The sequence below is a fragment of the Colletotrichum chrysophilum genome, assembly GCF_026319265.1.
Source record: "Colletotrichum chrysophilum strain AFK26 chromosome Unknown scaffold_62, whole genome shotgun sequence".
Classification (NCBI taxonomy): Eukaryota; Fungi; Ascomycota; class Sordariomycetes; order Glomerellales; family Glomerellaceae; genus Colletotrichum; species Colletotrichum chrysophilum.
Genome location: NW_026517349.1, coordinates 1 through 267,336, shown reverse-complemented (window position 1 = coordinate 267,336; position 267,336 = coordinate 1). Strand labels below are relative to the sequence as shown.

The following is a 267,336-nucleotide window of genomic DNA, read 5'->3' as shown; positions in this document are numbered from 1 at the left end:
AAAAAGTCGGTGTGTTCTCGCTGGAATCCGACATCGGAATATTCGGAGATATAGGTGTTATATGCATACTTTGGATATGCAATCCTTGTGCCTGACATATCCATATTCGGATAGCCTTATCTGACAAGAACCATACCGAGTCCGAGTGACGTGGGTCCGGCTTCCACTACCTTAAGTCCGCTCGCTGACAACCCGGAAGATGCACGGACTGGCGTGCGGGCGAATTAATGGGGCATCACGGCATATCCCATCCCCTCCTCGTGAATCGCGTACCTACCACATCCCAAGATCCGTATTGACGTAGCAATTCCGCCGAGCTCATGCCCGGTCAACTACCGATGAGTGCGGGAAGGAGAATGAAGAATTCTTGCGATAATTAATACAGTAGTACATGCATGTGGGATGCACACGACACCACGAGCAAGGGTCGAGCAACAAACAATGCCAAGTGGTGATATCACCTTACTACGAACGACATCGTAGGCTTGCTGTGACTTTTATGACTTAATTATGTGGCATATCTCACAATTCTGATTATTCTTGACTAAGTCTCCCAGTTCTCCAGATAAGACAAATGTATTTGAAGAGTCCGTGTCGAAGTGACTGATAACCCAAAGCAATAAGACATGGACCCTTTAGCGACCCTTTAGCGGACCTTGAAAAATCCAGTCCAGAGACCGGAGGAGGCGAAGACACCCTTGGGGTCCACTGCCTTCGAGATCTCCATCAAACGGTCCCGGTTGTTCTGCCCATATCCGCCAAAAACATCTTGACCCTTGTTGGCGTAGTTGATGTAAATGAAGGGGTGGAACGCGTCGAGCTTCTCTGCCGCCGCCCGGAAGTCGGTGATAAAGGTCTCCGCAAGCATGCTTGCTGCATTGTCCAATGTTCTGTCGGTCCAGCTCAGAGCAAAAAGGTTGACTGGACGTCTATGGTTAGACACCGTTGATTGCGCAGACGCTTGCTTGAGAACAATGGTAGAAGGTGAGGGAGAGTGGTATTGACGTACTTATGAGATGTCCCGAGACATCTTCCAGACCGAGAGCGTTGCCGCCTCTAGCCTTTGAGTTCCTCATCATCGCCGCAGGGATAGAGTACGTGATGAGCTGGGGGTTGAGGCTGGTTAAGTTTCTGGTCTCGGTGAGGTTCTTCATGATAGCAAGGCCTTGCTGGCTCAACTCCAAAGACGGGTAGTGGGTCAAAGAGGTGAAGAGGTTCCTAGGCAGGTCAGTTAAACTCGACCGAAGAACATAACCTAATGAATGAAGTACCTTGTAACTCCCAGCTGGCCGACAGCGCTGGTGCTGCTCGCCAGGGTGTTGATGCCCCCCGTGAGGTTGCCCACGGCCGGGATGCTGTTGAGGGCGTCGAATACGGGGGGATTCATGACGGGCTCTGCATATCGCTGCGTGGTCGATACAGTCCAGCCGTTCTGGGGGGAGAAAGTGTAGCGGTATTCAAGTCCGACATTGGTATCTTGCTCGTCTTCAACCGTGAAGATCTTTTCGACCTCCTCCAACAGCGGGACGATCTGGCTTTCGGGAAAGGTGCGCGCTCCAGTGTACACGGGATCCTGCTCGTAGACGTCGACAATGAACGATGTGACGATGCCGAAATTGTTGCCTCCACCTCGCAGCGCGAAGTACAACTCGGGGTGGGAGCTTTCTGACACCTTTACCACGCTAGCGTTGGCCAGCACAACCTGTCGAGGTGATAAGTAGGGAAACGGTTTTAAGACGCAACAAAACCAACATACCTCGTACTCCAACACGTGATCCAAAGCCCATCCGTACTTCGCCGAAAGGGCCGACGTACCGCCGCCCAGGGTGAAGCCGCCCGCACCGACCTGGCCGACTCGTCCACCGACATTGGTCAGGCCGTACGGGTCAAGAGCAGCGTATATCTGCCGGGTGACAGACCCACCGCCGATGCTTGCTGTCTTCCTGTCGTCTGATACAGTGATGGTGCTCATCAAGTCGAGATCGATGGTGACTCCAGCCGTCGAGACCGAGTCGTCGGGGTTCCGGGAATGGCCACCACACTTCACCGCAAACTTGCACCAGCTGTCCACGAGTACCTTGAGAATCTTAGAGACCTCGTCGGTTGAAGTGGGCTGGACGCGGCAGACGTAAGCCGTCTCGAGCTGCTTCTGATCCCAAATGGTGAAGTTGCTGTCGGAGGCCTCGTAGTGAAGTCTGCCGGGGAAGCCGGCGGCCAAGACGTCACACTATATGACCGTCAGATGCAAACAATCACTTCATCTGGCTAGGAGGGGCCTACCGCCTGTTGACAATTCGGGCCATTGTTCACAGCAGAGACATCACGCGCCACTGATGGGGACGCAGCGCACGCCTGAGACAGAATGAGGCCGCAGACCGAGGCGATCTTCCAATTGCTAATCATGGCGTTCATCTTGAAAGTTGGTGATTAGTGAAATAACGGACGGTAAGTGAGTGTGGTGGTTGAGAAGAGTAGGACGGCAAGTTGGTCATGAAGCCATCGGTCCTTTTATAAGCGATTTAGATTTGTAGTCCTTCACGCAACTTCACTCTATGCCAATCACAACGAATAACTTTCATGTTGGCGCCTTGTCATGGCGTAATTGTGATAGTTGGGGGAAGGCGAGAAACGAACGTGTGCTAGAATCAGATACCCGCGGATGATTAGGTTGGACGAGAGACCCCGGGGGCCAAGTAAACTAACTGCCGTGCCCCCACCTGACGGCGTCGTCTACCAAGGACCTCTTTACTAATACACCTCAGCAAAACATACCTGCCACTTCGTGCTGGAACCACCCATTTTCATGGGGCTTACGTAGCAAGTCGTTAAAACCGAAAGTCCGGGTCAGCAACCTTCCGCTTACGGTGTAGAGGATATCCACGTATATGGGTCTACTTAGCCAATGAACCTTGCGGATAGTGGGCAGTGCCATTGATGATTGATCTCTGGACCGTCGTTAGAGAAGACGTAGAGACACCCGTCCAATCATGGCAAGATCTTAGGCAAGATCATCTGTTGAATTATTCGGTATCTTGAAAGGGTAGTGTATTCGTAAATGGGGGGGATGGTTCAGTTAATTTTACTGAGTTGGATTCCTGATAATAGAAACGTCAACGTGCTGTTTCAAAGCCTCGGTTTTCCTTCTTCACCTTCCTCTTTTCCCTGAACTTTTCTTTCCGTTCACCAAACACAGCATCCATTCATTTGTTCAGTCATTCTTTGTACAGAGTCAACGTGTTACTATGAAACACCTACTCTCATCAGTCGCTGTGGCACTCGCTTCCACCTCCTTTGTCGCTCCTCAACCCATTTGCGGTAACTGGACAGTTGGCCAAGCAGTGAAGACAACCAGCGGTCGTGTCTTTGGTCATGCTGCTTCCAATGCCGATCAAGTCTCGGCGTATTTGGGTATTCCATACGCCGTCCCTCCAATAGGAGCCTTGCGTTTCCAGCCTCCCATCGCCTACAACGGCTCGCTGGCCATCAACGGCTCTGACTTTGTTAGTTGACTGTTCGGACAAAGCCGTCCTGCATTTCCCGCTGCACCTCAAGAACAGCACACCACATATCTTTCACCCGTTATTGCTGTTTGGTGGGGAGCGGAGTAGTTGCTAATCCGTCGTGCAATCTCTCTTAGGGCCCAGCGTGTATGCAACCTACACCTACCGAATTTCCCCAGAGCGAGGACTGTCTATCCATCAATGTCTGGACCAAGCCCCAAACCGGAGAACGTAAGAAGGCTGTTCTCGTCTGGGTCCATGGAGGTGCCTATACTTACGGTAATCGAAACCAATGAGGACGACCGGCGTTGATTAAGACTGACGGTGGCGCCGTAGGCGGTGCGCGTCAACCAATGTACGACGGACAGTTTATCACCGACACGTAAGATGTTGTGTTGATGTCAATCAAGTAAGGGAGGAAATCACTTGCATACCTCGAGACATAGTAGCACCTAACGCTTTCTCTTCAGCTACCGTCTCGGCATCTTTGGTTTCCCCGGTGACCCAGCTTCTGCTCCGAATCTGGGACTGCTGGACATGAGGATTGCTATGGAGTGGGTTCGCAATAACGCCGAAGCGTTCGGCGGCGACACCAGCCGCATCACCATCTTTGGCCAGTCTGCTGGCTCCGGAATGGCCGACTTCTACTCCTTCGCCTACGCCTCAGACCCCATCGCTAGCGGCTTCATCCTGCAGAGCGCGACTGTCGTCGGCTTCCCGGCCCTGCTCGCAGACACCCTGTCCCCCAGGTGGTACCGTATTGCTGATTCTGTCGGCTGCCCTAGCAGTAACAGTAGCATCGCCGCTGCCGCCGTCACCGACTGCATGAGGAACCGCACCGCTGCGCAGATCTTCGCAGGCTTCTCTACCGCTGAGACTGGCATCGGCTCGACTCCCGCCTTCGGCCCTGGTGTGGATAACGAGCTCGTGTTCGAAGACTACTCCAACCGCAGTTCTGCTGACGCCGCCTACCTAATTGGTAATAACGAGAATGAGGCCGGCGCTTTCAAGAGCCTCCAGCCTAATAGGACCGAGATTTACTGGGCCGATTTCAACTTCAGATTCTATACTTGCGCCGACAACATCAGACTTGCCCAGACCGTCTCGGCCGGTCTCCCTTCATGGAGGTACCGTTACTTTGGTGACTTCCCCAATCTGGTTCTCTCGACCAACCCGCCCAGTGGAGCGTATCATGGTGCCGAGGTATGTATCCCCTCTCCCTTTCCACACACACATACACATACACGCACGCATGTCTACACACTTCGGTTCATCGAGGCTCACTCTTTCTCTTTCTTTCTCGAGTTGCAACCTCTCTTCGGAACGCTGCCTCAGGACCCCCCTAGTACAATCGTGGAGTTGGAGACGGCTGAATTCCTTCGCGGCGCCTGGACTACCTTTGCAAAGAACACCACCTCTGGCCTGCTCAGCTACTCGGGCGGGTGGCCGTTGTACAACCCCAGCGAGGACACCATGGCACGCATTGCATTCAATAACCAGACTGGCACCAACCTGGGCCAGGGTGACGCTTACAACGACCGTTGCGCGTCTCTGCCCGCCACCGCTCCGTCTTAGATATGCAAGTCCGAAGATGCCATGTGCGCAATAAGGTCCGAACAAAGGTGGTAGGGTTGTTTTGCCTCGGACGAGGTTGAAGCATTATAACATGCATGGGAGGAGAGCCTACTCTTCTAGTAACAAACATTGAATACACAAGTCCCGAACTTTGGCGTTGGATCACTGCTCGATAATGACTCGGACAGAAAAGACATTTGAGGAAGTGGCCGAGATTGACGTCACTTTCAGAAGTGAGGGTTGAGTTCGTAGCAGCTACGTACAACCACCGACCTACGAATCCTTCACGAAAACGTCAAAGAAAATGACCTCCCACTTCCAACCCTTCTGCCGAACCAACATGTTCCACTCCCCAAGCAAATCGTGCAAACAGTGAATGTTTGCCTTCAAATAATGTCCCTGGTCCTTCTTGCGCAGCCACGCAGGCGAATCAGCGTACGCGCGCGTATACAGCATAGTAATCCACATCACATCCTTACCACACATCCCAAACTCCTCGCCCTTGGGGCCGAGCAGCTCAAGCACGCGCTCAAAGAAGGCGTTCCAGTCATAATCGACCTCGACGGCCTTGGCCTTAATCATCTGTGTCTCGTCAGCAACATCGGTCTTGCCCACGGCGGCGGTCACCTTCTTGATGCGCGGGGGCACGTTGTGGCGCAGCTCGTCGACGGCGTACATGAGCACGTCGACGAGCTTGAAGCAGACGTCGTCGAAGGGCTGGAGGAGGTCGTAGTACTCCTCCCACGGCAGGTCGAGCTTGAAGCGGGAGGGTTTGAGGAACTCGAGGGCGGCGCGGTGCGGGTAGGGGATGAGCTGGTCGATGGGGTCGAAGCGCAGGCCGGGGATGCGGAGGTAGGATTGCGGGGTGAATTCGTAGATGAACTCGGCGGAGGTTTGGGATTTGGGGCTGGGGGTGGGATCCATGATGTCTGTCTGTGGTGCTTGTTTGAATTGGGTACTGGTTTGATTGGTTCTGAAGTCTGAGGTAGTGGATGGTTGACTTTTGTAGGCATGATGAACCACCCAAGAGCAGCACTACGGACAAATCCATCGATATCAGCGATACAGAACTGTTCTCGATACCTTTTGCTTTGTACAACAGTCAAAGAACACGGGTCCCAGAACAAATACAATCATTTGTTATGGATCCAAATAGGGCCTTTGTGCTGAAATTCAGTTCGAGGTCAAATGCAACCAGAGAGGCATACCCAGTACTGAAAGCACCCACTCGCCGACAAAGACTAGTACCGTTGGCTCAGTTCGAATGGGACTCATGGATAACAGCATGTGACAACTGTGAAATGATGAAGATGATGCTCGGCGCGGTCGACATGGGCGTCGCGACGAGCCGCAACCACACGTGGCGGTGATCTCTGACGCGATAGGTCGCCTGGTGGGCCAAGGACTCGGTCCCACGACCACGATATCAACGACATGCGATCGGCATACTCATAAAGAGACGATATCCCTTAGTTTTGGAAGAGAAATGCTGACCATATTTTTCATCGGCTGTGAAAGCACCTGCTGGGTGGGCCATGAAACTCCATCGACACTCTTTGTCATCACCATTGGAAATTTGCACATCAAAACCACTCGCACTGCAACAAAATCGTCCCAGTCACACAACACTTGGCAACTTGACGTCGGCTCCCGAGTAATACCAAGATCGCACCAAGGACAATCATCATATTCAGGGTCCCTGCATCCAGTCGTCTATTGAGACGGGAGTACAGCCAGACACTCGTGTAACCAAGCACATCCGTGGTCTCAAGTGCAACAACCAGACAAAAGCCTAGCGAGCATGCGATTAACAAAAAGGAGTACAAATCCCCCCCAGGAAAACAGTCCGACTGTCCCATTCACAAGACTTCTCCTTTTCTCACATGTAGCTTGCTCACGACTGCACCGACCGCAGGACCTGCGCGACGACAACGGCTCGGCCTTTGCCCACGACAGCTGCAACGACCCTTTGCCCACGACAGCTGCAACGACTTCCCCAAGCATCTTTCAGAATACCAGTCCGTCGTCGTCATCGTCAGCTCCCCGCCCGCGAACTTCCAACGCACCAGACGCCCAAACCTCGACTGTCGTGACCCCGAGTCATCGGAACCGGGCAAAATCGGCCCCCGAACCTTTCTCTCCATTCCCCGAAAGCGAAAGACCCCACGGACACGGGCCACGGATATCTCGGCCAGACAAACCATACTGCCTGGGCGAAATAAATACCCCGAGATCTGCGCCCGGAGGGATAGGGCACCCAATAGCATTTATATCGAATGCCTCTTTGGGCGGGACGCTTGAATGTAGAAAGGTCGAATCACGCGTGTATCCGAGACCTCCGTTGATGACTGGGCCCACTGAATACGAAAGGACCGCCGCAGAAGCCGGGCGGACAGGCGCGCATATAAGCAACCAGGCTCCCCCGATGGATTGTTCAGGAATGTTTGGTAAGATGTGTTGTGTCTCTTTTCTATCGACCAATATTCTCATTATAACGGGCTAATACAAAATGTACCCTGATGATGGCCTATCGAAAAAATAAAAGCCGAGGCCGATCGATAGTCATTTCCCAACGCCTTTACAATGCTATGAATAATAAAGTAAGGATTCTTTCTTCCGCATCTCTCATACAGCATTCTTTCTTTCCGGCCGACGATTACCGCACGGCAATGTTCTTCATGCGACCGGTCGTGGGAACGGGCTTCTCGAGCCTCAAGGCCCACAGAAGCATGTCCTCGGCAGGGAGGAACACCAACAAAGCACGATTGCAGAGGTATGCCATCAGCGCGCAGAAGGTTGCAACTACGGCGTCCATGAGGTAGTGGTTGGCCGTGCCGACGATGGTCAACAGAATCCAGCTGGGGTACCAGATGCCGAAGGCGAACATGGCCCAGCTCTTCCAGCGCGCGCGGTTCTCCTGGATCTCTCTGACCTCTACGTCGTCGATATCCAGAGACTTGTCCAGGTCGTCCTTGAGAAGGTAGTTGCGCAGGCGACCGAAGAGGAGGCTAAGAATCGCAGAATCGGCGACGAAAACGCATCCGATGGCAAAGGCATATCCGAAGTGCATACTCGGCATCGCGGCCAGCTTGTTTACGAACTTTCCACTCATCCACACACTCTCGGCGTTCTCCATGTTGACGGTGTCGACAAAGCCGTACTCGGAAGGCATCAGGCGCGGGGGCGCGCACGGGTAAAAGATGAAGATGATGAAGGCACACATGTTCAGCAGAGTCATGGTACGACGGACGGTGCAGAAGCGGGCATGGGTAGGCGCCATGGCAAAGTAGTATCCGATGAAGCCAACGGTGCCAGGGATATGGATCATCGAGTAGCCACGGTTGAGAATCGTCAGCCAGATGCCGCGGAAATCACCAGCCTGTGCGCCCTCCAAGAACCAGTGAGACACGCGCCACTCCAACCAACGTTCCGGACCGGTCCTGGTACCCTCGCCGAAGAACTTGGCCTCAGACTCGAGCAGAAACAGGCCGTGGCCTTGAGCAACCTCCCAGAGAGACTTTCTGCCGCCGTAGTAGCTCTGAGCAAGGCTGCCGGTCATTCGGTAGAAAAAGAAGGAGATGGCCCAGTAGAACATTTCGATGAGGAAGGGGAACTTTTGCAGGATGCGCGAGTGGACGTATTTCGCGAAACGGCTCGAGTTAGGGGTCTTGACGCGAATGCATCCAAAGATTGTGCGGAACTTTGGCGGGTGAGGATCGGTTCGAATGGGGCTGCCGAGCGAGTCGTAGTCGTCGGACATTCTGGGAGATTCGGCTCCCTCGAAGAGAGGCTCGTAGCTGGCACCATTGCGGCGGAGGATGGAGAAGTTCTTGCGGCGAGTGAACCACAAAGCGGTAAGCATGATTGAAACAATCAGCTAGTGCTGGTGTTAGCAACTTGATTTCGTTCTCGTGTCTCGCCCACGAGGAAGTGGGAATGGCTTCAACTTCTTACAATTGGTTCTACCCAATCCGGTGTCCTCCATGTGTGTACCGCCTTCCAGCCGCCCTCGGGCGTGCCGTAGGGCAGCTTGCCGTTCGGAAGCTTGCCGTCGGACATGATGTTGGGGTGATCGGGGTCGCACTGTCGAGTGTCGGATGAAGTGCACAGTATCTCCTATCTCAAGACGGAGCCCTTTTTCCCTTCGAGTCGGATCACTGACACTCCTTTTCTCTACTTGGATTTCGTAAAGTCGAGGATATCGGTGTCGAGTTCGTCGAACAGCAGCAGACGTATTGACTGGGGTTGCTGTCGTGGGTGTCTCGCAGCCGCAGATTTTTGCCGGGTCGTCGTAAGCGTGTATTCCCAAAACGCCTCCCAAATGTCTGTGCCTTATCGCAGCAAAGTCGGTTGGAACCAGCGAAGGACAAACAAGACCCAGCAGCCGAGTGTTCGTCGAAAGAGCGATATCGAGGACAGCAGACAGCGTCACACGGTCATCAACGCAAGAAGAACTGCGACGACGAAGAGGTAGGAAAGGGGGGGGGGGGGGAGAAAGGGATCAGAGTGAATGAAGGCCGACAACAACAGATTGAAGCGGTAGCGGAAGGGAAGCGGCAGGCTCTACATACGGCCCTTGGGATGGGGAAGTGGGATCCGCCGTTCATTTTAACGGATGGGCCGTTTTGGCAGTCTCAAAGGGCGCCTCGACCAATTGGCAAGGCCTGGTCGGTCTGGCTGCGCGCTCCTGCGTGGGAAAAGGGTCGGTCAGTCGCAAGAAAGGCAGACTCAGTGGGAAAAAAGGTGGGAACACGCGGCATCTGGGCGCGATGCCAAGACTTGACGGGTTTCTTCTCTTTTGCGCTGCATCCCTGCCGGCCACCGAGATTCGATCCAAAAGGGCAACAAGTCATGTCGCTCCTTTCCTGGTTTTACCTCTGGGCATTGGGCAAGCGCACCTCCTTCACTTGGGGTAAGGTCACAGTAGCTGTAAGGTGGGGGGGTCTGGGCACCCGTCCATTCACTCCTTAAGGTACGGATACCTTCCATTACAGAGTACAACTGCTGCAACTCACTGTGCCCGCTGCCCACAGGGCCAGCACTCACGCAGTGCTCTGACAGCACCGCACCAGCATCTGCCTCCTTATTCCGGCGGTAATAATTGCTGGCTGCACCTTCCACACAGGCTTGGAAAGGAAACTCTTTTTCCTGCCAAGCCAAAAGCGCAGGTGCAGGAGGGTGGATAGACAGGTACGTATCTTTCTAACCGGTTGAAAGTGGGGGCGATAGCCGCTTTTAGGAAGCAGCACTGTGAAGAAGGATGTCACTCGCCTGTGCGAACTAAGCAGCATGGTCCACGTTCCTCCCCAATGCGCTGCATCTCGTCGTGAGTCGTGACGGTGGAAGGTGCAAGGAAGGAAGCCAACACAGCAGAACCCTCTTTGCTCTTTTCCGTCTCTGTTGACAATGTAGGAAGGTACGCATTCCAGTGCGCCTGCCCGTGTTAGACTGCTCATCAACCAGGCTATGGAAGGCAAGAAGTACCAGTCGTCTAAATAGCAATCATGGCGTAGAGGGCGTTCCTGCCTTCATCAGTCGCAGACTCACAGTTACTATCGAGGAAGGTAAGGTACTTGTTCTTGCCATTTGCGCCTTCCTTCCATCTCAGACCCCAGAGCGACACGCGGCTTCCTCGCACTTGCAATGAACCAGACTGTTTTAGCTCCTTCCCGTCCCTGCGCCAGGCGCATCTCACCTCGCTCAGCCATTTGACTCTGACGACTCTTTCTCCTTCTCTTTCTCTGTCCTTCCCGTTTTGCCGACAAACGTGTCCCGTCGCCTTACCTTACACGATGGAGGAATGCCAACTCTACTCTAACTCCGACCTTTATTTCTATTCTTGATATTTTTATCACGGCCTCTGTCGTTTCGGAGCCAGGCCCTCCCGGCCTCGAAAGCTACTCGGCCAGACCCCGACCAACACCTCGCCCCCAATCACCGTCCAGGACGACACCTCGCCGTCCAACTTGCTTGCCGTACCCAGCGTCAAGCTTCTGCAATGCCTCGCCATCATATGCCGTGAGCTTAGGTACATGCTTGTTGCTTCCGGGGAAGATGCGCCTCCCCCTCCTCTTTCCGCCAACCACCACCACCACCACCGCCTCCTCCCGCCATCCATACGAAGTACCTACGGGCATCTCGCATCTCGCTTTTGCCCCAGAATTCCCTACTGAAGGCTCCCGTCATCCTCGCCCCCAAATCGACCCTAACACACTAAAGCCAGCCTATCCAACCTTGTTGGCCGCCACCGACGCTACCAAACTCTCTTCGCAGACTACGGTTCTCCAGATGACTTTCAATCACCCAAAATATCACGACAACAGAGGCATCCTCAACATGTTGATGATATCACTCTGCATTGCCAGTCTGCCCATCTAATCTAAACGCCCTGCTCGAAAAACCGATGCCTCATTTGGCTCCGGTGCACGCTAAGAAGCGGTGCCGCCGTCGGCCATGCCCGCCATGCAACACCTCGCCAACTCGCCGAAGAAACCTCAATCCCGGCGGTGGATCCTCTCGCTCTCTAGCCGCTTGGCTATCCCGAAATTCAATGCCAATGCTGCCCGGTCCTGCCCTGGCGACCGCTTGCAAATTTCCAGCGACGATATTCCGCTCGCCTTATTTCCGCTACTCTGTTTCAACAATCCGCCCGGAGAGCCGCCCAAGCCCAAGTCGGAGTACGGAAAGTTACTAGCCTGGAGCCTCATCCCACTACGAATATGTACGGTTTATCAGATCAGATTCGAGCTTTATTGACTCGACTCCGCTGCGTCTGACGGGTGTGGTGGACCAGGCTTCCGCCAAGACGAGGAGCTGCTCCTGCGTATGCTAAGCCCACTCATGTCGAACATGTCTCCCTGCGAACTGCGACCATCTTCACCACAACCTGAAATGCTACTGGCGACCACTATTGTCGAAGATCGGCATTGTCAACTGACATCCACAAGTTGTGGTGGTTGGAGGCACAGACGCAAGCTAAGCTGTTCACGACCACCAGGTCTCGTCCCGCACAGCGTCCAACGCATTCGAACTGGTGGTCATGCCCGGCAAGCAACCAATGGCTGTCGGACATCTTGGCGGTTGCGAGTTGTCGGGCCAAACGACCTACGACTCAAGCTGGCGACGCGCTGCAAAACGGCGCCCTAGAAGTCCGGCGCTGCGCTTCTGCAGGAGGCGTAAACTAGTTGAGCGATCAAGTCTACAGCTACTGAGAGCAATCCGCTTGCAATACAAAGTGCGCTCTCAAATGGCCAAACAGCTTCTTCCATCGACAAACCGAGCAGTCAGCCAGTCATGAGTCTCTCAATCCGAGAATGAATGGGGCGCTGATTAACAGCACGCGACCTCTCTCTCTCGTTCCCCTGAATCGGCACCAGCCACACGAGGTCACTTGCTTTTAGGGGCTTAACGCTGCCCTCCAAACTCCAGGTCATCCACACCCATTTCCGCACCTACCGGGATGTCGGTGCTTGCCCATCTCCGTTTCCCTCCCCTCTCCAACGGTGGAGGAGACGTGCCTTGTGCGAATCTCACTGCTGGAACTGGACCCACGCTGAGCAGAGGGTGACAGGCCGCCCGCCGCTAGACAGCCTTTCTGACGACAGCAGCTATTGTTTCTGGCCGGCATCCAGCCGTCTTGGCGTTGCAGAATGTCGGCTCTCGGGCACATTCGCAAATGTTGAAACCTCGATGCGATGTCCGGCCAGTATCTGCTGCTCTGATCTTTTTCATTTGCGCTACATTTCTCAATACGAAGTAAGCATAAACAAGCCTTTTCATGTAAGGGGGGGAAAAAGGGTCTATGGATCAATATCCCGGCTTTCGCAGGTCAAGCTTCCCGTCAATCTCACAACTCCGAATGAGATGTCAGCAGCACCCACACGGCACACGCCAGGCCACTGGCCAGTGTGCCAGTAGCCGACCCCACGGCTGGGCGACAAATACGCAGTACGCGGGAACTGATGGCGATACGCACCTGTCAAATTTCTCAAGGAATCCCTTGGACAAGTACCTATAAGGCATGTACAATACAAATACTGCGTACTGGACCCCGGTGTGATGCAACCCGCGCATCTGGCTGGCTGTTTCCTGCGAAATCGAGTGCCGATTGTGGATAGCAAAAGCTTGACGCGTACAACCTGCAAATGGAGACACGCAATTTCTGCTCATCCCCCACACTGCTGGCTCCTCGCTTGACTCGCCGTCTTGGCTTGCGGTCGTCAAGTCTGAACTCTGGGGAACTGCACCACTTCGTAGATGTGAACAATGAACTGATCCCTCCCGCTGCTTTCGTTTACAGTGTCGTCGCAGCTTACCGCCAGCCAAATATGCAAACCGTCTGCCTTGATTGTGGCTGGAAATCCAGCATGAGCCTCTGGTTGAGCCGCGGATGAGCTCAGACGTCATCCACAGCGCCCAGATGGGGCTCGGGGCGTCTCGCCGACACGTGCAACTCAACTCAATTGCACAGCAATTCATCAGTCCCGTGCCACGTTCTCGAGCTGATCCAAGTTCCATTGTCTTGGGATGTCGGTAGCGAATCAGTTCCTCTTGCTGAAGAAAATCGCATCTCGGCTACCGAAGTACGGGAATCTTGACAGCCCTCAACCAAGATGCGGTCCATTCAAGGTTGTCGTCCCATCATCCCATCATTGGGCAGTCTCGCCAGAAGCTAAAGCCTCTTGCTCGACAGGAGAGACGTTTGGGACGAGCTGGGCACGTTTCACGGCCATCATGCTGTTCAACTCAAGTCTGCAGTCCACGACACGATTCTGTCCGGCTTCCTGCATCTCGTGATCCAGGCGGCGGCTGCAAAGGGTGTCCTGGCATGTCCCTCCTGCATCGAAGGGAATTCCATGCAACTTCAGAGCCTACGTCATTGACAACTACCGCCATCCCCTGGCTCGCAATCGTCGCCGTTGGTGTCGAAAGTTTTGGGTTGCCCTGCTACACGACCCTGTTGCAGACAGCAAAGGGACTCCGGCTCATGCTTGACGGGCTCACCCCGGCCGCGTGTCCCCTCATCGGGAGAATGAGTTCTGCCGCCAGTGGCTGCCAAGCCACGGGGCGGAGCAACTGAATTGGCTTTTTGCGACAAGCCGCTGTTCCGCGGGGACCGCCTGCCGCGTAAGTCTTCTGCGAACTAACGGCAATGTGTGCCGTGATCGCGGCCGACTCGAGGTGGGTCCCGTCTTCCGAGAGTTTGCGCCGGCTAACGGCAAGCACGGGAGCTACCCAGGCGCTGGTAATTTCACCAACGCCTCACCAGGCGACTTGTTTCAAGACGGGAAACACTCGAGAGACGGGGCTTCCTTGAGGACGTGGCTCAGGACACGGCAGCTCAGAAATAGTTTTCACGGAGTTTGCCGCCATAGCAGAGAGGCCGTTGTGAACCATGAACGACATCACTGACAATATCCATGCGAAGCCGACCTGCTCCCAACCATAACTTTGCCTCAAAATTAATATAGCGAACTGGGCTTTATTCTGAGTGTAACATCTAATGTGGCTTCAAACACATTCCCATATACCGACACTGTCTATCGACTCTGTGATTACCAAAACCAATCTCACCATGTGAGTCTTACTGGGTTCTACGAGGGCTGGCATCTAGTCGCCTACAACATTTGCAAATGTTCTCAACATCAATTCCATTCTCGACGATCTCACTGCAATCGACTCGCTTGCATGCCTAAGCCAACTCATTCTGCACCACGACGTAAAGCTCAAGAACCAGGAAGTGAAACCAGACAAATTCGACATGCTTCTAGGCGACTTGTCACCAAAGTACTTTGAAAGAACTCGTATTTCATTCATCGTAGCTAGCGGTATTTACCTCAACACAACTTGCCGAGTAAAGAAGCCTAGTCGCGCCGAAGCGATGTGACTCAAATTCTGTCAACGCCTTTCGCCCTAGATCAGGGGTTGCTGACATTAGGCACGTAAGCTTATCGTCGATTCGCTGCAGGATATTAGATTTTAGAACAATACCAAAATTACCCGCGCCAGGGACGCGGTAAGATTTGGCCTCACCACCGCCCCTTGAACACGAACCAAAAGTTCTGGATTCGGCCAAGCTGGGTGGCATTGAGCGGCACAGCAACACGAGAAAAGTTCGCCTTTGTCGCGACATCTTGGCTTGAAAAGGGGGCCAAGGGCCGGACAGGTTTTGTTTTGATGGATAAGTTTCTTCATCGCACAGTCACTTGCTATCGTCACTCGTTTGAAATAAACATTCGCTATGCCGCAGTTTAGCGTCGTCATCTTGCTGGGCCTTGTAGGCGGCAGTCTTGTCGCCGCAACGCCTTTTGACCAGGAGAAGCAGAACCGCGACGCGGAATGCGATGTTCGTCACCCCTCCTCCCGCATGAGAGCCCATTCTTGGATCGGGAACTAACGACCATTTATTTGTAGAACGGATGCTTCTTTGGAAGTTTCCCCGGCGGCTCCTGCACCAACGACGCGGCGTGCATGTGCACCCAGCAGAAATACCGTGAGAGGTACTTTTGCTGTATGGCTGAGAAGTGCGATGCTTCGGTCCTGCCCGGTGAGCTTCAGCTTTGGCTTTCTTCATGTTCCGATATACTGACCCGGTTTAGACTCGATCCAGCGCCAGACCTCGGAGTGCGAGGCCCGGAATATGCCATTCACTTTCGACACTGAGGCGGTTTGCGGGATCAAGTTGAGCATGGAGGTCTCGCCGTATCCCACGCAGACGGTGACGGTTACTGCCACTGTTGAAAGTTCTGAGACCGTGGCGACGGGGACGGGAGCGGTGACGACGGGAATCGCGACAGAGGCGACGACTGGAACTGCGACGGGGACTCGGACGAAGGGTACGTCTTCGGTTGTGACTACGGGAAGTGTGAGCAGTACCTCGACGGCCGACTCTGCTGCTGGGAGGGATGCGCCGCGAGGGAAGATTGTGGTGGGTGCTGCTGTTGTAGGAGTTGCCCTTGGGACGTTTTTGTGGTAGCTGTTTTGTTCGGAGCTTCTTTGTCTTCTTCACTAGCAAAGCGAGCCACCCATATCGTAATACCTCATGATCTATTTCTATGAGTTCTTATAGAAAGTGTTTTCCAAACTTTTGGGCTTGTGCCAAGGATCGCTGCCATGACGGTATGCTAGAAATTTCTAACGTTGTAAGTTCTTCGCATGCGGTTTTGATCTTGGCCTTCTCACGTATCCCGGTGGGTTACCTGCCGTGGCATGCTTCGTGTTCGTCGTGGCACGCGGCGCATCTCCCCGACGTTGTTATATCGTTTTTCAAAGGGGAGTCTCGGGTCGCATGTTCTTACGTAAAGTAGTTATACATTCTCTTTGCCTTACACTGGGTTCCTTTCAGACTGTATGCGTTGCAATTGAAACACTGCCTCAAACGACACTGTCTGGATGAGTCTCTCGTAAATCAATTTGTTAGCCTCTTTGCCCTTAAGGCCTCCACGACCACTAATGATGCAGTCTTTTTGCTGGTTGGACGGTCAGCGGCCTAGATACTTGATTTGTGCTGTAGGAATGACGGCTTTGTTGTCCTGGCGATGTATGTTTATTGAGCGGGTTATAAAGCATTGCGCTAGCAATCTGTAGGTCGGGGTCTGCACTGCAGCGTCGTTGCCGATGTGGTCTTCTCAGTCGTTAGCAAACTTGCAGAGGACTTTGATGCACTTCGTCATAGCTGTCTTGATACGTAGGTCGCGGCTGTTGAATTAATTGGCAGATACCGCCTTGGTTTTGCGGACGTGCTTGTTGCTGCTTTGTTGGATGGCGCGGTCTACGTGCGTCTTGATTCTACGGAGGACTGTCACTCTCATGTTGGCAATAGTGATGGGGTCTCACGTCTGGCAGGTTGAGGGAGTGACTGTTTGCAGTGTTGATCGACTTGACTGCTGTCTCAACGCAACTGTTGAGTTGAGTAGCGTGCTCTTGATGACGCATTAGCTATAGTTGCTCCTGGTGGACGGCACAGCATTGTACCTTACTTTCCGCGACTAAACCTGCAGGTGGTCTCTATCAGCAGGAAGCAGAACAAACGTCTAATATAACGGTTGGGGCTTATAGGCTGGGCAACTCTGCGCAGTACGCAGTAGCATAGAGCGAGATTTTCAATAAGTAGTTAATAATCAACTGATCGACAGTCTTGTTCCGCAGAAAGCACTTTATTTTACTTTATGGTGAGAACCTTATTTTCTCCGTCTCTTAAATTAGTAATGTCGCACGATCCGAAGCAATCAACCACAGCCTTCACCCTTTGCTTAACGTATTTTCTGTATAAAAGGTGACAGTGTCGCGCCGTCCATCACTTGCCGCTCGTTGAATGCAACAGAGACCCGCGCCACCTGTCAGTCTAATCTTTCTGAACTCTCCCCAACAGTCTCACTCCCCCCCATCAGAACACAATGAAATTCGTCACTCTGATACTCGTCCTGTCCCCCTTGTCAGTATTGGGACAGTACTGCAAGCCCCCACCCTCTAATTGTGAGGCATGGGATGTGAGTAAAAGTCATCCGCGTAACCGCGATGTTATCTGACGTGTTGCAAGTGTGCATCCTCTCGCAGCTGTTTCTACGATGACGGCAGGGCCAAGTGCCCCGGAACTCGACTTGCTTGTTGCAAAGCTACAACTGAAGACCCAGGGGCTGGTGGATATTGTTACTAAGACAGGGCATCTTGCAGGGACTGCAACTTGCATTTGGCTGAACGAAAATAACACCGCAAGATTTCACGCCCGCTGAAGATGTTTTCATTTGTGTGAGAATGACGGTTGACATTTGGGCGTCGAGCGTTTGTGACAGGACATTTGCATTGATTGATGTCAAAAATGTTGACAGATTATTGCTGCTAGCCGCCGGAGCCATCTATAGCTTTACAATGAATCAATGCTTACAAATCTGTGCCACAGACACAGCGCTGAGCGAATCTTGAAACTTAGAAAGCTTCAACTCCAATGACTTCCTCTGAGCCTTCTAATATCAGACCTGCGCTTTTGTTGTCTTCTGTGAGGGTTTCAGGTCCCGTGAGTGGTCCAATGGGTAGATTTGGTGCTCATAGGCAACAAAACGTAGCACAAAGGTCAAGAAAGGAGGGATGCGCGGCTGCGCAGCGCTTCGCTACTAGAAAAGGGGCTCGTCATGACTCGTGGTAGCCTCGATACAACCCCGGCACGAGGTCCCGTGAGATGTCCGGCCCCCAACGCCCGGCAAGGCCGGAGATCTCAATCGGGCCCTAGCCCGTGACAGAATCTGAGTCTTGTATAGATGGACACATACGCGCAAGTGCAGATGGTGGCGGGGCTGTCATGAGAGAAAATGATGGACTATTCACACCTACGGCTGCAGCGTACTGTCTTGCTTCCGAAGCCCACAGTGTCCTCGCGAATTTTGTGGCAACCCCAAGGCTGCCTCCTTTTCTCTAAATCCGGTGGAGTCTTACTCATGCCGTCCCATGAGAGATTGCAATTCAAAATACGGAGCAATTTTAGCGTCATAATTTGTCTTTCTGATGTCATTCCCATCTTTCTTATGGGTGGCCGCAATTTTCGCTTTCAGTAAGATCTCTTCATAACTCAGAGAGGTGTTCCAATCGAGAAGGTCTCGCAGGCCGAATGGGACATGGCGGAGATGGGACGCTGGCGAATAGGCGATGTCCTAGACGAAATCATGATGGCTATCGCTCTTCTCATTCAAGACATTCGAATCCGATATGATACCGTGGTTGAATAACCAGGTATGGCCAAATTTCCTCACTGTTGCGAAAGTCCTTGGAACATGATCAATCATTGACTCTTGAGTAGTCGCCTTGAGAGTAGCGTGCAGTGTAAAGATGCAGTGGAGGTGAAAAGTGTCTTCATTTAGGGTCTATGCCAGGCTCCAGAAGCATGGGTGAGGAGGTTGGGTGTTGCTCTGCATGATAAGACGCGAGACGAAAGCGTTGCCCGTCAGCCATAGTGATACTAAACGCTTGCTTCACCAAACAGGCCGATTTGAATCCCCAGTCTTTCTGCTCACCAATATAGAAGCTCTAATTCCCAATCCAAGGTGGGCACAATCCTCTGCATGCAGACGCGTAAACTTGGATGCTCTGCGGCGCCGACGCTTGTCTTTTCACGGGCTTTGGGACATAGTCCGGCATCACGGCCGCGGTGAACGGAAGTGCGCCGCGCTGCACGGTGAGGGTTGAGGTGACGAGCAAGGTGGTTGGAAGTGTTGCCACTTCGGTTGCAGTCCTTGGTCACAGAATCATTTTCAGTCAAGTTCTTCAGAGCTTGGACATGCTGGTGGGAGAGGTTTACGCGGGTTCGAAGACGGTGACTACCAAGTAGCTGGAGCAGTCGGCCGTTCCACTCTAACATTGGGCAAACGCGGCAATCGCTGTCCTTTATCAACTCTGGTTTCGTCCTTGGATCGATGTATTAAAAGGCTGCGTAAGGATAACTCACCTCTGAGACTGTTGTCGTGAGTGCTTTGGGCATAGCGCTTTGGACAGCGGACAGGCCGCAGAGGGATTATGGATATGAAGGTAGCGAGGATATAGAATCTCATATTGATACAATTTCGTACGTATTGCATCTACATGACGGTTCAAAGTGAAAATATCAATGTTTTATTGATTTCTGGTGTTTATAGCTCGTACTTGGTATGTTAAAGCAGAGACTATAAGCATACTGGCAACCGTTTTTAGAGACCAGAGCTTCTTGTTATTGGTTGTCTCCGAGCAATCATGCCCGATGAAGGGGGTTTTGAGACAAGTCTCTTCTGGTAAACATATAACTATTCCAAAACCTTCTCAGACCTGCTTTGGCGTTTAGGGGTAGCAAGGGCACCCTCAAATAAGCGACATCACGAAATATCAGGCAACCTTGAGAGCTGACAACCTGCCTGGCACACCACCCTCAGAACAATGAGTCACCACACCGAAGATTCATACACCTCTCCCATCCCATCATTGTCAACAATCAACGAGACAATCATCTCTCGTGCTGTAGTGGTAACATGCGTGCTTGTCGCGCACGCGCCCCTGGTTCGATTCCGGGCGGGAGAGGTATCATTTTTGCTGCTTTTTAGAAGCTCAGCATGACTGGAGGAGAATGCCGACTCCTAATTGCCGCTGATACTTGACACATATGGGCAACTATAAGAACCTGAAGCCGCGTCAAACGTTGCAGTTGAATTTCTGATAGCTTAGCAGTGAGCCCCTATTATCGATCTGCGCTGTCTTAATAATTTCTTTCCACTATCACTATTATACTGAGCGCCCCTTATTGTTAGTTTAAACGTTTCTGCTGCTAATACTGTCTGTCGCCTTTCGCTTTGTCTTCGTGACCGCGTAGTCATCCTCGTAGTCTTTATGAATGAATTTACATTAGTCTCGTTTTCCAATATGGGCAAAATCAAAAGGCTGCATTCATTATCAATACTATCTTACAGAGTTTCCAACTAGTTCGCTTTCCACGTGTTGGTCACCTTGTGAGATCCATACCTTGTTGAGCCCTAAGAGACGGTCTTGCGTAATCAAAAGAATGTTCTGTGAACCTTGATGTACGATTTTGATCTTTAAAAGGGTGCAGATTCTAGACCTTTTTTCTTTTCTTTTTTTTTTCCCTTGCGGCATCCATATTTTTGACGCTTCGAAACTTAAGCTGTCGGCCTCCTCTACTTATTTTACATGCACAAATCCATTAGAAGGGAAGAAAGATCCAGCTCCAATTTCATTACAACACACTGCACCTTTTCTCCTACTTTCGATACAATTCACAAGACCTCTCCGGGAACGTCTTCTCCCACTTTCAAATCACCACCAGGTCGATCCGAACACCCAAAAACCTGGTGCTCCACGGTATGGACGCAGTCAAGATTATCACCATGCGTGGTCCGGCGCTCGCAGACCTTCCCAACGAGCTTCTGCACATTACCTCTTCCTTCCTGGCTCCAAAAGATCATCTCAATTGGATGTTGGCTTCGCATCGATTTAACTCGGTCCTTGGTGACCGCCTCGTAGCCAACGCCGTTGCACGAGGGGATAGTGTTGCCTTTGGCTGGGCCTGCGAAACCGGACGTCTCGACATCATGAGAAGGTGCATGGATCTTGGAATGAAGCCCAGTCTGCGTGCGTATACGAGTGAGCGAGCGTGTAAAAGTCAGCGAGATCCAGACCACGGAATCTACTATAGTAGGAGGAGATCGCGACATCAGCGAAAACACCTTCCTATAATTGGACTGAGCATGCTTTCTGGCCAGCTCGACGCCGTACGATTGCTGATTTCAAGAGGAGCCACGCTTGACGACTTGCCTTCTTGGCCCTGTCACTACCTCCCCCCTTGCCCCTTGCCAGGCTCGGCTCGAAACCCATTGTACTATGCGCGTCATGTAACAATGTTGCGTTTTGTGTTGGAGGACGAGGCTCGTCGACATGCAATCTTCGATAATGCGGACAACAAAGTCCATGGTCGCGACTTTTTGAAAGTATTGCTGTACGAGGAAGCAGCCGACGACACCATCATCTTCGCCGTCGAGAATTGCCTTCATCATGAAGATCGATGCCTTCCTAGGGCTGTATGCGACGCTGCTGGACGAGGTCGACTGAGTCTCATCGAGAAGCTTTTCAAAGCGGTACCTTCACTGACAAGGCACGACCGCCCACTGGAATACATATACGCAGCTTTGCAAAGGGATCCCACATCATCTTGGTCATGTAGCATCCAGCGTATGCTGGAAGAGTTAAACTCGGCTGCGTCGATCTTACCACTGAAAGGTAATAATGCTATTGATTACGGCGACCTTTTAGATGATCTTTTAGAAGATGTATGGGGCGATGATGGAGTGAGTGCGTACAATCTCGAATGGCTTCTGAACAACGGTCTGGTGAGATCTATTGAAGAGCGCTTGGCTCTCCATGAAAGCTTCACGTACGAAAGATTCATTTATGGTAGTGAGTCCGTGCAGCATCAGAAGATGACCGTCCTTCTCCGCTTCGATCGCTCCCTTGCTCTTCATATCCCGTTCGGAGACGCAAACTACCCGCACAGCATCGCCTATCCTGATTTTCTTGAGCTCCTTGAAAGCCAGCTGATAGATGGAAATTCGGCACTGCGTATAACCTTGAATCTTGGGAAGCTTCTCAGTCAGATTCTCACGAAAGGCACGTGGGAAGGGACTTTACACCGCACGGCCAGGATCATGGAGACATTGGTGGCACTTGGCGCCTCAGAGCAACCTTATGAGAATCTTATGGGGTGCCATGTCATGGTATTCGTGTGCATGATCAAATTAGACCCTAATGAGGGCGGATGCCTCACCCTACCAGACAGTACAGTACACGACATGTCTGGCGACGAAGAAATAACGACATATAGCCAGTACCTCGCTCAAAGACGGGACAGCATTCTGAGAATGGCTCAGGCACTGGCGAAAACGGACATGGATAGTGTGTTCCGTCACTACTATAACAGCAGATCGGCGGAATACATCAAGTCTAGTTGGGTTTACAACGAACTCCCAGAATTACAAGCAGCTGTCCAGAAACACGAAGCCTTGAAAAGAAAACAAGAGTCAGATAGTTACGCAAAGGCCATGTGGCCCAGTGCTTGGCGGGCTTGAAATTGATTGCGTCGGTGTCGGTGTAGATGCCGTCTTCAATGGCGACGATAAGATTGGGTTGCATCCTGACGTTAGCGAGGGACGCATTGGTTGAGACAACCATTACGTCGTGGCTGAAATTGTCAATAGGAGCGGTGACACAGGGTAAAGGCTCACAGAGCGCAGCTCCAGTTAGAGGTTAAAAGATGAATTAATGATATCTGCCCCTTCCTAGCGATGTGTGAACTGTTCCGCTGGTCTACATACATATTCACCTGTCATCTGGCTTCATGGTTTCTCATACACTCTTACATTTATTCTTGTTCGACACGCCTACCGGTGGACGCCCTCTGCCCTTAGCAACAGAGACGCACCGGCGTAAAATAGTAAACTTACACACACACACACACACACACACGACCATGAAGACGATAAGGAGGAGGAGGAGGAGGAGGATGACGGTAACGCAGGGCAAGTTGCATACCCACAGGAAAAGTAATTGCTCTAGCGCAAGAAAATAGATTATCTCTTTGTGAAGGCTTACTCACGTACTCCTATATATAAACTGGATTCATTGCTAACCACGTCGTTTCCCTCATAGCGTTTCAGTCAGTTGCGACTCTCTCATACCGAAATCGCCCCTTCGACTACGTCCGTTGCTCAACCATTCTTCGAAAGCACATGATGATCAACAGTCCAATCACGAAAATCATCAACCAAAATCGGTAAAGATCCAATGTTCCAATACATTGACAACTATGGACCTTACACGGTACAACAACATGGCATCAAAAAACACTATGCCCTCCCACGATCAAGTCAAAATCGCCTCCATCAAATCGTGACACGTCACTCGATTAAAATACACCTTCGGATGGTTTAATTTCAACAACAGCCCCGACCGCTCCCTCAAGAATTTGAGTTCCAATGATGAGAAACAGAAGCGGCAGCGCCAGAATCCCACCTTTTGCACCATCCTCCTAGTACAATCCAACCGTAAAAAGCGCCCCCGCCCCTAGATTTCAGACCGTCTCCAACTCAGTATTAGGCCAGATGTGCCGAAGTTGCCTCGGCTTTCCTTGTTGCCTTTGATGGGCTATCATTTAGGTGAAAAGGTGCTTGTTTCTTTCTCTTTAGAAGTAGAATTGTTGTTGAGGTTGACCCGGCGGTGGTTGGGCTACAAAGTCAAAGTTCATGGTGTCGACGCCTGAGTTCCAAGGGTCGGGTGATTCTGCCTCAGCTGTCAGCTCACGAAAACGTCGTCGAGGATAAAGGAGGGATGACATACCCCACCAAATCGATTCGTACAAGTCCATCGGCGACATGTACGTCGATGGGTCCATATTGGGAAGGCCCTCCATTACGGGAGGATAAGTCATGCTACTAAGCCGGTTAGCAATAATCTTACTGCGACAAAAAGGGGCAACATACTTGGGGTTGTACTCCGCCATGGTAGTGCCATTCTGCATCTCCGCCATGGCCAGCGCGGCGTCTTGGTGGGGATCCATGCCGAAAGCCTTGTTGACACCGCCGTTCCCATTTCCGTTGGCCCCCATCGGGCCCATCAGCATCGGCGGTAGCGGCGTCCTGGCTCCGCTCCCCGTCCCGCTCGAGTCCGAGTCCTTCTTCTGCGACGTGCCCATGATTGTGCCGTGCTCGTAGATGTTCCGCAGCGCAGTCAGGGCCCTCCACAACGGGCCAGACAGCTCAATGTCCTTGTCCGTCTTAGGGATGTGCTCCGCCGGTGAGGTGGCCTCCTTCGCGGCCGTCGCAGACAGCGCCGCGATGAGGTCGCCCTGCAACTGTCGCACCTCGGGGCTGTTCTTGGTCTCGCCGAGGATGCCGAGGAGGAGCGCCGACGAGAGGCCGTGGTAGGTGAAGGCCCAGCTGCGGGTGGGGATGACGGAGAGCTGGTGCATGGCGAGGAACATGCGCACCGTCTCGGCGAGGTTATGTTGGCACTTGTCGGACAGGTGGCGCTTCTGCTCGGACGTGAGCTTGGTGCAGTCCCTCCGCAACGCTGGTCTGCAGCAGACGGAGATGACGAAGGAGGTATGCAGGCGGACGGCGTAGTGCTGCAGGCGGTCGATGGCCGTCTTGCACTGCTCCTTGATGCGGATGTTCGGGGCGACCATGTTGCGGAGGTTCTCGACGGCTTCGCAGTTTTCAACCATTTGCTCGTAGGATACGGCGGTGGCGACGTCAGGGTTCAGGCGTCGAGAGATGATCTCGCAGAGGTGGTACATCGTATCGAGGTATCCGTATTCGCCGGCCATCGTATGTTGGACCGTCGGGATAGGGCAGCAGGGGATGTTTGTCATTGGCGGGCGGTCAAAGGACAATGATGTGAGGGTATCGTGCCATACGCATGTCCACCACAGCTTGCGGCGAATCATCTCCTTCGACTGTCCATCATTACGAGCGCTATCTCTTCCATCCGAGGGATTTGGCCGGTGAAGACCAAGGGATTGTGCAAGACGACATGTCAGACCCAGCAAAGCCCACGACGCCTCTGCCTTCATGTCATTGAGCAGAACAAAACTGGTTAGTAGCAGAGCTTGAATGGAGTCGAATGTGGGTCTATGAAATTTTGGGTCGTGTCAGTGGAGGGCCCTATCTTTCCGACGGGGGCTGATCAGCCGAGAGTGTGACTAACCGTAGCAGGAAATTCCCTAGCCTCAGGAAGTGGAACGAAATTTGTATGTATTTTTGCGAGTCTCGTGTGCGGATGTGATAAGGGGAGTCGTGGTACTGCGAACCCACGGCGAGGAGCGCAAAGAGTATGGCCAGCCATGATGCCGATACCGGCTTGGGCGTTCTCGTTGCGTTGCTCGCGTTGCGCGCCCTGTCTTCGAGGTAGACCATGAGCTTGGACTCGAGGTCGTCAATGTCGACAACGAAGCCCCAAAACTGTTGTGGTGTTTCCTTGTATGTGCGGAATAACCTGTGAAACGTCAGCATGCGTCCCCGATCAAAGAATTTCATGCATACTTCATCACCTCTCGATCCGATGGCAGCTCGGCCGAGATCTCTCGCGTTAGGCTGTCGAGGTGTTTTGAAGACATGAGCGGGAAGGGCGCCGACGTGTCGAGGCCCAGGATGGATCTCATGTCCTGACGGATGTCGACGCCCTCCTGCAGCTCGTTGGCGGCCGACTGCTCTCGCAGGAGAGACGGGATGCTGTTCTGGCCAAGGTAGCGCGTGACGGCCTCGGGGGCTTCGGTCTCGTCCACGCTTGCCGCGACTGCTCCGCCCGCACGGGGCGCTGGATTAGTATACGAACCGCTGCCCAAGAAGGAGAACGACGGCGCAGGTCCCAAGCCACCAGGGTTTAATGCAGACGGTGCTGAGGCTGAGGCTGAGGCAGAGGACTTACCAATGGCCGTACGAGGCCAGGTCGCGGCTCCGGCCTCCACCTTGGCTGGAGGAGCGCCGGCGGCGACGTCGGCAGCGGAGCCCTCGGGCGAGTGAGGCCTTTTGCGATTGTTGGCTACGGTGGTAGTGGTGTTTCCGCCCGCGTTGCTGCCCGTCTCGGTGGTGACGGAGGCAGCGGGTTTGGTTCCGTGAGAGGCGGTACGGTTAGGTTTGTAGGAGCACAGTTGTGGATGCTCGCGCTTGACGCAGTTCTCGCATGGTTGCTTGTTGTCGCATTTCACCTTGCGCTGGCGGCAAGGCCAACATGCTGTGCCTGTGATGGGGTCAGTGTCTGATCTATGAGGGCTGCGATGAATGTGAAGTGAGTGGGTATGAGTAATTGTGAAGCACGGGATGAGCGGCAGCGAGTAACGAAGTCACTCATGATGGTTCTCACTCACCATAGCGGACCTTGCGATGAGAGTGGATGATACGGTTGGCCTCCTCGGGGGTCAGGTCGTCAATGGAGACCTGGTCCGGGGTCGTGTTCGACTCAGGCATGATGAAGTCTGTAAGTCGGGCGAACTTGCATCAGATCCGGGGATCGCGGGTCTCGGGATTTGGACTGGCAGCGGCGGCGAAGACGGACGGACGGACGGCGACGGTGTTGTAGAAGTGACAGTGGCACCCGGTAGTGGCAATCGCTCATCAATCAGATTGGGACCAGGGCCCGCGAGGCTGCAGGCTGCTCGAAAGGTGGAACCCCCTTCCCGTCCACAGCTTCACGGGTTCGGGGGGTGGTGGCAGGCGGGTTGCCAATGAGACGGACGGGGGGCGCGACTGGCTGGGTTGCTCGCGAGGACCGGGCGGTGGTGGGTTTTACGGGGTCTGGATGCGGACGAGGTTCGGCGCTGGCGGCGTGGTCTGGTGGTTGTTCGGGATCCCGATATGACCGGTTGGTCGCGGTCGGGCTTTGAGTAACGACGCGGCGGAGGGTTAAAGCTCTGGTGTGGTGAAGGCCGTTGTGAGGAGTGAGACTCTGGTTATGCGGAAGCTTGTTGCGGCCCCCTCAGCGGCGCATGCGGCTCCTTTCGAGAGGGGGTACGGATAACTGGACCACGGCCACGGGTAAGGTTGGTGGTTGGCTGTGCTGTTGGTTGGAGCTGCGAATGCCGAATGTCCGAGGGGATGGCGAAGTCGACAGCCAGATGGCGAGGAGGCGCTGCAGAGGCAAAACGACCAAGAATTGAAGAGATTTAGAGGAGGAAGAAGAGGCTGGAGGCTTCGGGCCAGGCGCCGGCTATGGTAATGGAGCAATGGTGGAATGAAGGAGAGACGAGACCTGAGGATTGAAGACGCAGGTTAGGTAAGGAAGGCAAGGAAGGAGTTGGAGACATGGGAGATGCGGGGGCGTTCGGTCTCATCTATTCGTACTTTTGGGTGTGTGGCTTGTTCGCTGCTGCCAATTGTTCTTCGGCAGCCCGGGACCCTTGATTTTTCTTTTCTTTTCCTGTCCATGAGCAGACAGAAAACCACTCCAAGGGCCTTACTCATCAAGACTTCTGGGCACCGACTGGCCAGTCATCCTGCCAGTCCAAACACAACAGAAGCGTGGCAAAGATCACTAAAAGACCAGAGCGGCCTCGGATCACCGCGCTGGCACCAAATCAGGCAAGGTCAGCCTGGACCCGCAGCTGTTACCCCACTTTTGACCGATGTTGGGTGGGCTTCCAGACTGTTTTTTTCTCCCTGCCCGTCTCTGTTTTCTGTCCAATTGTCTCTGCCACCCTCGGTGTGGCTTGCTTACGTACACACAAGCGACAGACTCTGATTGGACTCGACAGGAAGCACTGACCAGCTCTTACGGGCAAGTGGCGTCAGAGTGGGGCCGGCAACACCTTCACATCCACTGACATGAGCCACGTCTCAGCCCAGCGCGCCCATCACCACGGCCGGTGGGATCTCGGTCTCCCGGTGTGAGCTAAGGTAAGCACTTTCCTGGTGGGCCAGTTGGTTCTCGGAATGCCTCGTCAAAATGTCTCAATTCAGCTTTCCTCCAGCTCCAGCTGAGCATTCGGCCGAGACCGACAAAAAAAACGCAGAAAATAGAGGACCATTTCGATAAAGGAGTCATCAACGTCATCTCATCGTGTGCAGGAAACAAATCTTTTGGAAATGCGGAATTGGGCCGAACTGTGGCCCTGTTGCGTCATGTTGCTCGAGTCAGTCGCATTGCATCCCTGATCTTAGTCTCCTTACCCGTCCCGATGTAATAAGATAGATCAATGATTGCCGACAGCGATCGCGAAACATTTTTCTTATCATACTGCCTTGAAAGCACGGATAAACGAATTTGCGACCTCTCGGTCCAGAGGAAACACGTCCAGACAACCGAGGATAACATCTCGTACGATATAGGCGACGACAGAGCCTGGCGCAGCGGTGAAGACTAAGAATTCTTGATTAATACTACTAACTAGAGCGCCGTGCTATACAACCAGGCGCATTGCTGTATTATCTAAAGCGACGCACTCAGGGGCAGGTCTCTCGACGAGCTGCCCACCCACACCTTCTTCGGGTACTGGCTGATGACCCAGTTCTGGCTGGCAACGTCCCAGTTGCTCAGGTCGCGTCTTGTAATCTCGGCTGAAAACGTGGCCGATGCGCCGGGGGCAAGGGGGATGCGCTCAAAACCGCGCAGCACCTTGACCGGGTCGTCAGGGCCGCCAAGCGACACGTACAGCTGAGCAACCTCGTCACCGGCAATGTCGCCCTTGTTGGTCACGGTCGCAGTGACAGTGTAGAGGATATCCCACAACTGCGGGTTACCACCGGGGCTGCCCGAGGCAGGGTGCTTGGCCTGCGGGTTGCTGTCCAGGGCGTTGGGCGGCAGGAACTCCTCCGCCGTCTTGCCAAAGTGAGGGTCCTGAGAGGCCTCTTGGGCGTTTGACACGTTCAGCCACGGGTAGATGAACTTGTAGATGTAGCGAGCCTGGTCCTTGGGGAAGACATAGTCGTTCAGGTCGGTGCTGTGGTTACCAAAAGTAGGCGCAGCCGCCGTCTCACCAGTCGTAGGCCTGTACTCTCCCGCATCCTTCTTGGCCACAGCCAGGTTGGAAAATTCGAACTTGGTGTAAGACAAACCGAAGCCGAACGGGTAGATTGGCGCAGAGTTGCTAGAGTTCCCATAAGTTCCATTGCTGCCAGAAGTAGCCCGGTCGAAAAAGCGGTAGTCGATAAAGACGCCCTCGGTGAAATCATCCTGAGGAGCTCCCTCGCCGTTGTTGGGCTTGTACAGCACGTCGGCGCCGTAGCTCTCGCGGGTCGCGCCCCAGGTGAAGGGAGACTTGCCGGCGGGGTTGACATCGCCGTAAAGGACGTCCGTGATCGAGTTGCCAGATTCCTGTCCAGGAAGTCCAGCCCAGAGAATGGCAGTAATGTTGGGGTTCTCATACCAGTCGGTGACGAGGACGGGACCACTGGAGTGGATGACAACAATGGTGTTGTTGTTGATGGACGAGACGTTCTTGATGAGCTCGTCGCCAGAGTTCCACAGGGTCAGGTTCTGGCGATCACCCTCGTTGCCGCCAACGTTGATGTAGCCCTCGCCAGAGTTGGCGTTGACAAAGACGATGGCAGTGGCGCCGGGTTGAGTGATCAGGGCAGTGGTGGCAGCGGTTTCGTAGTTGCTGAGAATGCTCTCGTAGCGGGTACCGTCATCGAGAGCGCGCCTCTGCAGGGCCTGGTCCGGAGTAATGAGGTACGGGTAGTTGGAACTGCCAGATCCCCAGGAGGCACCGAGGGTACCGTCGTTGCATCCGCGATCGCTGCAGCCGTTGGGACCCTTGGGGTTCGGGCCGGCGTCCTCTCCAATGACAGCCAAGAACTTGGGCTTCTTCAAGGGCAGAGATCCAGAATTCTTGAGCAACACCGTGGCCTTGGCGCCGATCTCACGAATCAAGTTGGCGTGCTCCTTGCCCTTGCGTACGTCAATGTGCTGGTTGATTGTCTGAACGTTCTCCTTGGCGTAGTACTGCAGGGGACCGACAGTATCGAGGGTCCAGGAGGAGAAGTTGATGTCGGGCACCTCATCGACCCTCATGCCAACCTTGAAGAAGGCGGCCATGATGCGGAGAGCCATGTCGTCGAGACGGTACTCGGGGACGGTACCGTTGAGTACGGCGATGGTCAGGTTGGTTCCCCAGAAGGTTTGGCCGGTGTTGAAGAGGGTGTCGCCGGGCATGCTCATGTCCAAACCAGCAACCGCCGTAGCGGCACCAGCATGTTGCGCTATACAAAAGTCAGCAATTTTGCTTCACGACATTACCCCAGGAGGTTCCAAAATACCTTGCCAATCCGACATGATGAATCCAGAAAAGCCCAACTCTCCCTTGAGAAGACCGTTGAGAAGCTTGGAGTTCTGGCAGCCGTAGGAGTTGTTGACCTGGTTGTAAGAGCACATGATGGAACCAACACCAGCGCGGATGGCATCGGCGAAGGGCCACATGTAAAGCTCATGCATGGTCTTGTCGTCAATGTTGGAAGAAAGCGACTCGGTGATGTTGTATCCGTAGCCAATAGCCTCGGGGGCCTGTCTGAAGTGTTCTTGCTCGTTGCCGACGAAATGCTTGGCGCAGGCGATGGCACCGGCATCCTGAATTCCCTTGACACTCTCGGCCATGAAGACACCAGTCAAGTACGGGTCGACGGAGAAACCTTCCCAGTTACGGCCTCCTGTAGGGGCGCGGCCAATGGGTCCAGCGACGGGGGCGAGAACAACATCGACACCCTTTGCTCTCTGTTCGGCACCAATGGCCTCGGCTCTGCGGTAGACGAGGCTTCGGTCCCAGGTGGCGGCGACGGTTTGGCCAGAGGGGAAGACGGAGTTGTAGTCGCTGAAGCGGATGCCGACAGGGCCGTCCTGCATGCAAAGGCCGCGAAGGCCGAGTCGAGGTACTGAGCCAACGTTTCCGACGCACAGGTCTCCTTGCCATCTGTTCCCGTGTAAGTCGGGTGCTTTGTACGAGGTGACGAGCAACTTACCCAACTCCCGTCGTCAAGTTGACCTTCTCGAGAAGGGTCAATTGGGAGACGAAGTCCTTGGCTTTGGCGTAGGCATCAGCCCAGCCATCAGCGTTGGGGTCCGACCATGGTGAAGGATAGACGGGCGGCGAGTATGCGAGATCGCGCTTGTTCCATTGTGTTAGATCGAGTCCAGACAACGCAAGAAGATAGTGAAGAAACATCTTGCCATAAACACACAAGAAGCAGTTTTAACAATGGGGATGAACGCAATACAAGACAGAATGCAAGAGGCGGACGCAGGGCAACTCTAAATCAAGCAATGGGAGAACCGCAACACCAGCTGGTTGGACACACCGCAGACGAAGCTGGCCAGCCAAGGTCTTGGGTGAAGAAGCAGAATAGACATTGTCATTGCGCAATGGTTTCCCAAATCACAGAGGAATGGAACATCCAGCTTTCACGCGGCAGCAACTTACCTTGTGCAACTTTCCTTCAGGTGCCACGGCAGCAGCAACGAGGTCAGCTGCCGCCAACACGGCAACAGCCAAAGTTTGTGTTCTCATCGTGGTTTCCAGCAGCTGTCGGTTGCCGCTTCAGCTGAAGAACGTCTGCTACCTTGTGGAAGGGTCGACTCGAGCTGTAGGTCGGTCGTGGGAAGGGAGCAGGGTGCCTTGACCAGAAAATTGGATGAGTGCGAGAGCGCGCGGGTGCGGCTACTTTAATGTTGGTTGACAGCAAGCTGGGATTCGCGTCCGGGGTAGCTGCGGATGAAAGTTCGCTGCCAGTCTTGTCCCTATCCAGCAAGCACAACGTGGTGAGGGTAGCTTGGCTAGGGTCGGTCAGGATCTGGGTTGGCAAGCTCTGTTGATCTGGGCCCTGTCTGATGATGCAACAAGGTTTCCTTGTTCAGTCAACATGGATGGGGACCAATTCTGTGGGCTGTGAATGTGGAGGTGGACGGCATATGCAGTAGAGTAGCACGTTGGACGGATGCTACCCCACTGCCTTGCAGGTTGGGAGACTGGTTCTGGGGCCAAAAGTATCCCACCGCTTCCGGGGAGGACAATGACAGCGCGGTGGTAGACCGACTCGCGGATGTCGTCGGTCTTGGAAGCGGTGTCGATGTAAGTGAGGGGCGAGCTGCGGGGGAGCAGCCAGATGGACTGGCAACGGGTCAGATGAGTTGGAGATGGAGGGCCATCTGCAAGCTAGACTGGATCAATTGCGGTTGAAGCTGTTCTCTGGTGAGGATAGTGAGAGCTTGGAGCAAAGACAAAAAGCCCAAGTCCGGGGTAGAGGCCGTCCCGAGAATAAGGAGAGGCGAAGCGTGACAGGGCAGCCAGGCCAGCAGGCTGCGAGGTACATGGACGTGTAGCATGTCATGACGAAAAAAGGGCCGATCAGTCAAAAGTGCGATGACGGGCAGGGAGAGCCTAAGATGTATGTGGTGTAGTTGGACGGGCCCAGAGCTGGGGCGGTCGAGAGATCAACCATTGGGCCAATGTCTCTCCTCTTGGTCAGTATCCGTGCAGAGCTGCGGCTGCTGCTGGACGTGGTGGCCGTTGGAACCAGTGCTTTTGGCCTTGGTGTGTGTGTGTGGGTGATGATGAGGCGACGACGGGCTGGGCGGCAGGCAGGCAAGCTGGTCATGTTGGTGGTCGATGGAAAGAGAAGGGACGGACGCCCACGGGGAAGTACCCTCTCCTCCCCACGGCGCCTTCCCTCCCCCTAGATGCCGGACACAGGAACGCCAAATCGGAACCGGTGGGGAAGTGGGGCCACCAAGCAAGAAACACCAGAAGAAATGACGGGGAAATTGGCACTTTGGGCAAGAGCCCAGCAGTAGCACTCGCGCACTTGGATGGACCTAACTTCCGGTCGCGATTACCGAGGGGCAACATGGCTATACGCGGAGAATTCGGTGTGGCTGCATGTATCTCGGCAGTACCGTCATCCCTGGCACGCTTCTATCGACAGTGGCGTTGCGCCGTCCCGCCGTTGGCTCCGAGAGGCGCCTGTCTTGTTAGTGCTCTTGTTCTCTCTGCTTCTCTTCTGCCCAGTGTTTATTCGTACCGCACTCAAGCACCACTTCATCGCCTGCAGCAGCGTTACATCCGTCGTTAACCCGGAGAACCATCGACTGACCTTAGGGCCAATTCTTGTTGATAGATCGCATCCTCAAGGTTCTTTTCCCACTGCAAACAAGAAACCGAGCAGACATCACGCCCGGCACTGCCAGTGTCGACATTCCGACCGTCTGCAGATCGGAATAAAACGCCTTCGCCCCTCCCCACCGCCGTCGGCACTTGTTCCGCTTGGCAAAAACTCTTCTTCGTATCCAGCCCCTCGAAATGTTTTGTAAACATTTTGGTTTTCGTATATGAATAATGCAACCCTCCGCCGGGATGTGTCATGTCCGCCAAAGACGCCATAAACCCTCATATAAACTCAAAAGGCCCCCGTCCCTGAATTTTATACTATGCGAGCATTCATCGAGTCAACCTTTTAATATCCGTCTCATCTTACCGGCGGCACCCAACTCATGCTTAACTCTCCTTTTTCCTTCCATCTCAACTCTTGCTTCGACTGACACAAACCTTGCTGCATCTGTCTGAATAATGGCTGCAGCTTTTCTTCTTCTCCCAGCCAGAGATCACGAGACGGTCGAAAGACGCTAACTCTTACATGACGCCATGCCGACTCCATCGCCAGCACATCTCCCCCGCCTGCGCCTCTTGGCCGCACCTTTCGCGCAACCACTTTCTTTCCTTCTCCATCGTCTCTTCTCCTCTCCCCCATCTCCCCCGCATTTCTACCCTGGTCCCTCCCAACAGACCCCTGTCTTACCCCTCATCTCCCTCCCCCGGCCTCCTCTCCATGCTCCATCGTCAAAAAATTGGCCCATCGTCCACAAGAGCTCCGGGCAACCCACATTCGCACTTTCGCTCGCCCATTCGCGAATCACGCCCGTTGCCAAGGAGCGGGACCCCCGAGTCTTTCGGCCCGTTTACTAATTGTTGGAGTAGCTTCATCGTCGAGAGGGGGAGCCCGAAGACGAGAATGGGGCACAGCCGTGAGGAGCAACTCGCGTCGCGTAGTGTCGCTGCAAAATCTGGTTGGTTTGATGCAATGCTTGCGGTAGGCAGAGCGCAGAACAGGTAACGTTCCAATTGATGTCTTGAGTGCCCTCTCTGTTCCGTCCCAAGACGGACGGCAACCGAAAACAAGGTTGGTTCAATTTGTCTCACCAGCGCCCAAACCCGTCACCAATCAGGCCAAGACGTGCGTGGCTGGGTTCGGTGAGAAATAAGCCGCAGGAAAAGAAGCTCAGTAGACTACCTTGGCTAGAGAGACTACCTTTTCTGTGATCTCATACTCTGCCCAACTGTCGTTGTTGTCGCTGTCGTCCTGATTGCCTCCATCGTTATTCCTCCTACGATGGTCCTTGATCGAAAGATTATTTTCAGGTTTCACAAGTTCACAGGCAATTCGGCCGCGCAGACGCAGAAGATTAGGCAGTCTCGCAGGAAAGGAAGCTTAGTAGTCTAAGCTGGAGTATCTCTGGTTCATCCGCACTATACCAGATCATTAAAGCTGTATTGCGCCTTCAACTAGCATGAATCTGCTACGACGAGGTCCATTTCCCCGCCTGAAGCTACGAACGCCACATGCGCAACCGTTGCCCAACGCCAATTTGCTAGACGCCAACCTTCGTAATGCTCCACGACTCAAAGAAACGGCCCGAAGAGGTTCCTATCCGTCTCCATAGCCCGGCCCGGCTTTCCGATGGCATGTCCAAAGATCCTATGGACCCTTAGTAAATGCCAGGCAAGATTCTCCACCTGACAATCTTCTTGTACTTCTTCCAGTCCTCGCCGTACTTGCGCGCGCACTTCTCGTCGTCGCGGCGGTCCCGGTGAATCAGGAGAATCGCAAAATACAGGATGTAAAAGTACGTGAAAGGGATTCCCCATCCTCGCGCCGCACCCTGGGTGACCTCGCGACCATCGGCCATCTTGAACGCCCCCTCGACACCAGACTGCACGAAGCCGCTGCCAGCCGAGACGATCGTGTATCCTGCCATACCGGTGGGCAAGCCGTAAGGCCACGCCTGCAGCCAGTCGCCGAGATAGTTGATGTGGCGGGCAACACCCCACCAGCCGGTAATAAGGAGGCGAGTGCCTGCCTTGGTCTCGATGTACTTGAGATGGGAAACGCTCGGGTCATCTGGGTTGTTGCGGAATGCGTTCTTCTGGCTGTTGGAGGCGCGGAAGATGAAAAAGGCGACACCGATAATGCTTGCGATTCCGGCCATACCGAGCGGGCTGACCGAAACGGGATATGCAGCGAGGTACTTGGCTTGAAGGGAGTACATGAACGGGAGCCATGCGACGTCGCCGAATGAAAGCATGAAGCCGAAGCCATCAGTAATGATGTCGATCGTGGTCAAAATCGCGGGTTCGTTGTACCAGCAGTCGATGACATAGACGGTCTGGACAGCGGAAACAAAGATGATGCTGTTTGAGACGAAACCATAGGTGCGGTACTGCTTGGCCATCCAGGCGAAGTTGATCAGGGACCAGCCGAGCAGGCCAGGTCGGACCTCCATGAACTCCTTGATATCGATCTCTCCGATGATGGGGATCGTGACGCGAGGGTTGAGTTCTCGCCCGATGAACCAGTCGTAAATCAGGTTGCCAGAATGTCCACCCTCGGCCAGCTCGCGGCTCTCGACGTTGCCAGGCTTGACGCTGAAGCTTCGGACGTAGACGAATGTAGCGGCAGCGAATGCGACCAGCATGTTGGCAGTAACGACCTGGATGTAGTTCTCCGTGATGAAGGTCCAAACAGGGAACTCGGCGCCCTGAGCGATGGTGCCAGCGGCGCAAAGAGTCAAGATGAACATTCCAGAGGAAAAGGCTGCGTTTGTCAGTCACACGAGCAGTAGGGGAATAGGTCGGGCTGCGTACAGTTGAAGCGGTACTTGAGCTTGCCGCCCGAGGCAAGCTGGACACCCTCGACCTCAGTGCCAGGCAGGAAGCGGTAGAGGAGCGCATTGAAGAAGTAGTATCCCAGAACGGCGGCGTTGACCTTGTTGTCTCCAAGACCCCAGATTCCTTCAGCGGGCCATCCGACCTCGCGCTTCAGCTGGGAAAGAGTCAAGTTCTTCGGGTCGAGCAGGGAGGGCGCGGGGCAGCCGGAGACATCGTTGCAAGCGAAAGCAAAGACGTAGACGAGAACGGGAAGGATGATGGAGATGCCAAAGGTTCCAATACTATGAATAAAGTCAGTGGACGGAATGGGATTAAGGTTGCTTGAGATAACTCACGGTCCACCAAAATGATAGCCATGCGCCTGCGGCGGCGGCGGCGGCTGCTTTACCGCGACTTGCGTTTCCTTGGCCATGTTGCGCGGTGCTGTTGATGCTAGGAGGAAGTCGCGTTGCGTTACTGTGGGGTGGAAAGAGCTATACACAGCTGCAGCGTGCTGTTATTTGTAGTGTTTGCACCCGCGCGGCAGGAATACGAAGACGAGCCGATAGCAAAAATATCAGCTCCAAGATCCACGACGATGTGGAGGCTGTGAATACAATCGCGAGGTGTTCTGCGCCGGAGCTATGGGATTCCGAGTGACCTCATGGGCGGAGGAGGTTCGATGACGCTAATACTGCGATCCGAGCTTTGCTTGATTGGATCCCGCGCGCGTGTTGGTTGAAACGGTGGAAGGTGCCCACGGAGGAATGGTTCCACCGAGAGCACGGCCACGGGAAGACATGCAAGAGCATCGGACGGTATGAATTCTGGAAGCCCGGTTGAGATGGAATAAGAGAATTTAAGATTCAAAGCTCTCAGAGTCTGTGTATGCATGAAGAATAAGATATGTTAATGTGATTCGGCAATGGCTCGCAGGATGAGGTCCAGATCTTCCCGTCTTACAGCAGATACGCGATGGAATGGTACGTACCGCTGCTCTTCGAAAGCAGAATCGGACATCGGCGTTTGCCAAGTGCCCTTTCCTGAAGGTGCAGCACTGCTTATGAAAGCAATGGGATGAGTCCTTAGGTAATCTCCCCAGATTGAGTACATAGGACCTGCATGACACGTGACCCTGTCCATACTGGTCGCGGAAAGAGTGTCCCGCAGGGCAGGCTGCAGGCAGCCATTGGAAGCTGTCGGGTCCCTTAGGGAAGCCTGTACGGTGGCCCCCGTGGGATCTGAATGCAGCCTGGTGCAGAGGGGCGGACGCTGCAAGGAGCGCCCATCCACCAATCAATGCACCCCCTCCCGTCACTCCCGTCCCCCGTCGGCATCTCCCTGTGAAAGGCTGACGAATGACCAAGTGGCTTCCCACTTGCCCAGCGTCCAAATCCTCCAAACTGTCCTCCAAAGTGCCTCTCGACCGCATTTACGTCTTTGTCCATCACCGTCGCACAGCACTGCAGCATCATTCGCTTCATTTCCACTTCTCCAGAGATTTGCAGCATCCGCAATTGATGTCATAGGCCCCGAGCCGACCCACGCTTCTCCGCGCTCCGAAGCGCTTACTCCCGCAAACACGATCATTCCAGTCGCGCTCCCTGGCCTGGACCCCTTTCATCGATATTAGAACGACTCAAAACCATCCATTTTGATGCATTCCTCCAACTTCCTGCTGCTCCTCGCAGCAGCCGCGACCGCGAGCGCCGCCGACACTTCGACCTCGAGCACATCCAGCAGCGTCCCGGCATGCACGGCAGCGTCCAAGAGCGGGACCGGCGGGCCGTTCTACGACCTGCGTCCAGACATCGCCGTCAAGGTTGAGGAGGGCAAATCATCCAAGGGTGCTGTCACGACCGACTACCATGCTAGGGGCTGGGACTATGGCAAGAACTTCACCCTCAATATTTGCGCTCCCGTCATCGACCCTGTCGAAGACGTAGTGGGGTTGGGCAAGGGCGAGTCCAAGAACGTCAGCGCGTACTACACATACAAGACCGAAACTTTCTCCATAGGGTTCGTTGCCTCTGCTCTCTCATGATCAACTCTGTTCAAACTAACAAATGCGCGACGTAGTCAATCCAACATGGACATACAAACCCGCGGGCGCATTCTGGTCCTCCAATACAAGAACGGCTCTCCCTGCGGCGAGAGCAAGTCCAAGCGAGCAACGGCCCATGACGGCGCTTCCTACAACAGATACACCGACGACGAGGACAGAACCCTCATCGCACCGTCTGCAGTCGGCAAGAAGAAGGCCTCGGCTGAAAAGGACGATACGCCAACCCGCCGCAAGTCGGCAACCATCTCCTTCCACTGCGACACGGAACAGATTGGTGGAGCAGCCCACATTTCCTTCGTCGGCTCAGATCCCGACGACTGCGCCTACTTCTTCGAGGCCCGTTCCCAGCACGCTTGTGCCAGAGCCGAACCCCACCAGCCTGGCAGCGTCGGACCCGGCAGTGTCTTCGCCATCATCTTTGTGATCGCCGTGCTTGTATACTTTGGTGGTGGTGTGTTCTACCAGCGTACTGTCGCTCATGCCCGGGGCTGGCGGCAACTGCCCAACTACAGCCTCTGGGCCGGCATCTGGGGGTTTGTCAGTGTACGTAGACCTTCGCGCTACTAGTGGTTGAGGGGAACTAACACCATAAACAGGACATGTTTGTCATCGCGACCTCTTCATGTGCTCAACTTCTGCCAGGAAGGCGTGGCTACCGTCATCTGTCCGGATCTCCCAGCAGAGGACGTAACCGCGAGGACGAGAACCGTCTGATAGACCAGCTGGACGAGGAGTGGGACGACTAGGTTCGTGCGAGTGTGTAAAGGCATCAGCGCCTCATCTTTCCTTTTCTATCACTGCGTATTCGAATTCTATCAGGGGACGAACGTGAGTCGCAGGCAACCACCCTAGATACCCCGTGCGAAAACAAAATGCATAGACGATTTATGGCTTTCGAGTTGCGTTCAGACGGTGAAACTTATAATCACTTTTTTGGATGTGAACCGAGCTTCTAATGCTATAGCCCGGCCCGAAGCCGCTCAGCAAAGTCCTTGACTGTGGTTACGATATCCGCATCTTGGGCCAGCCCGAGTTGAAGCGCCTTCGAAACGTCAAACAGGGCCGGCCAACTCCCCACGATACCCTCGATTTGCGGGTTTCGCTCCTCTGTCACCCTCGCCCGAGCCTCCATTCCCCCGACACCCTCCAATGCGTTCAAAATATCCGCCACTGTCACGGTGATACCCGGCAGATTGACCACCCTCGACAGCCCAAAGTTCTCCTTCGGGATGTCCTTCACAGCGACCAGGTTCGCAACAACCGTCCTCGGCGAGCACACCCACATGGCCAGCTCCGGGCCCACGGGCAGAATGTTATCCTCCCCCTTGAGCGACTCCCTCACGATGCCCGACGCAAACGACGACGCGGCGGCGCTGGGCGCTCCGGGTCGGACGATGATGGTGGGCAGCCTGACGATTCTGCCGTCTAGGAGCCCACGGCGGGAATAGTCCCCGACCAAGGTCTCGATGATGAGCTTCTCGGCACCGTACGAGGACTGCGGCGTGGGGCACGTCGTCTCGGTGACGACCTGGCCCCCAACTGGACCGTACACGGCGAGCGAACTGGGGAACACCACGACAGTCCCGCGATGAGGCGAGGTCGGCTGACGGAGGGCGTCGAGGATGTACCGGTGGCTGTCCAGGTTCACGCGCAGCCCGAGGTCGAGGTCCGCCTCTGCGCCGCCGGACATGATGCCATGGAGGAGGTAGATTGCGTTGAAGCGCGAGTGGTGCGTAAGGAGCGCGGCGACGGCATCGGGGGATGTGAGGTCTGTCTGGAGGGCCGTAATGCGTGACGCGCCGTCTGGGACGATGGATTGCGGAGGGATGGACGGGGTTACTACGTCGGTGATTGTGAGGTGGATTGTGGGGGAGGAGAGGAGGAGGGCCGTTGTGAGTTCCTGGCCGATGAACCCGGCGGCTCCCGTTATGAGGATGTGGTTTGCTTCTGAGTTCATCATTTTGTGGTGCTGTTGATGAGGTTGGAGTGAGTTGAGTTGAGATTGAATGAGTGGTGATGATGTAGGTGAAGGTGAGGGTCAGAGGGTATGACGTAGGTGTTACATGAGATGGTCGCCCGCATCAAAGGAATTCAGACATGAACAGAAAGCTATGAGGACAACTTTATGAAGCTCCAAGTTTACATTTCACGATAATACCTCGATTACAATGTGCATTATTCCGACATGAATGACGGCCCTCAAGTCCGAATATCGGCTTTCTCTCCGATGTGGCTTTCATCTGTGGCTCTCTGCGGCGCAGGAGTTCGTCATCACGTCACAGAGCTTCGGGCGATGTCGACCGAGCAAAAAGACGCTAGGGGGAGCCAAATCGCTCCCCCGAAAGGATCCATAACGTCGTCTGGGGAAAGTTCTTAGCTCGACAGGATGGCCTCTCGGGTAGAAGACCGTCTACCCCGCGGTGCCGTGTGACCCACGTCGGGATGGGGACAAGATCCACCTCGAGCAGACCTCAAGCAGCGGTCCGGGGACTTTCGGTGTCGGTGCGGACTTTCAAGGAGCATGGCTCGATCTGTTCTGCTCAAAGCGCGCTGTCTCGGTTACAGGCATGACGAGGGAGGGGCGGTATTTGCAGTTGTCTTACGACTTGACCGTGAGTCCCACGCTCCCGTTCGCTATTCAATGCAACGAGCACGAGGCCGATGAGCTGGTTAAGGGGCAACAACCATGTGAAGGAGACATGGGCATTATGTGGGAATGGCGAAAGATAGCGACAGAGAAGGCGGCAGGCTGCTGGAAGCATGGCATGATGTGACGGTTTCTATCACTCAAAGAGCGTCGTCGCATTAGAAGGTTCATGGACCATGGACCCCTGACTACTGAACTAAACTACACACGAGTGGCAGTATCTTGTGCCCGAGTACCTGGGCGCCTCTCAGAAAACTCGTGGAACTCTGCCTCCGGCCCAATACCATTCTTGGCGTCTACGTCGAGATCTCCCAGGCGATTCGTGGCAAGATCGTCGCCAAACAGCTCCGCAATCTCCTCCAGCGACTTTCCGGACTGGCTCCTAGTGTTAGCGAGGTATGGTTATTTGGGTAAGGCCTAGGGTCACATACCGTCTCAGGGAGACAGAAGAAGTAAAAGACGGCCGCGGCGAGATTAGTTGCGATGAAGAGTGAGTAGTACCTAGAAACCGTGTTAGTAAGGTATGAAGCGAGGCGCATATCAGAAGGCCTGGCTGACCTCCAGCTGACAGACGCAATGGCAAGAGGCGTAATCTGCGAAAGCACGATAGCGGTGACGGACTTCGTCGCGACCGCAAAGGCGAGACCCTTAGTACGAAGGAAGAAGGGGAATAGCTCCGAAGGCACGACCCAGATCATGGCATTGAAGAAGATTGCGTAGCACATGGAGTAGACGAAGATTGCCGCGATGGCCGCTCTCGCTCCGGCAGCGTTGTCGTTGTCCTTGTTGCCATACACCGCACTCAAAGCCATGCAGAGAGCAATCATGGCGCTCAGTACGAGAGAGCCGCTCCAGAGGGTGCGCGTTCGTGGCCAGCGGTCTGCCACCACTGCGAGGTAGATGACCTGGCCTATGATGCCCATCATACCATACGCGCCGCTGATGAGCAAAGCCGTTCGACCTGTAAATCCAACGGTCGCGTAGAAGATGTTCTGGAAGTTTTGAATGACGGAGGAACCACTGAGCTGGCCCATGGTGACGATGAAGGCGGCCGTGAGAGTGCGACGGACGTACTGGCGCGAGAACATTTGCTTGATGGCCGTGGCCCAGTTCATGTTACCCTGCTGCCTCTCCATCAATATCTGCTCCCTGATCTGGATGAGCTCTCGTCCGACCAGGTCGTCGTTATCCGTCGCCCCGTGCAGATTGGCCAGAACCGCCTTGGCTTCTTCGTATCGGTCCTTGAGAATCAGCCAACGGGGCGAGAAGGGAACGAAGAACACCATGACGGAGAGTACAAGAGGGATGGGGAGCTGCATCGCCAATGGGATCCGCCACTGTCCATCTCCGGAGGCAAAAGCCCCAGCAAACCCGACCCAGTTAGCGATTCCGAAACCAATGGCAATCATCATTCCCTGTAGTCCGACGAGAAACCCACGACGGGCAGGCGGTGCGACTTCGGCAAGGTAGATGGGAACAACGGAGAGAAGCTCGCCGCATCCAATGCCTGCTATCAGACGTCCAGCAATCATCATTCCAACCTCCATGGCAGCGCATTGGAGAACGGACCCAATGATGGTCAGGATCGATGCAATAAGAATCGTGTACTTTCGGCTGAATCTGTCGGCGAGATATCCGGTCGTCATGCCGCCGATGGCCTGGCCTGCGTTGTAGACGGAAACGATTGCACCTGTGTACGCTGTGTTGACCATAGAAGGCCCGTACATCTTGAGCTTGAAACTGTCATGGCCGAAAGTTGTGGCAATAATTCCTGGATAGAGTTAGCCAGTTTTTTTCTGATAGACTTGGACGGTTGTCTACCAGAATCGAAGCCGTAGATGAAGCCGCCCTGCGCAGCGACAAGCGCTATGGCGACGATGAGGAAGCTCATGCTGATCAAGATATCTAGTGTGGAGTAGAAGGACGTCTGGGGAAGAATGGTTCCATCATGCAAGTGGAAAATCTGGGGTTTTGCTTATCTGCTTTTGTGTGTTTTTGCCTCCCTTGTACCTCGTAGATGATTCGGTGCAAAGGTAACCCGACGGCCTCGGTACTATGTGAGCAACAACCCAAGAGTCTGGGACCAGCATCGGCAGCCCACGCAAGGATCGTCTCATTGTTGTAAGGTAGTACCGAGATCGCGAGGGAGGTGAGCCTTAGCTCCTGCGGGGATGCGGAGACTCCGCCAGTGAATCGTGCTTGCTCGGGTTATTCCCGTCAGCCAATCCTTTGCATCACGGTATCAAGCCGCATGTCGTGCTTGGCAGATGCGGAGAGATGCCCGGTGATCTTCGTATGCCGATGCCGGTATCCCTCGACTCCAAGAACTAATATCTCGCACCTAGACTCCCCGATTCGGACTCCTTTGCACCGGCGGAGTAAGTATCTTAGCACAGGTGAAGACCCTTTAGGCTGAGAATATTTCATGTACTAGTTTCCTGAGAAACATGAACCCATGGACAGCAAGCCAACATTGAAGATACGTCCGAACCATGTCTTGTCCCACCATCACCAAGCCGGTGTTTGAACACCACCACAGCGGCCTTGGTGTAGAGTATTCCAGACCCAGAATCTCCTGGCAATTCGAAACAACAAAAACCACGGTCGCAGCTTGGACCCAAACCGCCTATGAGCTTGAGGTCACTTTCACTCCAAATGGCGAGCCCCAAATCTTCCGTGAAACCAGCGACCAATCCGTCTTGGTGCCTTGGCCAGCTCGAGATTTGGCTTCGCGAGACTCCGCCATAGTTCGAGTTCGTGTATACGGAAAGAGTCTCAGCGACGACGCATACAAGGCCGAAGAGCCAAGTCCATGGTCAGAGCCGGCCACTGTCGAAGCCGCTCTTCTGAAAGGAGAAGACTTCCGAGCCAGCTTCATCACGTCCTCCGAGCAGATCGGTCCCCATGGACCGCTACGGCCTATTCGATTCCGCAAGGAATTCACCATCCCTGATAACATCAATCTCGACAACTCTTCAGCAAGACTCTACATCACTTCTCTTGGCGTCTTTGAAGCCACCATCAACGGAAAGCCAGTTACAGATGAGTGCATGGCTCCTGGTTGGACCAGCTACCGACACCGGCTCGTCTACCGCATCCTTGACGTGAAGAACCTTCTACTTCCTGGCAAGAAGAACACAATATGCGTCGAGGTAGCCGAGGGCTGGTATGCTGGACGCCTTGGGTTCAAGGGCGGTATTCGCTTCCGCTATGGTGACGTGATTGGCCTGTTTGCGCAGCTTGAGGTCAGGTCCCTGTCAGCTGAGCCGTGGGCACTCTTGTCGGACGACACCTGGTCTTCTCTCCCCAGCGCGATTACGAACAGTGAGATATACGACGGCGAAACATACGATCTGAACGAAGAGAAGCAGGGATGGAACCTGACAGATGCAGACTGGTCCAAGGCACTTGGGACAAAGGCCCTCCCATGGCCACAGACGAAGCTGGTTGCCCCTGACGCGCCGCCTGTTCGTGTGATCGAGACCAAGCCCTGCGTCAAAGTGTTCCAAAGCAAGAGCGGCAAGACGATCCTAGACTTCGGGCAGAACCTCGTCGGAAAGCTCCTCGTCAAGTCCCTGCAACTAGAAAAAGGGGCAAAGGTTACGTTCCGGCATGCCGAAGTCATAGAGAACGATAAGCTTGGTACTAGGCCTCTCAGGGACGCCAAGGCCCTCGACACTATCATCGGTTCGGGGCAGGACCTTCGAGACTGGACGCCCAAGTTCACGTTCCATGGCTTCCGCTTCGTTCAAGTTGATGGATGGCCGGGTGGCGCCCCATCAACCGAGGACATCAGTGCACTTGTCATGCATACGGACATGAAGCGGCGAGGGTTCTTCGAGTGTTCCAATGAATCTGTCAATCAACTTCATAACAACGTCGTCTGGTCTATGCGAGGAAACTTCCTCTCTATTCCGACCGATTGCCCACAGAGAGACGAGCGGCTTGGCTGGACTGGCGACTTACAGGTGTTTTGCCCAACGGCTACGTTCTTGTACGATACCTTGGGTATCCTCGGTAACTGGCTCCAGGATGTCGCGGCGGAGCAGCTTGAAGAAGGAAAAGGGGGCATCCCGCCGTTGGTAGTGCCGCTTGCCATCAGCCCTAATTGGCCTCACATCGCACAAGCTGTATGGGACGACGTGACCGTTCTCGCTCCAGATGCCCTCTACAAATACAGCTCCGACAAGGGTTTACTAGAGCGACAATTTGCCAGCATGCAAGCCTGGTTAGATCAAGGGGTCGACCGCGCCTCAGACGGCCTTTGGAACCCTGACAAGTGGCAGCTTGCAGATTGGCTGGATCCAACCGCCCCCCCCGACGATCCAGGCAACGGACGAACAGATAGCATTCTTGTGGCTAATACGTACCTTGTCCACACGACCTTGGTCTTTTCTCGACTTTGCGCTGAGCTAGGCAAAGCTGACCTGGCTGCAAAGTATGCAAGTGATGGCGAACGGTTGAAGGGCCTCTTCCAGCGGCGTTACATCACCCCGGAAGGAAACCTGATGTCGAGCTCTCAGACCGGTCTTGCGCTTGCATTCCAATTCGGTCTGTATCCGAACGATGCCTTTCAACGTCAGACGGCCGCAAAAGCTTTGGAAAAGCTGGTTCGCACGGCAAGGTTTCACATCAGCACTGGATTCGCTGGTACACCAGTCATCTCACATGCGCTCACCACGATCGGTCGACCTCAGCTTGCGTACCGCATGCTTCTTGAGACAACGTGCCCTAGCTGGATGTACCCCGTCGTCACGATGGGTGCGACGACTATTTGGGAGCGCTGGGACAGCATGTTGCCAGATGGCCGCATCAATCCTGGCCAGATGACCAGCTTCAATCATTACGCCCTCGGCGCGGTGGCGGACTGGCTTCACGGAACTGTGGGTGGAATATCGCCCCTTGAGCCAGGGTGGAAGGTCATCCGCGTGCGTCCCGTCCCTGGAGGCAACCTCACAAGCGCAAAGGCCTCATTTGACGGGCCCTACGGAAGAGTGGCTTGTGAGTGGAAGCTCGAGGGCGGCAATTTCAAGATGGAGTTGAGCGTACCGCCAAATTGTTCTGCAGTGGTGACGTTGCCATCGGGGTTGCGTGAGGGATTTGACGAGGATGGGGAACCTACGCTGAAGGTTTCTTCTGGCGTTCATGAGTTTGAATGTGCTTTCGAAGCTGGAGAGTGGCCGCCGAAACCGTTTGTGGCAGCAAACCAGCCCATGCCCCCGGACACGATCGCGGGTTAGATAAGTAGACGCATCTTTCTTGTCACTTGCGATCGTGCATGCGCATTAACTTGGGTATTATTGGGTTGAAGTTGATATGATAAGTCTAAACGACAGGTGGTATAGTTAAATCTCACAACCTCCCTTTCTATCGGGAATCTGGTGGTATCATAGACTGAACTGAAACTCATCATGCCTTATGCTCGAATCGAGGCGACAACCGAACCTTCATGTAGCCTTCGTGCCCTTTCTTGGGATACGTGTCCAGGTATCTGTAACCAGTCGTCATGTCAAGCTTTTGGTCCCAAAGAGAGACATTAAAGTTGTATAGAATGCAAGCGATCGTCTTCCGCAATACCCTTTGAGCAATGCTAGGAATAGTAAATTAGCGCTGTGCGTCGGCGGCTTCCTGGTCCAGATCGCTACTTACTGCTGACCCAAGCAAGTTCGGGTTCCGGTCCCAAATGTTACAGCACGACTCCTCGCCTCTTTTGTATCCTCGTCAATTCCTAGCCACCTTTGAGGATCAAAAGTGTTTGGCTCGAGGTAAAGTTCTGGGTCATGTTCGAGGAGCCTCAAGGTGAAGCTCATGCTTGTCTACATCATGTCAGTAGGATACTTGCTAGCAAACAAATGATTCGGACTTACCATTGGAGGGATAATGGAGTCCTGATATGTCACCGGTGATTGACTCTGTCGTGGCTGTCGATGCCATCCCGGAGAGCTTAAGCGAGTTGACTCCTTACACACCGCATCCTGTGCAAGTGTCAGTCTCCAGCCATACTTAACAGACAGCACATATGCTTACCAGATACCTCAACTGCAGCACCCTCGGGTCTCGCCAGATTCTGTGGCCATACAAGCCAAGATCAAGTGTGTCGAGCTCATTCCTCAGTTTCTTGATACAATCCGGGTTTTGTACCAGGTGATGCAGTAGGAACGTGAGGTTACTGAGAAGCGACTCGTTTCCGATGAAGATAGCCTGCGATGACTCATGGATGGCGAGAGTCTCGCTGCCAATTTCGTTGAACATGCGAGCTAGAATGCCCTCGTAGCTATTCTCATCGTCCCATGACTTCACGATAGGTTTAACGTGATTGCTGACGAGCTGAGAGTGTGTCAGCACATGTGTTTCACATGTCCAGGAGAGTAACTAACAGTATCAAGCCAACCCAGTGGTGAGTAGGATCGAAGGATAGGAAGATGGTCGAAGATGAACTTAACGGGAGGCATGCATCTCAAGACGGTGGCGAGGTCAATCGCGCTGAACGCTCGAGTCTTGTTGTGTACGGCTTCTAGGTCGAAGATCCTCAGAAACCCATAGTCCTCTTCGACGAGATATGACACCATAACGTCGTTGGTGAAAGCCCAAAAGTAGTGCGTCAAGTTGACGGCGTCTTCGGTCCCGGCAACATCGTTGAGACGTTTGTAGAAAGACTCAAGATGGCTGTCTAGAGTTGGTGTGAACTGTGCCAGCGTCTTCCCTGAGAATATAGGTCGCACTGCTGATGCTCTTTGAATGTGTTTCGTCGGACTCGCCAAGCCTCCGAGGAGTTTATTGAGAAGTCCGTAGTAGTTGTCGCATTTCAGGAGTTCTGGACGCTTGTGATACTCCAGACAGAACTGGTGGTCAGTGAAGTGCAGCTCGTTTGGGCCGATTCTGACCACTGGGCCTAAGATGTACATCAGAAGTGGTTATAGAAGTTTGGGAGGCGTGCAACCATACCGTACTTACCGTGCAGCGACTCAAGGTTCTCGAGCCAGTCGTCCCTGATCAGAACGTGGTATGCCTCGTAAAGCTTGGTGATTCCAGCAAGCCTGGGCCCAGGGAATTTGGACAAGGGGCATAAGAGAGCTCGGTGGGTGTACTTTGCGACGACGTAGAAAGCGAGCAGGTACAAGATTATAGATATGATATCAAGGCCCCGAGGACTGAGAAGGGTGAAGAACCAAGCCATCAGGAACGGAACTTGCGAATCTCTCTGCGCTCTCGCAATGGCCTCCAGAATCTTTGTGTCACCCAAATGCAGAAGCCCTGGCTTATAGTCAGTTTAATGGCCGAAGGTACGTCAAGATTTGGAAAGGGTACTTTTGTAGCTGTTCAGCGGCGCGGCCGCAACGGGCCGGGGCTCGTTTATCTTGAAGGCAGATGAATATCGATGGCGGCCGCTTATCGTATGGGCCATTTTCCCGTTTGTCAATCGAGCATTCACGTACGTCTTACTGGCATGTAAATGGTCGTCCCTGAGTTGCTGGTGAAGGATTGAGGTGCATGCATTCGGAGCTTCCACCTTCTTCGGGGTACGCCCACATGTTGGCATGTCGGCTAGTATTCCCTCCAGAACTTTAGCTTGCATCACGAATTCGACAGTTTCGTACTCACTATACTTGAATAGGGCAGTATGAGGCTCGACGAGCGGGTCGGCTGAAATGTGCTTAAGCGGCGCGGTTGTGAAGGCAAACATCGTTCGACCACATGTTCGAAGATTGGTTCAGCAGCAAGGCAGACGCAGGACATTTCAGATGATAGGATCGGTTGGTAGGACTGGGGGCTCACATAGCCCATGACAGCCTAATCATTGCGTATGGTGGTATAACAGGGTCAAGTCAGTGCCTGGCTGTTCGCGAAGGATTTTGGGCTTGTTCTTGACTTGTTTGGAATAGTTGTCGTTAAGAGGGATAGGAAACTTTCCAGACAGACCAGCGGTTCCAATAATTCTTAATGTCCGCCAAGACCTTTGGAACATAGAATCATGCGATGAACTAGGGCCAGCCAGAGGAGGCTGCTGTTTCGATCTGTCGGTTTCCCTGACGATAGACTGCGATCACCGATTTACGTTCACACGTCATTTCAGACACCCATCGCTTGGTTTTTACTTTGGGAGACACAACTTATCTTAGATCTGTTTGTTATCGACGGACGACCCCGCGGGACAACGGCACAGCGGCTGAAAGTAAAATGCGGGATGAAGGCTTTTACAGAAACCCGAGTGAGGGGATTTGGGGAAGTGATAGACTTTGAAGTCTGTTTCAAGCTTTTGACTTCGGAGCTTTTTGGTGGGTTGTCAGGAGATTGAGCGAATAGTCTTGTTTCATTGAGCAGGTTCGAACCTTAGTTCTGTCCCCAGTAAGCTGCCGTTCAAACTTCGCGTGGTGACCCAGGGATGCCCTACCAACAACTGCCGGTATAAGCGCTTTTAATGCCACGACTCACGAATGGATCAAGACGACCGCCGTCAGAAGGGCCCAATCACCACCGGACGCGCTTGGCAGTTCGATGGGGTGACCTTGTCCCTCGAGATTGATAATGATGACTGGAGTACCGAAAGTTCAGGTCCATTCTCATCTAGGCCATCGTGGAGTCCTAGTCGGTTTGACAAGTCAGGGTTGCTGGCCGAGGCAGAAATCTGCCCATGCCAACTGACTGTCTAGACGGCACGTGTCGTAAATGGACATGAATGTGTCTAGGTAAGCTCGCGGTTCGCCTTGTCGAAAGCAACGACTTCATGTGGTAAAGTTATGTATGCTCGCATCGTGAGTCTAGCTAAAGACTCCATTCGGTCCTATCCACCCGCATTCCAGATTTGTGCCTGACAGCTAGCTACATCGCTTACGACACGCCACCATCCATGGACGTTCATGCCGATCATTCCAACCTAGCCGCCGTGCTCTCCCTTGGTGATTTCATTTTAAGCTCAGCTCAGGCAGGGGACAGCCTTGCTATGGCGTTGTCCCGTGACCATAGCTCGTCTGCGCTCTCAATTGAGAGCTAGAAACATCAGTTCTAGCAGCGGCAGTTCGGGAACAAGTCGAGCCCGCCAACCGAGAAACGGCCATCCCCCGCTTACACCGGGCTCAAGCCTGTAAACAATTATCGTAAGGAGCGAAAACAGCGCCAATCCAAATGACCAAATGTCGGAAGAAGTAAGGCGCAAGACTTAATATCTGGCGGATTATTAGATCCCCCCAATCTTTCCAGATACAGACTCACATCAGTATGTCCAGCGCACACGGCAATTATCAGTTTATTTTCCGTTATGTTAGACAAGGCCCGTATGAAGTTGATTGCCGGATTCCAAGTCCACTGACCTCTGTGATGTAGACCTGCTAGACAATCAGTAAAACATGATATTCCCGTCTTAGGAAGTTTTTTTGACCGGAGATGTCCGAACGGTTGGCCAGTATTTCTGAACTTTCCCGCACTTTAGCAGCAGTCTTGAGCCTTTGAGGATGTGGCAGGGCAAGTGGCCTCCATCAGCTGTCCAAGCCAGGGGGCTGGCTTTGGATTTGCAACAAAGTAGGCTCTTCTCGCATTGTATCATTTCGCTTCCGCGTGGTGAGCCCGTTTCCAAAGGAATCGCCTCATGTTGACTCAAGAACCTCCACGAGACCGTCGCAAATGCTACCCGGTGTTCTCGTAAGCATAACTCGCAGACGAGCTGGCTCTCGGAAATATTCTGCACGAGCCTAGCGTCTCTCTGAAGCTGTTGAACGTTTCAAGATCGTCAGGAACAACTTTACAGTACAAGGTTAGGCGGCATTCACAAAGAGGGGCGTTCCCTGACGGGGATAAGTGGACTCGGCACAGACGATAACATTGCGCCCCGAGATCCTCGGAAAACAAGTGCTGTTGTTTGTAGTTAGTGCACCTGTTCTCTCTGCGAAGTATTTGATTCCGGGTACGGCACTAGTTGCTGAAATCTAGCTCGACTTCGGGCGTTGGAACATGTCCTTTTACAGTCCTGACGCTTCGTAAAATAAATCATCACAAGCACCGCAGTAACATTCAAATCGCCGGGTTAAGTACATAAAAGACAGACACGCGACTAGGGTCGGTTCTGTTTTAGTACCAAACAATGAATCAACCCAGCTTTTGGCTTCAGTGGCGAAGTAAGCTACGTTCGGCTGAGAACAGCCAGTACATCTGGACTCTCAAAGATGGAAGATAGTGCCTGACTTCCTTGGGACAGGGCGCCGCCGTTTCTATTTCTAGGATCAAGCTCGCTTGCTTTTGCAAATTTCCTAGAGTTTAGCTTGCTTGGGGTTCGATCGAACGAAACAAAAAGAAACATTCGCACCACGTTAACCTCTTAGCTAGGCTTGCGTTACCCCACAGACCGAGTGCCTCAGGGGCAAGACGCTGTGGCTATCGAGGATCTGGAGTTGGCCAGGCACCGAAAAAGCACGCATTCCTTGGAACTTGATCATTGATTCTGTACTTGTAAACAGCAAAGCCCCAAAGATTTACTGAGCTCGGCCTTAGTGCCTCGGGTATGCATGACCCGTAAAGCCTCACTACCCCTTGATGCTCCTATGTCCTTCATACTCTGTCGAGGACATTGAGTCCACAGAAGCACCAACAATGACCTGTCGATCTAGTTCTGCAGATTTCGTCGTCCAGGATTGGCGCCGGCGTTCTAGGAGCCCTGGAAAGAGTGCTGGCGACAAATGAAACAAAAAGGGGCTGCTGGGCCTTGCGCGGCATATCACGGATCCGGCCGTACTCGGTTCTAGACTTCTACTTCACCTACGGATCGTTTCGGTAACCAAATCATCTGACTACAGCCAAGTCCTCATGCAAATGTTCATATATATGGAATTGCTAAAAGTTTTCGTATGCCTTATGCAGGTCGCTGGTCACACTTTCTTCATTATGAGGTACCTTGATGTTCACCAGTGATGGTTTGTCTCTAGTACCGAAAGAGGCCCACTGATGTAAACTTCGTTCATGTTTCGTAGGGTCATGCGCAGGGACTCGTAGTTCTGGTTCTTCGCCATAGACGCAAATGAAGGTCAGATGAAACTACAGAGAGAGTCTGTCATGAATCTTTTGCGATCCTGCACGAAAGCCTTCGTGATCCTCTCAGACAAAGAAGCTGTTGGAGTGATGCATTGAAGGCAGGAATGATGCCACTGAAGGTGCGTGCCAGTCGACAAAGCGTTACAGACAGCCGGCACGCTTGCTAAAGACTTTGTGCGATAACTGCCGTCTAGGTTGGGACGATATTCATGGGCACTACTTTTCGACAGATGGGCCTGATAGGAGATATCGTTACAGTAAAAGAGGGCCTTCGCTCTGTTGGATTTGTCCTCAGGCTTCCACCAGAATGTAGTTATCTAAATTTGACGCGGCTGCTTGCCAGGCACAACAGGAACCCAAACAACAAATCGCCCACAGTTTCTCGTCGACATAGTAAGACTTAGTTCAGTTAGTCATCGAAAATTGATTTTGAGATAAGGGTACGAGAAGCAAGAGGTCGATCATCGATTTTACCGGCTCCTCTGCGTGGTTTGTAAGACTATAGGCCTGCGACCCAGCAGTAGTCTCTGGCAAAGATGCTGTCGGGGAGTGCGAGATCATGTCAGTCTTGAATGTCAATGAAATCTTAGACACATACAACGATTTGGTCACATTGCAAATATCTTGCTAGCTTTATTGACCCTGATTTCTTGTAATAATTACGATCGTGATAGTCTGTCCTAGTGTATGACTCCGATATTCCATAGCTTAGTGGTTGTCACGTTGCGTAGTGCGCTATGCAGGTCAAGACACTGGCTTAGGATGGTGACACTCGGGGCCCCCGTAACCCGTTCCGTGTTTCCACTATTTTGGCAGTGCTTGTGCCCAACCTCTTCGGCCCTTTGCCACTGATGAAGATTCAACAGGATCCAGGTTAAACCTATTTCTAAGCTACCGCAAAAATGGAGTTGACATGCAGTGACGGGTCAAGACGCGGCATCATGGTTGTCAATCTAGGCTTCGACTGCATGTTGGTCAAGAGTGGAAATTCCCCGTAGCCCCTTGGCGCACCAGTCCTTCGGTCCCTCGAAAGACACCGTCAGGTTATTAGTGGAATCCAGACCGCTATTAAGGAATGGGAGGACGGGTCTCACGGCACTTGAAATACCCGATTCGGACATCCTCCGGCTGGAATCTTGACAGACCCCGATGGTAAGACTCCACTCTGCGCAACCGAGGGCCGGCCATGTGGCCCCGAAAAGCTTTGGTTTTGGGGGTTTCTTTTTTTTTTTTTTTTTTTTTTTTTTTTACCTAGTCTTTTAGTGTTCTAGAAAGAGATTTTTTTTTTTTACTAATAAGCTTTGAAGTGTTAATAGATATACTACTATTTAGCTTTATCTCTTAAAGTTATAAATAACTTTAAAAGTAAGGATTAGTATAGCTATAAAACTAGCTAAACTAGTAGGGATTCTAATACTATATTAGCCCCTCTATAATAATATCTTTATCAATCTCTTCTAAAATAGCTTAAGTTAACTTTACTAACGTTTATAATATAGAGATAGTTATAGTTAGCTATCTATATAATCCTAATTTCTAATAATATCCTTACTTCTATATATATTTTATTAAGAAAGATTTTAGTTTTAAGAGAATAAATAAGTTAATTTTAATAAATAGTAAAATAAACTATTATTAAAAAGTTTGGCTTAGCTTATTAAGCTATATATAGCTTTTAAGAAGTCTAATAATAAACTAGTTATATATTATTTATATATAGTAAGCTTTTAAAGCTATATTAATAGTACTTTATATTAAACTTTAGATATTATATTAATAGAGATACTAATAATATTAATATAGTAGATAGCTTTATTAGCTAAGATATAGTAGTGTTAAACGTAAGAGGACTTATAGTAGTATAGCTATAAGTACCCTATTAATTAGTCTCAAAAAGTTTCTTTTTTGAACTACGCAGCTTATGTAACGCAGTTACCTGGGGCCGAGGCCCGCAGGCAGTGGCCCCGAAAAGCCTTGTCGGCAGAACTGACCGACTCAATCCGTCCAAATGGCGGCCCCCTTAATGAACATCAGATGGAGCTAGGATTGAATCGGTAACTTATTGTGTAAAATATGGGGAGATGCTACGGTCGTATGGGTTGGTGGACGGCATAACCTGGCATAATGTCTGTCCTCTCATTGGTGGATGGGGGAATTTCTCTCCGTCAGGGGTCAGCTTGACTTCAACTCCATCAACTTCCTCCACGAACAAAAGCAACTCTCGTGTTCGCCTGCGATATTGATGTTGCCTTGCAATGGCAGGCGAACATTTCCAAATTCACGATGGAAGTGCCTCACTAGTAGCGAGTGAGGAAGGCCCCCTCATGTTGGGCCAACATAAAATACCTATGATTTCCGTTTGATTCTGGGAAAGGCGTTCTTGTAACTCAGCGCAACTCGATAATAGCCCAACTGTCTCTATCACTACTCCAAATATGATCTCTGGAATTTTCAAGTCGGCTCTGGCCGCCGCCATGATCGGCACGTCGGTTGCTGTCGACACCTGGGGCGGCTCCGTGTCCCTGGGCCCGACCACCTCGACCATCATCAAAGCCGTGACAACCATCATCCCCGGCGACGCTCCTCCCACGCAAAATGGAGCTCTCGCCCTGTGGCCCGGCATGTCTAACGGCACCGGCGACCTGGTCCAAACAACCCTCGAGTCCTGGCCCGACAACTCCTGGTGCGGCGCCAAGAAGGGCCAGTGGTGCGTCCGCGCCTCGCTCTTCGGCTCCTTCGGCCAGCTCAGCGGCGACGCGAGTGCCGTCTCAGGTAACCAGAAGGTCAAGATTCTCTACGAGCTGCTCTCGGACAATAACACTTGGCGCCAAACCGTCACCGATGCCGACACGGGCGCGAAGCTTAGCTCGTACGAGTACAAGTCTGGTCCCTTCATGAGGGGCTATGGCACCGGCACCGAGTGCAACGCCAACTGCAGCCCGACCGTCGCCAAGCAGCAGTACATCAACACGGAAATCACCCTGGCCGGAGCCGACCCCAACTTCGGCAAGACCATCGCCACTGCGCAGAAGGCTACGTACACTGGCCTGGCTAGCAGCCAAGGAGGCAAGGTCTGGACCATCAAGGAGATCAATGTCCCGGCAATGGTCTAGAGCAAATTATCCATTGCTTGAGATGAGCAGGTGGCAAAGAATTTGAAGATGGCACGAGGAGGGGGGTCCGATTCACTGTAAATATTTGGATAAACATCCCCAAACACGCACATAAGGACGTTGCCATGGAGGATGTGGCTAGTACAAACAACAATATTTGCTCTTCAAATTTTCTCTCTACTCCCCGTTGCCTCTTCCGAGACCCGGGCCGAATTTCGCCCCAGCCATCTGATCAAGATGGCAAAAAGGACACATGGAATGGTCAAGTCTTCTTTTCTTGATGTAACGAGCCCATCTAGATGTTGAGCAAGATTTGATGATCTAGCTCCCTCCCGGACACGGAACTGTGTTTGCGGCTCAAACTGATTACCAAACAGACCGAGGCCCCGTGTTGTGGGAATAGGGGGTCGGTGGTTCGGGCATGGAACTACCGGAGGCCAGTCCCGAAATGAATAATGGAAATTTTGGAAAACGCCACTCGATGATATCTGACAAGGCCAATACCACAGATCTGGAGAAAACTCATCGGATTGAGACGTGAACCCAGGGAAATTTAGCAGTCTGGTACTGCTCAAGCCACCTTATTCATAATACATGGTCTATGGCGATCATATAAGCATGCATGAGTATTATGAGCTGAAGAAATGCAATATCTCGGGTGCTGTTATTAATCTATTCAATAGTTGAATAGGGATTCTAAGGATGCCGGAGTTATCAGATCACAGTTTTCCTGAGTAGTAAGCGCAAACTCCCATCCACCATGAGTCATTATGGACTAGGCCGATGAATCCCGCTATCATCATCAGATACCGTCAACGCCTAGACCTGCCCTGCCGTATTGCAATGTTTGGCCCTCAAGCGCAGTCTGCTATTGCTCCGCCCAACTCCTTCTTGCCCCCTCCATCTCCCCTGGTCCCGGGGAACCAGGCTAATGCAACCGGCGCGGCTCATCGGACGCAAGCCGTTCTGCATTCGCACAGACTCCCCACCGAACCGTCCCCCTCAAGCCGGCCGTCTCTCGCCCCAGCGGGTTTGGGGAGCTTCATATCATTTCTCTACTTCTTCACTTGGTTGATCCAATCTCGATACGGATCTCAGGTATATCGTCGGGAAAGCCACACGAGGATCGATGGTTGAATCCACAGCTCCAGCTCCATTCTCCCTGCGAATAACACGGGATATGGCGGCTGCCGTCGTAAACATGGGCCCATTGCCCACTCCTCCCCAAGCCAGAGGAGGCCCAGATCCCTGGATCCCTGGCGACCCTGCAAACTGCCGCGGTCACTTATCTGAAGGTCATACCTCTAAAATATGTGACATGTCAAGCCTGCCTGGGCACATCTGACAGCGCTCCCTCCTGCCCATGCACGTGGTCTCAATGGGGAGAGGCATCAAGTAGTCTGACCTCCAAGTGTCAGAATTAGGAAAGCGCTCTTGCAGGTTGTGATCCAAATGTGCATTAGAATCGAACGTGAAAGAGCAGATCATCTGCCCGAACGTTGTATTTCGCAAGCCAGGGGCATGGTGTTGACACCACACCATCACAAACAAGTTTGACTGCAGACCTCACATCTGCTGCCGTCATTCTTGCTTTTTCGTTTTTTTGCGCAGCCATTTTTGGGAGGGGATGCTTTCTTTTTCGTGACTGACACCGGCTTGACAGGATTGGTTGGTGCGGGACGTTCCATGTCCAACTGCAGACGGGCTGCGGTACAGCTGGCCGTGCATGACATTTCTGCAAGTTCATCAGCATCAACTGCAGCAAAAAGTGATAGGTGAACCGGTGAGTGCGAGCAGTTCGTGACGGCGTCGCACTGAGGTATGGGGTCATTCATGGTCATGAATCTTTCGGTTTCCCCTCCACGGAATTGACGAAATCCAGCTCGGATACATCTTCGTGTGCGGCGAAAGATGCGAATGAAGATACGTCTCTGTCTCGATTGACCAGCCTCGTGTCTACGTCGTCAAATTTCGAACTCCAGAATGAATCCGACTGATCGCATCGGCTCCCGATTCCAAAATCAAATCAGCAAACCAGGAAATGAAGTCTTTCTCGATTCTGTCGACTGCACCATCGGCAGCGGCATCGGCATCACCATCCCCTCAGCAGAAAAGAGAAGTGACAGATACCGCAAATCCACTCCAGCCCGCAAGCGGATCGATTTCGCACTCCTCTTATCCACACCTAGCACATGGTGGGTGATTTTGGTCTGTCCTGGTGTGCGCGGCGGCAGCAGCAGCAGCAGCAGAGTTGTGAGCCCTTCTCATCCCCACACATCATGCAGCCTCCCTCCAGCCAACCCACGTCCAGCCCACGCCCAGTGCTGGTCCCACTCCAATTGGAGATCCTGCCGCAGCCATCGGCGTCCCATATTGCCGGTATGCACTCGATTGAATGTGGAAGAGCAAGAGTCCTCAGCCCTGTTCGTGACGGCGGCGGGGAAGGCGACCCTAGCAAGCCGAAGGGTATGTTGTTGGAAAAAGGACCATGACAGAATTTCTTCTGCCGTTGTCTCGAGACAACAGCAGTCAACGATTTTCTCAACACCATCAGTGCTTTGGAACAAGATCTTGGAGATCAGGACGCCCGATGAACGGTTCATACTGACGTGGCAGTGAAGCACTCCGCCTGCCCGCTGCCATCGCCCATAATCTGAGCATCGATCTAGATCTGGGTATGCACGATTACCCAGGCTTTCGAACTGAACGGTTCAATAGTTGGAGCCTATGCAACACGAGATATGTACCCACTAGCCCGTCGGGGCGAATCAAAATGACCATGCCCATCGCAGCGCTGCATAACCACGTTGGCGTCACTGGCGATGTCCGAGAGGGCACGAGAGAGCAAACTGCAAACACCCGGACTTTCTCAGAGCGTGCGCATCCCACAGCGATGGGTCCTTGCCTGCGGTTCATCCGCATGGGTGTGCTGCGGGTAATTGGATGCCGTCAGAACCTGCATGCACTCAGAAGAGCGGGTTAGTAAATCCATCATTGGTTCGTCACCGACCGCCGAAGGGTTCGGTGGTCGTATTCAAGTCCTACGCCGAGCTTGACGGGAAGACGATCACCGCTAGGGAAAGGTCTCCGTCGAGGCATTGACGTCTAGTCTGCCGCCACTGTCAACGCCTGGGCCATCATAAGGTTGAACCAGGGCTCTCATCAAGTCCTCCCCGTATCGACGGGATGTAGGCCACTCGATCCAGCAGCTGGCGCGGGACAGATGGTCCAGAGTCCCGGGAGGAAGAAAGACCCCTGCCGCCAGCCCACTGTCAATCCGACCCAAAGGAACACTGCATCATACGCGCAGACGGCTGCAGTTCAAACACCCAACATCCGACTTCTGGCCAATGGGAAATCCCCCGTCCCCAGAAGACAGTAAACGGTTTCTCGCGACCCTTGCTCTGCCATCGCCAGCGGGACAGGCGAGCCTCCAGCAGCAATCCCGGCTGGGACGATCCCTCTCCCAGCCCGTGTCGACTGCCGCACTCATCCGGCCAGACTATCCCCAGCCTGGGAAACCCTCGGCGGACCCCCCAATGGCAGGATGATGTGCGATCTAGCCTCAGTCGTGTATCCAAGATCCCGCTCCCGGCCTTGATCGCAGACGCGGGTCATACCCTTGCCCTACACAAGCGCCCTCCACCACCATCAGCAGGACCAGGAGGCTCAAAATGTGAGTTTCGACAAAAGACAACCGGAAAGCGAACTCGTCCCAAAACTGATATCGCCACGGAGGCCCACGAAAGCCGCCGGATCGTAGCCGCGTGGGCTACGCAGACCTTTCTCAAAAGGTCAACATTTGCATATATTGGTGCGGAGATGCGTGGGATTGGGTAGGGGGAAGGGGAAGGGGGCAAGATCAGAAGCTGGGAGGTAGTTTCATCCTCCCGCGATACCTTAATTGAACTCCTTTCTGCTCACGGGAAGAGGGGCGGCTTGGCCTCGGGTCCGTAGTTGAAAAGCCTTCAATTCCCGCCAGGCCCGTCATGTCTTGGTCGAGTAACCGTCGATCTGATTTTGTTTCCTCAGCGTCATCATATCAATAACCCCTCGTCATTGTTAGGAAATATTCTGGTCTTCGTGACTTTTAATGTTTATTGTCTCGTATTCGTCCATCTCTTGAGTCTGCCCTCTCCTGAGATCAAACATCTCCTGGACTTGCTCTCTCCCTGAAGCATTCTTCCAGAGCTCGAGCCCTTTTCTGAGTCTTCACCAAGGAAGCAAATTATTTCCAGCCCATTTGCTATCCGTCCCAGCCACAGACCAACAGACTGAAGAACCGGTTCGCCTTGCCACCCGTCCGCTGGTATCCGTGGATCATCTCATACCGCCATTCCATCGCTGGGAAGAACACCACCAGTCTTGCAGCCAGTGGAACGGCCATCGGGAGCCCACGCCTCATCTTGCAGACTTCTCCATTGACCGCCGAAACCTCCCCCACATCTTCCCTTTCTTCAACGCACCGCCGGACGACGACATCGCGCGTACGAGTTGAGACAGCGCAGAACACCGGTAGAACATCGCGGAAGAAGCGGTGAAGACTGCGCAGCCATCTTTCCATCTTGTCGGTTCCGAGGCGTCGCTTTCTTTCTCGTCGAGGATGTTTATGAGCGCTCCTCCCCGGTTGGGCTTTCATGGCTCGGACTACTTTGCCTTCGAGCAGAGCATGACAGCCAGAGCCCAACAGCGCTTCAACCAGCGACGCATGAGAAAACTGATTGCACGTCACGGCAAGCATCCTTTCGGCGCTCACAGAACACCACACCACGTAGGCATCATGTCCAACGAAGACTGGCCTCTGGACACCATGCCAGACGGTATCCAAGACAGTTTCGAGGTGCGTTCGCTCATTTCCTCCAGCCTTCTGTTCCCTTCAATCAAACCATCTGAGATGTGATCAAGGCCTCCTTGCTGACCTAACACTCGGCCTCAGGCTCAACAGCTCCGGAACAGATACCTCGCTGGCACCGCGGGCAGCCCGTATTCCGATCCTGATGCTTTCATGCTCTTTCAGAGGATGCAACAGTTTGATGCCCCTTTCAGCAACAAGCGACCAGTCATGGATCACAATCAGTCATGGCAGCCCGAGGGCATGCCGTACGCGAACGACATGCAGTCCATGTTTGCGCCGATGCAGTTCCAGTTTGGTGTTTCGTCCGTCGATGATATCTCCATGTCAGCCTCTGGTGGTTTGAGTCAAAACATGCCCATCTCCTCTCCTGTCTTCTCAGCATCCGAGTCGGGCGCCAGCTTTGGCAGCTTCTCCTCCACCGGTGCACCCAACCTCCTTGACTCCGGTTCCTTCAGCTCAACAGACGGCTCGGCCATCATCAACAGCCCTCCCCAGCAGTTCGATTACGTCAACTCTCCCTTCACGTCGTCGTCTATGATGGCTGAAGATCTCTCCAGCATCAAGGCAGCCCCTCCTTCACCTCAACCCTTCTCTGAGCCAACGCCGATTCACTTCTTCCAGGCACCTCCCGAGCAGATTGCAGAGCCTGGGCGGTGCCACATGGACGATTGTCACGCCGTGGGAGTCTCTGCTGCCGGGAGTCATAGCATGATCCTGAAGTCTGAACCACATGCTCGCATACTGCCTTCGAAGCCTCGCAAGGAGCTTCCCGAGAAGCCACGTTCTCGCCGCGCCAGCTCTCCAGCCCGCAAGTCGGTCCCATCAGCTCCCAAGGTAGAGCTTAGGCCGAAGCAATCGAAGCCCTGCCCGGTGCCATTCTCTTTCGCAGAATCCGTGGAACGCTCCGCCAAGGACAAGTATCTTCTCAAGGCCAAGGCAGAGGGACTGACATACCGCGAGATTCGCGTCAAGGGCAACTTCAGCGAGGCGGAGTCAACCCTCCGTGGCCGTTATCGCACCCTTACCAAGAGCAAGGAGGAGAGAGTTCGAAAGCCCGAGTGGACTAGTCATGATGTAAGTGCCACCGTTCGCGATATGAAAGGATTGTCTAACCCTTGATTTGCAGATCCATCTCCTCAAAAGGGCTGTGCGCAAGTTCTCCAAGGGTAACGATCCAGCTTCAACCAAGATTCCATGGAAGCAGGTGGCCGAGTACATTTACTCGCATGATGGATCGTACCTGTTCGGCAACGCCACTTGCCGCAAGAAGTGGGATGAACTCGCCATGTGCTCTGCAGGAAGACGCATCGGCGGAAGTGGAACCATGTAGTGCCGCTCGGGACGGCGCGATGGGGCCCCGATGAGTGTGCTTGATGAGATTGGGTTCCGGGGTGAATATTGGAATGGTTTGCAGCATTGCAAATTCGACATGTGAGCTGTCGTTCATGGTGGAGTACTAGCTGGATTTTCATGTTTGTGTTCTTTAGTTAGAAACCTGCCGCTAGGCAAAAATGTTTGTTTGTTGTTGCATGTATCTTGGGCTGACTGCATGATAAGGACTCGTCCAGATTTCCAGCAATCACAGCTTCTTACTGTGTCCAGAATTCTTTGGGATGCCGATCTTGGCCAGAATATCGACCAGTTGATTGCTGTCGCTGTTGGCTTTGAGAGCACTCCATTCGGCTTCACTCTTGACCAGAGCAGTTCCTGCCAATACAGTGCCGTTGAGGCTGAGTTTGCCGACGGACCTGCCATTTTCCTCGATGGTGTGGCCCTCGGCCAATCGCGGCATGACCACCAAAGAGTTGCTTGTCATTGCAAGGTTGTAGCTGATCCGAGCTTCCCCGTTGCCTGAGTCGTCTAATTTTCCGACATGAGCCTCGACTGCTTCAACAGCTGACCGGAACAGCGACACGTAGACAGCATGGAGCTCATTAGGAGCCATGTCCCCATGGATTTTCTCGCCGAATGTCGTGAATGGGACGCCCATGAGCTGCGGTTGAACCAGCTGCTTCGCCAAGACATCCCACCTGGAGCCCTCTGGCAAACCATCCTTCATTCGAGCGACAGGAAGTAGCTGAATATGTCTATGTGGCTGGCTTGCGCCCGAGTGCTGCCCACTGTTGAAAAATGCGTACAACTCGTTGTCTCCATGCTGGTGGTATGCTTCGATGCAAGCGTAGGTCGCTGCCAAGTCGCTCGGCTCCAGCAGGTGAGTCTGCAGTTTGTAATCCTTCGTTGCGAGGATAAAGTGTTCTGGTACAATGGCGAACTTGTTCAGAACGAGATTGTGTCCCGAAGAGGGGATATCGGCGATGAACAGCGGACCGTTCTGGGGGTTCTCGAAGGGATCGAATGGTTTGCGTGGTTGGTCGGTTTGGGACTTCGGAGCGGTTGGCTTATTTGCCAGTGCTGGAGAAAAACGAAGCTGGAACTGCATGTAGGTGTCAGGGGCAGCTCGCGACAAGGTGACAGCCGTCTGGGACAAACTTACAGGGATCGAGTTTGCAGTCAGGACGGCGACTTGCGTCGCGTAATAGTTAAGGTCGCCATTGGCACGAGCTTTGTTGAAAGCAGTTTTGACAAGCTCGGGTAGATTTGCCGGGGCTTTGATGGGTGCCATTGTGATGGCAGAGAAAAGCGCAATGGCAATGGATGTCGCTGGAGGTCGCGAGCTGTGATGGAAACCAGAAGGATGAGGTTACTTCGTGTTGGGACAGGACGACACTGACGGGACGCGCCGGGGCGGGAGCTACGGTCAATGCCCCACCTTCCCCTCCTACACCGACACCTTGACCGATATTGACCGACACACCGAGCCGTCCATGCCTGCCCGAGTAGTACAGGCCGCCATCGACACATAAGACAAGCAAGTGACAAGGAAGTCAAATGAGCCTGCATGTTCTCTCAGCATCGCCGAGGTTCTACTGCGATGTGTCCTCCAGTTCTGTTATAGGTGAGCCTCGGTGCCTTGGCGTCCGGCTTTCTTATTGGCCGGTCGGTGCTCGCAGCTGGCCGACTGTCCGATGATTAGCCACCCGACTTGTCACTGCCCCACTGTCAACAGCCACACAGCCAGGCCCAGAAGGTGCGCTCGTCAGGTACGTGCCCTCCTCCGATCAGCAACGTCATACTTCTGGTGTTGCTGAATTCTCGCGCCAAATCCTGGCCTCTTCATTCCTCCACCTTAAGAGCCACCACTCCCGCCAAACAGCTCTCAAACCCGCTATTCTGCCCTTAATGCTGTAGCTGATCTTCTAGACGTCAAAAGAGTCAACATGGAAACACCACCCACTGCGAACCTGCGGAGCAAAACCCGACGCGCCCTGGACGAACTCAACGGAGCAACCACGATGGCGCCCGAGCAACCGACCAAGACGAAGCGAAATAACCCCTTCCTGCCCACACCCCTCGAGACCCTCGTCGTCGCCGCTTTTCCCGTCATCCTGTTCTTCGGGACTCTCTTCTCGCTGCTCTCCCCCGACGTCCGGTCCTCGCAGTACGACCATGCCTCCCAAGCCCACGTCCAAGACACCGCACCTTCCTACTTCGCGCGAAAGTCGAACCTCTTCAACGTCCTCTTCGTAAAGAGAGGCTGGTTCTGGATCACCGCTGCCTTCTTCGCCTTCATCTTCACCCACCCCGCGACCGTCCACTCGACCCGTCGGATACAGGCCACCCTCCGCTGGGTGCTCATCACAACCTGGTGGTTCTTCGTGACGCAATGGTTTTTCGGGCCTGCCATCATTGACCGAGGGTTCCGGTGGACTGGAGGAAAGTGTGAGATTATTGAGGAAAAGGTCGAGCTCGGCGAGGGAGATGCTAAGGAGGTCTTCACGGCTGTGGCGTGCAAGGCTGCTGGTGGAAAGTGGCGCGGTGGACACGATATTAGTGGACACGTATTTCTGCTGGTCCTCGGCTGCGGCTTTCTGCTTTCCGAGGTCGGCTGGGTTGTTCTCCGATGGAAGGGCGCAAGGCGAGAGGAGCGCAGCGTCGTTATGACGGATGGCGCGACAAAGACAGCCACCGTCGAGGCTCAGGGTCTGCAGGGAGAGCCCGTTCCTGGTGATGCTCTCGGGCTCGGGGGCAAGTTCGCCGTTGGCGTGATTGGTCTCAGCTCTTGGATGTTGCTTATGACTGCCATCTACTTCCACACCTGGTTTGAAAAGGTATGTTTCCACTTTGACTTTGTTGGCCTCCTCAACTCACTGACATGTCATAGGTTACTGGCCTTGCAACCGCCCTTTCGGCTCTGTATGGCGTCTACATCCTTCCTCGTTTTGTTCCTGCGATACGCCAGGTCGTTGGCTTGCCCGGAATCTGATACCCGCTGCATGGTTGGATCAAGTAATAGATACTCAATAATATAAACAATACCCCTTTCATCCATACTCACGTTCAGTTTGTCCCGTGAAGTCGCTCTCCCGGGTCATCCGGCCGGGCCGCGCCATTTAAACATTTTGTTGGCGACCGTTGTTTCGTAGAAGGGCTGGCTGTTTCTGCTTTTCTAGATCTGTGACTATGAAGGCGCGGGGAATCGGGATGTGATGTGCCGTCCTGGCCATCCCTGTCAACGGCCGTCCGGTTCATCCAAAGTGTAGCAAACTAGAGAGGATGCAAAAATGACAAATCCAATGTAATGTCGGGATGGCTTGAAGTCGCGACTTTAGATGCCAAGGCAGTCACACGCATTCAGATGCACAAGGGGCTCACCTGGATGGTAGCGGAGACCATACTCGGAGCCGAATGTGTCTACACAAGCAACGTCACACCATGCGCTTCAAAGATATGATCAAAAACAATTGATTCGTTTGTGGTATCAATGCCCCTTGGGCAGAAACAAGAAGTGTATCTCAACCGACCCTGTGTTTTCTAAAAATCCTCAAACTCCCAAAACCCTGATGCAAGTATGCCGCCTGGCCCAATAATCCACACAAAAAAGGGGGGGTTAGCTATCAACCGCTAGGGCCGAGTGCTAGATGAAGTGAAAGTCGTAAGCCATATCGGACCTCTTTCCGGCAGGGCACGTCTCCTCAGGCTCGATCGCATTGCGAGTATCCATGCGGAACCCACGCTTCGTCTTGAGGTCGTCCCATGCGGTGGTCTCATCGCTCGCCTAGAGCGGGGCCTGGAAGAGGGCGACGGTGGCGCAGAAGTTGTTGCGGTTGTCGCTGTCGAGGGCGGCGCCCTTGCCGTTGACGGTGACCATGTTGACCGAGGCCTTGGTGCTGAGGCCGAAGAACTTGACGTCGCTGTTCTCGAGCGAGACCATGTGGTCCTGGCAGTTGTTCTGGCCGACGCAGACCTGGTCGTAGTTGTTGAAGAAGCTGTACAGGCCGGCGCCGTAGATGAGGATGTCCTTGGAGTTGATGGCGCGGACGCCCCAGGTGCGCGCGCACTTGTCGCTCTGGCCGGTGCAGAAGGTCTCGAAATTGGGGTCGAGGATGGCGTTGTTGACGGTGAAGGGCGTCTTGGCGTCGGGGTTGCCCTGCATGTACGCCGTCTCGGTTTGGATGTGCGCCATGTACACGTTGGAGGCGTTGTTGAACTGGTAGTTGTACAGGACGGAGTGCTCGGAGGCGGTTCCCCAGAACCAGGTTCCCTTGGTGGACTCGGTGAGGACGCCGCGGCCGTTGTAGATGTCGATCTGCTGCCCCTTGTTGGCGAGGTCGAGCTCGTGGTCGGCAACCCACCACCAGACGTTCTCAAAGTAGCCGGAGGACTCGGCGGTGATGTGGGTGAGCATGTAGGCGCCGATGCACTCGGGGTTGGCGGCGTGGGTGACGTTGGGGTTCTTGGCGCACTTGTCGGACTGGAGCTGGGTGCCCTGGCTGCCGCCGATGCGGAAGTGGACGTCCCAGAGACCGGCGGCACCAGGGCTGGAGCCGGCGATGTTGTACTCCATGAGGATGGCACCGGCCTGGGGACCCTGCGTCTGGACGATGATGTCGCTCATCTCAAAGGTGCCAACGTCGCCGGGCTTTCCGACTCTGAGCATGACCTTGGGGTTGGCCTGGTCCTTGAACGCCTCGCCGTTGGCCATCAGAAGAGGCCAGACCTCGCCGGTGATCTTGATGTCCTTGGGCACCTCGATGGTGTTGGAGATGATGTAGGCACCGTGGTCAAAGTAGACAATGTCGTTGGGGCCGGCCTTGTTGAACAGAGCCTGGATGGCAGCCGTGTCGTCGGTCTTGCCGTCTCCCTTGCAGCCGTTGGCCTTGGCGCTGAGGAACTGGCTGACGGCGGCAGTCTCGTACTGGGGCTTGCTGCGGGTGACAACCTTGCCGTTGGAGCCGAGGAGAACGGCAGGCTTGGTGATGGCGTCCTGAGCGCTCTGGACAGCCTTGCCGTTGCCGGTGGCACCGGTGTAGGTGCGGCCCTGGATGAAGGAGGCGATCTTCTGGTTGCCGGCGAGGACGTTAGCCTTGGTGTCGACGATCTGGACAGCGGCAGGGACGTTGGTGGTCATGTCGACGTTGTCGAGAATCAAGCTGCCGTTGGTGGAGGTGGAGGCAGGGTTGTAGGCAGTCAGAACACCGACGGGGGTGTTGCTGATGACACTGTCGAGGAGGAGAACGGAGCCAACAGTCTGTGCAGAGGCACCGCCGTTGGACATGTCAACACCAACGCCGCAGTTGTTGATGGTGAGGTCCTGGAGGGTCCAGAGCCAGTTCCAGTTCATGTAGACGGCCGTCTTGCAGTTGTTGAAGGTCAGAGCGCGGGTGGTGAACTGCTGAGAACCAACAAACATGCCGTACTTGCCGCCGTTGAAGGTCAAGTTGGTCATGAAGCCACCGGAGCCGTTGTCGATGAAGATACCCTGCTGGACGTTGCTGTCTCCGCCGTCGGTGCGCATGTTGAAGACGATGTTCTGCAGAGAAGTAGCCTGAGCAACCTGCCAGTGGATACCTGCGCCAGAGGTGACGGGCATGGCAGTGAGGTCGACGTTGAAGTTCTTGACGAGCTTCCAGAAGTTGTTCTATGGCATTATGTTAGCTCATACGCAGAAGTCTTCTGCTTATGCTTGACATACCTGGTTAGTGTGCTGGTTGTTGCCCTGGTCGTCGTACGGGTTGGCGTCAATAACAGCCATACCAGTGAAGCTGGCAGCGGCCTTGATGGTGGGAAGGTTGGTGGCATCTCCAACCATGTGGGTGTAGTACTTCATGGCGATCGGCTTGCTGACGACGTAGGTGCCAGCAGGGAAGTAGACCAAGGCGGGAGTGGTAGTCGAGGAGTCGCATCCGAAACCGCAACGGTTGCCCTGCTTCAGTCAGAAAACCTTTCACGAGTAGAGCTCGATTAGACATCACATACCTCGTCCATGGCGGCCTGGATGGCGACGGTGTCGTCGGTAGCGCCATCACCCTTCGCGCCATAGTCCTTTACATTACGAAAGATCTTGTAGTTGGGATCGCCAAAGGCAGAGACACCGCTTCTCTCGATCGAGGCGACCCAGTACCCCTCAGCGGCAGCAACGGGCGAGTTAGAAGCCTGGGAAGCGGCGACGGGGTCGGGCGTGGGAGCCGCGAGGGCGTCGAGGGAGAAGAGGCGCAAGGCCAGAAGGGTGGTCGTGAGAACTGTTGAGAGGCCCATCATGATGTAGAACCAGCTGATCGACGATGTCCTCTTGATTTTGGTTGATTGGAAAGAAGGCGAAGACTGCGCGTTGGGTTTATCGTGGTTAGCTTCTCAGGTCTCCAGAGCAAGTGGTGGTGGTGGTGAATGTTGGTGTTTGCAAGCAGAACGAAAGCGCAGCTTCCAGAAGTGTGATGAAAACTCGAGACTTCGAGAGATCCACCAGAGGAAGGAGGAAAAGGTATCTGTTTTCTTTTTTTTTGCTTCTGTTGCTTTGTGGGCGTGGTTGTTGTTGAATAGGGCGAGAAGCTGGTTACCCTCGACGACTCGCTCCATGATCAACAAACCTCCATCCACCTTAAGTATTTCGAGCAAGTGAGTGACAGTGACTAACTGCCAGTCAACCATCACCGGCCCGCTCCACGAACAGCCCAGCTGTCAGTGACTGAAAGGCTGCTGCGCGTCACAAGCCTGGATCATGTTCCATTGTCCCGTCGAGACTAAACAACCAGGGTGGTTGTCTAAGCCGACCTCTTTGAGCTGGACCTCGTCGCAGACCCGACTCAGATGACAAGTCGTACGTCACGGTACTGGTGTCTGAAGAATACCCCATTCCACCAGAAGGAACATGAAGAGCCGAGACAATAGGCCGGCGGAGAGAGGGTGGGAAGGAAAAGAATCAAATTCAAGCCACGAGACCCGGGGGGCCAAGACGGCGCACACAGCAACTACTCACCAGGAGTTTGAGAGTGACGACAGCGGATGACGGCCGATCAAGGCTCCGGTTGTATTGGTGCTAAAGAATGACTGGATCGAATCCCCTCTGAGGATTTCGATAAACAGAAAGAACGAAACGAAAGAACGTCGATGGAGGACGAGGAGGGTGTGCGGTTCGAGACACGGGAGAAAGGGACGGGGGAGGGAGTAACCACGAGCCAGGAAGAGGTTGACGGCGACTATCACCGTCTTATATCGACCTACCCTTTGGGCAGCCCCCTGCCTCGCCATGCGGTTTATCGCCATGGTGGCGGCACTGGGCACTCTGCAACTGTCGGACCTCTCTCCAGTTTGAGGCGAGCAGGGCCCCGGATCCCGGTTCGCAACCTTAGGTACAGCCGTTATTGTTCTCGACGACTGGATCTCGGCGGCCCTTCTTTTGCGCAAACCCTACCCTGTGAGAGGGGGGATGTACAGTAAGGTGTCCAGGAGCTTGAAGGGGTGAGCGAGTGGGATGGGAGGGAATATTGGACGTCCGTGGCCCGCCCGAGCTCTCTCGACCAAACCTAGCTAACCTTACAGCGGTAGCTTTTCTTTACTAACACGCCCCGCGTTGCGTTGCGTGAATGAGTGTGTGTGCTGCTGTCCAGCCGACTTGCCGCGATGGATAGGCAATCCCGGGGCCAAGAGGATAAAAAATGCGATGAAACAAGGATCCGGAGAGGGGCGCTATTGGATGGGAGGGGATATAGCTTCAAACAGAGCTAAGCAAGGCCCGCGATTGGAGGGGGGGGAGGAGGGTGTGATGGACAGACGTTGCTTTGCTGTGCTGCGCTTCTGCTGTGGTGCGGTGTGCTGGTTGGCAAGTGGAAGGACGGGAGACCGAACAGACAGAGACACAGACAGGGTGACAGTGACAGTGGAAAGAGAGAGAGAGAGAGAGAGAGAAAGAGTGGAAGCAAGCAAGCAAGCACACGCAAGTAGTTCGGACGAAAGCGGCGACGATGAAGGGGGGAGGCCCTGTCTGCTGGTCAGGGGTCAGTCAATGCGATGCGACAGCCGCCCCTAGTGCGGACGGCGTTGGTTCGCTACCCAAGGCTGGCTGTTTTCCCACGCCCCCTGCTTCTGGAAAATTACCCACTGGTGGTGGTGTTCTGGTGGTGAGAGGTTGATTAGATTGATGAGAAGGGACCGTGGCACACGCGGGCGGTGTTGTATTCGTCGAAGTATCTGTAAACGCCCAAGGTTTGGTTTACCCAAGGGAACGGCCGGCCGACAGTCATGATGATCCCTGCAGCAGCTCCGTTTCCCGCATAATGATCTGCCTTGAGATCTGTCGTCCTTGGCTCTGATGATTGATGTTCCCTGAGCAAAAGGAGAAAAAAAAAGTCAACCTGGACCGTCCTGGTAGGCCTTTCGCGGAGGATCAGCCCGCCCGTCCCCTTTCCCCTCCAGAGTCGACAACTCATCCATGAGCTTTGCTGTGGCTGGCACCTGGAACTGAGCACAGGAGTCTTGCGTACTCAGTCCGAGTCGGGCAGGTCTTGCAACGATCAAGGGAACATGGAGGAAGCAGGGGAACACACAGCGCAAAGCAGAGCAAATCAAGGCAAACAGTCAAGAGACAAAACTTCAATGGACGAGGGCCTTGGCCTTGTTGCTTCTGCGGTCTGTAGGGTTTGTTCTCTTGTTTCGTGCACAACGGGGTATACAGAGGCAAAGAAGAGGGTAAAGAAGCATGTAATGCAATTGTTCTCCCTTTTTTTCTCGCCTCTGCGCCGTTGCGTCGCCCCCTTGTCTTGTGCGTCTCCCCACAGCCGCCCCTCCACGGATGAGCAGCGGCAGGGATTCTTTTTCCATCATTCTCTGCCTGCCAACTGGGGGCATCCAGGATCGGGCATAGCGCCGTTTCAAGCTTGTCTGTCCATCCACCAGCAGCTGGCCAGCAGAGAGACCACTGGACTGGACTGGACTGACTGGTTGGTGAGTGGTGACTGGGCAGAGTTGAAAGTACCTTTGGCGACGGCTGGCCTGGCGTCACAGAGCTGGGCGCGTTGCGAGCCGATCCCGCAGCGGCACTCGTCGTGAGGATGCGATGGTTGGATGGGATGCGTTCCCGAGGGAGATGGAGGCGCTTGCGAGTCTTCCCCGTTGTGTCCCTTAAATGTCGCTCTTGAAGCCGCTTGCGTGGCCGGTCAGGTTCTCTACTGGCTACCGGACAAGCAAGGTTGTTTTTTGGCTTTCGGGATTGTGCAACCTAGAATCAACTGGGAACAATCCTCATTCTGGAAATCGATTCTCGAGGCGCCGTTCTTTGACAACGAGAATAATTCATCGCGGCTGGGCTTGAGCGGACGGCCGTACGACCAGACCTGTCAACCGAAGCCACATCACGCATGGAGCAGCATGGGCATCGTCCATGACCTGTTGACAGTTGACAGACAAATACATTGGATACATGACATCTGTATGTAAGCTTGGGCTACCATCGGGCCCCCCTTCCAAGCGACTCAACCTTCCACCCTGATGATTGATGATGCGCACTGCAACCTCCGCCATGGGCTCGTGATGGCCGGCCACCAAGTCACCCGCGCAGCGTTTTCTCCGGCACATCATCCTGGGTCGCTCAATGAACCAGACAGAATATTGAGGCTACTGCAATACAACCCCCTTCGCCCCAAACCTCGGTCGGCCCTTCTCCAGAGCCAAGCGCTGTCACATGGTGTTGAAGCAGCAAGACAGCCTTCCAAATTTCCAGATTGCTTTGGGCAGAGCCATTCAGAAAAAGCAACTGCTCCGGCATCACGTTGAGAGCGTCAGGGGTGTTGAGAGCGTCCCTGTGGAGAAAGAGTCGGCTGTCGAATCGAAAGATCCAGCCCCCATCCGCGCGCCTTAGGGATAAAATGTTGATCGATTTATTGATTGTCGCTGTCAAGGTCCACGGCTCTTCGGACGGGATATTCCCCCTCAATCAACCACACGCGATGGGTCCGCCTCCGACAACCCCGGGATCCATCTGACGATGTCATTCGGTTGCGCTGCCCCTTGCAGAAGAGTCATGTCCGCTGTCAACCACCGGGGCAGGCCCGGGAGAACGTGCATGTACATTGGTGCAACCATAACTTACTGTACCTATGTATGCGAGTTCGAAGACGAGGCCATCGACGACGGACGGGCACCGCTGGCTGACTGACATCAGCTGCTCCTGCAGAAGGCTAAAGCTGAGCAGAGGCCTGCTGGTCTGAGTGAGGCCTGCGTCCTACATGAATGACAGCGCCCCTTTCCAGGTTGAAACCCTGAAACTTTGACAGCGCATGCATCCTTCCTTCGTTCGCGGCATCCATCTGTACGGCAGACAGACATGTTGCTTGGCAGGGCCTTGGGCTTCATGCTGTAAGATCTAAAGATGACTAACTGTACACTTCACTACACCAAGACCAAAGTAAATGCATGCAGATTCAGTTCCCTCTCATTACACTTTGCAGAGACACATCGCACAACAGAAGTCGACGCCGTCCCAAACAAACACAGCTTCACAACGTCCCGTCTTCGCCCTGCAGCCGTTTCGAAACGTCCCGTCCTCAGATTGAATTATATCTAACTGATCTCATCCCTGCTTCACCTCGTCGCCCATCGCCAAACGGCCTTCTACTGGACTGTTCCATGAAAAAGTACCGTCCCCCACAGTTGCTGAGTCGAGATACCTACGACTCGGTTGTCCGTTCTTTTCTTCTCTTTCCCCCCCTTTCCGCCACCCGGCAATCCGCCCCCGCGCACTCTATCTGTGCATCAATGATCCTATTCCTAGAGACAACCAGGCCAGCCAAGCTGCTTACGCCCAGCTTTTGCGATCACACTTCCTCCTCTTGGGGGGAGGTAATAACGACTATTTCCTCGTCCGCGCGCACACCCCCCTATTAGACTCTTAGCTGCATGTCACTAAGGCAAAAGCCCTGGGGCAGCCACCATGTGCCGCCGCCGCCGTCTAGCCGCCAAACCATCCCGGTCACCATTTTTATTCTGACGGAGATTAACGTTCATGCGCGAAGCCAAAAGAACGACCATTTTGGCCCAAGGAAACGCGCTCCACGACCTGGAATCGGCTCTCGCCACGGAGAATAGGGAATTGCCTCCATGGAAGAGCCCAGGTTGCCGATCTGCATACCTGCCTCTTTCAGGCTTCTTTCCTTCTTTCTGCGTACTCGTTCAGAGCCTGCCTGCGTTCGTTTTCGCCAGAGTCAGGTGCGCAACCGCCCCGTTCCCTGTCCACATGGCCCTGGACGACCTTGAGCTCGTGGTGCGGCGATCCTTGTGTGTGCATAGCGTGTGGATGGTGGCTAGCAGGCGCAAAGAAGATCGTGGAGTCGTGAGACCTGGGGAAGCCATCCTGTCCTCATTCTACGGATACCTTACACTCCCATACCCAGTGCCACTGCTGCATGTCTCGCTCCAGACCAGTCCTCGTGGCATCCTATGTGTGCCCTTCCCGCCTTCTCCTCAATTTTACCTCGCAGATCGTCTGCAACGGTGCGAGCAGTAGCGCAGATCATCTCCATGGGACAATTAAAGAGAATTCCCACCAACCCTGATGGCACTACTACATACTCCGACAAAGTTCCTCTTGAGGGTCCCCCCGAACTCGAGCCGAACCTGTTCGCTGGGTGCGGTTCGTGACAGCGGGCCCAGCCCAGCAGCTCAGGGGTTGTATCTTATTTTTGAGGCTGTGCGGGGAGGACGACAGGAAAGGAAGGTCGCTTCTGTGATACCTTCATCTGGTGTAGTATTGGGGTCGTTCAGCTTGGCATCTCTTCGGAGGGCAGTGTCCGGGTTGAAATCGCCCCAGACAATCTATGTACAATCCAGATGAAACTGGAGCTGAGCTGTTCAGCTTCCACGTGCTTGGTTCATGGTCTTGGTGATGGTGGGTTTTGTGGAGGAAGAATGACTCGGGAACTGAGGCATGCTCAGCTGGCCCCATCTTGTGAATTCCTTTCTCGATGTTGGACAAAATTTCTTGGTTCCTGAAATTCTCACCTTGATTAGAAGTAAGGGAGCGGTCCTAAAGATAGGTCTAAGATCTCAACATTTGATTGTGTTCACGATGGGGAAGGAAGGTCGGACGAACGGTGGATCGGGACCTTGCAGGCCATGACGATAGAGAACACTGTCTGTGGCAAGTCTTACGAGCCAAGTTCCGGACGGTTCTAAAGATCTTCGGCATGATCATCGAATCGTTGCGCTAAGCAAGTTGTGTCAGGTTGGTCGAGCTGATCGTGACTTGGATCGCGGGTTTCCCGGTCCTCGGACACCGACCTGGCATGGGACAATCGAACAGATTTCGCGAATAGGCACGATTAGATCAGTAGGCATGCCTTTCCCATGCCGTCACGACTACCTTTCCTCCAGTATCTGCCCCTCTCGATGATATCTTGTTTGCCCTCGTTTTCGCCCTTGCTTCTATCTCTCTGGTTCATTTCATGCTATTCTTTCTCGTTGGTTCGCAGAGCCGTACGATAATCCTCAATCCACATGATACATCTAAGATATTACCACGTTGACATAAACAGCATGGACTTCATATAGATGCTATTCTAATTATGGATTTCTACGGACTTTTGCAAAGGTTTCCCGGGTTGCTTTCCGTTTGCGAGCAACAACAGCGCGGAATGCACACTGCCACCAGCATCCATTCTGAGAAACGCTTGAAGTTGAAGTTGAGATGAGTCTTGTGTCGAAGCTCCAGAAGCAGGTGGCATCTGTCGACCAAGTATCCGACTCACCATGGGACGCATCCAACTCGGACGACGAGATCGGCAGAGCATTATCAGACCGTGGCTTGGCGGAGAGAACATTCAGCTAGATGTACTTGACGAACTGCACGCCCACATGGCGAATATGCCCGCTTCAAAGATTCTCTCAGATGAGATCACCCTGTAAACGAAATCACTGACGATGCTTCGATAGAGCAAGCTGCGACAGCTCTCAAGCGGTATGGAAACATCTGCAACCTGCATCCTGGCGTCAAGATCGGAAGCTACCTTGCTTGTCCAGACGTCCGGCCGAAGAACAGAAAACGAAACCATATTCCGTCCCTTCGCCTCATCGTCGGCCCGGTGTTGCGCATCGCGACAGCTCAGACGACGGGACCAGTCTCCCTCGGCACCGAGTCCGCGACGAGAGAAACTCCAAACAACATTGACTCTCTTCCGCACCCTCGTGGACGCGTATGCGAGATACGCAGCGCGGTCCGGATGCAAGATGGCATGAACGAACCAGTGTCGCAAGACGAACAACACCAAAGCCAATCTCACAAGTCCAACACCCTCAAGAGAAGCCAGTCTGCAACATGCACTTTCCAAAGCCGCATCCCAATCCCCTCCCCCATCCCAAAGTCCGGTTTCCACATCCTCGCACCTCCCCCGTCAACCTATACCCCCGCCCTCCACAAACCGCCATCCGAGAAGGCCAGCAAAGAACATCAAACGTGCTCAAATTGGTCCCCGGGAAAAAAGACACATCCCCAGCAGTTCGTAAAACCTGCCAAAACCTACCCAGACCCTATGGATCTTGCCTTGCGCCGGTCGTCGTCTCTCCCCACACGCACAGACTCGCTCGTTCGTTTGACTGGCACACGATCGAAAGCCGAGACGAAAGGTAAACACATTGCTCGAAACGAATGCCATGCAGCAACGCAAAAGCAAAAGCACCGGCCGGTTCGAAACGAAACGATTTCGTCCCATCTCACCTTTCGACCCTGAAACTTCAGGGTAGGTAGCTAGCGCGTGCCGGGCCAACACACACGCACAGCTTTGTGCGAACCCAAGTTTATTCGGGATTAAACGAATTAGGGAAAAGAAATAATGACGAAGAAAATCGGTGTACAACGGACTGGCTACCATCTCCTACAGATCAACGCTCCGGACAAGTTGCCTGGTGTCCTGATGTGCGAGGACATCCCCGCATGGCCGTTCTCAACACTTCTTCAGCTGCTCCACACCGAGCATTAGCGTGACCATATGTGACCCGGGTAGATGCTGTCTGCATTGGGCGAGGCAAGGCATTCACGGTAAAGCTTTGGACCCCGCTTGGTGATGGCAAAACAGAATCTATAATGCTTCTATCCAGTAGCCGTCTATGCAACAAAGCCTGGGATGCCATGCATGTCCAGTCCAAGAGGAACAGAACCGAGAAAAAGAAACAAGGAAGACATTCCTCACAAAATCCGAAATCCCGCATTCCCAACGCAAATGGAAGAGTACCCTTCTTCCCCAGTACGCCCCGGTCAAGAGTCTGCCGCGCTAGCAGATCCCCTTCTTCTTTTGTGTATGGTGTCTACAACTCCAAAAGTCCCCGAGTCGTGATGAAATCGAATTCGTTACGAGGGCGGTCCAGCCGTGCCGCTCTCAATATTAGTGTATTACGTAGGTGTCGTTGTCGAGTGTATGCTTCGTGAAAAGGCAAGTCTAGATGTATCCGCCGTCGATCATGCAAGCGCCGCCGCTCTCGAGATTCTCGATGCCCGGAACATCGGCGCCGAAGTCCATGATCAGGATCTTGGGGTCCTGACCAGTGCTGACAATCCGACGGTAGTCGCTCTTCGCGCTCAGCACCCAGCTAGCATGCCAACGCGGGAAGTCGAGCAGCTGCCGACCGGTCTCCATATCGAAAACCTTAATGTCGGTGTCGTAGCTGCCGCTGACAAGACGACCGCTTACAGAGTCGATGTGCAGGCTGCGCACAAGGTTGTCGTGAGCCTTCATCTCGCGGAGGCACTCGCCCGTGTTGGCGTCCCAGATGCGAATGACCTTGTCGTTGCCGGCTGACGTAACGTAGCGGCCATCCTCAGAGAACTGAGAGCACGCCAGACCCTTGGTGTGGCCCTGGAATTCACGGATGTTCTTGCCGGTGTCAATGTTCCAGAGCTTTACACGGAAGTCGCCGGAGCACGAGACGATGGTGTTCCCACGCATCTGAACGGCGTTGACAGGGCCGGAGTGCCCACGAAGTTGACGAAGAAGCTGACCTGTAGCACGGTCCCAGACGCAGATGCTGATGTCCTTGCTGCAGGTGATGATGTGCTTGTCGTCGAATGCGAGGTCAAGCACGGCGGCAGTGTGGTGACGGAGACGACGAATCGGCCGGTATCCAGAGCGGACGTTGTACACGATGCAAGTCGAGTCGGAGGAGCCCGTCACCAGGATGCGCTCATCGTACTGCAGGCAGAGGATGGATGCCTTGTGGTGAGTCGGGAAGGAAACCAGAGCAGGCGTCGACGGGTTTGCGCGCGGGTTGTCAGGCAGGGTTGCGTAGTGAATCGGCAAGCCATCTTCATCAATCAGCAAAGAAATGTCGTTGACAACTTCTGGAGGCCCGATAACAAGTCGGCATTCGAACGTCCGCATGTCCCAAACGCGAATGGTCTTGTCACGAGAGCCAGTGATGATTTTCGATCTGTTCTATGGTCAGTAAACAGCAAAAGACAGTGCCAAGGCGACAACTTACTCATCAAACTGCAGGCAGTAGATACTATCCAAATGCCCGTTGAGATACACTGGTCTCGCCTTGCCCTCTTTCCACCGCAAGTCGAGCTCCTCCTTGGACTTGTAGATCTGCTTCCAATCAACACCGGGCGTGATGGCGGGCACACCCTGGCCGGTCCCCGGCTGAACGGGAAGACTGGTCGCATAGGTGCCCGTCTTTTCTCGCAGGAAGGACTCGCGCCAGACGTGCTGGTTTTGTACCATTCCCTGCCAGTAGCGGGAAACTCTACTTGCGGTGTTGAGCGCCGTGGCGTCCAAATGGGCGAGGACTTGGATGGCGAGCTCCACTGGGAGCTGGGAAATGAAGTCTGTCCTGCTGATGTTGGCGTCCTCCGCCTCCAGCTCGATTTCTGATCCGGCGCTTGTGACGGTAATGCCGATACCGCTCTCACGGTCGGTGAAATCGTCCTGGGATGCACGAAGCCACTTGTTCTGTAACATCTGGTTCTGCGCCGCGGCAGCAGCCTTCGCCGCGGCACCCGTGTGGTACGGGATGACGGGAGGCTCTCCGCCGATGCCGGGAAGGGGCATACATGGGAAACACTGGCCGGAAGAGGAGGCCTCGCTGTTGGCGTCGAAGCCATGGGATGACTTGGAGTGGCGGAAGCTGGCAGCCTGACGAAGGCGTTGCCATGGGAAGTGGGAGTGCGAAGTGGTCGGGCGGTGGCCGTAATGCTGACTCGGGATCTCGTGGTGAGCACCGCCGATGGAGTGTCGCTTGTGATGGACGATGCCCTTTAGCGAGACTGATGCCCGACGGATCATTCCTTTGATGCTTCCATTGCCTTGTGCTGTCGCGTTGGTACCCTGGGCCGGGTTCTGCTCGTTGCTGGGGCCGCCGTGGCTTCGTGATTGCTCGAGAGTAAGGTCTTCCATATGGCTGGCCAGGTCGGTATCGGCGTGGAGCATGAAGGACTTGCGCCGCCATGGGAGAGAGAGGCTCATGCTGCGAAGGCGGTGCTGTTGAAAGGAGGGTCTAGTAGTAGTTTGAAGCTGCTGTCCGCTGGCTTCGTCTTCTTGGATGGCGGAACTGGAGGACGGCTCGTCGTAGATGGCCTCCTGAGTCGGGGCCCAGTCGGAAACGTTGTAGATGCGTGGAGCCATCTCGTCGTCGTCGTCTTCGTCTTCGTCTTCTTCTTCGTCGTCGTCGAAAGCAGTGGTCGACGCTAATAATACAATGGATGAAGGTGTAATGAATCGAACGCGAGGTCGAAGTCGGATCGGCCGTCACCTTGTTAGAGAATAGAAAGGCGTCCGTGGGGGAACAGGAAGAAGAGATCGAAACAAGACCCGTGGGGCAGGGCGGAGCGGTAGCACGAGGCGAGGCGAGGACCAGGACAGGACAGGACCTGGGATCATCACATGGTCAGTGGGAGGCTTGAATCATTTGTAGGTTGGCCTGGGCAGGGCAGACAGAGCATGGAAGGGAAGCCTCTTTTCTCCTTACCTGGGCGTGGTTTAGCCTCTTTTGCGGTCTCCCTTCTTTTCTTCTTCCTTATTTTTGGACCCCTTCCCAGACCTGACTGACTCTGTCTGGCGCGCCCGAAACTCGTAGCAGTCCAGGGACGACGGGATTGTCTCGGGCTTCGTTCCCTACCTTACCACCAAAGGGTGAGGTGGATAGCTGGGCAGGGTAGCGGCCGGCAATGGGATAAGGTACCTATCCGCAGTAGGTACAGTAGCGAAAGGCAGGGACCTGTACCTGTGGGAGCCAGTAGGAAGGCAACAGGGAGACAGGACGGGCAGCAGATTTCGGGGGGAAGAGGGCGGGAAGATGGGAGATGAGGTGCAGTCGCAGTGCAGGCGGAGGCGTGGAAATCACGGAAAGAGGCCGTTCCTGGGGGTGCTGGGGGGGTTTGTCCTTTTCCGGCCTAACGCCAGCAAGTACCTTAGGGGTGTTCGTTTCCCTCCCCGGGCTGCTCCTGCTGGCTTGCTGCTGCTCTCAGAATTTTTCAGGGTCCGTTTCTGCTTGAAGGAGGGATCGACTTTACGGGCCAACCGGATCGGGGGGCTGAAATCGGGTCTGGCAATATGGGAAAGGAGCGGTGGAGAGGGGGAGAGAGAGAGAGAGTCGACACCACCAAGATGCTGGTGACGGGGACGGCGTGTGGGCGTGTCTTTGAAGAATGAGTTTGCCGTCGTCTGGCAATAACTAGCGCGCTCCTTGACTCCTTGACGCCGTGCGCGAGTCAACAAAGGAAAGAAGAGACGACACGATGGCCCGGTGTAGTCGGTCGCGTCAGGAGAAGTCAACACGGCGGGCGAGAGAGAGAGGGATGTGCAGAGGTATGCGCCTTTTCAGCCGGTGTGAGCCCCGTGGCCCTGTGTTTGTTGATCTCGGGGCAGGGTGGGCAGAATTCCAGACTCCGTAATGTTGATGTAAATCCTGCTAGCGTCTGCTGCAAGAAGTCTCAGGTACCCAGGCCTGCGGTATGTAGGTAAGGTATGGATGGTGTATGTACGATGCAATGCGGACTATTGTCTCCGATGTCGAAAAAGGGTCCTCTGCTCTGTGCTGTGGGTAGAGAAAAAGAAAGAAAAAAGCGCCAGGTCCTTTGGTGAAGAACAATCAAGGAAGGAGGCCGTTGCGCCGTAGAAGCGGTAGTACTTTCCTTTCCTTCCCTACGCCAATCTGGGGTACCGGGAACACGTTCGGTATCCAGAGACGTGGACGGGCTGGCCGACAAGCAAAGGGCGTCTTGTTGGACGTGCGCTGTTCTTGTTGTTGCAAAGTGAAGGGGGTGCTCCCGGGAACTGAACGGTCTTTGTATGTTTGGTACGTGTATGCAGGACCGGAGATGATGACCCTCCCGGGCTATATCTTCGCGTCTCGAAGTAAGGTACTATGATATGTATGGAATCTACTATGCCCGGTCAGCCTGAAGGATGGTGACAGCGACGGAAGACATGCGTCAACATCAACTCAGACAGCGAGTCCCGTGGGCAACAACCGTGGGGGCTCTGGAGGGAAGACGGCAGCGTGAGGTAAGACGGTGGCTTGCGCTGAGGGCATACTTGATGCACCTCAGTCAATATTGACGCGATGTTGGGTGAGGGTCCAGCGTCTTTGACGTTGTAAATGTTGAAACCGCCGCACCAAACGTCGTCTCCCAGCCACTACAACCTTCCCAATAACCTGTTGCATTGTTTACAATTTCTTTATTGTTGATTCGGGAGATGGCAGCCAGCTCGTCGCAACCCTCCACTGCAACACCGCCGGAGTTTAGCGCAACGTGCGCCTGCTTTTTGACCTTCAGCTAGCAAGTACGTACACGAGGTCCCATGTCCATGTACACACTACACCACGTGAGCTATCGCGAAAGTCATGTATCCGCAACTTCAATAGACTGTCTTCTGGAAAATGCTCCTTTCCTGCCATCATCTTTCGTCTAACTCGATACGGGTAGCATCAACAACGCCAAACCAACTCGCCCGCCATATGCTCAGGCTTATTGCCAGAGAACTACGGAATGCCTCCTTTCGTGCCACAGTGACATCGATGAAGCGCAGTCCTACCCCTGGTTCCCTGCAGATGCGCCCCTACTGCACCCTGAAAATCCCTTCGCCCCTGCTGGGTTTTGGTTCTTCCAAGCGACACCAAAAGCAACAGTCTCAACGGACCGACGGGCAGAAAATATGTGAAGCCAATCTCTGTTGTTTTCCTGCCAGATAAATTGTTATGATCGACTTTGCTGCAGTCGCGCTTTCTTTTCGCAATACGAACCGTAGAACCGTGTAGTGCGCAATAGCGGGTTTCTCTTTCTTTCTTTTTTCCCGATTTTATCTGATTTCCCTGCTTCAGCACCCAAACCCGCCAGAGACCGAGATGGCATCTGACTCAAACTGGAAATGTTCTGCATCCCCTCTTGACTCAGATTACGGGCTTGAGGGCATAATGTCTGTCTGATCATCGTCTAGCATCATTCCAGATACCTGTTGTTAGACCACTAGGAAATGAGAGATGGTCACCCTTTACACCGCATGCCAAATGCTCGCGGAAGACCGACATTGCGGGTGTTAGTCGATGTGATGTCTGAGATCATCGGCCATTGTTCTCCGAGGTGTGCTGTAGGGGCAAAGAAAGCGACCGTCATTTCCACCCAAATTTTCGCCAGAGCTGACACATCGTGTAGACTGCACAAACTAGCCAGACGACATGAGTGCTCGAGATTGCTACCCCTTCATCGAGTTGCTCCTGTGAAGGAGCGTCGTCTGAAGCCTCCGACTCCTCGGTATGCGGGACCTTACCCTCCTGTTCTGCTCTACGCAGTAATTTTCTCTGTCTCTTAGCGGCCCGTTTCTCTATCCTCCTCGTCTTTTGATCAATCTTTGCTTGCCGATTAGGTTCCTGTATAGGGCCTTGTATTTCTCCCGCTGTGGATGGTCTCGGTTGTTGTGCTACGTCCTTGAGCAAGTGTATTAATGCCTCAGAGCATCTTAGAGGCTGTCTTTCAGCATCTCGTACCACAAGCATGAGTAGAGCTTGCAGACAGAAGCGTGCATCGTTCCCCGCTGCATGGAGATTTGCGAAAGGAATTTGTAGAGCATCGAGCAGCTTCTCCAAGCCATACCGATAGTACAACTGGAGAGGAAACTGGGCAGCTTTGTTCGTGTCAATGATATAAAGCGATCGGTTTGCAAGGTTGATGTTGAGTTGGTGGATGATCTTGAGGTCTGAACTGGTTCCATGTAAGACCAAAACGGTATTCCGGTCAGCATCGATCAAGGCTTCAACTTTTGGCTTCAGTTCTTCAATCGTAATAGATTGCGAAGTTCCAAACAAGAACCTGTTCGAGGCTCGTCTGCTATACCGGGAATTTCCAACGGTGAATTGATGAGACATGATCATTTGGCTATGATCTCTTGAAGCGGGGGTTGATAGTGCACTTTCAAGGTCGCGAGTGTCCAATAGGGAAATACCAACGTGAAGTTGTTGGTCTGGGAGAAGTTTCTCATATCCTTGAAAGGTGTCAATGTCAAGCCCGACGAACAGGAAATCTTTCATGGGAGTCTTTTGCAACCCCTGTGCCGGTTTTGACAGAGGAAGCGTAGGTAGGCTGGTTTCGATGTCACCATAATGCCCCAGTAGCTGTCGAAGGATGAGAGTCTCGTCTCTCAGGATGCCGGTATGCGATGGTAGCGGCGACGCAGAATCAGAAGACTCTGATTTCAAGTCTGACTCCATGAGTGCAGGAGATAGGCCGGGTGTTGATGTTGCAAGTGAATTACCTCGAGTTCGATATCGTCGTTGCTCTAGGGTAGCCTCAAGCCCTCTAAGCGCAGATGAGGGTGCTTTTTGTTGTGCTTGCGCTCAGTTCTTTTTATTCTGTGTCTTACCAAGTTGTTCAAAAGGAACTCTTCTTCACACCTAAGCTTCTATACCAATATTTTTAGCCTCGATCTCTCAAGGTCAGAGAGAACGTGTGGGTGCAGTTCCCTGATTCGATAAAGCAGGGGCCAACTGCCGTCAGCTCCGGCAAGCAGGAACCCGCGGGGCCGGGGAAGCCCGCCGGAGCTTCGGTTTTTCCATGTCCCCCCATGACGAAATGTCCAGTCCATCAGGGTTCCCGTCACGCGAGAAATCCCCTTGATGAGACGAAACCACCAGCTCCGTCCCCCTCAATTGCACTCTTCCTGCCTTTCTACTCTTCTCTAGGTCGAATCACAGTTTGTCGCAGAGACTCGTCAATACCGGAACACCACAATTGGACGCCGCGGCAATGCCTCCCAAATCAGCAGTACAGTACACCACGGCCGGCCGACAGGTCCCTCTCTTTTACAGAGTCTTCTTCCTCGCCATCGAGCCTATTTCCGCCCTCGTCGGTGCCTTCTTCGCCCATTTCCGACAGGACGAATACCTCACACTCACTCACGCCATATCGAAGCCCGACGTCATCCCTCAGGGTACCACGATCGTGCTCTCTCAGCTTGCGAACCTCTACCTCCTCTTCGCCCTCAACGAGGCCCTCGTCCTCCGCTCGACGAACGATATCCGGGTTTGGAAGACCGTCCTGTTCGTCCTGCTGGTCGCCGACCTTGGGCACTTGTACACCGTCCGAAGCCTAGGCCCCGAGGTCTACTACAACTTCACCAAGTGGAACGCCATCGACTGGGGCAACGTGCCTTTTGTCTACCTCGGTGCCTCCATGCGCACCGCGTTTCTGGCCAATGTTGGGCTCAGCGGTCGACGCGTTGTGGCTAACAGACAGCAATAAGGAGCTATGGGTGGCAGAGCTGTCCAGATGAATAAGCCGATGGTTGACAGGGGTGGCATTAATGCTGGGCGGAGGACCGCCCGAACATTGCACCGAGCCCGAGCCCGCCGACATTCGGTCAGCACAACGCCGCTGCCGAGGACGAAAACATCGAAAACTCATCGGGGATAAAGTTTTGAAGATGGCCTGCATGCAGACGATGTCCCGAGTCGATGGAAGAGTTGATGAGGGATGCAAGCAGGTACAAACCCGAGCAAATACCGACATGCTGGTATCCGGAACCCCGTTCGACCAGCATAGCGCCCTCCTGAACGGCCGTCCGGTTCGCTTCAACCAGGAATACTTACAGCACAGCTCAGGTGGTTGGTTGGAGTCATTTGCATGACACATTGAGGCTCGGAGACGTGTACCGAGATACAGCGAAAGCGGCCCCCGAGCAGCGAGGTTGACCCTCCGACCATGGCTCTTTGGTATAGCCAAGCCCGATGTTATCTGTGACTGCGGTTTTCCAGTCGAACTCGTCGAAGATCGGAACAGAGACGGCGGGTTCTAGTTGGTGGGAAATTCGGCAGCCGGTCTCGGAAAATCCCCCGGACAATTTCCCTTCCCCAAGCCGCGGGGGAAGCCACATTGGGTCGGGTGGATTGTGCGGTGCAATTGGCGGGCAATGGTGGGGTTTCATCGCGGGGCACGGCACGATGGATGGGATGGAGCAACAATCAGAAAGAGGACAAGCGAAGCCAGAAACAAAATTCAGCAGACCGATTTCACAATCATGGGAACATGCGTCACCAGCGTCGCCCGTCGATAACTCCAGCCAGGCACGTCCGTGCTGCCTTCATTCGGCAACATATCCACGGACATGCGGATGAAGCCACTGGCTCGGCATCGTGAAAGTCGGACGAGGGACGCATATAAGCAATGGGGATTTTCTCGAGGGGAAATTCACCCGAGTTCCTCCCCCCAGCAGGCGCCTAGCCTTGCCTGGGCCAGGGTCCCGCCCCAGTCCTCCTCTTCCATCCATCCATCTCGCACGGGATGACATTGCGGCGCGACGTTAGCCCCTCCTTGTTCGTCGCAGTTGGTGGTGCCCCTCATCCAGGGATCACTGGACTTTGCTCCACGCGCCGCGACTGAGGTTGGAAGGTGGGGGTGTTGCTTGGGGGTAGCTATACGATGGCCAGAGGTATTTCATCCGCCGCCGTCCCTCTGGTCTGCCCTTTAGCTGTTTCTGCCTCTTCTCTTCCCCTTCCTTCCTGCCTTGACAATCTACTTCTTCACGCAGCCCATAGGTTTCCCGCTGCCGAACGAGCTGATTGACCCTCTACACACACTTCAACTGCATATCCATCACAGTCACGATGGCCAACATCCCCGAGAAGTTCACCGGCTTCCAGGTCAACAGCGCCGAGACCTGGCAAGACTTCAAGAAGCAGCAGTTCGACCCTAAGCCCTTCGGAGACTACGACGTCGATATCAAGATTGAGTGCTGCGGTGTCTGCGCCAGTGATGTTCACACCGTCAAGGGTGACTGGGGTGCTCAGCCCTACCCTCTGGCCGTCGGCCACGGTGAGTCTACTCCAATTGCATCTCAGACCGCGAGTACTAAGATAGCCAGAAATTGTCGGCAAGGCTCTGAGAGTCGGCCCCAAGGTCACCAAGATCAGGGCCGGTGAGCGTGTGGGTGTCGGTGCCCAGTCCTACGCCTGCCTCGACTGCCGCCAATGCAAGAACGACAACGAGACATACTGCAAGGAGCAGCTCGACACCTACGGATCTACCTTCCCTGACTCCGGCGCCATCTCACAGGGCGGTTACTCATCCCACGTCCGCACCCACGAGCACTGGTGAGCTCCCTCAAAGCCACTTGAGGATAAACCCCATACTGATATCTGCTAGGGTCTTCCCCATCCCCGAAGCCCTCCCGAGCACCCTCGCCGCGCCCATGCTTTGCGCCGGTTTGACCGCCTACAGCCCTCTCATCCGCAACGGCTGCGGTCCGGGCAAGAAGGTCGGCATCGTCGGTATTGGTGGCATTGGTCACTTCGGTGTCATGTTCGCCAAGGCCCTCGGCGCCGAGGTCTGGGCCATCTCCCGCTCCCGCTCAAAGGAGGCCGACTCCCTCAAGATGGGCGCCGACGGCTACCTCGCCTCCGGCGAGAAGGGCTGGAACGAGCCTCACAAGATGACGTTCGACCTTATCCTCAACACGGCCAACTCCTTTGAGGGCTTCGACCTCTCTGCCTACCTCAGCCTTCTCGACGTCCACGGCAAGTGGGTTTCCGTCGGTCTTCCGGGAGGCGGCGGCATCACCGTCCGCAACCAGGACTTCCTGCCCAATGGCTGCTTCATTGGTAGCTCCCACTTGGGCAGCAGACGCGAGACGCTAGAGATGTTGCAGCTGGCTGCGGACAAGGGCATCAAGACGTGGGTGCAGGAGGTTCCCATCAGCGCGGACGGTCTGAGGAAGGCTATGAACGGTATCGAGGACTCTAGTGTCCGTTACAGGTATTGCCTGACCAACTACGAGGAGGCGTTTGGCCAGTAGAGGGGTTTATAATGTGTAGCGCATGTCCATAAGAATACCATTTGATGACCAATGAACATGTGAGAGGTCTTTCATGATGCCGGTGATCGTCGACAATGAGTCGCGTGTCGCTGGAGAGGTACATTCTGACCCTTTTCGCTGGCCATTAGCTTAGTATGTATCTCAATGGTTGAGCCTATGAGTACGCCCACGGCAGACAAGACTTGTCAAAGCTTTTGCATACGTGAGCCTGGTCAATTGGGTTTGATTGGGCCGCCTGTTCGGACGAAGAAGGTCCCTTCTTGGGCGTCCTTCGATCTGTCGTCACCAAGAACGGCCATCACCATTCAGAATCTTCGTCTTAGTCAGTTCTTCAGCTGACTCGCGTCTCGAAGTCCAATTCATTGAACTTCTGAATGCTTCTTTAGCCTCCCAGGCTTGTGAAGACGTATTACGATATCCTGATGAGATAGACACGATGGATAATTTTGAAAGGTCCTCGGGAAGTTCAATAGGATAGTACACTACTTACAAGGGTGTGGACAAGCCCTCGTGCTAGGAGTCAGCGGCAAGTTTAGAGAACACAGGTAACATTTCCAAGGTTACTACATGATGCAAAATGTTGCTGTTGTTCAGCCAACAGTCAAGTCGCATCTAATGTTTTGGTTGAGATGGCGAGATCAGACCGAAGTACACCGAGCGCAGGTGAACTCGGGGAACGGACACAACCCAGTGGACCCTGAGGTGCTAAACACAGTGGAGGGCGTCAGCGCCTTTCGCTGCTCAGTTTGCGCCCTGCGCTCCCTGTAACCGTTGAAAATTTAGCAGGCCCGGCTGGAGACTGCCCCTCATCCCGATCGGGGATAGTGCGGGGTTGTGGCTCTTGCGTCAATCAGAGTCAGAGTCAGCGACGAGGTGCGGAAGGTGCGCTCTGCTCTGCGTGACTCCTTTCCCTTCTGTCGCTAGTTGAAGCCACTGTCTTTTGTCTCCGTCGTCCGTCTCCCTCGCTTCCCGGCTCATCTGAAGCAACCGACATACGAATACACGAACAAAGACACCGGCATTACTTGAGCCACTTGTTCAGCTACCAATTGACGCCGCCCCGAGGGCATCATCCCACCGAACCGGTCAAATCTTTCGCAAACCCCACCAACACCAACGATCGCATACCTCACCATGGCGCCCACCGAGCCCATCTTGCCCGTCAAGGGTAAAAACAACATCCTCATCACCTCGGCCCTGCCCTATGTCAACAACGTCCCTCATCTGGGTAACATTATCGGCTCCGTGCTGTCCGCCGATGTCTTCGCCCGTTACTCTCGCGCCCGCGGCAACCCCACCATCTACAGTACGTCGCAACCCCTCCACACCTGCTTCATCTCCGTCCACGACTAACGATTTTACCTCCAGTTTGCGGCTCCGACGAGTACGGTACTGCGACCGAGACGAAGGCACTAGAGGAGGGTGTCGACCCTGCTACCCTCTGCGCCAAGTACCACGCCATCCACAAGGGCATCTACGACTACTTCGACATCTCCTTCGATATCTTCGGCCGAACCCCCACTCCCCAACAGACCGAGATTGTCCAGGACATCTTCACCAAGCTGTGGAAGAATGGCTACATTGAGGAGCGCGAGACCATCCAGCCCTTCTGCCCCGTCGAGGCTCACAACACCTTCCTCGCTGACCGCTTCGTCGAGGGTACCTGCTCCGTCTGCAATTACGACGGCGCCAGAGGAGACCAGTGCGACAAGTGCGGTAACCTGCTCGACCCCTTGGAGCCCGAGACCGACCCCAACGCTGGTGCCGACGACGACGTCGCCGCCAAGGCCACTGGCTGGCTGATCAACCCCAGATGCAAGCTCGACGGAGCTACCCCCGAGAAGCGCAAGACGAAGCACTTGTTCTTGAAGCTTGATGCTCTTAAGGATGAGCTTGTCAAGTGGTTCCAGTCTTCCAGCAAGAAGGGCGCCTGGAGCAACAACGCCGAGCAGATCACCCAGGCTTGGATCGACAAGGGCCTGAAGCCCCGTGGTATCACGAGAGATCTGAAGTGGGGTGTGCCCATCCCCACCGGCGAGGTCGGCGAGGACTACGCAAGGAAGGTGTTCTACGTCTGGTTCGACGCTTGCATTGGTGAGTGGCTGCTATACCTCCCTTTCCAGATCTACGACTGACCCGTCTAGGCTACGTTTCCATCACCAAGAACTACACCGACGGCGACAACCTCGAGGGCAAGAAGTGGGAGCAGTGGTGGAAGAACCCCGACGATGTCAAGCTGGTAAGTGACGCGCGCGCTACACACGTATTCAAAGAGCTCAGAACTGACCTTCGACAGTACCAATTCATGGGCAAGGACAACGTCCAATTCCACACTATCATCTTCCCCGGATCCCAGCTCGGCACAGGAGAGAACTGGACCAAGCTGCACAAGATCTCCACTACAGAGTACCTCAACTACGAGGGTGGAAAGTTCAGCAAGTCGAGAGGTGTTGGTGTCTTCGGCAACCAAGTCCAGCAGACTGAAGTTCCCGTTGATGTCTGGAGATACTACCTCCTTGCCCGCCGCCCGGAGACGTCCGACTCCGAGTTCATGTGGCAGGAAATGGTTGACGGCAACAACAACGAACTGTAAGATTCGCATCAGCTCGATTTGCGGTTGTAGCTAACACACTTCGCAGCCTCAAGAACCTCGGTAACTTCTGCCAGAGAGGTGAGCAAAGCCCTTCGCGTCATCGTTAACATAGCTAATACTTTGCAGTGAACAAGTTCTGCCAGGCCAAGACCAACGGCGCTGTCCCTGACTACACCAAGTACACGGATGATTACCTGAAGAACCACGTTGTCGAGGTCAACAACCTCCTCAGCGAGTACATCAAGAACATGGAGGACACCAAGATGAGAGCTTCCCTGCACAGCATCCTGTCGATTTCTGCGTAAGTGCCTCTGAAATTAGGTATCGCTCAGCATCGGCCGCTAACAGTCGACGCAGTCTTGGAAACAAGCTGCTCCAGGACAACAAGCTTGACAACAAGCTGCTGACCGAGGAGCCTGACCGTTGCGCTGCCGTGGTCGGTCACGCACTGAACCAGATTAACCTTATTGCATCTCTCGTCAGCCCCTTCCTGCCCAACACATCCAAGGCCATCTTTGAGCAGCTCGGCGTCGACAGTAAACCGACTATTCCTGATAGCTGGGTTGTCGATGCGATCAAGCCCGGCCACAAGCTCGGCGAGCCTAAGCATCTCTTTTCTCTCATCCCTGCCACTAAGATCGAGGAGTGGAAGGACGCCTTCGGCGGCGAGGAAGTCCGCAAGCAGAAGGAGGAGGCTGCGGCGAAGGCTGCTGCCAAGAAGGCCGCCAAGGAGGCCGACAAGGCCCGCAAGAAGGCCAAGAAGGAGGCCGAAAAGGCCAAGGCTGCCGGCGCAACTGTGGAGTCTGGCGAAAAGAAGGCAGAGGCTGACCCAGCCATCGAGTCGGTAACAGAGGCCATTGCGAAGGCGGACGTCCACACTTCCTAGACGACGATGACCAAGACCAGAGACGACAAGGATAGAGAGGACGACGGCGGACGACGACGGACGACGACGAGAAAGGACGACGACAGCGGACGATGGCCGGAGAGGGGAGGGGGGGTGATCACGGCCGGTGAAACAAGGGCGAGAGTCGGTGAAAGTGGAAGACAATGATAGTGAAAGACGATAATGATAAGAGACTATGACAGTAAGAGATGACACTGGTGAAACCCGATGTAGATGAGAAACGACGTGGTGAGAGACAACAGCGACGACGACGACGACGACGACGACGACGGCGACGGCGAAAGAGGACGGAAACGATGACGGTGAGTGGGGTATGGGCTATAAGGAAGTTAGTCGTGCAACGGTGGTCAACCCTCAGGCCGATACGCGCACTTTATTCATTAGTGAAAGTTGCCGTTGGTATGGATCTGGCTTGATATCTTGCTCACCATTGTCTGGGCCCGAGGTTTTCTCTTGCTCGTCTTTAGGCCTCAGGGGCTTGGCATAGATCAGCCACCAAGCGGATGGAAGACCAGCAGAAAGCCGTTGAGAAGGGTGTAGTATTTATCAAGATAGTTGAACGGTCTGGGCGGGTCGCAAGGTCAGTCAACTTCAACGAAGCAATTCAGATTCAGTGATGGCCATTAATTGTCAATACAGGCATGCGTGTGTTTTGATTGACCTGAGCTAACTGGTTATGGATATGGCCAAGCAAAGGTTGTCCACCCAAGCTGCCCAGCCTGCAGGATAACAGGCAGACAAGACACTTTCAGCTCCTGCACCACCGTACTTCAAGGCCTCCGTTTCTTCCTCTCCCTACTCCCAACCGCTCGATCGAGTATCAGTCGCATCACTTTCATGAACCCAATGGCTACCTCCGAGTCATTTACCTATTCCTCAGCAGTGAGCGCCAGTCAGTTCCGACTGGTGAACATCCAAGCTGCCCGCGACAGTCCTCTTGAAACGCAAGTCGCGACATTCTCGCTCGCAGCGCATCCGAAATACTACACATTGTCGTACTGTTGGGGAGCCGCGGATTTCGACTCCGATGAGGCGGACCAGGCCCCTAGATTCTCCAGCATTGCTGTCAATGGGAGAAATTTCCCAGTACGGGAGAATCTGCGCGATGCTCTTCTCCAATTACGACAGAGCTTTCCAGACGCTTGGTTCTGGATTGACGCCATTTGCATCAACCAGGACGACAACGCCGAGCGCTCGGCGCAGGTTGCTATCATGGACAAGATTTACACCAAGTCTCATTCGACTGTCGCGTGGATAGGAAGGGAGAAGCCGGGCTTGGAAAGAGCTCTTGAAGTCATTATAGCCAGGCTTGAGACATGGTACAAGTGGTCGGATGCCCCTGGTATCAGCTATTGGGAGGTGAACGCGACTCAAGACTATGAGCCCCTAGCTCGGGCAATGGCAGGGATCCCGGACCTAGCTCTGGAAGACTGGATGGCACTCGAAGGCATATATGGGCGGCGCTGGTTCCGGAGGCTTTGGGTCGTGCAGGAGGTCGCGCTGTCCACGGAGGTCATCGTCCTCTGCGGAAATCAGCAGATACCGTGGCCTGCCCTGGGCAGTTTTGCCTGGCTCACGATGAACTCTGGGTCACTGTACCGCGGCCAACAACTGATGGGCGAAAACGGCCTCCATCGGCAGGTTGACATGGGTATCATGAACGCGACTGCGATCAACACCTGTCGTAGCTGGTGCGACTACTACAGAGATCTCTATTCCCGAGATCCGAGTAATCCGATACGCCCTGGGGTTTTCACACCCGAAGGCTACATCACTATTGTCCTATTCCCGAAATGGGAAAAGGCTTTGGAGGACCTGCTCGATAGCACCTCGACCTTTGAGAGCACTGATGGCAGGGACCAGATTTATGGACTATTCGGAATGCTCAAGTTCATCGCCGAGTTTGAAAAGATTCTCGCCGAGTTTGAGAGGCACCGCGACGATTTCGTGGACTTTGGGTTCGATGACGCCCTGATCAGTGTGGACTACGACATACCATTGCCGGACCTTTACACCAGAGTCACCAGCCAGATTGTCGGGTCTGGACGACTGGAGCTTCTCACGCGGGCTGGCGTGGCTTATGAGAGAATGGAAGGTCTTCCGTCTTGGGTGCCCGACTTCCGCGGGACCATTGTGACGGATCTGGCGCAAGATGCTTCCAGGCATGCCGGGAACGCAGACCTGGGGATTAGAATTGTGGGTGACAAGCTGTACTGTCGAGGTTTCAAGGTCGGCGCCGTGCCCGAATCGACGGACTTTCTGGCACAGGCTCTGAGCGGCCAGGCGAATCCTGTATATCCCTTCACCAACCGGCCTACGGTGGATACATATTGGCGCACGCTCGTGATGGACAAGAAGGAGCCCATGAGCCGACTCCTGGGAGCGCGTGACGAGGTGGGACTATCATTCCGCGAATGGACGGTTTCCTGCATGCTTCAGCTTGCCATTGCGCAGTTACAGGCTGGGATGGACTGGGATGATGTGGAGGAGAGCATGAAGGATTTCGATGAAACGGCAGCCATGGACACGACCGGGCTATACCCCGGCACAAAAGACCTGAAGGCTCGGCTAGGCATACTGGGTTACTTGGGAGAGGCCGAGGAGGCGTCGAGAGAGGAGAAGAGGGCGGTCATAGAAAGGGCAGAGGAGCATCTCCGAATCTGGCAGATCCATTCTTTGCATAATAATCGATTGTTCACGCTTCTTGATGGGGGACATATGGCTCTGCTAGACAACTCCGCAGCTTTGGGAGACGAGGTATGGATTCTGAAGGGGCTGCAGCTGCCGCTGCAGATGAGAAGGGTGGAAGGGGGTAACTTTGTCATAGTCTGCGATGCATACGTTCACGGCATCATGTCCGGTGAAGCGATCACTGACGAGGTCGTGTGGGAGGATATTTGCTTTGTCTAGATACACATTTCTTTTTACTATTATCATTATGTGGAGACGCTCATGTCTACTTGGACTCGACGGTCTTCTTCTCCTCGGGGGGATACACCACAATGCGGTCGATGTCGGCACCCTTGAAGTCGAATCCGTTCCACAGACCGCCGATGGTGATTGTGTTGTTTGATCCCTTGTCCAAGGTCAGGTTCAGCGGCGTGGACAGGATGATGCCCTTGTGCGTGTCGCGCTGGTACAGAGACTCGACCTGTTGCTCGTTGCCGTTGACGATGACGCTCGCGATGCGGCGCAGCTGCCACGATCCTCCGATGCGGTCGGGCGTGCCGCCGGGCTGGTCGCCGAAGCCCATGTCGTCCGTGTTCTGGTAGTAGAACGACACCCACTGCGGCTCGCCGGCGCCCTCGATGCCCTCGAAGGTGACCTTGCTGTCGTTGCCGTAGATGCCCGTGACGATGGTGCCGCCGCTGGCGAAGTTGGCCTCCTGCTTGAAGGCGTTGCCGGAGACGGTGGCGGAGTCGTGCGCGGTGTAGGTCGTTCCCTCGATCGGGGTGACGACGCCGGTCTTGACGTCGAGGTCGTAGATGTCGTGCCACTCGACGTGGACGGACTTTTTCTCGTCGTCGACACTGAGGGGCAGCCAGATGTAGCGGGACTCCCAGAGGGAGTTGGAGTCCCACTGGTCGCCGAGGTAGAGGTAGGTCGTCACCTCGGAGCCGTTGATGCGCAGGGAGAAGCCGGACTGGGAGTTGTAGGTGCGGGTGTACGAGTCGGAGACGAAGAAGGGCTGGGACCAGGGGCCGGCGAGGGAGTCGGCGCGGAAGGCGACGACGTTGTTGGGGCGGTAGCCCGTCTTGTGGGACATGAGGGCGTAGTAGCTCGAGTCGGTCTGGATGATGGTCGGGGCCTCGAGGTCGTACTTGTCGAAGCGGTGGACGACCTCGGTGACGTTTGTGAGCTCGTCGTTGAAGGAGCTGAGGTAGACGTCGCGGCCCTCGCGGCGGTCACCGTTGGAGTAGAGGGCGTAGGAGCGGCCGTCCTTGTAGTCTGTGAAGATGCCAAAGTCCTGGGACCAGTTGCCGAGAGGCGCCGTGGCGTCGACGAAGGTGTAGGGCCCGCTGATGTTTGGGGAGGTGGCCAGGCCTTGGAGGAGGAGACCGTAGGTTGAGTTGTCGGCGTGCCACCACATCTGGAGGAGCTGTTAGCCAATCGACCATGTGGGAAGATGAAGGTGGCGTACATGATACTCCCCGGTGGGCTCGGAGTAGACCACCTTGGGACGCTGGATGATCATGTCCGAGTCGATGTACGGGTGTCCGTCAATGGGCTCGAGAGCCTTGCCGTGAAACTCCCAGGTCGCCAGGTCGTCGGAGCTGTAGACGGAGACACCGCCGCCCTCCTCCTGGCCCTGGACCTTGTACTCGCCGAACCAGAAGAACTTGCCCGTGTCGCGATCGATGGTGACGCCACCGGCGTGGGCGTTGACGAGGTTGCCCTCGGTATCACGCCATCTGCCGCCGGGGACGATCCACTTTGCGGACGCGAGCGAGGCGAGGAGGAGGCCCGTCGAGAAGAGCTTCGTGAGCGCCATTTTGAGGACGTGATGGTCGAAGCAAGCTTGGCTAGCACTTTGACTTGAGGCGTGGCTCTCTGAGCTTATTCTTCGTGGGATGGGGCCTTCGAATGCGACATCAGGGCTTTTATATTGACTTCATGACTTCTTGCGGTGCGGCCGAGACGGACCGGCAGGCATTGGCCCGAGGACCGAAGACTCTGTGCCGGGCCATTGAGAGGCGGCGTGGGAAGCTTGGGAGTCTGCAGAGAGCGGATGATCGTGGCTGGGGATGCCAAGCTGGACGAAAGCTGGAGAATTTTCCCGTTGGTGAGGGTTGGGCGCGGTGGTGCGGGGGAAGCTATGGAAGGTTCATCAGCTTCCATATGAAGTATTTCCCAGTTAGAGCTAGGGGAAGCTTGGGAGGCCCAGGGGGCATTCGGAGTGCAGGGGTTGTGGTGTTACCGTGAGTTGATGCGGGTGAAGTGCGCGATGGCGTGCGGGGTTTTAGCGTCTGGGGCGTCGCATCCTTCTGTCCCGCGCCCTGGAAACGATGCCTTTTTGAGGCCGGGGTCCGCCTGGGGTTGATGTCATTTCGGTGCGGTGAAGGGCTTGAGGACGAGGGAAGAGAAGAGGTGGCTGGCTTGGCAGCCGTTGGATCTGTTGACTGAGTTGACGCTGGTGGGTGCTGGTAATGAAAACTGACGGCTTGGATTGTGTGAATGGGGTCATGATGAGCCAAGTAGACCCGACTGCTTGGCAGAGGGTTAGCAGACAACCGTCGGCTCATCTTCATCGGCCGGGTTGACCTTGTTGACCTTGTTTGCTGGGACTGCAGACACGAGATGAACGAGTGAGATGCCAGAGTGATGAATGTTACGCTGGTCCACCGGGGCACATGATCCGAATGGGTCAATTGGGAGCGAGAATCCATGGACGAACGGGACTCTGCCAGTGAGTCGCTTGGACGAGCTCGCGGGCTCAAAAAGGCAGAGATCATCAGGGCTATCTGTGTTCACTTGCGTTTGCTGGGACGGGTGGACGAACAGTCTTAAAGTGAGGTGACACTCGCGAGTGAATTTGATTGATGAGTGAGACACGGATGACGGCCGATTGAACTCACCTCACTCTTCAATCTGATAAGCTCACCAGGCTCTCATCTTAGGTAAGTTTCTGATTTCCCTTCCACTAAATGTTATGTAAGGCCTCTGAAGTTCAGACCAGCATGAGCAATTGTCAAGAAGAAGGTGATTGAAGCATGATGTAGAGTTAGAGAGCCAGCCATTCGACACCCACTCTTCTCCTTCTCCTCTCCACGTGAGACGTCATCTGATTAACCGGCTTCGCAGCATCGTTCAGCCGCTCCACGTGCGAACGGAATGGTTGCCGGAGAACACCTAATCCTGAAGGGAATCTCGATCCCAGATTCCCCATCTCGATTTTGATACTCATCGCCCTTTTCCGCATGGGCTCCTGCGGCGCCGTGACACAGGCTGACCCCGTTTCACTCACGCAGCCAATTAACACGCGACTCTGCGGAAACGGTGCATCCTCCAGTTCGATCTCGATGCAACAGTGACAGAAGATAAAGATTTACGTCACGCGCAGATGGAGAAGGGCCCGTCTGGAACGGTGGGATTGAAAAAGCATCCTGTTGCACCGTGTGTCCACTGCTTCGTGGGACGAGCCAGGCCTGGACCTTTTTGAAGAAGAAATCGATACAAGACCCCCAACAGTCGATTCCAATTCATTTCCTTCGTCCTTGGCCATTGAGAACCTCCTTTCCTTCCTCATCCAAAACATGGTCTTTCTGCCGTGACGAACGACTACATGGCCAGCAACCGTTGCTACCGGGAGATCCGTCCCGCTTTTGAATCCGACGCTATTCCCACCTCGCCTACGTCACCGCGCAATCCACACAATGCATCGTCACCACGATCTGACCAGAAACCCGCCCGGCGCAACGTCTGGGTAGCTTGCGAGAGTTGCAAGAAGCGCAAAACCAAAGTTCGCTCTCCCAATCCCCCAAGGAACCTCCTCGTTGAAGACATCGCGCACTAATCTGCTCGTCTCTGACAAGTGCTCCGCCGACCGTCCAAAATGCTCTCAATGCACGAGTCGTGGATTCGATTGTCGGTACACCGCCGACCCCTCTGAGTCGCGCAGCGCCTCAATGAAAAGGAAGTTTACCGAACTAGAGCGCCAGAATGACTGCCTGAACGGCTTCTTTCGCGCAATCCGGTCCATGCCTGAGTTCCAGGCCCATGAGGTCCTCAGAAGAATTCGGTCGGGCGCCTCTGCTGAGGACGTCCTTCGTGAGGTTGAGGGAGGGGTATTGCTCTTGCAGCTCTACGATTGGCCCGAAAGAAAGCATCGGGATTCTCGTTGTGACATTGCCAGCATCACGACGAGGCCAACCGGTACAACCGAACCCGCCAGTGCGACGAAACCCACGGGTCTTCTCACGCCAGAGAATTCTTTCGAGTCGGTTTCGCCCCAGCTTCCCTGGGACAGCAGATCTGCCTCGCTCAGCCATAAGCAGGCCGGGGATGAGGGGGTGGCAGGATACAGGTCCGCATCCAGGAAACGGTATTGTAACCAAGGATACTAAACGCCGCGTGTAGAGCACATCATTGTGTTTCTGTAAGTCCCGATGACATGCTTACCGTCCCAATTGATTGTTCACAAGTTTCTTACAAAATTCACCAGGCGCTTCTTGAAAAGAAGCGCTCGTTCTACGCCGAAGCCATAGAGCTTGGCGTCTGGATGGATTTTGGATCTGATTGGGGCGTGCGGTCACACATCGTGATGCGGGCTTGTGACCAGAATATATGAGGGCTTACTGGGACAGGTTTACTGGGTGGCCGAAACTTGCGCTGAGAATGATGCGTCTTGGGCAAGTAGAGGAGGGGGCAATCAAGACCGAAATCCACTTTAGTTATTCGTGTACCCAGTATGAATGAAACTCCCAGAGAGTTGAGGTTTCTAGCTAAGAAGAGGGCATGGGCAGCAGAATCAGTCAACGAAAACAAAGTAGCGGGTATGGGAGGGGCATGAAAGGCGGCTCGGCGTTCGGTCAATGTAATAAAGATTGCTTGAGACGATAACAACCTGATATACTATGATCAAACCCGAGGGTGAATGCATGGGATAAATACACACTGTTGCTGGAGGCCTCATACTATCTATCAGACCCCCTTAGTCCTCACTCTCGTACCTTCCAGCGTCGGCTTGGATTATCATCTTAAAAAGCTCAATGTCATTCCTCGCGTCAGCCGCGCTCGTCTTTGGCTGCTTGCCGTTCACGACGCAGTCATAAAAGTCCAAGAACTCCGTTGTGTACGGATCGACGTACGTCTTTCGAACCTTGCGCTCCTGAAAACCGGCGTCGCCGATGAGTTCCCGGATCGTCATCGTGACTGGCAAGCCCTTCACGTAGGGAGTGTCAAAATCAACGCGAACAATCTTCTCAGGCGAATAGACCTCAATATGGGCGTCAAACTGAGGGACTTTGCTGAAGCCAGACTCGTAAGTGACGGGGAAGTCGTCGTATCTGAACAGGGCGGCGAAGATTCCAGGGAAGGAAAGGTGCGCACCGGCCACGCTCTTTGGCATGCCGATGATCTCTCTCATGGCGGACAGGTCGTGAGTTCCGAGACTACGAGTCTGTTAGTGTCGTTACGACATTGCGACGTTCGTACATACCCTCCCAAGAGTCGCAGCATCAATTTCGACTGGGGCGTTGCTGGAACCCCAAACTCGTTGACCAGGGCCTGCTCAAAGATGTCCTTCTCATTGCTCTCACGGTCCTGGGTATCTGCGGCGCTGAAGTCGTTGAACTTTTGAGGGAATGTGCCGGACTGGTCGACAAAGGTCGAATTGGGCCCAATAATATCTCTGACTCTTGCATACTGAATCTTCTCCATGCCGCCTACCTCCTTGACGGCGTCCGTGAAGGCGGTAGCGAAGCGACGCATGGTGCCAACCATGATCTTTCCCTTTGACTTCTTCTCTGTCTCCACGAGAAGATCGATATCACGGAAGCACAGCGCCGCTGGCTTCTCGAGTAGACAGTACTTGTCGTTTTGAAGAGCCAGGATGCCGTGCTTGACGTGGTAGGCGTCGGCGTTGGCAATCACCACGACATCAACGTCGGGCGAGGAGCAGAGTTCGGCGGCATCATTGGTCGTCTTCGGCGCTCCGCCCTGGACCTTTCTGGCGCAGTGTTGGAGAGCTTGCTTAGAAATATCGCAGAGGTATGTTGTTTGGAAGTACTGAGAAAGGAAATTGATGTTGGGGATGTGAGCGACCTGGGTGATTTCACCACAGCCAATGATGCCGACCTTGAGGATCCGTTGGGCGGCCATAATGAAGGGCTTAGTGGGTTGAAAGGGGTCCAGTTGGTTGGTTGTCTAGCTCTCCCACAGCCAATGAGCTCAGTCGTGAATTCCCGGAATATTTCGATGTGACTCGCAATCTAGGTTAGATCATAAGAGTTGAGGCGGTCGTTGGGCACACTTTAAGTAGTGATGCTATCGTCAATAGTGTGGGAGCCGATGCAGGCGAATCTTTCTAATTGCGTTTGATATCTTCAAAACCCCTCCGAAGAGCCTCAATATGACATATGCATGTGGGAATGGACCAAAGGATGATCCGTCTCGTCGTTGTCGTCCAATGACTTGCCAGAAGCCGCTGGAGAAACTGTGGACTGCCTCCGCCGACACTCCCCGAGACAACGCCGTGGCTTGCGGAGTATCGGGCCCGAGCCACAATTGCCGATTTGGTCGAAATGGGCCGGGGAGTATCGGAGCTGATGGATGCCGAACCCTTACCCGGAGCTATCCTGGCTTCCGACTTCCAGACATCTTGGCACCCGAGTTCCGGCTCCCGTTTTACCCCATGGGGAGATTATCTGGGGTAGGATGGAACCGTGGAGACGCGCTGAGAGTCTCGAACCTCGGTGGCTGGGAAACGTGATGTTGGTTAAGGCGGACGGGGGCATAGTTAGCGAGCAGTTAAATGGCATGGTTCCCCTCTTGGTCATGGAGTTTGAATCACTCAGTTGGACGTCCTGCAGTCGCTTGTCTCGGCCGAAATTGCTCGCATCTGGTCGCGACGATCTTGCTGGAGAAAATTCTGCAAAAGTCTCCGACTTTTGGTAAAGACATCATAGGTCATCATGGGTGTCTTCGGGAAAAAGAAGGAGACGGAGCTTGCTGTTGGTTCAGCACTCGCAGCTGTGAGTTCGCGACATCATCCTTTGTGGTCGAGTACTGTCATTGACGCAAGACTTCTAGGTCCTTCCAGCGAACCCGAAACCATGGTACCGAACATCGCATTTGCTTAAACTGAATCTTTGCCTACTTGTTCCCTTGTTTTCTTCCGCTTCAGTTGGCTACGATGGTATGAAATCAACCGATGTCTTTCGCAATTTGAGGACGCGAGCTAACCTCGATGCAGGCTCGATGATGAATGGTCTCCAAACCCTGCCTCAATGGCGTGGGTTCTTTGGAAACCCCGAGGGTGCGGTCCTTGGTCTCATGAATGCGGTCTACCCGCTCGGCAAAGTCGTCGCTTTATTCTTCGTCACCTATATCTCTGATCGCTGGGGTCGCAAGCTGCCTCTCGGCATTGGGTTGGTAGCTTGTATCGGATTTGCTATCCTCCAGGGACTGTCTCCCTCTTTGGCAAGCTTTGTTACCGCAAGAGCTCTTCTCGGCTTTTTCACTACATTCATCAGCCAGCCAAGCCCCATCATCATCACCGAGTTGGCCTACCCTCCCCAGCGAGGCAAGGTCACGGCACTTTACAACACTTTCTTGTAAGTCAGCCTGCTGCACATCTTCGTTGGCAGATCATTGACATACTTCAAGCTACTTCGGATCTATCTTTGCTGCATGGTGCACATACGGAACCTTCAAGAACCCCACAGCGTGGAGCTGGAGGATTCCATCACTCTTGCAAGGTGCCATTCCGGTCATTCAGCTGCTCGGCCTCTTCTTCCTACCAGAGTCACCTCGGTAAGCTCAAGGCTGATATGGCAAAACCTGTGGATCACAACTGACGTTCATCACACGTAGCTGGCTCATGAGTCGTGGCCGCAAAGACGAAGCCCGGAAGATGTTTGCAGACTACCATGCAGGCGGAGACCTCAACAACCCTCTCGTCGAATTCGAAATGCGCGAAGTCGAACAAACCCTCAACGCCGAAGCTGAAGCTATGTCCCAATCCTCCTGGCTTGAGCTTGTCCGAACCCCTGCGAACCGCAAACGAACTCTTCTTGCAGTGATTGTCGGCCTTTTCAGTCAATGGGTAGGTGGTTTCCCGCAATTGAATCTCCTTATAGTTAGCTAACCCTGCGTAGAACGGTGTGGCTGTGGTTTCATATTACTTGACGCTTGTCCTCAACACGATCGGCATAACTGAAGTCAAGGACCAGACTCTTATCAACGGACTGCTGCAGATTTTCAACTGGATCATTTCTACTTTCCTCGGAGCCCTCATGGTTGATCGTCTCGGACGCCGCCCGTTGTTCCTCATCTCCACAGGAGGCATGCTTGCCAGCTACATCATTTGGACCGGCCTGACGTCCTACTTCGTGACGAGCAAAAACGAGGCGACTGGAAGAGCTGTTGTGGGATTCATATTTATCTTCTACTTCTTCTACGACATTGCGTGGACGCCACTATTGCAAGCATACCCAGTCGAAATCTTCCCCTACACTCTGCGTGGCTGTGGCCTCTCGGTTACGTACATCGCCGCGTTTACTGGTCTTATCATTGGCAACCAGGTCAACCCTATTGCGATGAAGTCGATAGCTTGGAAGTACTACATCGTGTTTTGCTGTATTCTCGGGCTGTTGTTGGGCCTGATTTGGTTCTTGTTCCCTGAGACGAAGGGACACACGCTCGAGGAAATCCGAGAGGTCTTTGAGGGCAAGCCTGAGGGCAAGGAGAAGGATATCGAGGGAGCGGATGTCGATGAGGTGACGAAAGAGGGAAGAGTGAAACAGGTTGAGTTGGCATGATTTTGAAATAAATTTCAAAGCTGAAGGTCGATGAACCCAAGTCGGGGGAGGGGCTATGAGACTGAGCAAGGTTTGATATGGTCTTCACGCTGGCTCCCCCGACTGGCCCTCGTCTAGCGCCAATTAAGAGACCAGACACATATACAGATAGCTCCCGAGCCATGTTTATTCTGCTTCTTTCAGTTCACCTTGTGTCTCTCGACTCTCTGCTGCTGTGAAAATTCTTTTTTTCTGTCCTCCGTCCTTTTTTTCGCCAAATTTGCTGGTCCTCTACACAAATCTTTCGACGCGTTTTCCATCAAATTCGACCCTCAACCATCACCTTCCACACCAAAAACGCCCACAAGCTGACAACAAAGCGAGAAAACCACAATGGCTGGCTACGAAAACGACAAAGCTCCGGGAGGGGAGCGCCAGGGTAAGGAGAACAATCACAAGGGCAGTCGCAGAGAGAAGGGCGCCCTGGACGATGGCCAGGACGAGAATCCTGGAGACGGCGAAAATCATGTCACTGCAGAGGAGATGACTGCCCAGATCTCCAACGCGATCAACAGATTCCCTTTCAACGGCGCGCCTCGAACCCGTCATGCTCTCTTCCTCCTCCAGACGCTCAACAGCAATGACTCCAGGGGCAAGTACATCAAGCTGTATTCACAGCAGCGGATGCTGCGAGGCCTCGTCAACGATGAAGTCCCGAGCCGCGAGAAAATGATGTTCGGTTGTGACCGTCACGATAATCATCTTTGGTACGCGGCAATTCTGCTTCACGTCAAGGACATCGACAGTGGCAACCAAGAACCTCAAAACCTTACTCAGGAATGGAAGAAGAGCAATCATGTCATGCCGTTGGTCCTTCGTCTTCGCGACATCCTGAGCGGTTCCAACAGTCCTCACCCAACGAGGTTCCCCAAAGCTGCAGAATCTGGCAACAAGACTGACGAGACCGGAAAGCTCAAAGCAACCAAAAGAGCCCGTGAGAAGGACGACCAGGCCAAGCCGCCCGCCAAGAAGGCACGTCGCTCGAAAGCACAGGCCAGAGACATGACGGAAAAGGACGAAGAGGAGGACGAGAGAACTGAGCTTGAGGCTGCTCGACGGGAGTTTCACATGGTTGCCAACGCCCGCCCAGCCCTGCCCCTACCGTACGCAGGCCCCAGGAACTCTGTCAGAAACGACATTCAGCCTCAGACCACCGGCCTCATTCATCCTCCGCGCTATGTGGACCCTCAGGTCCTTCAACTCAACGGTTCTCGGCCTACCAACGTCTCCCGCCAGGTACCATCGCCTTCCTAACCATAACGTACATCGCTGACCTCCTTTTAAAGGCCAATAACAGACCTCGGTCTATGCAACATGACCTTGGAATCTACGATAATGCCCAAGAACTCTCTGTCCACGATCCGTTCTTCGGCTTCGGACCGGCTTCGTCGAACCAAGCTGGCGACACCCAACAGTTCGACGGCTCTCTGCACAGCTTTTACCAACAGCCTCATGCCCAGCACAGCAACATCGCCGCTGCCTCAGATACGGCTCGGTTGATGAGATCTGGCGCCCTGTACTACGGACGCGAGATTGTTGCGAGCTCTCAGTCAGGTTCTGAGCCCGTCCGCTATGTCGGCGATCTGCGACCAAGCCATGCAGACAATTCTGCAAGCACCCCTTTCCCTGACCCTGAACAAACCACGATGGACTTCACCGACGGCTTCTCGCAGCAAGTAGGAGACACACCTTCCGTCCCCAACCCAGGCAACGAAGAGGATCCTACGGTCACCTTCTCCTACCCTCCTGGCACCGAAAAGATCTTTGATGATTTCTTCGACTACCCGAAGTACAGGGATGACCATGCAGGCCACTAAAGACAACATTGAGCTGGTTTCTTCCGTCCGTTTCCCTCTGTTTCCGTCCTCTTATTCCTGTCAATGCCTCGCACAGCGACATTTGCGATGATACCAAAAAGTACTTTCTAGTACTAGTATGCGCTTGGAGACCCCGAGAAAATTGTCATAGAAGTTCTTCAAGATTGCATTCGACTTTTGTATGTAGAGTAGTTTAATACCAATTGTTTATAGATATTATCGTATGTGCAGACTCCAAACCTGTCTCTTTTAACTCATAATGTTCACAAAGTCATCACAGCCGCCAATGATGGGCTTGCTCATGCTTCTGTCTCTCTACTAAGTACAGACAGGGCTCGTAGAAGGCTTGGATACGGCGTTGGACGGGTTCGTCTGTCCGCAACCATTCACAACGCCGAGGGTGGTATCATCAACCGCAGCATTGTAGGCAGCACCGCAGTTGGGATCGCTTGTCAACTGATGTCAGCATCTTGGCTAGCTTACACGAGACGAATACTAGAAGCTTACCTTGCACCGCCGCTAGCGCTGTTGAAGTAGGAGCAGATGTCATGAGAGAAGCAGTCTTGAGTGTACGCATTGCCCAAAGAAGCTCCAGTGCAGCCAGCACCGCAGCGACCGTTGCAAGAATAGCTATGAACAACCATGTAAGTAAACAATGATATGTTACCAGAGGAAGACTTGACTTACTCTCCGGAGCCGGAAGGGTTAGTGCCATAGTTGCTACCAACCACGCCGGTAAAAGTGCATGATTTGCCGGCACTGTTCGTCCATCTGGCGGTTGCAGTAGCCCCGACCTTCAGGCAAGTTATGGCCCTCTTGCTGTGCTCGAGGGGCGCTGGTGAAGGAACGGCGATCGCCAACAGGGGCAGAGCCAGGAGAAAAGAGAGTTGGGGCAACATTGTGAAAGAGGGTCTGCGGGGAATAGCCAAAAGTGACACTGAAAGCTCGGTGCCTTTGATTGGCAACGAGAAGAATCTACAAGTTTATATACCGTCTACATCGTCCGTGAGGTCCCCCATGATCACGGTTTAGATGAGTCTCAATTCGCCGACCATCATGCCTTGGAGATACCGAGGTGTCGGAGCACGACTCCGTTGGGAAACTGTGTCGTCTCTGGATATTAGTTGACAACCACCTGGCGAGTCAAACTGGGAGCTCATCGAAGAGAATCTGGGGTCCCTGCAATCACGCGATCACTCGTCATCGGCAAAGGCCTGTTAAAGGTAAGGTCCCGGAGAATTTTGCGGAGAAATATGCCAGGGCGGCAGAGTGGTGATCTCCCGCGCTGACGGCTCGGCTCTTGAGTTGTATTACGGCGAGCATTTGTTTTTCGCATTAGAAAACTGCACAGAGGTAGTTCCCAGCTTTAACAAGCAAACCATGCCATCATGCTGGCATCTTTGTGTCTGGCAAATAGCATCCAATATTCGTGTTGCGACCCATGACCATTCTGTCCATGACCAGGAGACCCACCAATTTCCCCGTTCTTTCTCAGAGATTCTCTTCTCTCCTGCGTTATACATCGGTTCCGTCTGCGGTTACGATTTCTCGAGTGCCTATTCAGGAGCGAAGTTAGCCTCGACAAGAGGGAAAAGATTGCGGCCTGCTTACCTGGGCAAACTTGCTCCATTTGCGAATACGTTCGCCAAAGAATACCAACATCCACGGGACGATGCCGAGCGCAGTTGCGATACCTCCTAAGAGCCCACCTGCGCGCTTTTCTCCAAGGTTTTGGAAGAGTATAGTGGTAATGAGAGGAAAGGTTCCGCCCATAATATTTCGGCAGAATGATTGAGCGGCCAGCGCAGATGAGGCATAGGGCCCGTAGGTATCGGCAATGTAGTTGAAGGTTGCCAGATATACAGAGTAGATACCGATAGTCGCGATACCTATAGCCACAGCCGGCACAGCATGATGTATCTCGGGCCGTGAAAGGAAACCGAACAGGAACAGGCCAATTGGAAGTAAAAGAGTCGTGATGCAGGTGAAGTAAAGTCGAGACTCAGGGACGTCGACTGGAAAGCGGCGCCTCATGAAAGTCCAGAAGTTGGAGTGTGCATGTGTCGGGTCGGCTGGTTCACCTTGCCATTGGGAAATATGCAGGAGGCTTTCTAGCCAGATGCACAGAATCGTCGCGATCGTACCACCCACGATTAGGCTGGAGAACGCTGGGCTTGATTCGAAAGGAGACATGTTGTAGACGCGGTCGTATACGATCGCGATCGACTCGAAGGTAAGAAAGAGAACTGCCCAGGCGAAAGACAGCCACAGCGCAAAGAAGAAGACGACTGGCTCAGTAAATAAAAGGCGAAATGGTCGGCAGACGGAAACAGTGATCATGTGGCTGATGGAAATTCGGTCCTCATCTTCTTTGACAACCCATCGTATCCTCCTAGGTTGCGAACCTAGGCCTGGTGATGTGCTCCCAACATCTGGCTCGACATGCGGAAAGACGACCCCGTATACACCCAGCTGTTCCAGCTCCTCGTACCACTTGTTTAGTGCATTTGCTTTTCTGGACAGAAGCACTGGGCCTCGACTCTCGCGCATGAAAACCAACAACAAGACAGCTGTTGCCCCTGTCAGATGGCCATGTGCCAGAATACCCACTCCCAACCAGCACCAGTTTGCTCATTGCCATGGAAGTGTACGATCGCAGCAGCGGCCATTGGACCTGCCCCGGTTCCCACAATGCCGGCGCCGCTGAAGATAGCCATGGGGGTGTTACGGTTCTCCTTTGCCCAGAGATCCGTGATGAAGCCCCCTACCATGGTGCTGAAGACGCTAGCTCCCACGCCTGTGAAGAAACGCGCGATCAGCATACCTGCGAGGGAGGTCACTCCCCCACACGCGATTTGGGATGCAGTATAGAGTATGGCACTGGCAGCAAAGACAGGGTATCGGCCGTTGATTTCGGAGAAAGGAGCGAGTACCATTGGCGATATAGCGAAACCGATAGTGAATGTCGTCAAACCGCTGAGGACAGCAAGGTGCGAGGAGTTGAACGCAATTTGCATCAGAGGTATCGGCGGAGCGTAAGCGCCTGCGGTATACGAGGTAAGGAATGTCGCAGTGCAGGCGAGTGTGAGCAGAAGCCATTTTCGAGCCGGAGACCATTCGAGCGGAGAGTTGTACGATTGGAGGTTGGGACGAGGAGGAGTGTTTTCAGGCTGCGATTGTGGTTGTAAGACGGGCTCTGGAAGCCTTGTGTCGAATGTGAGATACACATGCTCAATGCGGCTGTCAGGGCCAAGCGAGACAGTTTCCTGGTCGGGTGTGTGTTGGTGAGTTGAATCAGCCTGCTGGGTACTGAGAGACCTCTCAATGCCCATGACGAATTTAGGTGTCTGAATTCAGACTGTAGCCAGTTCGTGCTGGGCCTTGTGAGAAGGCGTGGAGATGCCAGTGTTGCTGCTTCAAGCTGAAGACCCGACTTACACGCTTCTCTAAAATGTCTGCGAATTACATTCAATACAATTGAGGACACTTTGACATCTTACTGGGCGAACCATCCAAGCGTTCGACTAAACCATTTGAAGTAAAAATAGCCAGCCCATCGACCCGCCGTCGTCATTCCCCTTCAAACCCCGAGAGGCTTGGTTTAGGCGGGAAGCTTACCGCCTTACCGCCGCAATGTGTCCATTACTGATTTTGCACAACGTGATCGTATAAGTCAGAACTAAGGCATCATGAGCGCGGTAGCTCAGTCCGGTATCTCTCGACCTAGTATGCAGTAATCGAGGGCTACTCAGTTTTTCATCGCGCTATGTAGTATGAATTACATCACCATGTGACTTGGGAAATTTTCGATGTTTTTTCCTTTTTTTTGGGGGGGCATTATAACTCTCAGTGACCTGCCCAGAAATACTTTCGTGTGTATGAAATCTGTCAGTGGCAAAGGCCGAAGCTGCAGAACGGCAAAGCCATTGGAAACGTCGGAGATCCAATGTCTGCCCAAAACTTAGCGAAAGAGATCCTCGCTGTGACAAACCATGACAGCTGGCCTCAAGCTGGCGTCAAGTGACACTTGTTGTTCTCGACTAATATAATCGACTTTGGGAAAGCTTCGCCTAACTCAAGTCCCAAATAGGAACAACTGTCCGCCGGTCTGAGACCAGTCGGCACCCGGGGCCGATCTGCCCAGGATCCCCACACCAACTCCGCCAACTCCGCTGTTACCATTGAAACGCCTTGTATGCGTGGCCAGGTTTGAAAGACCTGACAATATCCAAATTATTACTTGTAGTCCTGATCGAAAGACTCGGGCACTATGGCAGAATGATTTCGAGTCTACTTTTATGTTATCGAGAGCAATGGCAACATCGGCAAGACAGCGTGGTATTCCGAAGACAGATCATACGTCAAAAGAACCGCCAGAGAACCAGTCCGAGGCTCTGAACGCCATTATAGAGGACGAATTTGTGGCCGAGAATCAACGATCAGCATGGATATGTGTTATCGGGTCTTTCCTTTTCCTGATGCCCTCGTTCGGTAATTACCAAATATCGATGTCTCAAATTCGGGTCACATAGAGCTAACACCTCCCATGCAGGCTTTATTCAATCCGTAGGAACTGTACAAGCATATCTCCAAGAGAACCAGCTTGAACAGTATTCCGCTCGAGACATTGGATGGATCACCGGTGTCTACACATTTCTCACCATGTTCCTCGGTATTCAGACCGGTCCGCTCGTAGACGTTTTCGGGACAACATATCTAGCACCACTAGCAACTGCGTGTACGGTCCCGATGCTTTTCTTGCTGGCTGAGTGCAAAATCTACTGGCACTTCATTCTGTGTTTAGGAGTTTTGGGCGGGATTGGCAATGCCTTTTCCACAACTATTGGCATCGCTGTCATAGGCAAGATCTTCCATCGTCGACGTGGCCTAGCAATGGGGATCGCACTAGCAGGTTCATCCACCGGAGGTATCATATTCCCTCTAGCTTTGCGACAGATCTTCCCAATGTGGGGATGGAGATGGTCCATGAGGGCTCTCGGCTTCGTCGTCCTGGGAATCATGTTACTGGGTATGGCTTGTCTCTCGCCGTTCTCTCGGTTGCTTTCCAAAGCTCAGGACGACACTCGGTCCATTGGGCTCAGCAAGAAGAGTACAGGGATGGACTTTTCAGCATTTCGTTCGCTGCCCTTCTCTCTTATCACAGGTGCTATATTCCTCCTGGAGTTTGTGATATTCGGCGCTACAGCTATATTGCCAACTCTTGTTGCGTGGGCCGGGTTTCCTGTGGAGTCTGGCTACAACATGGTTGCGATTCTCAACGGCCTTTCATCTCTCGGGCGCATTCTTCCCGGTCTGGTGGGCGACCATGTTGGGCACTTCAATATCTTGTTGGTTATGGTGTTGTTCACATTGATTTCCACAGCGGCAACACTCACCGTGTTTGGATCAAGTCGCATCGAGGCACTGTATGCTTTCTCCGCACTATGGGGGTTCGGAACAGGGTCGTTTTTGTCTCTAACGCCAGGTAAGTCGCATTGGGGCCCTTTGCCAGTGCAGTTTCATTACTTTTGGCTGATCTTTTCTTGCCTTGATACCCTGGACAGTGTGTATGGGTAAGACGTGTGATCCAAAAGACTACGGCAGATATTACGGCAAGTATCCCCGCCAATTGATCAGGTAATAGTCCGACTAACTGTGTTATTAGGAACAATGAACTTCGTCATCAGCTTCTCTCTTCTTCTTACCATGCCTATTAGCGGCCAGATGCTAGACTCTCTGGGGTCAACTGCTTTATCAGGTCTTTACTTGGTGGTTGTTTTCATTGGAGGACTTCTCGTATTCGCCGCGAGATCTACCTTGGTTGGCTCTTGGTTTAACCTTTTGAGCAAAATATGACGCAGTAGGTCCCTCTATCAACGCTGGCGTTTTACGGTGATGATCTATAACTAAATGTCATATTATCTGGTTGACTTTCTATAAATCGTCTCGTCTACATGTAACCTCTATTGATCATCCTGGGGAAACCTCGCGCCACCTTGTCTCCTAATCTCGTCCATTATCTCCATAACACGGACTGTCTCAGCCCACGGCATGATCTCGCTCTCCTTGCGCCCAGCCTTGATGTCCAAAGCCACTGCATCGGCTTCATAGTAAAAGCCCTTGCCAGGCCTCTCAAAATCGTACTTCTTTGCCTTCAACCCAGGTGTGGCTGATTCAGTCCATCCCTCACCAGACGCCTTTGACGAATAAACAGTGAAACAGCTGGGAACGGACGTAGCGATGCCTTCGATCAAAACGTATCCCTCGCTGCCTTCGATTCTACAGAATGCCGGAGGTGTTTTGACTTGAGTCGAGGCAGTCAGAATACCCTGCTTTCCGCTGGGATACAGAAGAAGGGCGGATGTTGCAATGTCGATATCGTCTGACAGAGTCTGAGTCGCAGCGATCTTCGGCTTCTCAGCCTTCTCTCCAACACCAGGATCCAGTCCGAGGATTGTGAACGTAAGGCTGTAGACGCCAATGTCGAGGAGGCTGCCGGCACCGAGAGCGGGGTTCTTCAAACGGGAGTCGGGGCCGAGAGAAGCGATGTTCATATTCATGGCAAAGTCGCAAAAGACACGGTGAATCTCGCCGATCTGCTTCTCATTGTGCAGAACGTTCAGAAGAGACCGCGTAAGGGGGAAGAAGCGAGTCCACATCGCCTCCATGACGAAAACGCCCTTCGCTTTAGCAGCGTCAAAGACCTCACGCGCCTCCTTGGCGGTGATCGTGAAGGCTTTCTCGCAGAGAACGTTCTTGCCGGCATTGATCGCGTCCAGGCAATTCTGCTTGTGGAAAGCGTGCGGGGTGCCGATGTACACAGCATCAACGTTCGGGTCGTTGTAAACTTCGGCATAGCTGCCATAGATAGTCGGGCTGTGGCCGGGCAGATGCTTCTCGACGAAAGCTTTGCCCTTTTCTAGTGACGATGATCCGACAGACTGGACAATGTGCTTGGCTTTGGCGTCGGAACGCTCAAGGACCAGGTCTTCGACAAACCACGAGGAAATGAGACCGGTGGCGATTATTCCCCATCGGAGGGTGGGAATTTCGGACGACATGTTGTGTTTTAGGTAGGCGTAGAGGCAATATCGAGGACGACAGACCGAGTTGAAGATGAGATGTGGATGGAGTAGCCGTATTTATGTAGCTTAAAGCTGATAAATCAAGGTGAATAGCGTGCGGAGTAGCGGTCCGCCATCATGAGGAACGGAGTGGTCCGCCTGAGACCCGGAAACGAGTGGGCTAATATGTGTTTCCTCCGTCCTGTGAAGAGTAAAGCAGCATGAAGCCAGACCCCACTAGTTGTCACGATGTCGAGGTGGTGGGGGAGTGGGGATGTCAGCAACTCACAGGCTCCGATACTCCCCGTGAGACCTGAACAGCGACACTAGTGACGCCTCCAATGCTTCTGCAATTGCCGGAGAACAGCCGGCTCCTTCCCCACACACTGGCCCGCAAAGACCGGCCCGGAATCTCCACACTCCGCTAGCTCGGGGTTGTGCAGTCGCTGCTTTTGGCAACAGTTAGAATGGGCAGAGACCTATTGAGAATCTCTGCTGGTGGGACAAGAGAGTTGCAATTACTATTCGGCATCTGTAGACTCAACTCTCTTTCGGACCCGCAACTGATATCTTGCCTCTCTCTGGAAATTCTTCACAGATGCTAAAGCTACTTAGACTAAGGTAATTGGCCCATCCCTGCCGAGGGATACCTAGTGGAAGAGAAATGAAGAAATGTATCACGGGATTTGTGATTCGAAGTACGACGTTAAATTCATACGCGTTCGTGATTGGGCTATGAGAAGAAAGCCACTACAAGTTTTGTGGTTTCTTGCCGAAAGCAATCTTTTCTAAACACAACGGTGATTGGCCGCAGGGCAAAACTCTACCTTGAACTACAGGCAGCTATCTCGTTCACTACCATGGCCAACCGGCCCCTTTTCAAAGCCTTCTCCAAAGAGGATTATCGCAAATGTCTTCAACGGCCCCTAGAGTGCACCAGCAGCTTAGGCCTTATCGCCCCTGAGACCCACTCCAGCCGATGTCACTTTGCCAGCATTCAAGCAACCCAACATGGATTTCCATTTTGAATACGAGCTTGGCCTTCCATAATTGGGCCGTCTAAAGTGCAAACCCCAGACATGCGGGCACCTTCCTCAATAAGGAAGATAAACAAAGCCGCGGCAGGATGTGTGCCCTGGCAATTGGGAGACAAAACTCGATATTTAAGGATCTAACGATCGACTGCTCGTGCCCGTTTGATATCTACATTACACTCTGCGGGACTTACCATGCTCTGGCAGAAAGTTTTCGTTCTTTCAGCGTTGGCCATTGCCGACGCTCACCCCGGCACCCACGGCATCCGGCTTAACAAACGCGACTCCGGGCTAGAGGTGACCTTGGCACCATCTGCGTCTGGCACTCCCACCGAAGTCATCGCAACAATCAAAAATAACGGTGCTGATGATCTCAACTTGCTCAAAGTAGGAACTATTTTGGACGATAAGCTTCCAGTCCAGCGTGTAGTTGTTACAGACCAATCAGGTATGGCATTATCTTCACAAACACCAAAGTGGTTGTTGACGGATGAACAGGAGGCCTCGTTTCATTCAGGGGGATTGAGCCAAGCATACAATATGATGCACTTAGACCGAATCATTTCCAGTTTCTCTCAGCTGGAGAGTCTATCGCCGTTGCCATCGACGTCGCCAAGGTGCACTATTTTGAGAAGTCCGGGCGCTTTTCTGTCATCGCAGATGGCTTGATACCGGTTGGACTGGCTTCGTCAACATCCTTTGATCAGCCAGCAATCGCTTTTAAATCCAACGCCATCGATATCGACGTTGATGCAGTGGCCGCCAGTGGGCTTATGGTTGCCCCGGCCCTTGCAGAGCGTACAAACGTACAGGCGGGATGCAATGAAACAACTTCTGATGCCAGCCTCAAGGCCCTGGCGAACTGCCAGGTTCTAGCCCTGGCGGCCGCTGCCGATGCCGCGGATCCCTCATCAAAGAGGTTCGTAGAATACTTCGGGACCAACTCTTCTGAAACTCGCAACATCGTCGTCACCAGACTCAGAAATGTCGCGCAAGAATGTTCTACCACGAACTCCGGGGGCTCTCGCTATTTCTGCTACGACTACTACGGCGTCTGCGAAATAGACGGCCCACTCAACGCGTACACCGCTTGGGACGTCAATACCATGGTCATGTGCCCTCTCTTTTACGGCTTGCCTCCGCTGCCTCAGGGTTGCCATCGCCAGTGCCAGGCCACGACTACCATACACGAGACGACTCATTGCGAAGCTGTATATGAGCCTCACACCAATGATTACGCATACGCATACAACGCAAGTGTTGCACTGCCCCCCGAGCGTGCGCTACAAAACGCTGACAACTACTCCCTCTATGCCAATGGTAAGTTACTAGAGTGACAATCGCACGTTGAACGTGGATTTTCGCTGACACAGAATAGCTGTCTACATGAACTGTTAAGACGGAGTATTGAGCCGTAATTGGTTTTCTTTCTTAATCCATTTGTTGAACAGCGTAGAAATCTGAGGAGAATTTCAAAAGATGTCTGCCCCGTGACGCCGTGATTTATGTAATCTCAGTCTGAATGTTTGCAGAAATTGGATATTGAATCCAAACACAAGTCGCATTGTCATCAAGGCCATAGGGTGTTTTGATTTTGAAACTTTTCAATTTCACTACTTTTGATGACTTCTTAGTACTCTTGACTTCCATACGCATGCCTTGGGTATCTATTCATTCCTTGCAAAAAGTGTCATTCCCCATGACTCCCAAGTATTGAACAGCTTTTACTGTCTGACAGCGGAGTCGGGATGGTTGGCCACAGGGCAGCTGGTTGACTGCATATTTTGTTAGCCCTGTCATACACTGTTTTCCATTGAAGTAAATGATTACTTACGTAGTGATCTCCTTCGGCGCCACACTTGGAGCACTTTTGGCTAGCAGGGACTGAGGAAGACAATGCGTGTTGATTTCGTGGTTGATTGTGTTGGAAGTGACTTTCTGGGTTCTATAGTGTTGCGTTGTTTGAGTGTGCTTCTTGTTTCTGTGTTGATGGTGTGAGTAAAAGACCAAGGGGGCGTCGGAGGCACATCTGTTTTATATTATCATGTCCCAAAGATGCTGCTTGGTGACTGCTGGATCTCATTACATGCTTGTTTGAAGAAGACGCGCAGTGAATCAGTGGCGTGGGCTTTGCGACGTGATTTTCAGTAACGAGACCCAGAAAACAAGTACCGGATGAGAACGGAAATGACTATGTTATTTCTGTCCTGCCGCGATTCTAATATGTTAAAGCTGACAAGTGAATCTATTTCATGTCCAGAAGAAGCGACCACTGCGTCACTGCACTGGAGACAATGCACGAAGCTACCTGGCCTATTTGCCTCCCTGAATGCGAAAGTCGTTGAGATGAACTGTCGTGCTCGTTATTTGTCAACACATTCATACGGAACACAGGAGTTTCACGTACTCAGCCTGGCTCTATCAGACGTGAGATATGAACATATTGTAGGAGTACCTGTAGTGATACGACTCTAGACAATTGTGACCGTTCTTTTACTATCCTCTTTGAACCAAGAAGGAGTGATGAACTCCGCCAGACCAATGCGTCTATACTCATTATCCGCCTCTCCCGTAGGTACGAGAGCAAGGCCAAACACTTGGTATTGCTGAGTCGGGCGCCCTCGCTCATCCCGCTCCGTAGGAACGCAATATGGTGTGTCATCCTGCCATGAAGGCTCTCTCTCTAGCTGGCGAAGCGCAAGGACGTACACGGTTTGATTCGTTACAATGTCGTCAACGACATCGTACTGAATCACACCTATGCAATCCCTTTGTTCCTGATCTGAGTGCAGTTTCTTATCGCCGTTCCAGTTTCCAACCACGGCAGCCTCTTCCATAAGTTCATCAGAAGATAGATCAGGGGACGATGTATCAGATATTTCGTGAAAGGTTTTGTAACCTTCGGTCCAAAAGTCCGAGTCCAAGTAGCCGAGGAACAGATCTCGAAGGAAGTATTTTGTTTTGCAAGGTTGAATGAATCCCGTGAGAGTCAGGCGGTTCGCGACGGTATCTGAAAGCGATAAATGACGAACGTCGGCGTGGCGAGAGGAAGACGTGTCTATCTCAATGTTTTCTGGTATAAAACGGCTGTCGTCTAGCTCCGCCCCCGGATAGTCTATTCTATGTCTGACTTGCCCATCGAGACTCGCCCATGACCAGGATGGAGCCCTCCAGCATGAAGGTCGAGTGTGCTGTATGGCGCCATGAGGGCCGCTGGGAGCGAAACCGGCGGGAACAGGCCTGATTGAACGTCTTGGAATTTGGCGGCCTTTGTACTCTTCATCCATGTTCCATCGTCGGGTCTTCCATAGCAGCCCACTGACGATATGTCTCTCTTCCATAGCCCAGCAACATACTCATCGCCTGTCATATTTGCCAAAGTCTTGGCCAATCCGGCGAGGCCTGGAAGCTTGTCTGACTCCTTACTCAGGAGACGATTGGAGTAGTCCCAAATGATCTCATACCACAAGTTGTAGAAATAGCGTGGGCTGTCCTTTTCGAAGATCTGACGACCATCTTTGATTGATTGAACCATTGATGCGATAACGTGCCGCGATCTTCATGTTTGCAGTAACCTTGCCCGTCCATGGAACTTGCTCGGAACCGCGAGAGGTACGGCATTCCCACAAAAGCGAGTTAGAAGTGACGTGAATGACGCGTCGGGACAGTTGTCGCTCTTGTAACTTCCATCCGCGTCCGCTCAAAACTGTCTGATCGAGTGTCTCTTCCCAATCCCACGGCTCAGAGTCAAAACTTCTGACGTGATATTGGTTACTAGGCAGGTGACTTCTTCGTTCCCCAAGAAGACTCAAGCCAACCCAGTGCGGCCATATCGCATCTTCATCTTCTCTGACCTTAGAACGTTCTCGTACATCAAGAGAACTGTCGTTGCGTTGCTGACAGTGATTTTTGTAGTTTTCGAGAGCGTCGTTGGAAGTGGCAATAGTGCAATAAGAGGCACTATACACTTGTCCCATCTGAACCGTCTCTGACCCAGTCCTCTCTTGAGTCTTGCAAGATGCAGAGACTGTCGATCCAAAGGTAACGGATCCCCAACTCCCGCGTTAGAAAGGCTGCATGCCGAAAACTAGGCGGCAGACTGCTCAGGGAAAACCCTTCGACGCGACTGTCAACATTGTGCGCAGTCAACTGAGCCCCCTCATCCGTTAGGTGATCCCAGCGATGGCTGAGTGTCATGTATCGTCTGTCTGAGATATTCGCGCTGACTGTGTGCACCACACAGACAACGTCATCGTTTCCTTGCCTGTGCTGGAGGTCCACAAGCCGAGTTGGCAGGAAATCTGAGCCAGATGAACAGTGCGTCTGATGTTGATGGTCACACTCAGATATCCAGAATTTGGGCAAGTTAGGGCTTGGTAGGCTTCGGAAAAATCTGGCAAATCGCTCTGCTGTATTTTTCCCAATTAGATTCTCGTACATGCATCCAAAAAGTTCATGGCGAGAAAACTACTTATTCACTTACACCATTCATGAGGGGCAGCAGTGAACCGGAAATTCTGCATGTGCCTGTCGCCGAGTCTGATGTCTAGTGAGTAAGGGGTGGTACCACAGAAACCCATCTCAAGTCTCGGGTCACCATTTCCATGTTTCCAATAGTGCGGGTCCCCGTGGCTTGATTGAAGACACCGTGGATATATCAGTGCGCAGAGAGGACAACCATCTATGGCTGATTGTTTAAGGGCGTCAATGGATGGCTTGAACCAGTAACGCCACCCTGACGCGTCTAAAGTCTCAGGATCCAGAAAACTCCTTGAGTGGTATGCATGATTACGGATCGAGCAAGGGATACTAAGGCAATCTGAGCAACATTGCGCCTGCGGCTTGGGCGGTTGCAGTGAGGCATGGGCATTTGCGTCGAAATCGAGAGCCATCCTCGTCGCGAGAAGTAAATGCTGGCCGAGATATCAAAGCTCACAACGAAAACAATCGAATAGATATGAGAGTATGCTTAGTTGGAAGAGTTGTCTGGTGAGGTTAAATCGAGAATCAGCGACCTTGTGCGGGGTCAGGCAAAGGTAGCACGAAGGATCAAGTTCCTCGCCCGAGAAGGCCAATCGAGGTCACAAATCTTGTGGGGCCGAAGGAGCGAGGTTTAAATCCACCAAATATAAAAAAACAGTTTTTCGAACCATACATCCGCCATTATGACGAGAAGATTCAATGCCTCTGAGGTGTACTTCCGTCAGCTGGGTCTCAGATAATATGACTTGTGAACGTGATCGTGTAAAGAATTACACATACCTAGGAAAATTAGAAATGCTCTGCGATAGGGCGGCCATCTCCGACAAGATGGTTTCCTGGGGCCCTATCAGAAGCCAATGAAGTGTCTCGTCCCCGCCTGCAAAACGAAGGCTCAGTCTTATCGCCCCGTATCACCCCGCATTTCCAGAGTGTCTGTAAACAAAATTGTCGTCTCTTACAAGAGTTAACAAGAGCCCGGTTGCTTCCGTCCAGGGCGCTCAGATCTCTAGACAACATAACCACAACTGGAGGCATCATGAGCGAGACAACCATCGTGTCCGAACCGGAGACAACTCTTCTTCATTTTGCTTCCGGGAATGGCCCGGTAACGCGCCGTATTCTCCGAACACCGCTCCGTGATGCTCTTCCGACGGAGATTCCACTCATTGACATATCACCTTCTTTCAGCAATGACATTGCAAGCCGAAAACTAGTGGCTCAACAGATCCGCCAAGCTGCAACTTCCTCGGGCTTCTTTTACATCACCAACCATGGCATCGACTCGTCCGTCACTGACGCTGCCCACGAAGCCTGTCTCGACTACTTTCGCCAGGAAGAAGAGGCGAAGATGCGTTCCTGGGTTGGCAAGAGTCGCTACTTCAACGGCTACAAACCTCCTGGATCCCAGCGTATCAACAAGTCAGAAAGTGTCGATGTTCGCGAGACCTTTAGCTGGACCTACGATCCTCGTCATGATCCCGATATCAGAGACGTTGAGTCCATCCCGGACGATGCCAAGCATTTCCTCCGGATAGAGGATTTTCATTGGGAAGGAGCTTCCAACAAGCCGCAGTTCAAAAGCTCCATCATCCGTTACTGGCAGTCATGCCTGAAGCTTGCTCGCGTGCTAGTGCGAGCTTTCGCGTTGTCTCTGGACCTTCCGGAAGGCCATTTCGATGCTAAGTTTGCATACCCAGATGCTGCGTTGGCGCTCAACTATTATCCGCCGTTATCGAAGGCTTTGAACGGTGCTCCAGCCGACACTGATGCACAAGTATCGATCGGATCGCACACGGACTTCCAGCTTTTCACCATTCTTTGGCAAGATGCCGTCGGGGGACTGCAAGTTCTGAACCGCCAGGGGCAATGGATCAGGTAAGTCCATACCGCTTCGAAGAAGAGATGAGCTTGAAACTCATTTGTGATCTCTCATTAGGGCGGCGCCGATTCCGGGAACTTTTGTTGTCAATATCGCTGACTATCTGCAACGCATTACCAACGATCTTTACATCAGCACTGTTCATCGTGCTCAAAATCTTAGCGGCGAGGAGAGGATTAGCATGCCTTTTTTCTTCGGTTTTGGTCTGCATGAGAGTTGCGGTGTTTTGAATACTTGTGTTAAAGACGGGGAGAAGCCGAAGTACGACGAAATAGGTTGCGAGGCATGGGTGCAGCGAAGAGCTAGGGCAATGCATCAAGTAGAGTCCAATGGCGAAGGCGATGCATGAATTTCGAAGTATCTCAATTATCAATAGAGATCTTCTGTCTTGCCAATAATACAGACCTAGCCACCTAGAGCAGTCAGTGTTTAACCTTCAGTCACTCAATAAGCTCCAACAGTTGTAACGACTCAGAGCAGCGAGCACGCTAACCAAGATGGGGTAACGGTACCACAATATTCAATTGGAGAACCCCTGCCCTCGTTTTCGCTTTTCAGGGGCTCCTTCATTGTTCTTAACTCCGCTACTCCCCGCGCGCCTTGTCCCAAGTTCTTCAGCACGCCGCCTCCATCAAATCATTCGGGCAAGTCCCGTTATCACACGTCGTAGAAAGGTTTCTCAGATATCCTACGCCCTATCCAGCGCCCTTTATCTCCACAGGTTGCAATCCACGACTGCCTGATTCTGCAGTATCATAACCATGTCGGGCGCTGATGCGGGTTCTGAGACCCCTGAGGCGGGGAACAAGAGGCGCCGTACATCCGGCATGTACCAAAGAAGGCGTGCCGTGGCCGCTTGTGGGCCATGCCGAGTCCGCAAGACGAAGTGCGACAACGTGCGGCCCGCCTGTGGTTTTTGCCAACGGAACGGCGGCCTGTGTACCTATCCAGACACAACGAATGATTTCTCGACGTAAGAGTATTTCTCCATTATTGCTGGGCATGCCTAATCTAAATATTTCGTCGCAGATTTGATCCAGCCAGCTTGGCAATTCTGGATAGGATTAATCATGTAGTCAATCTCTTGGAGAGCCGCCCACCGGCACCGCTCCCGGCGGCTGAGCCCACATGCATCCCAGCTATCCCACACGGCAACCAGGTCTTGTCGCCGACTTCGATCAATGGACCCCAGGGGAGTTCCTGCGCTGTTGTAGATGAGATGCAGTGCCAGACAGACGATGGCCTACCAGAAGACGATGTTATGACCCGGTTTGATATTCCAGATCTTGCGGCGGCAAGTTGGAACTGTGAGACAATATTAAGATGGCCAATATTTAGGGACACTGTTCCTGAGATCAACTCTTTCATTCTCGAACTTGAAGATGACGATCCTGATTGCATGGGCGTAAGGAAATCGAATAACGCAGCCAGTCTTGGACGAGGGGTACAAGAAGATGACTTCACTGTGCTATCGAAAAAGTTCTTGGCATATGTGCACGTCAAGAACCCAGTTCTCGATGTCCCTGACTTCAGAGCACATGTCAAGGCCGCGATTGAGAATGGTCCACGGTGGGATGGCCCATCCTGTCTTGTAGTAAGTCGACGTTGCCTCTTTCGCGTCACTCATTCACTTGCTTATTCCTCTGTAGCTCATAGCCTGCGCTCTGGCATGCCTGGCCACCCATTTCGAACAGGACAGTTTTCTGAATAGCACACCTGAGTCTATCCGTTCGACAGCTTCAAACTCCACAGATCCAGATACCGCCCAAGCCTACTTCTTTGCGGCGAAGAAACGACTGGGTCTTCTGGAACCCTCCCTACTTCAAGTGCAGTGCCTGTTCTTCTGTGGAGTATTTGAGATGTATTCTTTACGCCCTCTCCCTGCCTGGTCGTACTTCAACCAGGCTTGCGTGCAGTTCAAGAATCTCCTGTGGAGGCGGACTCAACGACGAGCACCCGAAAATATGTCCCAGAAAGCACGACGCCTTGAGCAGCGGCTTTACTGGTCGTGCATGAAATCTGAGTGGTCAGTACTGAGGCCCTACCACGCACATGATGCAGACTAATGCGATCTTGCAGCGAGCTGAGATGCGAGATACCCCTGCCTTCGAGCGGCATTACTCGATTGAGCTACCCTGACTTGTTTCCTTCGCCTCCTTCAGAGGTTGCTACGCCAGCGCCACAGCCAAGTTCGCTGGACATTCTTGAAGACGAAATCCAACCAGAAGAGGAGAAAAGCTGGTTTTACTATCTCGCTGAAATTTCGTCTCGAAGGATGATCAACCGGGCGATATCGATCATGGGTTACCATGGTGAAGAAGCTTGGATTCGAAATATTGCGAAAGTCATTGAGAAATACGAAGATTTTGATCAGCAGATCAATGTTTGGTGAGTAGCTGGCCGCCCTGAGCTATGACCCTCGAGAAAATCTCTGCTACGAAGCTTGACCGCTGATGCTTCTTGTAGGTGCTGTCATATTCCGTCACAGATCAATTGGCAAAATCGTGAACATTCTAGCAATGAGCTAGTCCATTACATCCAAAACCGAGCGGAGAGCTGTCGCGAATGGATCCATCGCCCGTTCGTGTACTACGTAATCCACCAGCCACCCGAAGACCCATGGATTCCCCGCGTCTTGCCGTTAGCGGAGAAGGGTCTTGAGATCGCAGTCGAGCTGCTACTGGACGCTAATCCTCACCATCGCCATCACGGAACCTGGTTCATGGCCAGAGCGGCGATGACCCGTGCTCTTTTGGTCCTGGCGACGGTCAAGAGCGGTAGGTTCCGACTGCCGGACCGATGGAAACATGCGGTGGACTCGGCCACATGGGCTTTGCAGCGCTGGTATGGCGAAGCTCCGGATTTGCGTAAGGCGGCGTCTGTGCTGGAGGAACTCATGGGTCAGATCGTCAGGTCCGAGGTGTAGACAAGGTCTGTGTTCAGGAACGCTTTGCCTAGAAATGGTCCGACCCCTCGGTCTGTCAGACGCTGGAGATAGCTGTCTGTCAAATAGGAACTTCTCCAGCTTTGCCGGTGGCCTTGAAAGTTCCGGCGACCGAACGCATGTGTATTTCGAGAAACATGTGCATCAAGTGATGCGGACCATGGCGGGTTTAAGGACGAGGCGAATGAAGCGAATTCATAACCCCATTGATTATTCAACACGATCCAGAGGAGCAATCAGACGCTTAGACATAGCGACACCACCCAATGCATCGGAGGGATCAACAGCCGGCTCTCAATACCGTGGCTTCCCACGTTGAGATTTTGGATTCAATAGAGCAAACAGTGTTGCGAGATGTGTTTGGTTTGTTCTCAGTGTGACTGTTTTGTGGTAAAATTGAGTGACATAACAGCAAAGAATGTAAAGACTCTGAAGGCGGCTTTTGTCGGCTGGTTGCCAATTGGCATGCCGTCTTTATCCATGATTGGCGCAAAACAGACGCGCAATGATGGAAGGCTTTCCGTTCGACTGAGCTTTGCCACTATGCTTTGGTCTTATTTGAGACATTGCCACGAATGCCTTCATAGCCAAAAGCATTTGACAGTCCGATTCCTTGAAAAATTTAAATTCACTGCAAGAGTAATTTGACTATGACACGACCATCTGTTAGTTGAAGGTCTGGAATTATCCCCTTTTTGTATTGACATCACAGAGAGTAGCGTGACGTAATTGGCCGGTCGCCTTCTGGTGGGTTTGTCTTAGCTCAATGGGCGCATGCCACACGATTGACCCTCCATGTGATGGTTTGAGACCCTTTGGGAGCTTCAACCCACCATTAGCCGGCTGGTTCAAGGGACCACGTGTGGCTCATGCTTACTGGCTGGTGGCCCCCAACTTCTCTTCCTCTGATGTCCTCTTTTTCATCGGGTCCCCATTTCGATTCTCCGGTCGCGTTGCGCATCCGCGCGTCATTTAGACTTCATAGCTGGTCCGCTCCGAACAGCTGTCAGCTTAGTTCCGTTTCGTCTGCGTCTTGTCGGACGTCTGTTCTCGAGGGGCCGATCCTTCAGCTGGCCGTATGTTCGGTCTGAACCGGCAGAATGCAACCCAATATTGCATGTCCAGGTCCTTTGGTTTTGACGAATGACGATTGTGTTCAAGGTGAGGTGCAAGTTTATGTTGAAGCAACTACACCATGTCTCGATCTTGCAGCTTGCATTCCTGTTTGCTTTAATGTGCTGCAAGATGCAAATGCACCCGGCAGTTTCCTCGGTCGGAATTGGGCTTATGCAAAATCTTTGCGCAAGCTAAAATCGAATTATTTGATCAGAATGATTGCGCAAAGTTTGCGGAAGTCCAACGGCGAATGCGACGATTTCAGACGTTGCCCATGCTGTAGATATGATGTCCTCAATTTCGTACATCTCATATCTGGGAGGCCCATTTCTTAGATCTAAATTTGGTGGAAAGGGAAACACTCAGCTAGCAAAGACTTGGTAGGACAGGTGTTCCAGCTGGTCGCGTGGTCGGGCTTTTCTCAAAGCCTGGCATGATCCGGACAAAGCTGAGCCACACCACCTCCAAAAGTTGGGATGAAGCTATTGTCACCTTGACCTCACGGGGTCCTTGTCCCAGTCAGACACCTTCATCTGGACGTGCTCCTGCATTCACCTTGACCTCCCTCGGGTCATCTTTCTTTCAGAGAAACCTCCACCATTTTCTTCCAGTCGCCAATTTCTTTCCTCTTTCCTTCTTCTCTCTTCGTAGACGGCATCCTTTCCTCCTTAGCCCACAATTTTCAACGGCCACCAAGTCACCTCATCGATCTGTACTAGATTCGGCCGCAGTTGACGACTGAGCGAGACAGACCCCTCTTTAGGACTCTGGACACTCTGCTCTTGTCACGAAGAAGCCGGAACTCACCATGGGCCTGATTCTGCCTTCTCGCTCCTCATCATCTTCGTCGTCATGTTCGACTTGCAGCTCCAGTTGTAGTTCGAGCTGCAGCTGTTCAAGCTGCATTTCGACCTGCTCTTCAAGATCTGAGTGGGATAGGATTTGCGGTGTCAAAGGCTGCTCCCGGAAGCATGCCTACATACGTCGAGAGGGATCCATCAGGTTGTACTCCGAGTTTTGCGTGGAGCGTAAGTCATTAAAATATCCTCAATCTTTCAACCCATGCAGGTGGCTCAAAAGCTTCTCTAGATACATGCAAGTTCTGCGTCTTTGGCGAGTCTATGTGCACGCGATCAAAAGAGAAGCGACATCGCTTCTGCTCTCTACGTAAGTCCCCTTCCCTCCCGTCATAACCAAATATCTGATAATTCTTTTTTTCGCAGACCGGGAGTGCGGGTTCAAAGATTGCACACGTCGAGGGGATTGTCCGCTCGGCGTCGCTTTGCCGTGGTTCTGCTCGAGCCGTAAGTTTTGTCTGGTGCAAAGTCCGGGAGCATGACGCTGACTGGCAGCTCGAACAGACATTTGCCGCGTTGAGGGATGCTTCAAGGAAAGGCCCGGGGACTGTGGCTACTGCAAAGACCACCGTTGTTCGACTGGAAAATGCTTCGAAAGACGAATCCTGGACGCGGATTATTGCATCGACCACGTCGCAAGAGTTTGTCGTGAAGAGGGTTGCCGCGAGACAGTCCATTCGGATTTCCGCTGCATCAAGCACCAGAAATGCCCTTTCAAAGACTGCAAATTATGGCGACATCGGCATAAGGACGGCTTATGGGATCATTGCGAGAAGCGTAATGCATTTGTCTGTCCCTGTGTGGAATCTTAAGAGGCTAACGTGAAAATAGACTACCGAGAGCTACGATGCATTTACAAAGACTGCGATAAATTGTGTCTGCCTAACAGTCGCTACTGTGGTTATCACAAATGCACCTTCGAGGGCTGTCTAAATTTTCGCGACAACGAGAAAGATGTCGAAAGACTATTCTGCCGCGATCACGGCTGCGAGGTGACCCGGTGCTACGCCGTCGCAATTGTTGTCAAGAAGGGGGGCTTTGGCACCTATTGTCGCCGACATACCTGCAGAACTACCGATTGCCGCGAAGTTTGTATCAGTGGCGAGTACTGTGAAAAGCACTCTTGCAATTGGGATGGATGCGACAGAATTCGTATAGGAGGGGGGACATTTTGCGAGGAACACGAATGCAGAAGATCTGGCTGCAGCAATAAGGCCAGACTTCGTCTTGGCTATTGCGAAGAGCACTGCTGCAAGATCGACAAGTGCCTCAATTTCAACGATACAGGATCTGACAAATTGTGCTACGAGCATTCTCGGACGGAGCTGCATAAGAAGATCAAGCATCTGGAAGACAGGTTGCGCGGCCGGGGCTATGAGTCGCACCACTACGATGATCTGAAATGCCGCCATGACAAGCTTGCCAGAGACTACGACAGCTGTCTACTTCGGTTGAACGAGAGCAGAGAGGAAATTCGGATTCTCCGGAGCACTTGGATTTCGGAGGAAGACAACCGCATTTGGAGAAAGGATCTGGAGGACCGAAACGCACGGTTGCTGCTGGACCTGGAGCGCGAGCAGAGGAGGGTCGAGCACTGGGAGCGCAAAGCGGGCGAGGTGCTGCGCCGAGTCGACGAATTGGAGGAGCTCCTTGCAGAAGAAAGACTTCGATTTCCGCCAACGGATGGGTACGAGCGTCGCATTTCGGAACTTGTGCGCAAAGTTGAGATTCTCGAAGAGGAACTCCGCATCGAGCGCGAAAATCACACGCTGCACGAAGGGCGACGATACGAAGTCGAAAAACTGTTGCGCACAATTGCGGATCTTGAGCGAAAGCTTGCAGACGAGCACATTAGGTCGGCAAGGGTTGACGAGCTCTTCAAAAAGGTGGAGATACTCCAGGCCATGCTCGCTGGCGAGAGGGAGCAAAAGGACATCCTGTTGGAGGACATTGCCAAGCGTGATGAATACGACCGATGTTATCGTGAAAGATACGAACGTCGTAGATGGAGAAGGGGTAGTTTTGAGAGAAAACGACCGTTTCCTGAAAGGGTCGAGCGCGTCGTTGAACGAGAGCGGGTTTATGGCGTCGGTTGCTGAGTGACGTGAGGCTGGAATTCAGGTCCTCCTGCCTCGACAGCGTGTGCATGTATGGGAGGACACTCTGCATAATCAACTGGCGTTAGTTTGTTTGACGGGAAGAGAGGAAAAGATACCCAGTAGCGTACGAATGAGACAATGAAGTCCGTATTTCAGCTCCGAAACATGTGTTCTGATATTGAAAGCCAGACTTTGCTCCGACCTTTCCAGGCCCGCGGGTTCTTCATCACCATGGTCCACCAAGATACCTCGTTTGCATATCGTGACGAACAATAGGCGTCTAGTTGGCACCGTGATCCAAACGCCTTGATCATTTCACAAGGCAAGGTGAGCTCTGCTGATGTGTAGTAAGGGCTCAACTGTAATCATTGTTTTGGTTTTTAGTGTTCAAATAGCAATGCCATTGAGAGAGTAGCCGCTGCGATAAATTAATGGCTGACCACTCGTCATTCTCATACCTTGCAACTGCAACAAAACCTCTTTCGCCGCAGATGTGCAAGGAGAGCACTGGCTTTGGATCTTCAATTCGTTGAATAAAGAACAGGTAACTGAACTTTTTGATCGCAGGGACAACCGCATTGTCTCGAGGCCTTGGACTCATCTTGTTTGTTCGTGATACGAGACCTATGATCCCTTTGATCTTCTTGTCTTTCCTCTTTGTGGAAAGCTGAATTATTTCAAGAACAATTTTATTGTCAGTTCCGTGCCATTTGCCCCTCTTCATGCTATATAACGAAGAGCCAGCCCGTAGCAAATATGTCTCCTCATCAGTCACTCAAACACAACAGCATCCATTATCTACACGTCATCACTTAATACAACAATCTCTAACAGCCATTTTCTCAACCACATCACACCTCCAGATTGCCTTTCCAATCAATCAACATGTGTCACGGCACCAACAAATACACCATCTGCCCCTGTATCAACCGGGAGTGTCCGCAACGCCAGGGTTGCGAGCTCAGCAACATTGTTCTCCAATCCAATGAAATAGGTCACGTCACTAACGTGAAGCATCAGGCGCAATGGGAATACAAAGAACGTTGCGGAAGATGGTGGCTTGAGCAACCAGCCGAGATTTCCACTAACCCAAGAGTGTCCCCCGAAGGTCGCTGCCCTGACTTTGAAGAAACCCAGGTCAAGCGCATGGGATACATGTGCCACCAGTGCCTACAAGAAAAGCAAGTTCAATGTGGACATGCTCGTTACGATGATCCTCGCGTTGCAATTCCGTATGCACTGTATCCAGCTGAGAGGAGACCACAGCCGGGACATCGTCAGCCGGAGCCTCAAGTATCTGTCAACCTTCCAGATGCTGCCCCTCAACGGTTCCCTCAGCCAGAAAGCTATGATCGGCAAATCAGAAGAAAGTACCCTCTACGTACTTTCGGGGCTCCTTCTCTTTTCTCTATTCAACCCCAGAAAGAGTGGGCTAGGCTCTCCATTTTTGACTTTTCAGCTACTCGACTTGGGAGTGGACAGTCCTATGAAGATGAGAAGACCGAGTTCTACCATACACTTCCGATGGCGCTGTGCGAAGACATGGACATCGACCCAATGATCTACGAGATGACGGACTCGCACCCGTTCCCGCCGCCTAATGCCCGAGCCAACCGGGGTCGGCGTCGAGACTTCGTCAATGGTTCAACGAATTTCGGTGCCATTGGTGATGGTCGTCTTCTTCCTGGTAGCTCCCCGGCTACCAATGGTGGCCGAAACCCGTACGGTGCTATTGGTGATGCGTTTCCACACCCAGATAGTTCTGCTGACAACTCTTACAACTCTTCAAACAGCACTGGAAATTAGTCCCGACAATCGTCGTTTTGTCATCTCTTACTGATTCTGTGTTCAAGGCCAGGATTTCGATCGTCAGCGCACATGACGCAAGTCGAGATCAGTCATGAAAGGTACATTGAGGAAAAGAACGATGAGAAAATAAATAGGAAAGGGAATTGGGAAAACAATATTGGATAAAGCGAGGAGTTTGGCCATTTTTATAGGCATCTTAGGTGTTTGCGGTAATCTTATTTTGCCTTTGTTTCAATTCCATCGGCTGACAACGCGTGGCACCACTGCATGCATCTGAAAAATATGATTTGACGAGCTATAAAAGCATCGAACCGTCAAAGACAGTGTCGTGATCGCTGTCTAGCTCTTCCCAATATTCAGGCCCCGACAATAGGACTCTGAGGTCTTCTCTCCCGCGCGTCCGTGCCGCGCAAAGCTCGGTGTAGAAACAAGCCAGCTCATCTTTCGTAGTTTCCGATGATCTGATGATGCGCAACTTTGATAGAGATGCGGGCAGGGATTGTACCAAACCTGTGCCTCCAAAACCGAAACTTCGAACATCAGTGGTCAGTGACTCAAGGCTGGTGAGCGCCTCTAAGTGCACCTTCACTCTCGAACTTCCAGGCCTTCGATTCCATCTGAAAGATACTGTGAGACTCTTCAACGTCTTCGCGTGCTTCGATAGAGAAGTAATAACCCTAACCAGATCCTCTGGCTGGCCGCGCCAGATAGTACACTCCAGCCGACTCAACTTTTCCATGCTTGAAATAATGGTCTCTAGACGAGAGGGCGCGATTACGCATTGGAAAATGCACAGGCTTGTGAGATTGGCAGGCAGAGTCTGGCTCGGATAGTTGAAATCGCACATGAAGAGGCGGAGTTTGGACAGATTTGGTGCCCGCTCCAGCACATGATCGAGCTCGCCTGCTCTCAACCCTGCCTGTAAGACGTAGAGATAGTCGAGGCTTGGGAAGCTAATATGTGTCGTATTGCCAAGTTCGGGAAGAAGGCTCTCGAACGCTGGGCGGTAGATTCCCCTGCGCTGGCAAAATTCCAGCTCAATACTCTGGATGCGGTGCGCCTGGAACATTGCGAGCTCGATGAGAATGTCTGTGTTCCAGGTATACTCGTGCCAAGTCTCGCGCAAGTAGACTTTGAGCTGCTCCGCTATCTCAGAGACAAATGAGACATCTTTCTCGTCAATGACTTGAGGAGGTGTTCCTCCAGCAGCCCACTTCGTCTCTGCCGTAAATCGTCTTGTGTATCCAGCACAGTGAGGCCGAGATTTCCAGCATCTCAGAAGCGACAGAAGTGGCTTCGCGGTTGCGTCGGGAATGTATACGAACTCATAGAGCAGTGGCTCAACGAGATCGCGAAGTGTGCGCGACGTGCGACAGACTTTAGCCATTGTCGATAAACTCTGATTGACGCGCTCGGTGTTGAAGGATGGCTTGGCATCTTCGAAGCGAAATCGGTAAGGTCCCGGATTGGGTTCCGTTAGCCCGGAAAGGATCTTGTAGACCAGCTCTGTGGGCAGGTCGAGTAACGTTGTCATTTTGGTGGTTCATCCAATTGAGCTGTGTTAGGTTTGACGATACAGCGTGGAACGCGGATGCGTCTCCAATTCAACTGAAGTACCAAAGATCGATTTTGAGATTCAGGGGTGCCGAGCAGGCTGAGCATCGTTTAAAAGGATGGGCAACCCCTGCATGGTGTTGGTCGTCGAGGTTCTTGGGTGTGCTTAGCGAGTCGTTGCCTAAGTAGGATCACCCGGCCGCTTGCAAGTGGAGAGATATGTCAGGAGATTGCGTTGCCGGCTTCCAACGGATGTGGATAATTGGCTAACAATGCATGCTTGGCAGCGCAGGGTTGAGGCGCGTTGCGACAGGGCTTCAGCCAGCCTGATTCTGATTCTATCTGTAGAGTAAATTGGAAAGAGGAATCAAGTCTTCCGGCTAATTGATTGATTGAGCTACGGAGGGCCGTTGTCATCTCAACCTTAAGATTCAACACCGATCTTAGCAAACGGTTAGTCGTTCATAGGCACTCTGAGCAGCTACCGTAGCTGCCTACGCCGTCAGGATTGACAGGTTCCAATAGAGGTTTAGCTTCATGATCAGCGGACGGGGGTGGCGGATGCAGTCCGCTATGCCTTGGGGTTTGAATATTGAACATGAGGTAAGCTCAAACGGCAAATAGTTCTTCGTCTTGTTCTTAAAACTCCCACCCGTGTTTTGACACTAGGTTCCCGTGGTCAAGAGCCGAAGAGGGGAAGACGTTGACAAGCTTCGGATCTGCTATGCGACCTAATTAAGCAAACTGAAAACGCCACCATCGGAGTAAAGTACATTCCGCATCAGAAACTGTTCGTTTCGATAACTGAAGAACTCTGTAAAATCAGTGAATGAATTTGACTTTATCAACTAGCGCCATGTTCGTCCCATGGCCATCGGCATTAATATGCTTGTACTTTAAGATGTCCAGTACGGGAAGATAGAAGCTTAGTCATCACGCAGTTGACCCCAGTGTCCCGAAATTCCCCGCGCTCCGACCGAACATTAATCGCATGTCAAACTCCGTCAACCCCAGATTCACCACGCGATCTGTGGATCATGTCAACTCCCGTGGGCGCCGAGGACGAGCACGTTGCATCCGATGGCCACGCGCTGCCGCAAGCCCCGCGCAAGTCGCGGAAAGCGGGGATCGGTGCCCTCCTGGCCTTGGTGCTGCTGGTGAATCTGGCCGCGAGTCTCTATCAGCTGCCCCTGAACAGAGTTGTCGAGCGTCGACTTTGCCGCGAGCACTACCTGGCTGCGGATCCCTCGGTGATCGATCGGGACGGCAGTGTGGACGAAACTTTGTGCAAGATCGACAGCGTCCAGCAACGGCTGGCATGGATTCAAGGAACCATGGAAACGGCATGGATCGTGGGAGGTAAGGACTAGATTCTCACACGTCAGGGAAAACCAAGGTTGACAATATTACTAGACTTTGTCATGACCATCCCGCTAGGATTTCTTGCTGAGCGGTACGGCCGGCGCACTATCCTGTCCCTTAACCTCGTACCTCGGATCTTCATGTTGGCCTGGGCCGTTCTCGTCGGTTATTTCGAACAGGCGCTCCCGACTAAGGCCATTGTTGCCTCTCCGTTTCTCTCCGTGTTGGGGGGCGACTGTGTGTTTAACTCGATTACTTACGCCATCGCGTCTAGCATGACCGATGATCATGTTGAGAGGTGAGCATGTCGTCCATTCCCGCGACGTATTTGTAAAGCTAATCGGATCTCGAAGGGCGACATATTTTGGCTGGATGAGTTCCGTCTCCTATGTTGTAGCGCTTCTTGGCCCCGCTCTTGCATCGGCCACCATGAGCCTGCTACTATGGCTGCCTTTCTGGATTGGGATATGCCTCCTCCTCCTGGCGATTCCGGCCATCTCTCTTGTCGAAGACACGTCTGCCGCCCCTTCCCACTCATCCCGGGCACGCCACGGAGATGAGCAGTCGCATCCACTTCTCTCTTCCCCAGTATTGAAAGCCCAGGACGCCAATCCCTCACTAGTGAGGTCTGTCATCCAACATTTTGGCGTCTTAGGCTCCATCGTTGCGAGCCATCCGCGAAATATGACGCTTCTGCTCATCAGTTACGTCTTGACTTCTCTTGCAAGCTCTGACACGAAGCTCCTGGTTCAGTACATTTCAAAGCGGTACCACTGGACATTCGCCTCTACTGGCTATCTGCTTTCGGCAAAGGCCGTAGTAAACTTCACCCTTCTGACTATCATCATTCCAGCACTGCTTCGCTCGCGTCGGAACGCCTCCCGGCACCTTTCCCCTGAGCTGGCGAGTCACCGGATGAACATGTACTATGCCAACGTCTGCCTCATCGTGTCTGTTCTCGGCGCTTTGGCGATTTCTATGGCTACAAGCACTTGGATGCTTGTCCCGTCTCTATTCTTGTATGCCCTGGGCTCCGCGTTGCCGGTCTTCACTCTTTCGTTGTTGAAGTCGCCGTTCATTGCCCCTAAGCGGAACGAGCAGCAGCTGGACACTGCTGGCCCGGACTCTCACATCTTTTCCATCGTAATGATGGTTAAGACGTCAGGATCATTGCTTGGGGCGCCGCTTATGATGGTTCTTTGGGTGAAGGCGATTGCTTTGGGTGGTGCGGCATTGGGAATACCCTATTTCGTATCCGCGAGTTGTTACTTGGCTGCGATCTTTGTACTGGCAAACATACGAACATGGTAGAGAACTGAGATCTATTATCTAGTTATTAAACTACCGAGTGCTCCCAATTAATGTCTTAGTATCGGAATGGAATCTTTCCTGGGAAGATATAGACCGGTTTAATGACAACGCCATCAGTTTTGAACACACTCCAATCCAAGCGCACCGATATACGCCCATCGGGTGTCACGGCTGACGTGGACCGGTCAAACGTCGAAGGGAAATGTCTCTCATGCTCTTTAAAGTAACAAAACCAGTCAGGCTCGTCCAGAATGCCAGGAAAATATCTATGTCCGCTTCGTCTGTGGATTCCCACAACAAGGCTGGCTAGATGTGAACCACTAGCTTGGATGAAGTAAAATTCTGTAGCACTCGTAGAGGATGTATCAGAGGATGCCACAGGGAACAAATTCCTAGAGAGTGGCTCGAGCCGCAGCTGCGATGTACCTCCAATCGGGAAAGCTCCAAACAAGTCACAGCCAACAGTATCGTCAAAAATAAGTAAAATTGCCGATGCGCTGGCGCTTGACCGAGAGATCCCTAGCTCCCAGCCTCGAAGAGCTGCGTCTAATTCTATACTGGGGTTGGGTAATGGGCGAATGCAAATTTCCTTGAGCGTGGAGGCCGAAGTAGACAACGCGGCTAGTCCGTTGAGGACAATTAGATCCGGCGGGATGGGGAATCGTTGCGCCATTGTTGCGGCATCATCCACGAAGCTTTTGGTCGGCTCTCCAAGAGGAAGCATCGTCTTTAAAATGATACAGACTCGACTTTGTAGAACGTGTTTGTTGTGGTGAGCGGCGAGAATGGCCAGCTCTATCCCCCCACCCAACCTCAGCGTGGGAAATCTAATGCGCAGGCCTGCGTTCGTCATGACGTAGGATGTTGTCTTTGACCATGGCGACCAATGAAAGGTTGATGCCGACGTATCAAGACGTCCATCCTTGAAGAGTGATGGCTCAGGCGCAAGCAAGCTGCCCCAGTTCATGGGGACGACGTTCTTGTCCCAAGGCCAACAGAATATTGTTTGGTCATTCGATCCCTTGATGATCTCTCCTTGCAAGCGAGCAAAAGCCTTCATACCCTCACCATACAGAAGCGGCATGTTCAAGTCGAAAAGACCTAGCATACAGTACGCCAAATCTTCGATCCTCGTTGTTGTTCTTGTGGATAGCCAGGACATCTTTTCCGATATACTGGGCTTTTCTATCACCACTGATCTGGAAGCAGGATCTCCAACGGAGATGTCTGCAAGATAATCTTCGGCTATGTTTGTCGCAGTTGAGATACGTCGTGACAGCCAACTACGGGTGCCTAGTGACTTCCAGTTGCAGTCGAAGAATATAAGTCGCGTCGGGCCCAAGAGCTCTTGAAGAGTCCAGCCACGAGTGAACCAGCGACTGTGAACGAACCCCGTTTCGTCGTCAATCTCTAATCCTGTTCTCTCGTCTGACATGGCAGAAGAGGTGTAATAGAATGGTGGACCGAACTGAACGTCGTCTAGGAATGCGAAACAAACTTGGGCGTCTCGATACCAGGCGAACATGGAGTTGATTGCCTCAGACAGCTCTGCGGAACTCTCCTTGTTGATGCAATTCGTGTCAACCCACAGGTACCTCAGACCCTCTTTCTGTGTCTGATGGCAGGCGTTGAGGATTTTGGCGTAACCCGACTTTGACTGGACTACAGCAGAATCCCGCATTGCCCATTCCCTGAAGGTGACTTCATCCGTGCCGTGCCATGTATGAGAGAGTATGGCATACTGAGGGATTTTGCCAAAGAACTCTTTAGTCTGCAGCGTCTCGACGTCAATCAGCCACATGATCGCGAATGCTGGGCGCTGTGTTCACATCGTTCCGAGGGGGTGTTTTGAGAGATTTGCACTTTGGGCTGGCCTACGGGTGTGCGACCCGGCATTTGGTCATATGACTGCCATTTTATTCAGTGTCGCGCAACTCATGATTGGATCGCTTTACGATGAGCTGCATTGCATGCACACTTAGCTAGCAGGGCAACAGCGCCTATCGACCGGTCGAAATATCTTGCAGAGTATCGCCAAAGACGTCTTCTTTTGAGACGCATTTCCATTCTACCTACAGAAACAGCAATGCACTTGCTGCGTGTATGATCTGATTGAGATGGCTGGTTGCTTGGCAGACAAGGCCTCCGACGCTCTCAGGAGTGCAACAGTTTCAGCGGGTTCAGGGGCTTCACCAACTTGGAACGCAGTACTGAAGAGAGACGGTCGCATTCTTATCGACACTGAGACGCTTATCGATAAGCCGAGAGCGGCAGAAAGTGCAGCCAATCAGACCGTTCTCAGACTCGATGACTGGCTCACCGCTTGCGGCGACACCGAGAGGATGCTGACATAATGCCGTTATCAGCCATCTGTCCAAGACTTTATCAGCAACATCTCGTTATCAGACTGCGAACCTCATCTTTTGGATCCACTTCTCCCACTCTTCAACTCATCGTGGGACCAGGATGTCGCGCGATTCCACGACGGGCGCAAATGCCGACCCGCAGGCCGGATCGCAAGCTCAAGCTCAGCAAGCTCAACGAGCGCAGTCGTCGCATTCACGAGCGCAATCCCGCATCCTGTCCGTCACGACTTCCGTCCCCAGGCAGCTTGCCCTGCTCCCCGATGAGTTGCTCCTTCACATCTTCGAGGCCGTCGGCCGCACCTCGCGCAGCGACCTTTGCGCCGTGAGCCGTGTCAATAGGGCCTGGCACGAGCTCGCCGACGCCATCCTCTATCGCCAAGTGCGCTTCGACGACCCAGAGCAGCACCTCGTCTTCTCAGAATCCCTCAGCCGTCGCATGCGTCGCGGTTCTGCCATCCAGGACGTCAGCCTCGAGTATCCCGCCCACGAACTCTCGCACCTGAGACTCGATGGGCCGATTCATGGCTCACACCACCCGCCGACCCGCTTTGAGGCCCTCAGTCGAACCATCAGCACCATGAGCAACCTCGCGACCCTCGAGGTGTCCGTCCCCGTCACTCTACTTCACGGAATCGGTGCTCTCTTCAATGGCCCCTTCGACCTGGCATGCTTAAAGCACTGCACGCTATTTTACCAGTGTCCCGACGATGCGTACTGGGATCTCCGCGAGAATGTCCACATCTTTGCGCACCCAACACTGGAGACGCTAGTCATCAGGCGAGCGAAGCTGGATTACCGCGGCTTCGACCTGATTGAGCGACCCCACGAAACAGCGCTGCACAAGCTGCATCTCATCGAGTGCGACATCAACGATGATGCGTTGTCGGATATTCTCGAATTTCCCGAGGGTTTGAAGGAGTTCGTCATGACGCAGTTGGAGCAGCCAAGCCCGGAATTGGAAGAGAGTTCAGACAATTTTAGCGACTACATCCTAGCACTCAACTCCCAGGGTCACTCACTCGAGACAATCACCATCGACCACCCAACGCTCGGTGGCAGGAAACCCGTTAGGATGAGAGACTTCGAGAAAGTCAAGTCGTTGAGGCTGAACTGGGATTATCAGCTTTTTGGCAAGTCTTCAAAGAAACCACGCATGCACTCCGTTGGTCTCCCGCCGAATCTGGAAGTCTTGGAATTTTTCAACGAGCTTGGAACGGACAAGGAAGTCACTGAATTGCTCGAATACACGTTGCAGGTCGCGAGTGTCACTCACAGCATGCTCAAGACTGTTGTTGCCGTTCAGGGTGATAATGGCAGTGTGCCAAAGGAGATTGTTGCCGCGTGCAAAACCGGAGGCGTAAAGTTGGATATAATAGGTGCTTTTGATATAGACGAAGACGACTAGAACCAGAACACTGGGATGAGAATGGACATGAGCGTAGAGCATGATAGAGGAAAAGAGCAACAGCTGCGGGAAGTAGAGAGTAGGAGGAAGACATAGAGTCGTAGACTCATAGAATTGCGCGTCGCTCTCTTTAGATTTCCTTAGACGATAGATATGACAGTCATGAAAAGAGAACTTGTATAAGATAGATGAAGACTACTTAGGGTGACTTCAGCAGCGCCATACTCAAATGCTGCTTCGCCAATGCTATACCTCCATGATCATGAAGCGCCACCGCGCGTCTGCTAACCATTTCTATTGCTTTCGCAACTGCACTCAAACTGCTGCAAGACTAGAGTGGCCGGCAGCTATGCAGTCAGCGCAGTAAGTGCCGTAAACGGGCACGAGAGAGGTACAATTGGTGCATATGTGGCATATGCACTTGTAGGCGCCGTGGCTGCGCGAGGGGCTGGGCTTGGTCTTCTTGGGTTGTTCCATTGCAGGTAGATATTGAGATGTAGACCTTAGTCAAATTTTGTCCGGGTGTTTGAATGCTCACAACGGCCAAGGTGTTTACTGGAGGGTGCAGGTATTGAGCAGGCAGCAAAAGCTTTGTGAGGGGACATGGAGCATTTTTAAGCACGAATCTTGAGTTGGCTTCTTACTTCTTCACTATGCGACTAATAAGTCTGTGATTAGGAGCTCTGAGCAATGGAATCGAAACAATGACTTGAGAGCACCTTCTATCAACAGTGAGTAACTGTCCACAAACTACAATCAGTGAGAGTTTTGCTATTCGGGCAGATGTTTCTAGCTGTCCGGGCGGATGATGACTACCTTATGCCTAACAACGCCGACACCATCGAGGTAACTACAACAGCAGATGCAGATCACAACAGAAGCGACGATGCTATTAGCAACGCGACAGTAGCGATAACAATGGAGACGATAAGAGTATTGACTCCCCTCCTTTCCTTTGGAAAGAATAGAGATAAGTTATATCTAATATACGTATAGGTAGTTATAAGCTGAACATGTTTGCCCTAATAGCAACACTCATCAATAATTCAGTTGCATCAATTAGAAAAGTCAAACATTCCCAATCATGAACGCCAGATATCCCATGTCTACATTGAACCATCTACATTACGTCTAGTTGTTATAACAAGTAAGCAGCGAGTGCCAGCGACCAGGGCATGATGTTCATGACCCCCGTTGGAGCAGCCGCATTGGTGCTGCTCGGAGTGCTTGAGGTGGCGGAAACCAACATCTCAGAGGGGATTGTTGTCGTCGGCGTGGGCGTCTTCGATGTCTTGGCCGATGAAGTCGTCGAAGTCGAGGTCGTGATGTCTTCCGGGTCGCCTTGTCTGACGATGCTCAGGTTGTAGTTCTTGGCCTCAAAGTGAACCTCCTCTCCGGCATGCTTGATCTCTGATCCGAACTCTAGCTGGCCCAGGTAGAGAGCTCCGGAAAGCAGACCCTTCTTCCAGATGTACTTCAACAGCGGGCTGAAGTCGGCGTCCGTCTTGGTCAGGTTGGTGCGCGATAGCCAAGAGAAGACATGCTGTCCGCCGTCGTTCCAGCCGTGGTACAGAGAGAACTTGGTGCCGTCGATGGTGACGGTATCCGTGTCGGGCGTGGACTCGGCCCAGCCCAGAGGCTTGACCGTCGGCACCCACCACGGCCAAATCATAATCTCAAAGGGCGCGTTGAGGCCGGTGGAGTTGGTGATGTTGTCAGACAGGAACATGTCTACGGCGACGTTGGCGTAGAGGCTGATGTCGTCGAATGCCTTGGCTTGCTCGTCGGCGCTGGCGCTCTCCTTGCCCTTCACATACGTCTGCCATTCCGCGGCGAACTGAAGTCGCGAGACGTTCCACAGCTGTACGGGTAGTCTCGAAGGGTGCGCCTTCATGTATGGGAATCCTTTGACAAGAGAAGCGTCACCTGTCCACTTGTAGGTGACATCGAAGCTGCGACCGCCATCATGCACGGCCATGCACTGGTAGCCGGAGCTATCGTTGCCCCAAGCATTGTTGTTGACTAGACGCCCATGTCAACAAGCCTCACTCACGATGGTATAGGAGAGTGTTAACCTACAAGAGTATGGGACCTCAGTCGAGTTCCAGTGGTCAGACTGTCCGCAGAGGTTGATGTCGCCTTCAGCTGCAGCCACCGGTCCCAAATGAAAAACGGCCAAAATGGCAAAGAGAAGATGCGGCAATGCGAACGCCATTGTCGCGCGTGTAACGAGTGAACGCGGCGGCGTCTAGAGCACAAAAGTAACGAATGACGAATTCAGAAAACCATTAAGAAATTATAGAACAGACCCAGGCAAGCATCGATACCCCGACCAACAGCGACGGGAGTGTGCCACGAAGGTTCAGTGAGTGAGCGTGGATGTGCAGAACACGGAAAGTGAAAAAAAAAGACCCGGGAAATGAAATGAGAAAACATCGAAAAACACCACCACAACACACGAGTGCCGCCCGCTGCTGGCTGCCACGCTGCCGCCTAGCTACGAACCTGGTCCCTGGGGCCACCGCTGGGAAACACTTGGCCCAGGGCCAAGTTCCAACAAACTGGAGGCCCAGGCGCTGGGCAAACATCAGCCGCAAATGAGCAAATGAATCTTCGACAGTCCCACAGAAAAAGGAATAGGGGGCAGTGTTTATGCTAACCGATCTGGGAAACGAACAGGGGGGTTTCCAGGAGGACGAGCCACCAAGTGGATTCTCGCACGCAAATCTGAGTGAGAAACAACCTGGCGTGCCTGGGCACTTTGGGGCGAGATTGGAGGATTGACGCCACTGACGGCTGGTTTATTTTGGGATTCGTATTCACTAGCCACAATGGCACTCCTTGCTGCTGATGATCTTGAATGTTTAAGCCTCAACATCTCGGCCCCGGACCGCCGATGATCCGGGTACTTTCATGCCATCTCATCTGCCTGAAGCTTCTCATCAATGTCATCTACTCAAGAGACGGGCGGCAGGCCGCGTTGGGGTTTCTTCGACGAGAGCACGACATGCTGCGACACGCGTCACATGCGTCGCATGAGGCGTCAGAGTGATTGGAGATCTGTGACTGCGTACATCGCGGCCATGGCACGCGGCAGACTGGTCTAGCCCCCAGAGGCAAGCCGAGACTCTCTGGGTGCAGTAACCGAATCGAGATAACCGTTTAGGCAGAGCGGCGCGTGGTGCATCACGACGATGGCCGCCCTGCTATTGAGAGCCAACCGATACGTGTGAAACAAGAGGCACCCAATGGAAGCAAAACACGCTCATGACGTACTTGAGGCTGCACTGCTGATGCGAGTAAGAACAGGCTGTCAAGCGGGGTAAAGTACTCTACATCTGCCGGCGTCCAGAGTCTCTGAGCTCGTCCTCTGTAGCAGCGAGAGACTCGATGGCGTTGTTTAAATGCTAAAATATGTTCGCACTCTTGCTTACAGAGACAATTTTGGGAATCCTACTAAGTGAAAACATCATGACGAACAACGAAGGTGAAGAGATACCAACCGTTAGGGTCCCTTGGAGGGGACGGGAGGAGCTCATGGAAGAAACCATGTCCCTCGACATTGAACATGAAGCATTGCCTGCTCCCAGCTCGGAAGCTCAAACCGAAGATGAGGTCAGTGACGCAGACGAAGATGCTGAAGAGGATGTTGAGGTTACCCCTGTGAGTTGTGCTACTCCCTACTGTTCACCTCAGAGAACCATTTGAAAATAGGTAAAAGTGCTGACCTTGAGAAAAGCAACCGCCCACAATTGAACTTCCACAGTGGCTCCTCGATAACTGCGTAACAACGACTGAGGAATGGAACGACCATCCAGAGTGCCTGCGTCTTCTGGACGACATACCCTCAAACAAGGGTGACAACTGCAGAGATGAGCTGGAAACATCTTCCAACCCCGAGCCAGCCGCAGAAGTTTATGAAATGGGCTCGACCCTGTTCAATCCCCTCCTCGGACTTGTTCGCAGAGATGCCCCATTGGAGGAAGACTTTCTCCCCGGATCTTGCGCCAGCAATGGCGTCAGGTTCACCAAAAACATCATCAGACTCCACACCTTCATGTCTGCAGCGTCTGAATCGACGGCCAACTTCACGAGAAACGTTGTCAAGCACTTCGCCAGGACAATCGACAGCGATCTCATCACCCTCACACGGGATGACCTTGAGGATCTAGGCGATCACTATGCACCCCCAGATGCATCAGACGCATCGAGCATTAGCAGCGACAGTTCTAGTGACTCCGACGACGACGAGGCCATGGGCAACTACCTGGACATCTTATTGAACCGAGAGCCCTGGCAGCCGCCGCCACCGCCCTTGCCCCTTCCCTATGGCCCACGCCCACCGCCTGGTGTCGTTAACGTATCTGAAGAAGGCGTTGCTCCGCATGACTGTTACGACTCGGAGGATGAAGAGCCAAAGAAACAGGTGAGCGCGGGAGCTCTATTTGAACTGACCAACGACTGATGACACTACTCCACAGAAGTTCATCCCCTTTTGTGCTGTACTCAATGCACCACGCATCAAGAAGGCAAGCGACTCTCGCCCGGTACCCCTGATTGTTCACCTCTTCATCAGTGAGAGCGACCTCACGGCATCCTTGTTCCGAGACCTGCAAACTGCGATCCGCGATTACCCAGTCCGTCAGGGTATTCTTCTCGTCGTCACGACCGAGAGCCCTCCGCACAGCACGACCTATATATCGGGACAGCATCGTGGCCCCCCTGGACGGCTGCCTCTTCCGTTCGCTGCACCAACGGAAGTTCTCCCAGTCCGGTCTGCGGCCCAGGAGGCTCTGCTGAAAGCAGACGGCAAGCGTGAGCTACTATCTCGCAACATCAGAGACATCAAGAGATACATCCGCCGAGAGGAGAATCCCGGCTACAGCAGTTCTCTTCTTGCGCCATATGCCGACTGGTCATTCATAGATGGTTCGGCCATGGCTGAGCGGATGAGCCAGGTTTCTCTCACAGAGATGAGGCTCGAGTCCATTTCTCGTGCCATCGGCCAGCCCATCGAGGACGATAAGATAAGAAAGGCTGTTCTGGACTATGATGTCTTGTCCAAGACTCTCAAAGCTTGGAACGACTTCGGTGCTCCTTTGCCACCCCGAGCTCCTATGCCTATGCCCAAGCCTCCTCGTGGGATGCGGCCACCTGGGCGTGCAGGCGCTCCTCCTCCTCCCCCGCCTTTCCCTGCCCCTCCCAGAGCCTTGGATCCTCGGAACGTGATCGAGCCTCTCCAGGACTTGGATGACGAGTGGGCCAAATTCCCTCCAGCCGTCCAGAAGGTCATGCGCCAGATCACATACTTGCAGGGACCGCCGTTCCTTTACTCCAAGTACTCGTGGGAGCGGAAGTTTTCCCATTGTCTCATTTCCCCGAAGGATGTCGAGGTGGGCTGGGAGGACATCGCTCTCGAGCCCGCAGTTGAAGGCGCCATCCGGGGCATTATACGACAGCACGGCGAGGCCGCGGACTCCGGGAAATCGTATGGGCCTCTTCATCGCTCTCACGTCGGCGGTACGCTCTTGTACGGCCCGGCCGGGACCGGAAAGACGCACCTCGCGCGTGTATTGGCTCGCGAATCTGGATCCACAGTCATCAATGTCTCTCTTGCGGACATTTCGGACATTGACTCTGAACCGAGACTACTCATTCGCGGCCTATTCAGCCTGGGCACACTGCTTGCCCCCAGCATTCTTTTCTTCGACGAAGCAGACTTATGCCTGGGAGCCCGAGAGAAGGCCGTGAACCATTCGGCCAAGGTCCAAATCAGCCAGATCCTGACCGAAATGAACGGACTGGGCACAGTGAAGAACTTGCCGTTGGTCTTGCTCGCGACCAATGCACCCGGTGACCTCGACCCGGCGGTGCTCCGTCGCATCCCCAATCGGATTCACATGGGTCTCCCGTCTGCCGAGATGAGAGCAGAGATCTTCGAAATCGCATTACGGGGTGAGATTCTGCACCCCGATCTCGACTACTGTCTTCTGGCTCTCATGACTTCTCGCTTCTCGGGTGCAGACATCCACCACTTGTGCGTCCAAGCAACCATCGCGTGTGAAACCTTTGTGGAAGACGGCGTAGACAAGGGCAAGAGGATGTTGACCCAAGCCCTGTTCGAGAAGGTGTTGAAGAGAGTCAAGCCAAGCGTGAGCAAGGCATCACTGTCTGGCATTCGTAAGTTCGCCATGGAGTTTGATCCTGCAGCTGTCGAGACGATGGAGCCTTTGGAGACTGAAGAGTACATGGAGCAGGAGGATCTGTTTGTTGATGTGCCGGTTTTCAAATGAGCAGAGAGGACGCAATCTTAAGCTCTCTCATTCTTTCCTTTTTCTCTATCGCCCGGCCAGGCAAGACTGTCAACAGCTAGCAAGCTCACGATCCTTTCTCAAATCTCAATAACAGAACAGACCCCCAATGCTCCTGTGCTCAAGCAACTGCCGTGTCTTGTCGTCCGTCGATTTCGCACAGCAGCAAATCTTCCCAACATTCCATCAATGCTTCAATTTGATTCACCAAGCCTTCGCATCTGATCACCGTGACCCTTCTCGGTGAATGCCAAGACCAAGTTTCGTGGATGGCGCGGAGGGCGTGGGTTCCGCGGAGTGAGCTTCTCAGCTTGCCCGCACGTTAGCGTTCACCCATGCTTTCCAGAATGCTACTATCGCAAGATCATAATCCCGGCCGTCCAATGCGAAGGTTGCCATCAACCGAAGAGGGCACCGAAGTTCCGTCATCCGTTGCCCCACGAGGTACCCCTCTTCTTACATGGACCCCTGAATGTTTGTCACTGTGATTGCGTGATGACAGCCCTGGTGTTTGTCTAGTTGAGCTGCAGAATAGTAACTAGTAACATGGGCGGTGTACCGTTCAGATCCTGTCTTGTCTTCCACCTTTTAAGCCCAGCTACATCTAATTTATAGAGGTTTACGCTACACTATGAAAATTCTATTTATACTTTAATAAATACTTACTATATATTATAATACTATTTATAATAACTAAGAAAACTTTAATCTAAGTTTATAAAAATTTTATTAATAACTTTAATAGTTTATAAATAACTTATTATATAAAATTATATAAAAAGAAAAATATAAGTTTATCCTTCTTTTACTTATTAATTATCCTTAGTAAAATTAACTTCTTATATCTAAGCTTATATTAACTAAAATACTAATTATAAAAATAACTAATAACTAAATAAGAATAAAATATTACTCTATTTAAATAGTAAAAATATATATATATATAAACTTAAATAGTTTATTAATAATAGCTTCTTTAATATTATAACTAAAAATAATTATAAAAACTACTATAAATACTTTATCTATATCTTATAAATTACTATATATCTCTTATACTTATAAAATAATAAGCTAAGTATAAAATATATCTATTTATAGTTTTAGTAGATATATTAATAAATAAAAACTTTATAAAAACTTCAAAATAAAGAACTTAAAGAAGATATTAATAAATTAGAAGAAATTTTATAACATAAAAACTATATAAATAAAATAACTAAGTATAGTAATAGCTATAATCTTTCTTAACTACTAAAAATAAGATAAGAGAAATAAAGAGGGAAAGGGGGTAGCTATAAGGGTAGCCTATATACTAGTAGAGTTTCTAAAAAGTATACTTTAATACACTATATCACTTCATAGTGAATTCAGATCCTGTCTTGTATCTGCATATCCATCGCACGCGATGGACCATGCCTGTGAAGGACGAGCCCGGAGGCCAACACCGATTTGGACGACAGGATCGCAAACCCGGAATATCCAGCGAAGGATTTAATAAAGAGCTGGCAACCCAGTGATTATTTCCAATTGAACTTTTGTCTCATTGCCTGCCTAGATGGCCCCCTCGATGTGAAATTCTCTGAGTTTTGTGAATCACTCTCCCCAAGATGATGCGCAGAGGCGTATTAGTCGCCGGCGCGTGCCTACGACCAGCCTCAATTCACCACACACGCCCCTTCACAACAACACGTCACCTACTCTCAAACTCCAAAGTAGACGTGCTCATAATAGGCAGCGGTGCAGGAAGTCTTACAGCCGCCCTCCGCGCCAAACATCACAACCTGCGCGTCGCCGTCATCGAGAAACAGCCAACAATAGGTGGCGCATCCGCAATCTCAGGCGGCGGCCTCTGGATCCCGAACAACCCTGTATCCAACGTGAAAGACTCCAAACAAGATGCCTTGGACTACTTCGACCAAGCCGTCGGCGACGTTGGCCCTGCATCCTCGCTGGCCCGCCGGCACGCATACCTCGACAACGCCCCCGAGATGGTTGCGTTCCTCCAGGAGAAGGGCTTCGAGTTCCGCCCCAGCGATGGGTATCCCGACTACTACCCCAAAATGAAGGGCGCTATGGGGAAAGAAGGTGGAAGAACGATCGAGTCGAAGGCCTTCAACACGAAGAAACTTGACAAGAAATGGCAGGATGCGCTGCCGCCGCCAACTACACCGGTGGCAATCTACACGAACCAAGCACCCGTGATAATGCGCATGACGTCTTCCTTCGGGGCCTTTACACAATCAGTTCGCGCCGTGCTCCCATCTGTTCTCAAGATACTCATCGGCCAGAAGCCTACCAGCTTCGGCCGCGCGCTGGTTGCCCGGCTCCTGTACCTCAACACCCACAGCTCCTCCCCGACCGACATCCGCCTCTCCACGTCCCTCACGTCCCTCACGACCGACTCAGACGGCACCGTCACCGGCGCGAAAGTGAAGACGCCCACGGGCGAGGAGACCATCGCCGCGCGCAGCGTGATCCTCGCAGCAGGCGGCTTCGCGCAGAACGCCTCCCTCCGCCAAAAACACCTCCCCTCCCCCGCCACCACGACCTGGACCAGCTCTCCTAAGGGCGACACGGGCGATGCCGTGGTGGCCGGGATCAATCTTGGTGCCGCGACAGCTTTGATGAACGACGCGTGGTGGGGTCCCACCATCTTCGACCCCGTGACAGGGAAGCCTCACTTTGCGCTGATAGAGCGCTCGCGCCCGCACTGCATCATCGTCGACTCGGCAGGGAAGAGGTTCATGAACGAGGCCGAGTCGTATACTGACGCCGGGCACGACCAGTACAAGCGGAACGAGAAGGTCAAGGCGATTCCCGCGTGGTTGATCATGGATAGCAACCATCGCAATCGGTACATGCTCGGGACGGGCTTGTTTGCGAGGCAGAAGCCGCCGAAGAAGGCACTCGAGGAGGGAAAGATGTTCATGGCAGGTTCGTTGGAGGAGCTAGGCTCAAAGATTGGAGTTGACGTGAAGGGTTTGAAGGAGACGGTTGAGAAGTACAACGTAATGTGTGAGAGAGGGGTTGATGAGGAATTTGGGAAGGGGGGTAGTGCGTATGACAACTTCTTCGGTGACCCGGATGCTGGGGGGTTGAATCCCAACATGGGGCCGTTGAACAAGGCACCGTTTTATGCCATTGCAATATGGCCTGGGGACCTCGGAACCAAGGGCGGCTTGCTGACGGATGAGCATCAGCGGGTGTTGAGGAAAGACGGAGGCTTCATGCCTGGATTATATGCGATTGGGAATACCGCTGCGAGTATCATGGGAAGGACATACCTGGGAGCAGGATCAACGCTGGGCCCTGCCATGACGCATGGGTTTGTGGCCGTCAATCATATAGCCAGTCAGAAAAAGCCTTGAAGAAATTCCATACCAAGTAACATGATTTCATACGCAACGTACAGATGCACTGGTGTTGAGTGGGGCCGAAAAGATCAAGTGAAGATCATGCTATTATTGAGATGCGAACTATGTGTTGCCGTAGAGAGCGAGCCAGCTTGCTCGTGAGGTCAAATGCTGTCATTGGGTCCTTTCGTATATCGTGACCCTATACAAGACTCCGTGATCAATGAGCAAGAAAAATGATGTCTAGTCTCGCAAGATTTCGCACGCGATCTACCATCTGCTGCCACTTGTAAATGCGTGGTACAAGATCCGCTCTGAACGCCTCAAAGTAAATCGGACCCTAACCACGAAAAAGGCATCTCTACTATATCATGTAGCATCATGTGCGTCATCAGTTTGTATACTCAAGTGCCCTTCTAGCATAATTCCTTGTTCGTCTCCAGTGGCGTCTCCTCGGGTGTGGCAACAACCTCTGGAGTCGAAGCTCCTGAGTCAAGCTTGTCGTACTCTGTTGAGTCAACGCTCTTGTCCGACTTGGAGTCCTCGTTGGTTTCTTTGGTTTTATCTTCGATCTCGTCTTTCTTCGCTTCGACTGTTTCCTTGACATCCGTCTCTTTCTTGACTGCGTCGTTTGGTGCAGCCTCCTTTTGCGCCTTGGCAGGTTCGGCATCATCCTCGTCGACCTTGCTCTCGGGCTCCTGTTTCTCGCGCTCTCCGCCGGCGTTGGCCTGGGCGTTGTCAAGATCAGCCTCACCCTTCTTGCCGATGGCGCCATCAAGGACTTCGCCGCCCTCCATGACGACGCGAAGCTCAAGATCCTCGTCCATGGAGTAGACGCGAACGCCAACAATGCAGATGGCATTCCAGGGGTCGGGAAGACCTTCCTCCTCCGACTCATAGCGCTCATCGTGGGTCTTGGGTGGCCCCGCAGGTGTGGTACGAGGCTTCCTGACCATGTCGTCGTCGCTGTAGAGTTCTTCCCAATCGTCGACAGGTGAGTCGGAGGAGTCATCATCCGAGTCGTATACTTTCGCCGCCGGTGGCGGGGGTGGAGGCGCAGGTTGAACCACAGTCTTCTCAGGCTCCTGGGGCGTCTCTTTGGGCTCTTCCTTGGGATCTTCCTCAGACACCTCCTTTGACTCTCCAGATTCATCCTTGGACACCTCTTTCGAGTCGTCCTTGGGCTCATCCTTAGACTCGGCCTTTGCTGCCTCGTCAGAAGTCTTGTCGTCAGGAGCAGAAACTTCAGTCTTCTCAGTGGCCTCCGACGTGGACTTTTCAGTCTTCTCGAAGGCGTCCGTTTGAACAGACTTGTCCTCCTTAGGCTCCTCTTTGACAGCCTCAGCCTGGACGCTTTGGTCCTTGGGCTTTTCCTCTTCCTGCTTTCTCGCCTCTTCCTCTTTCTTCTTGTTCTCTGCCTCGGCCATCTTTGCTTCTTCGGCGGCCAGCTTTGCTGCTTCTTCAGCCTTGATCTTGGCTGCTGCTTCGGCCTTATTCGCTTCTTCAGCAGCAAGCTTAGCCTCTTCCTCAGCCTTCACTTTGGCAGCGGCTTCAGCCTTGGCGATTCTGCGTGCGCGCTTTTCGCCGTTCTTTTCCTTCTGCTTCCTCGTGATCTCGCGTGTCATGTGGCGTCTGTCCCACAACTTGCGACGCTCCTGCTTTCGGGAGTCAGAAGCTCTCTGCTGCTCCTTGATCTTTCGTAGTCTGGCGACCTCTTCGAGGTAGGCCGTCCCCTTGCTGTGTGCAAGGTCGTAGGCGGCGCCGATCTGCGCAAGCTTGTCGTTCTCCACGCGGTTGCGGCACTCGCGCTTGACAACGGATTCAACAGAAGGCAAATTGTTATCCCTCTCGCCGGCAACGCTCATGTAGATGCTGTACTCGCCCGCTGGCATGTCCGGGAGTTCGATTGATACTGATCGCTCCATTAGGTAGTTGCCGTGGGAGCGGACAATGTAATCCTCGGCGCCAGGGCGGCTGCGCTCGTGGATACGGAAGTGGATGCGGAAGGTGTACTGTCCTTGGAGACCCTTGAAGTACCGCGTATCCAATTGAGACAGAACGAGGACTAAGGGGCCATCCTTGGACAGGGTAATCTGGAAATTCTCGTGGAACTGAGGCTTCCACGGAACCTCGACACCAATCCACTTCTGGGTGCATCGCCAGGCAGGGTCACGAAACAGCCTCGTTCTGTCGATGTGCTGGTACTTGCGAAGGAAGTCTTCGTAGTTGATCCAGAAAACAGAGTCGTTGCCAAAGTGGTAACCAAGCTCTTCCTGGACGTCGGTCGTCCATTCCTTGGACCCGTCAGACCAAGCACCCTCCCACAAGCCCTTGCGGACCTTGCCCCAGGGGTTTCTCATTTTGATGAGACGCTCGCCGGACTTGATTGTCCTCGCCTCCATAATAACGTATGCGTGGCCCTCAGAGATGCCATCTCTGTCGCCATAGCCTCCATCGAGGAGACCAGTGCTCGCACCAAACAGGAATTCCTGGTTGACCTTGGAGAGCTCATTCTCCCAGAAACCCTCGGTGTCAAGTATATCGGATGTAAGGAGCTCGGTAGTGACGCCACCCGTGAGGTCCTCCAGACCTTCGCCGATCCAGCCACCGGCCAGGGAAGCGAAGTCGCCGTGGGCCTTGGCGTATGCCTTCTCTAGCAGGGGCACCCACGTCTCGTTCTGGTCCTTGCATTGGGCAAAGAAGAGGGCCTTGGAACCGGTCTGATACGTTTGGCGGTAGACCCGCTCAACGTCCTCGCGGTCGATCTGCTGCAGAAGATCCCGCTGCATGCTGGGTGAGTCCCAACAAGGCGATTTGAGGTAGAGCTTGTCATCGATGATGGAGTAAATCCACTCGCCATCTCTGTAGAAGACGAAACCATAGATGCCGATGCGCGTGTCGTATTCCACGCAAATCTTCTCGATGCCGCCTTCTACGGAAGCGAGAGCGGTCAAGCTAGCCATCAGCCAGCAATCTCCCAGACTTCCCTGCTTGACGTCTCCGCCGTTCAGGTTCTTCATGAAGGTGGGTTTCTCGAAAATTTCGTGGATGCGCTTGACAGCTTTGGGGACCGAAGCGCTGGGGTTGGAAAGTGTTGTTCGGGAGAGCTGCCACTTCGTAGAACCCAGGGTGTTGAGGCAGTGTCCCTTTTCCCACTTCAAATCCCAGTCCTAATGGGAGATTTAGCTACAAAGTGTGCTACGAAGGCCATAGTCGTCACTCACCAGGTCCCAGCCAGGGTCTCTGTAGCGCATGTTGACTCTCCTGCACTCCTGAATGATTTTCTTGACTTTTCGACGGCATTCCTCCACAGCCCGCTCGTAGCCCGCAGTCAACAGCTCATTCGGCTTGTCTGCGCTTGCAGGAGGCAGAACAGGGTCGAAGGGAAGCACGGCGAGGGCCTTGTTGAACTTGCGGTTCTGGAACTTCTTCCAGATACGGTTGATGGACTGCTGAGGGGGAGCCTTCTTCTTCTTTTTCTTCTTTTGGTCATTGTTATTATTCGAGGCCGGGGCGGGCTTTGGGCGACGGTAGTCTTCCGACTCCTCGGAGGAGCTGTAGCCGTGCATGTTGGTAGTGGGACGAGCACAGGGACTCGAGAGGTGCGGTTTAGAGGTCAATTGGTTATGGAGAGTCAACGAGAGGAGGTTGACGAGAGAGTTGGGGGAGGAATCAATTATCTAGAGCAGCGAACAGGTTGTGGGCGTCCTGCGCTTGCTGTAGTACACGGGTCAGTTACGGAACAGGTTGGGCGTGGTTTGAAGTGAGTGACGAGCAGCCCAAGGCCGAAGCACAGACGGGACGACTCAGTGACGGAAACGAGAGAGAAAGGTTATGGAGGGTATCGGTTGGAAAATAGTTGAACGCGAGTCGTGGATGGCGAGAGAAGGGTCTTAAGAGGGAAACGGAAACTCGGGGTACTCGGTGTCTGGGGGGAGGGTGGGATAGACAAGGAGGGCGCACCTGGTCAGCGAGTCGCAGCCTCGCGGTATGTATTGGACGATCTGACAAGCGCGAGTCGACGAGAAGCACGACAGGGAAGACGGAGTGGGTGTGATTCGCATTCACCGCATCAAGGCGGCTGGGTCTGGTGGTCTCGCCATCGTGTCTAGCTGTCTGGCTCTGCTGCTGGGGGGCGGCGCATCCGCATCAAGTGGTGAAGTGCTGGGCGACCCACCACCCCCGGGGGAGCGGCGGCGAGGACGGACGCCGGCATGGGATGTGGAGATGGGTGAGTGTGAGGTGAGATTCACAGTGTTGTTTGCTCGAAGTCGAGGAACATGTTCGAGTACAGATACACGCGCGCCAGGATCCATGCCGAAGGACGTGGAGCGGAACATGGGCGGGGCAAGGGTCTGGCTTGGCATAGACCGGTCGTTTCCAGGGTTCGAAAGCGGCACCCGGACGCCCAAGGGTCTGGTCGAGTCTGGCGGTGGGAGGACGACGGAATTGAGAGAGTTGGTGGTGACCTGGTTGGGCGTGTGTTGGGTGTGTTTTTGCGGGAGGACAAAGCCGGGAGTTGGAAAGGATGGACGCCGCACGGCTGAGAAGGGTGGTGGTGGTGATGTTGATCGGAGGTTGTGAAGCCACAGTGTTGGAGGCAAGACACAGAAACAAGAGGCAAGACAACCTTGGGCAAGAAGGAAGAAGGTACGATACCTGCATCAGTCTGGTAGGTACTTCCTTCCACGTTAGTGCCACGAACTGCAGCCTTCAGCGACTTTTAGCTGGGTTCTTCAGGGTCCAGCCGGCGTGCCATTCGGTAGATACCTTAAGGTACTGATAAGAGACCCTCCTTCCCGGTAAATATCGTAAGCAGGGCGGTTTAGGTTCCTTATCCGTCAGGGAAGTCAGACCCGGGAGGAAGGAGGCGCGAACTGGCTCTCACCTTCCTTCGCTCTTCTCTCCGTTTTCTTTTTTCTCTCCGAGGTTCTTCTAAGAACTTTTACTCTTTGTTCTCTACGTACCTTACCCAAGTTACCGACTCCCCGTCCTCCGCCACATGTGCTCGGATCCGGTGCCTTGTCAGGAAGATGGAACCGACAATCGTCCCGACGCCAACTCCAACTCCAACTCCAACTCCACAGCGCCATCAACCAGCCTGGTCTTGGTCGCGGTGGCATCCAATATCCAGCCATCCCAACGTCCCCGGCCGACCTTACCGATGGGGCCTACGACAACCCCGGTACCGGTAAACAGGGGCCTCTGGATGGACACTGGATGCCCACAATCTCCTCGGCCCAGGTTCCCCGGGTGCTACCCAGCAACAGTCGCGAATAAGAACCCACTGGGTGTTCTTGGGGGCTGAATTCAACGGTCGACATTCTGCCAGCAACTTCTCTCCCGAAATGCTTGCAGATGTCTGATAACTGAGAACTGAGGCTATCTCCAGGCGCAAAACGGTCCAACCATCGCCGGCTGCCTCAAAACTACCCGAGGAAAGCCTCCAAAATCTGACATATCTACCGTTAGACTTGATTTTAAGAGAACCATTGGCCTTAACCTTGATGGTATGGTCTAGTCCAGGCAGCTGCGTCACTTGACGCCGTTTCCTTGCCGCCGGCCCCTTAGCAGAGCCGCGTCGCTTACGAACTCTTCTCGCAATCAGGCTGGCTTAGCCTCTCGTAACCCCGCGATGGGGAAGGCACGAGAGGCTGAGCTTCAGCTACTGCATAGTACATCGATATGATACGCGTCCCCCGCCGACAATTCGCTGCATTTTGCAGTATGCCGTCAGCATCGGCCATGCACCCATCAGCATTCATCATCACGAGCTCTCTCTTCGCGGCCGCCGTCAAACATCGCGCAATTTACCTTCTCCGCAGTAGTATTTCTACTTTGTACATTTCAAAGGCTCCTACCTTGCCCATGCAATTTGCATTCAGGAGACAGACACTGCTTTCAGCTCCTCCAGGCAGAAGTACCCGGCGCGGCAATATCTAATCTGCTCAGCCCTTGACGATCTCTTTCTTACCCCAGGATTCACCCCAAGATAAGAGCAACGCACGCGATAGCCCAGCATGTCACTGCCTCAATCCGCACCCAACCAACGCCTCCGCCTACCACTTCTGGCTTAGATTGCTGACTTTCTGAGTGGACAGCCAGACGTACGCAGTAGGTGGATTATCTGCGCTCGACATCGACTGGAACTTGATTCAAGGACATTGTCCCCTCCAATGGTTGTACGGATATTGGTTCCCTTGACGATAGATAGGTGCTCAATAATCCGGGGATTCCCATGCGACGCATGTGTCGACATGCCAATCACCCAATCCCGTCGTCCCTGCTGTACGAGTCCACCAGAATGGCATGGCATGGGCCTCCATGTCCACCACCCGACTTCCCTGTAGCTGCACGCTGCAGGAGGTTGTGGCAAGGGCCGAACTTCTTAGCGAGTCATCCCGGGAAGAAGTCAGCGTCTGTCACTAAACAAAGGACCACGCATTACAACAGTCCAGTGCTGGGAGCACAGCACAGCAAAGCATAACCCAACGGTCCCCTGACGGCCGAACTGCTTCCCATCTCAAGCCAGCAGAGCGGCCATTCTCAGCCTCAGAATCACTACGCGGCTCGTCCGCCTTGTCTGCCAGACGCTTGAGAGCCTGTTTCGTGGCATCCAAAAGAATGCTGCATCCCGGAACGAGCCAAAATGGACTTCCGACCGCTGTCTCACCCTCCCGCCGCACCTCGATAGGGAACACTGCATTTGCAGTGCATTTCCCAGGCCGCATTGTTCGACAACGTGGTGCTCTTATCTCTCGAACACGAAGCATCATGTGCATTCGAGCGCCCTCTACTTTGTCATCAACACGACCACCGCCCGACGACACATGCTACATTGCATTGCGTCCCGACCCATCCGCTCGGCAGACAGTGTACACGCAGAATTAGGGAGTGCATTCCTTACTCCTGTACAGATACTCGGGCTACACGGCGCGGTACATCGATGATTGGCATCAGATGAGACGACTCGGACCCAGACTGATTCGTGTCACTCGACGGAATAGCCACAGCGGGACAGCGGAATTGAGAAAACGCTGCCACTGCGAAGAGAAAAAAGAACTTGTAATCTGCTAATTTAGTAAAGATTTTTGGGTCGGTGTGGATGGACCCTGATCGTCCAAACCACCAGAAACACGCCAGTGGCGACAGAGCCCAGCCCAAAAGACCGACCGATACTCGTTCTGGCGCTGTGACTGTCGGAATCACTCAAGGCGCTGGAGTATCTCGCTGCAACCCTCTGCAGCACAGTTACTTTGGCACTGGTCTAAATACTGCGTATTGCTAGGGTCACCGTTTTGGGGCAAGGTCTGGACCAAGGGACCCCTATCGGATCCTGTCCGTCGCCTCACCGACCACACCGCAATTCCTCCGATCCCGCAGTCCGGACCGTTGAGATGCACAGTCACTACATGCACATCGCAACAGTTCATGCCAGTTTGGTCACACAAACTGTATCCGTTCATTTCAGCAGTCCATGTCTTTCCTCCTATTGCTCGTTGTTTACTCTTCATCCGTTCGCGGTTTGGAGGTAGGCTGGCTAAGCCCAGAAATAAGAGACGGCTCGCCTTGACCGACTGGCGAGGTTGCCGGTGGGCCGGCCCCAGCTTGTTTCTGGGGAACATCCGAGACCTTGTCGATTCTATCCGCAGAACCCTGGCGGTTTACCAATATTTGATCTAGTCACATATCCGTACGGGGGTATCATCAGACCCCTGCTCCGTACTCATCAGTCAATTGCGGGTTGAGAGCGAGCATACCTTATGATTCAGCGTGCATAAAGTTTCCTGGGACTAGGAAAGCGCGCGCGACACCGAAGGGGCACGATAGGTGTAAGGCTCATATGTGGTAAATACTGGCGGTCGAAGCTTCCATCTAGGTCCCGTCTATCTCGTCGGATCTTGGTACAGTGCGGGTCGGTCCGCTGAGCTGCACAGCAGGAACCTAGTGTCCATTGCCGTATGTCGACTCGGGAGCGTTCTGGGCGAGCTCGTCAATATTGATTGAACGATTTTTCCCATGTGTTGATTAGACCTCGTTACTACGGCCTATATGAGTACTCATCGTGACCTAGGTAGCAGTCAGAGTCGCCAGCCTTTTTGTATTCCTCAGAAGACAAACTATTACTGTAGGGACGGGACCATAGCTACCTAATGAACTTGTCTCTAAAGATCATATCGACAGAAGGGTCATGTTGTATTGTCTATCCAAGTCCTGAAATTTTGCTTCTTTCTAGTACCTTTGTGAATAAACCTGTTGGGCCAGCCAGTCGAAGATGGAACTTTATCCCCCATACCTTTGGTCGGCCATCGTTAACCTCGCCTGATCCATGGTATGGTCATCAAACCCTGGCTGTATGCTCGCCGTCCATGTTGTCGGAGATACGATGCTTAAGTTTTGTATGCAAGTGGTCAACCATGACGGTTCTTCACAGATGGATCTACCGGAATAGCTCTCGATGGGCTATATCTGCCTCGCATCTGTTCAAAACATGCTGCAGATTCTCCCTTTGGAGTGCCATAATCGCCGCATCTTGATACAGCATCTTGAAGGCGTAAGCTGTCCCCACTAATCATCATGTTTAGCAAAGAGATTCGAGCGGCGGCTATCGAGGCCATCAAGGCAGCAGCCCAAAGAAGAAGGGAGGAGATGGTTGCAAAAGTTGGTAGGCAGTTGTACGCTCTGTCTGCCGCCCAGAACAGGGCCAACTTGAACTCTTCCGTGGCGTCATCGCACGCTGTTCATGGCGGAGAGCAGGATGCGAACTACGGGGCTTCTGCAAACTCCAAGAAGGAGAAGAAGAAGCGGAAGGAGACGGTCACGTCTCCCTCTTCCACCGACCAGCAGACGACAGATGATGCGTCTGTAATCGGTGAGTTATTGGACCCCGAGACCGATAGTATGTGCCCTTGTATGGGGAAGAGAGAAAGAGAGAGAGAGTATGGGTGTACCCCGGCTAACTCGTTCAAAGAAAGCAGCTCTTCCCCTTCGGCTGTCCCCTCGGCTGTCCCCTCGTCTGGCCCTTCTTCTGTTTCTTCGCCTGTCACTTCTCCTGTAACCTCACCTGTCTCACCTGTTTCTTCGACTGTTCTCTCGACTGTTCTCTCGACTGTTCCTTTGGCTGACCCTAACCAGCCACCCGCGACTGTCGGGAAAGGGCTCCATCGGGCCATGGTGAGCGGCTTATTGCATAAGCGGCGGGAATGCGAGCAGCAGAGAGCCGCGTAGATCAAAGCCAACGAGGCTCAATCTCGTGGCCTGGCGCATCTTGGTCTCTCGAACCCTTCTGCAAGCGGCAACGCATAAGACGAGACCAACGACATCACGATTACCGGTATGAACACATTCAAGATCATCATCATGAGCAAGTTGTTTGGTGTTTATCGGGATAGCGGGAAGATTCATTGGCTCTCTTTTGTAAACGATCATTCATGCATCAGATTTTGGAAGATTGCCAAACAACAGACAGCGAAAATACACTAGCGCTCAAAAGAGTTGATGAAATTGGCTTTAGAATACACTGCCAATGTATCAACTGTAGGCCATCATGTGTGTGCCTGGCTAAGCAGAAAGTATGTTCTCGGCCCGCAAATATTGTGTAATCTTCCTTCCACCAAATGCAAAGTCTATCTAAATTGTATCTCAGTGATGTCTACCCTGCCTCGTGTATCTACCATCTACTGTATAAGTCGCAAATCCCTCTCGCTCGCCTCAGCATCCTTCTTGGAAGCGGGCTCTTGCGTCGTAACGGCACCGTAACTCGGCCCCTCCGCCGGTTCCAAAGCTTCCTCCTCGGCGGGTACCAAGATAGCCCTCTCCTGGTTCTTGCGGTCCATCCTCGCCCTCCACGGACGGTACACCAGCACTGATCCAAGCCCAACAACCACGAACAGTCCGCAGATACTGCCGCCGATGATGTCAAAGTGCTCACCGATAGCGTCCACTCCGTCCCAGAAGCTTCCCTCGGGCTCGGCCACGTTCGCGATGAGGGAGAGGACCTGGATGATGCCGATGAAGGCTGAGACAAACACCGTGATGCCGGTGAGCACGATGGAGTAGTACAAGATCGCGACCCTGTCTCTCGAAAACGCCTTGGACGTGTAAAGTGCCATCATGAGCGCGCCGTCGGTGGTGTCGAGAAGACACATGCCAGCTATCATCCTCGTCAGCACGTACCCTTCAACGTCTGCCATAGTCAGGGCTTACCAGTAAAAAGCACGGGAAAGATGAGAATCAGCCAGATGCTCGTGCCCTGCGCTCCATGCACGCTACTCAGTCCCAAAATTGCAATCTCTGAACTCGTGTCAAAGCCGAGGCCAAACAAGATACCCAGGGGAAACATCTTCCACGGCCGATCAACGACCCTAAATACCTTACGGAACACATTCGCCAGGAACCCCTCCCCCTCCAGCTTCAGATTCGTCGCCGCCTCCTCGTCCTCCTCCTCAACCACCTCTGCAGTAAGCGCCCTTCTCCTCTCCTGCTCCAGCACGACTCTCAATCTTCGGATGAGCTTATACAAAACCCACCCGTTGCCAGCACAGAGCAGCAACAGGAACGCAGCGCTGACGCTCGTGCCGATGATGTTGCCCACGCGCGTGAACCCGTCAAACCGGTCCCTCAGCGCGCCGCTCGTCGCCGCAACAACGACACACGTCACGATCACGATGGTGCTGTGGCCTAGCGAGAAGAAGGTGCCGACGGTGACGGGGCGCTGGCCCGAGGCGATCAGGCGGCGGGTCATGAGGTCGATGGCGGAGATGTGGTCGGCATCGAGGGCGTGGCGCAGGCCGAGCAGGTAGGAGAGGGCCGCGGGGGAGATAAGGGAGGGGTGGAAGTGCAGGATGATGCCGGCCACGATCCAGATGGCGATGTTGATGGACACGAGGAGGGCGATTATGCGGATCGTCGGGGCGGGGATGCCGTGGAGGAACGGCGGGATGGGGAGGGAGGGCACGCGGAAGCGCGCCATGGTGACTGACTGGTCTACGGTGTCGAATCACACAAGATGGGGGCTCTCGAGGATGAGACTTCAGAAAAGGATGAGTAAGGAGAAGAAGGAGGGAGAGATGAGGTTGAAATTTGGAGTTCACAAGACCACTTTTCAAAACGCCCAGCCGGCGGGAAGCAGATGGACGGCGTGCCCTCCGGCCGGCCACCACCGATCGCCCCCACAGCTGCGTGCTACCTTACCTTACAGCACGCCAACGCATGAAAACTAGCTCACTTCGGGGGTGATAGCGTGCGCAAGTATCTGCGCTGGCGGGGAGAAGTGTGCCGGAGGGGAGGCAGGATGACCACCATAGCCCCTCCATCTTTCTGCTGTGCTATCTTATCTGTCGCATGGAGCGGCCGAGGGGCAATGCGGGGACCTCGTGTGGGGTTCAGCCATGCCGCTCCGAGCCGTCGGCGGCCGGCGGCCATGTGTGGTTTCGCCTGGTGAGGTTTGAAGGGTGTTTACTTGAACACTGAAACTGACTGACATTACCTCAGTCTCTCTCATTGTTTCGCTCCGTGGAAGACATGTGAGAATAGGGTGTTGGGCGAAGTGGAACGAGTGAGCGCCGGAGACTCCAGCGAGAAGCCCCGCCATGTCTTGGCTGTCCGGGTCGGTAAGGCAGCGATCAAGCTTTCTGTACCCCGAATAAGGATACCGGAGCCGCTACGAGATATTCAAGTGTGTTCAAGGTCATTCCCGTCGTTCAAAGGGCGAGACCGCCTAGGTTTCCTGTGTCCGCGTGGCTGTATCTACAATGCTAGACTTGTACTTGGATGAAGAACAGAAGTGGTAGAGATAATCACAGGCGATGGGCTTCCACTGGAGAAGCGAATCCGCCAGTGTATTTTCATGCTCAGTCAGCAACCTTTTCTGCTTTGTCAACCCCAACTACCTACCTCATGGTCTCACTGAATCATCAATTTCCATTTCAACACAATAGGATTTCTCACCTATTTCGACCTGAGTAGTTTTTGGTCGGGCTGTGCATCTCATCGTTCACTCATATTCATGAAATTAGGTCGCCTTCTCGCTTCATCTCTCACTATCCTGTCTGTCAATTGCTGCATCAACCCCTCCGTGATTCTCACCATGCCGCCGACTTACAACAAAGCCTTCATCCCCCTCGAGTCGAATCCCGAAGTATTCAACGAACTCATCAGCCTTCTCGGTGCGCCTCCATCGCTCCAGTTTGAGGACATCTTCACCTTAGACGACCCCGCGCTGCTCCCAGAAAAGATTCTGGCTCTCGTCCTCATCTTCCCCACGACCCCCACTTTCGAGGCGCGATTTACGGCAGAGGAAGCCGGCGCTCAGGACTGGATGGTGGAGCACAACGAAGAAGACGAGGACGCCGTGTGGTTCAAGCAAACTATCAACAACGCCTGTGGGCTGTATGCCATTCTGCACGCATTGGCAAACGGCCGTGCAAAAGACTTCCTCAGTAAGTGACCCAATCTTCCTTGAAAGTGAGTGGTAACTGATACAACGCAGGACCGGGATCGTTGCTAGACAATCTGCTTTCTATCACGGCACCGATGGACCCCGCCCAGGCTGCCATGGCACTGGAAGCTTCAACCGAGCTGGAGGACGCCTATTCTTCGATCGCCACCAAGGGCGACACAGCTGCGCCGGCGAGTGCTGAAGATGAGGTAGACTTCCATTACATCTGCTTCGTGAAATCACCGGATACCGGCCATCTGTACGAACTGGACGGCGATCGCAAGGGCCCCGTGGACAGGGGTGTGCCCGACGAAGAGCAACGGGTTGATCTTGGTCAAAAGTCGCTGGACGTTGTGCGTCAATTCATCGCACAAGGAGGAGACAATATCGGTTTCAGTCTCATGGCGTTAGTGGAAAAGGCGTAGTGGGACGAGGCATCATCTCATCAGCGAAGGCGTTGAGCGTGTTGATTAATTGCTAGCTCGATTTGTACAATGGCTTTAACTATGTTCTTAGCTTGCCTGGATGATCTTCTCCAACTCATCCGGGTCCTTGATGGTAGGGGTCAAGTTTTCGCTGCCCGTCGCAGTGATCAAGATGTTGTCCTCGATTCTGTAGAGATTAGCATCGTCACGGTTGGGAATGGTTGGGTGTTGCATACCTCACGCCACCAACATCCCAGTACTTCTCTAGTACGGCAGTGTCAATGTACTTGGAGTGGACGGGGTCCTTGAGGTAGGGCTCAATAATGAAGTTGCAGAAGTAGATGCCGGGCTCGACGGTGACGATGCTACCAGCAGGCAGCTTGCCTCTGACACGCAAGTAACGGAACATGGGGTCGGTGTCTGCGTAGTTGGGGTTACCGCCAACGTCGTGGGTATCCATTCCGAGGTAGTGTCCCAGGCCGTGGGGGAAGAAGGCGACGCTGGTCCTGTTCTTGAGAATCTCCTCCTTATCGCCCTTCAGGATGCCAACGGAATGGAGGCCATCAATGGCAATCTTGTGGGCCATCAGGTGGATATCGTCCCAGACGACACCCTCCTTCAGAGCTGCGGTGGTGTCAAGCTGCATCTTCAACACAATGTCGTAGATCTGACGGGACTCCTTGCTAAACTTGCCAGAGATGGGGAAAGTACGTGTCTACAGCTTGTTAAGACGGTCTCTGGGCACGACACGGTAGCTGGCAAAGACTTACAATGTCAGAGGCGTAGCAGTTCCATTCCATACCAGCATCCAAGAGGAGATTCTGCTTGCCCGCCAGGGGAGCATCGTTGGCTACGTAATGCAGTGTGGCGGCAGCTCGACCTGCAGCAAAGATGCCGTGGTAGGCCTGGTTGGTGGCACCGTTGGAGATGCTGTGATACAGGAAGGTGGCGTACAGCTCACTCTCGTTCTTGGCCTTCTTGACCTTCTCAACGACGGCGTGGTGGGCAATGGTAGACACAGCGTTGGCCTTTCTGGTGAGAGCAACCTCGAAGTCGTCCTTGACCACACGGCACGTCTCGATGGCGTTCTTAAGGACACTAAAGTTCTTGCCTTCGAACTCGAGGAACGTGATACTATCCAAGACCTGACCTTCGATCGCGAAGACGGTCTTGTTGCCCTTGCCGAGGCGCACAAGCTCGGCATTGACGTCGGTGGTGTACTTTACATGGTCGACGTCGTACAACTCCTTGGCTTCGGCAGCGCTGACGGGGAGGCCGGACCAGATAACGCTATCGGGGTCGATGGGAGGGATGAACAGGGTGGACTCGGAGGACTCGAGGTCGAAGACGTAGTGGCAGTCGGCGAGGGGGCAGCCGGTCAGGTAGTAAAAGTAGCGGCGCTGTCTTTGAAGGGTGTTAGACCATTGGCCAGAGGTTCTTGGGGTTCGGGAGCAGGGGTACCTAAAGGGTTCAGGCTCGTCGTTGTCCTCGATCATCTTGGTCATGCGACCCTCGACGTAGAGGACGCCGGTGGCACCGGGAACCTTGGACTTGACCTCACCGGCGACACGCAGAGCGTGGGCCTTTGCCGGGTACTTGCCCTTGAGGACAGTCTCGTAGTCTTGAGCCATGTTTGTGGCAGAGGTGGTGGAGAAGAACCGCGCCGGTCTCAAGGATGATGCGATGCGCCTCGTCGTCGATGGTACTGGAGCTCTAGAAGGTCCGCCAAGAGGTCTAGACGGATCTGCAGAGAGGTGTTGGGTTCGGTTTCGGCCGATGCTGATCGAGGCAGGTGCAGAAACAGTGGTGAAGGAGGAGCAGAACGTGCGGATGACGGCACGATGTGATGTTCTAGCCAACATCAAGCCTCTGTCGTCCGGGTCGAGTCGCACGGGGAAAGAGGGGCAGTGCCGTTACGTTAGATCAGATGGCGTATCGAAAGACGTTTGCTGCGTTGCGCCAGCACTGTAAGCCGAGCTAAAGCGCATTCTCAGCGGGACGAGATAGCTACGATAACGAATCACAGCACCAAGACTGGTCGGATAAGGAAGCTCGTTCCTTGGACCTTCCCAGACCCACGGCACCACTGCTGAAGCTACAGTGCAATCGCCAGCTCTGAGGGCGGGATCACACAGTATGCCCCTCCATCCCCACTCATTGCCTCTCTCAGCCAATGAAAGTCACAGAGTTCTCGGATGACGGCAAAGCGTCGGGTTAAATGTGTCCGTCTTATGTAATGCGACCTCAATGGCCCGTGCATCGCTCAGAGCCACTGCCAAATGCAATGTCACGATGCACCTGCCACGAAGATTCCCCAAGCTACTCCAACTCGAACTCGACGACCCCAACTTACAATCGCCATCCCCAGAGATCTAGACTTCCACCGAAGTCCACAATCCCACTGTTATCCCCATTTCTGGACCGTTTCTATTTCCTCTCGCGATTACCACTTGGACGCGGCTCGATTACAACACGACGACGACAATGGTCTGTTGCACGTCCACCGTCATGCATGAGGTCCACTGAATGACACTCCCACAGGGGTCGAATGGCGTGGCCTGAAAGAGCCTCCAAAACATCGCGAGCCGCCCATCTGGAATAACAACTCGAACGAGGCTCTCCCTCCAGTCATGCCTAGTCGCTGCTCCTGACGCCTGTTTCTGACCAAGACTCGGCCTGGCCGATTGTGTCCCTGAAGAAGGCGTGGGACAGCATCACTCTGGCACGGCCAATCCAATCTCAATCAAGCCCGCCAACCAGTGCGATCCGCCCTCCATCAAGGAAGCAGGATCATCAACCCAGACCTCACGCAACTTGTTACCTGAAAATAGTTGAATTGGCCAGAATTGCCCTTGCAGCCAAGCTCGACAATGTGCCGTCTTGTCCCAAGCTCCCAAAGGTTCTTGTCTCATGCGGGTGAATCCTCCAGATGCCACTACCGTCAACCACGTCTGCAGTCAATCCCAGCAAGTCTCAGGCGGCACAGAAGGAGGATGGCAGAGCAGCAGCTTGTAAGTCTCGAGGACCGACCATCTAGGATCGCCAGAATCTTCGTTCAATATCCTAGCATGCGACTGAGGTCTGATTTGCCGGCGTCAGGTTGCATTACTCCACCACAAAGTGCGTTTGTCTCCAACGTCTAATATCTGTTCCCCAAACTTGGCCGTCATCCCACAAATCGACCCCAAGGGGAATTACTGGGCCTGCTGTCCAGTGCGGCCCATGTCGAGGCTCAGTCAAACCACCGCTCAATCAATCCGAGTCAAGTTTCCTCCCTGGCTTTGGTTTATCATTCTAGGGTATCCAGGTCTTGCAGGGCCAGGTACTGCCCGCTATGCGTGCCGTGAAGGTCATCGGGCACTCATCGAAGCGCTTCTACTTGCTTGCTGAACAGTCGTTTGCGCGACTGGCCGCCGTCCGGGAGAGGCCAAGATTCACCAAGACCGCTGCGCAGAAAAAGTGCATTCAACCAGACGACGCGACACCAACGCACCCAAGAAAGGAAATGATGTGATGGCACCCTTGGAAGCGAACTTGTCCCTGCAGCAACAACCAAATCGACATAGTTGACGGACCTTGGCCAGAACGGTCGCCTGACCGCAATGCGCCATGCAACCCGTGTTGGCTGTGCTATTCCTCCCTCTGGAGCAACGACTAACAGATCGAAATGCACGACTGCTGTGTCTTCAGGATGTCATTCAGACACAAAAACCTCTGTCCGTGAGAGGACCCTCTACTGTCGTTGTCTCTACTGTCATTCGTTGTTCAAATTGGTCATATCTTAATTCACCTGCGAAGGCGACCTCCACGTCGATCGATGAGAGCTTAGGCTTCGTCCCCAAGCACTGCGCTGTCGCCTGCACTTGCAGGCTCCAACCAGTCAATATCAGCAGCGCAACACACGTCGGAGTTCTCCTGTGGTACAGACCAAAGAGACCATAATTTTACATGAATCCTTTTCTGTGAGCAAGCAGTCGTGCACAACGGAGACTACTTGCGTGCGGTACAATTTATCCCCACTGCCGCCCAGCCATCGAGACTGCCGTATCCCGGCCCAGCATTCTTGGGATGGGGGCCCGTCTGTCGAACCAACGCCTTCTTTCGGTGAACAGCCCGCACTGTTGGAGATGCGTCGCTCAAAGCCCGCTCCATACGGCGCCCAACTTTTCGGTGTTTACCTACGGGCCCAACAGCGGCAGCACCGTTCGATACAGTCTCAATGTTAGCGCTTTCACGGCCCACCGGCTGCTCCAGTCAGCTCTCTGTTCCCGTCCAATACGATACGGGAGCGAGTCGGGTGTCGAATCCTCCCAATACCACCTCTGCAGTAGCCCAACTTCCAAGTAAAACGAAGGTCGCCTACCCCGCAACCAACCCCGACCGCCACCCCCCGTAACCCCGGCCACCCTCCGCTCCCCGTGGCTCTCTCGCCCGCAAAGCTGCAGCTTATTCAGGCGCCTGAGTCTCGGCGGTCCGCCTGATGTCGGTCACGACTTTCCTCTAGCTTTTCCCAGAGAGGAAGAGGCAGACAATCGACGGACTTGCCTCCCAGCCAATGCCAGCTTTTGATTGCCGTGGGTCTTGGTTTGCAGAGTGCCCTCCCACTTCCCTCTTAAAATGACGTAGGACAAGCCTTATGGCTAGAAAAGACGACGGCATCCGGGAGACGGGGGTGCTGCCGGGCTTGGGGACATAGGCTTGAGGCAGCCGGACGCACAAAACCGCTTCTATTCATTTAGCACCGCCGGTCGACGGGCCGCTCGAAGCCTCGCTGGAAAACTGGACACGCGGTGTTCACGCGCATTCCAAGAAATGTCAAGTCGGTTCAAGCTCAAGTCAAGCATTATGGCTGGTGCTCGGTAGCGTCCTCGGCGGTGGACTTGTGGACTTGTGGGCAAGCGAAGCCTTGACGATCGAGCTTGGGCGTTTGTGCCTGCTTGGTGTTCTCCGTCTCTCTCACTCAATCACTGTGTAGGCGGTGGCGTACTGCTGCGCACAAAGTCAATGAATGTGCCAAGCACTTGGCTCTCACGATCACTTCTCGGCGTTGCGGGACGGGTGTCACTGGACGAACGACTCAGCTCGCTCCAAACCTCTCTACACGTTACATCCTCAAGACCCAAGACGCGACATGAACAAGGGACCGGCGCATGTGTCACCAGGGCAAAATGTACTCGACATGTATCCCGCACAACACAAACTCCAGATATTGTCTCCCTTGCGCGTGTTATTCTGGAACCCAGCCCTCGTAAAGTCGTTGGCCCCGGCGCAATTCCAGCCCTCGTCGGAGCTGGCCGCAGCAACAGGGAAAAGCAACGTCCACATGGCCAAGCTCGTCCGCGACAGGATCTGACAGCTAAGACCTCGTTCCAAAAGTAACAAAAACATTTCCAAGGGCAGCCTCGCAGGCGTACTTCCCGTCCTGGCGTGGGGCAGCATGGGCCAGGACTTGGCAACCCCGTCCATCTTGACGAGTTTCTTCGCGCTGCGCGGTTCCAACTCGCAATACTCAAAGCTTGTGGGTGGTGTGTGCGGAGCTGCCAAGATGACAGCTTCTCGAGTCTCTGGTAGAGGATCTTCGGCTGCTTTCGTCTGTGTCCATGGGGTTGAGCTGTGTGCTATAAAGATCCATGGCTTCCCCAGCCCAGGCCCCTGGCTTGGGTTATATTTTGTTTTGCTCTGCAGGTGCGCCGTGCTTCCATTAGGTTGAGAAGCTACATAAGATACTCAGTAATTCGTCCAAGCTGAACGCGCGAGACTTGAATTTCTGCCAAGAGAGCCGCGATTTGCATCGCCTATATCGCCATCATGGGTGACATCCAGCCTCACGAGTAAGCACCTCAACGGCCAATACAAGCTTGACTTCCATCTGACTTCGACTCCTCAGCAGCAAGACTGTCGATGCCATCGGGCATCATGAAGAACGTGCCCACCACATCGACCCCGTTGACCTGAGCCGCAACGTCGAGGCCAAGTAAGTCAGCAAGCTCGTAATCCTGACGACCAGCCATGATTCACAGCTATGCAGGATCAAGAACCCTCTTGAAGGGATTGGTTACGAACAACTTATGCACGATGTCGAGGCCTTCTGCGAAGAGAAGGGTCTCCAGAGTGAAGTTGGTCTCTTCCGTAAGGGAGCCCTGGTAGCACAGGACCCCGAGAACTATGCGACCATCGGAGGCACCGAGGCTTTGGACGAAGCCGAAATCCAGGCGTTGCGCGACGAGGTCGAGCACAAGTGGCGCATGCCAACGAAGCTGTTCTTGACCATTGCCACTTGCTCTATTGGTGCTGCCGTCCAGGGATGGGACCAGACCGGCACGAACGGCGCCAACATTTTCTTCCCTGCAGAGTATGGCATCGGCTCCGACAGCACTCGGGACACCCTCATCCTCGGTCTTGTCAACGCCGGCCCTTATCTCGGAAGCGCGTATGTTTCACAAGACCGCCCTCATAAGTTACACTGCTAAACATTCTACAGTCTGCTCGGCTGCTGGCTTTCTGACCCTCTCAACAACTACTTCGGTCGCCGCGGTGTCATCTTCTTCTCTGCACATTTCTGTATCTGGCCTCTCATCGGCTCGGCCCTTAGTCACAACTGGCAGCAGCAGTTCGTCAACCGTCTTCTCATGGGTATCGGAATGGGAGCCAAGGCTTCCACCGTGCCCATTTACGCTGCTGAAAACTCGCCTCCAAGCATTCGAGGTCAATACAACACAACACTATCGCTCAGAAACATTAGGCTCACATGGTAGCAGGTGCCCTGGTTATGAGTTGGCAAATGTGGACTGCCTTTGGTTCGTCATTCAGTCAAAGTACATGCGCTCAGAGCTAACTCGGTTAACAGGCATTGCTCTTGGTACCGCTTTCAACCTTGCCGTCTACTACGCCAAGTACAACTGGCGTCTTATGCTTGGTAAGTCCGGCCGCAACTCGTCCATGAAGTTGATTTTGACTGACGACCGCTTGTTCAGGTGCCCCGTTCCTCCCCGCCGTCCCTCTCCTCGTCATGATCTACTTCTGCCCCGAGTCTCCCCGTTGGCTCATGAAGAAGGGCCGCTACGTCGCCGCGTGGAAGGCCATGATTCAACTTCGAAACCACCCGATCCAATGCGCTCGTGATATGTACTCCATCCACGCGCAGCTGCAGCTTGAGGGACAGGTCCTCAGCAAGAACAACTACGCGACTCGCTTCACACAGCTCTTCACCATCCCTCGTGTCCGTCGCGCGAACTTGGCTGCCTTTACTGTCATGATTGCTCAGCAGATGTGCGGTAAGTTGAATCTCGCTCATCAACCATCACCCCTTAATCATCATCGCCCTATTGTATTTCGCCCGTTCATATCTGTACTGTAAACTGATTGGCCAGGTATTAATATTATTGCCTTCTACTCAACCACCATCTTCAAAGACGCAAACATGGGCGATTTCGAAGCCCTACTCGGTTCCTTCGGCTTCGGTATGGTCAACTGGCTCTTTGCCTTCCCAGCCTTCTGGACCATCGACACCTTCGGACGAAGATCTCTTCTGCTGTTCACATTCCCGCAGATGACGTGGACCCTCTTAGCAGCCGGTCTCTGCACGCTCATTGAAGCCGGCACAACCCGCACTGCACTCGTATCGCTCTTCGTGTACCTATTTGGCGCCTTTTACTCTCCTGGCGAAGGGCCCGTGCCTTTCACATACAGTAGTGTTCCGTGCCATCCTACCCAATTGACTCAGGAAGATCGAATAACTAACATCTTTATAGGAAGTTTACCCTCTGTCTCACCGTGAGATGGGCATGGGCTTCGCCGTGGCCACCTGCCTGTTCTGGGCTGCCATTCTGGGAATGACCTTCCCATTCATCCTTAAGCGTCTTGGCGTCGTTGGCGCGTTCGGACTGTGAGTTATAGCAAGTGCGATTGACTTTGTAAGATCAAATCACTAACTGCGTCTAGGTACGCCGGCTTCAATGTCGTGGCTTTCTTCATGATCCTCTTCTGGGTGCCCGAGACCAAGCAGCGCACCCTCGAGGAGCTTGACTGGGTCTTCGCTCTGCCCACCAGCCGCTTCGCCCGCTACCAGGTCCAGAAGGCCATCCCTTACTTCATCAGACGCTGGGTCTTCTTCGACCGCAAGGCCACGCTGGAGCCTCTCTACACTTTTCAGAAGTCCCACCGCGCCGAGAACGTCGTCGAGACGAAGAACAGCTCTGACGGTGAGAAGAAGAGCGAGTAGATGCTTGTCGGTCGAACACGAGCATCGCCACGCACTTTCGGTGATTCGTTTGTGAACACATAAGGGGACGAGAGATCGATATACCCAGGCGGAGGATGATCTGATGAGCTTTACTTTCTTGACGCCGGGCCTTGGGCTTGGCGTAATAATGCGTGGCTGGATTTCCTTCCACGTTTGACTACAGATTGGACTTTTAAGTCTAGCATGCTCCTTACCTCGATACCAATACCACTTGATTTGTCTAGACTACTTCATGTATGTGGAAAATCCCAGTTGATCCCGACTCTTGTGATTCGGATGAGTATATTTGACTTTCCGGGCGGATAGGAACAGCAGGAACGTTGTGAAAGACGATAGACGACGCCGACAAGACAAAACCAATGATACGCACGATAGTATGTAGGATAAGTTGGCTTGAAGTCCGGTAGAGTAACAAAAGTCATGGTCCTAGGATATAAAGCTTCAAGAGACTCATTCGAAAGATTGCCAACATCACCGGTGTTTACTGTGTGCCTGATGTGTCCACAATGAAAGCCTCTTGTCTTCCCGATCTCGATCGTCAACAAGCTCACCCCACAGTGCTGCGTGCAATGGCCGCGACGTGCCAAGCCAGCGCTTCCAACTTCCCATGTTCACCAGCGTCTCCGCCCCCGCAATTTGCAGCCCGGGCAACTTTACAGGAGGCATCCCTCTCATGACCTTGGCATTGCAATTTGACGTGGAATCAGAGAAAACCTTACTGTTCAAAAGCAGTAAATGACGGCTTAACGTTGAATCAAAATGACAGGGCACTGTGCTTTTTCCCTGCGTTCTTTTGAAATTTCACTCAGTTAGACGCGACGAGAACGCGCGCGCGCGCGCGCGTGTGTGTGTGTGTGTACGTATGAGGTCAAGCAAATGCGTTTCCTCAGATTGTATGTGCAAGTATGATAAATATGTAAGTGAAGAGAACACCAAGTCCCTTACAGCAGGAAGAAATACCCCATCCCAACACCCTCAAAACTATCATACTCTCCCACAGAATCGGACCAGCCTATCTTCGGCACCTTGATCGGCCGAGCTGTTCTATCCCCTCACATCAAGATGCTCACTTCTTGAGCGTCAAAACACCTGGCCTGTACGGCAGCAGCCCGTAGTCGCCGCTGGACGAAGGAGACCGGCCTTGGTACAACAGCTGCAGGTTGCACGCGTCGACAGTCATGGTCTGGTCCGGGTCGCTCCTGATCAGGTCGCCGTGGCTGATATCGTTGGTCCAGGTGGCGCCGCTGTTCGCCTTGCCGGCAAAGGGGTTGCTCTCGGTCGCGGCCTGCGGGGTCCAGCTGCCGCCGAGGCTGGTGGCGGTGAAGGAGCGGAAGTAGCGGCCGTTGGCGCCGATTGCCTCGACGATCATGAGGTACTTGTTCATGCCCTTGACGGTGTAGACCTGGACGGCCTCGAAGAGGTTGTTGGAGGTGTCGCTCAGCACGACGGTGGAGGCGGAGCCGAAGCTGCCCGGGAAGTTGCCGATGGGCATGCTGGCGCGATAGATTTTGCCGTTGTCGCCGGCGAAGAAGAGGTACATGTTGGTGCTGTCGCCGATGACGGTCTGGTCGATGGGGCCGGTGCTGGAGCCGGAGATGGTGCCGGAGAAGAGGGGCTGCGCGGCGGACCAGCCGTTGGCGATGGTGGGGTCGCTCGCGGTCTTGTAGGAGAAGGCCGTGGGACCCCACTGGTAGGCCATGATCCAGATGTTCTTGGGGCGGAAGAAGAAGAGCGTCGGGGCGACGACGGACTGGGACATGGCGTTCTGGGAGGCTGAGGCCATCTGGGACCAGTCCGAGAAGGTGCCGAAGTTCATGGATCCCCACGTGCTCCCCGTGTCATGCGTCGTGGCATACACGAGGTGCTGCCCGTTGTAAGGGACCGCGGTGAAGTCCTTGAGAGCGACCCAGCCGGACTTGGGGTTCGCGAGGGAGCCGGTCGAGGTCCAGGAGTAGGTGGACGGGAGGTCGCACTGGGCGGCGACGCCCATGGCGGAGGCAAGGAAAGCGACGGTGTTTTGGAACTTCATGATGTCGGATTATGAGAGCAGAAAAGATCAGACGAAGAAAGAATGAGGCTGAATCCCTACTGATCCAAAGTTTGGTCCTGTGAAGGGATCACCAAGTATATATAAACCCGTTCATGTGCAGCTTACAGGACGGAAGACCGGCGATCCAAAACCAAGATCTGCCGCCATGCCGCCTCCACGTGGTCCGAATGCGAATAGTTGCATCGCGTAGCGGATAGAATACGAGAGACGCGAGGGTCTCATTTGTGCGCGAAAAAGATGTTTGTTGCGGATAAACAACATGGCTGAGCCCAGTAGCCTCATTGTTACCTCACTTTACCCGGGAGGCGACCGGGGCCCTCACTCGGGTCCAACGCGAGAAGATCGGATGGCACCGAAGAGCGGCCCCCGAGCCTCCGGCACCCGTTCCAGAACATTTCAGATCCATTATTGCATTCATCGGACGGCAGTTGAGCCCGTGTGACATCAGACTATGTAACGAAGCGCACGGCACTGATATCCGCGCTAATTGGGTTTTTTCATCCCCTTTTTTCCCCTTTTTGAACCTGCGGCCCCCCTCGCTCTAATAAGCATAACTAGACCACCCCGAATAGATTAAATATATTAACACAACTCCTTGATTCCGGGTTTGCGGCAAAAAACCACTCCATAATCGTCCAAATCCATTGACTCAATTGAGTAAGATAATCAAGATGAATCTCCACCAATTGCTATTGTCGGCGAGGGGACGCGAGGGGTCCGCACTCTTCGGGAGTTTTTGAGGCCCTGTGTATATTACTTCCCCAGACTTGGCACTTCCCACCGTGATTCTTGGCATGCAGGGCCGTCTCGCTTCATCGTCGTTCGTTTAAGCATTCGTTCATTGTTTTCAGTACATATCCGACCAATACAATGGTCCTCTTGAGCACGCTCATCGCCGTGGCAGGCCTGGGCGTCGTCGCTCGCGGCCAAATCACCGTCGATACAAGCTCCAAGCTGCAAAAGATTGACGGCTTCGGCTTCTCTCAGGCTTTTGGCCGTGCCAAAGAGTTCCAAAACGCCCCGTCAGCTCTCCAGCAGGAGGCGCTCGATCTGCTCTTCAGCACCGACAAGGGTGCTGGGTTCAGCATCATCCGCAACCGCATCGGCTCCGGCGGCAAGGGCGATAGCATCCTCCCCACGAGTCCCGGATCGCCGTCTGGCAAACCGACTTACTCCTGGGACGATGATGATAGCGGCCAGATCTGGTTCACGAAGCAGGCTGTCAGCTATGGCGTGAAGCAGATTTACGCCGACGCCTGGAGTGCCCCCGGGTTCATGAAGACCAGCGGCAACGAAGCCACGGCCGGGTCAGTTTCGGAACTTGCGGCATGCATTTGCTTGAGCGCATATGGCTGACATACTCTTACAGATATCTCTGCGGCACCACAGGTCATACCTGCTCCTCCGGCGACTGGCGACAGGCATATGCGGATTTCCTGGTTCAGTACGTCAAGTACTACCAACAAGCCGGCCTCAACGTGACCCATCTCGGCTTCCTCAACGAGCCTGACTTCTCGTAAGAACATCCTTTCCCCTCTTGTCTAAGCCTACAGGCTAATCACCGCACACAGCCCTAGCTACTCCCAGATGCAAATCAGCTTCAACGCCCAGGAGGCCATCTCCTTCATCCCCACGCTCTCCAAGGCCGTCCAGGTCGCCGGTCTCAGCACCAAACTCACTTGCTGCGACGCCGTCGGCTGGGGATCGACCGTCAAGTACACAAACGCCCTCGTCGCCGGCGGCATGGAGTCTTATCTCGGCCTCATCACCTCGCACACCTACTCGGGCGACGCCAACACGGCCCTCGACACTAAGCTCGCCTCCTGGGTCACCGAGTCCGGCATAACGAACCCCTTCGACCTGACCTGGTACAAGAACGGCGGCGCGACCGAGGGCATGACCTGGGCCAACAAGATCGCCGTCGGCATCATCAACGCCAAGCTGTCGGCGTACCTCTACTGGGAGGGCTTTGAGCTGAAGCAGCTGCAGTCCGACTCCCACCTCGTCGACACGCAGGACGGCAAGACCGCGACGCCGTCGGCCAACTTCTGGGCGTTTGCGATGTGGTCGCGGCACATCCGCCCCGGCGCGCAGAGGCTGGCGACGTCCGGCATGGTGGCGTCCGACGTGCTGACGGCCGCGGTGCAGAACGCGGACGGGTCGGTCGTGGTGGTGTTTACGAACAACGGCAGCGCTGCCAAGACCGCGAGCGTGTCGTTCAAGGGGTTCACGCCCAAGGCTGCGAGCGCGTGGGTTACGGACAACAGCCACAAGTTTGATACGACGCAGGCTACCGTCTCTGGTTCGGGAGTGTCGGTTTCGGTGCCGTCCAAGGGTGTCGTCACTGTCAAGTTGACTTGAGGAAGTTGAGGTTGTGGTATGATTGGGGAGGACCTCCATTCGTTTGCTTCTTGCTGTATATATTATGCATCTACTTTCTTCTGAGCATATTGACTTCTCTGTCTGGGCATGTGTACCAGAATGCAAATATCAAAGTTCTCAGTGCCTGGCGATTTCCCTCTTGACCTGCAACATTCAGCACAATCAACTAGGAATTTCCATGACATATACGTCTCGCTGGGCTCGACTCTATCGACCCCACCGCTCGAGAATCTCCCTCCTTCTCTCGCTTCTCTGTCGTGCCTTTCCTGCATCGACCCTCTCCACGCGCCCCTTGACCTTCTCCACCTCTTGTCCCAACACCGCAATGGACGCCTCAATGCCTTCGTCCACCAATCTGACATCTCCAAAGGGGCTTTCTGCCAGCAGACTGTCGCGCAAAAGCTGCACAGCGAGCTTGGCGTCCGCCAGCTGTGCTGCAGCTGTGCTCTCGAGCGACTCCTGGGCATTGCGTGCCACATCGCGCGCCTTGGCCTGTCTTTCGGCCAGGGTCCCGGACAGCAGAGCAATCTGGGTGGGGCCATCCGCGTCCTCGGGGAAAGCGATAGCCAAGGAGCGAAGGAGCGCCTCAATAGGTGGCTCGTCCAAGCCAGCGGAGAAACGACGGTTGCCGGTATTGGAGCGTTGGCGTATCGGGGAGCCGGGGCCGGTGTTGCGGCGGCGGACGGGTGAAGCCAGGTCCTGGGTGGGGGTCTTCTTCTTGGGCGTGGCCGCAGGGACGGACAACTCAGAACGAGCCGTGGAGACAAGATTAGTCGTGGCAGTCTGGTGCGATTGAAAAGTTTCGATACGAGCAGAGAGGCGCTCGATGTGGTCGAGCAGGTAGTCGAGGCACTCGTCGATCTAGTACGGTCAGATGCATACTTTCGGATACTTTCGGATGTACGGCGAGATTTCAGAAGACTTACGTAGACAACGGCTGCAGCCGATCGGCCAAGCGACTGTCCGTTCTTGTTCGACAGTGATTTCAGAGCAGGCTCCAGGTACTGTTGCTCGACGGACATCTGGGCGACAGGAAGGATTTCGGAATAGAGGGACTCCAGCTCATCCTGCAGAGACTTGACATCGTCAGAGGGGTTGGGAGTGGTCTCCCCGCGGTGAACGGAGCTGAGCGTCTCGAGGTAGAGGCGGTCAAGCTTTGTACGCATCGTTTCAACCGTGTACTTTATGAGTCTGCGACATGGTCAGTGAAATGTCTCAGAGGAGCAGGTACGAGAAATAGACCTCATGCAGATCTCCCGGAGCTTCTCAACGTTCTCGCGGTCCTCCGGGTCCTCTGTCTCCAGCTCCAGCCCCAGCTTGCGCAGACTGAGGAGAAGCTTATCGTCGGAGTGGAGCAGGCTGTCGAGCGTTTGCTGCAGACCGCTACCCGAGACCTTGCCCTGCTGTTCGAGATCAGAAGCCCTGTACTCTAGGGTCTGGGACAGCTCTTCAACCTGGGTTGGGTTAGCAGCGGTCGGGATAGAGGAGGGAGACAAACTCACCGAAGTCATCATCTTTCTTCGCTGAGAATCATGCTTCTGAGTCCGTTGATAGACGAGATCGGAGCGGGCCTCCTGGACCTTGGCATTGCTCTTGACAAGCTTGGCCAGCGCGTCTTGCTGCTGCTTCAGGGTCTCAGTCTGCTTCACTATGGCAGCAGTGGAGCGGTTGAGCTCGTCGATGGCTTTCTGAATCTCATGCTCGCTGAGGGCCTGGACGGCGGCGAGGTCCTGAGAAGCCACGAGCTTGTCGACCTGGCCGTATTTGTCGAGAGTCGAGTACCTAGAGTGCCATCCTGTGAGACACGGTTCCCTTGTGTGACGCGTTTGGCAGGATACTTACAGCGACAGCTCGTCTTTGGACAGGAGGTTGTCGGGGCCGAGGTGAAGACGCGCCCACTCTGTGAAAGCGGTGCCGTGCTCCGGATCGTCGAGGGCTGCCTGCAGAGTGTGTCTGTCAATGGCCATGCCATATCTGCGTGCGATGCTTTCCAAGGAGGAGGCATCCATGGTGACAATGGTGGCCTATAGATGCGACAAGTGTAATGGAAGACGGCGCTAGGCAGGTCGTATTCAAAATGAGCAACTTCTTGGAGGTTGCGATGGCGGCACGTGGTGAAAGTTCCGAGAGGAACGGAGGACGGGCCGTGCCTTGATGTCTGAGTTGTTGTGGCCAAGGGATGTGAATGGCTTCAGGCTGTGACTTGGGATAGTAGTAGGGGATGGTGGCTCGTTTCCTCAAGGGACGGCTGTAGCGAGCACACGGGATGCAGCTGTCCAATGACGGGAAACGGTTGAGTTTGTGGATTGATGCACGATCCAGAGAAGTCGACGTGCTTCCAAGTAATGGCTCCCGTTGGGTGTAGCCAGCCACGACGGCTCAGGATGCACACACCGCCGTCGCCGTGTGACGGCGGCCGGGAGACTCAGCTTGAGGTCTGCCCGTCCGTCACGTCTCGGCTCGGGTTGCTGTCTCCGTGGCTTGGGGGCCTGGGGTCAATCCGAGAGGCGGTTTTTCGGGAAGTCAGATATCGGATGAAAGAGACACCGAATACGGAAGATGCAAACTTGGACGGGATGATATCAGATCAAAAGCCGTGAGGATGTGGCGGGACACAAATGAGAGGCGCCGTTGAGTTGGTTGTGAAGTGCAAACAGAAACTCGATCGGCCAAGCAGAGTGAAGCAACCACCACCACTGAATGGAAGGGGCCCCACTGTGAGATATGACTAAGCCGAAAAGAGGAAAGGCCCCCACCGGCAGCTCGAGCCGACCAACGACAAGTCGCACTTCAACGGCTTCCCGTCTGCACGGACCCCAAACCGGCGCCCAACAGCAGCGGACCAATGATGAGGTACCTAACAGCTGCTGCCACTCTGCCACTGTCAAGCACTTACACGGCTCAGATCAACAACAACACCACCACCACCACCAACACTCTCTCACTCTCCATCAGCAGCCACCCGCGCAACTCACCCAGACAGACCCCCACTGCCAACCGATGGCCTGACCGCCCGCGGCATCGTGCATTTCAAGACGTCTGCACTGATCCCCTTTCTGCTCCGTGGCTCAGCTTCCGCCAACAAAGCAGTCGTCTATTTCGGTGCTCGTTTGCAGCAGGGGCCGCAGTGCCGTCCGCCCATCAGGTTGGATGCAGCCATGCAGCGGCAGCAGCATCAGACGGCAGCATCTCGATAGAGCACGTTTGGGGTTTCTTTCTACACATCATTTTTGACATATGCCACTCTCCACGTTAGCCACCCCCTTCATTGGGGTCCTTGGGGTCCTGTGCGAGATGAACGCTGCAGAAGGGGTGTTGCCCGATTTGGACACGCACACTGGACACACACACATACGAGACAACCCGGCACGGTCCGGAAGGATGCCTCTTCTTCTGTCCCTACTTTGCAGTCAAACAGATAATGGGTTCGCACAGTCTTTGATATCTGATATCTTGCGCATCGTCCCATAGGGAGCAGCATCGATCAACCCGCACTCTGCAGACCAAGGGTAGATCCGCCCTCGGCCTTCTTCCGAACCACAGAACGGCTCCATCACGGAAACCTCGTATGCTTGCTCCCATCTGAGCTCGCCACTGCCACTGTCCTGATGGAAAACTCACCTTGTAGGCTTTGCCCGTTTGTGCCCCATTCACCGCACACCACGCCTCCTCACCAGACCCCATCTTCCATCCCATCTCCTTCCTAACCAACATGGCCACCGGCATCTCCAGCCCACCGTGACGTGTCAAAGCTCAAATGTCACCAAGTCCTCCCGTTTCCGCCTCTCAACTCTGGTCCATGGGATATATACCGCCGTTGGTGACACCGCGGGAAGAGCAGCACCTTGTGTTCCGTGTGTCTCTCCATCTCTGTCTCTCACTCTCATTTCCCCCCACGGGGGCTTCTGCTGTTGCTGCTGCTGCTGCTACTGCTGATCGCTCTGCGTCGACATTATATCATTCGGGCCTTGTGACACCCTGCCTGTTGTTTCCCTCAAAATGGTCACAAACCTCCCTGCTCGCCGCGAGCGCCTGTCCTTCCCGGTCTTCTCCTGTCTCAGACATTTTACAGACAATGCCCTCGCTTCGTTCCATGCTCCCCGTTTGCCATCGCGAATGTTCAGAAGAGGTGACGACGACGACATCAGCTTCATATGGGGGAGTTGCTGGCGGTCGGTTGTGAGACGAGTTGGTGTTGTTGCCTGGGTTGGTGTGATTTACCTGACGAGCGAGCTGCTGGTATGGAGCCTGTCTCTGGCTCTCAGGCCGGTTGGGTTGCAGTTTCTGTCGTCCATCGCGGGCATGGCCTTGGTCTTCGCGGCAATGGTTGTCCTGCAGACTGTGTGCCCTGGCGCGGACGGATTCTATCATCGAAACATCAAGTCCAAGGTAAGCTGCGCCATTCTCGGCCGTAAACCACTCACTAACGCAGCCAGATTGACTTCATCAACAACAACCTCGGCGTCGCATTTCCAGTACCCATTGTCACCATCAGCCGACAGGATCTTCTCGGAGGCGCAGGCATCGGACGAGTCATCACCAACTTCGGTAGGTCTTCTTGCCAGTCTTGCTTTTCACAAACGCTAACCAACGTAGCCACCACGAATGTGATCTTCTGGACTCTGGCATTCCTCCTCTCTTGGGCGGTCTTGACGGGCATCGCGAGAGCGCCATCCCCCAAGACCTGGGTTTCCAAGAAGACCGAGGTCGATGTCGAGCAGCCCTGGCGCATCGACACCCCCACACCACGCCTCGAGCTCCCTCCGCAGACCAACAGCCGCAGACCGTCGGAGAGCACAACGCTGAACGGCACCACGATGACCGGATACCACACCGATAAGGAAGCGGGCTTGGCGCCGGACTCGAGGACCGTCTCCGCCTACTTCACCGACAGCGAATGCCCCACCCCGATCCCTCCGCCCCTCGACGGCGTCGACGAGCCGCAGAGAAGATTCTCCGAGAGCACTCAGACCTCGACTCGACAACCTCCTGAATGGATCGCATGGACCAGGGAGTGCTATCCCATCATCCTAGCCATCTTCTTTCTCGTGGCTATGGGTATCCCCATCTCACGATCGACTGGCGACGACCGCATCCTGGACGGCTGCATGCTCTGGCTCACCTGGATATCCAGCACCAGAGCCCAGCGCACCTTCGGACGCGGCCATCTCCTCGCCGCCTCTCCAGGCATCAAAACCACGGCCACGACACTGCTCAACCCCGTTCTCCTCACAACCCTCGCCATGACAGCATACACCCGCGCCAAGGCCGCCGCAACGCACACACCTGCCGACACCGTCCTCGCTGCGTTCAGTGGCGGCACGCCCCTTTCCGACCTCTGGACCGCCAAGACGACCGGGTGGTCCCTCCGGCCCGATCAACGCGACTGGTTCGGCGCCGGCGATGCCGCCCTCTCGATCCTCGAATGCGGCATCGTCGTCTGGGGTTTCAAGCTGTACGAGTGCCGGTGGCAGATATGGTCCCGCGCGGGTTTCGCAGTTGTGCTCATGTCGGCCGGCGTGGCAGGCTTGAACGTGTTCGTGTGCGTGTTGTTGGGTAGGGCGGTAGGCCTCAACGGCCCCGAGGCGTTTGCATTCGCGGCGAGGAGCACAACGCTTGCGCTCGCCAGGCCCGCGATGGAGGTTCTCGAGGGGAACCAGGTCGTGAACGCGGCCTTGGTGGTCAGCAACGGTATCCTCGGACAGCTCATGTACCCCTTTCTTTTGCGAAGACTTGGATTGGAGGGCCAGGAGAAGGACGAGGGCAGAGAGGAAGCGAAGGACAGCGCGCTTACCATTGCCGCGGGGACGGCGATTGGCATTAACGGAGCGGCTATGGGGGTCTCGTATCTCTATGAGAGGAAGAACAGGGCTGCACCTTACGCCGCGCTCTCCATGACAGTCTTTGGCATAATGACTGTCGTTTTCACCGCTGTTGACCCCTTCACGGGCATCCTGCTTCGCCTGGCTAGCTAGGAGGTAGTCAGTGGTTTCTGCAGATTGGGTTTAGGGTTGATGATTCATAACATTATGGGCGGCTTCCTCGTTACGCAGCATAGCATACTTTCAGCATCAGCAGCAGATAGACAAGGGAGGCATCTGTAATCGTTCAAACAGTCGAATGCGCGTGGTATTTTTTGGTGTACAGTCATGCCTGTATCAGCAAGTAGCATGCGAAAGTCAAATGGACTCGCTCCGGCCCAACAGAGCCGTATCGACAGCGCGGTTTCAACTTTTCGCCCCCGAATGCATACTCTCAATGCTATCAGCTCTTGTCATCACGATCTACTCCAGTCTGCGATTCACCGTTAGCTATTTTCTCCTTCGAGATGCTGTGAAGCCAATAGTCATACCTCTCAATCAAATGCAGTCCGCTTGCGGTCTCGACGATACCACTAATTTCGCCAGGGTTGAGACCAAAAGCAGCATCCTCAAACTCCTTTTGCATGTCACCCTTGCCGAAGTAACCCAGATCGCCCCTCTTACGGGCGCTGCTGCAGTCAGACTCGGTCAGGGCGAGCTCGCCGAGGGTGGTAGAGCCGGACTTGATCTTGTCCTCGTGGGCCTTGAGAATCTCGAGAGCGTCTTCCTTGCTGCGGGTGATTTCTGCCTCTCTCCAGCTCGATGGACGGCGGCTGCCCTTGTGCTTGACGAGCAGATGGGCGGCTCGAATCTTGCCCTCGGGAACGGGAACAGCTTGAGGCCTAGCGCCGAGGCCGGCGCTGTGGTGGGTAGCCATGTAGTGCTTCAACTTGTCCGTGTCGGTGCCTGCGGGAGGTTCCCAGCGGGAGACTTTGTCGGCGGCATTGAAGTAGTAGGGGAGGTTCTTGGAGTTGGAGTGTCGCACTTCCCAGCCAGGAGGGAGACCGGTGTCAGCCTGGGAGCATTGTTATGTCAGTCGACTGTTGGAATGGCACTGTCTTGGGAGCATGCATCTAGGCTCGGCCATGTTCCTGTCCAGCTCAACAAGGCGGCATGGTATACGGCAAGTACTATTGCGACCACAGCCGAGCTGAGATTGAGGCTGAAGGCGACGGCGGGAGAGGCAATGATCGAGCGGCGGAGAAGGAAGAGGAGGCAGATGCGGAGAAGGGCATGTCTGCGGGGACGGCACTGCTTACCATGGTTGCGTTGCGACGGGTGTTTACTGCGGAGATGCGATGCGGTAGGATTCGAAGCTGGCGGGGAGCTGTCGCGAACAAGGAACAACGGGACGAAGTACGATGGGGGTGGAATACGTGGACGAGACTGGAACTGGGGGGAAGGGGAGGAAGAAGAAGAGAAGAAGAAAAGGTTGCGATGGAGTTGAGAGCAAGGAACACGAGGGGGTGCAGCTGGAGTGTGGTGGTGTTGCCCTGTGTGCTGGGCTTGCTGCAACGGATGGATGTCCAGCAACTGAGGGACCTGAAGCTGGAGGATGACGTGCCGCTGCCGGGGTGACGGTTGGGAAAAAAATAGCGAAGGGGACAGCCTCCAGCAGGCTGCCAGGCTGGGACAGCTGGCCAACCAACGCGGTGCTTGGGGGCTGTGGGGAAGGAGGGGGCCACGGGGACACCTGGTGACCACAGAACAGGGGGCGGGGTTCCTAGAAGCTCAGGTGTTTCCTCCTGTCTTCCCCTGAAGGCGGGGGAAGAAGGCGCTGGAAGGAGGGGTTTGGCCACTGACTGAAACTTGTGTCCCCATTGGTGCAATACCCGCTTTATTCGTCGACCTTTAGTCAGCTTGGTCGCTGAAGCTTTGCGTAGCAAGTGCCTCTTGGATTGTCACTTGTCAGTCAACTCAGGGTTCCCTGTCCCAGGAACGCCGATCCATCTGATCAGATGAGATTTCAGGTTTCTTCAACACTCGGCAGCTGCTTGATATTGATGGTATTCAGAATGGGCCTTCCCAGCAGCGACCGGATAGGCTGCACAATATCGTGATGCTCCGAGGCCAAAATCAACAGAAAATGTCAGACGAGCTTAATGTTCAGGAATGCTGCCTTGCCTCACCTTCTTCAGCCTCATTCAGTGCAACACACCACCATCTCATCTGAGGTGTTTGCCTTATGACAGTAGTAACATAGAGGGAGACGTACTGGTGTTACGCCGAAGTGATTCATGTGCAAGTGATTCATGTATTCGTGTCCATGTGAACTCAGCCTCCAGGCCAGGAGACCAACTAGGTCAGCCGCCATTGCTGAAAGACAGTTCTGCGATGAGTCCTCAAAAGCAACGCTTGAGAGACAGATAATAATCAAAGAAGTCCTAAAAATCTACCTTTCTTATCTATTGCAAAACGTCTGATTAGAAACTCAATATCGGCCACTGATATTCTTTCCACCTCCTGCTGCCTGCCGGCATAAGAATTGTACACCGGGCCTCACCTCGGTGAAGTCGTGACTCAGCGAAAGCATCTGGCTGACCGCCGGCCCCACCATCGCCCCAGACGGAAGGCACCCGATTTTAGACCGCCCGTGCGCTACCGCCTTAATCTACTACCACCGCCCTCTTTACTTTTTCCCGTCCTCGCCTCACCTTCAACCGCGCATCACTTTCACCAACAACACCTTCGACGCGCCCTCTGCAGCCGACGATCGATCGACGATCCAAATACCTTACGCGACCTTTGTTGCGATAAATCTCTCACCCCGGCAACACACGTTCTACCCAACCGACACGATGGCCACCCCCATGTCGACGACCTCCCAGGAGGACTCGAGCAACAAGAAGCTCGAGCAAATCACCTTCCGCTTCTGCTCCGAGTGCTCCAACATGCTGTACCCCAAGGAGGATGAGGAGACCCATAAGCTGCAGTTCACCTGCCGTACCTGCCAATTCACCGAAGAGGCCCAGTCTACCTGCGTCTTCCGCAACGTTATGAACAACGCCGCCGGCGAGACTGCCGGAGTTACCCAGGATGTCGGCTCAGACCCTACTGTAGGTCACTCCCAGCCTGTCCTTGCCCCTGTTGTCTGCATCGAGTGCGGCCACGCCATCCTGTGCACTGGTTGTGGCAACCCCTCGGACGAGTTCGACGTCTCGGTCGTCTCCCAGCCCAACACCCCCAAGCACAAGAACATGGAAATCACCTGGGACGACTTGATGGAGATGGCCGAAGACGATGCCATGGATGAATACGACGAGGAGAAGGAGCCGACCGACGCTATCAACCAAGACTTTGCCAACATCAACCTTCACCACCATCAAAACCCCGCCCCCGCCGCGCAGCACGTCTCATGGCCTACCTTCCAACTCGCCGTCAACCAGTGATGGACATTTCACCTGAACATACAAACTACTTCTGGATGCCCCGGGCCTGGATGGTGCTGTGTTGGCTGTTGCAATGGATTCTGCTCCTTTTGGATTCGAGACCTCCTTTGTGAACAGCTGGCTGACCTTGCATCTCTCCGGATCTAGCTTCCACGATCGAACAAGGAATGCCCCGTCTGTAAGGGAGCCGAGGCCGTCTTCTTCCAGTCTCAACAGCGTAGCGCCGAGACTGGCATGGTAAGCCGATACCATTCTCTCGCCCAATGATGGACACTGGCTAACAGAAACCCAGAAATTGTTCTATGTTTGCTGCGATTGTGGTCACATTTTCCAGTGATGGATCGAACCTCATGATACCCAAAGGTTAGAACAGAGGAGGACGTGGTCTTGCATATTACGGAGTCGGAAGGCGTTAGCGGTGGAAAAGGCTTCGGGCCATGACTTTGTGTTTTCATAGTACAAATTTCCAAATTGATGCGTCCCAGTTGTGGACGTGGTATTCTCTCGGCATGTGACTCTCCCCGGCCGACTTATTTTGTGACTGTGAATGGTAGGTAGATGGAGATTGGTATCGACAGCCAACCCGTGAAACGCCGGCTCATGCATTCATATAGTACAACCCCAATGCTCTCCTTTTTCCCTGTACATGTACAACTTTCTACACCTCTTCCCGCTTCCCCTGTCAACCGCGACTCGTCTATGCGTGCATGGGGGCCATGGAGAGAATCTTGCTCCACTTCTTCTTTCTCAGTTCGGCGCCGACAACACCGTTGATGCGGGAGCCGACGGGGTCACCGGACTTGTTGATGAGGACGCAGGCATTGTCGTCGAAGCGGATGATGCTGCCATCGGGGCGGAGGGACTGCTGCTTGGTGCGGACGACGACGGCGTGGCGCATGTCACCACGCTTGACCTTGTTGGCGGCGGAAGAGCCAGCCATGCCACCATCACCGGCACCGCGGTGCTTCTGGACAACGACAACTATCCTGTCGCCTTTGCAACTGTTAGCGTTCGGGTTCGGGTCGTCGTGCGCGGGGCCAAGGACTTCTCGTACCGATGCGGGCGTGTCGCTTCTGGCCAACGACCATGGCGCACTCGACAAGGGCGGCGCCCGAGTTGTCGATGCATTGAAGCATCGTCTGGGGCATGTCAGTACTGGCTCCTACCGTAATTATACGTGTGGCTTCAAACAGACCTTTAATTGAATCATCTTGGCGGCAGAATCTGGAGTATGACGCTGATGACCAAATCTCCCCAAACAGTCGCTGCACCTGAAGCTATCTCGACAAAGTGGAACTGCAAAGTTGAAAATGCGGCCGGACAGCGGCGTTAGGTAATCCCGATGTAGCCAATGGGCGGGGGTTGCGGCGGGATGCACCGTGGGCGCTGCGGCGACGGGATGGGGTAGCGAGGTGCAGCTTGATTGGCTGACATAACCCGTCTCTTCCTTCCAAACCAAGGTGGTCAGTGCTACTATTTTGACGTCTCAGCTGTTCCGCGTGGGGCCAGTCGACGATAATTGCCTAGCCACTCGGGTTTGCGGGATTTGATTGGGCAAAGGACACTGCCAACCCCGGTAAGGCGCAATCCAATGTTTCCCTTTGCTGTTCCATCCTTCCTTCCTCCCCTGGAATCTGTCCAGTCCAATCCAGTCTGGTCCTTCCAACTAAGAACCTGGAAGTACCTACCTTACCACACACCGTCTGGCTCTCTCTGCCATTGACGTTGGCGTTTTGGCATTGACATTGCCCGGCGACGATAGGATACTAATTCACACAAAGAAAGGGGAGCGCAGTACAGGAGACAGGGACACACCAGCGAAACCCGCCTGACGACAAAGACAACGACGACGACGACGACACCGAAGAAGAAGACGACTACCCGACGACTAGAGAAGGGGCTGAATCAAGGACAGCGACTGCCACACTCAGGTCCATCCAGCCTCACCCTCACCTCATTCTCATCACCTCTCTGTGTCTCGGCTTCTCATTTTCCTCTCTCTCTTCTCCTCCTCCTCAAGCAAGCACACGTACGCATTACCTGCTGCTGTACGCATTGCCCGTCTCATTGAGGAGGCCGTTCCTCTGTCCTATCTCTGGCCGCTGTTCTTTGTTCAGTCGTTGTTGAAGCCATTCCCTTACCTGATCTCCGCTCCTTCCCAACCCGCAACACCCCGGCCGCCGTTATTTGTTTTTGCTGCATCTGCGTATTGCGGGCTGCCGACTGCACCTCTTTCAATCTTACCCCGGCACCGCAGTGCAGCGCATTAATCTCAAATCTCCACCCAACACAACATTGGGATTTGTTTATGCCCCCTTTGAACCCGAGAGATATGACGACACCCGGCCTGAGCTGACCTTTCGACCACCTCTCTACCCTACCTACCTACCTAACGCAGCGGTACCTCAACTCACTCCGCGCACCTGTGCGTCTTTTCCCGGCCTGGGGACAACAACCTTCTTCCTGGCATCGCACATCCACAACCACAACCCGCTTGCGTTTCTGATCTTAGCGGCCAATCTTCCTTGCGACAACACCTCACCCCAGTCCGCCACTCTGTCACCAGGTACTGTCGTCGTCAGCTCACGATATTCGATCGACCCGAATTCGTCCTCGTGCGCTCTGCTCTGCTTTGCGTGGGCTGTCGAAGGGAGCCCAACGTCGACCTTGGCCCTTCGTCCACTCCTTGCGCTGTGCTCTGTGCTCTGTGCGCCGCCGACGCCGACTTTGACGCTGGTCCCTGGATCCCCCGACACTCGTTTAGCCTTTTCAGCTCCCACCGCAAATCCTTCTTTCATATTGCGCTGGAGCTGACTTTGCGACGACCTCAAGATGCCGCCCTCTGCTGCGTCCAAGAAGCAGAAGCAAGCCCTTACTTTGGCCCAACTCGCCTCCTACGACGACTTTCTGACAGATGCCCTCGTTGACCATGTACGACCTTGATTCCGTCGCTGCAGCCCCTCCGCTCCTGCTGGGCGGCGCAGCCACGTATCCTGCTTTGGCGTAATGAGGCTGACCTTTTGTACAGGCATTCTACTGGACCACAATCCCCAAGAACCGCAATGGCTACCACCCGTCCCGAGGAATCCGCGAGGAGGAAATCACTCAAATCATTCAGTCCGAGATTGTCGTCAACAAAGACCTCGAGGCCGCCGAGCGCAAACTGCTAGCCACCGATGGCTTTCGCAAGTTCTTCAATGCCCTCAAGACAGACAAGGCCAAGGATGATTTCAAGCGCCACATGCGTCGCTATACCCAGGTCTACCTTCCCGACTGTCCTTTCGAAGTCAACTCCACCAATCGCTACACCATCGTGTCGCACGAGGCTGCCATCACCGCTCGACGCTTCATCAGGAGGAACGAGAACATCAAGTACCTTGCCGGAACCCAGGTCAACATCTCTCCCGAAGAGGAGCGGGAAATGACTGCCCGCAAGAAGGACTTCAGCATCATTATCTCCTCACGGAGTAAATGCGCCAGCTTGTTCATGGGCCCTGCGCGATTCGCGAACCACGATTGCGGTGCCAATGCGAAGCTGATGACTACGGGTACAGCCGGCATCGAGATTATTGCGACGAGGAACATTGAGGCCGGAGAGGAAATTACCGTCACGTACGCTGAGAACTACTTTGGAGAGGACAACTGCGAATGCCTCTGCAGAACCTGCGAGAACAAATGTGTCAACGGTTGGGCGCCTGCTGAGGGGCAAGTGATGGTTAAGAAGAGCATTGAGGAGTCACTGATGGACGGCTACTCTTTGCGCCGACGGAGGAGAGACGACAGCAGCGGTCCTTCATCCCGGACCCCTTCCGTTACTCCCGACATCCGTCCACGGGTCTCCAAATCTCGACTGAGAGGAGGAAAGTCTGCGCGAGATTCTTTGGCGGTCGACTCGCCAATGTCTGATGCGCTGTCGCCGAACAAGAAACGATCACTGGACTCGCTTGTCACACCACCCATCACTCCGTCAAAAAGGCGCAAGCTCTCCGCAACACAATCTGCACCTGCCCCCACCGAACATGTCAGCTCTAGAGACAGCTCGGCCTCCGAGTCTGTGCGCAGCATGTCTCTGACGAGCGGCTCTAACGAAGACGGCTCGGTCACAGATATCACAGAACCGGAGAAGGATACACCGGAGCCGACCCAGGCACGAAAGGCGGAATTGGTGAAGGAGGAGGATTGTGAGGAGTTGACGGAGCAGGTCTTGGCCCAGGCTGCGCCATTCTCTTCTCAACGGCTGGTGAAGACGGCTTCTACGGCATCGGTCGAAACGTCTAGTTCGACACGAGAAGCTTCCGTCGCAACGACTCGGTCGATACCCATATCGTCCTTGTGTGATCCTCCGCCGCCGCCATCCGCGTCTTCTATGCGAGATACGTCAGTCGCTAGAGCCATGGCGTTTTCGAGTGACGCTGTCTCCTCCACGGCCAGACCCGTTATGAGCATCGCGGCCGCCATGTGTGAGAATATCAGCCCAAGACGAGTGGCAATGTCAGACGCTAGCATCTCTGGCAGAAACAGTTTGAAGATTATGCAGGTGGAGAGAATGGTGTCAACAAAAGAGCCGCTTACAAGCCCCCGCCATTTCGTGCAGGAAGCGTCAACTGTTGAGGCCTTGACGTCAATTGAGCAGGACGCACCGATCATTCGCAGCTCCGAGACGGTGCAGAGCTTGAAGGTCGAAGCACCGACGTCGACAGAGAATCCTGCGCCGATCATGGACAATATCAAAGTCTGTGCGGTGGTTGATGAGACGATGGAGGCTGCTGACCAACCGCCCCTGAAGAAGCGCAAGTACCAACGGCGCACCTTCATCAAAGAGACAACACCACCCGCGAAAACCCGAACGCCCGGCGATTACACGCTAACGCCGCTGCTGCTCTCTGAGCCGCAGACAGCTTGGGTACGCTGCATGAACTGCGAGACGGCCTTTGTGCAGCAGAACGCCTACTATACCAAGAGCTCGTGTCCGCGTTGCGAGAGGCATTCCAAGCTCTACGGGTACATATGGCCAAAGACGGAGAGAGCTGGACCCCGCGATAAGGAGGAGCGCATTCTTGATCACCGCCTCATCCATCGGTTCCTGGGACGCGACGACGAGGCGCGCATCCGCGGCCGAAAGAGACCTACCACAGGAGCGCCATCAGAGGCAGGCGAGGAAGACGCGGGGTCGGAAGCCGGTGGCAAGGCGACGCCCAAGTACAGAATTGGAAACAGGCGCCAGAGAGCCGCAGACGAAGATTCCGGGGAAGCTGAAGACACAACCGGGTTGAGACGGAGCGGTCGGATGCGCAAGGCTAGCATCAAAGTGGCAGGCGAGTGACCAACCGGAGTGGTCCGGCACCAAGCCGAAAGGACCTCTTACGGCCCTGGGCGCAAATCGTGCCCCTTTGTTTTCTCGGGAGCAGAAACAAACGAGAGACGGATTTATTATTGGAACATGAGGGGACTGCCTTGAGCGGGAAGGCGGTCTCATGTTCTCGTTGCGGATTGTACATCATCAACTTTTGATTTTTGCTATGCATGCATAACCTGCACAGGTGTTGCGTATATACCTTACATACGACATTGATATCTTTTTACGGGGTTCTTCAGTCTGTGTGTACCACTGCGATCTGCAGGGCAGTGGACGGACAGAGACGAGAGAGGCACAGGGCACACATCTGTTTGGCGTTGCGTTGAGAGACAACATTCCAGCCGTCTGTCTTGGCTGGACTGGGCTGGAGTTTTTTAGCTCTAGATAAGGAGGTATCGATGGCACACACACACACCTTTACGAGTCTCGGTCTGCACTCTCGCCCGCAAACGAGTGAGAGTCGAGGGAGTTTGGTGAGGCGAAGTGAGCCAAGGGGAGAGAATTGATGAGCTATTACAGACATATTTCCTGCATGCCATGCCCGTCCGCTTCCAGTATTTGTTTTTTTTTTTCTCTCTTCCCCCTCCGACCCCAACTGTCGGAACCGGGCATTTGGGCATTTGACCAAGTTGCCTCCTGCTGCTGCTGCTTTTTCTTATCTGCGTCTGCGGCCTGCATCTCACGGAAGTTCTTGGTGATGGTTTCGGTCGGCGACCGAAAGCGACTGACTGCTGTCCAGACACTACTCACCTCCGACATTTTGGCATAGACACACACGGCGTGCCCACCCACCCACCTCACACTCATTTGACACCGCACACATACATACACATACAACACACAATCCCCTCTCCCCCGCGCTGTGGACTCGAGCGACTGCATAAAAACGGTCCTGTCGCGAACGGTGCGTCGCTAGCCAACAACCAACCTGCGCTAGAACCCAGCAAACGCTATCCTGCTAGTTTCCCCTGCCCTGCTTGTCATAAAGCTCGAGCACACCACTACCGAACCACCGGCTCACCGACTTATATCTCTTGGCTCCCCTCTCATCACCTATTCTCTCTTCCCCCGTCTGGGATCCTTAAGAGGAGGAACCCCCAAAGTCTTTGCACTTCTTCGCCGCCATCCAAGCCTGCCCAATTGTTCGGGCCGGTCATCCAACATGTCAACAGAGACTTTCACACAAAAGAGTCTCCTCAATGCCGGCCTTTCGGGGCCCCAGAACTACTACTACTACTACTCCGAGCCACAACAACATCACCACCTATACCACCCGGCACCAAGGCTTTCTGCGCTGGCCTCTCCACATCTCTCGGCCACGCGAGCGCAGGCTAAGCAAGCCAAGCTCTCCTCTAGGCGGTCAACAACATCGTCGAGCATGACCCGGCAACAACGCCGAGCATCGCAACAGCTTCAACCACAACCGCTTCACCCCCTGACCACACTCGTTGCCGTCGTTTTCGACTTCTTCCTACGGGGCATCTTGGACCTCACCTGGCCGCTGCGGGAACTGTGCAGGATGTTTGTGAGGGGGGTCTTTGCCAGCCTGTGCTGGGCATATCACGCATTGCCGCTGCCGCTTGCCATGGGTCTGCTCTACTTTGGGTTCCAGAGCGTGCCAGACGCATTCCGCAGTGTCGAGGAGCTGAGGGCCGTCTACAGCAACCGCCAGTTCTCCGTCATGGGCAGCAGCAGCGATGCATCCGGTATGGACGGACTCTACGCTCTGGGAGAGCTCGCACTCGTGCGATGGGGAGATTTGGGAGTGTCGTCGGTAAGTTCCAGAGCCCTGACATCATTTTACTTTGGTTTGTGTGTGTGTTCTTTTTTTCTTTTCTTGGCTTCGAAATGCGTCCCATGTTTTGGAACGATTCGAAGCAGAGAAAAGCCAAAGAGAACCCTCCACCAAACACATTTCACACATACACAAGAAAAAGTGACGAGGCTGACGGGTGTGGCCCAGGCGTTCTACTGTCTCGCTATGATGACCGCGGCGTATGCGGTAATGCTCCTTATTGAGATGCGCGACTACGTCCGCGACACCTGGGCGCTGATCCGGGACGAAGCTCTCGAGGTCAAGGCGCTGCGAGCGGACGAGTAGAGCTGGTTTCCCGAAAGGGCCTAGCTCTTCGTTCGTGGTCTGTCTGTGGTCCGATATCATCTCGGTCGCATTCAGTGTGGTATTAATTGTTTTATTATTTGCTATTTGGCGCGGTTGGTCGAATGGGTGACGGGAAAAGAGATGGGCGATCGAAAGCGATGAACGAAACGAGAGAGGAACTTGCGGTCGGGTTTTCTCAATCCAACCCAGTCCCCTTTCTGTTCCTCGTACTCTTCTTTTCCCTCTACTCCTTACGATCGTCATCCTCTCACTTGGGGGATAAGCAGGCGGCGTCGAGCGGCGTAAAAGTCTAAAAAGTTCCGCGCGGCGCTTTGGGCAAGAGTTTCGTTCTCTTGGCGTTTTGGGCATTTATTTTCGGATCATCGGACGAGAAAGAGAAACGGCGTCATTCTTCCTCAGCAGGAAAAAAGGGAACAAGATTCGGAACGAATGGAATGGATGTGTGAAAGACTTGATGAGGGGCCGACAGCCGAAAGCGACGGGCTGGCCGTGGGATACGGGAACGCATACAATTCTTGATGATAATGATACAATACTTAATGAATAAGACACAAGCTGTACACCACCATCTCCGATCCCTCGTCTCTTGGGGTTTGGGGGCTGGATGGTTGTACACAAATCAATTCTTTCTCTGCGCAAAAACCAAAGATCCCCGTTCTCCCGTTCTGCCCACTGCGATACGCCAATTGTTTGCTTACACGTCTTATCGTCTACTCGGACTCGCTGGTGGAGTGACAGCTGCTGAGTGCTGATGCCCCTGCTGCAGGTTTGGTTTGCACGCTCTGCTGCAACCAACAGGCCCCCAAGACGACCAGTCATTGGACGCCACAGCTCGCCTCGGTCGCGATTCACCATCACCCCGGTCTTCCCTTGCTTCTTTTGGCTGATTGATTGTCCTGGTTCTGGTGTTTTCCCCGCAATTATTCTTCGACCCGACACCTCACCTGCAGCAACAGGCTGAAAGGGAAAGGGCATTGGCTGAGGCCCTGCGGCAGAGTGTCAAAGGCGTTTGCTGCCCATTGCCATCCTCCTGCAGCTCCCTTCTTCATGCAAGCAGCAGAGCCAAGATGGAATCGCACGACTGGATTGATTAACACTGACTGGCTGTGACCGTCCTGGATCGATCGGCTGACTGGCTGACGGGCTGGCTGACGCTCCCGTTTTCCCTCCCGGACCTCCAACAAACCTCCGCCCTACCATCCCCTACCCCAAGCGTTCACCTCCTCCTCCTCCTCCTCCAGCTGGCGTTTTGAGTCTCCCAAACCGACGGACTCGGGCGAAACGAGCGGCACCCCGTCGCCCACACTTCCCCGGGTGCCACAAGAGGCAACCACGCAACGCCAGGTCTCTCTCTCTTTCCGAGTACCGTCCAATGGCGAGGCACCCCGGCACGGACTCGGTGTACGGTCTTGGGTTGAAGGCTGGCTGATGCCAGGTTCGCGGTGCTGCCTGTCCGTGGTGGGAACGCTCTTTTGGACCCCACGTGCTGCGGCGGTCGCAGCTGAGGCACCACGGTGAGGCGGCAAGCAAGGGCAAGGCAGATCTTGTCGTGGTTTTGCCCGTTTTGAACAGAGTTCTTCTTGGCAGGCCTTGGGGGTTTCTCTTCTCTGGCCCCTTCGCTCTCTCTCTCTGCCTGGACTTGGGATGTGCGTGTGTGCGGCGCCGTTACGAAGTTTGCTATAAGGCTGGCGCTGCTGCGCGCGTCTGACCTACTTCCCCCCACCCACCCATCATCCAGACACAATCATATGTCTGCTGTTGGCTGATCCATCTCGAGGATTGTTTGCCTGTTGCCTCCAACCTACATGGGCATGGCTGACCCTGCCTGACCCCGCGATTCATGTTTGGCCATTCCGTTCCATGTCTGATTCTTGTTCTTAAGCCGCTTTCCGAAAGTCTGATTCCTGCTTCTTTTCCCCCCTTTCTCTTTTCCTCTTGACACTGTGTTGCTGAGAGCTTATTTGAATCATTTGACCTGGTCTTTTTTTCCCGTCGATTACCGAGCGCGCGGGGAATTCTTCGACGCTGGGTTCAGGAACGTCGCAGGGAGAAAGTGATCTATTGAGACAACACCTGGTTTCGATTCCTACATTCCGGGGCGGTTGTTCATCACTGCACATCACCGATCGGATTTGATTTTGAATGTTTTGTTTCTCCCGGGGAACACCGAGCTGAGAAAAGTCCCGCCAAGATGTTGAGAATGTTTGCCGGCATGGACGGGTTCGGGAGTATGCTGTTGGTGGTCATCGTGCTGATGGTCCTGGCGGTCGGGGCCTCCACCTTCAACTATGTGAGTTCCCAGACAGAAGCCTTCTTTGGTTCTTGGCATGCCATGTGTGTCTGTGTGTGTATATGTTTTTGTTTCCGCCGCGGCATGCTGACCACTGTCTCGGGTAGATCTTGACGTCAGGAAAGAGCAAGGAGGTTGATTTCGAGGGAGAGGACGACTCTACCTACGCCTTTTACGCTTCCAAACGGAAGAGAGCTTCCAGTCAGGTCTCCGTGCGGCTTTGAGAGGGTTCCCTTTTTGCTGAGACTGTGGCAGGTGTGAAGCGGGTGACTTTTGACATTTGACAAAGTCGACTGTGAACCTTCTCGCCGAAGCGAATGCGGCACGTAGACGAGGACGGCCATGAGACGAATTTGGACTTTCAGAGGAAATTTCGCTCGAGAGTATCGACGTATTATCGACGGAGACGGCGAACCATGTTCGCGAGCTGCCCCAGCCGAACAGGGACAGAGACTGATGACCACGGGGTTGATATGAACCGGGTCCGCGACGAAAGCAGGAGGTGCAGCCAGGTATTTTTATTGCATGTCTCGGTGCCAAACGATGTACGAGTTCTCGAAGCAAAAGGTATTTGGCGATGGCATTGATGAGGGAAGCTTCTCAAAGGTTGCGATGTTGAGTATACCAAAACCGCCAAGCGCTGCATGACAGCATGGGCAGCCACATTGCATGGCTCGATCGAGGTGGAGTGATTTATGGGTATGGTCTAAGAATCAATCGGTTTGCGGGTTTGCTTTGTATCTTTCTTGCACTTGTATATTCATTGCATACCTAGGTTGTCGATGGCGAGGTCGTTGTCGTCGACTTTTCCTTGAAAAGACCCCAGTCAAATGTGGGCTATGGAGTCTGAATATAACTTGAAGCGTTCTTTCTTGGGTATTTAGCAAAGCACAAGATTTTGTCACAAACACTACACATCTTTCCATCTCCTTCATGGTGTCAAATGTGTTAGGTGAGTCGGTCGCTGCTCTATGGCTTAGTGAACTGCACGTTGAGAGGTTTTGATGTAACGCGAACACAACAATACATTTATGCTATAGAAATCAACACAGACACAATCAGATTGTATTGGTGGTTTCGGCTGTTCAGATCCGTAGTATCCAATTTGGGAGAGTTCAGGACGCCGGTCAAGAGTATACGAGACCTACTGCATCGTAGATGGGCCTTTTAGAGACGTCGACGAGGGTTGAATCACGAAATCAAAGACATTATGATTGACTATCTATGAGTAACTGGAACAGAATTATGATCATGGTGTCAATCCCACAGTGTCCACACTAACATAATTGCTCGTCGCTCCAGAGCGATTAATAGTCTGGTCATCCGCCTCGTTGAAGCAGCAAATCATGAGCAGGTGGCGAGCACAGCGGCTCTTCTAGGTTCCCTGCCTCGTCAGTTGACCGTCGTCTAAAGTCGGGGCCTGCATCGCTTGCCACATAGTTGAAGTTGACATGAGGCTCTCCGGTGATTCGACCTCCCGGCGAACGACGTTGGCAAGCCACATGAAAGTGGGACAACCCTCACCAGAGCCTAAAGAATCTCTGTTAGTGTAAGTGCGGTTTGCGTGTGCATGACTATCTAGATGTACTGCACGCCCTGATTGACGTCAGTGATGCCTCCAAATGCATTGAATTGGTGGGATCTTGATGAACAGCACTGACTCGAGTGACACTGAGAGATGCTGCAGGTAACGACGAAGATGGGGGCCTGTGCCTGGCGCAGTTGACAGCGCTGCCAGGGGTTTTGGGCGGCTGCGCATTCGGCGTTTATGCTTAACGCTGAGCGGCCCTGTAATCCGGGATAGCCGAGCGATTATTTCTCCTGTTTTCTCGACGAAGGATGCAACGCGGTGCGGCGGGCTGGCGTCCCTGACCCTGGGGGCTGTGGCTGAGCGTAGATCATCGCCAGCCGGGCGACGCCGTTCCAGCGTGACTTTCTTTCGCGCAGTGGCTGTGAAGGAGGATCGGTAGGCAGACACTGGGAGGCACAAAGTGACATCACACCATGGGAGAATTGTACATTTAAATGTTGAGGGGTCCGCCGGTCCAACACCGAGGATCTGGCTTGATTGTTGATTGACATCCAATCTCGGTCGAGCGAACCCGATTGTTCGTACAACAACCCCCAAAACCAAGAAAACATGCCCATCACAAAGCCCCTGCCGGACGCCCCCGCAGATGAGGCCCCGCCGCCGTACCAAGAGAAACCATCCGGCAGTCCGGCGCCGGTGAACACCGGAAGCCCACCACCGGCGGGGAGCCCGGGGCCTTCCGCGCCGCCGGGCCAGGTCGCGCGCCAGTTCCCTCCGATGTTCAATGTCTATTCGCAAAGCTTCACCCGCACAATGCTCCTGGGCGAGCACCAAAACCAACCCTTCTACGCAATGTCAATCCACAGCGGCCTGAGCAGTTCGCCGCCAATCGTGCTGCACTCGGGACCGAGCAACACCCACCCTCCCCTTGCGTCGGTCGAGTTCCACAGCTTCAGCAGCAGGATGAGCATCACGCTGCCCCCGGCGCCAAAGGGCAGTCCGGGAGGCGCACCCATTATCGAGCTCGAGTCTCGCGCCGACTTTCCAAGTTACAGATACGTCTTCTCCATGGGCGTGGGCCCCAACTGCGAGAGGCTGGAGCAATTTGAATGGCGGACGAGTTCTGGCGAGGCAATTGGCATTCTGGACGGTAGAAGCAGAGGACACAAGTTAGTACGGCTGTCTCAGACCGTCCCAGCCAATGCACCGCCCGGTGTGTTCAGAGGAGGCGACGGCAAGGAGGTTGTCGCGGCCTGGACAAACGCCCACACGAGCATGACCAAGGCCGCCAAATTCGCCTTCATGGGTAGCGGTTTGACAGGAGAGCTGGGCGAGCGCTGGGCAATCATGGCCGCCATATCCGGTCTGGCTATATTTGAGCGCGAGAGGCAGCGAAGGCGCAGAAACGCTTAGCATCCCGCGCGCGCGCATATAAGTACTTGGGTGGCGGCTTGGGGATTGCATCTGCATTTTGGAGTCTTGGCTTCAATTTGGCGCTTCATGGATGCACGATTGATTGCTGGCATGTTGACGAACTGTTTCGTTTTGTTTTTTGATACCCGCATCTTTAGACGAACATGAATACCAATGAGCAGATAAGCTCAATACTTGCAAGACAATGACTCGGAAAGTTCTGCGCTCTGTCGCTTTGTGCCGTTTGATGGCGCTCTGTCTTGACTGTCTAAGCCTACCTTGTCGGTTTCTACGAAGGGGTTGCCGTCAGGGGGGAATATTCTGCGTGCTTCAGGTTGAGTGAAGCTGCCACCTCTTGTTGAAGTCGAGTCAGGGGCAGAACACAGAGGCCGAGGGATCTCAACCTCTGTGAACCACAGGAACCAACATTGGACTCGGCCGAAAAAAAGACACAATGAAGGTAAAAGCCAAGCTTCGCGCTTCCAGTCGAGATCTCATCCCCACGAAGGCACCCCAGCATCACATCATGAAAAGTCGTGAGAGTGGACTGTGTGCTGGAGACGGTTGGATACCCAGGCGAGGATTTCCATATGATCGGCGATGTTTTGTGCATTTCAGGGGTGGACTGATCGGGCAGAACAGTTGGGAGGCCCCTGCAAGACATCTGGTGGGTGGTGCAACGCCGATGTGAAGTTGCAACGAGGGGGGGCCCAGCAACCTGGCCGCGGTGGAGAAGCGAAAAGACGTGCGTGATGTGCGGTGAAGCGCTGGGCTGGGATGAGAGAGATTTGACGGGGTTGAAAGATGGGATGGAGTGACGGGGATGGGCCGGCGAGGACGCCACTTGGGAGGGCCCAGCGGCTGGCAAACGGCACGGCGCTCCGAAGAACATTGATGACTTTGCAGTCCTTTTGAAATGAAGTCTTTGCAGAGAGGAGGAATTGTCGGTGATGACGACGGTTTCAAAACGTCTCTTTGCATTGAGAGATACATTAGGCGCCGGGCGCCAACGTCGTCATGGCGCTGGACCAACATCACTTGCATCGTGGAGTGGGCACGGGAAGTCTATCTACTATTAGGAAGGGCAGCATAGCGTCGAATTTTGAATGACGAATAACGATACGCGGTGGGTTGCGGGCAGTGGGCAGTGGACAGCGGGCTGTGGCGTACTTTAAATCAATCTCGCATCGAAGAATCCTTTTTCTTCTAGGCTGACGGATCACCGGCTCAGCAGAGGAATCAAGCGTAATTTTGAGTCCCATCAGCCTAGGCGGATAGCAGTCCATGTTACCGTAACTTGGGCTTCGGATAACCACCGCTCGGCCCACGAGGCTCCATCAACATCCATCTGTTGGATTCTTTTGGGTCTTCCGAGAGAGCTCATGTCCGAAGTTGGTGAGTCGACGGGCGGTAGAAAATCAATAGAAGCAACTCGGGACCAACGGCAGCGAGGCCAGGCGAGATTCGAGAAGCCTCGGATCCATAACTCTTTTCCCTAGTTTAAGCCTATGTCCGGAATGGGGGCACACCAGACCCAGCAGGCCCAGCAGGCCCAGCCAGGCTAGCCGGTCTAGCCAGCCGAGCTCCCCTTCCTGCAGAGATAACCACCTGAGGCCTGCGTTGTTGGTGTTTGCCCTGCTCAGAGATTATTGTAATGAGATCAGGAGGAAGGAGTCGACGAGCCTGGACGCGCTCAGGTCAAGTTGTTGGCGGCAAAGTCTCGATTGGTGGAACGGGGGCGAAAGCAGGCTGCTGTCTGCAGGGGGAAGAGCAGTTTTTGAGCAGCAAGCTGCCCGCGCGATGCCCCTTGAGGCTCCGCAGCAGCGGCCAGCCACATGGAGGTCAGCCTCTATTGGGAGATGGCGCGTAGAATGTTGATTAAAGATGCGGAAACTGCAGGGCGAATCTGGCGATAATTAAGAAAGGAGAGGGTCAGGACTTGGCGGTTTCAGGGTGGCCGCCGGGATCAAGCGGAGGCCTGACCGGGGGTTGACCGGGGGGCGACGGCTACACGACCAATCGGCACGGCCAGCGAAGGCCGGGGTGGGGGATAGACACCCTGCGGCCCCGGTCACCCCGGCCGGTGATCCTGGTCGGTCGTCCAGTCATCCCATGTCCTGTCGAGGGGCTGCTGTCTCATCCATTTTTTACATGTCAACCCCAACTCAGCAAACTCACATTGCTTCTGCTGCCCAGTGTCAACCACCATCATGACTACACAGACTACAAGTCACTTACACGCACCATCTCTGCTAGTGTGTATCCGCACCTTGTCCACCTACTATGCTTCACACACACTCCCGCGTAAGCGCAGTCGGCACTCGCCTGTCTGCCCCCTCTCCTCGGCCTAGCCCCTCCCCAATCCCAGCTGCGTGGATGCGCCCAGAAGATGGCTTCATCCCCCTTTCGCGTGTCTAACGCCAAAGCTGAGACCTGGCCTTGCAGTTTGCATTCACCTCTCGCAGTGAAGCGGTTAATCAACCACCCACATCCCATGATCCTGGCTTGACTCCCGCATACGCGAGATCCTCCCCCTCCCCATGTTCCTCTCCTCTCTCCACCAGCCTGGCCGAATATGATTGTCCTGCGTATAATTGAAACTTTGGCGGAGCGGCGGGAATGACCCTTTCAATCTTGACCCGATGTATGCGAACGCCCTGGACTCTCAACGGCCCAAGTGACCATCTTGGGAACAGGGCGACGATGCCTTCCCGCATATATCATCGCCGTCTCCCAACCATCACCAGTCCTGGTTCTACCTTCTTTCGATCCATAGTGTTCAGCTTCACTTGACCTGTGATTCTATCTCATTCCTTCGTTCAGATTCGTCATTCTTTTCACTTGACCAGGTAGTCATTCATTTTCGGTCTCAGACCTCACAACTCTCATTTCCAAACTACCCAGATATTCTCACAGTCAAGCCACAGGCACCTTTTGATCAACTCTCAAAAACCAACCCACAACAAATTCGCCAAAATGAAGTACACTGTCGCCTCCCTTCTTGGATCCGCAGCCCTGGTGGCTGCCCACGGTTACGTCGAGAACGCTACGATCGGCGGTGAAGCCTACACCTTCTACCAGCCCTACCAGGACCCCTACACGAGCCCTGCCCCCGAGCGCGTCTCTCGTGCCATCCAGGGCAACGGCCCCGTTGAGGACCTCACCAGCATCGACATCCAGTGCGGTGGCTACTCCGCCGGTGGTGTCAAGGGCTCTTCTCCCGCCAAGCTCGAGGCCAAGGCCGCCGCCGGCTCCGAGGTCACCCTCAACTGGACCCTCTGGCCCGACTCCCACATCGGCCCTACCATCACCTACATGGCCAAGTGCCCCGACGCCGGCTGCACCGACTACCTCCCCGGCACCGACGCCGTCTGGTTCAAGGTTCAGGAGGATGGCCGTGATGGTACCTCCAACACCTGGGGTGCTACTCCTCTCATGAAGGCTGGCAACTCTGGCGTCAAGTACACCATCCCCGAGTGCCTGGCCCCCGGCCACTACCTCGTCCGCCACGAGATCATCGCCCTCCACGCCTCCTACCAGTACCCTGGTGCCCAGTTCTACCCCGGCTGCCATCAGCTCGAGGTTACAGGCTCCGGCAGCACCTCCCCCTCCGACCTTGTCGCCTTCCCCGGTGCCTACAAGGCCGCTGACCCCGGTATCACCTACGATGCCTACAAGGCCCAGGAGTACACCATCCCCGGCCCTGCCCTCTTCTCCTGCTCCGGTGGCTCTGGCTCTGGCTCCGGCTCTGGTGCTGCTTCTTCCGCCGCCCCTGTCGCTACCTCCGCCGCCGCTTCTGCTCCCGCCTCCTCTGCCCCCGCCGCTACCTCCGCCCCTGCTGCCACCTCTGCTGCCGCTACCACCTCCGCCCCCGCTGCCGCTGCCACCGATGCCGCTGATGAGGAGGACTGCCCCGTCGAGACCCCCACTGCCACCGCTGCCATCACCCAGGCTGCTGTCTCCGAGGCTGCTGCCACCCCCACCGACGCTGGCGACGATGAGGACTGCCCCGCCGAGTCTGAGGCTTCCGCTGCCCCTGTTGCCACTGCCACTCCCACCCAGGCCGCTGGTGATGATGAGGATGACTGCCCTGCCGAGTCTGAGGCTCCCGTTGCCTCTGCCACCCCTACTCCCACCCAGGCTGCCTCCGACGACGAGGACGACTGCCCTGCTGAGTCTGAGGCTCCCGTCGCCACTCCTACCCCCACCCAGGCTGCTGATGATGAGGAGGACTGCCCCGTCGAGACCCCCGTTGCCAAGCGCATGACCTTCCACGAGCGCCGCAACCTTTAAGCGGTCTCTTGGTGTCTTCGACGCCTAGATGGCTAAGGGGACGAGCTTCCCGGGCTGCCGGTGGATGTTCACGCTTGTGGTGTCCCCGACGCTGATAGGTCACCAGACCAATCCGTTTCATGTATAAAGTCTTTGTTGTATATCGTTTTACCTCACGTATATATCAGAACGATATAGATCGTATCATTCTCACGTTCCAACTTATGTTATTCTTGCCTTACTGTGATATGTAAATGTGCTGTAAAGATTCGATCTGTTGTAACTCCTTAATCGCTCTCAATAATTCACCTTGAGCTTCTGTTTATACCTAGCCTTTGCCACTTACTAGTTGCGAAAAAGCATGGCACACAAGTTATGTACTCCATCTGCAGTAAGTCAAGCTTCAGTCGCCAAAAAACGTGACAAAGAAATTAAAAAATCCCAATGACATTGGTATATGTGGTCATTACATCGTGAAGAGAATCTCTCCTGTCCGTATCCATAAACTATGATATGAGTCTGCACTATGTACCATGTAGCACACGAGAGAAGTCTTTTGACACATCCATTAGACGCTACCGCTTCCTCCACTGCGCAGGCTAGACTTCTCTGCACCATGACCATGGCTAGGTGCAGCAGTAGGAGGCGTTGAGCGACGCTTTCGCAGCATGACGAACGCGATGGCACCAACAATAGCCACGACACCGAGGGTGACCATGGCGCCAATGACACCGGCGACAGCGTTGGACATGCCGCCGCTGCTCTTGCCAGAATCAGAGCTTGAGGCTGCCTCTTGGTTGGCGAAACAGAAGTCCGCGACACTAGAGCAGACAGAGCACCATTCTCCGACGGTGCTGATCGCACGCTCCTGCATCTCTGACACGAAGCGCGGCCAAGATAGAGTCTCTTCGTTGGTTCCAAATAGGGGGTACGGTGTCAGCTCACCAAAGGTGCTGTTGCGGAACAAGAAGCGCACGCGGAGGTCGTCGTCGGCGTTGTCGGGGAACGTCGTCGTGTTGTCGCTGAACAGCTCGAAGGCGATGGTGGAAGCATAGTCCGGGAGACCGGTGAAGTTGACCGAGAGAGGAACGAGGTCGACGAGACCAAAGAAGGCGAGGAACGTGTCGTAGCTACCGGAGAGCAGGGAGAACTTGAGCTTGCCCTTCGAGGTGACGGTCTGGTTGAGTTGGGCGAGGATGCCGGCTGTCAGAGTCTGCGCGTGGATGGCCCGCGCCGGCTGGGAAGCGTTAAAGTTGTATCCAAACTCGGAGCTATCGGCGAGGGTGCGCAGCTGGAAGAGCTCCTCATCCGTGACATTGCGAGCCAGGGAGGTGCTGTTGTGGATGCGAGCAACGTTGATGAGGTCAAAGATGTCATAGGCATTCTTGTAAGTCATGTTCTCAGGCTTGTAGTCGTACACGCTCTCGAGGACATCGTATAGGCCGCCATAGAAATTCTTGGTCGTCTCCATGCGAGTCTTAAACTCGTCGCTCTGCTCAAAAGACTTGTAGGCGGCCGCGTTGGCGGGACAGCCATCGTCACCCTTGATCCAGATGGTGTCCGGGGAGTTCGCGTTCTCGCCGTGAAGGAACACATACTGATATCCATTCAGCGGGCTTGTGCTTTCGCTGCCGTTGTTGAGAGTGGTGGTGGCGATTTCGGCATCCAGGTCAACTAGAGGAGGGTAGAGACCTTGGAGGAAGGCCGTGGCTGAGTTCTTGAGGAGACTCTGGTCCGGGGCACTGGCGTAGATCTGCGACGAGACGTACTTGTCCTCGGAAATGTTCAGAATCTGGTGAGGGGACCCGGACTCAAGGTAGCGGCTGCGGTAGTCACTGCCGACTTGGAAGCACTGGTTCGCACCAACACTTGTGATGGCTTGAGCTCCATAGTGCTTCGTGTTGCCTTCAAGTCGTTTCAGTCAAAGTTGCGTTTGAGTGTGACAGATGACAGTCAACTTACGGTCTCCATGGCGGGTAAAGACGACCACGCCGTGGACAGTCTCGGCGACGGCAGTGCCGGCAAGGAAGCTCGCAACAGCCAAGGATTTACCGATCATAGTGGCAAAGCTATGAAGAGCCTACTCCGGCTCTGTTAGGGTATCAAATGAGGGCTCCGTACGTTGAAATCGCAAGTTCAGGCATGCAGCAAAAGACTTCGTGAGGCTTTTAATATTTCGCAACAGCCCACCCCCATTCCTGCAAGCCGCCCACTGACCGTCGCCCAGAAGGGCATCGTGCTGTCAAAATGTCATGTAAGGCGTCGCGCAGAAGCGGGGGAATCACACATGTTTCCCAGTCCCGTGGCGCGGAGATGCTGAGGATTTGGTATCGGTTGACTGTTGCCAAGAAGCCAAGTACTTGGCATACATCGTGACGAATCAACGCGGGCGATAAGAACAGCGGTCGTGGCCGGCCGGTCAGTAAATTTCGCTCTGAGGACCGCTAAGCAAATCGAAGCCGACTTGGCGGAGGGGTTGTCAACCTTCTTGCCTCTTCCGTTGGGTGAGGGTCGTTCGGCTGGAGTGCATGAGGCCGGGCCGCGAGATCGGAGACCCCCCACAACGCCGAATACTAAGTCACTGGCGATTGAAACATCTTCGTCAATTGTCTTCATGATAATCTGACTACTTCGGTTGATACGTCTCAATGTGGCTGCTGAGAAGTATGTGATGGGTAGGGGGATGCCGTTAGGGGATGCCAATCTGGAAAGATTCGACCTAGGCGCCCTCCTCATTTGACTCTATATGGCCCAACATAGTAGGATTCGCTTCAGCAAGCACTGACACTCTATCGGCCTCGTCACAGGGCTCTTAGTCTGTGAAGCACTTGGCCCCATACTCGGCTGGGCTAAAGAGACGCCAACTCAGGGGATAGGTTCTCTCTTTACTACTTCTAAAAGAGTCGGAGACAGAGACCATAAATTCGTTTCAAAAGAGTTACATCATTTTTGTATGTATATCCTCGAGTTGTCTTAATTACCGCCTGGCTCACGTGTAAGATATCTCGAGGGCTTTAGTTTTAGCACCACCCTATATCTGTATTCTTGAATATCAGCAGTGCAAGACACAGATTACAAGCCATGGTAAAATAGACAACCTATTTTCCAGATGAATGTCATGTGAAGCTATAAGTCTGGAGGTCTAGAGACGTCAACAAGCTAACACATCTGTTAATCAAATCACGCCATCGCCAGCCAATTGCAAGTCGTCAAGTTTGAAAATATAGTATGAACGTCATTTCCACCGCAGGTAACACCCCACCTTTAGAGTCAAATAGGTGTTCTGCGATGATGGATTCATTTCAGAACCACTAGATCCTCTCCAAGATATTAGACAGTTCCTCAACTCAACTGATGACTACCGGCATAGGTTGTTGGACGCATGAAGGGCATCACGTGCGCTACCCTAATGGGACCCAGCTGGAAAGGATCACGGATACAGCAGTGTCGGATGTCCTGCATCGTTCGGCCTGAATGAGAATCACACAGATTCGCAATGATCTCAGGAGCTTCAGCGTCCATGGCAGAGATGTCATGCGAGGCGCCAAGCTGGCGGCTAAGTAATTTGAGCAATTTGACCTTGGGACAAGTCCAAATCTTTAGTCAGGCGCATTCAACAACAGGTAACCTAGTATAATGCCAAATAAATCTGGACAGATACATTTGATAGTTCCGAGGCCGGCAGAGAGGTTGGTTTTAAGCTGTGGGGAATCATGTGGGATGAGTAAAGCGTGCCGCAATGCATCTCGGCAACACGCGCGCAGGATAGGACGGGGCTCAAGGAGAAGACATGAAAGGGCTCCCTGTCGATTTTGAAGTTGGATTTTTTTTTTGTTCATGCTCCTTTTGATGAGGATTTGTTTTTTGAGTTCCACGTCTCAGACCGCAACAGCAGCATTAGGCAGTTAACTTTGACCATGAGGCGAATAGGCCATCATTGTGCTCTGACAATGACCAGAACATCCGTAGAGGAAAGTCCTAGGAGAATAGTTCCGAACCATTGCGCGCGTTAGCACCACTTGGAGTGGCGCGGAGGGAGCATGTGTGAGAGACCATCTATTAGTTGTTGAAGGTCCATCCACTCCTTCACCGTTTTACATCGTTCTTCTCGGGTTGCGACTGTCCGTATGATCACGCGAACTGGTTTCGGAGGCCAAGAAAGTCAAGCAAAGGGGGGGGGGCAGGTGTGAGGTATGCTGTTGTCAACGGACTTCCAACGGTTCACCCGGACAACCAATGAACACGAAGCTAGGTAGAGTGTGGCAGGTCAAGACGGCGAATGCCGCTTCCCGCCCATCAGAACAGAAGTCCCAAGTTTCACTCGGAAAATGAGGTCCGACGGGGAGCCTAGGTCAAGTCACGTGTGGCAGCAATTCTGTGAGAAGCCATATTACTGATGGTGGTGAAGATCATAGACAAGACCTTGGCGAGTCAAATGGAGGATTTTATGTGTCAGTGGTAGGACGGCATCTGCAAGCAATTGGCTTCGGTGAAATAGAGGATTGTGGCGTATCTGCATTCAGCCGGGGGAAGTACACACTTGTCGACGTGTCTGGATGTCTGGCAATGGAAGGCCCAGGGAGGTCAGCACTTTTTTGTGCAAGCTGTTTAATGAATGCCAAACATTCGCCCGGATAAGAGACCTTTCATGAATCTGGCATCCCTGCTAATCCTGGTGGTTTCTGGGCGATATCTAACGACCTTCCTTCTCTCGGAGAAAGTATCGGAGAAAGCCAGTAATGCGAGGTCTAGTTATCAACACGAGTCGATAAGGGATTCTTGCGTGATCGCTCGGGTTTATCCCCGTCGTAAAACCACACGCTCGCTCCGCGGTCGGTCTCGGTCGAGATAACCATGCGCCCAGGCATTTTCACCGGTGGAAAAGCCTGCAAAGTCAGGAATGCAATTGATAGTGGGCTGAGACGATTGTGCGGTGTGGATGCGCAAAGCTGCTGTTGTGGGACAGCGGCTGTCGGTCGGAAGCCTCATTGGGGAAGAGAAGCTTGGCCTGGGAGACCCTGGTTGAGGGGGCCATTGGCCAATAACGCAATGTCAGGTTGAAAATGGTTAGATTTTGAAGCCTGAACGACCAGTAACAGAAGAATTTGGGAGTCCAGATTTGTTTGTTGAGTCCAGATTATTGGACAATGTGATCAAGTCTCTCAGCCCAGCCAGAACGTCCCCTCGACCTCGACGATATCATCGTCGTTCAGCCTCTGTACCTCAACGATTGTCCTGGGCGGGAACAGCACCTTGCCGGTGGTGTTCAGCTCAGCCCAGAGCTCATTCTGGACTTGGTTGACGATGGGGCGATAGCGATACATGTCCGACACATAGACAACCAGACGAACGCATGATGTCTGGAAACATGTCAACAGGGGTAACTTTTTCACTGCAGTCGGAGTCATGTCCTGACCAGATCGGACCCCGCCGACCGCGCCAAATGGGCCATGTTCTCATAAGCCAGGCGTATTCTGGGATACCCGATTTCAGCGAGCGAGCTGTTTGAGGGACGTATCCCACGAACGCCGGCGATGTAGAGCGTTGGGCCTGCGATAGAGAGCAGGCTGTAGGGCCCCGTGACATCGTAGCTAGTCGAAGGGTTGATGTATTTCACGCCCAGCGGGGATGTGTAGTTTGGTTCCAGAGTTGGCTCTGGTGATTGTGGAGATGTATTCGCTGCTGCGAGCGCAAACAGAAAACATGTTATTGCACCAAAGAAATTCATTGCGGATGTTTTCTTTGATATTTGCTATCGGCAGGAGATTTGACAGCGTCAGTGCAAAACAGTTGTATATAAGAGGCCATACTTGGTAGCATCTCAACCTGTTTTACAAGTGGTGAGCTGCAAGGAGACTTGTATTGATCCACTATGTGATGTCACGCAGCACGCGTGTCACCCAAAATGGGCTTGGCAAGCAATAACACCTCTCTGTGATTGCGGCTACGATGGCTACAACTTTTGTGGAAGGTGTTGCAGAGTCCAGGAACACGAATAGTAGAGATGTGCCCCTGAATACTAGGAAGGAAAAGGAAGGCGTTCGTTCTCAGGAACTGTTTACTAAGTGACTAAGTGACTAAAGTGTAACATGGATGGCATGGGTTGGACAAAGTTGTTCTCGAACGTGACCTGGAATGGCGCAATTCTATGCAATGGGGTCCGCAGGCGCAGGCGCAGGTATTGCTGGCATTGATTGCTGAGTGTTGAAAATGACGCCATCGCACGGTCGCGTTAGCTCATCCCGATTGGGGAGATTGGCGGCCAGGATTGCGACATTGGCGACGGCCTTAACCTCATCGTCGGTACTCGGTGCAGTCTGGAGAAGAGGGCGCCTTTTTACTGGGAAGGGAAAGGCACGGACAGGTACCGGCAGCAGTCCCCGCTGGACTCTGGGGAGGCGAGAGACAGAGAGGTATGTAGAAATGAAATTTGACGATGTCGCAAGCTTATGCTGAAAAATCAAGGTTGCAGACGGATCCAGCGGAACATTGAAGTTTTTTTTCCCTTCTTGTTGTCTGCTAGTGGTTTCGAGGCCCAGGCCCAGCCCAGACTGAATCATTCGAGACCCAGTTGATGACGAGAGAGAAACGGATGAATACGTGGACACTGGGCAGCAGCAAAGGTGCAAGGCCAAACGGCGATGGTCTAATCGCCGATTCGGCCTTAGCAAAACGGATTGAATTTTTTTTTTTTTTTTTTTTCTTCTTTTTTTTCTTGAAAGAAGAGAATGCGCAGGTGACCCTTCAACGTTTTGGCGGCGACATTTGACTGGTTCAACCTTGAGAAGAGTGACTGATGGAAATTCGTGGTTGGCGGGTGTGTGGTGTGTGCTGCGTGCATGATTTGCTGACAACGCATCCTGTTATGTAAGCTTTTGGTGATGACTGTGCACCTTGAGAAATTGTCCGTTACAGTATTTGGGACTTTGGTTTAGTTCTTTGCATAGGTAGGTACTCTGAATTAAATTGAATCGGCGATGGGATGCACTGGATATCTGATTGATTGAAGAAACAGCCAGTCGACTTATGGTGTTTACTGCATAGTATTATCGGAGACATACACCATGAAAGTACTCCTTCGTTTCTGTACTTCAGCTGGGCTGTTTAGAGGGCGAGAGAGAGCAAAGGCAGTCGGTCCAGCCTCACGGTGTGGCTCCCCCGCAATCTCAGCAGCAGCGCAGTCGGCTATCGGTGACGGTGCAGCGAGACCCGTCCGTAGCCGTGTGGCCGTCTCCCACGACGGCAGCGACAACCGTTAGCCTCGTCCGGCGCGCGCTGTCACTGGCCGGCGGACTCGCTTAGCGGTCACCTCATCGCTGGGAGTGGGGCTGGACCCCTGGAGCACCGCTGGGAACCGCTGTGGCAGAAGTGGAACATCTGGGGGGCTCACACCAATTGACCCGGCGATGTCACCATTTTCGCCCCAAAGCACCTCTATCACGCCTCTCGAGTCTCCCCTACCTTACAGAGTACCTTACCACACCCAGGCAGGTACCTCCCAGTCAGTCACTGCCCGGAGCACGCCCGCACCGCAATCGACGTCGGCCTCGCTGCGACCGTCTTTTCCTCTGTCTCCTCCCTCAAGGTCTACTTGCGTTATCCACCGTCTAAGACGACCACGATAAAACTACTCGACCTCCCTTCCCTTCTCCTCCGACCGCGATCCAAGACAGGCTTCGATCACGACACCAAGCCAAGCGACGACGACACCAGCGCGCTGCCACCTCGATACTTTCCTCTTTGTTTCTCGCCGTCTTCACCGGTCCCGATTACCTTACCTTACACACACTACCACACACCCCCTTCGGCTGAACCTTGTCGTCTGTCCATCCACCAGCAGCCTCGACGATCCGCATTCATACCTCTCGCCTGCTGCTTCCACCCAACCTTAGCTTGCGCTGCTGCTGCTCGACCATCTACCCTGCCGACCGCAAAAAGGCAACCCAAACAACAGAACCAAGGCCACAGAAGTCGAAGAAGCAAAACCGTCCCATCTTTCCGCCCCCCTTCTCGACGAATCACCAGGGGCTCAACCTCCTGCCAAACCTGCTCTGCGCCTCGCCGTGCGTCTTCTCAACGTGCCCAACTCAGGCGCTACACCACGAAACACCACTACAGACGTCCGCGCGCGAACTCGACAACGAGCGCTTTAATTGCGTGCCCTTGCCAGCTCCCCTGCTTCCACCAGTCGGGCGCCGTTCCTGTGGATCATCCGGGGCTCCCTCCTTTGGAAGCTGCCAACATATCCAGCAGACCAAGCCATACTATAAACAGCACTGCGAATCTCCTTTCCCCTGGCTCGCACGCCATCGCCAGGTCCTCTCGCCTCACCCTCACCCAAAACACCCGCCAACAACCCAGAAACAACAGAGTGTCACCCTGTGTCACTGTACACACGCGCATACGCTTGCGTCCGTCTCGTCGCTGCGTGCTCTCGCTGCCCCTCGACCTTAGGGGGCACTGCTGGCCCTGTTCCCTCGACCTTGGCGACATTTCGCTGGGTTCCAGAGGACAAGCACCAGCCGGATGATTTGATACCACTTCCCCGATCGCCTGTGCTGCTCGTTTCCTCTGTTTTCCACTGCCTGCTCTGAAACCTATTGCGGCCATGGACCTCGCAAGCACGTCAACCGCCCCGGATCCCCGGAGTCTGAACCTAGATCTGGGCTTGAGCCATTCGTCGTCCAGTCACCGCCATGACGAGCTCGCTGCCTCCAAGTCTCCTGCCATCCCTTCTCCCAGCTACTTCAAAACCACACCGACTTTCACCGCCCTCGACGACGCCGGCTTCAACTCCAACTCCAACTCTACACCTGCTTCGAATCCCACCACCACCGTCGCCAACAATGTGACTACGAACCAACAGCCTTCCAAAGACAACTGCGACAGACGGAGACCAGACGAGGGAGAAGCCTCGCGATTTCCAGCAAATATGCCTACCCAGCTGGTCGGCCAGACAGTGACTCCCTTCCTCAGAGAACATATCCCTGGCATCTACGCTCCCATCGGCAAGCCCGACGTACAGACCGAGGACAACACCCTCAACCAGAAGCGAGACCCCAGCAGCAAGTTCTGCTATCGTCACCGGCCCGACGCAAAGTGTCGTCGCGCCGCCGACGAGTCCAAAATGGTCTTGATCCAAAGTGTAAGCCAAGCCAGTCTGGATGCACACAGGTACTATCGTCTCCGTGCTGACACTTGCGCACAGGAACTCGATAAGCTCCCCTCCGCCGACCAACAAGCCATCACCCACGTGTGGTCCCTCTTCTCCGCCGCCCCTGCCAAGCACCGCGACCTCATGCTCCAGGGTATCATCACCCAGTGCTGCTTCCCCCAGCTATCCACAGTCTCCCGCGAAGTTCACGAGCAGCTCAAGATCGACTTCATGGCTGCCCTCCCCACCGAAATATCCTACAAGGTCCTCGGCTACCTCGACACCGCCTCTCTTTGCAAGGCTGCCCAGGTCAGCAGGAGGTGGCGCGACCTCGCCGACGACGACGTGGTATGGCACCGCATGTGTGAGCAGCACATCGACCGCAAGTGTACCAAGTGTGGGTTCGGTCTGCCCCTCCTCGAGCGCAAGAGGCTGCGAGACTGGAACAAGCAGAAGGAGCTCGCCCGAAGCCAACGGGCTGAGGAGCCCGCCCGGGAGCCAGAGCCAGCGCCGGAACCTGAGCCGGAGGCCGCCGCCCCTGCGCCGTCCCCCAATGCCAACAAGAAGCGTGAGCTGGTTGTCTTGGACGGCAGTAGGAAACGCGCTTGCCGTGAGATTGGCGAGCCCGGTGCACCCAAGGCCCAGACCGAGCGGGAGAAGGACCGCCTCATCCGACCGTGGAAGAGTGTCTACCGCGACCGCTTCAAGGTCGGATACAACTGGAAGTATGGCCGATGCCACATCAAGACGTTCAAGGGCCATGACAACGGTGTCACCTGTCTCCAGTTCGACGACGAGATCCTCGCTACTGGTTCATATGACGCCAAGGTTAAGATTTGGGACATTGTGACGGGACAGGAGATTCGCACCTTGACCGGTCATACCATGGGCATTCGTACGCTCAAGTTTGTTGGCAACTTGCTCTTCAGCGGCAGCTTGGACCATACGATCAAGGTCTGGAACTGGCAGACCGGCGAATGCCTCAACACTCTTCAAGGCCACAGCGAAGGCGTCATTTCCGTCGACTATGATGGCAAGCATATTGCGTCCGGATCGATTGACAAGTCGGTCAAGATTTTCAACCTTCACAACAGGGAAACATTCTGCCTGCGCGGACACGAGGACTGGGTCAACCATGTGCGACTTGACCCCGGTTCGCAAACGGTGTTCTCGGCTTCGGACGATTGCACCGTCCGACTTTGGGATCTGCGAAACAAGACGTGCATCAAGGTCTTTGAAGGCCACATGGGCCAAGTCCAGCAAGTCTTGCTTATGCCGGAGGATTTTGAGCCGGACGAGGAGATGCTAGCGGCCGACATTGCCGATAACTCCTCCGTCCACAGCGGCCGAAGCACCACCCCTTCGGCCTCGGCGAATGCCTCAGCGAACGTGGCGTCAATCCTCGGTTCTTCTTTCGGAGACTCGGGCTCGGCGGACGATGACCGGACGGCGTTCGGCTGCGCCTTTGCGTCGGACCCCACCCGGCCCCTCCCGCCCCGCTACATGATCACGGCCGGACTGGATAACACCGTCAAGGTGTGGAACACCGTCACGGGCAAGTGTCTCCGCACCATGTTTGGTCACGTGGAAGGTATCTGGGGTCTCGTCGGCGACACCCTCCGCGTGGTCACCGGCGCCAACGACTCAATGGTCAAGGTCTGGGAGCCCAAGAGCGGCAAGTGCGAGCGCACCTTCACCGGCCACTCGGGTCCTGTTACCTGCGTCGGTCTCAGCGATAGCCGAATGGCCAGTGGAAGTGAAGATGGCGAAGTTCGCCTTTACAGTTTCGAAGCAGACGGTCCCCTCGAAGAGTGTGGCACCCCTGCGTGAAAAGAGCGATTGTAATTTTTTGGAGTTTTCTTCTTTTACATTCTGGGGTTCTGGCAGGTGTCTGGCGAAACGATTCCCAAACGGCGATTTACGAGAGATGGACTTTGTTGCATGACAGAAGAAAATGCCTATGGCAACTTGTCTCTTCACGTTCAGATTATTTTAGAAAAGTCCTCAAGGACTCTGGGCAGGGTATGGAAAGGGAAACCCCATGAGGTGGGCGGCGTTCGTGGATTGCATTTTTATGGGAATTTCTCTGTCCATCACAAAAAAGGGAACAGGATGGGAAAAAAGTAGTGGCAGCATCCAGAGTACAGGATATATCAAGAGGCCCGATTTAATCTACTACACAACTTACGACTCGTACCAGGCTTTCACATGCTCGTGCTTTTTTGGTTGGTGTCTCACGTTGGATCTAACGACTGACCAGCCTCATTTTATCTAGCACGAAGGACTTTCATCTGATACCGGCGCGTCGTGGCAAAATTAGCAGCGGCGGGAACTTGGAAGCAGCTGTTTGGGTAGAGGGAGGGAGGGAGTCAGAACGGGAGCAAGACCAGGTCCAAGCTGGTTTCCTCCCGCCCGTCCCTCCATCAGCTGATGGCTGGGCCAAGAAGGCCATGAGGCGGTGCCTGACGAGACCACTGGATTAGCTCCGAAAGCGGCATAGTCTGTGATGTCTGCTGCTGGTGTCTGTTGGATTGACTGGAGAAGAGGAAGAAGAGGTGAGGAAGAGGTGAAGATGATGATCCAGGCCAGGACCAGCCTCCGAACCTCGGCATTTCTGACGAATGGCCCTTCCACTCGGCCCAGCGCCGGAAGTGCCCGGTATCCACAATCTTGTCAGGTTCCATCTGTGATTGCGGACGAGTACGTACCGCATGTCTCCCCCGCAAAATCACAAGCTCGGCTTGGAGTCGGTAATGTGAAGGCTGCAGTGGCCCGCGGAGGTTTCTGCCGTAGCATGCCGCGCGCTGGAACGGGGCTACGACTCTTTTGGCGCTACGTCACTCTTCTTTGCGCAGAATCACAGGCCGACGACTGACTGACTGACAGAGTACCGCGTCAGTCAAGTTGGTTGTTGGAGTAAGGTAGCCTCAGCTCCTCCTCAGCATTGCTTTGCTTTGTCCATGCCTCTCTTCTGAATCCAGCACTGACAATGTGCACGCAGCTCCGGTCGTCCAGTGCCGCTGCTGATGATTCCGGCAACCAATTGGTCTTCTCCAACAGAAGAATAGAAATGGCCAGGGGGTGTTTTGGAAGTGGGGGACACATTTTGATGACTGAAGAAAGATGATCCAAGATACCTTTTCCCCATGGTCCCTCTCTTCGAGCCCTTCCCACACGGTTGCATCCCATCCCTCCACCCCCCGTCTGCCCAGTCACAGCCTCCGTTCCGCCGAATCGGGATGGGCGCGCTCATCATCTTGTCGCAACCCACGCGTGCGCTGCGCTAGTAGCCAGACGTCTGAAGATTCGATGGTTTGAGCCACTCAGGCATCGGCCCCGTGCTTGTCTCTTCCATTTTTGCACTTGTTCTTCCTGCTACTGCGTGGAAGACATGGAAGCGTCCGTGTCTGCTCTGCTCTGCTCTGCACATCTTGTTCCTCTTCATCCATCCACACACGCCCTGGTGCCCCGGTCTGCCGATGCCCCTGGCGCTGGGCAGTCTAGTGTCTGGCCTCATCGTTGTGCCGCGGGTGAAGGGGGCGGAACTGAGGGACACCTTCTCCTCATATGCTTTTTCGTCTGCTCCCCTCATGCTCGGGAAGGTTGTGTCTAGGTACACATCCAGAGTCACACATACGTACGCACACCTGGGTACCGTCTGAAGTCGGGGAACCTCGAGTCATCTGCATATGTCTGCTTGTCCCGGGGCTGATTTTCTATTCTGGCTTGTGCCTTGACCCCTCGTCCCCCCGTCGTCACTGTGAACCACCACCCCCCCTCGTCCCCTCCAACACACGCCTAGTACGCCACCTTTATATCTTCTGCCGTGGCTTTCATCACCGGCGCCGAGGATGTCTGCTTTGTAGGTCCGTCCCTGACTTGACTTGACGACTTGTTCCGAATCTTCTTCTTCTCGTCCCGGCTCCTTCCCAAGCTTCTTTCCTTGCTCTTTCCCGTGTGTCCCGCTCTTGTATGACTACTTCCTCTTGATACCTCCTTCTCTACCTACACGCGCAGCATCGTCATTGTTCTTGCCATTGAACAGAAAAGAAGAAAGCGTGACTCTTGCTTTGTTCCTGTAGACTCCTTGGCGCGAGCCTCCTGCTGCCTACCTTTCCTGTCATCTCGTTTGCGCATATCCCTACTTCTTCGTGAATCATGGCCTCCAAGGTCAAGCAAGATGGCAAGACGACGTCGGCTGCCACGAACCTCATTGGTATGTCCCACCACCCGCAATTCCGTTATGGGACGACCGCGACTGACATGATGGTATAGCTGGCGGTGGTGCCGGCATGATGGAGGCGTTGGTCTGCCACCCACTCGGTAAGTTCTTCCCCTCGGCGCAAACCTCGCGATGAGTGACAGACATCTTTACTGACACGTGCGACACAACCAGACACGATCAAGGTCCGAATGCAGCTGTCGCGGCGCGCAAGGCAGCCCGGAGCGCCCAAGCGCGGCTTCATCCGCACCGGAGTCGAGATCGTTAAGAAGGAGACGCCTCTTGGTCTGTACAAGGGTCTCGGCGCCGTGTTGACGGGCATCGTGCCCAAGATGGCCATCCGGTTCACGAGTTTCGAGGGATATAAGCAGATGCTGGCGGACAAGAAGACGGGGATTGTCAGCGGACAGGCGACTTTCCTAGGTAGGTCTCAGTCCCCCAATCTTGACCCGCAGAGGGAGAATGTTTGTCACTGACGAGAGAGACAGCTGGCCTCGCCGCGGGTGTGACTGAAGCCGTCGCCGTCGTGACGCCAATGGAGGTCATCAAGATCCGTCTGCAGGCGCAGCACCACTCCATGGCGGACCCCCTCGACATCCCAAAGTACCGCAACGCGGCGCACGCGCTCTACACCGTCGTCAAGGAGGAGGGTTTCGGCGCGCTGTACCGGGGCGTGTCGCTGACGGCGCTGCGGCAGGGTAGCAACCAGGCCGTCAACTTCACGGCCTACTCGTACTTCAAGGAGGCGCTCAAGGACTACCAGCCGCAATACGCCGGGGGAAACCTGCCGAGCTGGCAGACGACGGTGATTGGGCTCGTCAGCGGTGCCATGGGCCCGTTGAGCAATGCGCCGATCGACACCATCAAGACGAGGTTGCAAAAGACGCCTGCCGAGTTCGGCACAAGCGCGTGGAGTCGCATTGCCAAGATCTCGAGTGATATGTTCAAGTGAGTTTTGTCTTCTCGCGCTGTTCCTGAGAGCCTGCAGAATACTGACAATGTGCGTGTCCGCAGACAAGAAGGCATGCACGCCTTTTACAAGGGTATCACGCCTCGCATCATGCGTGTTGCGCCGGGACAGGCGGTGACGTTTACCGTCTACGAGTACCTCAAGGAAAAGCTGGAGAGAAGCAACGTGTCCTTCACTGGAGGCAAATACGAAGAGTAGATGCACATGGTCAAGGGGAATTGCTTTTCAGGTGGTTGTCTGTTGATGCAAGATACCAGTTTTTAATCTGCACGTCGAAAGCAAGAGGTGGGGGGGTGAGGCATGGTTGCACGCGAAGAGGAAGAAGATGCCGCAAGTTGTAGATATGCCGAACATACTTAGAAAGTATTGCTTTGCGAATCAACTCTGTCTATCATCAGCCCGATCTACAGGCTCGGGACCCAACGCCTTTGCATTGCATCGCATGCGCTCGACCTTTTTTCTTGCCTCTCCCGCCTTATCCGCCTGCAGCCCTACACCTTCACATTTATCTTCCGGGACGCTTGGGTCTGCTGAAGCCTTGTCTGGCCGTCACCTTGGGATGCAGCTCGGCCAGGACCGAGTCTTCGGTGACCTCGCTGGGCTCCTCGACCTCGAGCTTCTTGTCCAGCGTCAGGCCGGCCTCGCTGGTCGCAATCTCGAGCACGGCGCGCTTCATGAGCGGGTACAGCATGCGGTTCTTGATGGCCTTGTTGCCGGGAGTGACGGGGCAGGTGTAGATGAAGAGCAGGGGGCTCGACTCGGCGCCGTTGTGGGTGTGGGTGAAGCGGTAAAAGGTGAAGCGAGGCTCGGTGGAGGAGATGGTCTGGGTGAGTTCGGTGATGCTGGAGGGGCTTTCGGAAGAAGGGACGAGCTCGACGGATTCCTTTTCCGGGTTGATTTTCTGCAGATGCGAGTTAGCTGTTGGTCCGTCAGGTGGTGGGTGGGTGGAGAGTTAGTTACGCACCAACATGACCAGCGTACGACCGCCGTTCAGGTCCTTCATGGCAGCGAGAGCGTCCTCGGCGATAGGCATGGCGAGAGTCTTGCTAAGATGGATCTCGCGGGTTCCCGTGCCGGTGCTCGCCTCGGCCTCAGCCTGCTTGACTGCACCGAGACTACGCTCCTCCTCAGTGAGAGGGGCCTCAAGCTCGGTGTGGGCATCGTGCTTGACGAAGCCCTGGGCAGAAAGCTCCTCTGGGGTGGTGGCGAAGATGGACTCGCGGAAGTGCTCGGAGCCCAGCTTACGGACGAGAGTCAGGCGGGTGGAGGCGAAGAGCATCTTCTGGCGGACCTTGGCGGAGTCGGGGACGTATGTGACGGCCGTCAGGCGAGGAGCGGTATCATAGCGGCGGAGGAGGGCATAGAGGGCTTCGTTGGGCTTGAGGTGCGGCTGGAGGGCGGACAGGTTGTCGTCGAACGAGTCGGAGGACTTGGGGAGGAACTGGACGGGAGCGAGGGTCTCGTTGTCGATAGTGACGAGAAGGCCGAAGTGTTTGTCGCTGCCGAGGAGGGTGTTGAACTGGGAGACAAGCTCCTGGGAGGCTGATGAGCGTTAGCCGTGGGGTTTAGAACCTTGCGCGAGGGAACTGAGGATATTCGCGATCTGGCGGTGGACAGCGACGGGGGAAGGATAAGGACAGCAACAGGACGGAACGTACCAGAAATGCCAGACTGCATGCTGGCGGTTCCGAGGGGTCGCTCTAGGTGTTGCGGTTCGTTTCTCTAGGACTCAGGTTGAAGCTAAGGCGATAGGGGCGGGATATATATACATACAACTTCCCAGGCGACGATTGAGGGCGGCAGCGGCGGTGTTGAGTTGTGAAGCTGGAGATGCGGCCGCTACGTCAGCTGTTGGGTGGATTCCAGGATGGGGCTCCAATGGTTTACAATGGAGGGGTAGGAGCACTTTAGTGGTCGCTGCGGGTACCTGGACACCGCGCCTGGAGCTGCCAGCGGAGGAGGGGGCGGGCTTCCGCCATTGACTCGGGTTATGTAAGCCACCTCACCTATCCTTACCCATGGGTTCTGCCTGGTAACCGCTATCACTTTCTTCACGACCACGGTATCATCTGCTGCGAATAGCTTCATTCTGATTAAGGCGCAAAATACCACTCTGTCTACCTGAGCCACTTCCACGCCGCAAATGCAGCTCCGACAGCAACACCATACGTTCCGACAATCCTGGCTGCCTGAAACCAAGCATTTCTAATAATCTTTGCATTCGACGCTTCGTGCGCTTGTCGGTCATTCGCAAACGGGAACGCCTTGCCCTCAGGCACTTCTTTCCCGACAAAGTCACATAGAGGCTTCCACCCGTCCTTGCCCACCCTGTACACCAGTAGCCTCTCAGGCGCAATGTGAGCCTTGATGCGCTCAGAATGCCGACGGTACACTTCCGGTGTCATGCGGCGGAAGTCTTCCAGGCTCGACGCACCTCCCGAGAAGCCGCGGAGTATCTTCTGCATGGCGAATCCCGCCCGGTTGCCGACGATGGTGCCCAGAATTTTAATCAACATGCTGGTCAAGGGCTGAAAATTAGGCCAGAGGACCTGGCTTTCGAAACTGGGATACCACGTGTCGTAGTCGCGCTCCGTGAGGATGATCTTGGCGTCGGGATACGCATCCGCCAGCTCCACCGCGAAGAAGCACACCAAATCCGTTAACGCGTCGTACACCCCAAACAGCTCGTCCCAGTCTTCTCGAGTGAAGGGCTTCGGCCGAGGTGAGTGGCCCTTGGCGTTGATTTCAGGCCAAGTCGCCATCGCCGCTCGCTCCAGGAAATCCCAGTGGGTCGGCTTGGTGCGGGAGTCGAGGCCATCGTAGACGTGCTTGAAGCCCAGTTCTTCGAGAGCTGTTTTGAGAGAGGTCGTGCCGGTGCGAAGCAGCCCGACGGCAATCACCCTGGGAGGGCCAGCATCGCGCGCCCTGTCCTCTGGAGTTGCCATGCTGGTCGAGCTTTCTCGGGGCAAAACAGGGAAACTAACAAGAGCTGAGCATGTTCTTCGCGAACAAGAAACCATCTGCAAGCGGTGTGGGTTGCCATGATCATTTAACGTAGCATCGACGCGTCCCGGTCTCTCCGGGCGGTGTACCCACGGCTGAACTCGCGAAATCAGCGCTAGATGCTGATATACGATAAGCAGAAACTCAATTGGGAGGAGCTGAGCAGCAATTAAATGACCTGTCTTGCCAAGCGGCCAAAGTCCCAATCCTTGTCGTAATTGCTTACCACCATCGTTGCACAACAGTTGAGCTGTGTGCTGCTAATTGGTACCTGACTCAGGTCGCTTGCTGTGGCCGACTCCGCATAAGCAGCTCCCGATACTTCTCCAGGCTCTCTCCGATCATGTTGATAAACGGCCATTGAGTATTGCTTTTGAAGAAGTGCGCCCAGATCCTCAGTACTGCCAGACTGAGAGACGCAGGGTCCCGGTCTACACCCACTTCGGGCTCGTCGTCAAAGTCAACCACGTCGTAGGCTTCCTCCACGATGCAGCGTACCCAATGCAAGATCCTGTCTTCGCTGTCTGCAATCCTGTCAGCAGGTGTCCTCTGACCTTTTCGCAAAGGGGGTTTGCTGCCGGGCGGATAAATACAATGCAGACAATGACGACTTCAGGGATGATATGGATGATAGGAAAAACAGGTACAGCGTAGAACTCCGCTCCAGTAACAGAAGCTCGGGCGGGTAAAAGGACTTACCACTCAACGGCGTCGTGCCCGAGGCCTCCGTCAGGGAAAAGAGCCATTTGCTCAGCAAAACAGCACACTCAAGACCCGAGAGTGAGTGTCTGACGCTCCAGAAGAATGCCTGGCTACGGGCGACACGGTCGACGCCGAGTCTCACGGGAATACTCAGCATATGGGCCGTGTAAAGAAGCGCAGTAATGACTCCGCCACTTCGTTCGACTGCGGGTGATCGATATATGGCCTTGGCAATGCGGATCGGATCTCGTGTTTCGAGCAGTCGGTAAGGACCTAGGTGGAGATAGATCCGAACGTAGGCCAGTCCAAGTAGTGAGCTGGAAGTAAAAGGGATGGGGCCGTTCTCGTTGTTTGGGTCGAGACTCGATTCGGGAGCCTGTTGCCATCCCGCAGTCCACGATCGCAAGCCGCGTCTAGTGAAGGTTAGCGTTGTGTGGTGAATGATTGTAATTGGACTTACTCAAGCTTGTCCACCTCCTCGCTAGGCAATGATGCTGAGTGATCCATCACCGGCAAAGAGAGGTCTCGGACGATGTATATCCTCTGCAACAGACCGTGTAAGAGTATGTAATTGCCCAGTGGGGTGGGGATAGGATCAAGTGGCGCAGTGCCATCAGTGTTTCTCAGCAGAAGCGACAACGCATCCTGGAAAAAGAGCTGCTGTTTATCAGTCTCTCGACGGGCGATCTGCCACTGGACAGCATTCGAGGCCTTCCATTCCTTGGTCGAACAAGGCAGCCGAAGGCCAACCTCATTGCTGCGGAGAACAGGATAAACGTTATACGCAATGCTATGTGTATGCATGAAAGAGAAGGCAATCAGCTTCGCGCGCCGTGCTGACTCTTGCTGGGCCCACGCATGCCAAGCTGCCTGTGGCGTGGTCTGGTCGGCAGGAGGCTGGCGCCCGTCTTCCTCATGGAGGCCTACTTCGCGCAAGACTTGAGCCAGAAGTCCCTGCAAGCCGAATGCCTCTTGCATCAGTGACACCTTGGGTTCCCAAGTCGCATACCCCATGAGTGCAATCAAAGCACGAACAGTCTCTATGGGTTCCCACGGACCCCAATCTCTTGCCAGGATGGGTCGTGATTCGCGCCGTTGAGGCATACTGAGAGACGACCCTGTCTTGGGCCCGAACTTATCAGACTCATGGGCAAGGCGCTCCATCAAGATGGCTTTGCCGGCGTAGAAGAGTCTTTCAGACATGCGGTGCTCGAAGCAGTACTGTGCGCCCACAGCAGCCAGGCCGAGAATGAGTTCGAGCGAATGCTCGAAAATCCGCCATGTTGGCGTGTGAAGGAAAGGCATGTGTGAGTGGAAGCCTTCAAAGTAAGACGTCAGGTAACGGGTTAGTGCATGGCGGGATGGGAACTTGAAGTTTGGGTCAAGAATGTCGCGGAAGCTCTCAATGGATGCATTGAGACGAGAACGCTGCTCGTCCGAGATGCGATATGGCTGAGACTCATTGTCTACGGAGCGAGGAACTGAATCATGTGTGAGAGAAGTCCATGCCTGCATTATTCACAACTTCATTTACTTACTGGCGTCGGGCAAGTTCTCTGAGATGCGATTCCCTGTTGGAGCCGATGGCAGCCAAGAGCTGAAAGGGGTTCCGGGCCGGGTCCTACTGCGAGGCCCTGGGGTGGCTGTTCCTTCCCTCGAGTCTTTCACCCTTGAGTCTCTCATGCCTGGGTCGACGACATCATTGTCTCTGTCTGGGCCGTGGAAGTAGGGACTCCACTCTGCAGGCAGACCGACGCCATCGAGGAAGTTGGCAAACTCTCGGAAGTGGGCGTCAAACCCAACAACATCCTGATTGCCTGGCCGGAGGTTTGTAAGCAACAAAAGCCGAATGAGGGACGCCGTATCTGCAACCAACCATTTTCGTAGAACTGATCCGTTATCAAAGTCTGCTGATACGACGCATCTACGAGGCCACCATTTCTAGGGACGGCCATGGGATACAGATCTGCAGGTTGCGGCGGCGGCGGAGGAGGCGGTTGCGACCAATGATCCACGCTCATGCCCGAGAGAGAGACGGCAGCAGCCAGGTCAGCCTCGACTGGCGGCGCATGGCTATTTTCACCGGAGTCCGGCTCCGAAGGGCCCTCCGGGGACTCGGAGCCGTCCTCATGAAAGGCGATCCGCTGATGGCGGGTCAACAGGTCTCGCCTAGCGAAGGCCGCTCCACAACGGCATATGAAGGGCTTTTCCTTGGTGTCTGACACGCGAGCAGGTCAGCGTCAAGGCACGTGGCAGAGTTCCGGGCATCTGGGTCATGGAGAAGAAGCCAGGAGTGCTAGCTCAGGTGTCGTAATGTGTCAAAATCACGCGAGGACTTGGAGTAGATAGGAAACGGCTGTGGAGGAGATGGGATGACTGACGCGTCCGAACATGGCGCTCCAAGTGCTCGGTGCGCTTGAACGTTCGCCCACAGTGAGGGCACGAACGAGCATCGGGGCCGTGACCGGTTCGTCTCCTTCGCTTGACTGGAGTCGAATGAGGCCTGGGATGGAGAGCCTGCGGCGATTGTGCATGCGGCTGCGGTGGCGGCTGGGTCTGCGTGCCGGGACCGTTGTGGGACAGCATCCTTTCCCACACACACACAGACGCCGTGGTTGGAGGTGATGAGAAAGACAGGGCAAGTTGGAGAGAAGGCTAATTGGGGCATCCCCTTGGCTTATGTTGGAGAAGATTGTCCCCCTTGTGGGTCTTATCGACGACCCCAAGGCGGCCATTATCTTTGGAGAACATGACTCGTATCCATGTCCCCCACGGCGGCTATCTAAGTTCGATGCTCCCTTGGACTGGGCGAATTAACTTGCGCCGTTACCCCTGTGACAATGAATATCCTGCTTTTCTCCGAGGCCGTATCTTGCCCGTTTCCCCGCAATATCCACTCGGTATTTTGAATCGGGTCTTTAGGCCGGTTCACGCTCGGGCGTGTTGGAGTAGTTGGGAAGTGATCATCAGGCCGATGTCGACCTATCTGGTCCATGTAACGATAGGCATAACATAGCAGCTGCTCTCAAAGCATATTGCGTTTTCCTTTACAGTGCTACTGCAACGACCCCGGCCCCAAGCATCGTAATGTTCAAGTTTCCCGGAGTCGCATTCATCACGGGTGCTGGTGGAACGGGTAAGTGAGCCCAAGCTCCTCGTCTTCGAGGTTACTTCACCACTGACAATGCGAAGGTATCGGGGCAGCTGTTGCCAGGGGTTTTGCTCGGTCAGGCTGTTCAAGAATCGCCATCACAGACCTGAACAAAAGGTCACTTATTGACACGCGCGATGCGATTCTAGAGATCCACCCCAAAGCGGAGGTGTTGAGTCGGGAAGGTGACATCTCTGACGAGACGTTTGTCAACTCGTTCGTTGGAGACATCGCCAAAACTTTCTCTCGTATCGATTATTCAGTGAGCTGTGCGGGAATCTTGGGAGCATCACTGAAATCTCACGAGACGTCGACGGTGGCGTTTGATCTCATAAACAATGTCAACTACAAGGGCAGCTGGCTGGCGTCCCGCGCCGTGCTAAGTCACATGTTGAGACAAAAGCCACTATCTGAGCATCCAGAGCAGCGAGGATCTATTGTAAACATCGCCAGTCAGCTCGGCGTAGTCGCCCGACCAAAAGCTGGTAAGCTCGAGAGTATCACAAGCGCAAGTGAAGATCACTAACGAGACGTCTCGAATAGCCCCATACTGTGCGTCAAAGGCTGCCATCATCAATATGACGAAATCCGACGCCATTGATTACTCGGAAGATGGAATCAGAGTAAACTGTGTCTGTCCGGGTGTAATTGCGACGCCAATGACGACAGCAAACGAGGAGTTGATCCAGAGGCTGAAGCCAGCGGTTGACATTGCGCCCATGAAACGAATGGGGACACCCGAAGAGGTGGCGAACGCAGTCTTATTCTTGTGTTCTAGCCAGGCGTCATTTGTTCAAGGGCACGCACTGGTCGTTGATGGCGGCTACACAATCAATTAAATACATTCATCAGAGGTATCCAAAAAGCCACAAATCTAACTGATCTATCTATTACGAGCGTAGTTGTGACAGACTCGTTGCTGGTGTTGCATTCGATTTACAACGATGTGTCTTCCAGAGTGAAAATTACGGGTAGCAAACAGCCCTTAATGTCTGAAACTGAACTGCTCTCAAAGGGTTCTTTATGTGCCCACCGCTGGGGAGACCGACGTTGTCCGTGTTATCGCAACGTCAGTGTCTGTTGCCTCTGAGGTTTTCGCCGCCACAATTTTCTCTGGTTCTGCCTCCATTCACATCCATGTCTCCGACAGCTGCGGATATTCTTGGTTGTGTCTTTGTCTCTTACGTTTCATGTCCTTGCATTTCTCTCGATCTCTTACCCATTGCTTCACTGAAAGCATGCCAGTAGACTGAACGTATGTCTCTGGTAAAGAAAACAAGCAGGCAGCACGTTAACGTATCGTTGCAACTGATTGGACTTGTAATCTGGGAAACGAGAATTCAACATGAATCAACTGTGATTATTTTGAGATTTTAATAGATGAGATCTCGCCGTCTGCTCTCAGGCGGAGAGTTTCACCCGTTTGAGGGTGGGTGACGTGGTGCTATTTACTTCAGGCACGGGCCTGCTGTTTGACTTCATGCTCGCTCCATTAAAAGGGGAGTCATGTACCTGATTAGTTGATTCCTCGGTGTTTTTGAGAGCCCGCCAATCAAAGTTGTTTTCCCAAGCGTGTCCAACTCTCAGTATGCTCTTCTCTTGCCATAGCCCGCCAACAATCTGCATACCAACCGGCAGCATCACCTGTGCATCATCTTTTGCGGGAATGAAGCCAACGGGCATGGACATGGCTGGATGTCCAGTGACATTGAAGACAGCCGTATTTGTTGTGAGGCCAATTGTGGGCTCAAATGAACCCAAGACCGAGTCCCGAGCACCGTGTCGCGGGGCCACAAAAGGTGTCGTTGGCATGATGATGACGTCGTACGTTTGAAAAGCCCGCTGGTAGGCATCACTGATCTGACGACCAATGTTGACCGTTTTGCTATAGAGCCCAGGGAACTTGTCTTGCAGGTACAGGCCGTTGATGACAGTGTTCTTGGTTGAAGGGAATAGCTTATGAAAGCTAGGATCAGTGAATGGCAGTCGAGCCTTTTCAAACTCTGTGAGACCGAGTCCCCTGTGGCCAGTAGCGCGACCCAGTATGCCCGAAGAGCCTGAAATACGCTGCTGAAGAGTCCAAATTGAAGGGCCCTCGAGGTGGAGCGGCACGGAAACCTCTTCCACCGCAGCTCCTAGGCTTTCCAGCTTCTGTGCCGCCATCAGGACGTGGTCTCTGACTCTTGGATCGACAATCTCTTGGTGGAAACCTTCTTTGAGAATACCGATCTTGATCCCATCGAGGCGACCGGAACTTGAACGAAGAAAGTTGGCAAAATTATATGACCCGTGGGCTTCAGCACCCAATGACTTGTCGTCGATGCCGTCATAGCCTGAGATGACATCGAGGCACTGGGCAGCCTCCATGACGGATCGGCATATGGGTCCAGCGTGGTCGTCGATGGCATCGCCGCTTGTGAAGCCGGTGAAGGGAATCAGGCCGTGTGTAGGTTTTACTCCGACACATCCGCAGAAGGACGAGGGAACTCGAATGCTGCCTCCTTGATCCGTGCCGAGAGCAATATCAATTTTTCCCGAACCAACCAGTGCCGCACCGCCGGAGGTGCTACCGCCTGTAGAGTAACCTTCTCTGTATGGATTCTCGATCGTGCCTTGAGCGCTAGTGAACGACGCCGTGGAATTGCAGAAGTGTTCGCAAGTTGCTGTACCCAGGATATCGGCTCCGGCATCTAGCACTCGGGTCACCACGGTAGCATCTGTTGACGGTGTCCATGGAGGAAAGGCGTCACTGCCAAAGAACTGCGGGACGCCAGCAACAGCGATGCAGTCTTTCAGGCAGACGCTCCTACCCTTCAGTGACCCTGACGAAGGGTCCTTCGCGGATTGATCTCCTCGGATTAGAAACCGGTGCGCCCAAGCATGACCAAACTCTTGCTCTTCTGCTGTAGGAATATGGATATTTTCGCGGGGGTATTTCTTCGTATCGGGGACTGGTTGGTAGTCCGGTAGGCGATCGATGCGGGTTGCACAGTCGTGGACCGCGGCTAGGAGTCTCTGGTAGTCGGCCGACTCCTCGGGTTTGATCGTCAGACCAAGCGGCTCGAGTAGCTTCTCGACGTCGCCTTTCTGGACAGGATTATCCCTAGATAGAGCAGTTAGCAAGAGGTCTGTTAGTCAAGTGGACAACTTTGATGGCCGTACGATGAGATATCCTTGAAGAATACAGACATGGTGGGCAATTGACCAAGTTTCTACTGCGAGCTCAGCGTGTATTCCACGGATGCCGCTTGAAGCCAGCCCAACTGGTTGCTCATATGTGTATCAAGACATGATCCATGATGGAGCCGCGAGGAAATGTCGGAGACAACTTCCGGGGGTCACTGTACCGGTTTGTGGCGAGAAGGGCCTCCGATGACAAACAGAATGAAGTCGGCATTAGTGGACGCGATGACAGGAGAATGACCCCGCCGGGCGGTACGACCCCATTAGTCGCGTCTCGGGGTTGGAGAAGGGTCGATGGGGTAATTAAGTTGGTAATGAACCGCGCGAGTCGGGGAAGTCTTCTTGCCCCAGCTCCACATCCAGCGCTGAACGAGATGCTAAAGCTGTGAAGTGACGTGAAATTTTGGCAAAAAGCTCAGAAACCGTGGGGATCAAAGTTGGAGGGAGATGTTGCATAAACAACAGTTTCATTGTCACCCGGTTTGTTGGTTTGGTGGTAGAGATGCCAGGGGGGCGATGCCCTGTTCAGTCCAGTAGGAAAGCAAGCTCATTTGATTGGGACTATCTCTGCCCCTGTCTCTGCTGCCACACTTTGCTGCTGCTGCAGCTGAGGTCATTGTCGCTGTCGCTGACCCTCTGTTGTCATCTCTGGCCATATTTGCATCTGTCGCATTTACATACCCAGCAACGTGCCTTCACCAGACTTGAGGGCGGGAATGAAGGAAATACGTGTCTCGTGTGATTTATCCACCAAGCCTCAAAGCAGGTAGAGCTTGTCACCATCCGATTGTATGTAGGTGGACTTTCTAAGCGGAAAGGTGTTCACTCTGTTACCTGGACCACGAGCCTGCCCCTAAAAGCGCTGTCTTGGTAGATTTCTACAACACCCGGAATCCCGTCAAACGGCACGAGTGTAATGTGCGATCTGACGCCAGCTTCCTCGACAATTCTCATCATCCTCTCTGTTGCCGTTCGGCTGGCAACATAGCTTCCACGGATGGTGAGCTCCTTGAATACAATCACACTTGAGTCAAATCTCCAGGCGTCGGCCGGAAGACCCAGCACACCCATGACGCCTCCAATCCTCAGTATCGATAAGGCCCAGTTGTTGGCCGCCAAAGAGTCAGTGCAGACCACTACAGCAGCAACGCCTTCGCCGTTCGTGAAATCCATGATCTTTGCAGTGGCGTCTTCAGCACCGGAATCAACCACCAGCGCTGGCTTCAGAGCTTCATTAGGCATTTCCGTGGCAAGTTGCCTGCCAGCCGGTCGATTGTCGATGGCTATTGTGCCGAATCCCATGGCGGTAGCGAACTGCAGACCGAGGTGACCGAGCCCGCCGATACCAACAACAGCCACTGTCTCACCCGGGCTGAGCCCAGCCGTCGCTCTCTCCAGCGATCCCCATACCGTTGCCCCTGCACACATCAAAGGCGCAGCCTGGTCAAACGATAGTGATGCTGGCAGACGGACTGTGGTCTCTGGATCAATCGATAGATATTCTGCGAATGCGCCGTCGTGTTGGAAGCCTGCAGTTTCTCTCTTGTCACAGAACCGCGGATCAAGTTGCCCACTCGTGCGCTTCGTCAATCCGCAACCACTGCACTCCCCGCACGAATTCTTGTAATTGAGTGCACCAACCCGGTCGCCAATCTTCCAGGCAGGACTACATTTTGCGCCAACTTTGACGATTACACCGGCAGGCTCGTGTGATGGGATCATGCCTAGAGGCGACTTGAATTGCCCTTGCAGCACTTGTAGATCAGAGTGACAGAAGCCAGCCGCATGAACTCTGATAAGAAGTTCGTTGTCGCGGACTTCCGGCACATGTCTCTCAACCAGCTCATAGGGTTTACCGTACTGCAACACTTTAGTCTCTGCCTGTCTGAATGACATGACTGAAAAACTAACCTCAGATATTTGGGCAGCCCTCATAAGGGGGGGAATGCTTGGGGTCGTCATTTGCGTCATGGTGCAAGTAAACTTCTTGTCAGACTGATACGACTGAGAGGGTGGACTCGTTATGTCGTAGGAGCAACATTCGTCGATCGACCCTGTCACGACCAAAATTGGGCCATATCCAGGCCCAGTTGCGATAATGAGGGAACAGCAGCTGTTGGAGACCATCTCTCTCTGAAAGAGGGACCTGACGCCCCTCACTTGGAGGATTTTAGTCTCCAACTCCTCGCAGAAGTGTCTCCAACTCTCCTCTAGTGTACGGAGCAATCCCCGACAACACCCACTTTCAGCATCACCCCTCTTCTTTCCTCAGTTCTAGTTTTAGCAACATTTCGCAAATCGATTGATGAAGATCTAATCCTCCAATCAAATTGCTGGGAAAAACGATGCCTTTTGAGTGACCCGCCCCGGCACCCCGCGATAAGCTATGGTCCCTGGCAGCAAAGGCATCTGGCGGACTAATGGAGCTTACCAGATTGAATTACCCCTCATTAGCCAGTGAGCTGAGTGTGGTGGGCGACCTTCCTTAAGGCCGGTCACCTCGCTATCTGTGAGCAAAACAATAAACTCTCTCCCATTAACCCCCGCACACGCGTTCTGTCACAACTTTAGACGCAGCTCTACCTTGTTTGCCTAGCTTCCTCGGCACCACAATTCCTTGAGTCGATATGGGCAAGAAGCGTGTTCTCGTTAGCTACGGCGTTGACGTAGATGCGGTCGCAGGATGGTTGGGCTCATATGGAGGGGAGGATTCCTCAAATGATATCAGTAGGGGTAAGAGCTTCGCATATGGCAAACAATTAGCGAAGGTGAAACTAAGCATCTCCAGGATATTTCGCCGGCACAATCGGTGTCCAGCGAGTTCTCAAGTTCCTTGCGAAGTATGACATCAAGGCGACATGGTTCATTCCCGGCCACAGCCTCGAAACCTTCCCCGAGGACATGGCCGCCGTCCGAGATGCTGGCCACGAGATCGGCCTCCATGGCTACTCACACGAAAACCCAACCGACATGACGATCGAGCAACAGAGAGAGATTCTCGATAAAACATATCGCATGTTGACCGAGTTTGCCGGCAAGCCCCCGAGAGGTAGTGTTGCACCGTGGTGGGAGACAAGCAAGGAGGGCGCGCAATTGCTTCTCGACTACGGTATCGAATACGACCACAGCATGAGCCATCACGATTGTCAGCCTTACTATCTGAGGACTGGCGACTCATGGACTAAGATTGACTACAAGAAGAAGGCCGCTGAATGGATGAAACCCCTCGTTCGGGGCCAGGAGACTGGACTCGTCGAGATTCCGGCAAACTGGTATCTCGACGACCTTCCGCCGATGATGTTTATCAAAGACGCACCCAACAGTCACGGCTTTGTAAACGCCAGAGATGTGGAGGACATCTGGCGGGACCACTTCGACTACTTCTATCGGGAGTACGACGAGTTCATCTTCCCATTGACCATCCACCCAGATGTGTCTGGTCGACCCCACGTGCAACTCATGCATGAAAGGCTGATTGAGCATATGAAGAAGCACGAGGGCGTCGAGTTCGTTACAATGGCACAAATCTGCGATGAGTTTAAGTCCAAGACGGCCCCTGCCGAGGGTGCAGTGATGCCCGCAGCACCTGGAGCGATTTTGAAGCAATCATAAGCCTAGGCACATAGCTAGAGGAATAAAGATACCATGTCACGACTCAGAAATCTGTCGACACGCCGTGTGACAATCGTCGGGGCCAGATCTATGGCAAACCGCCCTGTCTGCTGGTCACATCTCAATCAAGCGATCCTATGAAGAATATCACCTCACACTCCTAAACCCTGTGGTGTATGCCCATAAACTTTGGAGACTAATCATCATATCGTTCAGGAAGCCTCCTGGCTCCTTACCCCGCGCTTATCGTTCATGACGTCTGATCCATATCAATGGAGGTCAAGATTGGAGCACACCTCCCAAATCCGAGAGTTGGTATCTTGACCCCAACGCCGGCAATAGTCTCATAACATTAATACCCCAACAGGCTTCGATATACCCCAACGTTATCAGAGGAGCCCCGTGTCGACCCACAACCAACCTCCACTGAATGCTGTCTTACCCCCTGAACATGCTTTTGACTTTGGCTGCTGCCAGGGGTACGTGACCCACGATCTTGGGGCGGCATCTGACGCTGCTCGCGGGGTTGGGTGGATTCCACGTCGATGGTTATCTTGGTCGGGAACTCTTTGCCGCTACGAGATAAGCCACCTCTGACTTCCTTGACCTGCTCACCTGTCACAGGCCATATCGCCAGATGCTCCAAATCCATCGAAACGCTTATATCCTATAAATGATATTCGGGCGATGTCTTGCGTCTCCTGAATAGACAGAAAGACAAGCCGTCCAACATTTCATCGACCGGCCAGGAGTATCGACTTAACACCGTCGAAATGTCGCAAACAACCTCTGAGAAGTCCGATGCGATCACGCCGGCACCGGTCCGTAGCAGCGGCAGCATTGACGCCGGCAAGCTCGAAAACCCTGAAGATGCTTATGAGGTCTTCAAGAGAGGCGACGGAGCGGTTGACTTTCGCACGGTTGGTTGGGTCCATGCCTCGGTCATTTTCTTGAAGGGTATGCAATCGAAACCCTAGTCCTGGAGTTATCGTATTCAAAGCTGACATATTCAAGTCATTTTCGCCACTGGTGTGCTCACAATCCCGTCTGCTATGTACGTCTTGGGCGCGCTTCCTGGTGCCATCAATGTCTTGGGCTGGCAGTTCTTGAACACGTACTGCGCGATCATCCAAGGAAACTTCCGCAATGCACACGCCGGATGTCACTCCATCGCTGATATGGCCAACGTCGTTGGTGGCACTTGGTTGAAAGAGGTTGTTGGCGTCTTGTTCCTCGTCACCTATGCCATCGTTGGCGCTTCAGGAATATTTGGCACATCGGTTGCTTTCAACGCTCTTTCTAACCACGCAATCTGTACCAACTCCTACATGTTGGTTGCAACGGCTTGCGTCTTCATCCTTGCGAGTGCCCGCAAGTTCGAGAAAATCGCCTGGCTGACATGGGCTGGCTTCATCTCGGTTTATGTCGCCGTCTTCATTGTTGTGTGAGTCACTACTCCTTCCTCTTCCCATATACAACAACTAATCGCTGCATTAGTGTCGGAGTTACCCAGGTGGACCGACCTGCCGCCGCCCCTAAGACTGGCGACTTCGATCTTGGATACCACGTGATCGGCAACCCGAACTTTGTCACTGGCATCACCTCCGTCGCTACCATCTTCTGCTCGGGCGCCGGTACCTCGGCTTTTCTTCCCGTTATCTCGGAGATGAAGAAGCCCAGGGACTACAACAAGGCTGTCTACCTTTGCATGGGAATTGTTACCGCGTCGTACTTGACCTTCTCACTGGTTGTCTACCGATACTGCGGTCAATGGGTGGCCTCTCCATCTCTCGGAAGCGCAGGAGATGTGATCAAGAAGGTCTCCTACGGGATTGGCTTGACAGGTCTCATGGTCAGTGCCTGTCTTTACATCCACGTTGCGGCGAAGTACCTCTTCGTTCGTCTTCTCCGCGACTCAGTCCACTTGCAGAAAAACTCCATCGTGCATTGGTCTGTCTGGCTTGCCTGCACTCTCGGCATGTCTGTTGTTTCGTACCTGATTGCCTCTGGCATCCCCATCTTCAATTACCTTCTGGCCTTGGCGGGAAGCTTGACGTTTGCGCCACTGGCGCTGGGACTTCCGGGATATCTCTGGGTCTACGACCACCAGCACTACCGCCAAGGTAGCTGGTGGAAGGTCATGGTCTACTGGCTTAACTGGCTGATGATTCTTCTGGCTGTATTCCTCACTATTGGTGGTACATATGGTGTTGTTCAAAACATCATTGATGCCTACGCAAACGGTTTAATCGGAGGTGCGTTCGCTTGCGCAGACAACAGCGGATCTTCATAAAAGGCAGAAGAGGCTGCGTGATGAGAAAATTGTGGAGGATTCTTCGATGACGATAGGCTCAGTTGCTTGGAAATGCTACCCAGTCAAGATGATATCTGTCGAAGGAATCGGGCATTTAATAATGAGGTAGAAATCCTTGATAAAATTCAATGGGATAACAAAACATTGCAAACGAGTTCCCAACGTACTATGCTGAAACAGTGTAGCGCCCGCAGAGTTGCAAAAAGTCCAATAGTTGATGTCTGATCAGTGACACAAGGACGCCGGCATGACGACACTCTTGTTCTATCACGAGTGCGGGGGTTAATGCGAACCTGCTAATGAGACTTACCTCTACGTAGTAACATAATACTTGGACGTGCCTGTCGGTCACTTAGAGAGCTCGCCCGTCTCTAATGCATTCGTCGGTATTAGTATCCCGCTGCCCATGTACACAAATGCAAGAAAACCGACCTTTCCATGTCAAAAACCTGTCTGCTTATGTGCCAACTTTACTCAAAGTCTTCTCAATCATAGCCTGAGGGCATCACCGATCTGCAGAAACACATCATCATGAGCTTCGAGGCCAGTCAAGCAGCGTCGATGAGATCACTCTTGCCAGACTGGGAGACCTCAAGTGCCTCATAGCCGTCTTGGACGAAACTTTGCGTATCTACCCTCCCGCCAATAGCAACCACCCCCGTTTGCTTCCTCCGGAGGGTGCTACAATTTGTTGTCGATTCGTTCCCGGAGGCCCTTTGATTGGTATTGGTCATTATTCTTGTTTCCGCCCAAGTAGCAACCTCGCTGATCCTGACGACGTCGTGCATGAGAGGTAGCCCAGCGAGGATATCAAGTATGCCAGTGATAGAAGGGAGGCCTTGCAACCTTTTGGTATCGGAACTCGCAGCTACATTGGAAAGAAGTACCGTAAGTCGTAAAATGACCTTGAGACGAGTTAGAAACCTGTAGCTGACACATATGCCAGTCTCGCATACAACGAGATGCGTCTCGTATTTGCTACCTTGATGTTCGAATTTGAGATCAAGCTGCTTGAAGAGTCCTCGACGTGGGAAAGACAACAAGTGTCTTATAACTTGGTTCAAAAAGCCTCTTATGGCTGGGCTACATCGGGCGAAGGTAGCTAGACGCAAGGCAGAGGTGTAACACTAAGACATAGTCATGAGGAGAGAAAATTGGGCCGCCGATGGATTGATTGAAATCAACTAGATTGGCTCCAGTCTCAGGGCAGTGCTCATATTAAGACTCCAGCAATTTGTACTTCACGAGACCATTAGCGAGAACGAAACTGTGCTTCGTTCATCGAACAAAGCACTTTGAACTATGTGATAATGCCTATGGAGATGCCCAAAATCATTGTAAGCTATATCCTGTGATGATTACAGCCCCGATAGTAGACCAGTTGGCACCATAAAACCCAATACACAATGCAAATCAGATCAGAATGGCCATGCCTTGAGCGTTCTTCCCAACCCCCATATTCTGCAACTGGAGATGCTGTATTTGTTTCTTTTGAACTGTATCAAGAACCATTACAGCTGCACTGGTGGTACCGTTTCCTGGAGCTAGCGCGTAGACGAAGTTGCCGGCAGCTTTGAGATCAATGAGACCCTGGTCGCCGTTAGAGCTGAGATCGACGATGTTCTTGACACTTGCATCCGTCAAAGACATCTCCACCACTCTGTTTAAACCCACATCCGTGACGAAGGCTGAGTTTGATGCCTTGGAGAAGGTGCCCCAGCAGGTAGCCTTTTGTCCGTCAATGACACCCTTCGCCTTGACCGTGGCGAGTTTGGAACTTTGATCAACGGATAAAACAGCAGCACCAAATGATGCATCTGTGACAAACACGTTGTTAGACTCGGGAATGTTGAATGATCCGAATAGAACAGCTGTTCCAGCCGGCGAAGAGCGTTGTGGTTGCTCAGCTACTGCTGCGTGGCCAGCCATTTGGCCCACTTGATAGGAAGCAAAGAAGCCGGTGTTGTTCTTGACCGGATCACCCTTCACCGTAGCATACAAGCTTTTCTGATCGTCAGAGAAGAAGACTTGAGAAATAGTGTTGGTTGGTCCGACTGGCGGGGTAGTTTGATTCAATGTTATGGCGCGGAGACTGTCCATTGGGCCCATGCCAGAGTCGGAAAACGATGCGCACGAGATTCCAGCCTTCGCACCAGTAGTCCCAACGCAAATGAGGTGGTTTCTCTCTGAAGCAGCGACCGTGTTGGGAAATTCGCCAGGGACAGTAGCTGGCTGCCCGATCATTGTGAGTTTCGTCGGGCTAGCTGGGTCGATCTTGAACATGACAATAGTATTGGACCCAGCATTGATAGTGAATAGATACTGCAAGATGTGAAGTCAGACCATGAAAGCACTTCGAACTCACAGCATACTCACGTTTCCAGCTAATGCTACAGCAGACTGAGAGACCAGCCCATCAGGCGCAGCTGGTTGATTTGTCATGCCATTGACAGAGGACATACCAGAGCCACGAGTGGAGGTAATGGTCCCTTCAGACAATTGCCCGTCTGATCCAATCGGCAGAGCGACAATGGCATTGGCTTGGTCATTGGTGATGAAATAGGCTGCTCTGCCGGATTGCATCTTGCCGTTGGCGCGATCAGGAATCCTGCATGCTCTGGATGCAGCCACAGACACCAGTCCAAGCAGGCAGAATGCAAGCATCGGTGATCTCAAGTACATGATTGAATGATTTGATGGTGGGAATGACGATAGAAGAAATCGAGGGCCTGTACTCGGAAAAGGTAGGAGATGATTTAAACAGTGATTTAGGGAATGATCTGGACAATGAACACACTTGGGCAACATCTCGTACTTATAGAATCCATCCATTTCCGTTCTAGATCTGATAAACCAGCTAATACTTATCACAAATTCTCGTCCAGAAGCCGCAGTGGTTGAAATGAAGAACATAACTCGTGTAATCGAGATTTCCCTTTTCGGACAAGACGATTCCAGAGCGCGGGTTGGATTGAAGGATTCTGACTAAACTGGTTGGCTTAGACTGTCCAGCCTTCCTTGTGAATGGAGACGGTGTCGCGGATCGTAGTATCAGCTTCGTCTGATCCATTTGGGGGAGCTAACCACAAGAGGAAACTCTGATATTCTCATCGCGCTAGATGAAACAATGAAAGCTGCTTGATTTTCGGCTGAACTGCCGAAGCCACCCACAGACTCCAAACCTTGAATTTGGGTAGCCTCTACCCCTTGCTTACACGGTGTTCCTCACACGGACGTAGTTCAGGGCATATTTATCCCTCTGTCCCGCGGATGCTATAGAAGCCTGCCACACTGTACGTTTGATTTCTCACAACACGAAGCGACCAGACCTTCCAAAAGATCGAACCATGAGCAGCAAAATCTTCAAAATCTTCAATCCGGGAGGTCAGTGCCAAATTTGCGCGAGTGCTATCTAGAATCGCGAACATCTAGTACCTAGCTTCAACTCAATTAACATACCTTTTGCAGCCCCAAAGGAAGACCCCGTACAAAAACGTCGAGCACAACTTCGGCGTGCTCAGAAGTACGATAACCAATATCTCTAGTGAGATCACGAAGGGAAGTGCTGAATGAAGCTGCAGATCGTATCGTGATCGGAAGGAAATCTATACAAAGTCATTGGAAAAGGAAGTCGCACAGACGAAAACTCGAGAAGCCGAACTTACTCGTCAATGCGAGCAATATTGTGTTACAATTCGACAACTCACGCAGATGTTACGGCATCATGGAGTCGATCTTTCCAACGACTTGGAGCTTGATCCTACCTACGGACAACATCTCTCGCATACTCCGCTGCTCAATCAGCTCTCTCCACCATGGACACCAGAGGAGTCAATCTCCCCACAGCCGGCGCAGAACGACACGGATGTTTTACAGGCGATAGATGCTCATCGATCTCCAATTCAATTCTTGTCAAACGAAGAAAGCCAAGCCAGTGCAGTCCAAGGCCCGCCCGTCTCGCACGTCAACGAATGGCCTTCATGGAATATGTCCTTTAAGGATGTTACAAGACAACCTTCACCACTTGTGCCTCCTGCCGCTCGTTTATGTGGGCTTGACCACACATTGGTTGGAATGGACTTTGTCCTGACGTAAGATTTCAGAGTTTTCGTTCGGGGTTGAGTTCGTGACTGATCTTTCACCTCAGCATTGAGAATCCTTGTCTCGGGCACCTTCATGGCGATCTAGGCAATCCACATAAGCCGACAGGTCACGCTTTGACAATTTCGGCACAGCTATTCTCCATCACAGGCACGTCAGCGGAGATTCCCAATCATATGGGTTTACCGCCCTACGAAAAAGCCCCAAAAGAGCTTCTCAATCGTTTGTTGGATCTATCGTCATCGCTATGCCCGGAAGACGAAATCACGCCGACTCAAGCTTGGGAATACATCCGTGCTCAGACGAATTTCGGTGGTCTTGAACTGTACAAATTCCAGGCTCTCGCTGGGAAACTACGGGAGGCAGTGAAGTGCCACGGGTATTTTGGTTCTGCTGCATGCCGCCATATCATGATGCTGACTGTGGTGACAGTTTTGGAGCGGTTATCGATCGAGCGCTCTTCGAAAGTTTAGTGCACAATGTGTTCATCAAGTAACATTGATGTAGCTGGATAAAGCGGCTCACCTGCCATTTGTTCCAACGTGGATACACCATACACGAGCAAGAGAGCCATCCGCCGCTTTTTGCCAGAAACAATCATCGGGAGACATCAAATGCGCATTGCGCAGCTTGAATAAATGGACGCAAGGCACTTTGAAAGCGTCGTCGTAGAAGAATTAGATTTGGTACTTTTATTCATGCCGGTATCCTCATCGTCTCTTCCATCCACCACAGTGATGATGTTGTCAGATTACTCATGCGACCATTTCTGATTCATGCTTCTTGTTCTTCCCAAATAGCTTGCGAATACTACCCCGAAACGAGCTCGGTGGGTCGGTAAACTGTGCCTCGTATGCGTCAATGATAGGCTTATCCCAGATAAGATCCGCCTCGGCAGCAGGAACAAAGCGTGTTCTCTTGTACAGCTTCCAAGCCGAGAAAGTGATGATGCCCACGAAGATCATCGTGTAGTAAGAGAAGAAGGTCAGGGTATCCCAATGGCCCGGTAGGAAGGTAGCGTAGCCGAAGCAGGTGACCATGAATGTCATCCACACGATTCCAATGTAGGCGCAGTAAGGCTGGAAGTACCCATAGTATGGCAGATTTCTCCGGATGATGCCTTGGGCATTGCAGGCTCTGTAGAAGAACACATAAACTACACAAATGATGACATAGTTGAGAAGCTGCGCGGCCTGCGTCAAACTTTGCAACATTGTCACGACCTTTGCCGTATTGTTTGAAACCTGCAAGAATGACAACAATGGAAATAGCATTACCAGCGCGAAAGCCCAGATGGGAATGCCATTCTTGAGACACTTCTTGAAGATGGGCGGTGCCTGGCCATCGAGGGCAAGACCGTAGAGACTGCGCATAGCGCAGTAGGTGTAGGCATTGCCGGCGCTGAATATACTTGTGCAAAGAAGGGCGTTGATGATATGAGGAAGGACGTCAATGCCCATGTTCTTCAGAGCAATGACGTAGGGCGAGCCATCAGCGGTTCCGGCGCCAGCGTTTTCGAGCTTTGGGTCGTTGTAGGGCACTACAATGCCAATGGCGATGGCGCTGCCGATGAAGAAAATACCGAAACGCCAGTATACCGTCTTGAAACCTTGCTTCAGGTAGATACGAGGCCTCTGGGCCTCGCCAGCCACCATGGAAATGTATTCGGGGCCGACGACCGTAAATCCAGCGGAGAAGATGGAGGCTAGCAGGCCTTGGAAACGGCCAAGATCGCCGGTATTGATGTACTCAGCGAAAGCTCCCGGGTTCTTCCAAGTTCTGAAGCCATAGGCATCGTGTTGAGGGTTACCGCCGACCATGGTTATGAAGGTGAAGGAGAACGCCATTGCGATGAGCAAAAGCTTACCGCTAGCCAGCCAAAATTCTGCTTCGCCGAAGTACTTGACGGCAACGACATTGAGCAGTCCGTAGAGGACGATGCAAGCAACGCAGACTGCAGCTGCAGGAATGTCGTCACGCCAGAAGGTTAGAATCAAGTTGAGCGCAGAGATCTCGAACGGAATGAGGAATGCTTCATAAAGGAAGAAGTTCCAACCCGCCATGAAACCGAGGGCTTCGTCCACCCACTTGCCGGCATATCGAATAAACGATCCAGTGATTGGCATGTAAACACACATCTCGGCCATACAGTTGTTGACAAGGCCGACCATGACAGAATGAAGCGTGTAGCCGATGAGCAGGCTGGCCGGGCCTCCGCGCTGTAGGCCGGTACCAATGCTAACGAATAGAGCAGTACCAATCGAGCCACCAATAGCGATAAGCTGAATGTGTCGGTTCGTCAAGTGTCGCTGGAGCTGGTCGACATTCTGGCTGCTGACATGAACCTCTCCGCTCTGGCGGAAGGAGTTGGAGATCGAACCGCGCTTCTCGTTGGGTGCGCTGTCGTCGCTTCGTGTGTTGGTCCGGTTTAGAGCGCTAATGGCGCCTTTGTCCTCGCTTGCTGCCGCCATGATGGGCGCAAGAGAGATTCAAACCGTCGAGGCAGTGTTATGGGGCAGAAGAAGATGTGTGAAGTCAGGACATGTGGCTCGAGGAAGGTAATGCGATGTAAGCAGGAGTCCAATTGGCGCAGACGCAGTGTGGTTGAAGCTCGGGGGGGTTGAAGGGAATTAGGGATGGCAAGATATAAGAACACCGCAGATAAAACAGGGAGATAGCAGGGAAAGCAAGAGTAACCAGGCACGGGGGATACACGGCGAGACGGTCGGAACGGGGAGGGCTCAACGGCCAACGGGGGCTCCAGTCTCCAGCATACGGTCCCGCGCGGTGGTCCACTCGTTCGGTCCACTCAGGGTCCCTCGAGCACCTTTGGAGAAGCGAGATGGCCAACCAGAAGGCACGCAAACACGAGCACGCAGGGAACAGGTATGTAGTGTACTGACAATCTTGCAACATGGCACTTCACATACGCTGCCCGGCGTTGTTGCAATGTACTTCTACGGAAACCCAGCCCTTTCAGCCAGCGGGGACAGTGAGCTAAGCTGGGAATAGCTTGATAACACGGGCATGGGTAGCGAGCGTCGGGGGTTGACAAGGACACGCAAGGAGGGATGAGGGACGAGGGATGATGGGTCGCATTTAGCTGCGCCATTGGCGAAAGCGCGGGCAGGCGGAATATGCCAAGTCCAGCTTGTAATGGACCGCTCTGGATACGCAGGCACAATTCCAACCATTAAAGATATGTGGGCTGACGTGCCTTTGACCCTGTACCCGATTCATTCGCACCAACCCGTTTCTCTTCTTGTAGACTGGAGTGCGCCGTAGAGTTTCACCTACCCCACACCACATCGTCATCTTCCAGGGTTGCCTGGCGTTTCCAACAGGCGCTACAAGCGACGTGATTGCACAATCTCAGGTCTGGAGTCGGCGGTGTCATTTGCCGTTGCGACCATTGGACTTTGCTCCATTTGACTGGCGGGCTTCTCCAGGCACCACGTGTAGTAGGTACTAAAGCGAATAGCCGTCGGGTAGTAATACTGAGTTCGCCCGCTTGTTTCATGCGAGGTATCAGCGGGGCCCTAAATAGCCAGTGAAAGTTGATCGCGTTTGGGAATCTCCCATTCACTAGTTGTGAGTATCGACAATGCGATGTTGAACGTTGGCAAGAAGCCCAATCGCGGTATCTGGTGTAGATGTCATGAACTACACAGCCACTGTGCCTCCAAATAGGTGCCACATCGCTGTTCGTTGGACCGGACTGACGCGCGGGCAGGCGGGATGACCTGCTCAACGCGCCAACATTCATGAATAGGTCTCGACTGCGCGACTTTCTACACGAGCCACCGGATTGGATGACACGCACGGGGGTGGAGGCAAGCTGATGAACCTCTACTGATCCCATGTTTAGGGATGGTGTGGCGATGTCTGAGCGGTGTGCTACCGGTCGCAACCCGCTGATAATGGATGAAGGTACAAACTCTGCGTCTGTATCCGCACAATCGAGGGAAGTGCATTTGTTGACATTGCACTCGGCATCCCGCTGCCTAGTCCTCGTTTGCAGCGACTGGTCGTAGAGGTATCCCATCAAAATATGTTGCAATCCTCGCCTGCCTGTCTGCAGCCTTGCTCACGCTGAGATCCATGCCGTGCTGCCGTAAGTGGGGGACCGCCGTCTCCGTAGTGTGTGTGTGCATGTGGCCAGCCAACCAGCCTGAAATTGTACTCCACAAAGACTGCTTTCAGCTCTTGAGAGTTGGCGAGGAATTGGCGAAGAAAAAACAAAGACAAGATAGCATGTCAAAAGTAGACGCGTGTAGTCTGATAGTCGTCTCCGAAGTTGAGATAAAGATGAGGCTAGGATCGCCTGAGAGCCCGAGATAAGTGCGAGCTTCTGTAGTTCTAACAGCCGACGAGCATGCGTTATTCGATAAGCTGGTGAGTACATGCATTGCGGCTCGGAGCACATGGCAGCGCCTCCCGAAGCCGAAACGATGAATACAGCCGCCTTACCCTTCTAGGTACATGCAGGCGCCGTATCGGACTAACAATCCGAGTGATTCTTTCCGGCCCATGATGACGCGGTATCTCTTTTCCTATTCTTGTCGATAATTCCCTGAGCTTCCAACTTCCCAAAACAAATGCACCTCATGGATGGAGCATCGACACCACAAGTCCTGATTCCTCCCTGTAATCTAGTGCGACGAGTGCTGCCACTCCTTGTCTTGCCTGTGTGTGCAGATAGGGTGACTCCGTTGGCCCCCTGCACTTCGGATTGGCCCTTGATGACGGCAGTAGCTAGCGAGGCAGCTCAAGGCGGACCAAGACCCCAGACAGGTGCTGTCTCTCCGGCAAGAAAGTCAATTACCTCCAAAGCCTCGTTCAGCTGCGGCGCAATCAAAGTCACGCGACGTACATGCGATGATGGTCTTGGGTCGCCACCCGCGGCGAAGGAATGAGGCAGTGAAACCTGTGCGCCAGCGCGGCGACCGTATGCACTGAGAATCATTGATACGGAATGCCTGTTATGGAATCTGCCTCACGCGAAAATTGGGAGCTGTCCGTCCCGTAAGAAACTGCCTGTGTAGACCGCGCACCTTGAAGAAGCCGCTGGCAAACAGGAACAATGCATCGTTTCAACGTCCTCACGCCTGACCTCCACCCCCGCTAATCCTCTTCTCATAACTGTGCCTCCACCCGTCGATGCTGAGCGTGGAGCTGAAAACGCGGGAAGGGGTGGGGAAGCCGGATGTAGAGTACAAACATGCTGACCAGCCTGGCTACAACATGCACTAGCGCAGCACAATAGTCTGGGGAAATCTATCAATGACGTCAGTAGTCAAGGAGCAGCTGGTTTATTTTACGTAAAGAATCAATATCTTCGTTGTTCTGGAGAGTAGCATGCAAAAGTTGAAGAATACATATCTGGGAATGGCCCAGGCCCGAATTTGGGGGACATTATCAGTTGTGGGGCCGTCCGAAGTCTCTTTTGCTGCCGTGCGCCAAAGGTCGGCTTTCACGGCGTGCTATGCCGACCGATCTGACAGCTGCCTTCCTGATAAAAGAGTCACGTGGTCGGAGTACGGAGCCAAGTCCGACAGTAAACAGCCCTCCAGGCGCTGTCAAGAAAGCTTGATGATAGTAGCTAAAGTATGGATGCTACGGATAATTCACATGGGCAACAGCACATCAGTTCTCACACCGGACTCTGACACAGCCCGGCCGGTCTATGTTCCAGGAAATCTGGGGTTTATCACAACAACACGTCCAATCGGACATGGCATATTCCAAATACGCTGACGACGGAAGCGGTCCCTGTCCGACTGCCCTGGTCATCCTTCGCTTGTTAAGGGGCCTTCATGATACTAACAACAAGCTATCTTGTGCATGACTGGTGACTTAAAGCCTAAGCATCGGAGATGGCTCGTTGATTTCTCGTCTTTGCTGCCACACACTAATCATACGGAGTTGCAAAGACCGAGCCGATGACTTGCACACCACCACTTGGTATCACCGTGACTCGGCAACATCATGACCCACCAAAACTGTTCGAAGCTAAACGTAGGAGACCGTCGGCAACCTGCCATTGCCAACATTCTTTGGGTTCCAGGCTGGCTTCTCGGTTTGGCCGCCAACCCCTAGCGCGGCCGAGCCTGGTTGAATCAAGTGTTGTTCTCCAGCCCCTGGCTGCATTCCGGCAGACCCGAGTGGACATCGCACTTCTAATCAGGGCGCGGGCGATTATTTTTCACTTAGCTATCGTCGACGAAGTCTGATCCATCTATTCAAAGGCGGGGCCACACGTCTCCGAGACTGTAGGCCGGACCGAGACCATGACCGGCAAGCAGAAGACGCAAAAAAGCAGAGATAATCTCCAAAACCCGTGTCCTGAATTAGAGCGGTGAAGTGACGACGTGGTCTTTTAGCTAGTTTGGCATGGTTGTGTAGGCCACGCCCTTCGCATGAAGCGAAGAAGGGAAGATCTCAGCCGACATTGTCTGTAGAATCGGCCCCCAATCCAAGAAGGAGGAGATAATCATGAGTTTAGCAATGCAGCGTAGATACTGAAGAACTTCACAGCAAAGGTTCATTCCAAACCTCAAGAAGTTAGTAACGCAACGGAAACTGATTTATCAGGATTGTCTGACCTCATACGGTGTTAGGTTTTCATCCTCCCACAAGGGGTTTTACCTATTGGTGATACTTCAATGAATAGCCGGGCGCGTAATAACGAGACTAGTTTTCTTGTGCTCAGCTCTTTCCTGGTAGGATGAAGCCTTGTTCTCTGAATTGAAGCCCCTCCAAGGTCAATCTATGCCTGTGGAATTACTGAGCAGACGACTAGAGATGAGTCGGCAGCTGTAAGCCTGGTCCAAAGACGTGTGTATAAGCAGAGCCATGACCGTAGAGAATAGGCGTCTGCTATCTATGGTAGGTAGAATCAGTACTAAAGGGTGCGGGAAAATGTGGGAGAAATGTTTTGGAGTAGATTGAAGTTAAGAAAGGGGTCCACAGCTTTTAACATGATTGCGTTCGAAAGGTCAGTTCCGCATACGAGCAGGAGGTGCCGAGCACCTTTTGTTTCAACAACGGTCGGGAATTGAAGCAAAGGATGTCGATTTGGCAATAATGAAGTTCAAGACAAAGGCGGATTCCGTTTACGCCAGTACTGATGTCGGCAGCATAGAGTCGCAATTTTTAGCACAGCCCAATCGCACCAATTATTCCAATCTCGACAGCCAGTTCAACTCAGTGAAATAAGTGAACGAGGCCTTGGCGCAGCACGCAAAACGGCTGAATACTTGACACAAGAGATGGATAACGTGCGGAATGCCATTGTTTCGGTCGCTGCGCATCCCATGAACTACTACCGAGATATCAAAACAGGCACTTTAACATAAATGAAAATAAGTAGATCAGTTTTGGACCTGTCATCTCACCAAAAGAAAAAAAAGGACACATGGCAATTGATCTGAACTTGGTACGAAGCTGAGATGCTGATCGTTGATGCCATCTTGGCCCATATTATTAACTCTACTCTACATCAGCCTGCCAGCATGGATGCCTCCGGTTATCAAAATATCATCTGAGGTGTGATAGGCGCTCGCGTTTGACAGCAGGTACACCACAGGAACCTTTAGATCAGTGCGATCACCCATTCGCCGCATGGGTGGCTCTGTGTTCATGATTTCTCCAAGATGGGGATAACGATTACACAAGTCCAGCGTCATGTCAGTCGCCATGTATCTATGCACCATGTTAGTGTTAACTTCTGAAAACTCAGACTAATATATAACAGACCCTGGAGAGATGCTGTTGACACGGATGCCGCTCGCAGCAAGCTCGACACCGAGAGCTTTGGCCAAGGCAACCACTGCACCCTTACTGCAGCAGTAGTCACTGGTTGTCTGGCCTTTGCTAGCGACGTACGCAGCAATTGATGCTATCATGACGATGGAGCCTCCGCGGGGGTTGAAATCAGTTGGCTCTTGGCTAGCCATCTGTGCAGCTGCTAGCTGCGCGGCATAGTAAGTGCCGAGGACATTGATGTTCATGCATTTGGCCACGGACTCGGGGCTTCTTTGCAAGAACGGCTCGTCGGGACAAATGCCAGCGGCAGTGACACTGCGATGCGTTAGACCCAGAGAAGCTCAAATATTGGACCAAGGATGACTCACAGCCCATCGATTCGACCGAAGTCTTTGACAATATTGCTGAATGTCTCTTTCAAAATATCGTAATTTGTGACGTCGCTCCTTGTGGTGGAGAGGCCTAGTCAGCCACGTAAATTTGCGCCACAAGCCGCAAATAATGCCTACCTGTAGTACTTGATCTTGACTTCGTGCTCTTGCTCGATTCGATAAAAGTGATCATGGGGCTCTTGGGCTGCATCAAGAATGGCGATGTTACCTCCTACTTCGGCGACTGCTAACGCAAACGCTAGCCCGAGTCCGCGAGCGCCGCCTGTGATTACAACGGTTCGCCCTTTGAGAGACAGAAGATCGTGCACCGAGTTGCTCAAGTACCGGTTGACATCCGCCTTAGGCTGAGGCGCATTAACGATGCTAGAAGCCATATTCTTGTATCGGGAGAGAAGTTATACAAGTTGGTTGCGAGGTCGAGACAACGGGTCGAAGTCGATGTTTGCTTCTGAGTCAAGAGGAATGCTGCGACTATGTAGGAGAGAACACGTACATTAAGTTTTCATTTCAATCTTAATGGAAGGATCAGTTTAGGAGCTCAAACCATGTGCTTGAAGATTGGGCTGACATGGCACCCTCCGGACCCGAATCCCGCAATCATTTTCACAAGACACATGATCAATTCCATCCGGCATTATTGAGCCGTTCTGTGATCGGAAGTGCAATGATTGGCATCAAATAAAAATGAGATCATGCAGAGTAATAGCGCTTGATCCGATTTCCGCATGGAAATTCTTCATTCCAGGTTGTGGCCGGACATTGAGTCCCGATGCTCACAGCCACGGATTTGATGGCCGAGCGCCCCACAAAAGCCGGGTGCCGGCCGAGGACTAGCCATCATCAACCCGACAAACGGGAAGCACCTCGGCGGCAAAATGGGGTGATGACATTGACTATAACAAAGCCTCAAAGAAAATTGACTGCCACACGCGCAGCTCTGTTTGTCGAAAATCCTCCCTTCACTGGTTGAACGAGAAAAACACCTCACCGCGTCGCCGTTTCAGTTCAATCGAGGTAGATATCGCGCAACATTGTACAACACGCCCAAATATGCCTCCATCAGAGAATCAGTGCAGCTTTCACATCGAGAGTGTCTCCTCAGGCTCAGGGCAGCAGCCATTCCTTAACGGAGACAAACCAAGCTTTGTGCCACCGCCACCTGCCCTCGGCCTCAACGGACATATCGATGGCCAATTGAAAGGCTGGAGAGAGACTTTGAACGACGACGACTTTGCCGTGCTTGCTCTGCGAAACTTGATCTTCGATATCTGCAATCAAAATGGAGGCGGCCACGGGGGATCAGCCATTGGCATGGCGGCCATCGGGGTAGCCCTGTACAAACATGTCATGCGTTACAACCCCAACAACCCCAGCTGGTTTGACAGAGACCGATTTGTGCTTTCAAACGGTAAGGAATTGGAATTATTTGGCGTCTATAGCTGTACTGGAGCTGACAAAACAGTCAAGGCCACACCGCCATGTTTCTTTATGCACTCAATTATTTGGTTGGATATGACAACTTTTCCATGGACGAGATCAGAGGATATGGAAGTGCCAAAACAAACGGCTACAAGACAATTTGCCACGCGCACCCTGAAATCGAAGTTCCTGGAGTGGAAGTCACGACAGGCCCCTTGGGCCAAGGCATCGCCAATGCTGTCGGCCTCGCCATCGCATCTAAACATCTCGCGGCGCGCTACAATCAACCAGGACTTGATGTCGTGCAATCGAGAATATACTGCATGACTGGTGACGGGTGCCTCATGGAGGGGGTTGCTCTCGAGGCTATCTCCCTTGCTGGTAGTATGCAGCTCGACAACTTGGTACTGATTTACGACAATAACCAAGTAACCTGCGACGGACCGCTTGACTGGATCAACAATGAGGATGTCAATGCAAAGATGCGCGCCTCGGGATGGCATGTTTTGGAGATCGCCGATGGCAACCACGATGTTAGTGCAGTGGTCTCAGCGCTCAGATTCGCAAAGTCGTTGAAAGGCAAGCCCGTCTTTATCAACATACGGACAGTCATCGGCCTGGGTACCAATGTCGCTGGTACTTTCAAGGCTCATCATGGTGCATTTGATGCCGAAAGTGTGGCCTTGTCGAAGCGCTTAGCTGGACAAGACCCAACAGCTACGCACCAAGTCCCACAACCGTCTCTGGACTACTTTCGCGAGCGAAAGACGCGCGGAAAGGAGCTTGAAGAAGAGTGGAACAGCATGTTACAGAAGTATGCATCGGCGTACCCGGAGAAGTCATTGGAGTTCCATGGAGCCAGAAATGGCGACCGCGGGACTGAAGCACCTCAAATGCTCAGTGAAATCGAGGCAGGCCAATTCGAGGGGCTAGCAACTCGTGAGGTCAACGGTGTTCTTCTGGAAAAGCTCTGGAAATCCTGCCCGACTTTATTTGGCGGGGGCGCCGATCTCGTCAACTCAAACAAGGTCCCTTACCTCGAAGCCGATGTATGCCACCCGTCTGTCAGCTATGCAGGGCGTTACATTCGATACGGAATTCGCGAGCATGCAATGGCAGCAATCTCCAACGGACTGGCTGCATATGGGCCTGGCACGCTTTTGCCAATTACTGCAACATTCTTCATGTTTTATCTCTATGTAAGCTCCTGACTGTCCTTTCGTTATTTGTTCGACATGGCGAAGAGCTGACACAACATCGCCAGGCCGCGCCTGGCGTCCGCATGGGGTCCTTGAGCCATTTACCGGTCATTCACATCGCCACTCACGATTCATTCGCCGAGGGACAAAACGGCCCAACCCATCAACCAGTTGAGATCGATTCCTTGTATCGCGCGATGCCTAATCTTGCGTACATCAGGCCTTGCGATGCGGAGGAAACAATCGGGTCTTGGATGCTCGCATTGAACAACCGCGAGGGCCCAACGATGTTATCCCTAGGAAGAGATCCGACTGGCGCAGTGCCGTCGACTGATCGATTTAAGGTCGCGAAAGGGGCATATGTCATCGAAGATGTGGCTGGAGCCAAGCTCACTCTGGCCAGTTGCGGTACAAATCTCCATTATGCCGTCGAGGCCGCGAAAACGCTATCTACTTGTGGCGTTCCAACTCGTGTTGTCAGCTGTCCCAGCTTCACCCACTTTGATCAACAGAGTAAGCAGTATCGCCGCAGCGTTTTCCCTACGGACGGTACTCCGATTGTGAGTGTGGAAGAATACGTTGCAACGACATGGGCAAGATACGTCACAGCGAGTATCAGCATGGTTTCTTACGGGTACTCCGCCTCTAACCCCAGCAACTATGATCGTTTCGAACTGGATTCCAAGGGCATTGTGAAGCGTGTGCGAAGATACTTGGATGATCTGGGGGAGGAAAATGCGAGAATGGCAGGATGGAGGCAAATCTGAAGTAGACAAATGTAGTTGAACTTGTACCGTTCTTCAATAGACGTACATAAACCCGCGGTTACGATTAGGCCTTCAAAATCAAACTTTCATGACACATGAACTATCAAGATGGAACGTATCTGGTTCTGCGAAGAAGACTGCAATCACGTATTTTCTGACAAGCAATAACACAACACGGGAAACAGAGATAGCATATTAAATCTATGGTAAAAATCCATCGGTAAGACAATCTCATCGTTCTAGATTGTTCATTGAAGATGTAACCAAAGCCAAAGATCATCGTGCAAACTACGATTTGACGAGGAGTGTGCCAAAAGATGCATCAGACGTGGGGTCCAGAAGTAGCGGGAGGTGATTCGCTGGGCTACGTTTTCTTGCGGCTCAATAAGATCAACTTATCCAAGATCCACTATGCGAGTGACGTGAGTCTCGGGGCTAGGATTGCGTACGTTGTGGGGCTTGTCCAGACACTGTCGGTCGGATTTCATGGAGGCACCGCTGTCGGAACGAGAATTCCGAACCATCAGAACCTGTAGGCATGTGACGGAAATCGAAAGTAATGCCTGTAATACCCCTTCTGGCCAGGATCGAAGATTTTGGTGGAATTCTGATCACGATAGACGCCGCCATCAGCACAACTTCGAAATTTGATTCCCGAGGCGGCGACGCAATGATTCGGCAGCCAATTTCGCAGGCTCTGGCACCGGGCCCATGTCCGTATGGTAAGCGATATTCCTAAAAGAAGCAAGAGAAGCCTACCCTTTGACGAACCGCCCGTGTTCTACGAAACCTGACTGCGTCTTGTTTTCGCGCAGTCACTGCAATCGTTCATTCGACACAATAGCTACAATCTGTTCGCCCATCCGCCCAGGCCCGAAACCAGAATGTCACAATACGCGAAGGAGCTCAATGCCATCATCATTGGTGCTGGCCCTGCCGGCATTGCCATGGCGTATAGGTTAAAGCATGAGTTGCATTTTGACGACTTCACGATTTACGAAAAGCTTGATGGTGTCGGTGGAACTTGGAGAACGAACACGTATCCAGGATGGTAAGCGTTGGCGGACTAGATGTTTCCAAAGAAGAATACTCTAACAGATGTGTACAGCGGCTGTGACTTGAAGTCACATCTTTACTCCTTCAGCTTCAATATGAATCCGAACTGGTCGAAGGAGCTTTGCGAGCAACCCGAAATTCTTCAATGTGAGACTCCTTCGACCGATCGCTAAATATTCCCTGACTAATGCTACGCAGATATGGAAGATACCTGTTCGAAGTTTGATCTTCACAAGCACATTCACACCTCAGTTGAGTGTATGGGAGCAAGATGGCACACCGATATCTCGAAGTGGGAGGTCAATCTAAAGGATCTCCAGACGGGCATTAAGTATTCTCGGTATGCCTCGGTCCTGGTTTCTGCTGTGGGCGCAATCTCCTTTCCCCGAGATGTCAAATTCTCTGGGATGGAAAAGTTCAAGGGGCATATGTTTCACACAGCGCGATGGGATCATGGCGTCGATTACAAGGACAAAAGGATCGCGGTTATCGGCAATGGCTGCAGTGCTGCGCAAGTGGTGCCGGCCGTAGCAAAACACGCAGCTCTCGTCAAGCAGTACGCCAGAAGTGGACAATGGTTTCATGCCCGCCCGAACAAGCAATACTCGGAGACAGAAAGGTTCATGTTTCGGTGGGTGCCTTTGTGGATGCGATGGTTGCGGTTACAGATCTTTCTCGATGCCGACGAGGAGACAACGACATATTTCCCAACTCCCAAGGGACTGAAGGCTCGCGCGGAGGCCGAGGCAGAATCAAAGAAGTACATCAAGTCCGTTGCGCCAAAGAAATACTGGGATCACATTATTCCCAACTTTCCCCTCGGTTGCAAGCGTCGCATTTTCGACCCCGGCTACCTTGAAAGTCTCAATCTCTCCAACGTCGAGCTTCTTCCCGAGGGAATCAAAGATATCACCGAGACCGGAATTATCAGCTCTTCTGGAATCGAAGATGACTTCGATATCATTGTGTTGGCAACAGGATTCCAGGTTTCCCAATTCTTGACGCCGATGCACATTGTCGGCTCGACTGGCATCTCCTTACACGACCAATGGAAACAGTGCCGCGGAGCCCAGGCCTATCTTGGGACACATGTGCACAACTTTCCCAATCTCGCCATTCTGTTTGGCCCCAACACCTTCCCTGCGAATAATTCAGCCCTGTTCGCTTGCGAGACCCAGGTTGACTACGCGATCAAGTCCCTATTCACACCCCTCATTGATCACAAGGCTGCTGTCATTGAGGTCAAGCAATCCGCAGAGGACAGAGAAACGAATGCAATTCACAAATCTCTGCGTGATACAGTCTTTTCTGGAGATTGCTCCAACTGGTACATTGGAGACTATGGAAGGAACGCGGCGTCATGGCCTGGATTGGCAAGGTCATTCTGGTTCAAGACTTACTTCCCCGACTGGTCTGCATTCAACATGAGTGGAGGAAGTGCCATTTGGCCTTTACTTACAATCCGTCGCTGGCTGAGCACAATGTCACCCATTTCGACAGCCTTTGCTCTAGTGAGCCTCGCGGCAGCCGTTAGCCGCTACCGTGGGCTGGTCGAAGGTGTTGCCATTATGGGATACTTGGAGACAGCCCTGCGTGCAGGAATCTCGACTGTTTCGAAGTTTGCACAGTGATCGACGAACTAAGAAGGGTGGAGGTCTAAAGAAGGCGGTGCAGACGCAGAATTAGATCAATAGATTTTAAACATTGTTGAAGAATGTCTTTTACCACGAGATAATTACGCCAAATTTCTACTGACATCGCGTGATGTTCTCCGTCCCTATGCCTGACTATCAGCCCCGAAACAAACCATGTCACTAAAAGATGTTGGTTGGCTGGACAGAAGAACGATGCTTTTAATAAGAACGCGCGGAACCTCGTCTTTTGTTTTGTGGTTGCCAAATTAGTGTGTGGTTGTGCGTTCTATTTTTGGTCGAGGGCTAAAGTAGTAGCGACTGATTCAGGAATAGCCGCATGTGTGTTGGGTGATACTCTGGAAATTTGGCTGTGATCGGAATTATGCTCCGAAGGGCTGTCGTGTTGAATCACTGTGTGCACGAATGCGGGGTCGGGTTTCTTTCCCGGCCGCAAATCAAAGGAACAACCTTGTCTTGGCGATATGAGAGATCGCGGGGGGAAAGGGGGCATCAACAATTCCGTATCCAGAAAATGACGTGTTGACGGAATTGCATACCACCAGCAGAATGCTGCTCAATTTTACCAATGCGTAGGAATAGTGCCAAAAGTATCAATCCCGCTCGGCACAGTGATAAGATCCATAAGTTGATAAACAGTCGCTTGTGCAACTTGATATTGATAATGAGCGTATTTGAATTGCTAATTATCGACGTCTTCACTCGTTCTATTATCCTTGTCTCTATACTCCGGTCAATCTTACAAGCGTCAACATGCATTCTACCGCCAACAGTCAAGACACCAATGCTACTTACCACCGCGATGCTTTAGCAAAGGTATGTGAACGTGCCAGGTCGGAAAACAGAAGGATGTCGACTAAACCGCGTTTCGACATTCAGCTCAACAACAATGAACTCTTCATCTCAGATGCATTCATTGGCGGGAAGTGGGTTTCGAAAACTAAGAAATTCGACGTCTTCGGTATGTGCTCTGCGAAGGCCTTCAGGACTTGGAGCTGACCTAAGTCAAGAGCCGGCGTCGGGCACGAAGCTTGGGCAGGTATCCGACTGTGATGTGGAGGACTTTCGGAACGCCATTGAAAGTGCCCATCAAGCGCAAGCAAATTTCTTCGAAGGGACGACTGGTACTTCGAGAGGAGCGCTCTTGCGAAGATGGTATGATCTCATTCTTGCCAATCAAGATGATCGTAAGCATATCGGCATCGGCACAATTGCCATCCCACTCAGTACCGAACGCTGATGGACGTTGCAGTGGCGACAATTCTCAGTCTCGAAAACGGAAAAACGATTGGTGAAGCCAAGGGAGAAGTCGTATATGCAGCGAATTTCATTTCGTGGTTTGCCGAAGAAGCGACAAGGGCATATGGCGTGACGATTCCCTCATCTACGCCTCATACCACACTGCTTACGATCCGGGAGCCGGTAGGTGTTTGCGGGATTATTACCCCATGGAATTTCCCAGCTGCGATGATCACCCGAAAGGTGGGACCAGCTCTTGCCGCCGGCTGCTCTGTTGTCATTAAACCCCCGAGCGAAACGCCGTACACATGTCTAGCCTTGACAAAATTAGCAGTAGAGGCTGGTATCCCTTCGAATTTGATCCAGGTCTGCCCTACCAAGAACCGTCAAGCAGCGACAGAGCTTGCTACGAACTCCTTGGTTCGAAAGATCAGTTTCACAGGGTCAACCGGCGTTGGCAAAATGCTGGCGAAACTGGCATCCGGGACCCTCAAGAAGGTCAGCCTTGAGCTTGGTGGAAACGCTCCATACATCGTCTTTGATGATGCCGATCTGGACCTGGCAGTGGAAGGCGCAATGTTCTGCAAATTTCGCTGCTCCGGACAGACCTGTGTGTGGTTAGTGGGCCGTCTTTTTCTGGGTCTTCCTCAGATGCGCTGCTTCGATTGAAATTGGTTCTGACCCATATCATTTCAGTGCGAACCGACTTTACGTCCAGAAGAGGGTAGCAAAGGATTTCACTTCAAAGCTGGTGAAAAAGGTCTCTGATTTGCAAGTCGGTCAAGGACTGGATCCCTTGACCACACAGGGTCCGTTGGTCAACAAAGCTGCCATTGAGAAGGTTAGAGAGCACATCCATGATGCAACCTCCAAAGGAGCCAAAGTCGAAGTAGGAGGACAGCCTTTCCAGTCTCCAGGCTTCTTCTTTCAGCCCACAGTACTCTCGGGAGTCACCCAAGACATGATCGTGAGCAAGGACGAGACATTTGGCCCACTTGCCCCCGTTTTTGAGTTCGAAACGGAGGAAGATGTGTTGCGTCTGGCGAACGACACAGAATTCGGTCTTGCTGGCTATTTCTTCTCGCGAGATATCAGCAGAGCAATGCGCGTGGCCCAGAAACTGCAGGTAGGCATGGTGGGTGTGAACACTGGCAAGATTAGTGCCCCCGAGGCTCCATTTGGAGGCGTCAAGGAGAGTGGATACGGTCGCGAAGGTAGTCTGTACGGACTGGAAGAGTATCAAAACATCAAGAGCATTACGATTGGAAATCAAGATGCGACGGCACTATGAACGAATGGCTACTCAAAGTAAACAATCGACACTGAATAGGAAGAGCTCGAGTTACCTATTCAATACTGAGATTACCATCAAATGCCCCCTACCGCACAGATCTGCCTGTGACTGCTCCTGATTAACCTTTATGTAGGACGCAGCTCTAGTGATCAAGTATCTGATGGGACCCAGAGTTCAGAATTGCTGCATGCAATGAAAATAGGAAGCGATTCTTTCGTATGGGGCGACTTTGTGAAGAACAGATATAGAGGACTGGCAACTCAGATTTGATGCGCACAGAGGATAGGTCCTTTGACCACCGATGAGCAACTCAGGAGGAGAGAACCAGCAGAAGAAAAAGCTCACGGTTATCCCCAACTTCTTCTCCATGTGCCCCAGCTCGGAGTGCGGGGAGGTTGGAGACAAGTGTGGGGTACCCGGGTGCCCCCTAGTTTGTGGGTCAACGGGGGTTGAATTCCGAACACTGCATCCATGTCAAGCGCGGGGAAACACAACGCTGAGCCTCTCGACTCCTACTCTTCCATACCTGACATTCTGCACCGAGATTGAAGCAATTCATCAGATGAATGCTGGCGGGAGGTTGAGACGATTACCGCACCAATATGGCCTCAGCAACGCAGTCGACAAACAAGAGGAAGCATGTCACGACAGCGTGTGTGCCGTGCCGCGAAAGTAAAGTAAAGGTACGCGCCAGAAGCGACAGTCAGTTCCAATTCCTGAAGACCTTTGCCCATTGGAGTGCTACACCCAAGCAGAAAAAAATCAATTGACGAATCTTAGTGTGATGGTCAGACCCCATGCTGTTCAAACTGCAAGCGTAAAGGCAAGAATTGCCAGTTCCAGGCAAATGAGGATAAACGGAAGTAGGTCAATCATGCATGCAGACAAGTACCACTTCTGACCCGAATGAACATCAATAGATTATCTCTCCGAGTAGCGATCGAACTACTCTGCGCCAGAGTTGACCAACTAACTCACTTCATCGAGAAAAGCGACCTGCTGCCACCGCCCATGCAAGAGGATGACGAGACCGTACTGCTGAGAGTATTGAAAAACGTTGGCCTGATACACGCTTATCCACGAGGAGAGAACAGTGGGAGTATGAGTACAGAGCCAGATAAGGCAAACTCAACAAGCGTCGGTCCAGATTGTGCTTCCAGTCCGGTAGCTCGACTTAACGACACAGATCGGCTTTGTATTCCAACGACGACCGTCAACGAAAACGTTACAACATTTGACACTCCGCAGGTTGAGAGCCTGATCTCAAATTTGCCACTGGAATGGCGGGAGGGCCGAAAGATCGTATCGAATGAACAGACTGACAGCCTTGAGCTTGATTGGGATTGGCACAGCTCAGATGATCTCGTTGACATTGTGCATACCAGAGCAACAACAAATATGACCGTTGAAGGACTCTCTGTACCAAATGACGTCCATGCCGTCCCAGACAAACCCGAACGTACCCTCGGACCCTCAATCTCATTTCCAACAATAATTAGTGGCGACGATAGCGACGCTGAAAGCACAGAGGAGCTCGTAGATCGCTTGTCGGAGCGTGTTGGGTCTCTGCAGATCGGATCGGACGGTCAAATACGGTACTATGGCCCTACATCAAATTTCAATTTGGTACAGATGCCTGCCCCTGACAACATGACGGTGCACCGAACAGTGAGAAATGATGGCCAGGAATATCTGGATCGTCTGGAAATAGGAAAGGACGTACCGAACGACATTGAGGATCACTTGGTGAACCTTTATTTCACATGGCAAGATCCTGCCTCACACGTCGTGCAGCGGGAAATGTACCAAAAGGCCAAGGTGCAGTGGTGTGATCACATGCTTGATAACCCATATTATTCAGAAGCTCTGCGTAACTCCATGTGAGTTTGTTCTTCAACCGAGATTTCAGAGTCGGCACTGATACTGATGTGTGTCCTAGATGCGCCTTGGGGGCTGCGTTTGAATCGCGTCACCACCCAACATTCGTTACATTTCCGAAGTCTTTAGCGGACTTCTTCGCTGATAGAGCCAAAGCACTATTAGATATTGAGCTTGACTGCCCTTCTGTTGCTACAGTTCAGGCCATGGTCATTCTAAGTGGCCATGACATTGGGTGCAAGCGGGATGCTCGCGGATGGCTCTACAGCGGTATTTCCATGTACCTGCAAAAAGTCGCGAGATTCTGAGCTAATGATATGGATAGGGATGGCCATGAGGCTTGCGTTTGATCTGGCACTGCATGTTGACATGACGCCCTATGTTAGAACGGGCTCAATCAGTCAAGAGGAAGCAGACCTGCGCAAAACTGTATTTTGGGGGGCATACACCGTTGATCAGTAAGCATGTTCCTCGTCCACCAAGGCAAATGTCGAGCTCATCAATTGACAGCCTTTGGGGATTGCACCTTGGCCGCCCCTTCCGAATTAACATGGAAGACGTAACTGTCGCAAAGCCTGGCATAGACGGTAGCATATCAGGGCATTGGTCTGCCTATGTCTCCCCTGATTCCTGCGGAATAACCCAGCCAGACCATGCTGAACTGCTTTGCAGCCAGAGGGCACTTCTTTGCGACATCATGGCGCCTCTCGGCCATGCTTTGTGAGTATTGGTCGCTTTCATGAACCCTAATTGTTGACCTAATTTGCTGCAGATATGGAAGCCAAAGAATTCCACCAACCGTGCTGCAGGAGATGAACCAGAAGACAGTGAAAGAACTCAAGGAGTGGAAAGACTGTTTGCCTTCAGTACTTCAGGTCCAAACCGACGAGAAAGATACGAAAACGCCGTACTTGCCTCACGTATTATTATTGCAGTAGGTTTCAACAAGTAGAAAGCTTATTCAGTCAATCGCGGATTGTATGCTGATATAGTATAGCATGCATTATCATCAAGCAATAATACATGCTCACCGACCTTGGATGTCAAAGCATTACATCCAGCCCCAACCACCTCAAGGTCCGGGTCACATTCACGCCCGCAAAGCATGCGTCGACTCTGCTGTGGCAATTGCCAAGATCCTTCAGTTGTACGAAGAGAGATATACTCTGAAGCGTATGAACATACAGGGAGTAACGATCACCTGCTCGGCTGCACTGCTGTTGATATTCGCGACTGTATCTCACATCCAAAGGCCGGGATGTGACGACCTGGGAGTACAGCTGAGTGCATGCTTCAGAGCCTTGGATGAGTTCTCATCTTCTTGGGAAAACGCCAAAAGAGCTCATGACTTCCTCATAATGCTACAAAGGCAATGGGAAATTCGAGCCAGGTCGAATCGGTTGCGTCGGCAGTCTTCAGCAACATCTTCGACTCCAAGAAAGAGACTAAGAAAAGACTCAGTGTCTAATTCTTCACCTCGTGATTACTCCCCGGCATCAACCACCCAACCGAGCAAACGGCAGCAGCATCACTCACCCCAGGCTCAAGCAAATGCGGACGCCATGGGAGCCGAACTAGGTATCGATCTTGATTGGATATTTGCAGTGGATAATAGCGCAGGCCCAGAGGCCTTTTTGGGAACATGGGGGCTATCGAAATCATATGGCATATCATAGCGCATTGATAACTTCCTTGCAAGGACTGCAAGACACGTCTTTTGAGTACATGATCATTCGCCTTAACTTTTAATGTTGCAGGTGCCACGACTACAATTCATTCTCATTGTGTCTCAAACTCTTATCACTCCATTGGTGAATGATCATAGTACCCCTCAGGTACATGCATAAAGTCCCAAGTCGCAGGATCCCGAAAGATATCAGGCATTCCATCATCGAACATGTCATAAAACGCCCGGTCCAATTGAAGATATGAGACATCGCCCTGGTCCCAAAGGTCGCCAGTTGACGTCTGCAGCTGCGCTTCGGATATGCCACCCAGGTCTTTGTCGATGGATTGATTCCTATGTAACGAGTCAGGTGCAGCGTTCAGCTGACTTCTGGCACTGCTAGGTGCATTCCCACCGTCAGGCGCTGAGTTGGACAGACCATTTCTTGAAGCAACTGCCAATGTACCTCTGTCAGGGACCGCAGGGCCTAGACATGTACATTGGGGCTGCTCTTCACGAAGACTTCTCTGGATGAATCTCAATAAGCGCTTGGCCAGTCTTGCGACACCTTTGACCGTAGTCCATCTTTCCGATAGGACATCCAGTGCCTTGCAGCAAAGACTTAGGTCCTCACAGGCAGTCTCGGGATCTCGCTGGCCATCTCGCAACGCACGGTAAATGACTGTTGTAGCCATCGACACAGCATATGGCACCAGAGGCAATGGCGGGAGTCGATCAGAGCCTTCTTTTGATATGATTTCAAGTACCCCTCCAGCCGATGCAAGACGGCGGTTGTATTGGAGACTGCCTGGGCCACTGTATCGACAAGACAGCATAGCAGCAACGTGGTACCAGATCTCGAGATAGGCTGCTACATCAGAAAAAGCCCAAATCGGCGAAGATTGCTTACTCACATGCATGTGACCGGTGGAAGCTGTCGAAAGACGTGCTTGATGTAAGTTGTATGAATGACGGAAATTCGCCACAGTCATCAACAGTGGCCTTAGAGCTCGCTTTGTAGACCCGTGTAGCGGCGATCATAAGATCCCCAAGTGTGAGTGAGACTGACATCAGTTGTGATCTATAATCTCCCTCCGTTAAGGGGATACGGTCAAGCGCGATGTCGGTATCATCGATCATGAAAGGCGCTGCCCCCATGATTGGCTTATTTAGTCGGTCAAAGTTTCGGAGTGCCCACCAGAGGAAGTCGCCCTGTTTACGATCTGGGCTTCCCGGAACCTTGAGATGGAGTGATATGGACCATGCCTCGCAGATAGCTTGCGATAAATAGCTTGACGACCGGTCTACACCACCTAATCCATCATTGTGCAAGTGCATCAAAGCCAGAATTTGGATCTTCGTGATACGGTCCGGCTCAAGATTTGCCTTCATAGCAGCGTCCAGACCCGTAAGCAACTTGGAAGCGAATTCCAAAGGGTTCAAGACCTCGCCATCCTCCACTAATTGCAAAAAGGGAGCGGCTTGTTTACTCTTGCATGCGACGAGACAGATTCCTCTAATCAAGTAGTTTGAAGCTTGTCCGTTGCTGTGATTTCGAAGCACACGGTTACCATCAAGTATGGGAATCAGGTCATTTAAGACCGTAGTGTAGATTGGTAGCAAGGCTTCCGTCGTTGATTTTGGTAGTACGAGGAGGGCACCGATGTCCTCCAAATACCGGCGGTGGTGCTCGGACAGTTTGGGCGGAGATGCCTTACGTCTTTGCCTGCGGTACCAAAAGATTTGTCGTCTCGTCCTCTCTGCTGTTTCGGGGTCTGTTTCGACATATGAGGCAGTTTCTTGGCCGGATTGCGGGTGTCTGAGGCACGCGTAGAATTGCTGGGGAGATGAGGTCGACTTTGGATTCTCGGACAAGTCTTCCAGAACAGACTCGGGATTGTATGGGCTGACTTTGCTCGGACTCGAGCTTGATTCGCGTGTGGTGGAGGAGGAAGCCAGAACGTCGTCCTGCGAAGAAGTAGGTGGGACCTTTGAATCTATGTCACGCAGTGTCTCGGTGTGGTAGCACCTTTTTTTCCGAGTGCGACATGTTTGACACGGTGAGAGCGGAACGTATGTTAGCTAACCAGAAGATGCCTGGCGGTATGTAAACATCACTCATCTTGAGAAGTGCGCTTCCTAGCAGTGCCGTTTGATGCTTGCCACACAATCTCCATGAGGCTAACGTCCCGCCGTTTCTTTCCGCCGTCTGGTAGCCGAGGCTTCACCCCTGCGGACGGCACTGTGAGGAGTTGGGCAGCTGTAGAGACTCCTTTGGCTTGTGGAGTGTGATCAATAACGATGCGAGTTTGTCGGGAATACCCCTAATTTGGAACAAACGATAATAGTCCGCTCAGGTTTGACCAGGGAGAGTTTCTTCGTCGAACGCGCCCCGGAACAGGAAACCTTCCGCTGGATCAACAGTGCCCCACAATGCCACAACACCACCACTGCGACCCCGCACGGGGAAAATGCGGGGTGATCGGCCGAGTCGGCAAACAGTAATAAGGCCGAAGACGGCGAAGAACGGATCATACTATGAGTGTTGTTCGTAAATATTAATCCCAGAAATCTCTTTTGATCACAGACTAGACGACAAAGGTACAACATCAATATGAAACAGTGCTTTTTCTTGATTGCTCAAATATCTATATAACTCATTCCCGCACCCTTTAGTCTATTTCACCCATTGAAGCTGTCAAGCGTCGGAGATGGTGTACCCGGCCGCAAGAACGAGCTTGTCAAAATCTGCTGTAGCATCCACGAAGGGGAAGGTAGACCGATTGCCGGCGACATCAAACTCGTTGAGATCATGGAAGTACTCATGCGAAATGTAGATGCTGTTACCAATTTGCACCGTAGCAGTTGGCGACGCCCACGTTGCGATATCGGTGGTAAAGTTATCCGCAACCTGACCGATATAATCAACAGTAGCGAAACCGTCCTTCGAAGCCCAGAGCGTGATGGCCTGCAGCCCGTTCTCAGAGCAGAGCAGAACGTTGCGGTTGTACCGTGCCGGGTTGAGAAGACCATCGCACTCTAGGTCACTAGCGGTGTACGACCCATCTGCCGGCCAATTCATGGTAATGTTCGTAGGGGTGGGAGAGGGCGAGGAAACGTCGAAGGAGACAAAAGTACCAAGGTAAGGCGCCGTGATGAGTAGCTTATTGGTGCTCTCGTGGAAGACGATGCCGAGATAGATGTACTTGCTTGAAGTACTTGCTTCACCAATGTACCAAGATGACACCTCTCCCGACTTGGTGATTTTGGCAATAGCAGGGACATGGAAGACGACAGGAACGTACGTGTTGCCTTCCTTGTCCTCAGCAAAGTCCTGGTATCCGCCGCCAGTCATGTTGCTGATGGCCAACTTAGCGGTAAAATCAGCCAGGTCGGCTGTGTAGGCGGCCGAGTTTGTGTTGGTATCCCAGCGAATAACCTTATTGGCTCCAGTCATGTTTTTTCCGGAGGTTACAAACGGGTTGCCGCTGTTGGCGGAGATCAGAATTGACTCAGTGGTCGCGTCGTAGTCAATGCCGGAGACATGATACGGGTCAACACCGGTAATTCCATCAAATGTGAGAATGTCGTATGTTGTTGCGTAAGGATCGTAGACGAGGACAGTGGAGTTGAAGTTGGCACTGTAGTGAGTAATGTGAGTATGAGCACGAAACATTTAGACAGGGGGATGTGTAAGTGGTTTAGGTCACAGTACCTGATGTAAAGCTTGCAGTGAACGGGATCCCAGTCAAGATTCTCTGGGTAAAGTTTGTAGTTGTCAATAGAGAAGGTACCATTGACTTCAGAACAGTTCTCGGTCTCCTTGAGGTGGAAAGGGAACGCCGAGACAACGGAGGTTGCGGCCACTAGGCTAGCTGCCAACAGTGAAAGAGTGGAAGGCATGGCTCGTCTTGTTTCGAATATCAGTGAACGAACGACAGGTAGAAAACAGCCGCAACAGTTGCGATCTTTGCACGAGGTCGTGGAACTGAAAAGCTTTTGGAGTTGGGTCTCAGTCGAGATTTATATTATCCTCCTGAAAATAAGTTCTTCGCGTCGTCCCCTGGATCGGCCTGACCAGCACCCTTATGTTGAGCCCATCAGCCCACTGCGTAGTGGGATGCCCGTTAAGTTGCGATCCACTTCAAAGAGACACTCCGACTTGAATCCTAGGAAGACCCATCACTCCACCTATAAGAGCTTACTGTGAAGAAGCTTTACTTGGTGCCGCGCGAGATCGAAGGCTCTATTTCCTACTCGGGATCTCGTCCCCCACATTCCGACCCGAGAGTGGGCCTAAAAGGAGGCCCAGCGAAATGAAGCGGTCAATGACCTAATTGAAGCTTAGTAACGAGTCAGTTGCTTCGCCACGAGCCTTCAGCAAGGCTTTCTGTGCTTTATGTTTTCTGACGGCGTCACCGCGCGCCATTCCCACATCCCGTGACCAAAGAGTAGCGCGGGGGCCGCAAGGACATCGGTTAGTACGGCTCAACCCTTGACAGAGTTAATCAACAAGCGTTACTCTGTAATCGATGTTGCATTCAAGTCGGGCGTGGTCCGTTGCTGCGAGAATACCAGTACCCTGGATAGTGCCTCGGCTGCGATTCGCATTTGCTAAGGGGTTCAATGCGTTGGTGTGTAATGATATTGACTCCGATCCTCCCTCACGCTGGCGAATCCTAGAAACATTATACTTGTCGAAGAAAACACACAAATGAATATGACAATGGCTCCGATGTTCGACAACTTGGGTCAAGTGGTTTACACTAGTTGATAAGCTACTTCGGGTCCAGCCTGCAGTTACAAGCTGGTTAAGATAGGTAGGTAGCTTCTGACCAGGGTGTCGGGAACCGATGGGCGAAGCTTAAAATTTTCAGTTCATCTAAAGTCTCCTGCAATGGCAATGTAGGGGTATATTTCCGATCCTTAGCTACCGCGCCGCCCGCTTCCAGACCGGCGATAGGTATAACGACTAAGCGGCCGCCGGATTGTCTATCCTGTAGATTACTTTTGCTGTGTTGAAGTAGCCCTCATACTCAACGTCCTCTGCGGAATCATCCGCTTCGTAGTGATAGTGACCTCCAGCATTCCCTTCCGATGAGAAACAATGTGTATGCTCCATCCGCAGACCAAGTTTGTCGGGATCTGCAGAGTGAAGAACTGACAAGCACACCATTGGAGCCTGGAATTCATGCCAAGTGAGCCACGCGTCGACTTGGCCACGGTCTTTGAAAGGAAGATCGCGTTCTGGAGGGAAGTCGGGCATGATGTGATAAACCGCCTTCCCAGACTTGACCACGAATGCTCCCCCCAAACTCACGGCATGATCGTCGCCATATGCAGAGTACAGTGCCTTGCGAATGCATTCGGTGAAGCTCTTCTCGACACCCTTTCGTCCTCGGGCAACAACCCTAAGAACAGGCCCAGGTTCGCCCGAGCAGCCGAAAAGGTTTGCCATCAATCCACAGTCCAATGAAGAACTCTTCTCAACGCCTACGCCACCTGTGGTCTTCATAATTTTGATGATTCGGGTCTGGTTGTTGATTGTCTGTAACCCATCTTCCCAGCTGAGATTGGGAGCAAGCTCGCTATTCTGACCAATGATGTGAAACGGGCCAGCGCCAGCGCCGATCAAGCTGCCACTGCCACTGCCACTGTTCATATCCATTGCTGCAGCGAGTTCATCCATAGCCCAAAAGCTGTCGAGCCGCGGGCGAGGAAACAGATTAGGCTGCCCGCCAATATCGGCCACCCTTTCATCCCCAGACAAACCCCGCGTAGCTAGGTGGAATGGAGCTTGGCGAAGGTCAGGGCAAGCTTCAACTGTGACGGACGAAAAGTGAAAGTTGGCCGCCAGTGGAGATCGGAGCCTCTCAGCCAGCTCCTCGAGACTGGGCGGCGACAGTTGAAACTTTTTGATTTGCATGTTGGTGAATTGCAGGCGATATATGCATGTTTACAAACAGCCACAGCCGCCCACTGGAGGGGAGAGAAGCAACTCACCCGGCACCACCGGAGGCTTGTGACGTGATGCACGGCCGCCCACCCCGCGCCCGAAACCCCGCAATTCGGCGTTATGCCGTTACGCCGACGAGTGCGACTGCATCCAATGGCATTTTCATTCTGGGCACATCTGAATACCGTTCCGACCCCAATCCGGAAGTTTCCGCTCTTGTGTTACCTTCAAGATGACCAAATGCCAATGCAGGGCCGCAGATCTGCAAAATTATTGAGTTGGTTGTGAAACTCACTAATATTGTTGCTGAATCAGTTGCCTAAACGGCGGCTTCTGGACATGCGAGTTGCATGGTTCACGTGAAATGCCGACCCCAAAATGGTATGTGTGTTGGTGATGTATCAAATGACCATGGGATCGAGGTACGTCTGGTGTCTTGCCGTCAGGTATTAAAGGCCTTTCTGTGTCGGACCTCCGTCTGAGATACCAAAAACTCATCAACACACATCATTCTGCTTCCCCGAACCGGAATTAGTCAATCATCATTCTACAAGCCACTCTTTGTCATGGCTCCAGGACAGGTCAAGCGTTACGCCATTGTGGGCATGGGAGTACGTTCGGCATTCTACTATGGGAGCATTCTTCAAGACTTCACCGATGTTGCGACACTTGTTGGACTGTGCGACACAAACCAAACCAGGCTCAACGCTGCCAATGAACGAATCATCGAGCTTGGCGGTGAGAAGCTGCCTACATATAAAGCCGAGGATTTCGACAAGATGATTACTGAACAGAAGCCGGACGTGGTGATTGTCACTACTATCGACCTTTATCATCACGTGTACTGTATCAGGGCCATGGAGCTCGGCTGCGATGCAATCACGGAAAAGCCGATGACAATTGACGAAGACAAACTCCAACTCATGATTGATGCCGAGAAAAGGACCGGGAAGCAGATCAGGGTTCTTTTCAACTATCGCTACGCCCCACACCATACCAAGGTTCGCGAATTGATCCAGTCGGGCGTCATAGGAGAGATCGCTACAGTCCACATGGACTGGATTCTGGATTGTGCCCATGGATCAGACTTCATGCGACGTTGGCATCGCAACAAAGAAACCAGCGGCGGCATTCAGATGCACAAGTCCATTCACCATTTTGACTTGGTTCACTTTTGGCTCAATACTGAGCCCGAACTCGTCTACTGTCTCGGTGATCTGCGCTTCTACGGCAAGGAGAACGCTCAGCGACGAGGGGTTACAAACCTCGAGGAACGGTACCTCAATAACGAGCAAGCCAAGAATGACCCGTTCGCTATTCACATCGACGAAAACGCACAGCTGAAGAAGCTCTACCTGGAGGCCGAACATGAGGATGGATACATCCGGGACCGCAACTGCTTTGCGGACGGCATCACTATTGAGGACAATCTCTCAATGATCATCAAGTACAAGAATCGCGCGGTCATGACATACAACACGTACGCCTACGCTCCATGGGAGGGTTATCGCTGCGTTTTCAACGGTAGCAAAGGCCGTATTGAGATTAACGTAGTCGAGAGTGGCTATTCAGCAGGAGGGGAGCCTGTGACGGAGAAGGGTCTGGGAGACTTGGAGAAGAACTACATTCAAGGAGGTGTAGGGCAGACCAAGATTGTTGTTTATCCTCTGTTCGAGGAGCCGTACGTGGTTGACGTTGAGAAGCGTGACGGTGGCCATGGCGGAGGCGATCCTGTCTTGCTGCAGGATGTGCTGATCGGGAATCAGGGGGACGTGTTCAAGCGCGCTGCTTACATCCGCGACGGCGGAAATGCTGTCCTTGTCGGCGTTGGAGCAAATCACTCGATGAAGTCGGGGCTGCCTGTCATGGTCCAGGATCTGATAAGGTGGTAGTCGTTTGGTCAGATCCTTGGGTGTTTGTCTGACCGCGTGTCTGGGAATCTCGCATCCCGAATGCATTACTTCAACACGCCAATTAAGTCGGTTTGAAATGCAGGGCTGGGAAGTCCAATGGCGTATTGGGTAAAACAAATGACAGTATCGTATAGTAATATCACATTTGCTGCCCCCAGCTTATCTACTTGCAAGCTACGGGCAAAAAATCGTTCTTAGGGGTGCAGGATTTATGGTTTCCTGACCGTTTTCCGCTGATGAGCGGTGCTGGAATGCCCCCGCTTTAGACCGGACCACCCAACGCAGAAGCATTGTACGCAAAGAATTGATCTTACTGTTTTCGGACTTTTCCGATCTAAAATAAGTGATGAATATAGATTTAGTGACATCATGTTAGTATTCTATCACCGTCTTCGGTGGGCATCCTTAGCAGCGTTGCCTGATTCGGCGACGGCGACCAACGAAAGCGGCTGAGACATTCGCGTGGACCTAGCCTCCGCGATCAAGATTATTTGGTACGATTGGAAGGAAGAAATAGTGTCCGATGGATTTCTTCTCGGACCGATGCATGGATAATAAGTACCGGCAAGGTCGGCGGGATCCCGAGCGATTTTCCAGCCATGGGCTTGCTCTATTCACCTCGCCCTTTTTGGAACCGCAGCGCAGCTGCATCGGAGAACATCGCCTAGGCAAGCGGCGACCTTTGCGACAAACAGAATTGACAGCAGGCCATTGACGAGAAAAATACTGCAGAGAGAACTGGCAACGATTCGAAGTATCACGCAGCAATCAACCATTCACAGCTTTCTTGCCTCGGATTGCCAACCGAACAATGTACAAGACTTCACTGGAAACCATTCGCGGATGGTTCTCGTCAAGCCAGTCCGGTGACTCGTACATTTTGCTCGAAGATGGGGAGACAAATTCCTCCACCGACTTGCCAATAAACGAGATCAAGCAACGGCATCACAAGCAACGCTACTGCTCTGGATGGAGACCCAAAGACGCACTTCAAATATTCTGGGCGGTACTCCCATCATTCGTTGCACGCGCTCTGGGCCACGATGATGATAGCTCAGTAATTCCGCCGGCTAACGACACCTCATATCTCAATGGGCTTCGCGGATTAGCGGCGCTGTTTGTTGTTATCTATCACAACACCAATGATGTGAGTGGCACTCGAGGCACATGGGCGTTGCTCGGAGTTCCAAATTGGAATCTTAAGATCTCTCAGTCACTAACAAGATCTTTGGTAGTACTCTTTCATGTATCATGGCTGGGGAGAAGCTGAAGAATATCGCCACCCAATTCAACTTCCATTTATCCGACTCATCTATGGTGGGTATTTCAGCGTCTCCGTCTTTTTCGTCATCAGCGGGTTTGCCCTCACGTATGGGCCACTGAAGAAATCGCATCATGGCCAGAGTGAAGCAGCCATAGGCTCTCTACCATCTAGCATATTCCGCCGACCGATTCGACTTTTTCTCCCTGTCGTCCCAGTCCTAATTATGGTTGTTATTATGATTCAGCTTCAGGGCTTGTACAACGGAAATGGTCTCATCCCGCCAATTCCTGGCAGTGTTTGGGGGCAAGCGGTGTTCATCTGGCGCACAATGGTCATTATTGTTACGCAAAGCACCACCAACACCATACTACCCCAGGCGTGGACGCTTTCGGCTGAATACCAAGGCTCTCTGCTCGTGTTTCTGTGCTGCATGGCCTTCGCCCGGACGTCGTCTCGAGTACGCCTGCCGCTGCTTACCACGCTACTTGCATTTCTATTCAATCTGGGATTTTGGCAACATACCTTGTTCCTTGCGGGAATGCTGCTTGCCGACTTTCGCCATGTGCGACAGAACTTTCCGGAACTAACGGGACCGGCGCGTTGGACCACTGCTTTCATCTGCTGGTCGCTCTTTTTTCTTTCGCTGTTCTTCGGCGGCTGGCCCATGCTAGGCGATGGTTACTCCGCTGCGGGATACTCATGGTTTAAGTGGGTGCCGACTGGTGGCTACGATCCAACACGTTTCTTCGCAACAATATCAGCCATTGGACTGGTAGCCTCACTCGAAGGGTTGTCTATTCCGCGACGCGGCCTGAATGCCCGATGGATCTTGTACTTGGGGGAGATCAGTTATGGTCTGTACTTGGTCCACTGGACTGTGAGCAGCAGCTTCATGGCTTGGGGTGTGAAGTTGAGCTTACTCGCCGCTGGACACAGCCAGGGGCTATCATGGGGTATCGGCTTCGGCCTTGCCATGACATTCTGTATCTGGCTTGGTGATGTGCAATGGAGGCTCGTCGATAGGAACTCTGTGAAGTTTGCGCGGTGGTTGAGTGAAAAGTGTGGGGTTTGAAAGATAGGGACCAAGTCGAAGGGGGCTATCGACCTGAGGTCTCTGATATAGCTATTGGGGAAAAGGTTAATCCAGATTCTTATGATTGCGCAAGGTTCGCACTTTGCTTTTCTGATCGAGGTGACGTGCAGATAGTCTGTTGATTATCACATAGACTGAGTTCAAGCGGAAGACCCATAATAACCTGGCTGAGGAAGAGAATTATCGATCGAGCAGTAAATATTTTGTTCGGGTGGCTTGAAATTGGTGTCCAACTACTTGATCATCCTGGATGCGAGTGGCGCCCGTTTGTTAACTCTAGTCGCATTGGCTGGAAGGTTAAAGACATGGCCCTTGAATTGCCTCTACTGGAGATGTCAAGGATGCTGGAGCCTCCGATCTGTGGCATTAGTATTTGGAGAGACACGCTATGACGGTCGGGAACATAGAAATCATCGTCCAGAAAGACTTTATTGCAAGAAGAGAAAGACAGCACCCGTATTACAGCACCCGTATTACAGCACCCGTATTCGAGCCAACATTCAGAAGCAGAAATACGTTATGAAAATGGCGATTAAGGTTTTGACATTTGGGTTGTGCAATATGCTTGATATTGCCATGTTACAATAACGTCGGGTACCATTACTAATTCAACCACTTAGATAGTCGCTCGGGTTAAGGCAAAGAAACGTTCCTGATGTTCCAATCGATCAACAGCCTGTTGCAACCCCCACGCAGGCAGCAGGACGTACAGGAACATGGTAAATGATCTCATCTTCAATTATCGACATCGCTCCCATGTGTTGATCCAGTCACCCATGACCAACCTTGCTCCAAGATCGCCGTGACGAAATCTCGTATCAATTGAGCGATATTCTTTGAATGCCGTCTCTGATTGTCTCCGAAGTCGACCCAAGTACATCGATGCGTGTGTCGCAGCCATCCGCCCAATTGAAGTTATCCAAAAGCCTCCGAGCAATATACGTCATCACAACCATCCTGCATTCTACATGGCCTTTGATCACGGCTTCAATGTGATCGCAATAGAAGTCGCATGTAAATTAATCGTCAAGTACCTTGCTGATGGGCGTGGCATTCCTCACCCTTGATGCTAGGGCCATACTAGACAATGTGGATCTTGGTTCAGTATCAGTCGGCGATACAGTTCATCGAATAATGCAACCACTCCGGGTTTGAACGCGTGGAACACAGGTCAGATTCAGGATCGACTTGCTCGCCTTTAACGTTATGTCAAGAGACTTCGACATTTCTCATGCAGTCATACAGGGAAGGTGGCACTCCCTTGTGCTTCATAACTCGAGTCGAGTAGTCATTAAAGGTGCAAATATTCCTACCGCCCTTGTGAAGTTTGATACCTTCTGGTTGCTAAGTTGGAAGGTGACTGCCTAGCTGCTACTTCATAGTAGCGGGATAACATCTATAGTAGATCGAGTCTACGAACCTTTCTATGAAACGGTGACATACGGCACGCTCTGACCTATTGTCTGCGTGGAATGGATAAGCGTTGGCTCCATGCTCCTTGAGAAAAGCGATGTCGTCGGTCAAGCGTTCATAGAAATCGCAGGCAACGGCTCCAGAAGATGCATCTGCTATCTTACTATGAATATCGCAAAACGTGTTCTAGACTGATTAAAGTATAACATCAATGCCAGTACCGCCGTTGATCTGGCAGCGTGAGTGCCACAGTTCCAGATGAAGCCTCTCGTGAGAGATATATCCGCATTATAGCGTAGCTGCGAAGAGCAACGATGTAATTTGTCTTGTTAGAGCAAGTATATGCATCAAAAAAAGCTTGATTTTAAACCGATTCAGATATTCACTGCATGTCCAGCACCCAACATTGGAATAGTCCACGCTCCAAAGACGTCTGCTTATGATTGCAGAGGAGGACGGTTGGAGGGGGACGGTTGTCCAGACTTGACGCATGTTGACACACTGGAGTGTAAATCTGGTCGGTTCCTAGCATCAAAACCGGCGGTAAGTGTTGAGAAGGGGTTGAATGTTTCTTAGTACAAATAAAGATTGTATATAATGAAAGTACGTTCCTACAAATCACGCGCTTCCCAAGTCTTCATCACGGCAGTCCAGTACTCATCCTCATTCCCTCGAGCATGATTGCAATGCCCAGTCTCTCTGAATCGAAGCAGCATGCTGTCCAGCCCTAGAAGCTCAGCACTCTCCCATGCATGGTCCTCGATATCTTCCCATCCAATCAGATCATCCGCCTCAGAAAAGACATACGTCCGGGGTGCGCTCGTAACAGGCCACAGCGACTCATCATTCAGTGCCTTGCGCGTCTGAGAGATCACGTTATTCTCAGGCCCCTTCAGCACATGATACGTTCCATACACCATGCCCAACACAACAGCGCCAGCGGGGAAGCCTACAGCACGGACAACCTTGTTGCGAGGCAGTGACCTCTTGAAGGCGGCCACATTACACGAGAACCGTGGCCTGCCTGGTGTGCTATCAAAAATGAAAGCGCCCACGGGTAATCGACAACCCGTAGCACCCAGGTATGCTCGGGCAAGGCAGACGGCCTTGTTCGATCCTCCCTCTGAGAATGCATGTAGTAACATGGTAGGTCGCTTAGACTGTGTGCTGACATGACTTCGGAGGAACTCGACAGCCGGCTCTAGCGTAGCAACCTTCTCTTTGGTTGAGCGAAATACAAGATCATGTATTACCGTCGTAATGACCATGATCGTGGTCTTCGGATAGATCTCGTTATATCTCTTCGTGTACTTGGCAACGTTTCCCGGGTCTGCACCCGTCCAGGAGGTGAGGACGATAAGCGTAGGACTTTCTTCATTGGTGCTTTCCAAAGAGATAGAGCTGAGGTCTGAAGATGTTGAGGATACAGACGAGGAACACCGAGGAGCTTCTTGGATGAATATTGATGGTGCGAGGGCTTTGAAGCCTAACAGGGCCCAGGAAGTTGAAGATCTGCCCATGAGGATAAAGATTGCTTTAAGAGAGAATAAATAGAAACAGGGATGAGAGCAAAGCAAGGCAGATAGAGAACAACCCTCGGTTATGTAACTCTTGGTGCAGTACTTTTGTGTCCGACGCTCGTCATGAAATATCCGTGACTGAAGGAAGGTCGCTTCACACTTTAAGTTAAAATGGAAGGAATTGGACTGTAGTGAGCTTTACAACATTACTCACGGCTTGTACAGCCATTGAATTCACCTGCAACAGCCGATATCAACATGCAGTCAGTCGCTTAAAGGAGCACGGAAGGCTTATGGTGGCACTGCCGACACTGCAAACATTCTTCAAATTCTTCGAAATTGGGAGATTGTGCCGCGCCAGCCTCTTCCAGAACAAGCTGGGGCACAACGCTTACAATTCGCGCTTATCGCGTCGAGTTCAACACATAGAGTGCCATGGCACTGAGCTCAGCTATCGCCATTGAGAAGAGCATCCAAGATGCAGCTCTCGGAACTTGACCAATGAGCGGCTGGCATGGGAGCCAGATAAAGGACGGATGGTGGCAGGCGCTGTTATCCAGGTCCTGGATGAGGCGTCAGCCAGGTCTGCGAGCCGGACGAGCCAGCCAGCCACAGCAGAGGCGCTTGGCAGGCGCTTGGAAGTGTGAGGATGCTCAGTGGGCCTAGGCGCTGCGTGGCTTGGGGCAGGCCCGCCTGGCTGGTAAGAAAATCGGACAATGTCTTACGGGTGCGGTCGTTAACTCTATCTGGTGGAGCACGACCCAATCTACCGGGTCACAACACTGCTTCCGGGATACGGCTACCTATGGAACAGGGCAAAGTAAATGTCAAAATATTATGGCATTGAACTGGTGATTGGTGAACAAAATGAAGACTCGTAAGCTCTCAGTTGATCGATTGCGAAGAAGCCTTGAATCTAGAACTGCATCTTCTTTTCTCGAAGGACATCTAGATTTCCCACTCGTTTGGGTCGTGGCACGATGTGTCTAACCCTGATCTCTTTAAGCACTGAGACTGGCTTACCTTAGCGCCCGCCACGAGGAGGATACAGCTCATATTTTCAATGGTTGAGCGGCTGCTTTCGGGTGCGACTTTCAAGGGAGGAAACATCCATATCGAAAGTAATATGGGCATGTCTCAGGGCTCACGGAGATGGTGCCAAGATCGGCATCTTCATCTTGTTTGCTATCAGTGTGGTTGCTATGGGTTTCTTCAAATTATACCGCGAACAGCCGTATCAGCCTGTAATATCGAGACAATAACGAAACAAAGGCCCAGTCTTGAGACTCCTTCTAATGTCTAATTTCATATGAGATGTGTTGAAGTTAAATGTTATGTGTCTACAGGCTATTCTTGAGATCTTTTGATCAGTTCCCCTTGAGGCTCGTGAATCCGGTTCCCCAGATCTTTATAACATCACAGAAACTTGCCCCCCTCCGTTCAAGCACCATTGAGAAACATCATTCCCCAGTTACTCTTTCTTCATTATCATGATGTTGTCTATCATTTCCAAAAACTCAGGATCACCAAGAGAGCACGTCACGTCGCTAGACACGTCCACAACAACGACCTTAACCGCGAATGAACACCAAGAACAAGAGCTAGAGTGGAAGCCAGGTCGGGCAGAATACGCTGTCATGGCCACCATATCTGTCATTTCTCTAATGGTAGCTCTAGATGCTACAATCTTAGTTCCAGTCCTATCTGTAGGAGGCTGCCTTTCCTTTCGTTCCGCGATTATCTTTTCTCTCTGAACTACCATACTGACCCCAAATCTGTGCGTCAGGACCTTGCCCTCGACCTTCACGGCTCCGCGACCGATGCCTTCTGGGCTGGCACATCCTATCTACTACCTTGCGCCGTTTTCCAGCCATTTATCGGCTCTCTCTCTGACATCTTCGGCCGCAAAGAGCTGCTCCTTGTTTCCCTCGCATTCTTTACCCTTGGCACCCTTCTCTGTGCCCCTTTCGCACGCGACTTTACTATCTTACTGGCTGGACGCTCCCTGCAGGGGATAGGTGGTGGTGGCATCATAACAATGGGCCAGATGATCTTCGCAGATATCGTCCCATTGAGGTTGAGACCCAAGTACTTCAGTTTTGTACTGGGTGCCTGGGCTCTTGGGAGTGTGCTAGGACCACTGGTCGGCGGGCTATTTGTGCAGAAAGCGACATGAAAATGGTGCTTTTACATAAATGTGAGTGAGATTCTTGATTCTCAATGTGAGATCCGTCATTTCTCTGACATCGTTGGTACCTCACAGTTGCCATTCTGCGCTCTTGGCTTCATTATGGTGCCTCTATTTGTCCGTCTTTCCGCGGAAAAGGCTTCATTTTGCTCTAAGCTCCTCCGAGTTGATGGAATAGGCGGTCTCCTTTTCATTGGTGGCATGACGAGCTTTCTCATTGGCATCTCCTGGGCCGGTGTCCAGTTCACATGGTCCTCCGCAGCTACCATTGCTCCCATCATTGTTGGCGCTGTAGCAGTATCCGCCTGCCTGTTCTGGGAGAAATACGGCGCAACAGAGCCTTTCTTCCGCCCTTCTCTTTTCTACTCCTGGTCCGCGGTGGCCGTCTACTTCGGAGCCTTCTGCCAAGGATTCCTCCTCTTCTGCGGGCTATACTACGTCCCGTTTTACTTCATCTCAGTCCGCTTTGTTACGCCCACTCAGTCAGGTCTCAACCTCTTTCCTGTAACCTGCCTCCTTCTTCCGGGCTCTATTGTCGTGTCCGTGCTGACCTCACGGCTTGGCCGCTTCCGCTGGGCGATCTGGTCAGGCTGGGCTCTTGCGACGGTAGGATGCGGCTTGCTTGTCTTGTTGGACGAGAATACGACGACCGCATTGTGGGCCATCTACTTCGCCATTTTCGGCATCGGAAATGGCATGATACTCACGAGCGTCAACGTCGGTACCCAGGCCATCAGCCGCATCGAAGACTGCGGTCGAGCTGCATGTATGTACGCCTTTATGCGCACGCTAGGAATGAGCGTTGGCGTCGCGGTCGGAGGCACTGCATTCCAGAATGTCATGGTCAATCGATTGCGCGAGCTCGGGCTGCCTGAGACTATTGCTCAGAATGCCGAAGCATTTGCAACCGAGTTGGCTGGCATGGCCTCTTGGGATCCGGTACGGCTTGGAGCTTTGTCCGCTTACGTGAAAGGGTTCCAGGGCGTGTTCTGGGTAATGACGGCAACGGCTGCTTCTGGATTCATCACTAGCTTGGTGATTCGCAAGCATAGTATGGACAAAACGCTTGAGTCTAGGTTTACGCTGGAGGGGACACGAAACAGGAAGTCAGAGGTCCCGTCGGTTGGGAGCTACGTGAGTGAAGTGGTTTGATGACAAGTTTTTCACACACTTGTATGACGAAAAGAGTCTTAATGCGTGCTGTAGAGAGAGACGGAAGTCATGGAAACCTCGCACGGCAGCCTTTCGTGGCGACTGCGACTATGCTTTAGGTCACAAATCTGAGCCTCCCATCAGGAGGCTAGCAATTGTAAATCTTCACTTCTTCACCTTTTCAAGTAGTATTCCGTCACTTATCAGGAGTCCCTTACCCGGAATGAAAAACCCAGCTAGAACCACTCTGATTCCATTGAAAGCAAAAAGATGATCGTTCATAGTACCAAAGCAACTATCATATTCTTTTCAATCGTTGCCAATCCTACTTCCTTGAATAAACAGTTCCGTACCTTCTTGACCCATTTCTGCCTCTAAAACGAAGGCCTTGCTCGGATTTTCACTTTGATCTCCATTAACTAGGGATTGACTGTGCTTGTAGCTAAAGACTATATGTACATTCGATAAAGATGCTATCGCAAATATGCTCTCAATCTGTTGGGCAAATCAACAATATCACACCTGTTCGTTTATTAAATAATCATCATTTGCGCCCCTGTTTCTCAAGTCAAGTCGTTTGTAGGTTTCAGTTCAGAACGGCATAGTCGGTTTTGTGGTGGCTCCTCTCCACCCAAAAGAGAATGAAATTTTCAGCAGGCGAAGTTTTCAGCCCTCACTGCGTAGGACACAACGAACCTGCAGACGATATCAGTCGACATGAGAATAGGATCTAGCCTAAACTGATCCTTAAAGGCCGGATGACAAGAGATACTATAGCCAATTGGGGCGTTGAATAAAGCCAAGGTCTGCAGTCTTTAGACATCCAGAGCAATCAAAGTCCTTCCTGTCACTTATTCAGACTTCTTATCTCTCGATTAACTTTACAATGTCTCACCGCTCCCTCCAACCTCAGACTTCGGGCTGGGCCATGATCTTTCCCACATTTCATTAGCTGGTTTTTCTTGAGTGATTATGTTCCCGATCCTGCTTCTCGGCGTGGCAGGCGCGGTGTACCTACTGACCGCGGCTGTCATATCATGGACTCGCCTTTCACACATTCCCGGCCCCTTCCTTTGTTCATAGCGGGCGGCGAAATTCGGACTCTGCAACCTCCTCGTGGTGCCGCCTGGGAACATATCTTTTCTAAAGGTAGAGCCAGTGCAGAGACGTTACGGCGCGCAAGTGCAAGTGGTGGCGGGCGCTGCGCACGAAGTTTTTCTGGTG

At 53.3% G+C, this 267,336-nt stretch overlaps 74 protein-coding genes and 1 non-coding gene across 75 annotated transcripts; 41 read left to right on the top strand and 34 right to left on the bottom strand.

Annotated features, from left to right (window-relative positions):
* Positions 1-646: 646 nt before the first annotated feature.
* Positions 647-2,412, bottom strand: COL26b_007631 (uncharacterized protein; the record flags this gene model as incomplete). The annotated part of the gene is made up of 5 exons (XM_053180416.1): positions 647-921; positions 1,010-1,218; positions 1,272-1,702; positions 1,757-2,227; positions 2,281-2,412. 5 exons carry the CDS (start codon positions 2,410-2,412, stop codon positions 647-649), a joined length of 1,518 nt encoding a protein of 505 aa, XP_053035712.1.
* A 1,441-nt stretch (positions 2,413-3,853) lies between these two features.
* COL26b_007630 (uncharacterized protein) lies at positions 3,854-5,075 on the top strand (the record flags this gene model as incomplete). The annotated part of the gene is made up of 3 exons (XM_053180415.1): positions 3,854-3,882; positions 3,971-4,703; positions 4,836-5,075. The coding sequence occupies 3 exons, from the start codon at positions 3,854-3,856 to the stop codon at positions 5,073-5,075; spliced, it is 1,002 nt and encodes a 333-aa protein (XP_053035711.1).
* Positions 5,076-5,348: 273 nt separating this feature from the next.
* Positions 5,349-5,999, bottom strand: COL26b_007629 (uncharacterized protein; the record flags this gene model as incomplete). The annotated part of the gene is made up of 1 exon (XM_053180414.1): positions 5,349-5,999. The coding sequence occupies one exon, from the start codon at positions 5,997-5,999 to the stop codon at positions 5,349-5,351; it is 651 nt and encodes a 216-aa protein (XP_053035710.1).
* Positions 6,000-7,731: 1,732 nt separating this feature from the next.
* On the bottom strand, positions 7,732-9,134 carry COL26b_007628 (uncharacterized protein; the record flags this gene model as incomplete). The annotated part of the gene is made up of 2 exons (XM_053180413.1): positions 7,732-8,952; positions 9,069-9,134. 2 exons carry the CDS (start codon positions 9,132-9,134, stop codon positions 7,732-7,734), a joined length of 1,287 nt encoding a protein of 428 aa, XP_053035709.1.
* A 10,906-nt stretch (positions 9,135-20,040) lies between these two features.
* COL26b_007627 lies at positions 20,041-20,111 on the top strand. The gene has a single exon. It is a non-coding gene; the product is annotated as a tRNA-Asp (tRNA).
* Positions 20,112-23,778: 3,667 nt separating this feature from the next.
* On the bottom strand, positions 23,779-26,560 carry COL26b_007626 (uncharacterized protein; the record flags this gene model as incomplete). Its single annotated transcript, XM_053180412.1, has 7 exons — positions 23,779-23,876; positions 23,934-24,025; positions 24,077-25,225; positions 25,302-25,589; positions 25,637-25,910; positions 26,022-26,333; positions 26,461-26,560. The coding sequence occupies 7 exons, from the start codon at positions 26,558-26,560 to the stop codon at positions 23,779-23,781; spliced, it is 2,313 nt and encodes a 770-aa protein (XP_053035708.1).
* Positions 26,561-28,517: 1,957 nt separating this feature from the next.
* On the bottom strand, positions 28,518-31,245 carry COL26b_007625 (uncharacterized protein; the record flags this gene model as incomplete). Its single annotated transcript, XM_053180411.1, has 3 exons — positions 28,518-30,289; positions 30,347-30,993; positions 31,043-31,245. The coding sequence occupies 3 exons, from the start codon at positions 31,243-31,245 to the stop codon at positions 28,518-28,520; spliced, it is 2,622 nt and encodes an 873-aa protein (XP_053035707.1).
* Positions 31,246-34,838: 3,593 nt separating this feature from the next.
* Positions 34,839-36,430, bottom strand: COL26b_007624 (Delta(14)-sterol reductase; the record flags this gene model as incomplete). The annotated part of the gene is made up of 3 exons (XM_053180410.1): positions 34,839-35,944; positions 35,995-36,299; positions 36,354-36,430. The coding sequence occupies 3 exons, from the start codon at positions 36,428-36,430 to the stop codon at positions 34,839-34,841; spliced, it is 1,488 nt and encodes a 495-aa protein (XP_053035706.1).
* A 1,224-nt stretch (positions 36,431-37,654) lies between these two features.
* Positions 37,655-38,808, top strand: COL26b_007623 (uncharacterized protein; the record flags this gene model as incomplete). The annotated part of the gene is made up of 3 exons (XM_053180409.1): positions 37,655-38,016; positions 38,077-38,605; positions 38,659-38,808. 3 exons carry the CDS (start codon positions 37,655-37,657, stop codon positions 38,806-38,808), a joined length of 1,041 nt encoding a protein of 346 aa, XP_053035705.1.
* A 212-nt stretch (positions 38,809-39,020) lies between these two features.
* Positions 39,021-40,022, bottom strand: COL26b_007622 (uncharacterized protein; the record flags this gene model as incomplete). The annotated part of the gene is made up of 1 exon (XM_053180408.1): positions 39,021-40,022. The coding sequence occupies one exon, from the start codon at positions 40,020-40,022 to the stop codon at positions 39,021-39,023; it is 1,002 nt and encodes a 333-aa protein (XP_053035704.1).
* An 888-nt stretch (positions 40,023-40,910) lies between these two features.
* Positions 40,911-42,600, bottom strand: COL26b_007621 (uncharacterized protein; the record flags this gene model as incomplete). Its single annotated transcript, XM_053180407.1, has 4 exons — positions 40,911-41,084; positions 41,141-41,210; positions 41,268-42,480; positions 42,531-42,600. The coding sequence occupies 4 exons, from the start codon at positions 42,598-42,600 to the stop codon at positions 40,911-40,913; spliced, it is 1,527 nt and encodes a 508-aa protein (XP_053035703.1).
* A 386-nt stretch (positions 42,601-42,986) lies between these two features.
* On the top strand, positions 42,987-45,949 carry COL26b_007620 (uncharacterized protein; the record flags this gene model as incomplete). The annotated part of the gene is made up of 3 exons (XM_053180406.1): positions 42,987-43,002; positions 43,055-43,087; positions 43,320-45,949. 3 exons carry the CDS (start codon positions 42,987-42,989, stop codon positions 45,947-45,949), a joined length of 2,679 nt encoding a protein of 892 aa, XP_053035702.1.
* Positions 45,950-46,430: 481 nt separating this feature from the next.
* Positions 46,431-47,886, bottom strand: COL26b_007619 (uncharacterized protein; the record flags this gene model as incomplete). The annotated part of the gene is made up of 4 exons (XM_053180405.1): positions 46,431-46,445; positions 46,737-47,036; positions 47,087-47,601; positions 47,664-47,886. 4 exons carry the CDS (start codon positions 47,884-47,886, stop codon positions 46,431-46,433), a joined length of 1,053 nt encoding a protein of 350 aa, XP_053035701.1.
* Positions 47,887-54,163: 6,277 nt separating this feature from the next.
* COL26b_007618 (uncharacterized protein) lies at positions 54,164-54,841 on the top strand (the record flags this gene model as incomplete). The annotated part of the gene is made up of 1 exon (XM_053180404.1): positions 54,164-54,841. One exon carries the CDS (start codon positions 54,164-54,166, stop codon positions 54,839-54,841), a length of 678 nt encoding a protein of 225 aa, XP_053035700.1.
* A 4,780-nt stretch (positions 54,842-59,621) lies between these two features.
* Positions 59,622-61,026, top strand: COL26b_007617 (uncharacterized protein; the record flags this gene model as incomplete). Its single annotated transcript, XM_053180403.1, has 3 exons — positions 59,622-59,681; positions 59,778-60,770; positions 60,823-61,026. 3 exons carry the CDS (start codon positions 59,622-59,624, stop codon positions 61,024-61,026), a joined length of 1,257 nt encoding a protein of 418 aa, XP_053035699.1.
* A 249-nt stretch (positions 61,027-61,275) lies between these two features.
* Positions 61,276-62,319, bottom strand: COL26b_007616 (uncharacterized protein; the record flags this gene model as incomplete). Its single annotated transcript, XM_053180402.1, has 1 exon — positions 61,276-62,319. The coding sequence occupies one exon, from the start codon at positions 62,317-62,319 to the stop codon at positions 61,276-61,278; it is 1,044 nt and encodes a 347-aa protein (XP_053035698.1).
* Positions 62,320-62,974: 655 nt separating this feature from the next.
* COL26b_007615 (uncharacterized protein) lies at positions 62,975-64,020 on the top strand (the record flags this gene model as incomplete). Its single annotated transcript, XM_053180401.1, has 2 exons — positions 62,975-63,865; positions 63,919-64,020. The coding sequence occupies 2 exons, from the start codon at positions 62,975-62,977 to the stop codon at positions 64,018-64,020; spliced, it is 993 nt and encodes a 330-aa protein (XP_053035697.1).
* Positions 64,021-64,812: 792 nt separating this feature from the next.
* Positions 64,813-67,295, bottom strand: COL26b_007614 (uncharacterized protein; the record flags this gene model as incomplete). The annotated part of the gene is made up of 3 exons (XM_053180400.1): positions 64,813-66,675; positions 66,730-66,960; positions 67,014-67,295. The coding sequence occupies 3 exons, from the start codon at positions 67,293-67,295 to the stop codon at positions 64,813-64,815; spliced, it is 2,376 nt and encodes a 791-aa protein (XP_053035696.1).
* Positions 67,296-75,454: 8,159 nt separating this feature from the next.
* Positions 75,455-77,635, bottom strand: COL26b_007613 (uncharacterized protein; the record flags this gene model as incomplete). The annotated part of the gene is made up of 2 exons (XM_053180399.1): positions 75,455-76,442; positions 76,494-77,635. The coding sequence occupies 2 exons, from the start codon at positions 77,633-77,635 to the stop codon at positions 75,455-75,457; spliced, it is 2,130 nt and encodes a 709-aa protein (XP_053035695.1).
* A 4,616-nt stretch (positions 77,636-82,251) lies between these two features.
* COL26b_007612 (uncharacterized protein) lies at positions 82,252-82,746 on the top strand (the record flags this gene model as incomplete). Its single annotated transcript, XM_053180398.1, has 1 exon — positions 82,252-82,746. The coding sequence occupies one exon, from the start codon at positions 82,252-82,254 to the stop codon at positions 82,744-82,746; it is 495 nt and encodes a 164-aa protein (XP_053035694.1).
* Positions 82,747-84,107: 1,361 nt separating this feature from the next.
* Positions 84,108-85,294, top strand: COL26b_007611 (uncharacterized protein; the record flags this gene model as incomplete). The annotated part of the gene is made up of 3 exons (XM_053180397.1): positions 84,108-84,315; positions 84,365-84,593; positions 84,646-85,294. 3 exons carry the CDS (start codon positions 84,108-84,110, stop codon positions 85,292-85,294), a joined length of 1,086 nt encoding a protein of 361 aa, XP_053035693.1.
* Positions 85,295-86,449: 1,155 nt separating this feature from the next.
* Positions 86,450-88,794, top strand: COL26b_007610 (uncharacterized protein; the record flags this gene model as incomplete). Its single annotated transcript, XM_053180396.1, has 7 exons — positions 86,450-86,621; positions 86,684-87,409; positions 87,460-87,554; positions 87,612-87,904; positions 87,955-87,986; positions 88,035-88,209; positions 88,266-88,794. The coding sequence occupies 7 exons, from the start codon at positions 86,450-86,452 to the stop codon at positions 88,792-88,794; spliced, it is 2,022 nt and encodes a 673-aa protein (XP_053035692.1).
* Positions 88,795-89,661: 867 nt separating this feature from the next.
* COL26b_007609 (uncharacterized protein) lies at positions 89,662-91,725 on the top strand (the record flags this gene model as incomplete). The annotated part of the gene is made up of 1 exon (XM_053180395.1): positions 89,662-91,725. One exon carries the CDS (start codon positions 89,662-89,664, stop codon positions 91,723-91,725), a length of 2,064 nt encoding a protein of 687 aa, XP_053035691.1.
* A 46-nt stretch (positions 91,726-91,771) lies between these two features.
* Positions 91,772-93,307, bottom strand: COL26b_007608 (uncharacterized protein; the record flags this gene model as incomplete). Its single annotated transcript, XM_053180394.1, has 2 exons — positions 91,772-92,905; positions 92,957-93,307. 2 exons carry the CDS (start codon positions 93,305-93,307, stop codon positions 91,772-91,774), a joined length of 1,485 nt encoding a protein of 494 aa, XP_053035690.1.
* Positions 93,308-96,466: 3,159 nt separating this feature from the next.
* Positions 96,467-97,635, bottom strand: COL26b_007607 (uncharacterized protein; the record flags this gene model as incomplete). Its single annotated transcript, XM_053180393.1, has 2 exons — positions 96,467-96,926; positions 96,974-97,635. 2 exons carry the CDS (start codon positions 97,633-97,635, stop codon positions 96,467-96,469), a joined length of 1,122 nt encoding a protein of 373 aa, XP_053035689.1.
* An 812-nt stretch (positions 97,636-98,447) lies between these two features.
* Positions 98,448-100,295, top strand: COL26b_007606 (uncharacterized protein; the record flags this gene model as incomplete). The annotated part of the gene is made up of 5 exons (XM_053180392.1): positions 98,448-98,511; positions 98,729-99,089; positions 99,142-99,288; positions 99,349-99,580; positions 99,633-100,295. 5 exons carry the CDS (start codon positions 98,448-98,450, stop codon positions 100,293-100,295), a joined length of 1,467 nt encoding a protein of 488 aa, XP_053035688.1.
* A 372-nt stretch (positions 100,296-100,667) lies between these two features.
* COL26b_007605 (uncharacterized protein) lies at positions 100,668-102,151 on the top strand (the record flags this gene model as incomplete). Its single annotated transcript, XM_053180391.1, has 2 exons — positions 100,668-101,570; positions 101,621-102,151. 2 exons carry the CDS (start codon positions 100,668-100,670, stop codon positions 102,149-102,151), a joined length of 1,434 nt encoding a protein of 477 aa, XP_053035687.1.
* Positions 102,152-102,469: 318 nt separating this feature from the next.
* Positions 102,470-103,050, bottom strand: COL26b_007604 (uncharacterized protein; the record flags this gene model as incomplete). Its single annotated transcript, XM_053180390.1, has 3 exons — positions 102,470-102,599; positions 102,659-102,781; positions 102,839-103,050. The coding sequence occupies 3 exons, from the start codon at positions 103,048-103,050 to the stop codon at positions 102,470-102,472; spliced, it is 465 nt and encodes a 154-aa protein (XP_053035686.1).
* Positions 103,051-108,114: 5,064 nt separating this feature from the next.
* On the bottom strand, positions 108,115-109,212 carry COL26b_007603 (uncharacterized protein; the record flags this gene model as incomplete). Its single annotated transcript, XM_053180389.1, has 1 exon — positions 108,115-109,212. The coding sequence occupies one exon, from the start codon at positions 109,210-109,212 to the stop codon at positions 108,115-108,117; it is 1,098 nt and encodes a 365-aa protein (XP_053035685.1).
* A 1,232-nt stretch (positions 109,213-110,444) lies between these two features.
* On the top strand, positions 110,445-111,647 carry COL26b_007602 (uncharacterized protein; the record flags this gene model as incomplete). Its single annotated transcript, XM_053180388.1, has 3 exons — positions 110,445-110,636; positions 110,819-111,569; positions 111,628-111,647. The coding sequence occupies 3 exons, from the start codon at positions 110,445-110,447 to the stop codon at positions 111,645-111,647; spliced, it is 963 nt and encodes a 320-aa protein (XP_053035684.1).
* A 4,120-nt stretch (positions 111,648-115,767) lies between these two features.
* On the top strand, positions 115,768-116,610 carry COL26b_007601 (uncharacterized protein; the record flags this gene model as incomplete). Its single annotated transcript, XM_053180387.1, has 1 exon — positions 115,768-116,610. One exon carries the CDS (start codon positions 115,768-115,770, stop codon positions 116,608-116,610), a length of 843 nt encoding a protein of 280 aa, XP_053035683.1.
* A 2,381-nt stretch (positions 116,611-118,991) lies between these two features.
* On the top strand, positions 118,992-119,536 carry COL26b_007600 (uncharacterized protein; the record flags this gene model as incomplete). Its single annotated transcript, XM_053180386.1, has 2 exons — positions 118,992-118,998; positions 119,256-119,536. 2 exons carry the CDS (start codon positions 118,992-118,994, stop codon positions 119,534-119,536), a joined length of 288 nt encoding a protein of 95 aa, XP_053035682.1.
* Positions 119,537-122,481: 2,945 nt separating this feature from the next.
* On the top strand, positions 122,482-123,626 carry COL26b_007599 (uncharacterized protein; the record flags this gene model as incomplete). Its single annotated transcript, XM_053180385.1, has 2 exons — positions 122,482-122,519; positions 122,735-123,626. 2 exons carry the CDS (start codon positions 122,482-122,484, stop codon positions 123,624-123,626), a joined length of 930 nt encoding a protein of 309 aa, XP_053035681.1.
* A 2,718-nt stretch (positions 123,627-126,344) lies between these two features.
* On the bottom strand, positions 126,345-126,969 carry COL26b_007598 (uncharacterized protein; the record flags this gene model as incomplete). The annotated part of the gene is made up of 2 exons (XM_053180384.1): positions 126,345-126,354; positions 126,434-126,969. 2 exons carry the CDS (start codon positions 126,967-126,969, stop codon positions 126,345-126,347), a joined length of 546 nt encoding a protein of 181 aa, XP_053035680.1.
* A 1,057-nt stretch (positions 126,970-128,026) lies between these two features.
* On the top strand, positions 128,027-128,653 carry COL26b_007597 (uncharacterized protein; the record flags this gene model as incomplete). The annotated part of the gene is made up of 2 exons (XM_053180383.1): positions 128,027-128,348; positions 128,403-128,653. The coding sequence occupies 2 exons, from the start codon at positions 128,027-128,029 to the stop codon at positions 128,651-128,653; spliced, it is 573 nt and encodes a 190-aa protein (XP_053035679.1).
* Positions 128,654-132,128: 3,475 nt separating this feature from the next.
* COL26b_007596 (uncharacterized protein) lies at positions 132,129-133,433 on the top strand (the record flags this gene model as incomplete). The annotated part of the gene is made up of 1 exon (XM_053180382.1): positions 132,129-133,433. The coding sequence occupies one exon, from the start codon at positions 132,129-132,131 to the stop codon at positions 133,431-133,433; it is 1,305 nt and encodes a 434-aa protein (XP_053035678.1).
* A 1,138-nt stretch (positions 133,434-134,571) lies between these two features.
* COL26b_007595 (uncharacterized protein) lies at positions 134,572-135,648 on the bottom strand (the record flags this gene model as incomplete). Its single annotated transcript, XM_053180381.1, has 2 exons — positions 134,572-135,455; positions 135,513-135,648. 2 exons carry the CDS (start codon positions 135,646-135,648, stop codon positions 134,572-134,574), a joined length of 1,020 nt encoding a protein of 339 aa, XP_053035677.1.
* Positions 135,649-136,982: 1,334 nt separating this feature from the next.
* COL26b_007594 (uncharacterized protein) lies at positions 136,983-139,726 on the top strand (the record flags this gene model as incomplete). The annotated part of the gene is made up of 3 exons (XM_053180380.1): positions 136,983-137,096; positions 137,200-137,859; positions 137,915-139,726. The coding sequence occupies 3 exons, from the start codon at positions 136,983-136,985 to the stop codon at positions 139,724-139,726; spliced, it is 2,586 nt and encodes an 861-aa protein (XP_053035676.1).
* A 1,628-nt stretch (positions 139,727-141,354) lies between these two features.
* COL26b_007593 (uncharacterized protein) lies at positions 141,355-142,778 on the top strand (the record flags this gene model as incomplete). Its single annotated transcript, XM_053180379.1, is given in 2 exon segments — positions 141,355-142,760; positions 142,772-142,778. The coding sequence occupies 2 exon segments, from the start codon at positions 141,355-141,357 to the stop codon at positions 142,776-142,778; spliced, it is 1,413 nt and encodes a 470-aa protein (XP_053035675.1).
* A 738-nt stretch (positions 142,779-143,516) lies between these two features.
* On the bottom strand, positions 143,517-146,669 carry COL26b_007592 (uncharacterized protein; the record flags this gene model as incomplete). Its single annotated transcript, XM_053180378.1, has 2 exons — positions 143,517-146,270; positions 146,325-146,669. The coding sequence occupies 2 exons, from the start codon at positions 146,667-146,669 to the stop codon at positions 143,517-143,519; spliced, it is 3,099 nt and encodes a 1,032-aa protein (XP_053035674.1).
* Positions 146,670-151,677: 5,008 nt separating this feature from the next.
* On the top strand, positions 151,678-152,294 carry COL26b_007591 (uncharacterized protein; the record flags this gene model as incomplete). Its single annotated transcript, XM_053180377.1, has 2 exons — positions 151,678-151,999; positions 152,236-152,294. 2 exons carry the CDS (start codon positions 151,678-151,680, stop codon positions 152,292-152,294), a joined length of 381 nt encoding a protein of 126 aa, XP_053035673.1.
* A 483-nt stretch (positions 152,295-152,777) lies between these two features.
* Positions 152,778-154,072, bottom strand: COL26b_007590 (uncharacterized protein; the record flags this gene model as incomplete). The annotated part of the gene is made up of 2 exons (XM_053180376.1): positions 152,778-153,253; positions 153,307-154,072. The coding sequence occupies 2 exons, from the start codon at positions 154,070-154,072 to the stop codon at positions 152,778-152,780; spliced, it is 1,242 nt and encodes a 413-aa protein (XP_053035672.1).
* Positions 154,073-155,188: 1,116 nt separating this feature from the next.
* On the top strand, positions 155,189-155,964 carry COL26b_007589 (uncharacterized protein; the record flags this gene model as incomplete). Its single annotated transcript, XM_053180375.1, has 2 exons — positions 155,189-155,540; positions 155,591-155,964. The coding sequence occupies 2 exons, from the start codon at positions 155,189-155,191 to the stop codon at positions 155,962-155,964; spliced, it is 726 nt and encodes a 241-aa protein (XP_053035671.1).
* An 87-nt stretch (positions 155,965-156,051) lies between these two features.
* Positions 156,052-157,595, bottom strand: COL26b_007588 (uncharacterized protein; the record flags this gene model as incomplete). The annotated part of the gene is made up of 4 exons (XM_053180374.1): positions 156,052-156,151; positions 156,201-156,679; positions 156,735-157,368; positions 157,426-157,595. 4 exons carry the CDS (start codon positions 157,593-157,595, stop codon positions 156,052-156,054), a joined length of 1,383 nt encoding a protein of 460 aa, XP_053035670.1.
* Positions 157,596-161,772: 4,177 nt separating this feature from the next.
* On the top strand, positions 161,773-164,185 carry COL26b_007587 (uncharacterized protein; the record flags this gene model as incomplete). Its single annotated transcript, XM_053180373.1, has 9 exons — positions 161,773-161,795; positions 161,852-161,938; positions 161,993-162,394; positions 162,446-162,669; positions 162,812-162,880; positions 162,939-163,238; positions 163,335-163,636; positions 163,716-163,849; positions 163,906-164,185. The coding sequence occupies 9 exons, from the start codon at positions 161,773-161,775 to the stop codon at positions 164,183-164,185; spliced, it is 1,821 nt and encodes a 606-aa protein (XP_053035669.1).
* Positions 164,186-165,272: 1,087 nt separating this feature from the next.
* Positions 165,273-166,235, bottom strand: COL26b_007586 (uncharacterized protein; the record flags this gene model as incomplete). Its single annotated transcript, XM_053180372.1, has 1 exon — positions 165,273-166,235. One exon carries the CDS (start codon positions 166,233-166,235, stop codon positions 165,273-165,275), a length of 963 nt encoding a protein of 320 aa, XP_053035668.1.
* An 891-nt stretch (positions 166,236-167,126) lies between these two features.
* COL26b_007585 (uncharacterized protein) lies at positions 167,127-168,617 on the top strand (the record flags this gene model as incomplete). Its single annotated transcript, XM_053180371.1, has 3 exons — positions 167,127-167,563; positions 167,626-167,772; positions 167,828-168,617. The coding sequence occupies 3 exons, from the start codon at positions 167,127-167,129 to the stop codon at positions 168,615-168,617; spliced, it is 1,374 nt and encodes a 457-aa protein (XP_053035667.1).
* Positions 168,618-168,845: 228 nt separating this feature from the next.
* On the bottom strand, positions 168,846-170,647 carry COL26b_007584 (uncharacterized protein; the record flags this gene model as incomplete). The annotated part of the gene is made up of 5 exons (XM_053180370.1): positions 168,846-169,499; positions 169,565-169,829; positions 169,881-170,092; positions 170,141-170,420; positions 170,481-170,647. 5 exons carry the CDS (start codon positions 170,645-170,647, stop codon positions 168,846-168,848), a joined length of 1,578 nt encoding a protein of 525 aa, XP_053035666.1.
* Positions 170,648-172,940: 2,293 nt separating this feature from the next.
* Positions 172,941-174,613, top strand: COL26b_007583 (uncharacterized protein; the record flags this gene model as incomplete). The annotated part of the gene is made up of 3 exons (XM_053180369.1): positions 172,941-173,027; positions 173,075-173,186; positions 173,235-174,613. 3 exons carry the CDS (start codon positions 172,941-172,943, stop codon positions 174,611-174,613), a joined length of 1,578 nt encoding a protein of 525 aa, XP_053035665.1.
* Positions 174,614-174,922: 309 nt separating this feature from the next.
* SSP1 (protein kinase ssp1) lies at positions 174,923-175,761 on the bottom strand (the record flags this gene model as incomplete). Its single annotated transcript, XM_053180368.1, has 3 exons — positions 174,923-174,932; positions 174,991-175,514; positions 175,759-175,761. 3 exons carry the CDS (start codon positions 175,759-175,761, stop codon positions 174,923-174,925), a joined length of 537 nt encoding a protein of 178 aa, XP_053035664.1.
* Positions 175,762-177,297: 1,536 nt separating this feature from the next.
* On the top strand, positions 177,298-177,888 carry COL26b_007581 (uncharacterized protein; the record flags this gene model as incomplete). Its single annotated transcript, XM_053180367.1, has 1 exon — positions 177,298-177,888. The coding sequence occupies one exon, from the start codon at positions 177,298-177,300 to the stop codon at positions 177,886-177,888; it is 591 nt and encodes a 196-aa protein (XP_053035663.1).
* A 697-nt stretch (positions 177,889-178,585) lies between these two features.
* On the bottom strand, positions 178,586-179,024 carry COL26b_007580 (uncharacterized protein; the record flags this gene model as incomplete). Its single annotated transcript, XM_053180366.1, has 2 exons — positions 178,586-178,881; positions 178,943-179,024. 2 exons carry the CDS (start codon positions 179,022-179,024, stop codon positions 178,586-178,588), a joined length of 378 nt encoding a protein of 125 aa, XP_053035662.1.
* A 1,696-nt stretch (positions 179,025-180,720) lies between these two features.
* Positions 180,721-183,211, top strand: COL26b_007579 (uncharacterized protein; the record flags this gene model as incomplete). The annotated part of the gene is made up of 2 exons (XM_053180365.1): positions 180,721-180,819; positions 180,917-183,211. 2 exons carry the CDS (start codon positions 180,721-180,723, stop codon positions 183,209-183,211), a joined length of 2,394 nt encoding a protein of 797 aa, XP_053035661.1.
* Positions 183,212-184,829: 1,618 nt separating this feature from the next.
* Positions 184,830-185,345, top strand: COL26b_007578 (uncharacterized protein; the record flags this gene model as incomplete). The annotated part of the gene is made up of 2 exons (XM_053180364.1): positions 184,830-185,018; positions 185,208-185,345. 2 exons carry the CDS (start codon positions 184,830-184,832, stop codon positions 185,343-185,345), a joined length of 327 nt encoding a protein of 108 aa, XP_053035660.1.
* A 2,212-nt stretch (positions 185,346-187,557) lies between these two features.
* Positions 187,558-187,880, top strand: COL26b_007577 (uncharacterized protein; the record flags this gene model as incomplete). The annotated part of the gene is made up of 2 exons (XM_053180363.1): positions 187,558-187,656; positions 187,764-187,880. 2 exons carry the CDS (start codon positions 187,558-187,560, stop codon positions 187,878-187,880), a joined length of 216 nt encoding a protein of 71 aa, XP_053035659.1.
* A 1,916-nt stretch (positions 187,881-189,796) lies between these two features.
* On the top strand, positions 189,797-190,600 carry COL26b_007576 (uncharacterized protein; the record flags this gene model as incomplete). The annotated part of the gene is made up of 1 exon (XM_053180362.1): positions 189,797-190,600. One exon carries the CDS (start codon positions 189,797-189,799, stop codon positions 190,598-190,600), a length of 804 nt encoding a protein of 267 aa, XP_053035658.1.
* Positions 190,601-193,576: 2,976 nt separating this feature from the next.
* COL26b_007575 (uncharacterized protein) lies at positions 193,577-194,893 on the top strand (the record flags this gene model as incomplete). The annotated part of the gene is made up of 1 exon (XM_053180361.1): positions 193,577-194,893. One exon carries the CDS (start codon positions 193,577-193,579, stop codon positions 194,891-194,893), a length of 1,317 nt encoding a protein of 438 aa, XP_053035657.1.
* A 547-nt stretch (positions 194,894-195,440) lies between these two features.
* COL26b_007574 (uncharacterized protein) lies at positions 195,441-196,931 on the bottom strand (the record flags this gene model as incomplete). Its single annotated transcript, XM_053180360.1, has 2 exons — positions 195,441-196,777; positions 196,835-196,931. The coding sequence occupies 2 exons, from the start codon at positions 196,929-196,931 to the stop codon at positions 195,441-195,443; spliced, it is 1,434 nt and encodes a 477-aa protein (XP_053035656.1).
* Positions 196,932-203,480: 6,549 nt separating this feature from the next.
* On the top strand, positions 203,481-205,856 carry COL26b_007573 (uncharacterized protein; the record flags this gene model as incomplete). The annotated part of the gene is made up of 2 exons (XM_053180359.1): positions 203,481-204,017; positions 204,081-205,856. 2 exons carry the CDS (start codon positions 203,481-203,483, stop codon positions 205,854-205,856), a joined length of 2,313 nt encoding a protein of 770 aa, XP_053035655.1.
* Positions 205,857-208,184: 2,328 nt separating this feature from the next.
* On the top strand, positions 208,185-209,416 carry COL26b_007572 (uncharacterized protein; the record flags this gene model as incomplete). Its single annotated transcript, XM_053180358.1, has 5 exons — positions 208,185-208,242; positions 208,302-208,349; positions 208,423-208,671; positions 208,737-209,196; positions 209,263-209,416. 5 exons carry the CDS (start codon positions 208,185-208,187, stop codon positions 209,414-209,416), a joined length of 969 nt encoding a protein of 322 aa, XP_053035654.1.
* A 307-nt stretch (positions 209,417-209,723) lies between these two features.
* COL26b_007571 (uncharacterized protein) lies at positions 209,724-210,895 on the bottom strand (the record flags this gene model as incomplete). The annotated part of the gene is made up of 3 exons (XM_053180357.1): positions 209,724-210,119; positions 210,183-210,760; positions 210,877-210,895. 3 exons carry the CDS (start codon positions 210,893-210,895, stop codon positions 209,724-209,726), a joined length of 993 nt encoding a protein of 330 aa, XP_053035653.1.
* A 440-nt stretch (positions 210,896-211,335) lies between these two features.
* COL26b_007570 (uncharacterized protein) lies at positions 211,336-212,163 on the bottom strand (the record flags this gene model as incomplete). The annotated part of the gene is made up of 1 exon (XM_053180356.1): positions 211,336-212,163. The coding sequence occupies one exon, from the start codon at positions 212,161-212,163 to the stop codon at positions 211,336-211,338; it is 828 nt and encodes a 275-aa protein (XP_053035652.1).
* Positions 212,164-212,497: 334 nt separating this feature from the next.
* On the bottom strand, positions 212,498-214,228 carry COL26b_007569 (uncharacterized protein; the record flags this gene model as incomplete). Its single annotated transcript, XM_053180355.1, has 3 exons — positions 212,498-212,745; positions 212,921-213,336; positions 213,384-214,228. The coding sequence occupies 3 exons, from the start codon at positions 214,226-214,228 to the stop codon at positions 212,498-212,500; spliced, it is 1,509 nt and encodes a 502-aa protein (XP_053035651.1).
* A 3,247-nt stretch (positions 214,229-217,475) lies between these two features.
* On the bottom strand, positions 217,476-219,265 carry COL26b_007568 (uncharacterized protein; the record flags this gene model as incomplete). Its single annotated transcript, XM_053180354.1, has 2 exons — positions 217,476-219,177; positions 219,237-219,265. 2 exons carry the CDS (start codon positions 219,263-219,265, stop codon positions 217,476-217,478), a joined length of 1,731 nt encoding a protein of 576 aa, XP_053035650.1.
* A 2,619-nt stretch (positions 219,266-221,884) lies between these two features.
* On the top strand, positions 221,885-222,869 carry COL26b_007567 (uncharacterized protein; the record flags this gene model as incomplete). The annotated part of the gene is made up of 2 exons (XM_053180353.1): positions 221,885-221,990; positions 222,046-222,869. 2 exons carry the CDS (start codon positions 221,885-221,887, stop codon positions 222,867-222,869), a joined length of 930 nt encoding a protein of 309 aa, XP_053035649.1.
* A 773-nt stretch (positions 222,870-223,642) lies between these two features.
* On the top strand, positions 223,643-225,162 carry COL26b_007566 (uncharacterized protein; the record flags this gene model as incomplete). Its single annotated transcript, XM_053180352.1, has 3 exons — positions 223,643-223,826; positions 223,884-224,313; positions 224,367-225,162. 3 exons carry the CDS (start codon positions 223,643-223,645, stop codon positions 225,160-225,162), a joined length of 1,410 nt encoding a protein of 469 aa, XP_053035648.1.
* A 1,434-nt stretch (positions 225,163-226,596) lies between these two features.
* On the bottom strand, positions 226,597-227,766 carry COL26b_007565 (uncharacterized protein; the record flags this gene model as incomplete). The annotated part of the gene is made up of 2 exons (XM_053180351.1): positions 226,597-227,505; positions 227,560-227,766. 2 exons carry the CDS (start codon positions 227,764-227,766, stop codon positions 226,597-226,599), a joined length of 1,116 nt encoding a protein of 371 aa, XP_053035647.1.
* A 2,273-nt stretch (positions 227,767-230,039) lies between these two features.
* COL26b_007564 (uncharacterized protein) lies at positions 230,040-231,755 on the bottom strand (the record flags this gene model as incomplete). Its single annotated transcript, XM_053180350.1, has 1 exon — positions 230,040-231,755. One exon carries the CDS (start codon positions 231,753-231,755, stop codon positions 230,040-230,042), a length of 1,716 nt encoding a protein of 571 aa, XP_053035646.1.
* Positions 231,756-236,780: 5,025 nt separating this feature from the next.
* On the bottom strand, positions 236,781-237,817 carry COL26b_007563 (uncharacterized protein; the record flags this gene model as incomplete). Its single annotated transcript, XM_053180349.1, has 3 exons — positions 236,781-236,988; positions 237,043-237,366; positions 237,561-237,817. 3 exons carry the CDS (start codon positions 237,815-237,817, stop codon positions 236,781-236,783), a joined length of 789 nt encoding a protein of 262 aa, XP_053035645.1.
* A 676-nt stretch (positions 237,818-238,493) lies between these two features.
* Positions 238,494-240,828, top strand: COL26b_007562 (uncharacterized protein; the record flags this gene model as incomplete). The annotated part of the gene is made up of 3 exons (XM_053180348.1): positions 238,494-238,851; positions 238,911-239,911; positions 240,127-240,828. The coding sequence occupies 3 exons, from the start codon at positions 238,494-238,496 to the stop codon at positions 240,826-240,828; spliced, it is 2,061 nt and encodes a 686-aa protein (XP_053035644.1).
* Positions 240,829-241,712: 884 nt separating this feature from the next.
* Positions 241,713-243,515, top strand: COL26b_007561 (uncharacterized protein; the record flags this gene model as incomplete). Its single annotated transcript, XM_053180347.1, has 3 exons — positions 241,713-241,879; positions 241,937-242,031; positions 242,083-243,515. The coding sequence occupies 3 exons, from the start codon at positions 241,713-241,715 to the stop codon at positions 243,513-243,515; spliced, it is 1,695 nt and encodes a 564-aa protein (XP_053035643.1).
* Positions 243,516-245,237: 1,722 nt separating this feature from the next.
* On the top strand, positions 245,238-246,066 carry COL26b_007560 (uncharacterized protein; the record flags this gene model as incomplete). Its single annotated transcript, XM_053180346.1, has 2 exons — positions 245,238-245,392; positions 245,472-246,066. The coding sequence occupies 2 exons, from the start codon at positions 245,238-245,240 to the stop codon at positions 246,064-246,066; spliced, it is 750 nt and encodes a 249-aa protein (XP_053035642.1).
* A 6,245-nt stretch (positions 246,067-252,311) lies between these two features.
* On the bottom strand, positions 252,312-253,516 carry COL26b_007559 (uncharacterized protein; the record flags this gene model as incomplete). Its single annotated transcript, XM_053180345.1, has 2 exons — positions 252,312-253,254; positions 253,329-253,516. 2 exons carry the CDS (start codon positions 253,514-253,516, stop codon positions 252,312-252,314), a joined length of 1,131 nt encoding a protein of 376 aa, XP_053035641.1.
* A 2,619-nt stretch (positions 253,517-256,135) lies between these two features.
* COL26b_007558 (uncharacterized protein) lies at positions 256,136-257,461 on the top strand (the record flags this gene model as incomplete). The annotated part of the gene is made up of 1 exon (XM_053180344.1): positions 256,136-257,461. One exon carries the CDS (start codon positions 256,136-256,138, stop codon positions 257,459-257,461), a length of 1,326 nt encoding a protein of 441 aa, XP_053035640.1.
* A 7,601-nt stretch (positions 257,462-265,062) lies between these two features.
* COL26b_007557 (uncharacterized protein) lies at positions 265,063-266,112 on the top strand (the record flags this gene model as incomplete). Its single annotated transcript, XM_053180343.1, has 1 exon — positions 265,063-266,112. One exon carries the CDS (start codon positions 265,063-265,065, stop codon positions 266,110-266,112), a length of 1,050 nt encoding a protein of 349 aa, XP_053035639.1.
* Positions 266,113-267,336: the final 1,224 nt, after the last annotated feature.